Genomic DNA, 288,358 nt, shown 5'->3' with positions numbered 1-288,358 from the left:
CCCTTTTTATATACTATGCAGAGTTATTCCACTTTTTGAAAATAACCTATAGATAAGAACCACAGGACTAGTTTAAGATGGAAATGTATCACGGGCTACATTTTCACAGGGTGACGTTTGCTGCCTAAGGATTTGGAAGGGCACCGGTTAAATAGAAAATGTGGCTTTGATATTAAATGCTGGGTGTACCTGGGTGGGGAGTGGTTTAACAATCAATCCCTCTTCAAAGGGACCTCTGGAACTTGTAGCTATATGTGGGGGAAAGGGCTCTTCCAACACTCCCAGCACTCTTAACGAACTACAGTTCCCAGAATTCTAGGGGGGACGGACCATGACTGTTTAAAGTGGTGTAGAGTCATCTGCGACTGGACTTACCTGTCAGGGGTCCTTTACCTTTGCCTTTTTAAAAATAGTACTTTCAATGTATCATTTACATGTGGGCTTTAGCTCGCCACAGAGGGGTGGGAGGGAAGGATGACCCTTTTCCCCAGCATCTAGTCATGGAGTTCTGTGGAATTTTTTCCAGAGGAATAATAATAATAATAATAATAATAATAATAATAATAATAATAATAATAATATTTATACCCTGCCTATCCGGCTGGGTTTCCCCAGCCACTCTGGGTGGCTCCCAACAGATTAAAAACAGAATAAAACATCAAACATTAAACACCTCCCTAAACAGGACTGCCTTCAGATGTCTTCTGAAAGTCAGATAGTTGTTTATTTCCTTGACATCTGATGGGAGGGCGTTCCACAGGGTGGGCGCCACCACCAAGAAGGCCCTCTGCCTGGGAAGCAAAGTACAACATGGAAAGGAATAGCAAGCGAGTTTCCCACACGAAAAAGAGTGACGAATAGTGCCTGTAGACAGTCAGGCCATGTATCCACAGCAGCGATCCAAGGAAGAATGACTGCTGAGATGAGTGCAGAGAGAAGAAATGCCATGGTGCATTTGCGGCAGCTCACAACCGGACACCTTCATCTGCCGCAGCTGCAACAAAAAATGCCTCTCCCATATCGGTCTCTACAGCAGGTGCTGTAACTTCCCAATGGTTTGACTTGAACCCCAAGGGTGCACTCCTTCATTATCTCCCGAAACAGACAAATGCCAACAACAATAACAACAACAAAACAATGCCTGCTGTTTCAGGTTCCACAAATGCTAGAAACTCAATCTCTTTTTTGACAACAAAAGCTGGGAATTTTGAGATTATGGGTCATTTGGGGTGGGGGAGGCTTCCCCTCTTGCCCTCCCCCTACGGACTCCAATGAGTCCTTCTCAGGTGGGACCAGATCAATGGGTGGAGCCACTGTTGTTGAATGATGCTCAGTTCCGCTTAAGAATAGCTCTTCTCTAAAAGTACTTGCTGATGACAACCTATCCGGTGTTATTTAAATTTAATTTTTAATATTGTTTCGTGTCAGACTGCACAACAGATAAGATGAACAGAAGAAAAGGCCATGATAAAATTCAAATGAATGGATGAACATCAAAAGTGTAAAGGAAAATGTCTCCTATGATACTGATGCATGAATGAACATGGAATGTTTTTGCCTTTGACTCTGCAAATGATGGAGAATATTTGCCTACCGTTGAGGTAGATAAATGAATCTCTTCCTGACATGTGCATCATTTAAACAAACACATTTCCATTCCACGTCTAACTAGTTCCTATGTCTGGCCTGAGGAAAATGGAATCGATTAAGTGTGAATGTTTTTCATTAGGGTGAGTGTACTGGCTCGAACAGAGAATTCAGACGTCAGTGGATGGCTACAGAAAATTGCTATCTGTATGTAAAGCTTTGACACAGAGATAGGGAACCTGTAGCCCTGCAGAAGTTGCTGGACTTCAGCTCCCAGCAGCCCCTGTCAGAATGACCAGAGATGATGCAGGGTTAACTTATCTTCCCCATCTATATTTCCCCAAAATTCCTGATACATTATTATTTAATAGTTCACAATTTAATTCTCTGTGTAGATTGACTACATGCAGGGCCAGCCTGCCCATGAGAGGTGGGGTTAAGTGGTTGCCTCAGGTGACAAAACAGTGAGAGGCCTGGCCCACCACTGCCTACACTGCCAAAACAACCCCTCTCACCAAGGATGTTCCAGAAGACAGCATTGCCACTCGTCTTCCCCATCTCATGGACAGAGAAGAGGAAGATGAACGTCAATTTTGGCGAGAGGGGGAGTTCTGGAAGTGGCATAAGTGGACTGGCTGAGGTAGGGTGGGATGGCAAACGTTGGGGGCAGAAAGTGGAACGTCCCTGTTTTGCCTCAGGTGGCCGGCTGCCCCTGGCTGTACATAACTTTGACAGGAGTTTTTTTTTTTTTTTTTATTCAAACCAAAAGAGTTGAACTTAAGTCCCACTGCAATCAATGGAACAAGCAGTGCTTTTGGGGGGGGTACTCAAGGGGACACAGGTGGCGCTGTGGGTTAAACCACAGAGCCTAGGGCTTGCCGGTCAGAAGGTCGGCGGTTCGAATCCCCGCGACGGGGTGAGCTCCCGTTGCTCGGTCCCAGCTCCTGCCAACCTAGCAGTTCGAAAGCACGTCAAAGTACAAGTAGATAAATAGGGACCGCTCCAAGTGGGAAGGTAAACGGCGTTTCCATGTGCTGCTCTGGTTCGCCAGAAGCGGCTTTGTCATGCTGGCCACATGACCTGGAAGCTGTACGCCGGCTCCCTCCGCCAATAAAGCGAGATGAGCGCCGCAACCCCAGAGTTGTCCGTGACTGGACCTAATGGTCAGGGGTCCCTTTACCTTTACACAAGGGTATGCAGTATTAGCGCCTTTCTCCCCTCAAATGTTAAACGTGTGGCACTTACTGTAACAACTTCATGGTGAGTACCGGCACCTTAAAATAAAATAAAAAAGCACTGGGGACAAGTTAATGATAACTTGATTAAATGGGAACTAAGTGCAACTAAGTGCAACTAAGAATTATGCAGAAATTCTGGTTTAATATGCTGGCTGTTTGCCGTAAATAAACATTGACTTGACTTGATTCAATGTGAACTAAGTGCAACTAACAGTATGGCTTCAGCCCAATAATTATGTTCTAAGCTGGAGCAATATGTATTCCTGTTGAACTGTTTCAAGGCCAATTGTTTACTATTGCCTTTTACAGTGTTGTTGTTTTTTAAATGAAACCCAGCTGTGTTGGAAATATTAAGGGCGGTTGGCAATTAATCACACAATGTCACTCTCCTGCCATTTTCTATGGTGGGATATTTATAGACAGAAGAACCTACCACATGTTACTCAAATGCATCAGCAACTCTAAACTACTGGGGTTATCACATTTTTATTTTTGTAAAAAAGAGTAAAATTGGAAGGGTGGTTTATACCATGCAAATTGGCATCACAACCAAGTTTTATGAACAGTCATGTTGGCTATGGTTTATGGAAGCTGTGGCTCAAAACATCTGGAAGTCCTAGGGTGGGGGGAAGGCCACCTTCAGGAATATCCCCTGGATAAGGCATAGACAAACTCGGCCCTCCAGATGTTTTGGGACTACAATTCCCATCATCCCTGACCACTGGTCCTATTAGCAAGGGATCATGGGAGTTGTAGTCCCAAAAGAGCTGGAGGGCCGAGTTTGCCTGTGCCTGCCCTGGGTAATGTTTTTGAAGGCAATATGTTGCATCACCGACACAGGTTCTGAATCAGCGGCTAGCGGAGCCTGAGCTGTGGCCCCATTGCAGACTTTCCTTCGAAGTTTTCCAGGAGGCATCAGAGGGCTTCTTTAAAGGAAAGAGATAGAAAATCTTTTGTTTCATTATGGATTTGAACTCCTGTCTGACAAGGCAAAGGCAAACAAAGGTTTTGCTTTGAGAAGTCTCTCTCTATTACTCAGCCTTCTATGAGTCACTGCTGTTCTTTCTGCCATGCCTGTTCCTGAGACTCCAAACAGTCCCCATCTCTGATTCCAGCTTCAGAATGTCACTTCCCTCCTTTGACAGAGGTCTGGCATACCTTCATTTTAAAGGAACGCAAAATAAATAGCTCGTTAGGAAGACTGGTGTTTCAGCTCATATATTGACCCAGCCATGTGTGTACACCCACACACCACCACCTCACTACCATTTCATTCCTCCTGAGAGGGGGGGGAACCCCTCATATTTGGCTGTATTTCAAAGCAAGCCATTGGCTTTCAATTCTGTAGGACAAACAGAAGGACAGCGAGAATTGTCAATGAACTCTCTATGAAACAGAGGGAATTTTTTGCTCTGAAATATATTAAAGATGAAGTGATGCAGCAATGAGGCTCCTGAGGCTCATCTCTCACATGTGGAGGGGGAGCCTTAGGCCACATTCATACCATACATTTAAAGCACCATGGTATCATTTTAAACAGTCACTTCCCCCAGAAAATCCTGGGAGCTGTAGTTTGTTAGGGTGCTTAGAGTTGTGAAGAAACCATTGTTCCTCTCAGAGAGCTACAATTCTCAGAGCTTCTTGTGAAGAAGGATTTAGTATTAAACTAGCATGGGAATTGTTGCTCCCACTTACAACCCCCCCCCTACCCCAGATGACAAGGAACCATTAGTGGGCACTTTGGGTTCGGTCAGTCAACCAGCTACAAATCAACCTAACAGTTACCATGTCCAGCTTAAGTAGTTCCTTAAGCTTTTTAAAATCAGATTTCTTGAAGTCCAGAGTAGATGTCCAACTACACTCAGCGTTCCCTTGCCTCTGTAGAATGAAAGCCAAGAGGACATGATTGCTTCCTCCCAAGGTTTCCAGTAAATCAATCAGTTTCTCCCTGTTGGTGTTGACCACTCCAAGATAGATGATCCCCTTGTTGCTTCTTCCACCTTTTGAGAAATGAAATTGTCAGGGAGGCAATTGAGGAATTTGTTGGTGCTTACATTCTTGGCATAGTTTGAGTTCCAGCAGATATCAGGGTAGTTGAAGACTCCCATGCCTACTATATATCTCCTTTTAGAAGGGTTGGCAATCTGCTCTAGGAAGGCTTCATCCAAGTCTTCAGTCTAGCTTGGTGGTCTATAGCAGACACCCACAGTAAGGCTGCTGTTGTTTCCCTCTCCTACAATTTTTACCATATACTCTCAATCTGCCTTCCATACTCCAAGTCATGGATCTCTTCACAAGTGAACACATCCTCTGCATATAATGCTACTCCTCCACCCTTCCTATTTGGTCTATTCCTTTTGAATAGGTTGTACTCCTCAATTTCTACATTCCAGTCATGAGTCTCATCCCACCAGGTTTCAGTAATGCCTATTAGGTCACATTTACCATCCTGTTTTAAGAGCTCCAATTTGTCTAGCTTGTTTCCCATACTCTGTGTGTTAGTATAGAGACTACTCAAACCATGGGCCATTCCCTCCAGCTGCTTCCTTCTTTTCATTTTTTGCCCTTTAGCACCTCAGTTTCCCGTGCAGCAATGAAACTATTATCCCCATTACCAGGTGTTCCCCTGTCATCTGTAATATTTTCCCCATGAAAATATTTTCCGGTGCCTGTGGGCTTTGACAGGCTTATCTAGCCACAATTGCTGTGTACTGAGCAGCATTGGGCAACTGGACCTAGCCACCCTTTAGATTTCCCCATAATGGGCAGACCCACCCACAGAGTTAGTCCACAGAGAGTGCTGGGGGATGTAAGGATACTTAGGACAGAGAACTTGTTGTCAGGAAGCCTCCCCGCAGATTCCTGGCTGTGGCAGCACTACAAAAATGATCAGGTGGGTTGCTGTCAATTGAATTTACAGACATTGCAGATCATTCTTATTTGTTATAGGTAGTGGGGAGAAGTGATTTCACAGCTGCTTGCCTCTGCCAGAGAAACCGGCAAGATCAGAGAGACTCAATTTTTCAGAATTTTCCTGTTTTATTTTGCAGCCCTTCAGAGTATGTCATCAGTCATAACATTCATAAAGGAACCATCCATATGGCATCATTTGAGAAATGGAAGCTAAATGGGTGTCATCAGTATACAAATCTGCTCAGTTCTTCCCTTTATATGTCTGTCTAGTTGCTGTGATGATGGTGATGGTGGTGATGTGTGTGTGTGTTTGTTCCAGAATTGTTGAGAAATGTGTTCTGCACAATACAATCTACATCCAATTCAGGGGTGGTGGGGTGGGGGAGCATGCATGCTAATCTCCTTTTAATAGAGATGTTGTAAAGAGGCCATTTAATCCCGGCTCTGTGGATTTTGCAATTTCAGTACTGGAGAGTATCAGATAATTCCTGCAGAAACAATGGTGCCAAGCAGTATTGCAATCAAACAGCCTCTGCCAGCTGAGGGATTAGGAAGACATTAGAATCCAGTTGCTGCCTGCAGCTTGGCATACAGAGACTCTGCTGATCTCTTGTGGCCAAGGTGTAGCTGGGTGTCAACTGCTTCTAATCTACGTACACACAGTAGACTAAAAACTGGCTTGTGTGTTCGATAGCACTGGCAAATGATACTGCGGGGGAATTAAAAGTCAGCTGGGGTGCATAACCTCATGGAGGACCCATGTAACATGCTTTTGACTGGAAGGGAAGAGATGAAAAGACATAAGAAAAGTGGTTGAGGCCAGAGGCACCAAAGTTGGACAGGTAGGGATGGGCAAGTGTGCCAATGTTGGTTTCTTTAAGGCTCTCATTTTTTAAAAAATCTTAACTTCAATTCTCCAGGTTTCTACATCAGTTTGTGATCACCATCATTATTTATTTAAAAGACAAGGCCCTTATGAAAATTTATCACAATTTTAGCGACAAATTCTCCCAATATACACATTTTTGCATGCAATTGGGCCTAAGACACACTTTTTTTTTGCAAAGCAATTTCCTAAACATAATACATGTTTGTATGCTATTTTCACTAATATATGCATACTTTGCACTAGTGTATGAAGTTTTGTACACAGTATGTGGCTGGAGACCTGCATTGCAAAATTCAGAAAAGTGAGGATTTTGAAGGCTCACATATTGTTCTGGAAAGTGAAAATTGAGTAGGTTGTCCTTTGAGTATGAACTGAATCAAATTTCTTATGCATCCTTGTAGCAGAGAATGAGCTGAATTGCACATATCATTTTGAAGGGCCAGGCCGAACATTTTGCTGCATATTTTATTGCTCCCCAAGCAATTCCGTCTTCTGTTTCAAAGTAAATCTACCTGAAGCCAAAGGTTGTGTGTTATGGTGCAAGTTGACTAGAAGAGGCCCAAATGACCCTGTCACTTTAATAATACCTTTGTAATGCACTCAAATAATTGTGGTGCATTCAACCATCTTTGCGTCGTTTACAAGGAACATGGAGACTCATTTGGGAGGTTGTCTTATTATTTAGTCTGCAGCAGAGGCAGTAGCCAATGGGAAACCTTTCAGATGATGGGGGAACTCCCACCAACCCCAACCAACATGGCCAACCATCAGGAATGAGGGGCATTGTAGTCCTACAAAGATAATCAGGGCATGAAGTTAGCGTCCCTGGTCTATGGGGCTATGCACACAAAGCAGTTGCTTTAAATGTACACCTAAAAATGGAAAGTGTAAATGCAACCAACGTGTGTCACAAGGGCTGCAGCAGCTTCCTATTGTTCTCAGTGCTTTCAGTGACTGTCAGGGCACTGTCAGGCAAGGAATGTCCAGAGTGAGGAATCAACTTTTTATTGTCAAAACTATGCTTATGAGTTAGGAAAAGGCATGTCTATCAGTCCTATGTCTCTTAGCTACTCCTAGATGTTTTTATTCTGTGAACCGCCCTGAGATCTTTTGATGAAGGGCGGTATATAAATGTAATAAATAATAATAATAAATAGATGTGCGCCCAATGAGGCAGTTGCTGCAACAGAGAGGCCCTCACCCACCAACTCGGCGTATGTATAACTCCCCATCCCACCCCCACAGCTTCATGCAAGCAGGTGTAGACTACACCTGCATGTAACCTACTTCTGCTCCTCCCACTTCAGTCCTCTTCTGGTCCTGGGAGACAGTGGAGCAGGAGGAGGAGGAGGCATGGAAGTAGGGTTGCCAGACTCAATAGAGGACAGGACTTCTGTGCCTTTAATTGCCCTGCTCTCTTTTGAGTCTGGAAACCTTAAAGAGAAACCAGCAGACCCTTTGTTTAATTTCCAAGCAAAGGGTCTGCTGGTTTCTCTTTAAGGTTTCCAGACTCAAAAGAGAGCAGGGCAATTAAAGGCACAGAAGTCCTGTCCACTATTGAGTCTGGCAACCCTACATGGAAGCCCTTGACTCCATACCTGCCTGGCCTTTCTCTCTCTTCCTTCACTTGTTCTTCACTCTCCAATCCTGCAGTTTCTCTTGCCTCTCACTCTCATCTCCTGGCTGTTACAGGCTCCCCCAGATCACTGGTTCCTTCTTACAAGGCAGTCTCCAACTCGACTTCTCCCAGTGCCCATTCCTCTGCATCCAGCCACCACTCCTCAGTGTCCACTTCATAAAGCAGAAGTGGGGTACCTTTTCAAATCTGATGGCTGCATTCCCTCCTGGGCAGCCTTCTGGGAGCTGCATTCCGGTGGGGTGGCAGCATAAGGAAAAGTGGGCAGGGCAACAGCTGTGACTCTGAACTTCATACAGAAGGCTACATTACAGTCACATGAAAGTCAGAGGTGTCTACACATATCTATCCACACACAACTTCAGCCTCCATCCAGGCAAGCAAAAGGCATTGTCGAAGTTAGAGGGCATATTCCAGCCAGGCAAAAACAGTCAAGGAAGGCAAAGAGCAGGGCTGGTGAGGGGTGTGGCCTGGGAGAGTCCTGAAGGAGAAAGGCTTGGTAGGCCGCAGTTGGGCCCTGGGCCTCAGATCCCGTTCTCTAAGAGATTGAAAAGTGCATGCCTAAGATTGGATCCTGTTAAATGAACTTTATCTAGGACACCTTTTCTTACCTCCCAAGTCCCGGACTGCAGAATCCGGGACCGGCAGCCGTTTGACACCGGAAGTTGCGTCGACGTAACTTCCGGTGTCGCTTTGCCCTTCTATGGGCACCAAAAATGGCCACCGCCGGCTTCAAAAGTAGCTTCTACGCATGACCGGAAGTGCGTCGATGCAACTTCCTGTGTCGGCGGCGGCCATTATTTGTGCCCATAGATGGGCGGGGAGACACCGGAAGTCGCGTCTACGCACTTCCGGTCATGCGTAGATGCGACTTTTGAAGCCGCCGGCGGCCATTTTTGTGCCCATAGAAGGGCAAATCAGAAAGGGAAAAAAATGGCCGTCAGCAGGAGAAAATAATGGAGAAAAACGGTAGAGGAAGTAATACGGGGGACCACCGGGAAAAGGTAAGTAAAAACGGGGGTTTCCCGGGGAAAACAGCGTACTTGGCAGCTATGCACCTTTTCCATTATGCTCTGCAGGCTGCCTTTTATGGACTTCACAGATGCATTATTATTTTTTTAAAAAAATTAACCGCTTTGGCAATTTCATTTCAAACGATCCTTCCATTACCACCACACAGGAAAGAAAGTGCTTCAAAGTAATCTGAAGGTGCTGCTCGGCTAGAAGCAAATAAACATCATTTGCAGCAATGACTCCCAATAACCAAGCAGCTATGCAAACAGTGAGCCTGCTTTGATGGTGTTTCCTGCTTGGCAGGGGGTTGGACTGGATGGCCATTGTGGTCTCTTCCAACTCTATGATTCTATGATTCTGAGTCTAATTCAGAACCCATTGAAGTTACTGGTAAAACTATCTTTGGCTGCCGTCCAACAAAGCGATAAGAATGTGCAGAGCAAAGGGACACGTGGATGTTTGGAGCTCTATTGGATGTTTCTGCAGCCATTCCCACTGCTGAGGAGAGAAGCTGTATTCAGAGTGGAGGTTGTCTTGCTACTTCTGCGGTAGGCAGTGTTGCCGTAGCAGCAACATCACCTGTGTTCTGGCTGCACACATCTCTCCACCTGCACATATTTCTTCTTCTCGTGGAATTGTCTTCTTTTTGAAAAGAATAGTATGAGGTAATATGTGGAATCTCTGCTTCATTCTGATCCAGTAAAATGTGAAAACCCAGTATAACCCAATAAAACTCTAGGAAAACGCGTGAGAGGGTCTTCACAACTCAAGTGTAGGGATTTTCTTTTGATGGATGAACAGTGTGGTAAAACTGGCTTTGCTGCAGGATGATGGTCCTGCAATTTTGGTCCTGGATCAATCCTAAAGGCCACTTATGAGAGCACATACCTTGCTGAACATAGTGGCATTTGCTTCCTAGGAAACCTGCAAAGCCATGTAGTTTAAGAATTTCAACAGAATAAAGTGAATAACTAGAACAGAGTCAAATCTAGCAGTACCCCTCCTTCAGTTTGCATCCCTGAAGAACATTGGTACAGAAAAGAAACTCTGGGGAAACGCTGAGGCTTTTGTCTTGCCAAAAATGCATATTAATTCACATTGTTTGTTTATTCATGTATTCAGTCTATTTATAGCTCACATTTCTACCAAGAACGCAGTTGAAGCAACTCCCTTTCCCCCTTTCTTTTCCTCAGTTGGATGAAGGATGACTGCTACCCTACCAAAATATAATCAAATATTCTGCCAAGGCACGAACACTTCAGGGTTATTGTAAGAAGAGCTTTTTCTCCCGTAGCTGGACCGAAAAATGGGAAAGCGAGAAAGTGTTACAAAGCTGAGGTGTTAGATCATTCCAGACAGAGCTAAAACAAAATTTAAAACCGAAAGCAATGTTGAAAAAGACTCGGATTCTTGGTATCTGAAATCATTTTCCTGTGTAGATAGCCAGTGTGGTGCAGTGGTTAAAAGGATGGATTAGGACCAGAGAGGCCAGGGTTCAAATCCCACCTGGCAATAAAGCTCACTGGGTGTCCTTGGCCCAGTCATTGTCTCTTATCCTTTCCTACCTCACAAGGTTGTTGTGAGGATAAAACAAGGCCAAGGGGAACCACATACACCACCTTGAGCTCCTTGGAAGAAAGATAGCGTCTGAATATGATAACAAATAACGTCAGCACTCCTGTGGCTTTTTGCAGTGGTGTTGCGTGGGTTGCCAGTGCCCGGGGCTGCACGGAGGGGTGGGTGGAAGGAAAGGAAACAGATGGAGCAAGCATGTTCATTCAACTGCCTAGCAGCAACTGCGATACCCAGGAGATCAAAGGGATAAGAAAAAAAGAGTTGTTCCATTGCCTGGAGAGGTCACTTCCTGGTTCTCATGGAGAAGCTGTTTTCAATGGAGGTCAGGGACAGAAATGCGCAGCTGCATTGAGGCAGCACCGGGTGTTGAATTTTTTGCGCTCCTAACAATTTTGCACCCCCTGGGCTCCCTCCATGCTATGCCACTGGATTTTTGTATGTGGCTAAGAGAGGTAAGGGAGAGAAATGTGCCATTCAGGAATGGGGAACTTATCAGGTTGCTTTTAATGTATGGTACAGATGTAACCTTAAGTCTTGCAACAAAACACCTGTTGGTGCTGGTTTTGTGTTTGTTTGTTTTTAAACAGATCCATTGACAGCAGAAGGAAAACAGGAAGCCAAACAGTGTCCCTGAACCACTAACTTAAATGGTCAAAGGAAGAGGAAAGCTGAATAGACGGCATATACTTTACCATCAACTTCAGATTTCATTTGCGCGAGCGGATTGACAAGCGCCGCAGTTCACCACGGAGGGTTTACAAGGTGTCTTGCAGTGTGTTTACATAGAGATCTGAAAACAAAAAAAAATGTTCCAGCTGCAAGGGCCGTTGCACAAAGGAGTGGAGAGCCTCTTCTGGCTCCACTGAACTGTATAATGAGATGATCGCGACTCTAATCACAAGAGAAGAAAGAATGGAATGTACCTATATATCCTATTATGTAAGACGTTTCATGGCTGATGGGAGCGGAGAGGACAGCAAAAGCATCTTTCATCTGCTAGGCTGGAAGATACAATTCCGTTGTGTTTTGAAGTGTGTTTAGCATACTTTGTAGAGAAGTGCAGTGATTAATTATTAGGCATCTATTTTTGCGTAAAAAAAACAACTGCAGGGGGTCCATAACTAGAGCAAAGTTGCAATACTGGAATGGGGGGATACTTTGTATACAAGGCTTAAAATAATCCTAGGATAGATATTGCATGACAGGGGCGGCACATACCATTTAGATTGCCAGTGTTCTTTTCATTTTCATTTTCTTTCTTTTTTTTCTTTTTTACTAAAATGCTGTTTTCATGGAAACAATCTGGAATTTTGGTCAATAAATCAGATCCTGGTGCTTGTTATCCTCCGGCACAAAGAACCACTTTCTTTGTCTTTGATTTCATTTATTACACTATATCCTGCCTCTCCTCCAAAGAGTTCAACTACCTTATACTCACAACGCCCCTGCAAAGAAGGATTGGCTGAGACAGTGGCTGGGCCGAGTCCACTCACTGAATTTCCTGGCTGACCCGGGACTGGGACCTGGAGTGTTAATTGTTTAATTCGCGCTGAAATGGAGAATGCCTGTGTGTATTGCTGAAAGGGTTTGACTGGAAGATTCCATTGAAGCTAAAGAAGAGCAAGAAGCACTCTCTAAGCCAGACATAGGCAAACTCGGCCCTCCAGATGTTTTGTGATTACAATTCCCCCGCATCCCTGATCACTGGTCCTGTTAGCAGGCATGGTGGGAATAAGGATGTGTAAATGAATCTCCTGAAGGGAGAGAAAACAGTTCCAGGCAACCTGGAGGCTGTAAGCAGGGCCCGCCCTACGGCCAGGCTGGATGGCACAGGGCGCCAGAGCGCATGCCCACCCACCGCGGAGCTGCGCCCGCCCATGCAGCTCCGGCCGCCCGCACAGCTCCGGCCATGCAGCTCCGGTCACCCGCCGAGCTGGGAAAAGGGGCAGGGCAGGGACGCTGGAGGGATCCGTCGCACCAGGGCGCCAGGGCGCCAAATATACTTAAGACGGCCCTGGCTGTAAGGAGAGATACCTTTGCTTCTAGATCTGTTTGAAATTGTATTTTATTTCTTAAAAGGTGCTGAGCCTATGCTGGACATGCACAAGATTTGTTGTTGTTGTTGTTGTTTAGTCATTTAGTCGTGTCCGACTCTTCGTGGCCCCATGGACCAGACTGCACCAGGCACTCCTGTCTTCCACTGCCTCCCGCAGTTTGGTCAAACTCATGTTGGTAGCTTCGAGAACACTGTCCAACCATCTCGTCCTCTGTCATCCCCTTCTCCTAGTGCGCACAAGGTATTGTATGGATTTTTTTGGGTCTTTAAAATTTATCTGTATTGATTGCATTGATAAGTTACCTTTCTCTCCAATCCTTTGAAGTAGGTGAGGCTGAGGGGCAGTAACTGGCCCAAGGTGAGCTTCATGGTTGAGTGGGGCTTGGAAGCTCCCAGGTCTTAGGCTGACACTCCAGCCACTACACCACACTGGCTTTCATTCTAAGATGCAGTAATGCTTCTGAATCCCGGTTGCTGGAACCCACAAGAGAGGAGAGTGCTCTACTGCTCAGGTTCTGCTTATAGGTATGTGGTTGGTGGGTGGCGCTGTGGTCTAAACCACTGAGCCTCTTGGGCTTGCCGATCAGAAGGGTGGCGGTTTGACTCCCCGCAACAGGGTGAGCTCCCGTTGCTCTGTCCTAGCTCCTGCCAACCTAGCAATTCGAAAGCACACCGGTGTTTGTAGATAAATAGGTACCGCTGAGGCAAAAAGCTAAACGGCATTTCCATGTGCTCTGATTTCTGTTCCGTTGCACCAGAGGTGGTTTAGTCATGCCGGCCACATGACCCGGAAAGCTGTCTGTGGACAAACGCCAGCTCCCTCGGCTTGGAAGCGAGATGAGCGCTGCAACCCCATAGTCGCCTTTGACTGGACTTAACCATCCAGGGGTCCTTTACCTTTTTACCTTTTTATGTGGTTGGCCACTGTGACAACAAAATGCTTGATCCAGAAGGCTCTTCTGATGTTCTTAAATTCTTAGATATATGGCCCGCTTAGCATTTTTACCTTGTGGTAAAAATAAGCATCCTGTCAACTACAGTAGCTTTCCATCCTCCTCCTCCTCCTCCTCCTCCCCCTCCTCCTCCTCCTCCTCCAACCCTGTTAAAAACAGAAGAAGAAAAAGACCACTATGGCAAGAACAAAAGCTCACGAATGGATGCTTCACAGATTATGATCTCTTTGGGAGACAGAACAAGTCTTTCAGAGGAGGGGGCACATGCTTTGCCTTTGACTTTCAGTCATCAATCTCTGTATTTAAGTTAGTCAGACAAAGGCTCATTCATCACTGTGATAAATATAATTTCCTTTCCAGTGTCCTCTTTACCTATTCAGTAAGGATTTTAATAACTTCCACTTGAGGACGAAAGCAAATTAATCTCAATTCTGCAGCTAAATAGTGCTGACTCTTATCGGAGTCTCGCTCGTTAGTCCTGTGTTGCCACTTGTCATGATCTCAAAGTGGCCTCCCTTGTGAACTTTTTTTTATATTATTGTTGTTATTATTCTGCTAGTCATTTGACTGCAATTATCGCATCCCTTGTCTACCCTAACCTAATATTATAGCTTCAGCTGCTTTGCTTCCTCTGTTCAGGTCTCTAATGCTTTTACAGAGCCTATTAGCGCTATTCCTTATCGTGAGCTGTAAAAATAGCACTTCGTTAGCCATCAAGACTTGTTAATATTTTCCTTTACTTCATTAAACAACAAGTACTTCAGTCATGAAACATTAGGCAGAAATTGTGTATAACTGCAGAAAGCTAATAACCCTTCCCATCTTTTGAGGCAGAACTGTTTTCTTTCTATAGAAGAATCAATGGTGTTATTTTTTTCTATTAATATTTTCGAAAGCATTTTAAGGTGTAACATCCCTTAGACCAGGCATGTCAAACATGCGGCCCTCCAGATGTTTTGGACTACAATTCCCATCTTCCCCAACCACTGGTCCTGCTAGCTAGGGATCATGGGAGTTGTAGGCCAAAACATCTGGAGGGCCGCAAGTTTGACATGCCTGCCTTAGACCATAAGCATGATCCTGTTTTAGCCTTGCAGCTGATGTTTGAAGGCAATCTCATTCTCCCAATAATCTTTTGAGGGCAATTGTTGCTTTTACAGACTGTCCCCTTCAAATACTAGGCCAGGCATCCCCAAACTGCGGCCCTCCAGATGTTTTGGCCTACAACTCCCATGATCCCTAGCTAAGAGGACCAGTGGTCAGGGATTATGGGAATTGCAGTCCAAAACATCTGGAGGGCCAAAGTTTGGGGATGCCTGTACTAGGCTCTGGGGTTCATCCAGTTACTTGGGTGAATGCCACTGCCCCAGGATGCTTTCCACTACTGCTTATAAATGTATTAAACTTTCCACTTAAAGGCCTGGTAAAATTAAGCCTCTGCACACAGGCAAGGCACACTGAAAACTGTGGGGTTTATTGTCAGGTAAACATGAATAGAGTTGGATTGTATGGCTGCAATTCTAGGCACAGTGAATACTCAATATTATTGATCTCAGTGGGATACACTTCTGAATAGACATGAGGGTTCAGATCATCTTGCACTCTTATTTTCATCAATAAAACCCCAGCCCAAAGCTGCAACCTCAACAAACTATATTATAAGCCCCAATGAACACAGGGCGATTTTCATCTGAGTAAAGATGCATACAATTGTTCTGTACCCTTTCCTTAGCTCCATAATAAGAGCCTCTGAAGTATTATTACACTTTGTAGGATAAGAAAACTCTGATCCTGAACGCCCATTGCCTTGCGGCTATACTCATTCATGAGCAAGACTTCAGGAGCAATCCCAGAGGGGGAAACTTGTACCCACTGCCTCTTCTTTGGGAGAAGAAAAAGCTGAGGAACAAACACTGCACAAATCTGGAGTGAGGTCCCTAAGATGGTTGGATGGCGCCTTGTACAACTTCAGGCAACTCCTGCAACCAAGCTGGTGCCAGATTTATTGCTCAGCTTTCCTTTGGACCACATCAGTGAGGCCAAGAACAGAGTCTTGTTGTCAGGGCAGCCCAGGACCTCCATACACACAGCTCAGGCTTGCGCCCCAGGGAGGTCACTTCAGTGCTGCTAATGCAGCAAGCAAAAAAAATTTTTTATAAAAATACAGGAGGCAAGAGTTATAAGTTGGCAGTCTCTGCAGCCACAGCAGGCACTGTATTTCTCCAGCGGTTCGACTTCACCTCTGGAAGCACACTCCATTGTCTCTTGAGACAACAACAACAACAACAACAACAACAACAACAACAACAACAACAACATAAGAAAAAAGTGCATTTCAGGGGTGGACTAGATGACTCTTGAGATCCCTTCCGACTCTACAATTCTATGATTCCTCACTGATTAACAGAGCATAAATTGCCATGCAGGCTTTTTCATAGCTTTCAATGCTGTTCAGTTTCAGAGCTTCCGAAGCTCAGGTTCAGTTAAAGAGCACTCCCCTGGATGTTCTGAAAAGAAAAAGTGGTTCAGACTGCAAGCAAGATTTAATTTTGGTGTCTGAATTTACGGCTGTTATTAGCACTCTCTGAAAATTGATGGCAGAAGGGTTACTAGAATTTTCACTTTTCTGATTTACTGCTTTCTATTCCCCATCCAGATGGCCAGGCAGGAGGGATGTTCATCTTCACGGTGATAATGCCTGTGATCAACTTTCTTAACGATTTCAAGGAATACTGACACATCCCTCCTCTCTTTGCCCTCCGCCTTCCCGGGTCTCCTACGTGCTAGATTTGACAAAATTAACTCAGTGCCTCAAGTATTGGCGAAGGTCTTTGCTGATTTAAACACCCCTTTGCATCAAGGCGTAGGGGACTCAAGCTGGTGGCCAACATCTATTCCAGTCTGAAGAAGTGTGTTCATCCAAATTGGCTAGACAGCATTGCGGAGTTCAGCCTAATGACTTGGAGACTTGGCACCGATGGAGAAAAGAACGATTCAGCTTGATTGGCGGTCCCTTAGCAACCAAAGCAAGTTGCTCTCTTGCTTTTGTGCTTTGGTATAAACCAGCAATAAGTAGGCATCAAAGCCGCTGAGGAAATATCTGAGGAGGTTTAGTACAGCCAGCAGGCCTGTAGAAGATGTCTGGATGGGGGCTGCCCACAAGGGGCGGGGGAGAAGTTTGGTTCAATTGCCGTTTGAAGGTGAGCCCACCTAATTCTCACTGCTCAAAACAACCAGCAAACAATCTGTGAAAAATCGTGCTTCTCCGAATTGTGCAATGCAGTTCTCCAGAAAAGGATTGTGTACCAAGACAGAATCACCGAATTGTGGAGTTGGAAGGGACCCCAAGGCCCATCTAGTCCAACCCCCTGCAATGCAGGGATCTTTTGCCCAACATGGGGCTCGAACCCATGACCCTGAGATTAAGAGTCTCAAGCTCTACCTGCTGAGCTGTGTATCTACGTAAGAATGCCTGTATTCACGAAGATAACATACAAAATTGCATTGCATTAGGGGAAATTGCTTACACAAAATATCCACATTAGTCAAAATTGCATACAGAAATGTGAACACTGGGGGAAATCCACAATAAATTGCTGATGAGGAGTGCTTGTTTTTTAATTGCAAGCAGATGTGGAAATGTGGAGAACTGAATTTGGGCCTGTAATAATGAGAGAGAAACTGAAATTGGTTGATTTTCCCATTCCCTGCTGCTGTTGCTGCCAACCCTAGAATCTGCCTTCCTCACTCTACCCAATGGTAGGACTGGCCCCGCATAATTGCTTAAAAATGGAATTATATAATCAAGTCCAGATGAAGGGCTGTCTAAAAAATGGGTCATAAATAGCATTTGCTATTTAAATTTTGGCAATATCTAGCCGTTCTTCCAACCTTCTAATGTATAATTTGCAGTCAACAGCAAATAAATGTAAGACATCCAAGGATCCCCTATAGTTACATTTTCTTGTCTTGCTGTTTTGGAGAAGACAAAGAAGAAATTAGTTATTTGAGTTGCTTTTTAATCAAGAATTATTCTCCCAAGGTGCCACACTCCTTGTAGTTAATGGCAATGGTTAATAAGGAATCTTAAAATAAGGTGTAGCTCCAGCACTTTCAACACGTCCCTTGATGTGTCATACTAAATAGTCACTGAATAATAGATTCATCAGTTAGCATCACGACGCACCAACCAACTTGAATATCGAATATGCAAAGACTTTTCTTTTCAACACCTTTTCTTCTCATTATTTTTTAAAAAAACCTCAGAAAAAGCCATAATTTAAGCGTCTAGGCCAAGATGCAGTCTCAAAGACAGAATTTAGGCTAGCTGTTGGGAGCACCTGCACATCTGCCATTCTGGGGCAATTCCCAGGGGCCCCTGTTTATGCCTGTCCTGGATGCCATCTTCTTCCCCACAATGCCCCTGACTTAACATCACCCTGGAGCATTGTGGGAAATGCATTAGGCTGGAGGAGATGCTGAAGCTGCTTGTCTCCCCACCCACACCAGCTGTTTGAAGCCTGGCCCAGGTGCATGGAAGGAGTGTGGCTGTGGAAGAATAAAACAGTCACAGGTTGGGGGGCCGGTCTTGCCAGAGCTGCCCCCTTGCTGCATCCTGGTTCTGGCAAGCGAAAGCACTGCCACGACAGCTCTGGCAGAACACTGGAGGTGCTTGGGGCAGTGAAGATCTGTGCCTACCACTGCCTGCCTGATGTTTCTCTTGACATCACCACTGCCCCACGCCACCCCAGTTGTGGTGAGAAGCAGCACTTCCACAGTTAAGAGGGTGGCACAGCCTCTCGGTGGGGTTATTTCTGTTTTAGATGCACTATAGACCATTGCTTTGTACTAGCCCATTTTATAGATAAGTATGTTAAGAAACCATTGATCAGAAAGCTGCCTTCGATTCAATCTCTCGAGTGAGGCTGTAAGCACCAGCTGACATCCGTTAGTGCCCTGGGCTAGTTGAATATGGGCCCAAGTTTCTAGCATCTGTAGAACTGGAGATAGGAGGCAAAATATACAGGTACGATTCCTCTCACTGTTGGTGATAAAACTAGCCTGCTTCCTCCTTCAGTGTTTTGCTTCTTCCCCCCCAAAAATCCTGTGGATTTCCTTGGTTGGCATGCATTACTTCATCTTTCAGATGAGTAAAACAAATGAGCTATTTTCTCCCCTTCAACCAAGGCCATCAGGACTCACTTAGCCAGGCCAACGCCACAGATTAAGGCATGGGTGTACCCAGCGAGGGGCAGGGGGGCAGCTGCCCCCCCCAAGCAAAAAAAAATTAAATGGTTATAAAGTGATGAAACGAAACGAAATTAGGTAGGGCGATGGCAAATAATCAGTTGTTTACCACACTGAAATGGTGTAAAAACCGAGAAGTATCTAGACCCACCTAGCGACTGGTAGAGGAATCTATGTCAGCCAGCCATTGGGATTCAAGGGAGGGAGAGGTCTCTAGCGGGCTCTAGCAGAGAGAAGAGGGGATCTTCTAGAGGGGTCTAGTGAGTTCCGCGTCACTAAACTGAGCCGCCCGCCGCTAAACTGAGCCACCCGCTATTAGTTTACCTTCTTATTTTCATTTAGAAGACATCGAGGCTGCCTAAATGGATATTAGAAACTTGTTCCAAAAAGGTAAGTTAAGTAATTTCTGTAGAAAATTAAATCTTAAAGGGTAAAGACCTGGCTCAGAAGTACAATGGGAGAGGACAGACTGACTGGGTTGTGTTTGATGAGCGTCCATCAGAAATTATTCAGGGGAAATCAGGACTGGATTGAAACGAAAGTTTTGAACAAGTTTTCTTCAAACCCAAGAAAAATGATATTAGTATAAGACATGTAACTAGAATAAAAATTAAATTTTCTTTCAAGCAAATAATTGTAAAAACTACTGTAATAAAGCACTGCTATAATTATATATAATTGTCTTTAAATTTTGGTTTCATTCGCCTTTTCCATGCTGAAATGTCACAACCTGAATGACCATGGCTTGCCCCCCCCCCAGTTTTGATCCTGGGTACGCCCCTGGATTAAGGGTATAAGAAACTTCCATTACTTTCTGTTAAACCTGTTCTTCATTTCTAGTTTTCAAATGCCATATCTTGTTCCCTTAAATTACTTCTGTTTGAATATCCTAATTCTGTTCTCTGGGCTTCACCTGCACTTCCCCTCCCATATCTGCTTAGTTCCTGTGCTAAGGAAACCTCAGCCTTATAGGGATGGCTTGAGGGCGGGGTCTCTGTGTCTTGGAGCCCTTTGATTGGGCAACTACAGGCATTCTCAGAGGCCCATTCCAGTGACTGAGATGGTGGCACCTCTTTAAAGTAAGTTTTGCAAATAATAATAATAATAATAATAATAATAATAATAATAATAATAATTTATTTATACCCCGCCCATTTGGCCGGGTTCCCCCAGCCACTCTGGGCGGCTTCCAACAAAACAGTAAAATACAGAAATCCATCAAACATTAAAAGCTTCCCTAAACAGGGCTGCCTTGAGATGCCTTCTAAAGGTCTGGTAATTGTTGTTCTCTTTGACCTCTGGTGGGGAGGGCATTCCACAGGGTGGGTGCCACTACCGAGAAGGCCCTCTGCCTGGTCCCCTGTAACTTGGCTTCTCGTAGCGAGGGAACCGCCAGAAGGCCCTCGGCGCTGAACCTCAGTGTCCGGGCAGAACGATGGGGGTGGAGACGCTCCTTCAGGTATACTGGAACGAGGCCATTTAGGGCTTTAAAAGTCAGCACCAACACTTTGAATTGTGCTCGGAAATGTACTGGGAGCCAATGTAGGTCTTTCAGGACCGGTGTTATGTGGTCTCGGCGGCCGCTCCCAGTCACCAGTCTAGCTGCCGCATTCTGGGTTAGTTGTAGTTTCCGGGTCACCTTCAAAGGTAGCCCCACGTAGAGCGCATTGCAGTAGTCCAAGTGAGAAATAACTAGAGCATGCACCACTCTGGAGAGACAGTCAGCAGGCAGGTAGGGGGTCAGCCTGCGTACCAGATGGAGCTGATAAACAGCTGCCTTGGACACAGAATTGACTTATGCCTCCATGGACAGCTGTGAGTCTAAAATGACTCCCAGGCTGCGCACCTGGTCCTTCAGGGGCACAGTTACCCCATTCAGGACCAGGGAGTCCTCCACACCCGCCCGCCTCCTGTCCCCCACAAACAGTACTTCTGTCTTGTCAGGATTCAATCTCAATCTGTTAGCCGCCATCCATCCTCCAACTGCAAAGTTTTTGGTATCTTCATATTTTAGCTTGAACCAGATGCTCCACAAAGCATTGCACAATTGCGGCATTTTATCTCTGCTTACTCTGCCCCATGTTTGCTGGCCTCTGAGAGAGAGAGCAGCATTCTGGGTAACAAGTTCAACACCTGGAAATTGACTCAGTGTAGAGCGTTCCCATCCTTTCCTCTGATCCTAGTTTACAAACCCAGGGTGGCTCTTTGGAGAAGCTCCATCAACATTCCCAAACTCTTCATTCATTATTAACGCAGTACATTCTTCTTTTAAATGTTTGATAAATCCAGATGTCCCAACCATGTGCAGCCAACGTACTGGTACTTCAAATTAGAGTTGCATGGATTCTGGGAGCAGGATGTCAAAACCTATTCAGGGTATGTGGTTTCTCTTATGAAACATAGATACCATATGGTCTTGGGCATTCCTCTCGTTCCAGGCAGCTAAAGAGCTAGCCCTCTGCTATTTCTGCAGCTACATTCATGCACAAAAGATTTTCCACAAAGAACAGACAAGAAGTCCTGGAAAAGTCCTGGAAAAGAACAGACAAGAAGTCCTGGAAAAGATCCTGTGGAAACTCATCCAGATTCAAGAAGTTTGGTACCATCTATGATCTCATCCAGATCTTCATGTGAGTTAATCCTAATCACTGTATTGGGGAAGGCGCCCATTCCCAGGATATTCATTCCTCATACTGGTAATGTAGTTGCCCTTTGAGGAAGTACAAAAAGAAAGAAAGAAAAGAAAGTCAGTTATTTCTTTGGTGCCATCTTAGCGCAATAAGTAAGAGCAGTACAAACAAAACTGAATACACATTTGCTACCCAACTCCACCTTGAAACCACCGCTGGGATAATAGGTTAATATTATTTGGGGGAGATTAAGGTGCTATGGCAATTCATCACTTTGTTTTTTAATTAGTTCTGCAGAACAGCTATGACACAACGTAGAATGTTTATCCGCATCTAATTGGTGGGCAGCAGCTTGCCTAAGTGTGCTTTAATCTTGCTAATAGTGGAAACAAATGATATCAGTTATTAGAACTGAATTTCTGATTTGGAGGAGAAAAGAGGTCAATTTCATGCAAATTGATTTTTCCCCCTCTCTTTCACAGTAAGCGACAAATTCGGTTTTGCACATAACATTCTACACCACTTAGCCACGAACATGGATGGCCACCAGGCCAGAGCGGGTGGCTGAGTCACACAAATATTCTCTGGCATTTGCATTTGCTAATAATCCCTGATGTGAAAGCCCTGAGTAATCCATCTGAAAAGGAGGGAGGGGACCATACTGACACATTATTTATTTATTAACATGTACATTTATGAGTTGCCCTTATACTAAAGGCAACTTTACAATAGAAATGCACTTTGAAAACAGGAAATGAAAGGAAATAGTGCAAGGTAGGTTTCAAGAACAGACAAGTTTCTCAGCAACAAACACAAAATTGGCATGTTGAAGATATGATTCTAAAATGTTGTTGTTGTTGGGTGGCTCCCAACAAAATATTAAAAAACACAGCAAAACATCAACCATTACAAACTTCCCTGAACAGGCTTACCTTCAGATGTCTTCCAAAAGTCAAATACAGTGGTGCCTCGCTTAACGAATGCCCTGCTTAACGAAATTTCTGCTTAACGAAAGGATTTTTCGAGCGGAGGTTGCCTCACTAGACGAATGCGTTTTCGTCTAGCGAATCGCGGTTTCCCATAGGAATGCATTGAAATTCAATTAATGCGTTCCTATGGGCAAAAAACAATTCGAAAAATATTCAATGCATTCCTATGGGACTCACTAGATGAATTTTTTCGTTATAAGAAAAGACCCGTGGAACGAATTAAATTCATCTAGCGAGGCACCACTGTAGTTGTTTATCTTTTTAACACAGAGGCACGGCATGGGGGGCCATGGCCCCAGGTATACATTTTTGAGGGGGCGCAATCAAGCATCCCTACGGCAGGCACAGAGCCCTGAGAGCTGAGGCATGGCAACTCTCTAGTGGGAAGATGGATGGAGACAGTGGGTGAAGAGCCTATTGGAGGCAGACTCTGTTCACTCTCTGCACATGCCCCCTGGGGCACACCCTCACCCCAGCTGCCCAGTCCACCAGGTAGGTGCAACATTGGCCCCACCCTGGGTGCCCGCAACCCACATTACGCCGCTGGTTTGACATCTGCCGTGAGGGCATTCCACAGAGTGGGTGCCACTGCCAAGAAGGCCCTCTGCCTGGTTCCATGTAGCTTCACACCTCGTAGTGAGGGAACCACCAGAAAGCCCTCGGAGCTGGACTTCAGTGTCCAGGCTGAATGATGGAAGCAGAGGTGCTCTTTCAGGTATACAGGGCCGAGGCAAAAAAGCAGAGCAGAAAGCAAGTTATTATACCATGTGTCAGGGCGTCTGGGTGCTTCACACGAGTAAGAGGCTCCAAACTCCGTAGCTGGTTTTTACAGAGTTTTATTATATACATATGTACAACGCAGAGTTAAAAGTCCATGACTGTTCAGTCCGAGTCAGAATCCGGAAGTGCCACTCAGCGGGACTTCCTCCAGCAAAGTATCCTTGGTGCCCTAAATCTCCTCCTCTGCTCCTGGCACTTCCCCCCCCACCTGCATACCTGGGGGGATGGAGGGACAACATTCCCCTCCCCTGCTGAGCTGCTTAGTTGCTTCTCGCCAGAAACCTCCCCTTCTGCGGCGTTGCGCTCTGATTCAGCCACCTCCTATGGTTGCTCTGAGTCGGCAGCATCCCTCCCCTCCTGTATCAACTCGCTGGGGTCTTCCCTGTCTGAGAGCCCTAGCACCTCTCGGCTGGGCTCTCCGCTGACCCCTGGTGGTGGTCCCCTGACAACATGTTAATCATTATGTCAACATTATCATCAGAACATAATAAGTGCTAGGGGCCCATCTAATCTAGCATCCTGTTCTCACAGTGGCCAACAAGATTCCTGTGGGAAACTTGCAAGCAGAACCTGAGTGCAATAGCACTCTCCTCACCCAAAGCTGGTATTCAGTGCAGATAGAACTTAGTCATCATGGATAGCAGCCATTGTTAGTTTTATCCATCAGGGATTTGTGGATCACTACATCTTTCTGGAGCAAATGCCATAGTTTAACTGTGTTGTCAGGGATTGGACTCAAGAGGGTGAGATGGAGGAGGAGTGGTGGAGATCCCGCCTTCTCCTGATGCTGCAGGAGAAGGGGGGGGCAGCATTGATTTACAGCAGGGCTTTGAGGAGTTTGCGGGAAGTCACCGTTCAGAGATAGATGAACAAAGGAGTTGGGCAGTGTTAGAAGAAGGGGGGGAACTGTGGCAGGGCAGCCCGATGACACGCTGTCACTGGAGAGTATTTCTGATCCCCCTTCTCCCAAAACGCAATGTTAGTTAAGAGTGCAGGATCAACGGAATCAGAGACGAGCGGCCACCATAAGGGAAGGTGCTGTTGCTAGGAAAGAGGGAGGAGGAGCCCAGTTTGGAGCAACGCCATGTTTGAGGCTTGTTGCTTTCTTCTGTCTCTCGCTATTAGGATTGAATAAAATTCATTTAAAATAAGGACTCTACCTTGTTTTCTCTGCTCTTGCTTTAACCGGGGGAGGAATAGCCTTCCCAAAGTCTTGACAGAGCCTTGACATCTGTGCTGTGTGAAATAGTACTTCATTTTCTCTTTTCTGGATATTATGATATTGAGCTGTGCTGAATGGCCTTCTAGTGTTATGACAAAGAGAGACACTTCACTGTATCCACTTTCGACACACCATGCTACACACACACACACACACACAGAGAGAGAGAGAGAGAGAGAGAGAGAGACAGTTCCTGACTTACCTTTTTTCTACGCCTAGAACAAAATGTCAGTTTGTTTGACATGCATACTTAGTACATAGGTCTTTTATATATTTATTATGTTTATATTCTGCCTTTCCCCCCAATTATCTCAAGGCGGCATACATTTATTTATTTTATTGAATTTATTGAATTTATAGACCGCCCTATACCTGGAGGTCTCAGGGCAGTTCACAGAACAAAATCGGAATATAAAACCACAATATATATAATCAAAATAAAAACAATAACCCAACCCCCCCCCCCAAAAAGAACCACATTTTAAAAGGCCATACATGGTTCTTTTCATCCTCACCACAACCTAGGGAGGTAGTTTAGGTTGAGATATAGTGACCTGTCCAAGGTCATCTTAATGAGATGCATGGCTATATGGGGATTTGAACCTCATCTAGTCCTGATCTGGTGCTCTAACCACTGCACAACGCTGACTTTTGCGTAATTGTTTCTAGCGCAGTCACTCACTGTGTGGAACCACTGGATTGGCCAGAAATATAGGTGCCTGCCAGGTTTCAGGGAATTTGATCCCCCTCACTCACGGCAGGCTGCCATTAATGGAAAAACAAGAAGCTCTTACCAAGATATTTTACTCAATATTCACAGAGAGGGACCGTAGGATGTTGCCTCTCTATTCAACATCATCCCTGCATTGGCTGATCTGTGCTTTCTGCCTCTGAGCTTTCTGTTCTTCTGCTCTCAGTGCCCACTGGGTCCTGGGGGGCGGGTCTGGAATGATTTCTTTTTTTCTTTTTATTAAAGATTTTCTTGATTTACAGAAATACGTGCAATGTCTCTCGTAACATTTTTGCAAATCAATTTCATTTGTTGAGACTAAAGACACTGTCAGCTGTCTCTCCCCGTGTGCCTCTTCCTCCTCCTCTCCCAATATTTCCTAGCTTCTCCCCTCTGCAGCCTCTGAACTATGACCTTCTGCAAACCACCGTTCTAAATCTATACTGTCCTCCTCTTCTTGGGAAGGTCCAGGAGAAGGGGGAGGCGGTCTCCACCATTCCTCCTCTGATGTCCAGTCCCAGCCCGTGTCCATGGGAAATAATCCTTCTAAGACATGAAACTTGGGGTCATGCCCCTCATTTCCCCTAGATGGCATTTCTACTCATCTTGAATAACTAAGGCTACAATATTAAAACCCTTGCCAGAGGGTAAAACTTCATTAAACACAGCTGGCTTACTTTTAAAAGCATGCATAGTACTGCTCTGTGAACATTTTGTACTTGTGTAGTAGTACACAAATTCTCCCCCCGCCCCCAAAGTACATAATAGTACTTGTGTAATATTTTTCTCTCTCTAAAGACTCTCTGTGGAGGAGGAAAACGTAGTAGAAAATTGTCTTGGTAAGAATAGAGATGTTTTAACAATATCTATAAATACAAATATTCTCACAAATGTCATAAAACACAGCTGATACAAAGGGACGGCGTTCCTTATAGAATAGCATTCAGAAGACAACCAAGTTTGCAGGTTTCTGCTGCATTAACTTTGAATTATAATTGATCTGTGGGAAGCAGGAAGAGAACGTGTGCCTTGGTCACAGGGCTTTGTATATGGCGTGAATAACTACTTCCATCAGGGTATAATAAAATGTTGATTACTCCTAAAATCTAAATAAATCTTGGGGTTTACCACCCAAAAGTGGTACATTCTTCTAATTACACCATTGATGAGATTGACTTCGAATTGGCTGCAGGGCAAATACAATAAACCACTAAGCTCTGTACGCCATGCTGAGCACTCCGATAAAAAAAGGACAAACTAAACAAAACAAGGTAATTGGGAGAGAAGCCCCTGGAGTAAAGAGAAGCACACAAAAATGCACAGATGCACACAACAACTCTCATCTTGGAAACAAATGACATGTAAGGGGCAGGTGGTCCTCACCCTCAACACCCCCAGCTTGGTCAAAGTGGCTTCACACAAGCTAAGCTTTTGTGTTGGATCAGCGCACAGTTTTAAGCTTACACTTGCGGTTCACCAAAAATATAGAGATAAGTGGAATGTGCAAGTTCATGCTTGGATCGGAACACTAACGAGCCAAAATTTGACCTAAATTAAGAAAGACCGGGGAGAATTTGGAAGGAGAAAGGAAAGAGATGCACTGGTCTATGATGGGGGGGAAGGTCAAGAACATGATAGGATGAAATTCAAGCTGGGTGGCTAGCATGTATTGGAAAGTGCAGCAAAGATTATGAGTTGTATCCAAAGCAGCAGTGCTTCCATTACCTCTCCTCTCCCTGTGCATGCACAAACCCAAAATCTTCTCCAGAGGGTCCCCCAGCCCCCTGAAGTTGATCTTGAGAGCACATAGGGAACTTCAGTGGAGAGGAGGGGATGGTTCCGTTCTGTTGGCACATATATCTTGGGATACTGCCCAATGACTTTGTTCCATTTGGGAGGGGAAATTCCGGTTTCACATTTTATGTGGGTATCATGTCAGCTGCTACGCGGGCAGCAGCTAAAGAAATAAAACAAGGGTACCATGAGGTTTTCAGCTAATTTTTGCAAGTACAGAGGATGGAAGAATACCAGGTGGAACAGAAATCCAGACCTCAAAAAGGAAAGATACAACTCCCATAGCCTCCAATATCCCACTGAACCAAATTGTGACACTTGCTTTTTGGTCCCAAGATCTTGCAGAAGCCAACTCACTCACACAAGTGCATGAGAAAAACAACAACAAAAAGTCTTTTGGTCCAGCACTCTGGTGCGAGCCAATTGATTCCTGGCAGAGCATGAGACCCAAAAACCAAGCGTATTTTGGTCTGCTGCAATCCAGCAGACTCGCACCAGAGCATGGGACCAAGAAACAGGATATTCCATCAGAAGACAGGATGGCTTTTGTAATTCCAGGAAGCCCAGCTCAGTTTGGGATGGTTGTGAGGTACGAACGCCATTTTGTTGTGTACGAAGTTTTGCACATGCTCACAAGCTTATCACACAACCATTTTGAAACAAAAAGGTCACCCGGTTTCAACCACACGAGAAGATATCCTAGTGCAGCAGTGGTAATACGCTTCTAGGTGTCCAATCTATGTGATATCATAGTAGTATTTAGGAAGCTTATTATGGACTGGCCTTGAAATATGAATATGTGGGGGTGCACCTGGAAATATCTAGCAAAGCTCTTTCCCCTTATTTATTCAGATTTATATTCCAGTTTATCATGAAACTCTCTAAGCAGGATGCACAATAAAATTATCACGGAAACATAGCTAAAATTCACCCCCCAAAAAACCCCTAACAAGAAAACAAAAGATAGTCATCAATAGAACACAGATCAAGTTTCTTAGACATTTAAAACCTAGATAACTAAATTATATAGCCTAGGTAGGCTAGCTGAAAGAAAAGCTAGAGGAATCATTAGTGATGGGATGATGGATTCGCTAGAAATACTGAATTTTTACCGCAATCTATGGTCAATTCTGAAGGAAATCTGCCCTGAGTACTTTGGCTACCTCATGAGAAGAGAAGACTCCCTGGAAAAGACCATTGATGTTGGGAAAGATTGAGGGCACAAGGAGAAGGGGACGACAGAGGATGAGATGGTTGGACAGTGTTCTTGAAGCCACCAACATGAGTCTGACCAAACTGCGGGAGGCAGTGGAAGACAGGAGTGGCTGGCGTGCTCTGGTCCATGGGGTCACGAAGAGTCGGACAAGACTAAATGACTAAACAACAACAACAATGGTCAATCCTTTCCAGAAATATCTATTTGAACCTTGGAATCTATCCTGCTAGATTCTCATCTGTTTGTCCTGATTTTTTAATTACTTCCACTTTTGGCCAACATCCTTGAATGGAATTTAACATATGAGAGGCGCCACAATTATTTTTATGTATTTTTTAGCTCTGCTGTCACTGCTCTAAATGCAGTTACAGAGAATGTCAGATTTCATCTCTTGGCTTAATGTAACGGCAATATGATGTGTGTCAAAAGACTGATGGAAACAAATGTAACCCACTCTTCCTATAATGGATTTTTAATTGTTAAAAGTGAGTGAGAAATCACCTCCCTTAGCATTGGCAAAACCAAAACAAAACCCCAAAATGAAAAACAGAGCAAATCCTGAGGAAAAACCCTGCACAAATCTATAAACTATGTTGAAACTGAAGATCATTGTGGAAAAGACAAGGCCAAATAATTGAGGACACATTCAGTTATTGTCTATCCTTTTGCCAGATTCCCTTAGGGCTTTTCCACATCATTGGCTTTATGGTCTGTGGCCGTGACCCGCCCTCATGAGTCAAGGTGAGATGTCGGCATGTGGTTCTCTTGAAGTTCCCTGTATCAACTGGAGCAGGGAGAATCTTCTCCCAAATTTGCAGTTATTTTGTGGATGCATCCCTTAAGCAACACATCGGCATCGGTTCTTTTTAAACTAGGGATGTGTGAAATTGACTAAAAGGAATCTGATAATTCAAACGGCTACTTCCATGACAGGCTGTGCAAAACAACAAGAGCCAACAATGCTGTCAGGGTTTTTGCGACTACTCTTGAATAACGACCCTCCACATGCTTGTCTTTCAGGAACTTTTATTGGTGCACATTATTTACAGTGAAGTGAGCTGCTGGTTTCATGTCTCATCAGTCCGAATCAGAATCCGGCACTGCCCCCTTTCGCAACCTTGACCAACATAAGAGTCGCGGGGCAGCGAACCTCCTCCCCTTTCTCCTCCTCCTTAATTCCGGTGTCGGGGTGAAAGGTCTCCGGCCCGTCTGAGTCCCATCCTCTCTTTCCCCCTCCCTCTCTTCCTGTATGAGGAGCAGTGGCTCTTGGATGTTGCCAGAGCTCTGGCACTCCCTCTCCGTCTCCTGACTTTCCCCTTCCGACCCTTCGCTTTCATTACTGCTGGGAGATGGGCTGCTCCTGATGAGGGGGGGGGGGCTGTTCCCTATAAGCCCTCCCCCTTACAAATAATGTTAAGCCCATTGGATTCCAGCGAGTCTCATCAGCACTGGGACAGGCCTGCTTATGCTGGCAAGTGTTCTCTTTGTTGCAACAGACGCTGTACGTCATTTCAGAGGGCCTTCTCGGTGGTGGCACCCGCCCTGTGGAACGCCCTCCCATCAGATGTCAAGGAAATAAACAACTACCTGGCTTTTAGAAGCCATCTAAAGGCAGCCCTGTTTAGGGGAGTTTTTAATATTTGTTTTATGCTGCTTTAATATTCTATTGGGAGCTGTCCAGAGTGGCTGGGGAAACCCAGCCAGATGGGCGGGTTATGAATAACAAATTATTATTATTATTATTATTATTATTATTATTATTATTATTAGTGCGTGCTGCTCAAAGATGCATTGCATCATTGACGTTGTATTCTGTTCTGTACCACAACATGCATTCACAGTTCCTAGTTCTCAAACAGTGAAGCTTGCTGCAGCATTGCAAGCAACGGTTTTGAGAAAACTTTATGAGAATTCAATCTAACAGTTTGTCACTGGATGCATGCCTGCCCTTGCATGATGGAGTGATACTGCAGCAAGAGCACAAGACAAGGCTGGTGGAGGCTGCCCATTTCTGTTCCTGCAATGCAGCTGTGCTGGCTTGGGTCCAAATGACAGCAACAGTCATGATTTGTCAGAGATACTTAACCAGTGCAATGGGCTAAGACAGTGCCAAGATTTTTGCTCACCAGAAACACATGAGTTGTAGAAAGGGTTATGCTCTTCCTTCTTCATTTTTATCCCTCAACTGGCTAACTTTGTGCCTTCTTTCCTTGTTTCATCGCCTTATTGATGTTGCATTCTCTCCTCTCTCTTTTTTGCTATTTAACAAATGCAAGTTAAATATTTATGTGCCTGATGGCTAAAGTGGATGTAGAGCATTTCTGAAAGAGGACCTGTTAATGCCAACTCACGCACATGACGCATTTTATGGGAAAACTGTAATAGTCTGCCACTGAAGCATGAATATTTATTAAGAAATTGTGAGCCAATAGTTTCAGCTCAATTTCATTTTGAGTTTCTAAAAGCCTTCAAGTTTTCTGCTGTACTGCTTACGTTCCAGAATCGCTCTGCTGCTCACATTTTGGATTTGAGATTGAGGGAGAGGGAATACTGCAAGCATCTTCGTCAAAAGCCAATGAGAGCTGTTTAGCGCCGTGTGAATTCTTCGGTATTGGATGCATTGAATACATTTCACCAGCTTCACAATTTGCAGAGTCCTTGTATATGTGCGTGGCGACATACCACTTCTGTTGCAATAGAAGCTTCCCATCCTTCCACTGTGGCACAAAGGTGTGTGGATATTTTCGCCCTTCCTCCTCACCTTGGGATGCTTTTCTTTAAATTGCAATGTAGTCTAAGCAAAATTCCAAGTATGGTTGATACTTGGCCAATAAATTATTCTATTCTATTCTATTCTATTCTATTCTATTCTAGCACTCGGGAAGCCTGAAATGTAGTCATTTCTAATGGGGCTATTGTGGTGAAGGGATTTTTAGGGGGAGGGCTAAGGCCGTAAGGGACCCTAAGTATGTCTCTGAATGAACACCACCCATCATGGCATGAAGCAGAGTGTTGGACAGGATAGCCTATGAAGCCCCACACCAACTTTGTGACTCAACAATTCGGTGTATGAAAATCAAAGCAAATGGAAAGGGAAGCCTGCAACAAAAAACCCAGGGTGAAATAGAGAAAAATTGCAGAAAACCTCACACAGGCACATACACCCACCCACACACCAGTCATCCACTGTTTCTCTACAAAAGCCAAGAGCAGGGGAAAACAAGCATCATTTGCTTTAACACAATATCTGGTGTTTCTTGCTTTTGCCTTGTGGGAGGTGACATGTCTTGCTTTTGCTCCAGGGTTCTGTTTATGTGCATGGCTTTAACACATAGTAATCAGGTGGAATGTTCTCTTCATTGAGCATGCAGTCATCCAGAACTCCATGCAATTTCCCTTCTCCTTTTCTAGACCATATCCTACTGCTTTGAGGCTATATATTACTGCTTATGTCCTTGGAGGTAAGCCTTTGTGTGTGGCCGCTATAGAAATGTGCCATTATTCTTCACCTTCCTAATTGTGCCCAATCTACTCAAAGTTGATGGGTTGTTGTTGTTTTAGAGTCCCTAGCCACACAAAGGGGCTATTTCCATTCTGGTCATGAATGGGGAGGGAATAGGGTGGCTTCCCCCTCACCATGTATGGTAGAAATTGCATACTCATCTGAAATTTAATGAATGGAAAAACAAGGGCATAGTTATAGGCTCATGATCTGATGAGAACTCGAGGGGTCATTCAGACCAACCCCCAAACTTCTAAAAATATTTCGTATGTTAAGCTAAAATGACAGCACAAAACACATCCTTTCCAGCACAAAACACATCCTTTCCAGCCCAAATAAACGACATTCAACAATTTGACATGATGCAAAACAGGCCACAGCGACAATTAAAAACCCAGTCTTTAACTAAAAACAGGTTGAAGTTTTAAAAAGCTATTTGAAACCTGTTTGAAAGCAGTGTATGGATGACCCCTCTGTACATACCTGGTGCCGGGGTAGTTTCATTTTTGTTTAAGAAGGCTTTCCCTGAGTTGTGACCCGATAGGGTGTGTTGAATTTTTCAACTTTCAAATGATTTGGGAATTTGAAAGATATTTTGGTTAATGTAATATAATTTAGTTTTGCTTGATAAGTGAAATATGTGTAAGATTGCATAGAAATCATTAAAAATGATAGCCAAGTACTTGCTGTCATATTATATATGTTATTTATTATTGTTATTATTTAACACTACCTAAAGGTAAAGGTTAAAGGTATCCCTGACCGTTAGGTCCAGTCGCGGACAACTCTGGGATTGCGACGCTCATATTGCTTTACTGGCCAAGGGAGCCGGCGTTTGTCCACAGACAGCTTCCGGGTCATATGACCAGCATGACAAAGCTGCTTCTGGCGAACCAGAGCAGCACACGGAAATGCCGTTTACCTTCCCGCCGGAGCGGTACCTATTTATCTACTTGCACTTTTTGGCATGCTTTTGAACATTATCTAGCAGAAGGTAAAATCAAAATTTGTTGGTTTTCCCATCACAAAAATACTAGCAGATTATTGACACCCAAAAACATATTATTAAGATCCTCCTCATTGAAGAAATTTGCAAAAATTAAGTTTCACCCCCTAAAATGACAGGTAAGTAGCTGTGTTGGTCTGACATAGTCAAAACAAAGTAGCACCTTAGAGACCAACTAAGTTTGTCATTGGTATGTGCTTTCATGTGCATGCACACTTCTTCAGATACATTTAGTGACCCAGCCACTTACAGAGCCACTTAAGCGAATATATTGCTTTTAGGATGTGTAAAGATGCTATTATTGTTTTGAAAGTTTGCTAGACCTTCTTCCACATTCCAACCCATGGAGGACTCTACACCAGCTAAAAATGATGTGTTGGTGGGGCTGGTTACCCACATTACTTCTCCTTGCATGTTTGTTTCCATGTTAGGAGACAGAGCACACAAACAGGGCTATTGATGAATTGCTTTGGGTCACAATTAAATTGTCTTAAAGGCTAAACAGGAATTCACTATGGCCAGTTGCCCCAGATCCAGAGGTTTCATGTGGAGCCTAGCTGCAATGCCCCACCAATGCCCATACACAATTCCTGGAATGAGGCAAGCGTTCCGAAGCATTGCAATGGAAACGTTTTGTCCCTTGGCTGTGTCAAAAAAAGAAATAAAACCAGAAGCAACAAACAGCTCTCAGTGCTGAGAAAATTGAATGATTCAAGAGCTGATGCTGATGGGAACTCTCAATTCCTGAAAAGCTGTGGGGATTATTAGTGTTCAATTAGCACTAGGTGTTCCTTTGGCTCAAGCCGAGCCCACTCAGAAGAACAGTGGAGCCAGATTGCGGCTGCCCAACTGTCTGGAGGTCGATCTTTACATTCGCGGATGAGCTAATGCGTTTGTCGAGAGGCTCGTAAAGGGAGGAGTTCACCTTGCATTCGCCTTGGCTCATAACAATAAATCTCCCCGTGTTTCCAGAAATAGATGGCCTTTTTCTTGTCATTGATCTGCATGCCATAATTTAAGCATTTGCATGCCCTAATGTGGAGCCTTCCCATTGCCTGAAAGATTTCTCTCCAGGGAATGATCACTACAAGGACAACCTTTTGAAATGTAAGAGCACCATCGTTGGGAACGGAGGGCCCTGAAATCTGTGCGGGGTTCGGATACAGCCAAATGCTGAACCGCTATTATGTCCCTTGATAAATGGCTCCTGGAGGCATTGTGGATGCAAGCAGGAGCACTGTAGCAATTAAATTCTAGACAAGACATCTAAAGCGAAACCCCCGCAAGCACGCCATTTGCAAAGGACCTATTAATACACGCTTTATCAAAAGGCTTGTAAATCCACGAAAATGCAAAGGGAAGGCTATCCTGGAGAGACGAGGGAATTTCTAAGAAGGAAGGGGAAAGAAAAGAATTCGGAGAGCTTTGTGTAGTCTAAATGTGGAAGGAAAAACACTTCGAGTTGCTAAGCTCTGTGTAGTGAAAACGAGGGAGAAAAGGGGTCCTTTCTACATGTCGGTAACCTCTAGGACAGTGGCGTTCAAACTTTTTTCAAAGAGGGCCAGATTTGATGAAGTGAAGGGCCATGAGGGTCCACCAAAGTTACTGAGCTTTTTTTATTAGGATTGAAGCTGTTGAGGGTTTTTTTTTTAGGATTTTACCCCAGGAAATAAACTGCCACAGGGGCCAGATTAAACCGGCCAGCCGGCCGGATTAGGCCCCCGAAACGGACTTTGGACATGCCTTGTCAAGGTGGTGCCTGCTCTTCGCAATAATGACCCTCTGCTCACTCAGAGAGATATTTGCAGTTCTTTATTTAGATATGTACAAACAGCACAGTTCCAAATCATGCATCTGAATCCCACGAGTCAGATTCAGGGAGTGGCTTCTTTTGACTCCTTCTCCACCACAGTAGGCGAGGAAATCTCGCGAGAGGCCTCTGATCCCTGCATTTTAACTCTCTCCTCGCCTGTGCTGAAGGCACAGCTTCCCCTTCTGTCCCTGAGCCGACTCTTTGGTGGCAGGGCTATTCTTGAGCATCGCAGACTGCTCTCTGCCCTCTCCCCCCTGCCTCTTCCGTCATTTCCCTGTTTTCCCCTTCTGACTGCTCTGACTCCCCTCCTTCCCCCGACCCAAGGGCGTTCCCTGGCTGTCCTGTGGCATGCCTGCTCTAGGAGCACAGTGCTGGAGAAACTGGAATCAGGAAAAAAAATGAAAAATCATGGAACATCTCTGCTAATTGGTGGGTGCCATGCTCACCTGAACTCCCAACTGTTGAGTCGCTGCTGCTTACCGGGAGAGAGAGAGAGAGACTGGGGGTGTTGAGGTGATGGGGAGGTCGGCAGGAGCACAACATTGGCTCAACTTTGCACACTGTTGACCTCCCTGGCACGTCACCTCCTCCCATTCTCCCTCCTGCAGAGCTGCCAAGTTTCCCACTGAAAAATGCGGGATCAGCAGTGGCGGGGCACCGGAAGATGCTTCTACACATGTCTGGACATGCGTAGAAGCAACATCCGGTGCCGGGGCCACCCTATTTCCGATGCCCAGACATGGGTAGTGCGGCACTGGAAGTCGCTTCTACGCATGTCCGGACATGCGTAGAAGCAACTTCCAGTGCCGCTCTGCCCGATTTTCGGTGCCCAGACATGGGCGGAGTGGGACCGGAAGTCACTTCTACGCATGTCCGGACATGCGTAGAAGCGACTTCGGGTGCTGCGCTACCCATGACTGGGCACTGGAAATCGGGCGGCACCAGCACCCAAAATGGAGCCTCCCTGGCAGGTAGGAAAACCGGGGGGATTTACGGGATTTCTTCCAATCCAGGCTGCCAGCGGGAAATGGTTTAAAATACGGGAGTTTCCCGCAAAAAAACGGGAGACTTGGCAGCTATGCCCTCCTGGTAGGCAGCAGCCCATATCCTCTGGGGTGTGGCCGGTTTCCCACTACCAGGAACCAGAATCCAAACCCTTTCCCTCTGTTCTTTCCCTGGGGGGCTCTTGGTCAGGTGGTTTCCACCGCTCCTCCTCATCCAGCCAGCCAGGACAACATCATACAGACAACAATAAATTAATGGTGATACAGGAAGCTGACTTTCCATGTTAAAGAACTGCATGGATGAGCCCAGAATCTCTTGCTGTACATGTTTTATGTATAATACTCACTTCATCAATAAAGGAAAGCAACTCATAGGTACATTGTCAGCATATGTTTACCGGCAATTCCTCATTTTCGGCGCCTTTGATTAGGACAATTACATGATCAATTAGACAGCATGAAATCCTCCAATTAACCTTTGCCATGCAGTAAACACATTTTTGCTTTAAGTGTTTCCTGTAAAAGGAAAGTTAAGAATGGCCTGCGGTCATAACCAATGAAAAGAAAATATTGCATAAATCTAAACAGAGGCATGATAAAAGCCCCAAAGAAGGCTTTGGGAAGAAAGATTTGGTTTAGCAGATAAAATGAAAAGTTCAGCTGTTACGTCAGACAGCTATTACAGGCTTCTGTGAACTGTGATAATCTCTACTCTCTGGTGGGGTGTAAGCACTACCCATAGCCCACTACAATTAAACCCACGGCTACGTGGGGAGTGCTAAAGGAAACGGAGACAGTCCACTTTCTAATAACATGTCGTACAACTGCTGCAGAAGCAGTCCTGGGATTTCCAAAGGGCTTATTTGCAATTGCACTACCACGAACACCCTCTGGCAATATCATTTCACCTCTTCAGGAAGAAAGTGTGTCCGGAATTCCTTGCCACTTACTATCATCTCCCCCTTTGCCGGAGCAGTCACTGCAAATCCACAGAGGCAGAAAGCCATCAATGCAGTCTGAGGCTGGTCTACTCAGAAGTAGGAGTGGGTGAATCTCATTGATTTGGGTTTCACATTATTCCAGTCTTAGGTTCGATTCGCCACATTTCTGCATCAGTTTTTTTTTATTTAAAAAGCATTGCTGGGAAGTCATTGGTTTAACTGTGTGTATTTTTCCTGTTGATTCGTCATCTCTCACCTTGCTGAAAATTCCCAGAGTGACACTCTTAACATCAGAGTATTCTGAGTGAGGCAGTTCCCATGCGAGCTCATACACCCTATTCAGTGGGTGCCTGCCCTGTGTTTCTCCTTTCTCCTGCTTCCTACCCCTCTTTCCCTTGTGTTCCACAAACTTCCTGTTATGGGCTCACCACTGGGGACTTTCTGGTGGTGGCTGGCTCAGGGCAGACTGAGTGAACATGGTGGAGCAGGTGTCAGGGAACCACCAGGGGTCAGCAAAGAGCTCTTGGACACTGCCAGAGCCCCAGCACCTAGCGCCTTGCAGCTTCCTCCGGGACTGAGGCTCAGGAGGAGTTGCAAACCCTTAGAGATGGGAGCTCCAGAGGAAGAGTTGCAGAGGGCGGACCCAAGCACTCGAGAGGAGGAGGCTCCAAGAGCCACAGTGCCGGCCCCTTAAATGACCAGCTCTAGTGGAGAGGGTGCTCAACCAGCACCCTCACCCCAACAGAGGAGGGGAGACAAAGAGGAGGGAACAACGGAGAAGGTTCCGGGTGCCCCAGGGGTGATGCTGGCGTAAATCACGAAGGGAGGCGTTTCCGGGTTCTGAATCAGATTAGTACAGTCATGCCTTTTGATGTTCTTGTACATATGTATATAATAAAACCCTGTAAAAAACCAAGCACGGGGTTTGGAGCTGCTTACTCGTGAGGAAGCTACACACGCCATTACAAGCAGGGCCACATCTGCCCTAATGGGCCAACTTCCCCTACAAATATCGAGGCTTTTTGCTATTCTTCCATCTGAGGGGTTTCATAGAATCATAGGCTCCATTCTCATACCGCTTAGCTGCCTTGATTTTGCCGGGGCAGTCCCAGAATTGGTAAAGCCATAACAGTTTCTGACTTGAAAGCTGGGTGTCCTGATTTCAAGGTTTCGGCGGCGTCATCCCCGCAGTGCCAGCCCAGCAGTGAGAGAGAGAGAGAGAGAGAGAGAGAGAGAGAGGGAGAGAGAGAGAGAGAGAGAGAGAGAGAGAGAGAGATGATAGTGGCACATAGTGAAAGCCATGCAAAGCCCAAGGCTCACCTCACAGCCACACAGTGGACTGGACACTTCAAGGTAGGAGCTTCAGATCTGATCCACATGGATCCTACCTCTCTGTTCCTCTCAACATGGCAGCCAGCTCAGAGTTCGGTGGCACAGTCTGATGATGTCATTCACCAAGGAACCACTGGAAGGGGAGGCATGAGTTTTAAAGGGCCGTGGTGCAGATTGGAACCAGCAGTGGTAGTGGGTGAGTCTTGACCGGCCAGCAGGATGAGGAAGAGGAAGGGTGTGAAGGGAAGGAGGGCTGGTGCCCAGTGCTAGGGTCCTCCCGGTAATATGTGAGGTAATTAAGAAGTGTCAGTAGTGCCTCTGAACATGTACAAAGTGCCTCCCCCATCCTGGCTCTTCTCCCAGTCAGAAACACCTTATATTCCTCAGATGAAAATGTCCTGATTTTCATCTGAGGAATGTTGGAGGGTAGGCATCCTTTTATACAAGCTTTTATGAAGCAGCATTCACAAAATCTTACGGCTCCCTCCCACTTTCCCACCTTCTCATTATTCCCTTATATCACAAGGTTGCTGTTTCCCTTGCAGCTGACACAGAGGGCAATGAAACATGTCCTTGAGATCCGTTTTGAGTCGTTCTAAACACACACACACACACACACACACACACACACACACACACAGCCCCCAGGGAGGGGTCAGCAGCTTCCTGACATTTGCAATTGTGCTCTGTAATCTAAAATACGTTATGTTCTGGTTGTGAAGTGCTGTTCACATTTTAAAAGAAGAATGCTGGGGATTTTATTTTATTTTTTCCCAATTGATTTTTGCCCTTTTTTTTTTTTTCAAAAGGCAGAAGAATCTCCAAGAAAGTAGGCTGCCTTAGGCACACACTGAGACTGAACACCATATTGGCACTGAATTCTCTCCCCCATCCCCAACTGGCCACATTGCCCAGCTGAGTCTCCTTGAAACCTGAAGCAGGTTTGGCAAGAGCAAGACCCTAGGCCTCATCAGTACCATATGTTCAAAGCAGTAATACAGTCATACCTCGGTTTAAGTACGCTTCGGTTTGAGTACTTTCAGTTTAAGTACTCCGCGGACCTGTCTGGAACGGATTAATCCACTTTCCATTACTTTCAATGGGAAAGTTCGCTTCAGGTTAAGTACGCTTCAGGTTTCCAGGTTAAGTACGGACTTCCAGAACCAATTACACTCATACTTTGGGTTAAGTACGCTTCAGGTTGAGTACTCCGCGGACCCGTCTGGAACAGATTAATCCACTTTCCATTACTTTCAATGGGAAAGTTCGTTTCAGGTTAAGTACAGACTTCCGGAACCAGTTGTGTACTTAAATCGAGGTACAGTACCACTGTATACCAATTAAAGCAGTCATGGCTTCCTCCAAGGAATCCTGGGAACTGTCATTTGTTAATGGAGCTGAGAGTTGTTCTCCTCATGGAGCTACAATTTTCAGAGTGGTTTAACAACTGATACCTCTTCCTAGAAGTGCCGATTCTTCCTATCTTTAACACACACACAAGGGGTGTATGTTACAAACATAAACCTATTAGACTCACCAACAGTTAGAGAAACTGTAATGGCTGCAATTATTTGACTGGCAGCAACCGACTGCAAATGTAGCCTCCTTTCAAATATGTGGGGCTTCCTTCCATGTTGTGGGCTTTCCTATGTGCATAATAAGCCATGGAAGAACAGTTTCAGCTCATCACAGTACGGCCTCCGAGGGAGATATTGAACCTTTGATGGAATTACAGGGCCACCCATCAAGTGTTAAAACTGCATTTGCTGTGCTTTTAAAATCCCGTTCTATGACTGCAAACGATCCATCTCAGAAAGCCGTGGTCCTTGCAGATCACACCCCCTGCACCTTCCGAGAGGTAATTAGGGTGCCTTGTGCTGGCAGGCTTTCTGTATAATCTTGGGAACAATAGCATTAAGACAACTTTCAGCATCATGGAGACTTTACCTAGTGATTGGGGCATTTTAATTGCTATAATTTAAATATGGTACAAGAAGCAGGTCACCAAGCAGCCTTTTGAAATCCCAGAGGTGATTTGGAAACTGAAAAGGAGATGGCTATTAAGCACAGAATGGTATCAGGTATGATATCAACCAAATAAGTATATGGCCAAAATGAGTGGCTCTACCTTTGCCCAAACTAATATGCTGATACTAATATTTTATTGATTTTTTTTATTGATTTTAAATAAAAAATACAGTCTTTCCTTCAAGGAACTCAGGACACCATACATGATTAGTTTTATCCTCAGAGCAACCCTATGAGGTAAGTTTGGCTGAAGAGAGTTACTTACCCTAGACTACTTAGTCAGCTTTATGGCAGAATGGAGATTTGAACCCTGGTCTCCTCAGTCATAATCCATGACTCTAACCACCAGGCCACACTGGCTGTGTCTTCTACACTGTGCATTTGAGGGGATAATGACAAGACACAACTGAAGAATGAGATCAAATGAGGGAAAACGTGAATGAACAAACCAGCGAATCAGCCTTCTATGGCTGTGCTGGTTGAGGCTGATGGGAATGGGAGTCCAAAACACATGGAAGGCCCCAGGTTGGGAAGGTTATAGCGGCCCTTAAGACAATGGCAGAGATATTGCTCCGAGAGCTGGGAGTCTCATTCTATTAGGCATGTACTGCCTCTGCAAAAAGACTGAAGCTTCTGGCCTGTGCATTTGGTTACTCAGATCCACATTCTCAGCATATTATTACAGTATTGTTGGTGTTCAGCTGTTTGCCTTCCCTGCCCCTCTCCCTGGACCTCAAATGCTGCACACCTCCCAAGAATCCCAATTTAACCAAGACAGCCATACTTTCTTTGAAAGCGCTCCAGGCTCTGCCTTCATCCCAGGGCGCCCCGATTTCACCACCTGCGGACGGGGCTTGCAGAAGTAGCTCCTTGCTGCAGCATTGTAAAGGAGCTCTTCTCGGCCTTTGGGGAGAAGCTGTGAGCTTCTGACAGGCTCCTGGAGCTCTCCCGCCGCATTCCCAAAGCCAGCCAGCAGTTACGGGGCTTTGGAAGAAGGCTGGAGGGCTCTTGGACCTCGTCGGAGCAGTGCACCTCCCTCTCTCAGCTGGGCAGACGCTTCTCAGGCTTTGGAAAGGATGCACCAGGGCTCTGGCATGATACCAGAGCCCTCCTGTATCCTTCCCAAAGCCAGCAAGTTCTTCTTGCCCAGCTTTGAGAAGATGGTCAGAGGGTTCTTGCACCCTGTTGGATTGTTGTGCCTCCTTCCCTAAGCCAGGCAGAAGCTCACTGGGCTTTAAGAAATAGCTGTGAGGCCGCTGTCTCAATTTTTATTGGCTAAATGGTGGGGAGTATGGTTCTGCAGTTCCCTAAGATATGGCCATTCTTTGAGTTGGTGTTTTCCTTGAGCCACAAGGCCGCCTTTGGATCTTTGCTTTGCTATTTCCCACAGCATGAAACCACCTTCTTTTACGGCAGCCCCTTGCAGGTGAGCTATGGGTCTGTTCCTATTATTGCATCGGTGTGATCTGCCTAGGATTGTCAACAGGCTGGATGGGATGGGGGAATAAATAGACTGGGATGTTCCTCCTGCCTTTAACTGCAGTTTGGGATGGTCTCCTTGGTGAAGCTTTTTCACAGCATGGAGATGGATAAAATCCTGCAGTAAAATGCTGCTGCCAAAGGTTGTTGGCAATCCCCAATGTGACAAATGCAAGGATGGAGGGCAGCTTTCTTGGTCCTGACCTGGTTCAGATAGGAGATGCAGCTGGATATCAAGCACCAGCATACAATGTTGGATACATCTGGTGAGGAGATTTATGGGGGCCAACTGGTTTCCGCTCCAGTGGTAGCAAACTGCTTCGTAAGTATTTGCACCATCAGCAACAAACAGGAAATGCATTAGTCTCAGGTTTCATGAACCAATGAGTTGGATGCAGTTAGCCTCCTTTCCCAAATGAATCTACTCAGATAATCAATTCAAATTAAGACACAGAGCTACACTGGCAAACTGCTAGGTTATTAACCTTAATGATATTGGTGCTTTCTCTTTGCCACAAGTAGTATCAGAGGTACAAGTTGCGAGCATGCTCCCTGCTGAGAAGATTATTGATGTTTCTAATTAAACATCGTAACCTTCAAATGGGCCAATGAAGAACCTGAGGAAGGGCTAATTTTTATTTGCACTAGAAGAATAAATGGCTTGTATGTGAAATCCCCCTGGAGAATTCGTTGGCATTCTTGCTTACTGTGCACTGAACTGACTTCCGTTATCATATAAATTGTCTTATGGTCTTTCTGGATGGTCGATTTACTTGTGCAAGAAATGCACAGTTGAACTTCTGTTGCACAGGAACCAAAGGTCTTCCATTCAGAAATACTCGCTTCTGATTGATGGCATTTCTGGTAGCTCAAATTACAACATGCGTTTCAAGGCCAGAGGGAATTCCATATCATTCTGCGCAAGATTTGCAGACGGCTGTTGGAGCATCCATAGCTGGACAATACCTTTATTAGGACCAATCACAAAATAGTGTCCAGTTTTTGAGTTCTCCAAAACCCTTCATCAAGCAAGATGATGCACAAAGCAAGAAGGGGCATATGAAGAAGAATGCAAAGCAGAACAGCACACAAAAAAGTAGGATCAATATTGACATAAGCTCAGCTTTTAGACTAAAATCACATCTACACCATACACTTAAAGTACATGACATCCCCAGGAGCAGCCTGGGAACTATAGTTTGCTCAGGGTGTTGGGGCCAGTAGCTCTCATTGGGCTTTCTGGTAAAGGCTAAACTCCAGTAGGAGATGTTTTGAATGGGTGGCCTTGTCAAGCCTTTGGGTGGACTGCATTGCAATAGAATGCCCACTGTTACACATGCATAATAGCGGGATGTGATTATCATTGCTTTCAACATGAAGATACTGTGCAAAATATCAGTTTTCCCTGTTGGAACAGAAGATCTATGGTGAAGGATGCTGCGCATCGCATTACATTCAGATGAATCTACTAAATTTTGCATTAGACAATACCAGCCTAGTTGTTGCAAATGGGTACAACAGAGACAATCAAGGATGATGAAGTCTGACAGATCAGAAGCAAGATGAAGGAAAAATTAGCATATCAAGTCTGACCTCTTACATAATAGACCATAAACTTGTCAGTAGTTCTCATCCTACTCTGTAGTTTGAGGAAGAACGGATTTTACATCTTAACAATTGAGCAGAGTATATTATTATTATTATTATTATTATTATTATTATTAAATAATAATAATAATTTAAGTAATTAAATTTCTGTATCATCCTTCATATGAGGATTCTGTTCCTAGGTGTAGTTGCTTTCCTTAACTGATTGTATATTTGAGTTATATCTGAAAATCCAGATGTTGGAAAACCCAGGTTTTTTACAGAAAAAAGAAAAAGAAAAACATGCATTCTTCCTTATACCTCCCTATACTCCATATTCAAGGCTAAGTGAAGATTTAGTTAGTTAGGGTTGCCATATTTCAAAAAGTGAAAATCCGGACACAGCAGCATCGCAACGGGGGGCGGTGCGCCCCGGGTGCCATGTCTGTGGGGGTGACAAGAAGCCACCTTGCGGGGGCTCGCAACAACATGAGCAGCCATTGGATCCTCCATTTGCAGCTGCAGCCACAAGCAGAGGAGCCTGGCGGCAGCGGCAAACCGCTATGTACAGCGCATGTGCACCATTGCACTCATTCGCTGTACACAACGACGCTGCACATGTGCTGTATAGTGGTTTGCCGGCAGCACCGCTCCAGCACCATACGGACGGTGCCGGGATCCCTCCGTCGCCACAGAGCAGAGGATCCTGGCATTGTCCGTATGGTGCTGGAGCAGCGGTGCTGGCAAACCACTCCTTTAGGTACTGAGCTGTTAAGAAACATGGGGATTTGTCCCTGTAAAGGCGGGCATTTCCAGACATTCTTCAGATAAGTCCTCTTGCCAGCTGATCATGTAGTTGTTGTTTAGTCATTTAGTTGTGTCCGACTCTTCGTGACCCCATGGACCAGAGCACGCCAGGCACTCTTGTCTTCCACTGCTTCCCGCAGTTTGGTCAGACTCATGTTGGTAGCTTCAAGAACACTGTCCAACCATCTCGTCCTCTGTCGTCCCCTTCTCCTTGTGCCCTCAATCTTTCCCAACATCAGGGTCTTTTCCAGGGAGTCTTCTCTTCCCATGAGGTGGCCAAAGTATTGGAGCCTCAGCTTCAGGATCTGTCCTTCCAGTGAGCACTCGGGGCTGATTTCCTTCAGAATGGATAGGTTTGATCTTCTCCTCCAGCACCATAATTCAAAAGCATCAATTCTTCGGCGATCAGCCTTCTTTATGGTCCAGCTCTCATCACTACTGGGAAAACCATGTACAGATCATATCTGTACATAATCAACATAAAAAATGGATTGGACTTTCTATCCTTATAGGCTGCTATTGTCTGCCCTGCTCACTGGCAGCTTTCTGGGGCCTCCGGGTCTTTCACATCAACCGCTACCTGATCTTTTCAACTGAACATGGGGGACCTTCTGCATTCATGTGTTCTCTGCTTGAGCTTATGGTCCTCCACGCCTCCTCCAAATCTGCTCCTCACTCTGCTATTGGAGCTGCCATCCCTCAAGTCTGGGCAGCCATTGTAGGATGCTTCGGACTGCTTTAATTCAGCAAATGTGAGATCACAAACTAAATAATGTACTGGCAGTGGGAGAAGGCAAACTGCCAATGAAGCTGAGCTGGATTAGTGCTAGCCAGAAAGAAAAGCCAGAAAGAAAACAGCAAACTCTGGCTGGCTCCATATTTCTGTCCAGTAAAATTGTTGATTAGAAATTTTGAAATTTGTCCATGATCCTTTTACCTTCCGTGTGTGTGTGTGTGTGTGTGGTTACTGTGACTCTTTGCTTCCATGGGCTGATGCTTTGATTGCTGTGCTCACCTTTAGCTTACAGAGAACAAAAATGAAAACCTCTTGCTTTTGTTCCAAGGCGGCTTGTCAAATGCTAAGAAGACTTGCCTCGGGCGCTCTGCTGAAACCAACTCGCAAAAGGTTTCCTATTATGACAGGCCCAAAGAAAGAATGCGCCTGCCATTAAAGTGATGGCTTACTTATTTCACGGTTCTTCTGGAGACTTTTAAGGCACCGCGGAACTGGATGTGGCTGGTATACCATGCGGATAAGCATGGACTATTTCCTTCCACATATTCAGCAAACAGAAGACGAGAATAGCTATTAATGCATCAAAGGAGCCAGTCTTTCTCTCTTCCCACCTTGGACACCTGCTCCTCTCAGTGTACTCATACTAGCCAACTGAGGCCGAAAGTCACAAATTGCCCTGCTGACACTCTGGGAAATGGAGAATGAACTGTAGCTCAGTGGTACAGCACCTGATTTTGCATGCAGAAGGTCTCATGTTCGATCCACAGCATCTCCAGGCAAAGACTGCCGTCTGAAGCTCTGTAGATATGTATAGTCTCCAATTGCCCTGGCAATGCCCGGACCATCATGAAAACCCTTAAGCCATCACAGCTTCTCACTATGTCACAGAGTACCAAAAAATCCCACAAGCAGGCAGTGGCGGAGCTTCATGCTCCAGGACCGGGGGCGGGGATGGGGCTGGCGCCCATTCTGAGGGCGGTGCATGCCTCCCAGGGGGCGGGGTACACCTCCCGGGGGCACTGCATGCCTCCCTGAGGGGCGTGTCACACATTCCAGGGGCGGGGTGCACGTTTTGGGATGTGATGGGCGCCCACAATGGCGCCCCTTGGAGCCTGCCGCTCGGGGTGGCCCGCCCCTACCACCCCTATCTTCCTACGCCCCTGCAAGCAGGAAAAGGGAGCGGGGAAGCAGGGGGAAGGGAGAGGAGGTGGCGGTGGCCTGGCCCCTCACAGTGGCGCAGCAGGACCCATAGCAAGGGGAGGGGAGTAAGGAGGAAGGGTGCCAGTTGTTGCCACTGCACTCCTCAGCTCTGCCAGCCAGTACCACACAACACATCTGACTACTACAGTGATGGTGGTGGCAAAAGCAGCCAAAGGGGACCGGCTCACACAGGGTCCCTTCGGAGGTCATAGCCACTGACAATAGAGACTACATTGCTGGTGCAGAAGTGCCACCTTGCAAACATCCACCACTCGCTTTGATCTACCTTTCCATGTTATTGGGTTTGTTTCCCCCACCGCCCACCTTCCAGGTGATGATATCTTCAAGCTCTCTTCTAGAATTGAATGGCCATGCAAATCCTTGGCGCATTTATGTTGCAATCCTTTACCCATTTGCCCAGGACAAGTTCCCTTGGACTTATTGGGTCCTTACTTCTGAGTAAGCATGTTTAGGAATCTATTGCACAGTGCTTAGCATTTCCTTATAAAGGGGAACAAAATCCTGAAAGAATGGTCCAGGTTCGCCTCGGTTTGCAACTGAGGAGTCTACCAATTTCAGTCACTCTCAGATTCCTCATTTTTCCAATCTTAAATCCAATTCTCCACATTTCTAGATCAATTTGCATTTTTTATTTTTATTTTTTTTACAAATCCTGGTGAAAATTCATCAGCATTTTAGTGACAATTCCTCCCTATAAACACATTTTTGGCAAATGTGCTCAATTTTTTGCAAGCAATGTCCCCCAATATAATGCTTTCTGTACATTATTTTCACTAAAGCATTTTTATACAGATTTTCCCCTAACATATGCATTTTATTTTATTTTTATGCATTATTTGGTTGGAGAACTGCGCCACAATATTCAGAGAAGCACAGACTTCAAAGGATATATGGGTTCTCAGTCGCATATTGGTTCAAGAAATGCAAATTATGTAGTTTTCTCATTAAAATGCAAGCAAAACTATTTTCTCCCCCAACCTTAACATAAACTGGGTTGCTGGCTGCTACTGGTTTTGTATGGCTTTGGAACAGCATAACACTGAGCCTTCCAGGGGCAGCTCATTAGTTCTTAAGGAGCAGCTCTATGGCATAACAAGTGCCTAGTCTCTATATAGCTTCCCATAAATCTGAAAGAAGACAAAGTCATTCCAGTATTGTACACTATAACAACTGTCTCCTCCAGTTTAAACTTATGAATTACAACTCCTCAGCAAATACGCACATGAAAATATATTTTGTAGTTTGTTTACAAAGTTCTTGTAAATTGGGCCATGCATATTTGAGGAACTTTGCAAAGATGAAAGCAAGTAATATACATCTTTTATATTTCTGGCTGTGTTGCGGCTTGTGTCTACCCATTGTGATAAATGAACTTGTCCTGTGCTCACAACAGAAGGATCTGCCCAAACTCCAGTGCTTAGTATGTGTGCAAGCCAAGGCAATATTTTGCGTTGATCCCTTGATCTACTTCTTCCAGAAGAAAGAAAGAAAGAAAGAAAGAAAGAAAGAAAGAAAGAAAGAAAGAAAGAAAGAAAGAAAGAAAGAAAGAAAGAGTTGGCTCTGTGCTCCATTTGTGTATATATATTCATATACATTTAAAAAAACAAAAACAAAATAAACTACCCATAAGAGCACTGCAGATTTAGAACGAGGAACCATCTTGTGTAGCTATCTTCTAAACTTTTTTCAGAACCAAAAGGCAGACTCATGCTTCTAAGTACCAGTCACAGTGGAATGATAGTGGGAGAGGCCTAGTGAACTTGTGCCCTCTTTGTGGGCTTCCCATAAGCATCCAACAAAATTATGTTGACCTTGGGCCTGATGTTTAATGTGAGGGAAAGATGCAATTGCAAACATAGTCATTGCAGTAAACTTATTTGCATAGGAAATTCCCTTGAGTGAAAATACTTGACGGACTAGTCCCAATTCTTGATTTCCCTGTTCCAAAGGCAGGCCAACACCACCATGAAAACCAAGTCCACCTGAGTGCATGCCTGCCCCTTTAAAAGTATTAAAACTTCCCATAGACTTACCCTCTCTTTTCTCTCAGAACTTGGGTCTGGAATGATGCAGTCAACTGCTCAATGCCCCTATTTTCATCTGAGGAGTATTGGAGGGTGTGGTTTCTGATTGTCTTTATCCAAAAATCATTTCAAAGATGACATGGAATATTTCATCTTGCAAAAGCAAAGTGCTCACAACAAGAGCAAACCTCACCAATGGAACATTTTACATGCAGGGCCGGCTCTAGGGGTAGTCTGAGGGGCGTGGGGGGCGCCAGGGCTGTGCGCTGCGCCTGCCCACCAGCCACGGCAAGAAACAGTGGGGCGAGGTCACCAGAGCGATCTCTGCACCACGGCACCAGGACGCCCGACATGCTTGAGACGGCCCTGTTTACATGTGTATCAAGGAACAACCTCTTCAGCCATTGCTGTTGCTTCCACCGCTGAATATGCAAACTCCTGCTGAAACTTCTTCCCTCATCAGTTGTGGCAGATGTACTGATAGAAAAAGTGGAAAGCAAACTTTGATTGCATGCAGTTTCCTTATGCATCTGTAAAGAGAATCCTTGGGTTGCAGTCAAGATTTTCTGAGACGTAATTCATACAGAACTCACTGGGAGACTCTTCTGAGCACACATGTATTTATTTATGCCTTTCCTTGAATAACCTCAGGAAAATGTATGAAGTTCCTGCTATATAGTTATGATGGAGTACCTGCGAGGCCCTCCAGATGTGGGCAAAAGTCAGGGATGATAACTGCAGAAATAATAATAATAATAATAATAATAATAATAATAATAATAATTTATTGTTTATACCCCCGCCCATCTGGCTGGGTTTCCCCAGCCACTCTGGGCGGCTTCCAACAGAAAAATGAAATAAAATAATCTATTAAACATTAAAAGCCTCCCTAAACAGGGCTGCCTTCAGATGTCTTCTAAAAATCTAGTAGCTGTTTTTCTCTTTGACATCTGATGGGAGGGCGTTCCACAGGGCAGGCGCCACCACCGAGAAGGCCCTCTGCCTGGTTCCCTGCAACTTGGCTTCTCGCAATGAGGGAACCGCCAGAAGGCCCTCGGTACTGGACCTCAGTGTCCGGGCAGAACGATGGGGGTGAAGAAGCTCCTTCAGGTATACTGGACCGAGGCCGTTTAGGGCTTTAAAGGTCAGCACCAACACTTTGAACTGTGCTCAGAAACGTACTGGGAGCCACTGTAGATCTTTCAAGACCGGTGTTATGTGGTCTCGGCGGCCGCTCCCAGTTACCAGTCTAGCTGCCGCATTCTGGATTAGTTGTAGTTTCCGGGTCACCTTCAAAGGTAGCCCCACGTAGAGCCCATTGCAGTAGTCCAAGTGGAAGATAACTAGAGCATGCACCACTCTGGCGAGACAGTCTGCAGGCAGGTAGGGTCTCAGCCTGCGTACCAGATGGAGCTGATAGACAGCTGCCCTGGACACAGAATTAACCTGTGCCTCCATGGACAGCTGTGAGTCCAAAATGACTCCCAGGCTGCACACCTGGTCCTTCAGGGGCACAGTTACCCCATTCAGGACCAGGGAGTCCTCCACACCTGCCCGCCTCCTGTCCCCCACAAACAGTACTTCTGTCTTGTCAGGATTCAACCTCAATCTGTTAGCCACCATCCATCCTCCAACCGCCTCCAGGCACTCACACAGGACCTTCACCACCTTCACTGGTTCTGATTTGAAAGAGAGGTAGAGCTGGGTATCATCCGCATACTGATGAACACCCAGCCCAAACCCCCTGATGATCTCTCCCAGCGGCTGCATGTAGATGTTTAAAAGCATGGGGGAGAGGAGAGAGCCCTGAGGCACCCCACAAGTGAGAGGCCAGGGGTCCGAACACTCATCCCCCACCACCACTTTCTGAACACGGCCCAGGGGGAAGGAGCGGAACCACTGTATGACAGTGCCCCCAGCTCCCAACCCCTCTAGACGGTCTAGAAAGATGTTATGGTTGATGGTGTCAAAAGCCGCTGAGAGATCCAGCAGAACTAGGAAACAACTCTCACCTTTGTCCCTATCCCGCCGGAGATCATCAACCAGTGCGACCAAGGCATCCAAGAACATGTAGCGGGAGACCAGTTCCCCATCCATGCTCTGTATTTTATCTTCACAACAACCCTGTGTAAGGGTTAAGGAATAGGGGAGAGTGATTCAGGATCACACAGTAAGCTTCTTGGTAGAGACCAGATGTGAACCTGGCTCTTCCTGCTCTAAGACCAAATCTCTTCCCATTATACCACAGGACTAAGCTATAAGTAGAACAGGACTGGGGAAACTGCTGCAGTACAATCCCATCATCAATTGCCATTGGCCGTGCAGGTTGGGGCTGATGAAAGCTGGAGGTTCCTCACTCCTGCCGTAGAATTGCAGTCCAGTTTGTACTTTTGCAGTCTGATCCTATACAGAGACAAAAATCAACCAAGTTAAATGGGATTTTCATTCCAAGCAAGTGCGCCTACAGACTGCAGTCTTAATATAAACTGTGACGCTCTTGAGTGCTTTGTAGGACTCAAATGAAAGAGCACTATTCAGTAAATAAAACATCCTAGACCCTCATCTGTTTCCTTAATTGGCTGATGAAATCAGAAAATGAAGTGCTTCTAGCTGTGAGAAATCACATTTATAATTCAATTGTGTCCTTTCTACTAAGTGGAAGCATTTTGGTGCGATGTGCAAAAGCTGATTATCAGGACTTGCAAAGACAGATAAACGGTAGTGATACATACTTCTGAAAAGAGTTGGCACAGGAGAACAGCTTCAGACAATTACTAATGCCCCAAAGCTAAAAAAAAGAAAAGGGGAAGGGGGAAAATACAGCACCTGAAAGCTTTTCCAAGTAATGCATTTGGGACCAGGGAGCCAAAAGGTGTATTACCACTTTTAAAGCACATATAAGAACAACGACAAAAGGTAAGTGCAGCATTTTTGTTGAAGAAAAAGTTGAAATTCTTCAAACTACAGAGTCATAAATGCTGCTTTGCTGGCAAGTGACATTATTGCTATTAGGGACAAACACACACACACCCAAGAGTTGGGTAATACCTTTATTAGGACCAACTCAAAAGACACAAATATGTGACAAGCTTCGGAGTGCTCCAGAATGCTTATTTCAAGAAAGCTATTACAAGGCAGCTGGATGAGGCAAAATAGCAGGTAGGAAAAAATAGGCTGGGTGTTGTGGCCATGAGGTCTCCTGGGTTTAAAACTGGGATTGGAGCATTTTTAGGTCCTCACACAGGACCTAAAAAGAGATGCTGTAAGCTATTGACAGGAAGGAGGCCTGAATTTTACATGCAAGTTTGACACAATGAGCTAAATCTTTGATTGTGAATCCATTGGGTTGACAGGTATTTCTCCAACCATGATTGTTCTTCTGAAAGCTGACTATTAAAGTAGGGTTGCCTTCTCAACTGGCCAAAAACTAAACTAAACCAAACAAGCCTGTTCTTCTGCCTTAACCATCAGTTTGATATGCAGGCATAGGAAGATGAAGTTTTTCATTGCCACCTCCTAATTGCGGCAGATCAAGTGACTGTGAAAGGGTTAACTACGGGAGCCGGCGCAGAAGCTGGTGGAGCCAACTGCCAAAGTCTCTGAGCATCCCTTCTCCATTCTGTCCCATTAATTGCTCTTCCAATTTTACCATCCCTGGTGTTTTGCAGTGTTCTCACTGTGTGTTATGACCAGATGTGATAAATAGTCATTGCTTTATCATTTTATTAAATGATAAACACATTATTCCCGCATCTCCACTTTTAACTAAGTGTAATGGGGGAATTGCATTCCAAGCCCTTCATGAAATAACATTCACCTTTCCCCGGTCTCAGTTTGGGGGAGGGGGCATGTTGAGGCCGCCTAGAAAGGCTAGGTTCTGACCTAACAGCTCTTTCCCCTAAACCAGGGGTGAGGTACCTCAGGATCAAAGAATGAATGCGGCCCTCCAAACCTCTCTCTATACGGCCCCTGGAATTCTCCCCAGGCCACAACAGTTGGTAGTATTCCATCACACCTTGAGCTGTTTTACCTCCCTGGAACGTGTCCTTGGACTCTGATAGCGCCTCTTGTTTTTCTGTACAGAGAATAGAGAGGGGTGTGTGAGGATGTGTGCAGAGACTAACCTACTCTACAAAGGCAATATTTACATTTCTTGCTTTGCTTACTTTTGCTTCTGGGCATGCTCACTGTCAGCACGTGACAGGAGGAAGTTGCCCGGAAGGGAATGGAAAGGGTTTCCAGCATAGGCCTGAATCCTTTTGTGGAGACTTAACACTTAATGGTGAGAGACATGGTGTCAGGGTGCTGTCAGCGGCTCTGGGCTGGTTGCCCAGGAAAGTATAAAGACAAGGAAAAGTTTCTTACAGTCCTTTTTTTATTTCAGACTTTACAGAGAGAAGCTATAGAACCCAGCCTCTTGGATAATGGCGTCGTCCCGAGTGAATCTCCATCCCCTGTCTCTCCCACTTCCTCATTCGTCACCATCATCTCCTCTATGGGTGGTGCCACTAAGTGGCCTCTGTCTTCAAGCTCTTTGCTCTCCTACTTTTAAGGCTCACCAGGATCTGGGAGATGGTGAGGCTGGAATGCTTTCATGTGACAACGCGTCAGCCAGCTGCTGCTCTGTCTCTGCCTGCTCCTCCTCTCCCATTATTTCCCAACTTTCCCTCTCATCTGCCTCTGAGCTGTGACCTCCCACAAACCACTGTTGTAAATCTATGCTGTCCTCGTCTTCCTCCGCCCCCCTGGAAAGGTCAGGATGGGGAAGCGGTCTCCACCACTCCTCCTCCTCTGCCCAGTCCCTGACACATAGGCACCAACTCCATAGGGTTGACATGTCCTGAGCCCCCCCAGTCTCTTGGGATGAGGATGAGCCCTCCCCCTATCATGAGGGGCTGCGCCTTGCAGTGGTGAGCCTCAGCAGAACTGGTGGTGGTGGCAACATGCCTCGCTGGGCCTTGCCTCAATGCCGGAGGGTCTCGCTGGGCCTCATCGTGGTGGCAGGTCTCTCAGGCCCTTGCTGCGGTGGCAGACCTCATTGGGCCTCACAAGGCCTTACCATGGCAGCAGCAGGCCTGACGGGGCTGTGTGTCACTTGTCACACACAAGACGTCACATGCGTGTGATGGGCTCCACCCCAATGTTGGTTGAAACTTGGGGCCTCTGGTGAGAGAATTGCACCCTGTACTGCCTCAAAGTTCATTTCATCTATTCATACTTCATGGTTTACCAGCTTGAGTTCTGGTATTGAAAGCGGACGTTGAAAGTGGCGGACCTACATTTGGGGGGCCCTGAAGTTTGAACTGCTATGGGGGGGGGGGGGCTTTGCAACCAGCAATGAGATCTGGGTAACCACTATTGCGGTTGTCAATGGGGTTGTTTCAAGACTGACCACCAAACCTTTACAACATCTGTACTGCTGACTCTCGAACTTTGGGATTGTTAAAATATATACAATAAAAAAATCAATCAATTTGAGTCCTTCAACTAAAATTGCATCTGCCAGACTTACAAATTTTAAGCATTGTGGACTAAAGTTACTTCTGGGGTCCCTCCAAGATTAGGGACCCTGAAATTTATGCTTCATTGGTTTCCTAGGTGTCGAGACCCAGCCCTCATTTGCCCTGGCACAGGCTAAGCCTTCTATTTGCCCTTCCAGCAAGCCCTTGTTTTCCTCATTTTGCTGTCACATGTGGATGCCACATTACAAAGTCTTGCATACAAGAGTTAGATGTAAGATTAAGATCTTATCTCCGCCTTCCCCAGCTTGCTGTCCTCCAGATATTTTGGACTATAGCTCCCATCGACTGGCAGGGTCCCATGGGCATGACAGTCTAAAACAGGCATAGGCAAACTTGGCCCTCCAGATGTTTGGGAACTACAACTCCCATGATCCCTGGCTAACTGGACCAATGGTCAGGGATGGTGGGAGTTGTAGTCCCAAAACACCTGGAGGGCCAAGTTTGCCTATGGCCTGGTCTAAAACATCTGGTTGGCGAAGGCTGTCTCAGATGGTGAGGGCAAAGAGCAGGAACTAAGTAGCTAACCAAACCCTCTCCATTTATATTTCCCTGTTCCTCCCTGCCTACAGCAGGATACTTACTGGATGCCCAATGCCTGTTCTGCCCAGGTTAGGAAATCAATCATAAGCAAATGACCTATGCAACTTAGTGAGATCGTAGGCCCCCCGGCATTGCAAATGCTTACCAAAGGCCGTTCAGCTTGGGCAGTGGAATGTTTCCATTCCGAAAAAGAAAAAGAATAACACATCCCCTTCCAAATCCCATGTAGCTGCGGAAACTAAAAATAGAATTTTTGAGGTGTCACCGTTGTGGCTTTTGCTTTATGTTGATTAGTTCTGTAGGAACTTGGCAGCAGCTGCTACAGAAACCAATGAGAGCCGGAACAGCGTCTACGTTTGTCACATGACTTCAAGCGATCCACTCTCGTTGCATAAGAGGGGGGCCGTCTCTGTCCTCCCATTTGTTCCCCGGCTATTAGAATGTCACAGCAGCAAAGTAGCTGTGCAGCCAAGTCCTGCTTAATGGCATCAATTGGCTGGGTGAAATTTTCACACAAAACCCATCATCAGTTGAAAAATGGGCCACCGGGAGAGAACTCTTCACCTTTAAAATAATAATAACAATAATAACGTGTCAATTGCAACAGCCTTGCCTTTGCTTTGCATCCTCTCTTTTAAAGCTTTGGTTGCCATAACAACAGGAGGGATGCAGATTTCCTACGCAGGCGGCCCAATTCTGCCCTTGGTAACAGCGACAAAACTCGGAGTAAAAGTGTATATGCCCATACAGTGATAAATACAGACAAGTTGAAGTAGGATCGGCTCCCCCCCCCCAGTTATGCAATCTCTTCACCACTTCCCTCCCTTTCTCTTGTCAAAGGACAATGTGTTTTTCCCTTCTGCCTCTGACTAAGCTAATAATGTAGTGGAATAATCGGGCTTAATGATAGTTTAAACCACAAAGGAATTATGTATTTTACATAGAACATTATTCACTTAAATCTTGAAGACCAGTTAATGTACAAATGCACAATCGGAGTAAAAGCAGAGTAGACAGCGGAATGGCTGCAGCAGCACTCTCGTTAGTCATGGGGAAAGAGTCAGAACGATGTGGGATACAGCTTGAAGACGCCAGATGACTATTTCAGAGCCTGCTCAGTCCTCCAGTGGCGTCTAAGATTCATCATTCATTGCCCATGCACTTGCAAATGTCTGCTATCCTGAATATGGGTGATGATAGGAATGGAAGGGTTGGGGGCATTTATAATTATCTTTCCCTGCTGGAAGGCTTCAGAGCAAATTTTCTACTATCCATTGCTATTGGGAAACAGCATTTTATTCAGGAGCTCTTGCCAACCAAAGTTGTCCTGGGACTTCACATTCCCCCAGGGACCAAAGAAAAGAATGTCATGTGATGCATGTTCTGCAACCCCACATACCGGATGCAAATGGGGCCTCAGTCTGGATGCAGGTATGAAAGCACACCCAGTTCCTACCTTCCTCCGGCTACTACCACCAAATTATGATGGGAAGCTTACAGTAAACAATACTATACTTTCATGTCTGTATACATACACATTTCCAGCTGAAGAGCATGGCCTCTTAAAGTATGGACGGAGGGAGGAATGCACAGGCAAACTCCACCTGCGACATCTTTGCATCCATCGCTCTCCCTCTCGGTCTTTGATCTTTCCTCTCTTGAATGGCAAGGGGGCAAGCTGAACTTAAGGTGGTTTCTTTCTTTTCCCCCAAGAAAAACTGAAAATGACACACTCATCTGTCTCTAGTGACAAATACCACATCAAGTCTACTGATAAGTGTCGCAGCGTACAGAGAATGGGGAATTATCATATTTTGCCTTGGGCACCACATGCTGCAATAAAATGCCAATGAAATCTGCTATCAAAAATATGAGGATCAAGTCATGAGAATGTGAGAAGAGCCTGCTGGATCAGGCCAATGGCCCATCTAATCCAGCATCCTGTTGTCTCAGTGATCAACCAGATTCCCGTGGGAAGCCTGAACACGACAGCACTTTCCTTCCCATGTTTTCCAACAACTGGTATTCAGAAGCACAATTTGGCCCTCAGGGCCAGAATGGCTGTTCCTCCTTTGGGACCTGTGGCAATTCAGAAATCACGGCACAAAGGGCATACAACAGCTTGTCAATTATGTAGGCATGTGCTGAGTGCAAACACACTTGTTTTTTAACCAAAGGGCTCTTATGTAAATTTGTTTCTCACAAGACCTCTTCCCCACCTCAGCAAGCTGCAGATGTTCACAGATAAGCTAAAGATGCACTGAACCCTATTCCAACACCCCATTTGGAATATGTATATATATATATCCTGTGCAAGCAGTGGGGCTGGTGTCCATTAGAACTAGTAGGGCAGAAGGTAGGGAGGCCAACAGGAGATGGAGGCGTAGCCAATGAGAAGCAAATTCTAGCTCTGTGTCAATCCTCTTCCCCACAAGGGCAACACTGAGGAGGAAGCTGATAGTCCCACCCCCTGTGTGGTGGAAGGAAGGAAGGAAGGAAGGAAGGAAGGAAGGAAGGAAGGAAGGAAGGAAGGAAGGAAGGAAGGAAGGAAGGAAGGAAGGAAGGAAGTTGGGGAGTGGCTAAGATCAGGCTGAGATTGGTGAGGCAGAGAACCCATTTGCCCAAATAGACCAGCCCCTGCTGCATGCAAGAGTACCTTGAAATACCAGAAGGAACTTCCTCTACAGCCAAATTCCCTATGGATATTTCTTATCTAGAGAGATTACCCACCCAGGAAAGCTTGACATCAGGTAGGGCTGGGTACCTGCCATAGGCGCCAACTCCCCAGGGCCCTGGGTGCCTGAGCAACCAGAAAATTGCCCAAGAAGGGGCTGGGCACCCACACATTTCAGCTGTCAGGTCGCCAGGCGTCAGATACGCATGCCACTGGGTGTGCTGACGTCGGACACACATGCCCCTGCAGTGTGAGCGGCCCTGCGCACCCACAGTCATGGGGCCAAGCCAGCATGCCAGGTACCTGCCAAGGGCACGGGGGCTCCAAAGGGTCCACATCGCTGTCCCTCCTGCTATTAGGAGCCCATTCTTGGTGCCCTGGTGCTGCCATCAAAGTGGCATCATTGCTTGCCCTCGCCACTCACCCGCTTCCCCACAGATGCATTTGCCCAGAGGCAGCTGTGCTTTGTCACTCCATTAACAGCAGACACAGCATCTTGGGGGAAATCAAATAGTATGGATCCAAGGGGCCAGCTCAGCTCCCCTTGGTAAAGCTGGATGAATGCCTCTCCTTGACCACATTATGAAGGAAACACGAGCAACTGGCAGCATTGCCAAGCAGCTGCACCCCGCCATACAGGGCCTGCCATAGTAATGGGAGAGTAGCAATCGAGGCTGCAGCAGCACCAGGGGGAGCCAGCTGGGTTGGTACCATGCCAAGGGCCAACTCCCGCCTGGCTGGCACCAGCCCTGCTCCTAGAGACGTCTCCTTGCTAGGAAGGATTCATCTGTTCTTTGGCTTCCAAGGGAACTCAGGCCCCGAATGGATGATTTGCACTCCTGGTAACCCTCCTGAAATCAATAAAATCTCTGATGGTATAACTCAACACATGATTAAGCACCTAAGGCCCCCCTCTTAATTTATAAAGGAGGGCATAATTTTCAACCAGCCTGCTCTTCACAGCCATCACTATTGATCTGGGTTACTACCTCTGTCATTTAGCTTTTCCTTAAGCAATGACTGGCTTCTAGGCTGCTCAAATGAAAACCTGAGCCTTCCCTAATTGCCTGTTTCCACAGGCTCCTATTGTGTGATGGCTTTCCATGCAGAATGTGATTCCCTTCCACCCCCCACCCCCCACCCCGCATCGCAGCTGAACATCTTGATTTGGTAACTTGCACGGTGATTGATACTGAAGTCCTGAGTTGCATGGAGCTCCCCACCACACACACACACACACACATTATTTGCAGAGGGAAGCTCTCACTGGAGGAAATGGGTTCATCATTTTTTGAAAAACCCAATGTGATCATTCTGAAAATAATCCAAAACAGGCTCCACTTTTTGACACTTGCAAAACTAAGTTAGTAGGATTATTATTATTATTATTTATTAAATTTATATACCGCCCTATACCTGCAAGTCTCAGGGCAGTTCACAGGATAGATTCAGTTCAGGATTACATTTTTGTAGCACAGTCACCTGCTCTCTGGTTCAGGTCTATGTTCTGGGCCAGTTAGAACTAAGCACCATTTAGTCACAACGATGGTCTGGGTGACCTGTAATGGACCCACATGACAGGGACTGTCTGGGTGAACAAGAGTGGAGGGAGGCAGCAGCCAGTGAATACCCCAGGGGAGGAAGCCTCAGAGTCAGGGGATTGGTGGTGGGACACCGAGGAGAAGTCAGAGGGAGAAGATTTGGGAGGAGGGGCTGGATGCTGAAGGGGCAACAGGGTTTAGTGAGCAGGAGGAGCAGGTGACAGGCAGACTCTGAGGCTGAAGCAGAGCGAGGAGGGTGTTTTTGCTAATGGACTGCTGAAGAATCCAGGGCGTCTCCCTCTCCTGTTGTGACAAGATCCCCTCCCCCTGGTCTCCAAAAACTTGTAGAGTAACGAGAAGAGCAGAACAGAAGTAGAGGTGTGCAGACACAGTTTGAGACTGCTTGGGAAACATCTGGGAGAGAGGTCCTAGGGAAGGTCCGTCCTGGCAATTGCTCCATAGGGGCAAGACCTAGTGGAAAGTGTTGCTGAGACCACTACACCAAGTTGTATGTTCATTTCCTTGTATAAAGAGTTAACTTCACTGAAAACAGAGCTCTGCTTCCTTTATTGTTGACCTGCCTCTGACTCAGGCACTGACACCAGATATCAAGCTCCCACCGAAATGAATCCCCTCCCCCCCCCATGGTGTTGTGATCTGGGTCATGACAGAAGCTGAGTGAAACCAGTAAGCAAACCTATCCTAATGCAGTGAAAATGTCCTGACTCTGTTAGAGAGCTTCCGGCTATTTCTAATTTTCTCAGGACCAGCACCTCTTATCCTGACCTTCCATTGTTTAGTTATTTTTTTATCTTGTCCCACATGTCAACAGAAGTCTCTAGGCGGTTGAAAAAGAAATCAGTAATACAAATTGCACCTTCAGTATCAAAACACTACTACCGCTAATAGTAATAATGCCACATTTTAAGCAACGTGCTTAAACAACAATAAAATGCATCAGGTTCCAACATCAAAATGCAGCGTAATAACAGTACATGTATCATCATGAAAATCTCATAAGTATTTCCTTTAAAAAGTTCACACTTGATTCAATAAACAGATACAATGCAGTAACATTATTACAGTTCTGGGGTTTGTTGACATGGAATTTAGTCAAACTGGATAGTGAAGCATATTCCTAGTTTAATTGCATAGAATGTTTGTTTAGTTCATGCAGTCATAAGTATGCATAAGAGGGACATACTGTATATGGTTGCAATAGCCAGAGAGAGGGAGAGAGGAGACACACACACACACACACACACACACACACACACACTGGGGGAGAGAGAGAGGGAGAGAGAGGGAGAGAGAGAAGAAAAATGGTGGAGAGGAAGGCTTCACGCTGGCTTAAACGGAACAATGCCAGAACCATCCTAATTAGAGATAACAGCGGGCTCTGAGTCCCAATTTGTCTTTGAATTGATATGCCATGTTCCCCCTGTGAGCGGAACTGATTCTTTCCTGGTTTACTGCGAAGAGAGAGGTAAGAGGAATATCAAACCAGAAGGAAACGAGAAATCGGTGTGTTTTACAGACAGACTTTGCGTCCTCCTAGCCTCAACCCCACACACAGTTAAGCTTGCTGGCTTGGCTCCTGTGGCCAGTCGGTTTCAAAATATTGTGCAACATGTTAGCAAAAACTACCAAATGTGACATTCAGTTGGCTCTGCTCATTGGTGATTTGGGTCGGGGCAGGGGACGGGAAGTTGATATAATAGTTGTCCCATAATTTCACATATCGTTACCTTGTTGTGCAAACAGCTTCATAGGATCCTTGCCCTGGGCGTTTGCTGGGCATACATCAGCCATTTAGCTTAACAGCGCTGAACATCCTAATTTATTCAGGCTACGAGCAATGAAAACATTTTACAGCCACAGTGGCTCTGTAATTCTTCAGTCTGTCTTCTCCCCTCTCATCACCCACCCCGCTTCCTTTGTGATTGTTAAATTCCTGTGTTCCCCCCACCCCTGCTTCTGCTTCTGTGCGTACATCGTGCAACATCTGAAACTGGGATTCTACATCCCCCTGCTGGAAGGACTAATCTTAAAATGAATGCAATCTTCAGACCAAGACACAAAGCTACAAGCTCCGTATTGTAAAACAAATAAATGCTTGACAACTGCAACATATTACTATGGGATGCTTCTGTGTTAATTTTTTTTGGGGGGGAGGGAAATGTTTCAAATGCTTCCAGCTTTAACAAGAGAAATATGAATCCGGTAATGCAGAGGGAAGTAACTTTTTATTTTATTTTTTGCCCTGAGGACTGCATTCCTTTCTGAGCATCCATCCTGAGGCCATGTGAAATTGGCAGGCAGGAACAGAGATACAGTAAAAGTGGGCAGAGCAACAAATGGAGACCCTCCATGTGTCCCTATTTTCCAGATACAGTCGTAGATTTACAGAAGCTGCCCCAGTTTCTGATTTGATCCCAGAATGTCCCGCTTTTCCTTAGGACTTCTCTATTTTCATCAGAAAAATGTTGGAGGGCATGCTAGGATGTCCCTATTCAAAGTGCTGGTGATGACCTTTGAAGCCCTAAATGGCCTTGGCCCAGTATACCAGAAGGAGCGTATCCACCCAAATAGTTCTGCCCAGACAGTGAGGTCCAGCTCTGATGGCCTTCTGGCAGTTCCCTCCCTGCAAGAAGTGAGGTTGCAGGGAACCAGGCAAAGGTCCTTCTCGGTAGTGGAGCCCGCCCTGTGGAATGCCCTCCTATCAGATGTCAAGGAAATAAACAACTATCTGACTTTTAGAAAACATCTGAAGGCAGCCCTGTTTAGGGAAGTTTTTAATGTCTGATGTTTTATCACTTTATCACCACCATCATCATCATCATCAATTCTGTTGGGAGCTGCCCAGAGTGGCTGGGGAAACCTTCCAGATGGGTGGAGTATAAATAAATATATTATTATTATTATTATCATCACCATCATCATCATCATTGGAGGGTATGGAGTTATGTGACCTCCGAGCCAAGGAGATAAGTAACTACACAACCTACACAACTACACAACTACACAAGACATCTGAAATCAGCCCTGTATTGAGAAGGTTTTTTAAAAAATATTTAATGTTTTATTTATTATGTCTTTACAGTGGTGCCTCGCTTAACGAATGCCCTGCTTAACGAAATTTCCGCTTAACAAAAGGATTTTTCGAGCGGAGGTTGCCTCGCTAGACGAATTTGTTTTATGAAAAATTCGTCTAGCGAATGGCAGTTTCCCATAGGAATGCATTGAAATTCAATTAATGCGTTCCTATGGGCAAAAGAAAATCCCCCCAAAAATATCAATGCATTCCTATGGGATTCGCTAGACGAATATTTCGTTATAAGAAAAGACCCATGGAACGAATTAAATTCATCTAGCGAGGCACCACTGAATATATGTGGGAAACCACCTAGAGTGTGGGTCAACCCATTCAGATGGATAAAGTATAAATAATAAAGTTGTTGCTGTTGTTGTTATGGAATAGGACATCCTTATTTCCATGTTGTAGGAGATGCAAATGTAAATTGGACCTTGATACGCCAGGTTCATTTCCACGCAGACTCACACACCCTTCTCTGTCATCCGTCCAGGCCATCAAAAGGCATTGTCAGAATTCAAGAACACATTTGCTGACGCAAAAACCTCAAGGAGGGTTCAAGGGGTGTGGCCTGGGAAGTGAGAGGGTGCGGCTGGGGAGGGGCATGGGCTGGGGAGAGTCCCATGGACCAGATTGAGAAGTTGGGTGGGCCACATTGCTCCCCCACTGAGCACCAAAGCGAGAGGTGGGAGCCCTGAATTTTGGCATAGCACAGGGCACCAGTGAAACCCGAAAGCCCAAAGTCCACCACTGGGGGAGGGAGGGAGCTGGTTCAGTTCACACAAATCTGCTTAGCTGCCTCTCCCAAAACAAGATATAACTGAAAAAAGAGGGGGCCCTTCAAAATTCATACTTCTCTGAATTTTGCGACTCAATTCTCCAACCCAAAAAATGTGTACGAAAATGCCTAGATTGAGGGAAAGCATGCATTTAAAATGTCTACATAAGTAAAAAAGACATCCAGACACACATTATATGGGGCGGTTGCTTGCAAAAAAAGAAGAATATATTAGGAGTAGCATGTGTTAAGATGCTGGTGACTTTTCCATATAACCTTTTCGTAATTTACGAAAAGATGCGAAAATGTGCTGAGCTGACCTTAAAGTCTGAGAAAGTGTATGAAACCAAAATGGAGCAAATCCATCCCGCCCCGCCCCGCCCCCCCGCCCCCAGCCATTTGTCATATCTTAACCTTGGGTGGTCTTCATAACTGGTGCTACTCAAAATAGATCCATTGAAGGGCATGGGCATGTCTACCTTAGGTCCCTTATTTTCAATGGGTCTACTCTGAGTAAGACTTAGCTTGCATCCAAGGGATTGTATTCAGCTAACAAGAAATGGGTGTCCATGATCTGTGACATTTACAGTGGTACCTCGACTTACGAACGACTCGACAACCAAATTTTTCAACTTACGAATGGGGCGAATGGCCGCGCGCTTACGTTTCTTTTTGACATCCGAACAGAAACCGCGGCGGTTTTAGATAGGGTTTTTTCGACTTATGAATTTTTAGATGGGGTTGCTTCGACTTACGAATTTTTCCGTTTCCAATGCATTCCTATGGGAAATCACATTTCCAATGACGCTTTTCGACTTACGAATTTTTCAACCTACGAATATTCCTTCGGAACGGATTAAATTCGTACGTCGAGGCACCACTGTATAAGCAAAACTCTCTAGGGCTTGTCATGAGCTCCAAACTCCATACTGACCACTGTCACCCTCATCCAGCAAGGGAGATCTGAATGCTCAGTTGATGTCATGTACCTGCGTTTCAAATACTCATCTTGTTGTCCCCAGCCTGATTCACTCTCTCTCTCTCTCTCTCTCTCTCTCTCTCTCTCTCTCTCTCTCTCTCTCTCTCTCTCTCTCTCTCTCTCTCTCTCTCTCCTGTCTATCTCTATCTATCTCTATCTATCTATCTCGGGCCAGCCATCATGCAAAACAAAGAGCAATGTGGGGAGAAACAGTTTGCAAGTCATCTTTCAAAGCCATGCTGTGTGCCAAGTGGGAGAAACCAGGACAATCTCATGCCAGAATACAAGCACTATGCTGGACTGAGAGCTGGCAAGTGTGTGCAGAGGGGAGATCAGAGAGAATGCCTAAAAAGCTGGTGGGAGGAAGGAAAATTAACTCCTGCTGGTTGTCTGTTGTAATTTATTTCTGAACTACCAAAATAAAAATTTAAAAAATCCTGAGGCTGATAGTCATCATCATACATATGTAAGATGCTGGGTATAAGTGTCCAGACAGGTGGGGCCAATGGCAACGGCAAATTACGACAACGAAAACTAAGCAATAAAGGCTACTTCACTGGCATGTCTCTTCACCATGCTGGGTTTTTCTATGCAGCAAGGTATGTGTGTTAGGTCAGTGTTTCTCAACCAGTGTGCCTCCAGATGTTTTGGGACTACAACTCCCATCATCCCTAGCTAGCAAGACCAGTGGTCAGGAATGATGGGAGTTGTAGTCCCAAAACATCTGGAGGCACACTGGTTGAGAAACACTGTGTTAGGTGAAGCCATGATTCTTTGTGACCCCTTAAATATTCATCTAACCCCCTATTTCTTACCTAAACGTTAATGACTATCTGATTATTATTAAAGTTGATGACAGAAGCACAGTCTGGGATGCTGCTGGTTCTTCCTCCCATAGAAGTGTAGGAGAGAGGCATGTCAAACAGTAGCCTTGCCCTTTAGTTGTTCCCTCCAAAGAGGCTGGTGCTAATCTCGCTTCCTTCTCTCCCCACCATCGCCTAGGGTGTGACTCCTTTTCAGCAGCTGCCTTCTTCAACCAGGATTTTAGAAAGGGCTGCTGGCAGCCTAGGGCCTCTAAATCTAGGGGGCCTCACCAGCCTAGGGCAGGGCAACTCAGGGCAGGCAACTATTAGACTCAGGGCTAGCCAGCGGGGTCCAATTTGAAGCAGTGGGCTGCTACTTGAATTTTTGGGGGTAGGGCCCCAGTTCTCAGCCAAAGTCTGCAAAATCTTATAGATATAAATAAAATCCATCTAGATTGTCCTGGTGCAGGGGTCCCCTTAGGAGCAGCACGCAGGGCCCAAGTTGGCCAAATTGTTCCAATTGCCTTAAGGTCAGCCCTGATGAGATTGTGCAGGGGTTGGAACCATAGCTGCCAAGTTATCCCTTTTTTTAAGGGATTTTCCCTTATGCTGAATAGGCTTCCTCGCGAGAAAAGGGAAAACTTGGCAGCTATGGTTGGAACAAGCCCTGCATCTTCTATGTCCCTGGTGTCACTATTCAGAGTACAGACTCAAGAACTTGTTATGGAAATAAAGGGGGGCACTTATTGGAAATCAGTTTTCTCCCCTCTCCGCCCCCCCACAACCCCTGAGACAATGATCCCAGCCACCTTTTATTCACAGTTGCATAAGCACTACACTACAGCATGGCCATAAACTTGTACGTTCAAGTGCTGAAATATACACCCAATATGTAGCAATGGAGATTTATGTTACTGCTTTATGAATGAACACTGTGTTTTATTAATGGACTCTGTGTTTTGTGAATTACCTAAGAGCCACCAATAGAGAGCTCTAGAATCTGACAGCTAACCAATTGAGTATTACCAAACAGCGACCTCTATTGCTGTAAGCAGGTAACCTGCAGGGAACACTTCAGCTCAGCCTTTGCAGTGTTGACTGAACACCCCCTGCTGTGCAGATAATGGAGAAAGCTCGTAAATTGTATCCCTTCTGGCATCCTAGCCAACTCTATTATGCTGGTGTATACCCTGGTGCACCAGAAGCCCAGAATAACAGCAAATAAAATCCGCTCATACATCAGCGACTGATAAGACTTGTCAACGAGTTCTTCCAAAGTCTTCCTAAATTATAAAGCTCCAAAACACAGGCCAAAAGAGAACAGGCCAGGGAAGAGCGAGGCATACAATGGGTACCACCAGTGAAAAGGCCCTGCTCCACGTAGCTCCTGCCCTGTCATTTGATAGAGTGCCCACTTGCCCTCCTCCTTGACATGGAATGCTCTCTATTGGAGTCCAGATCCAGTACAAAGACCATAAGAAGAGAGAGCAGGGACCTTGAAGTTCCCAACAGCTGTTAATCAAGCAAGCAAGCACACGGGTCACCTCTGTCACAGTCAGGGTGCCTATGTTCTGGCCAGGCCTGGGCCCAATCTTGTTTTTGTACAATCTTGTTTGTTCTCAGTAACCAAAATTACATTATCAACATATACAAGCAGAAAAGTTGTTTTCCTTCATTTGCAAGGAATTGTACAAAACAAAGTGGCACTAATAAATAAAAGTTCCAGGGTGGCAACAGAAAGCAAACTAAAAATGCTTTTGCAGTTCATCAAAAATATCCAGCAATATCAAGTTATAGGAAAACAGGTGCTATTAACAGTAATCCTTCTAGTTGGTTAATTGGTTCAGCAACTTCCATGCACATGACGTGCGATGCTAATTCTTTCCCCCAAGAGTTAAATGATAACTAATCAGAGGCAGCTACAGTTGCAAATGGCAACAAAATATCTGTGAAAGGAAGAGGAGCAGGTTTGCTCAAGTGTGTTGCAGGTAGAAATACTGTTTGTAATGAAGTGAGAGCAGTAGTTTACTTGCTCAAATTAACAAATAAGAAAGTTTTGAGAATTTAAATTCTAGATTAAAATTGATTACTTAATTGAGAAGGGGATTGTACCAAAAACACTGGGGCCTAATTTGAATAGTATAGAGTGCCTGGTATCTGGTGGGCAATCTCATCCTTTATTTCCACACTGTGGCTGCAGACCAAAGCACTCGTCAGGAGTTATGAGATTCAGGTGAGGGTCAGATGCCTTGTCAATCCCAGCAGGTATATCAGAGGCCTTCTCCCTGGCCAGGCCTTCGGCACCACTTCACAATCCCCACCACCCTTCTCCTTCAGAGCCTGTCTAATAAAGAAGTCTGTTGCTAAGGGAACCCTATTGCTAGGGAACACCTGTTGCTGGGAGAAAACTTGTTGCTAGGGGCAAAACCAGGCAAAGATCATTCCAAGTCTATTTTTAGACTTCATTAACAGCCAAGACATCTATTTAGGGTGGCTATTTACACACACACACACACACACACACACACACACACATCTACATCTGCTAGGCATGCAGATGCTCCCAGGTTCAACCCCCAGCATCTCCAGGTTGGGCAGAAACCCCGGAGAGCCTCTTGCCAGTAAGTGTAGACAATATTGAGCTAGCTAGGTCAATGATCTGATTCAGTATAAGGTAGCTTTCTATGTTCCTAAATTTGAATGTGATAATTCATACATACTGATGCAAATTTAGAACCAATTGCTCTAATTTAAGTAGAGATATGTTTCACCATGGTGGGAAGCAAGACTGTGCTCATGCTTGAAGTGGGGGGGGGGCAATTGCACAGCCCTTCCTGCTCCCCTTTCTTATGGTCCTTCATCTTTAAACTGAGCTTGGACCAGGCAGCTCTTCCCATAGAGGACTATCCTCTGCAAAACAGGACACATGGCCTGGCTGCACTTCATTTAATCCCCCAGTTCATTACAATACCTTTTAATGCCTATTCGTGGTGCAAAGGGGTATGAAAAAGCAGTACTTCCATTACAGATTTATTCCCCTTATTTATGCATTGTCTTGGTGCTGTTGAACACATTGCATTTTTGCATTTTTTTTTTTAAAAAAAAGGACAGTAAGCTTGAAAGTAAATAATTAAGCCGGTCTCCCTGGGAAGCAACTAAATCTTTTTTTTATGCCTCATGAAACTTGCATTGCTGTTGTGCTGTCAGAGTTAGCTGTATTTTCCTGACAAAAGAATATCATTTTGGAATATTAACCATCCTCTGCAGAAACAGTGGTGTGGATCTGCTTTGCACAACCACGGTGCACTTGAATGCCTCCCTTGCAAGGGACTCTTCAATAATGCATGAAAAGAAACAATCTCCTAATATTAGAAAGGGAAAGCTCTCCCCGCACCCAATGCATGCCCTGTGTGTCATTCAGTCAGCGCTTCCATTGTGGGTACCACGTGATGGTCTCATAACCCAGGAACCAGGGTTCGTGTTTCCTTTGGAACGAGACACAACAGAGGCAGTGGCAGTTTTAGGGGAGCGGGGCCAGTTCAGTCACACTGGACACAGAGCCTTGGGGGAGCTGCAACTATGATGTGCAATGTAAGGCAAGAGGCAGGGGCTGCTGAATTTTGATGTTGCATTGGGCACCAGTGAAATTTGAGACTCTGACGTCCACCACTGATGGAGACTATGGTGTCTTGATTATATGTTGTTTTATTTACACATATATTCAACCTGAGAGTACTGTGGATGGACGTTCCTCCATTACACCCCAAGAAGGACCTTTGCGACTTCCACGGTCTTAGCAGGCTTAGGTCTAAAGGCAGAGAAATCCACCATCAGTGTTTGGCACAGTTTTAACCAAACCTTGATTAAGACTAACATTTACTGATTCCAGAAACTATGGGTGTCCTTTCACCCACAAACTCTCAGGACATCACTATTTTCATCAGATAATTGTTGGAGGGTATGGGGGAACCCAGGCGGATGGGTGGGGTGTAAATAATGTTGTTCTTGTTGTTGTTGAGTTATGTGACCCCAGAGCCAAGGAAATAAGTAACTATACAACCTTTAGAAAACATCTGAAGGCAGTCCTGTATAGGGAAGTTTTTTTAATGTTTAATGTGCTTTTTTATGTTGGGGTATAACAACAACAACAACAACAACAACAACAACAACAACAACAACTATTATTATTATTATTATTATTATTATTATTATTATTATTGAATAGGATGCCCCTATTGGTGAAATGTTGGATTATAATGCACTAGACCAGGCATCCCCAAACTTCGGCCCTCCAGATGTTTTGGACTACATTTCCCATCATCCCTGACCACTGGTCCTATTAGCTAGGGATCATGGGAGTTGTAGGCCAAAACATCTGGAGGGCCGCAGTTTGGGGATGCCTGCACTAGACCACTTGCTAATTAAGCAGCCAGAGTTTCTTATTTATTTAGCCTCTGCTCTTCCTAATAAGCTATGCTGTTACGTTCACATGCTGTCTTCAGAACAGGAGGTGAATATCTAGTTGCCAGCTTATCTGACAAATAGCCCAGTCTGCTCTTGTGCTTTGACACCAGCCTGATGTGAAGAAATCCACATGCAAAGGCTAGAGATTATCACCTGCTCATCTTAAAAGGTACAGCTACTGTCATCTGTTGAAAAGTTGGCAAACCCTCAAAGCGCATGGGAAATGATGCATTGTTCTTCAAAGCAGGCAGTCTATATTCCCGTTATTTTACTTTAATATTGTTGTGAACATCCTTTATGCTCAAACACTGCTTTCGCCGACCTGGTGCCCTCCAGACATTTTGAACTACAATTCCCATTGATGGGGAGGCGCCAGGGAGTTGAAAGCTGCCTTAACATGTTTACTTATCCCCAGTGTGGAAAACATAGACATCATATCTAATGCTCACTGTTTATTTATGAAATTCTGAGTCAGGCAGCCGCCTTATAAGATTACACAGTGGCATAATTCAAGCTATTTTCGGAAGTCCTTTGTGGCGGGTGTTTGGGATAGCTATATGGTTGCATTTACAACACAACCATTTTTTTCCAATTATGATTTCGGAGAGGCATTTGTAGAATCGTATTTCATTTTTCTAGGCGAGAGAACAGCCTTATATTTCAGAGAAAGCTAATAATGAAAAAGAAAGAGAGAGACCTGAAAGCATTTCTTCTAAATGTATGATTGCTGGAAATTTCAGCCTGACTGTAAACCTGCCTTCTGTCTGCAGCACTTCTTTGGTATTCATTATGCCGCCCTTGAAGAATGCAGACTCAATTCTCAAATGGTCTTTTGTGGCTAATAAACGGGTGCCACGCTCCCCTGTTATTTGCTCCTTTGTTCTATGAGACTGTGGAGCACAGAATTTATGGGATATTTGGAGTTACTCTCCATAGCTGGTGATTCGTGCATATTCAGAAGCACTGGGCACAATCCTGCCAAGTCAAGCATTGAAATGAATGAAGGGCCCCATTCATGTAAATGAAAGAGGCTCGTTTTATTTACCATGCTTATATAATTCTGTCTTTTTGCCCATGGATCTCAAGAGCAGCAGACATGGAGATTCCCAAGCAGCAAGGGGTTGTCCTGGTTTTGCACTCAACTCTGGATCTTTTGCCTTCTCCCACCCAAAGTGGGTGTTGCTAAAAAGTGGGGGGGGGGGCTGGAGCCAAACTTAATTCCTTTTTAAAGCATATGAGGTACTTACATTTTTGTTTGTTTGCTTGTTTTAAAAAAACATGAATAGAAATGATTTCATCCCTCTTGGGATGATTTTCACAAGAACCCAACAATAGCTTCTTGCAATTCTTATCTATAATAATCTGTAACTCTTATTGCTACAGACATTTTAAGAAAATTGTGTGTGTGTGTGTGTGTGTGTGACACATGGATTTGCACCTTTTGAACAGAGAATTTGGATTCTAGCTGATTGGTAAAGAAAAATCATTTCATATGCATTTTTATATATGTGATATAGCACTGTGACACTAGATGGCGATGTGGAGTCCTGTCTTTCCCTACCGGATTTCCCTGTATGAGTTTACAATGGAATGCCCTCCCATCAGATGTCAAGGAAATAAACAACTATCTGATTTTTAGAAGATACCTGAAGAAAGTTCTGTTTAGGGAAGTTTTTAATGTTTGATGTTTTATCGTGTTTTTAATATTCAGTTGCGAACTGCCCAGAGTGGCTGGGGAAACCCAGCCAGATGGGTGGGGTATTATTATTATTATTATTATTATTATTATTATTATTATTATTATTATTATTACTATACAATGCATTTAACTGAATTGGGATATGGGTGGTGCTGTGGGTTAAACCACTGAGCCTAGGGCTTGCTGATCAGAAGGTTGGCGGTTCAAATCGGTCCCAGCTCCTGCCAACCTAGCAGTTCGAAAGCACGTCAAAGTGCAAGTAGATATATAGGTACTGCTACAGTGGGAAGGTAAATGGCATTTCTGTCTGCTGCTTTGGTTTGCCAGAAGCGGCTTTGTCATGCTGGCCACATGACCTGGAAGCTGTATGCTGGCTCCCTTGGCCAATAACGCGAGATGAGCACCGCAACCCCAGAGTCGGTCACGACTGAACCTAATGTTCAGGGGTCCCTTTACCTTTACCTTTTAACTGAATTGCTTCTTTGACATGTATAGATCCAGCTTTTGTCCAGACATGTACACACACACCGTGTGTCTGGCTGGGATGATCTTCACAACAACCTCCCTTAGCCACTTACAATCCTCTCTGAAAACCTTCTTTTCCAGGAACAAAGGAAGCTGCCTTGTTCTGAGTCATAATATTTGTTCATGTAGTTTGGTATTGTCTACACTGACTAGAAGCAGGGATCCAGGGTTTCAGGCAGGAAGTGGGGAGATGGCAGAGATAGAACCCAGTGCCTTCTGCGTGCAAATCAGACGCACTACCGCTGGGCTACAGCTCTTCTCTTCATGCTTCAGCATCCCTTCCACTTCACTCCTAGTTTTTGTACCCTCTCTGTTGGGTGATCATGTCTACCCACACAGCAATATGTATCAGTAGTGCCCTTGCTTCACTTAAGATCCTGATAGCAGCTGTAGAGCAAGGGGCTTGGAGGATGCACTGCTGTTCTGGGGAAACTTTCCTAGCGAATCAAAGAGCTTTTAATGATTTTCTTTGGATTCTTGTTTACCAAATACACCCTGTAAAAAATATCCGCTTGGCATTTCTCTCGTTGCCTACTGGAATCCCCAAAAAAATCCCTAGCTTAAGTCAAGGTGTAACTGGCCTCTTTGATCTGCGATGGCTATTTCACACATGGAAATCACTATTTGATGTCACATTCCTTAAGTGAGAAACAGGCATACGTGAAATCGAATGGAGGTATGCAGAAAATCTTGGCTACCTCCAGGGAGCGTCATTCATGCTACACAAAAGGAAGATCTGGGGTTGCTTTAAGAGGGGTAGGGGAAACTCTGAGCAATTCTGGGGGTTGGGGGTTGGGTTGCTTTAGTTTTAGACTTGGTGAATGAAAGATTCCCCCCCCCCCCGGCACCAGGACTCAGATGCTGCAAAGAACCTTGCAGCAACTTCAAGCATTTAAAATAAAAACCCTCCAGTCAACTTATTTAAAAAGTAAGGTAAACCAAACTCAATTTCACCTCTGAAAATTTCTCCCTCTCCCCACCCCACTGCCCCCCCCCAACCCCATTGGAAGTGTTTCCTTTTCACATAGCCTACAAATCGTTCAAATAAAATTGGGCTGAAAGACTTGGCTCCTGTCTTGAAATTACTGGAGTCCAATACAATACAAGCATCACGCAAGGGCACAAGATTCAATCAAGTTTCAATCAAGTATTATTAGTACAAAAAGAAAACAATAAGAGAACCATATACAAGCGCTGACACAGAAGCCAAAACCAAACGTCAAGCAGATAGCATATACAAATAAATACCAAAAGGCAAACCAGTCTTTATGGTCTTTGAGGCTATGTAGCGGTCAGCAAAGTGGCAGCAGGTCAAACGAAGTGTCAATGATAAATTCGTATGAAACCACTTATCTTGGCTTAGGCCACAATTTCTTTTTTCAAAAGTTCTTTTTTCAAGTTCTTATTTCAAAAGGTTCTCTCATGCAGCTTTGATACATTTACATATTCACTGGTGATATAAATCAAATTCTAATTATTATTTAGACTAATACAGTAGTACAATTTCTAAAATACATGTACATATAAAGAAATACTTACATTTCTTATATTCAGAGTTTTCTTAGTTTGAGCATGTATTGACTAAGCAAAAATCCTGTGTTTGGAGCACACTTATATACAAAAGGTTGGTTGCACCGTATGCAATAAACTACGTTCTTAGAGTTGCATGTGGTCATAGAGTTGATTTTAAAAGTGAACTGCATGTGTTCACTTTTTATTTCTTTTACTTGTAAACTGTAGGGGCACATATTGCATGAGCCGCATCTATAGTGGCCTTTAGTGACAGTGGATGGTGGTTCCAAACAATCAGCCTTGACCAATTGATTACGCAAAGTTCCTTTCTTCCTCAACCGGGGGGGATCTTTACAGCCAGGTATGTCTTCCACAATATGCCAATGTTTGTATATAATGTTTCTAATGTGGCTAGCCAGGTGTGTGAAATCCATCCCCATGACCAGGCGGCTGGGTTTTCTGTTTTTGATACCGTGTTTCAAGTAAATTTTTCGGTTGCTACTGTCTACACGTCTATATGTGTCCTGTATGATACAATTAGGGTAACCCCGGTTAAGGAGGGGCAATTGTCTTAATGGACACAGTCACTTATGAATGGGAAATAATCAGGCAATTGGCCGATAGAAAATATTATTTACCTCTTAGTTATGATCCTACTCAGAAAGTCTCTAACCTTATTCATATACGGTCAATGAGGCTCTAGCGCTAGACTATATTTCTATACAAACCGCCGAGTTTCTACTTTGCAAAAATCCACGGGTCCCAATTTTCTACATTCTCCCCAAGATCCATAAAAATATCACACCACCCCCTGGCCGTCCTATTGTTTCAGCTGTTGGTTCACTCACAGAACCTTTATCCAAGTACCTAGACTCATTCATATTTGAATACTCTACTGCCACCACCACATATATTCGAGACACTAAAGATCTTATTGCTAAACTGGAAGACCTTCCCGTACCTAGAGGAGCGATCCTGGTAACACTCGATGTAGGCTCTCTCTACACTAATATTCCATTAGAGACCATAAGAGGGACCATTGAAAACTTATTACGTTCCAGACAAGAACAAACCCCTCCTTATCATTTTTAATCCAATTATTGGATATTGTTTTTGATAATAATTTCTTCAGGTACAAAAATGACTTCTACATCCAAACCAAGGGGGTTGCCATGGGTGCGGCATTGGCCCCATCGGTAGCAAACATTCACATGATTGACTTTGAAAACAAACATTTTTTTTCTGAATCTAACCCCTTTACAAATGACATCATTCTGATTAAGAGATACATTGATGATTTGCTCATAATTTTTAAATCTGAAGCAACATGTATTGTATTCCAAGAATGGGTGAACACATTGGACCCCTGTTTAAAATTTACTTGCCAGCATCACAAAAAAGAAATTCCATTTTTGGATGTAGTGGTCTACATTTCAAATAGAAACACCTTGGCATTCAAATCATATAAGAAATTAACAGATTGTTACTCCCTACTCCATTATTCTTCAAGTCACCCTTCTTATTTAAAAAGAAATTTACCATACGGACAGTTAATCAGACTGAAAAGGTATGCTACGGACAAGAGAGACTACACAGAGTGTTTGTTGTGGGAGAGGAAGGCAAAGGAGAATGTTAGCCGCTTTGAGACTCCTTCAAGTAGTGATAAAGCGGGATATCAAATCCAAACTACTACTACTACTCCTCTTCTTCTTCTTCTTCTTCTTCTTCTTCTTCTTCTTCTTCTTCTTCTTTTGTTTTATGCTGCTATATCAGGGGGGGGGTTAAAAAGGTAGCCTTTTACCTTTTTTTTCTGAATTCAAACTCCAATCCTCCCTCCGATGGTATTTGAGGGGTGATGTTCCGTTTCAAAAAAGGACACCGAGAGAATTACATGTGACACCGTTGGGGGGGTGGGTGCAGAGCAACCATTGACCAGCATCTTTGGGAAATGGTGTGGCCTGTTATTACTTACATCCGACTAAAAAACCAAGGTAAAAAATATTTTAATTAACAAGTATGCCCTGTGATGTATTAGAACGACATCTCTAATATCGTTCTTATAGGGGCAAATAACGTTAAACAGGTTAATGTAGATCCAGCCTAAGTTAGCCTCGCTGTGGCCAAGACTTACACTGCAGGGAAGGATGCACGCTTGGTTTCTTTTTTTCTGATTTGAAGCTAAATAAATACACTTGTTGCAATTTTTCTTCTGTTTGAGGTAGATCTGGGTATAAAGAGGCTAGCCAGCCACCCAATGGCTTCAGAGTGGCATCTCTTCCTTGCAAGCAGCTGGTGGCAATGTGCTGTTATTAATGTTGTCAATGTACCTAGAAGACACCCAGGAGCGCTGGAGCAGGAGCTGAAAATAACAAGGTGTACAAAGGAGAGCCTTGCTCTCTTTCGCTCTCTCTTTTCTTTCAGGCCACATTATTTAATCAGTCAGGGCTTCCTCTCGCCTCCTCCTTTCCCGCTCCTCTGCGCTCTCTCGCTCTCTCTCTCTCTCTCTCTCTGCCTCTCCGCAGCAATCATGCCTCAGGCAAAGTTCCTACAGAACTTCCAGAATAAGAGAGTGGGCAGCAGTTCAGCACAGGCATAACCCCGGAAAAACCGTTCTGAGATCACTAACAGAGAACGCATATATTAGTTGGCATCGTCCAGTCACACAGACACATAATAAAATAGCAAAAGGAGAACAATAAATGGTTTTGTGTGAGTGTGCATGCATGCCTTTCCAGAGGCCCATTTTATATTTTATGGCATCGGGTAATAAAAGTGCAGCCTTGACTTAGCAGCTGGCAAGTGGGGCGGGGGGTCCACCTGTTCTCTGCCCTGTGCAAAACTAGCATCATAGCATGCCTCTTGTGACGAAATTGCATTTGCCCAGCGACGAGTGTGATTTTGCACACTTGGGGTTGGCACAGAGGAAACGCTCAGCAGGAAACAGAAGACGGGTGCAGTCCCCTGGTGAGGAACCCCCTGTCTGTAAGCACATCTTTGCTGCGCAAGTGAGATTCTTACTGTAGGTCAGGCATCCCCAGACTGCGGCCCTCCAGATGTTTTGGCCTACAACTCCCATGATCCCTAGCTAACAGGATCAGTGGTCAGGGATGATGGGAATTGTAGTCCAAAACATCTGGAGGGCCGAAGTTTGGGGATGCCTGCTGTAGGTGCACCTCAGCCAGATATAATGCGCAGTACAGCCTGCAGACTGCAACGTCTTGTTGCCTGAAAATACAGGGGGATGAGTTCCCATCCCTCCCCCGCCCCCGCCCCCACACAGCATGTGGTTGCAAAGTAGAGCATTCATCAGCTGAATACTTCCCAGGAGATTCGAAAAATGAATGACAAAACTCATTTTCTATTGCCTATTTTATTTTAATCTCTCTTTTTTTATACGTTTGCACAAGCGGGGTGCCTCTAAAGCCCAGGGATGCCACAAATCCCAATAAACACACCCAAAGTGCAAGACTATAGCAGTGTCCCCCCTCCCCCCCACTTCCAATTATTTGTTTGGAGGCTCCTTTTCCTGCCCCAGAATTGCATGGGGTTGGCTTAACATGTCGTCCAAACTGGGACTTTTTTTTGGGGGGGGGTTAGCTCTTGCCTCGCTATCCCTGAGTGGTAGCCAAGAAGAAACCTCAGCTGCAGTTTGTGGGTTGGGAGGAGGAGGGAATGTAACCCTGAGCCCAGATTCAGATGACACACACGAAGCCAAACCTTGGTTTAGTGTGGCCCAGGAGCAAAAAAAGGAGCTGGGAGGAGCAAGTTCCAGTCCAGAAAGCTATATGTTCCTACTGTCCCAGGAAGCCATAGTTTGACTTCTTGTGATGTGTGAACCAGGCCCACTGTCTGCAGTAGCACAATGGAAAGGTGTTTCCTGGTTTCTCACAGGTCAGTTGGGTCTGAAAAACTGATACCTTGGATACACGTTCCCTAGGAGTACACAGCTCTTGGCGTTCCTTGCTGGTCTCATTGGAAGTTGCACGCTTTGCAGCAACCTTGCTCCTTGCTTCTGTTTCTCTGCAATCTGGAGCATATTCTCTTATGGGAGGCAGACTCCTGGTGGGTGGCCTCCCAGTCTTGCCTTTTGGAGTAGATGGCCTTTTACTTCCTTCCTTCCAGCCCTGTAATTCCCCTTCTAATTTCAACTCAAATTAAGACTAATTGTTCACTGACCTACATCCCGCTCCTCATTCTGCCCAACGTGTAGCAGCAATGATGCATCCGTTGTGACAAATCTTGCAATTTGGGTAGCGAGACTCTCGCAAACCATCGCCTCGTGCTCCTCCTAAGCAAATGGGGCAGCTGTTATTAGGACGGTCCCCCCCCCAAAAAAAGGCTTATCAAAGGCTAGGATTATGCTGCTCTCTTCCTAATAAACCTCACTGAGTTCCAGATGTCTTCCTACAAGGTCTGGGCTCATGGCTTAGGGCAAATATATGTGTCCCTATTTTCCAGGGACAGTCCCAGATTTACAGAAGCCATCCTGGTTTCTGATTTGATCCTGGAATGTCCTGGTTTTCCAGGAAAAAAAAAACCAGGACATTCTGGAACCCAAGATTCCCTTGTGGGCGTCACCAATAAATGCTGTCACAGTTAAGAAACTGAATATGGAAGAAAAAGTTACCACCTACCATGAGATATTAGAAAATGTGCAAAATGAATTGAGATTTAAAAACTACGAAGAGATTAAGGAAAAATTTTCGACTTGGCTGCAATACTTTCAGGTGAATCAGAGGTTCTTAGAGGATAAAAAATTGGGAATTGCAAAGGAAAAGTCTAAATTTGAGAAGGAATTAATAGAAAATGACAAAAAGCTCATTGCTCGAATGTACGATCTGTTATTAGAATGGGAGCTCAAGGAGGAGCAAACTAAACCATCTATGATTAAATGGGCCCAGGACTTGGGACACAATGTTTATATGGAACAATGGGAAAGGCTGTGGCAGAAGGATTTGAAATTTACCGCCTGTTACAATCTGCGGGAGAATATTCTCAAAATGATGTACAGGTGGTATCAAACACCAGACAAAATATCAAAGATGTATAAAAATAAATCACCAAAATGTTGGAGGTGCGAGAAGGAGATAGGGACCCAAATGCACATGTGGTGGAAATGCCCAGAAATAAATAAGTTTTGGAATAACATCTATGAAGAGTTAAAGAAAATGTTGAAGTGTAAGATCATAAAGAAACCAGAAATGTTTTTGTTGAATATAATACCAGAGGACATCAAAGATGCAAGTAGAATATTACTCATGTATGGTATTGTAGCTGCGAGGGTCCTTATCGCTAGAAAATGGAAAAATAAAGAGGCACCAAATATAACAGATTGGCAAATCCTAATGAAGGAATATTCACAGCTTGCTAAAACCACTGGGAGAATTAGAGGTCAAACAAAGCAAAAAGTAAAAAAGGAGTGGAGGATCTTTGAAGATTACATAAATTCAACCAAATAGCCAAATCCTGATAGCAGAATAGAATTGAACCATGTTGAAATTTAAAAGGATAAGGAAATGTTGATATGAAACTTAAGTGTGAATTTAAATGGGTGTATATAACTTACACAGGATATGATTGGAAGAACGCTGTTCTTTTTCTTCTTCTTTTTTCTTTTCCTTTTCTTTTTCTTCCTATCTAATCCTTGTTTTTGTTTCAATCTTTTTTTCTTTTTTCTTTCTTTTTTATTTCCTTTATACTTGACATCCCTTTTTTCTTTTTTCTTTTTTTCTTTCTCTCAAATGTGGAATTCTTTATATGTAAAAGGGAGATGTACCAATTTCCTTTGTGTTTCTGTAAATTTGTATGGCTTTTAACAATTGAAATAAATAAAAAGTATTTTTTTAAAAAAAGGAATGTCCTGGTTTTCCTTAGGACGTTCCTATTTTCATTGGAGAAATGTTGGAGGGTATGGAGTTATTCGACCCCACAAGCCAAGGAGATAAGTAACTATGCAACCTTTTGAAGAGATTTTAAACCTTTTGAACCTTTAAAGCCCTAAACGGCCTCGGTCCTGTATACCTGAAGGAGCGTCTCCACCCCCATCATTCAGCCCAGACACTGAGATCCAGCACCGAGGGCCTTCTGGAGGTTCCCTCGTTGCGAGAAGTGAGGTTACAGGGAACCTGACAGAGGGCCTTCTCGGTAGTGGCACCCGCCCTCCCAGGAGATGCCACAGCAATAAGCAACTATTTTACTTTTAGAAGACAACTGAAGGCGGCCATGTTTAGGGAAGTTTTTAATGTTTGATGCTGTACTGTTTTTAATATTCGGTTGGAAGCTGCCCAGAGTGGCTGGGGAAACCCAGCCAGATGGGCGGGGTATAGCAAACAAGATGAATTTTAACAAGGAGAAATGTAAGGTACTACACTTGGGCAGAAAAAATGAAAGGCACAAATACAGGATGGGTGACACCTGGCTTGAGAGCAGTACATGTGAAAAGGATCTAGGAGTCTTGGTAGACCACAAACTTGACATGAGTCAGCAGTGTGATGCAGCAGCTAAAAAAGCCAATGCAATTCTGGGCTGCATCAATAGGAGTATAGCATCTAGATCAAGGGAAGTAATAGTACCACTATATTCTGCTCTGGTCAGACCTCACCTGGAGTACTGTGTCCAGTTTTGGGCACCACAGTTCAAGAAGGATACTGACAAACTGGAACGTGTCCAGAGGAGGGCAACCAAAATGGTCAAAGGCCTGGAAACAATGCCTTATGAGGAACAGCTTAGGGAGCTGGGTATGTTTAGCCTGGAGAAGAGAAGGTTAAGGGGTGATATGATAGCCATGTTCAAATATATAAAAGGATGTCATATAGAGAAGGGAGAAAGGTTGATTTCTGCTGCTCCAGAGAAGCGGACATGGAGCAATGGATTCAAACTACAAGAAAGAAGATTCCACCTTAACATTAGGAAGAACTTCCTGACAGTAAGAGCTGTTCGGCAGTGGAATTTGCTACCAAGGAGTGTGGTGGAGTCTCCTTCTTTGGAGGTCTTTAAGCAGAGGCTTGACAGGCATATGTCAAGAATGCTTTGATGGTGTTTCCTGCTTGGCAGGGGGTTGGACTGGATGACCCTTGTGGTCTCTTCCAACTCTATGATTCTATGATTCTATGTATAAATAATATATTATTATTAGATCTGAAGACAGCCCTGTATAGTTTCATTATGTTTTATATACTGTATTTTTCCATGTACAAGACATTGTTCCCCCCCCACAATTTTTTTGGTCAAAAATGGGGGGTCATCTTATACACCAGGGTCCCCAAACTACGGCCCGCGGGCCAGATGCGGCCCAATCCGGCCCGCGACGACCCCCGCCGCCCGCTCTTACAGCGCGCAGCACGGTGGCGCACTTCCAAATCGGAAAAAAGCACTGAAAATCATTTGTGCGCATGCATATGGGCTTCTCCCGACCCAGAAGAGGTCATTTCTGGTGCACCTCCGGGTCAGGGGGAGGCCCATACGCATGCATACAAACGATTTTTGGCGATTTTTCCGACCTGGAAGCGCGCCACTGCACCAGTAAGTGTGTGTGCACATGCGCACGGGCGCGCACACTCCCCTGCCCTCCGCCCCAAAGCCGGGTAAGTCTGGGGACCCCTGTTATACACAGATTTATACAGTAAGTCTTAGGTGAGCTGGTAGCTTCTGATGGCTCCTGAGTCACCGAGTTCAGGGCACTCAGGGTGCGGAGCTGTCTGGAGAGGTGTGGCGGTGCTGAGGTGAGGAGGGAACTTGGCAGCAGCACACCAGTTAAGGTGAGGTGAAGCCAGGCTGGAGAGGCAAGGCAAGGCAAGGTGGATCGAGCAACTATTTTGGGCAATTTTCCGAGAGAGAGAGAGAGAGAGAGAGAGAGAGAGAGAGAGAGAGAGAGAGAGAGAGAGAAGCTTAACAGCTTTAAAAGAATGGTTTCTAAATTTTGGGTTCCCCAAAGTAGGGGTCGTCTTATACATGGGGTCGTGTTATATACAGGAAAATATGGTATGTTGGAAGCCACCTAGAGTGGCTGGGGCAAGCCAGTCGGATGGGTGGGATATAAATAATAAAGTTGTTGTTGTTGTTGTTGTTGTTGTTGTTGTTGTTTGTTTGTTTAGGACATCCCTATTATCATCAGAGAAATGTTGGAGGGTTTGAAACTGTGAGCAAGAAGGCTGCCCTTCTGCCTTCTTCATGGGAGGAGCCATAGCTCAGTGGCAGAGCAATGTTTTTGCAGGGCTCTGTCCGCAGCATCTCCATGCAGGGCTGTGAGAGAGCCTCGCCTGAAAGGGCCTGAAAGGCTGCTTTGTATGTTCCTGGGATGCTCCTGCGATGCATCCCTTCCACAACCACTTTCCTCCCTGTAGCACAACATCCAAAGCTGCTCTACAGCTTTTTATGCCACCAATGTAGCATCCTTGCCCGAGTTTGCATACCAGCGTGATGTCTCGAGTTTGCTCCGGACGCCAGAGAACAGCTCAAGAGACATTTGCGTTGCAGTGCTTGTTGTGCCTTCTTCTAAAGCCCAGCTTTATGATTATAATATATTATTAATAATTACACAATGTCTGCGCAAGCACAAAAGACTGGCAGTATTTTGACAGTCCCATCATTCATTCAATTGAGCAAAGCCACAGAAATAATAATAATGATGGTGCCCGCGGTATCTAATTTTGAAAACAGCCTATAATCATCCCCCCCCTTTTCCCTCCATAACTGCAGTAAATTCATATAAGACAAACTTCCGAAAATCAGCCACTCAGAGTGCTGTGACTTAGACCTCACCTTGCAGCTTAGGGTATCTTGGACAAAACATCTGCCATTGACACAGACACCCCATTCTATGTGGCTTCTAATGACAGGACCACCCCATGGTATCTTTATAATCTACCCCTTCTAGTTTTTAAACAAGGTGGACTGTAATTCTGAGTGCCCTGTGTCCCTTCTTTCAACATAAGCCTCTGTCAAGCGTCCTCCTTGCCCAACACTGGTTCAGATTCTCTTCTAATTTATGGTCTCCTATTTCAAATAAGCATGGCTTGAAACAAGCCACATTTTGGATATACGACTGAGCGTCCAGATTTATAAGCCACATAACTGCCATCACATTTTGTAAGAACGAGTCCCCTTGTTTCGGAAAAGAATCCTTTCCCTCGTGTGTCTTCTTTGATGAACTTCCCAAAGAGTCATGGCAAATTCTTATTGGGGGTTTCTGCATTCAGTCCATGATGACTTCTAAATTTAGTGAATATTTGTTGATGGCAAAGTTAACAGCAGCGGTAGGAAATCAATCAAAACAAAAATTGAAAAATGAATGGAAATGCTATGAGGATTATATGAAGAAACATTACTCAAAGGATGATATGCTAACATGCTTAGAATAGGAGCTATGAAGGAAAATAATATAGGAACAGAACTAGAAATAAATTGAATATAGAATTGTACAGAATACAGAATGCACAAATGGTAACAAAGATACAACAGAAGTCGGAAATGCGATGGGGGGAAGTTGAGGGGTGGGGAGGGGAGGGGAAGGTTGATGGGAAACTGAGAGGGGGAAAACGATGTACAGTAATGAATTGTAATGTACTTTTCCTTTTCTGTTACCTTCGGGGGGGGGGAATTTTCTTTTTTGATATTGGTGTAATTGTAGAAATGGAACTGTATTGAATGTATTGATGGTATAAATGGCGAAGAAGAAGAAGAAGAAGAAGAAGAAGAAGAAGAAGAAGAAGAAGAAGAAGAAGAAGAAGAAGAAGAAGAAGAAGAAGAAGAAGAGGAGGAGGAGGAAGAGGAAGAAGAAGAAGAAGAAGAAGAAGAAGAAGAAGAAGAAGAAGAAGAAGAAGAAGAAGAAGAAGAAGAAGAAGAAGAAGAAGAAGAAGAAGAAGAAGAAGACTTTTGAGGCATCTGGTACAGTGATCCTGACCATTTCGTGTGCCACCATAGAGCATTATATTGCAGCATTTGCAATGGCGTTAAAAAGGGTCACCAACTCAGCACCCATGGGTGCCATGACTCTCCCAAAGCCTTTCTTGGTGCGTCTGGGATGAACCTGAATCCCCAGCTCCCCATCTTTCATTACGAAAAAAAGGAATCTTCTATAATTTGTAGAACCTAAGATATAAATGTACAGACACCATTCTTCTCATTTTCTCTTAGAAATTAGTGTGCACCACCCTTACAGTGTTTTAATTTGTCCCTCCCCAATAAGTTCCCCAACTGGAGCCGCTGTTAAACAAACACACTGCCCACACCCTGCTGACCAAAATCAGGCTTCTTGTGAGCAGGAAAGTACAGTGGTACCTCGGTTTATGAACACAATTGGTTCCGGAAGTCTGTTCATAAACTGAAGCATTCATAAACTGAAACGAACTTTCCCATTGAAAGTAATGGAAAGTGAATGAATCCGTTCCAGATGGGTCCGCGGCGTTCGTAAACCGAAAATTCGTAAACCGAGGTGTTCACAAACCAATGTTTCACTGTAGTGAAAAATGCACTGGGATGATGTTTGCTTGATGCAATGCCATCTAACCTAGGGTTGCCACTTTTCCAGAAGTAAAATTCAGCACACAAAAGTTGTTGAGGTGTGGGGGGTTTTAAGGAAACTCAAAGTTTTTGACTTTTTTAGGGGGGGAACAGTGTTGCTGAACAAAAATCCCAGACTTAAATAGCCAGTGCCATCTAAACTCCCTGGAAACAAATCAGGATGAATGCTCAATAAATTGGAAGCAACTTAAGAAAATATGTTTTCTCAAGAAAACTTCCCCAAAGAGATTGAAGCCCTGACTCTGCCAGGCTGAAAGAACTGTCCAGGGTTTCTGGCAATTGTCTTCCCGAAATGCCAGGGATTGGGACCTTCCTCATGCAGAATGTGCACTTTACCAATCAGCTGCAGTGCTTCCCTTATTTCTCTGTGGGATCTGAAAGAGAGACCTTCATTTCAATGTGACAGCTACAAACCCGGGGGGGGGGGGGAAGAGAGGAATACTGCGCACCTGTGCCAGAAGTACTTTCTCTGGGGGACTGCTTTCACATCAAAATCCAAAACAGCTTTTGGAACTCAGGAAAGTTTGGTGATGTGACTTCCAAAAAAGGAACCTGCAAAAGTTTAGGGGTGTACATGGGGTGTTTGTGCAGGCCAGCTTTGATCGTGATTTTAAAGCGGGAAGCCAGTACCTGTTGATGTTCCAGTTCAGTATTGTTAAAGCATGGCTTGGAACATGAAGCTCAAACCCTGAAACTAGATGTGTCTGTGGCTGGCACATCTGCTATTTGCACTTTTGGTGTGACATTCAAAGAAGGAAGCTATACATCTGAAATATACTCGGAGTCGAGAGTGAATTTCATGCTCTTTATTTGGCTTGTAGTAGCAACAGAAGAAGAAGAGAAGAATGGCTCTTTCCCCAAAATGTCTGCTTATATACATTTTTTACACAATGGGCCTTGCGTGATTGGCTACTTCAGGGATGCACCTGTAGGCCAATCAGGCTGCGGATTCACTTCTTCCAGCAGCCTTGTTAGCTGCTCCTGCAAGCCAATCAGGTTGTTGACTCGCTTCATCCAGGAGCCTGATTGGCTGCTCCTGCAGGCCAATCAGGTTGCTGATTCACTTCCACCTGGAGCTGGATTGGGTGGCTCCTGCGGACCAATCAGACTGCTGCATTCTGGATCCTATTGATCTAGGATTCAGCTCAGTACATAACAACATCTTTCACAGAAAAGAAACCAGATGCATATTGAGCTCACCCATCTCATGGTGAGGGGTGTTGCAACAGAAAAGCCAAGGTGGATCTGTGAGGCTTAATTCTTCTGAATACCAGTTGCCAGGAAACCTAGGAGGAGAGAGGGATCTTCTGCTGAAATCCAGCATGCAGGTTTCCCACAGGTTGGCCACTGTGAGAACAGGAAGCTGTGCTAGATGTGTCATTTTGCTCAGCTATAATCATGTCAAGTCTCACTTGCCACTAGGTTTCTTTAAACAATTCGCTGACCTGACAATGCTAAAACCCTACTTCCCTGGGAGTAAGCTCCATTGAATTCAGTAGGCCTTACCCCTGGGTAAACACAGTTGGGAGTGCCCTGTAAGTTAGGAGATGAGACAGCTGTTTCCCTTCCCTTTCCCCTACCTGTTGTGGAGAGCAGGACTCGAGCTCAGAGGTGGGGAACCTCTGGCCCTACGGATGTTAATGAACTACAAATCCCATCATCTCTGGTAATTGGCCATGCTTGTGGGGACTGATGGGAGTCATAGTTAATACGGAAGGAGCATCTCCACCCCCATCATTCTGCCCGGACACTGAGGTCCAGTACCGAGGGCCTTCTGGCGGTTCCCTTGTTGCAAGAAGCCAAGTTGCAGGGAACCAGGCAGAGGGCCTTCTCGGTGGTGGCGCCCGCCCTGTGGAACGCCCTCCCATTATTATTATATTATAACAGCCAGAAAGCCAAAGGGCTCCACCTCTGCTCTAGGTATAGAGGAAGTAGCCAGATGCAATTGGGGGGAAGCCAGGTGGAAGATGCTGTACCTCCTCCCTCTTCTATTTAAGCAGAAGGATGCTCTGACTCACAGCCTGGGCACCTTGACTGGCTGTCATGAGTATTTCTAGTCCCACTTGAGAAGGGACTAGCTGCTAAGGTGCAGTTTGAGCCCTGGCCACGTTCCTGACCTCAGCCCTTCAGTGGATTGAAGTGAGCTATGCTTGATATCATTTAGCATACATTTTAGGGGTTTAATTTTGTATAATAGAAAAGCTAGAAGTAAGTTAATTAAAAGAGCTTTAATGCCTGAAAGGAGTCAGCAGGTTTCTATGGTTTGCTGATCAAAGAGAAAATGGTTCTTTTTAATGATGTTTGGGGAATTTAGTTCTCTCCCCCTCTCTAAGTCATAGCAGAGTCAGATAACCACACACTAAGCTGTCCTTGTGATAAAAGGAGATAAACGGATGATTTGAAGGCATTCTAATAAGAAAAGTTGCTCAAAAACACTTCTTGGAACATTCCCTTTACAGAACCTTGCCCTTCCAACCTAGGTCATACCCACACCATATATTTAAAACAGGATTATATCATTTGAAACAGTCATGGTTGTCCCATCCCCACTCCCCCGGCTGCCACAAGAATCCTGGGAAGTGTAGTTTATTTATTTATTTTTGTAATATAATCTTTATTGGTTTTCCAAACTTCATACTTCCCATATATATTACATTACCTTGTACATTTGTAGCTTGCTCATATGAGCTGACTTCCCTTCTTCTTCCTTCTTCTGACTTCCTTATGTCGCTTTTAAATTATGTGCATTGTCTTTGTTCGTTTTGTACACTATTGTTTGTTTACACACTTATCTATAAATTGTTTGAAGGTAGACAAACCCTTTTATATAGAGAGGTCTTGTTGTCTATCTTACTATTTGTAGATACATTTAATTACCAGTATTTTAATTACCTTGTCGTTCATGTTGTCGTCATTACTGTTAATCCAATAAAAATATTTATATGCACATTATGAGGTTTAATTCACTTCTACTGGTTTCTCTATTTCACACAAATCTTGTTATATATATATATATATATATATATATATATATATATATATATATAGTTATATATAGTTATATATATATAACAATTTTCCCCCATTCTTTTTGAAATGTTTCATCGCCCTGTTGTCGAATTTCCCCCGTTAATTTAGCCATTTCTGTGTACTCCAATACCTTCTGTTGCCAATCTTCCACCGTTGGCACTTGTTGTTGTTTCCACATCTGAGCTAGCAATAGTCTCGCCGCAGTTGTAGCATATAGGAACAGTGTGATCAATCTTAACAATATCTTTTCCAGCCATTCCTAACAAGAATGCTTCCGGGTTTTTTCTGGAATGTGTATCTAAGAATCTTCTTTAATTCATTGTATATAATCTCCCAGTCAGTTTTCACCTTGTCGCATAACCACCACATGTGGAAAAAAACTACCTTCTTTCACCCCACATTTCCAACAAGTTTTGTTTCCTGTTTTATGTATTCTTGTTAGTTTGGTTGGAGGGGTAAGTGTAGTTTATTAAGGGTGCTTAAGAGTTGACTGGAGACCCTTTTTCTTATCCCGGAGCTACAATTCCCTGAGTGGTTTAGCAATCAATCCCTCTTCCCAAGGTACTTCAGGAAATGTAGCTCTGTAAGGGAAAAAGGGGGTCTCCCAGCGACTCTCAGCACCGTGAACAAGCTACAGCTATCATTTATTTTATGACAGGTGTGGGGAGCCTCTAGCCTATAGGCCAAATGCAGGCCTCCAGGCCACTCTGTCTGGTTCTTGGGCTGTCCCCCCCCCTTGAATACTTATGCCTGCTTGGAAAGTTTCTTTGAGCTGTGATTACCTGGACTGAGAGATTGTGGGGGGATGTATAGAAACCTCTGGTTTTTGCACAGCTGGAATGGAGTCCATGGTACAACAATAAAAGCCATGATCACTGCTCCACTTCCCTATGCTTCCGACACTGGCAGTTGGCCCCCAGAACATTCCCTACAAGGAAATGTGGCCCTTGCACTAAAAGATGTCCCCTACAGCAGTTTTATGATGTCCCCTGCCTATTATAAATACAGATGCAGAGTGGGATGGATGGAAGGATAGATGATGATAGATAGATAGATAGATAGATAGATAGATAGATAGATAGATAGATAGATAGATTTCATAATAAACAAGCACCCCATTCAATCACTGCTGATTTGCACCCACAATTGTGAGGTCTGAGGAGATGAAGATGATGCCTCCTCAGCTGTTGCCATTGGCTGCAGACAGCTTGTGATGTCACAAAAGCACTTGGCAGCTGAGTGGCTATCAAGGTAGGCCAAGGAGAAAGCCCATTTCTGTTCCCCAGCAGGACACAGCTGGCAATTACTGTGACGTTCAGCAGAGCCTCCACTGGGAGCACCTCTGGATTTAGGGCAGTGTGGGTGGTTCCCCTGCCGAGGGGGTGCAAACTTGAGAACATACATCATTGAGAAGATTAATTTGGGAGCACCGAGTTTGGAGCTTGCTCAGGTCACCATACTACCAAAGATTACCAAAGCCCTCCCCTGCTTGGAGAAAGTGAACTGGTGGATGGAAGGAAATAATTGTTCAGCGCCGGGATGCCATGGAGCAAAAATAAGGCAAGTTTGTTTGCGGAGTGGGATTGTGACTTGAATGCTGCTAATATCCATGGTCAGAAGTTTGGCTGGTGTCTTGTGATGGGGGTAACAGAAGCTGGCAGGTGTTGGTGGGTGGAAGCCAGTGAAGTTCACATTCAGAAGCTCCTAAATGCCGCAAGGCTATAGCAGGCTGATGTTCGTGAATACAGGCTGGTTGAAGTTCAGTTTTCGGAAGTTGGTTGAAGTTCAGTTTTCGGAAGCTGGCTGACTGAAGCTGATGGATTTGTGTGGATTGAAAGCTGAGGCACAAATGTGAATGAACAGAGAATGGGTGTGTCCCCTGTGTTCCTCGTGGATCTCAGCTGGCATATGTTTGGGTAAGCGAGTGGAAGGTTTCAAACGTGGTCAAGGTGAAATGGTGTGTGTATATGCAGGAATGTGATGTATGAAAGATGGATATTCATGAATAGATGAAGCCCATGGAAGTTTGGCAGGATGACTGACGTTAGCAGGTGGAGTCACCAAGTCAGCTTATATTTTTTAACTAGATGTCTTTCTAAATACATCTACATGTAGGGTTTTCTTTAGCCTTTTCTTCAAAACAAATAATGGTGAGTTGGTATCATTGTGCATCCAAGGTGCGCTGCATGAGAAACAAATAAGAAACGAACCAATCACTGCTGAGGTGCCCTCACAAAATTGTCAGGTCTGGGGAGGCTGTGATGATGCTTCCCCAGCTGTTGCCATTGGCCACAGACTGCCTGTGATGTCACAAAAGGACATGGTGTCTGGGTGGGAAAAGGCAGTTATTAGTGGGATGGGATGGGTGGGGCAGAGGGAGAGAAGAAGCCTAGGGAAGGAAGTTCAGGAAAAAGTTGAGGCGGGGACAGTTGGAGACACAGAAAGGAGACCTGCCTGCTTGAGTTACTAACCTTTCCCTTCCTCAAGGCTAGGGTTGCCAGACTCAATAGAGGACAGGACTTCTGTGCCTTTAATTGCCCTGCTCTCTTTTGAGTCTGGAAACCTTAAAGAGAAACCAGCAGACTCTTTGCTTGGAAATTAAACAAAGGGTCTGCTGGTTTCTCTTTAAGGTTTCCAGACTCAAAAGAGAGCAGGGCAATTAAAGGCACAGAAGTCCTGTCCTCTATTGAGTCTGGCAACCCTACACAAGGCTCCTGTGTCTGTCAGTGTCTCACCTACCTAGCAATCAAAACAAAAGTCATGACTGGTTTTTATCACTGAGAATCCAGCTGCCCCCAATAAAAGTCTAAGGATCCTCAGGTTTGGGAAAGCTCTCTTTTAGCTGAAATATCCATGGTAGGTCTAGTAAGGTGCTTTAGGATACATCAATGTGGATTTTTAGAAGAAAGGACCTCCATGAAGTGATGAGCCACAAATACCTGGGTTTCAATCTCACTTCTGCTCCTAAGAAAAGATTAAAAGTGGGGAGATGGTCTTTCTTCAGCTTACCTCTCTCTCTTGCCCCACATATTTACAGTGCGTTCTTCCTTGGCCCTTCTATCGGTCATCCTTTCAACTGGCAATGCTGAGGGATTAATCCTGAAGCCTTGTGCTCGGTATCTAGGACTCTGCCTTATATCCAGTCAGGTCCCTGGTCATCAATGGGTGCCCATGAGTACAATGACACCCACAAAGTCCCATCAAGTTCCCAGCCAGGTTCTCCATCCACACACACACACACACAATGAACAGAATCCAATGTCTAAGACTGAGGAAGCTGTCACAGTCTCTCCTTGCTAGCTGTCCTTGTATTGACCACAGGAGAAAACCCATCTGGTTTTCTGGTATTGGACAACAAGCAGAAGAAGAGTGTAGTTTATTCTGGGTCTGGGAATGGTAGCTTGTTAAGGGTGTTTAGAATGCTGAGTGTTCCTAAGAATCGTGGAATCATAGAGTTGGGTGGGACCTCAAGGGTCATCCAGTCCACCCCCCTTGCAATGCAGGAATCTCAGCTAAAGCATCCATCATGAAAGATAGCCACCCAACTTCTGCTTAAAAACCCGCAACAAAGGAAAGTCCACAATCTCCTGAGGGAGTCTGTTCCACTATCAAACAGCACTTACTGTCAGAAAGTTCTTCCTATTCCCATCACAGCTACAATTCCCAGAGTTCCCTGGAAAGAGGGATTGATTTTTAAACCGTTCTGAGAATCCATTAACTTTCTTTTTTGCTTTGTTTATGGTTTTTAAGTCTAGATTGTTTTCAGTGTTTGCTAAATGGCTGGTTTCGTCCCGTTTTAACGTATACATATGCTTCGGAAGCTGATTTCTCTCTCCCTGCCCTGCAGTTTTATATCTTTATATTTTATATCTTTATATTTTGACTTTGGGCAGCTAGATCACCGCGGAAAGGTGCCATATAAATAAACTCAATCTATCTAGTAGAAATGCTGGGTGAGCATTTTAGATCAGGTAAGCATCAGGGGGAAGGAACCTCAGCTGCAATCAAATTTGGTATGGAGGATAGCTCAGTTGGTAGACCATGAGACTCTTAATCTCAGGGTCATAGGTTCAAGTCCCACATTGGATAAAATATTCCTGCATTGCAGGGGGTTGGACTAGATGACCCTTGTGGTCCCTTGTGGTACAATTCTATGATTCTATGTCCTACCTTTGTTTTAATACACACACACACACACACACACACACACACACTGTGTGGTTTGGGCTTCTGGAGCCTCCAAATGAAGAACTATCTCAGAAAAGTGCTGAGGGCCATTGCTAAGATGTCAGTGAATTCATCATCTCTGGGTCATTGTAACCTGCTTAATGGGACACTTGCCTATTCAAGCATCGGAAATAGTTCTATCAGTTACGTTTCCCTTAAGCGAGGCATAAATAACTTGCCCATAAACTCTATCAATAAGTTCCAGGTATAGTTCCAGACCTTTCGGTTACGTGGTGCACTGCCCACAGCAATTACACAGCAAGTGTCAGTGATAAATTTTGCATGAAAAAAGCAGCTTAGGGCTCTGTTCAAACTGTTCTTTCCCCACTGCATTTACATCACTTTTGCAATTATGAAAGAAAGCAGACATGACCTACAGAATCCTAATGAATAGCCAGCTTTCATTACTGTCATTCAAAGGGATTGCTGGTTTCAGATTGATTTTTTTACCGTAAAAAAAAACACCATAAATCCTGAAAGTAAACCACTCATGTTATAAGATAATTTACTCATACTTATGACCCACTCTATATATACTATGATTAAGGGGTCATTCATGTCGACAACTTCCCCCTCCCTCACAGAAATTGGACTGCAGGCTATTTAGTTCCATGAGCAACTCAATATTCCATGCCATCACAACAGCTCAGCCAATCATAGTCCACTACATCTGCTGTTGCAATATTTGATATACTCAGTTGGGGCATTTGGAAGATGGAGTTTCAGGACCCCAATGGAAGTTGTAAAAAATGCTGTCATAGGGAATGGTCAACCCCAGCGGGATATCCTCAGCCTACAGAAGCATAGCTCAGCCTGAAATGTTCTTTTGAAAGTAGAAGAATATATAATATCAAGCTGCAAATATGGTATGCAGAAAAGCATCTGCAAATGAAGCAGTTGTGCTGGGAAATTGGTTTGGAAAGACATTAGGGAGCTGGTACAGCATAGGGACTAACAATGTGAGCCTAACCATGTATACAGAAATAATTCCTGCTGAATTCAGTGGGGCTTATTTCCAAGTAAGTGGGGTTAGCATTGCAGCCTTGGAGTATGGTGTAGGAAGGCTTCCACGTCAGCCATGAACTCACTAGGTAGAGAAATCATTATCATCATCATCATCTAGCTCCACCCCCAAGTTAACTGTTTTGCAACTGGCTCCTGGCGGTGGACATTGGGGTTTTAGCAAAAGAAGAAGAAGACACAAAGTCCATCTCACAAATCTGCTCACACCAGTTTTTGATGTTTTGTGAACTGAGCTCCCCACCCTGATTCCAGCATATGGAATTCAAAATAGCTGCTGCATGGAACTGCATTGGAAGTTTTTTTTTCCAGATTTTACCAGGTCTCCTAAGAGAAGATCCCAACTGGTTGAAGAGGCAAACGTATTTTCCCTCCCTGTCTTCTTGTTCAGGTCTCTGTGGCCTCTTGCTGCATTGATCATTCGGGCTTTTAATTATTCCACTTTTCCGCGAAGTGAATCATGAAATTTTAATGCCTGACGTTTTTAATTTAGAATGCAAAATCCCTAAATAAAAGAAATAGCAGTGTGAATGAACATGGAGGCCTGCATGTTCCCCTACCCCTTGCGCCACAAAGAGCATAAAGAACTGAACATTTCTTTAAAACAAAAAGCAAAAGCAAAAACAAAAAACCTGGGTTCTTTGAGATGAAACAGAATCTTCAAGACTTTGTTTTCCATAAGTTCTTGTTGGGAGAGATTTCCCCCCCCCCCCGGCCGCCGCCCTCCGTTGTCTTGTGGAGCAGTTACCACGGCAACCTAACATCAAAGGCCTAATTATGGGGAGAAGCCACCCCTCCAAAAAAACAACCAGAGACCTCATGCCTGTAACAGAAGATGCTTACTTGAAACATATGGGTGGGTTGGAATTCGCTGCTGAAATATGCTGAATATATCTCTTCTGAGTGAAAATATATTCTTACCCAGACTTTCAGTTCCCACGTGCCTATTTTTCACCCAGAACATTCAGGAGCTGCAGAGCTATGGCTCATGTGCAGCTTGTGGAAGATTCAGGACCAATAAAAGCACATGGTTAAACAAGATAACTTGCTCCCGCAGGAGGCAGCGATGGTCATCAATTGGCAGTCTGCATGCTGTGCGTGGAGTATACAAAGCTGTGGTTGTAGGGAAACAGCTGAAAAAAAATAAAAGGATTTTCTGCAAAGGGCTTTCCCATCCCTGATCCACTTCATTGCTACTCGAGAACTCATGCTCATACTGTTCCTTTATGGTTTTCATCCATGCCCACCTTCCTCAAATCTCTAGGAGAGTGGAGGGAGGAATTCTCTGCCTTAACCAATCCTTCATTCCTTTCCACAACCTCATTTCTGAGTCCTGATTCCCAATCGTCTTTCTGCATCCTCCCCTCTTGAAAGTTTGTTTACTTGCAGACTGACATCTAAGGAACCCCTGGAGTCGAAGGTGGCTACTCTAATCCGAAATTTCGTTGTCACAGCAGAAGTAAACAGGAGATCAATGCGCAGTTTCCTGAGTGCAAGCTAGTAGGTAAGATAGTAGGAATCATTACTTTATAAAGGACGTGTGGGCGTCACGGTATTGCAATATTGCATCCGCTATTGGACATAATTTACACTTGAGAGATTGGAGGGGGGGGAGCAGTTGCAACGCAAAGGTTAATTCACTAGTGCATAAACACTTGATCTTGCAAAGATCCCATTAACCTTTTCAGACTGTGAAGATCTGGAATTTGGAGACAGCAAAACACAGATCTTTTGAAACTGCAGTGCGCTGCAAAATGCCTAACAATTTTGAGTTCCTTACTGAAGTATAGCTACAACCCAGACACATATTTTCCAGCTTCCACCAGTTTCTGCTATCTCTCTACCAAAGGGAAACAATATAAAGCGGTATTGCAATCAGCTGCTTTGTTGAAGGAAAGGCTATATGGAAGAAGCGTGGGACATGTCTGTCACCTGAAGTAGATGGTGGAAGAAGATGCTGCTCTGGCGACAAAAGACTAGGAGACTTTGTTACTACCTTTCATGCACCTGCAGAGAGTATCTGCTCATATTCTTGCCCTGCAGCTTTTCATTGAATGACATCAGTGTGATTAATTAACAAAAGAGATTAAATTGAGCTGCGTTCCCTTCCTTTTTGCATCAGGGAATTGTTCTCCACCACCCTCCAAGATAATGAATGAGCTATTCAATGTACCTGAAAGATTAAAATCAGAATCAAACAGGACCTGGATGTAGGTCCTGGATGTAATCAAACAGGACCTGGATTAAATTAGGGCTACCATATGTCCGGAATTTCCGGACATAACCAGAATACGGCAGTTGGGAACAGTGTCCGGGTGTAAATTGCTGAAATGTGTCCGGAATTTCAATGTTAGCCTGCCGAATTTTCTCCTGTGAAGGAAGCCATTCACAAACAGAGGCCTCTTAAAATAATTCTGCCCATTGTGCAACCGCAGCTCCAATCCTTTTCCTCTTTATGTCATGTGATTAAAAACTTTGCATGAGATTCCAGATATCAAGCTTCATTGTCACCAATGGCGGATCACAACATTTGAGTTTGATGAATTGCTTTTATCGCTTGTGCTGGTCCCTCTATTCCAGCTGCCCACAAAACATCATTTTTGGGGGGGTAGCGATTGAAATTTTGGGCTGATTGGTTTATGGATATCACTTCCTTGCAGAAAGCCACATGTAGGATGAATGCACTTACATAGCTGACTATTCCGATGGGTATCACATGTCAGGAAGTCATCACTAATTAGGGCATCCTCCTGACACATGCACATGTGGGGAAACAACACTATGCATCTCAAGTAATATCACATACCTAGGATTTACACATTGGTTCTTTGTATACCCTAAATCAGGCATCCCCAAACTGCGGCCCTCCAGATGTTTTGGCCTACAACTCCCATGATCCATAGCTAACAGGACCGGTGGTCGGGGGAAGATAGGAATTGTAGTCCAAAACATCTGGAGGGCTGAAGTTTGGGGATGCCTGCCCTAAATTATGATGCGATTCGGGGAGTTTGGGGGAAGGTTGTTACATTTCCAAGTCAGATTAACAAGGCATCCTGAAGTACATCAGGGGCTTCCCATTTTTCCTGGTGACTTTAGCTCTTCAAAAATCATATTACTGTTCCTCCTTCTCCTCTCCTTCAAACTAAAAGCAAGCTGACTGAGGTAACACCCAATGCTCAAGAGGGCAGGAATGGAGAAGAAATAAGTTCTGCTCTTTTTATGATTTCTCCCTGCACATAGGTTTTTTTTAAATGTGGGGATGTCGTGTTCTGTTCATTTTCTAATGCCATTGTCCAACCCATAGATTCTTGCATGAAACAATAGTCTAAGACAGGCATAGGCAAACTCGCCCCCCCCCAGATGTTTTCGGACTACAACTCCCATCATCCCTGACCACTGGTCCTGTTAGCTAGGGATGATGGGAGTTGTAGTCCCAAAACATCTGGAGGGCCAAGTTTGCCTCTGCCTGGTCTAAGAACAGAAGAAGATCCTTGCTGGATCAGACCAAAGATTCATCTAGCCCAGTATCCTGTTCTCGCAGTGACCTATGGGAAGCCCCCAGGCAGGACCTGAGCAGAACAACACTGTCTCCACTTGTGATTCCCAATAACTGGCATTCAAGTGATATAGCTCATAGTTCAACAATGGAATTCATGCCCAGAGGGTGTAATTATGGGCAACAACCTGGATGGCTTTAACAGAGAATTAGATACCAGTGTGAAATATGAGAGGCTTCGTCTTCTATGAAGGGGTGACAATGCCTGCAAATTGAATCAAATTCCATAAGAAAATCATCTGAAGAAGTATCTGAAGAAGTGTGCATGCACACGAAAGCTCATACCAAAATAAAAACTTAGTTGGTCTTTAAGGTGCTACTGAAGGAATTTTTTTTATTTTACTTCGATCCAGACCAACACGGCTACCTACCTGTAACCAGAACTATGGAAGGCACCACATTGAGCCGCAGGTATCTGAAGAAGTGTGCATGCACACGAAAGCTCATACCAAAATAAAAACTTAGTTGGTCTTTAAGGTGCTACTGAAGGAATTTTTTTTATTTTACTTCGATCCAGACCAACACGGCTACCTACCTGTAAGCATAAGAAAATCAGAAAGTTATAGCCTTTTCCTTTGCTTTTTTTTAAAAAAAGAATCAAGTTTCAAACGTTCTCTGAATGAAAACCCCTGGTTGTATCTGCTTACAGTTTGGCAGGAGGTTTAATCCACTCTGGAGCAGCTGCTTTGCCCATAAATTCCATCCACTTTGTCCAAAAGAGGGGAAAGTTCCAGCCATCTTTAGACCCTTCATTATAGTGATTGGAATTCTTCTCTTAATGTACGGATAATGATACAAGGTGGATTGGGGGGGGCTGTTAACACCCCCTACTATACATACAGTTTTGCACATAGTAAAAATAGGTGCAGACAATTAGCGTGTGTGAAGCAATGCAGAATAGCTTTAATATTTATTTATGCCTACATGACATTCAATACAGCAAGAAGGTTTAGTATGATAGAGGTAAGGGATTGTCTTTTCTGCTTCATGCCATTAGTAATACTGTATTTCATTTCTCAAAAGGGAACCACCATAAAAGGTTTTAAATAGCTTAGGTATAAAGGGATCTCTGTTTCCATCACAAGTTTGAGGGGGGGTATTAATTTGATAGCACTTTGAGGTTTTTATCTCATTCCGGGTGCCACTAATGTTTGAACACTCCAGCTGATTCAATTTTAATATTAAAGAGGCCTTCACTTGTTCCTTTATGAAGTCAAATCCATCATTTCTCAAACACGACAATATTCCAGATTAAAATAAAGTGATGATAAATGTAAGAGGATTTAATTAAAAACAACAAATCATTTGGCTGCTTCTAGTGGGCAACCCTATAATCCAACACTCTTAAGCTATGCAAAATAGTGAAATATGAAACCAATACCATACCGGAAATGAGAGAGGATTGTAAGCCATTAGCCAGTGATGGATTTACATTGCATGGTTGTAACCACTATGGGACTGTAGTCATACATAACATGTTTGCACAGCAACAAACTTATTTCCCTACTGCAGTGGGGAGGGGGGGACAAAGACTGCAAAACACTTTTCAGCTGAAGTTGGGGGAATGCTTTGTCTTGAGGATCCAGTGCTATAGAATATGAAAGTCGTGTCCCTGAACATACCTGTCCGTGCCATAGCTTTGCTATTTGTACCCTAGAAAGGTAGGTAGGTAATCTATTTCGGCCATTGGCCCATATTAGAACAATATCAAACAATTCCATCAACTTGGACCAAAACAATATACATTTTAAACAGGTCACACGATTCAGCAATATTCAATTTAAAACAACAATTTAAACTACTTTCTGATAAAATTTGTCAATATATCGAATAGGACTCTGGATTCCCTCCAATAAAATACAGATGTGAGGGCGATCTGGCTGCGACATCTGTCACCCCATTGATCTCCAGGGTTGATTCGGCTGATCTGGCTGGCTAGGCGGGTGTCCCCTTCCTCCCTCACCGCTCCATGTGCGTCCCTCCCGAAGCTGCGCGCTCGGTGGAAGAGGACGGCCATCCCAAATAGAAGGAGTGTACCGTTCTTCGGTCAAGGGTATACCATAGCTGCGCTCCCCTGCTAGAACCTCCAAACTCTAGAAACAGAAGCACTGGAAGCTCCTAAAGTGAGTCCTTTCACCATTGCCTGTGATTAGCAATAGGAAATGGCTGTATGTGTATTTGCATGTTACTAGATTGTCAAATTGGGTGATGCCAGGAGAAGGCCATGGTACTTCAGGTAGGGTTGCCATATTTCAAAAAGTGCAATCAATTTTTCGATTGACTTGCCTAAGATCCAAGACAAAGCACCCCCTTTCGGAAATTCCCCCCGGACATCAATTCCACCTTTGAAATCCTGGTAATGTCTGGGGCAGCCTTACTTCAGGTAATACTTTGACCACACCCATGCTGCTCTGGAATTCCCATCCTTTGCTCACTTTTATGGGAATCCCACCCAAGGTTATTGACAAACTGTTGCACTGTTAATTTTCCTGTGCTGTCTTCCAATATTATTTTAGATCTCATTTGTGGCAATGACTTTGCCAAAAAATGGAGTTGCAACTCCAGCCTGTTGGGTGTGGATGGGCAAAATGCAGTTGAGGCTATATTCTGAGTAAATGTTCCTTTAAACTGAAAGCTTCCTGTTTGGAAGTTCCGCCCATTTTCCTTATCGACATGGTTTGTTTGATCAGGGCTAAACTGCTGCTTAAAGGTAAAGGGGACCCCTGACCATTAGGTCCAGTCGTGACCGACTCTGGGGCTGCGGCGCTCATCTCGCGTTATTGGCCAAGGGAGCCGGCGTACAGCTTCCAGGTCATGGGGCCAAAATGACTAAGCCGCTTCTGGTGAACCAGAGCAACACACGGAAACGCCGTTTACCTTCCTGCCAGAGTGGTACCTATTTATCTACTTGCACTTTGATGTGCTTTCGAACTGCTAGGTTGGCAGGAGCTGGGTCCAAGCAACGGGAGCTGACCCCGTCACAGGGATTCGAACCGCTGACCTTCGGATTGGCAAGCCCACTGTGGTTTAACCCACAGTGCCACCTGCTGCTTAGGAAGAGTCAAATTCTACTCCCCGGGGGTTGGAGATGTTAAATGCCGGCTTCTTTCCCTGATAACAAAATAGTTGTAATCCATAGTAACAAAAGCTGGCAGGCAACAATTAAGAGACAATTCAGTTAGCGCTAATTGTGCTGAGCAGGAAAGCAATGGCATGGGTTGAGCAGGAAGCTTTCAGTTAACATTAGAGGGGACTTTGCAGAATCGAACTGACTTGTGGGTAGATATTATAGAAACTTCTTTGTCACAAAGAAAGGAGCTGATGGAGAATATTTTGTTTTGTAATGTGCATGTGAGGAACCCACATTTCAATTCCAGCTGCTGGCAGGAAAGCAGTGCCTCGGCAGCACCAAAAGAAACGTCTGTTAAACAGATGAACTCAGAAGTAGGTTTAAAAAATGGTGAGGAAGGCTGTATGTTGTAGTAGAACACAAGTATTTCTATTTAAAGACATTCCAGTCCTCGATGTGCTTCTATAATTCTCATAGACCTATTTGTGGCACTTAAAATAAAGGCGGGGTGGGTGGGTGGAAAGTAAGACCTTAAGAGAGTTTCTCTCTCTCTCTCTCGCTCACTTTTTCCCTTCTACAAATGCCGTGATAAATATTCCCCTTGAAGAAACAACACCAGAACATCATTTCACGTCACTGGTAAACATTTATTTATAGCATGTCAGCTGATTATATCCCAGTAATGGGAGGGGGGGAAGTGTCTCTGTCAACGAGTGATGGACACTGAGCAAATTAAAATAGCACTGGCTCTGGCCCAAACAGTGTCCATTCTTTAAAAAAAAAAAATACAAGCTAAATATAGTTAGCCCGTAAGAATCTCAGAACTATTAACGATTTGGGAACAGAGGATGATTGTAACGTATATAGGATGGGCAAACCACAGCTCAGATATCAGCATGTGTGGCAAAATAGATTTCCACCACTGCACCATTAGCTACAGCATAGAGCAGTCCCCAACAACATGGAAGCTGTTTGTTCCCGATTTATATTTTCATAGCTGTTAATGTTTTGAAGGTCACTTCCCTTTCAGCTACCCTGGAAATTACAGCAGACCAGCTCCTAAGGGAGCAGGCCCTATCATTAGGCAACAGGCTCAGGTGGCAGAAGTTGTGAGGTGCAGCATTTCCCTTCAACTAGCCTGCTCACATCAGGTGCTGTGGAGATACTCTCCTATTGCTAGTGCTGAAGTAACTGTAGCCGCCCTCTGTATGTGGCATTGCCATCTTGCCCTTTGCCTCAGGCAGCAAAGTGTCTTGAGCTAGCCCTAGCCCCTACCACCCACTAACCCTTTCAACACCACATCCCCCAGTCCTTCTTAGGTAGAGCTACCAGCACAGAACCTGTATCTTGTCCCCTGAACCCCCAAGAGATAGAACTGCCACAGGAGTCCTGCCACAGGACCAGAGACTACTCAGAAGACCAAGAAAGCCCTGAAGAGCTTCCCTTAAAACCTGAAACCTCGTGCCTTTAAAAAGTCCCATGGCTTTTTTTAAAAAAGGCACAGGTCCTTTAACTCTCCACATGCAGTCCCCATGGGGTGGGGCTTCCCTCTTGACTACCAAGCCCAAATTATGAAATCCTGCCAGTGGCTGCAAGACACTGCTGAGAAACCATGTATTTCCTGGCTCAGATGAGGGATTGGGGTTCTTCTGAGTCAATGCCTTCTTTCTTGCACACAGCCCTGGCCTCTCCATGGCTTGCCTTCCTATCTGTTTCAGATCCCTGGGAGTACTGATTCTGTCCTGTGTGGACCATCTCATAGGTCATGACTCCCTTACCTGCATCCTCTAAAATGAAAAAGTTGTGATAGTGCTGAAATGTGTGAGACGGGTTCATGGAAATGAGGGCACAATGCACAAATCAGGTGTCTGGAAGCAATAGGTCAATGTGACGTGGCGCACGTTCTGGGGGCGGGGCGGAGCGCACGTTTTGGGGGTGGGGCGCACGTTTTGGGGGCGGAGCGCACCGTGCGCAGTGACAAGGCGCGCCTTTTGGGGGCGGGGTGGGCAACGGCGATGGCGCCCCTGGGATCGCGTCGCTTGGGGCGATCTGCCCCCACCACCCCTATCTTCCCAGGCCCCTGCAACCCTGTATAGGGAATTTTTAATATTTTATTATGTTTTTATGTATGTTGGAAGCTGCTCATCATAGCTGCGGCAACCCAGTCAGATCGGCGGGTTAACAACAACAACAACAACAACAACAACGTGATATTCTATTCCTGAATTGTGGAATTGTATCATGTGGTTGTTTATATTTGTATTTTATGCTTTATGCAAACTGCCCTAAAAGGTGGCCAAAAATAATTAAATTAAACTTTAAAATGTCCACTCTTAATATTCTGTAAGTATATTCCCTTCCATTAAACCATGTGGGGTTTGTGCCAGCTGAGCTCTCCGAGTGATATATTGCCGCGGGAGTAGAATTATTTATTGAAAGAAATTGGGCGGCATTTTACAAAAGCCAAAACAAAAAAAAAGTTGGTGATGACACACATGATTAGTTAGTCTGTTTCCAAAAACAGCAAATTGTGCTCTGTGGGACACATCCTGTCCTCCATATGACGAGCCATTAAATGCAAGTCGCAACAGGAAGATTTATGGGGAGAGGAATTTCAAGACATAAGCAGCCATGAAACTTGCTCTGTGGCATCAGATAGCCACCCGTGGAAACGGGTTGTGTCAGCAAGAATGAACTTGGTTCTAAAGGGTTAGGAAAACAGGAAACTGCCTTCTACTGAGTTAGACCCTTGGTTCATCCAGCTCAGCACTGTCTGCACAGAATGGGAACTGAACTTGCACCTGTGTCATCTCTCTCATCCCTACGGCTTGAATTGTAAGGAAAGTTAATTTAAGGAAATTCATGGAAAGCAAATTTCCCTGCAATGTGGCAGCGTTAGGAATGCATTGCAGAACAATCTGAAGCAGAATATTGTTGGCATCTGTCTTTCTCAAGACACAATGGAGCGTGCCTCTGGGGATGAAGGCAAACATGAAGGCAAAAATGGGCCTTCTCTACGGTGGCTTCCCATCTGTGGAATGCTCTCCCCAGGGAAGTTCGCCTGGCACCTTCATTATACACCTTTAGGCGCCAGGCAAAAACATTTCTTTTTAACCAGGCCTTTGGTTGGCCTGATGGACACCCTATGCCCTTTTAAAATTTGGTGGGTTTTCTGGGGGGGGGGGCTATTGGGTTGTTGTTATTTTGATTATGTATTTTGTGGTTTTATATTTTGATTTTATTCTGTGAACCACCCTGAGAAGGAAAGCAAAGCAGAGCAATGTATTTGGACCCACTATGGGTCTTGTCTGATCAATTAACCAGAACCTATCTTCGCATGAAAGGAAAGTTCCTAACCCACCAGGGGTTTGAGACCCATCGGCTACCCTCACAGGGTATAGTCGAAGCCATTTCCCAGGCTGCAGCCTTTGTGGCATATTGACAGCTTCTAGGAGCCACAGATGAAAGCTGAGTGCAGGGTGGGGACCAAAGGTGGACAAACCACCTCAAAAGGAGTATGATGTGTCCCCCAGCAGAGATACCAGCCTTCCCCTAACATCCTGTGCACCCCTGAAGCAGCACAAATCCACCACTAAAGCATGGTTATTGTGTCAAGAAGTTGTTGCAGATTGCACCCGCATAACACTCACCTTTTCATCCACTTTAATTTTGCAAATCTAAAGTTCTGGTATTTGATTGAATCACTCCCACAAAACCCTGACATTCTATAGGTGCGCTGCATGTTAGCTTTGCTTGAGGCACGGCTGTTTGAATTGGCTTAAGGAGTGCATTCTCCAGAGAAAGTTAGCATACTCTGAAAAGATTTCCACTGAGGTCAGTGGGAACACTCTGAGGTCAGTGATTGGGAGAGTGGCGCGTCAGTGATGTTAGAGGCTTTTCAGACAACGTGACCTTATTTCTCGGTTTGGAGGAGAACGGAAATTACATTGGGGCATTTAGCTGAGGTTGGTTCAAAAACATAAAACACATAACAACAGGATCTGCAAGGAGGGTCCCCCAAGGTGTGTGATTTCACATTGGATAGAGCAACGAGCATTTTTCTGCACTTAAAACAGAAAAAAAATGTTGCAAAATGAAGTCGGGCCATTAATTGGGACAGGTGATCTTTACTTGCAAGGTTATCCCTGCTGTGAGACCCTTTGAAGCCGATTAACTTTTGCATCTGTTTCAGAGAGAGAGAGAGAGAGAGAGAGAGAGAGAGAGAGAGAGAGAGAGAGAGAGAGAGAGAGAGAGAGAGAGAGATGAAGCCTGACAACCTAGTTCTAAACTCTTCCGGAAACTGGATGCTACAATTCGAAACATTTTTCCATATATATTTTTTGCAGGAATTTGGCTTTTGGAAACAGATATAAACAAGTCTTCACAACCTTTTTTGAACTTGGGAGGGTGTGTGTCAAAATTGGCTTTACTTTCTGGGTCGCCCCCCAACCCAGCTTTAATGATCCGTTCTTCAGGAGAACATACTGAGAGACATCACATATAGACAGTTGTGTATGATTAATGCTGGGAAATTCAAGCCAGGCAAAAGAAAGCACTTCTTGAGGCAGCTCATAGTGGAATTCGTTCCCACAAGGTGCGATGGTGGCCAACAACCTTCTCAAGAAGATAAGGCTGTCGGGAACTTCTAGCTCTGTGGCCAGTGTTTTCCCTCCACTTTCAAAGGCCACTTGTATTCCCTGAATACCACTTGTTCAGAATCACAAGTGGAGACAATGCAGTTGTGCTTGGGTCCTGCTTGCAGGCTTCCTATAAGCATCTGGTTGGCCACTATGAGGACAGAAGGCTGGGCTGGATGAATCTTTGGTCTGATCCAGCAGTGTTCTTATTGTGGTTTTAGACTGTGCTTGCATGCAGGAATCTACAGGTTGGGCTACAATCTCCGGATCCTACTCCTTCCTGGAACTGTGTGCCCCTCTCCAAATGTTCTCTCAGTTTGTGGGTTGATGAGATATGGAGGGCTGACTAAATAGCGTAGGGTATGGGTAGGCAAACTAAGGCCCGGGGGCCGGATCCAGCCCAATTGCCTTCTAAATCCAGCCAGCGGACGGTCTGGGAATCAGCGTGTTTTTACATGTGTAGAATGTGTCCTTTTATTTAAAATGCCTCTCTGGGTTATTTGTGGGGCATAGGAATTCATTCATTATTATTATTTTCAAAATATAGTCCGGCCCCCCACAAGGTCTGAGGGACAGTGGACCAGCCCCCTGCTGAAAAAGTTTGCTGATCCCTGGTGTAGGGTGTAGAGAAACATTTCACTCATTGAACTCCTCATTGAACATAGTGCCTTTTAATCCGTGACTTCTTCCACAGGTTTGTGCATTAAAATGAACCTGCTCCTTGCCTTGGTAGTGGTATGGTGTCACGCCCAACTTCATCTCATCCTGCCTAGATGAGAGCATCCTAGTTGTACCTTACATGTACCTTACATGTGGAAGGCCGCAGGCTCAGTAAAAGACATATCCAGCTATATCAGATAACAGCCCTGAGAAAATAAAAGATCAGATAAGGAGAAGTTTTGTTGTTCTGGAATCCATGTCACAAAATGGTTTGCAGGCTGTCCTCATCCTTGAAGTGTGCATGCACACGAAAGCTCATACCTATGACAAACTTAGTTGGTCTCTAAGTTGCTACTGGAAGGATTATTTTATTTTATTTTGTTTTGACTGCGTCAGACCAACACGGCTTCCTACCTGTAACTCATCCTTGAGTAAAGGGAAGACCTGGCAAACAGTCCATTCTAGAGGCAGAGAATCAGCCACATTTATTCTTCTTGTTTCCAGCAGGCCTTGGTACAATTTGATACCTGAAAAGCACCTAAATGGCTTAATTTTAAATTCCGCTGCCTCCTCCCTATTCCATTCTAATATTATTACCAGATGCAGACTCATGGACTTCAACAATAGCCAGATTCTGGGGAGGAGTGGGCTCCATGATTCCTGGCTTTACCATTTAGCCTGATCAAGAGTTCTGGAGAACTGAAAAGCTTGCACACTTATTTTGCGATATATGTATGGCCTAATAAACGAATTGCCCTAATCTGAATTTCCAAATTTTCCTGTGGGCCAAACCAGCTACCGTTACTTTTTTGTGTTTCTCGTTTGAGTCATGCATATGCTGACTGCAGCATGAATTCTGATGCACAGGCATAGAGTCTGCCAACAATCAATCAACGGAGAAGGAAGATCTGGAATATAACGGCCATGAACAGAACCACCAGATAGAATGAGTTAGGGGATGGAAGACTCAGTCAATACAGACCTTTCAACAGAATTGGACACTGTTTATTATGTATTGGAATCAGTAAAAGAGAGATGAAACAGATAACCCATGGATATATTATGTTTGAGGTAGTCAATCACGCATAAACTATTATGGATAAATATAAGATAAAATAACCTTTTTCGCTGAAAATAAACTACTGTCGCCAAAGTGCTGTTTGGATAGAATGCACTGTATGAATCTCAAATCAGAGTCTTACCTTGCAAAGAGGAGCCAAATTACAACCAATTCAAACATTCAGAGCAAGTCTAGGCCCTCCAGATGTTTCCTAACTACAGCTCCCATCATCCCTGACCATTGGCCACGTGTGCTGGGACTGATGGAAGTTGCAGCTCTTCAACACCTGGAAAGCCAAAGGGTCTCCACACCTGATTCATTCAAAAAATGAATGAGATGTGATTCATACGTTGGAAACCTTATCTCGTTGTAGTGTCACATTCATCCACGCAATTGCTGGACCAGATATGAATGCACAGCCAGCTCCCCATGTTCAGCCCAGTGATGTGATGTGATGTATCAGCCTTGCACAGAGACACGTTCCACACTATTGGCTGTGGTACCAGACTGTATGAAACCAGAACCAAGGCAGCTGCCATTCAATAGCACAACATCTAAAACGTCAAACTCATTTGCATCCATTTGCACTTAGTGTCGGTTCCACAGCAGTCGCTAACATATACCGTTTTCCCCCTTAGTGCATATATTTTGTTCCTTTGAAATAATGCTTTTGATAAATGCTCATGGCATAACAATGCTTTAAAACAACAAATGCTTAGAGTGAGTATATCCTTCAAGAAAGGAACTCACTGGCAGTCTCATACTTTCCTTTCCACTTTTCTGAATGATCCACAATGTTGTATAAATATATGTGAATGAGCAACATTCTCCGCTGCCTCTATTTAAGTTGTCCTGGGAGCCTTCCCATTTCCTCTTCTAATGCTATGAAAGAAGTGCCTTGTATTCCGTCAGGTGCTACCAGGAATAAATGCTAATATTGCCAGACATTTTTGCCTTTCAAGTCCTCAAAAGGGAAATCTACAGTCTTATAATAATATAAGGCAGGGGTGTGCACCAGCCACAAGATTTGGAAAGCAGCCTCAGTCAGTTTGAAGTGCTGTGGAGGTTGCCTTGTTTGGTTTGGGTAGGAATCCGAATCTTATTTCAAAGAAATGAAGCTTTGTGTCTCCCCCATTCAATAATATGGAGAGATTTAAAAATACCCCATTGTTTTGAGCCCCAGGGAACCTGAGGATGTTGTGTCCAATAGTTTGGTCACTTCTGAAAAAGCTTTGAATCACACGTTTGCAGCAGCCTCCATTCAGATAGGCGTGCAGACGCCATTGCCTTCTTATTGGACCTGATATGCAGACTCGTTTTCTTTCCCAGCATGTTTCATTAATTACATCTTGATACACTATTAATAGGGACACGGGTGGTGCTGTGGGTTAAACCACTGAGCCTAGGGCTTGCCGATCAGAAGGTCGGCGGTTCGAATCCCTGCGACGGGGTGAGCTCCCGTTGCTTGGTCCCTGCTCCTGCCAACCTAGCAGTTCGAAAGCACGTCAAAATGCAAGTAGATAAATAGGTAGTGCTCCAGCAGGAAGGTAAACGGCATTTCCGTGCGCTGCTCTGGTTCGCCAGAAGCGACTTTGTCATGCTGGCCACATGACTTGGAAGTTGTACGCCGGCTCCCTCGGCCAATAACGCGAGATGAGCAACGCAACCCTAGAATCGGTCACGACTGGACCTAATGGTCAGGGGTCCCTTTACCTTTTTACGCTATTAATAGGATTTGCAACAAAATGTTGCAGTGCAGAGTGTGCTTCTGTTCAGGATTCCAGCCAACCAGTGATGCCCTTTCCAGAGTACTCTAGTCAATTCTTTGCCTTCCCTGTTAATAAACCTCTTTCAACCCCTCCCCACTCTTACATTTCCCCTCCAATATTTGTCAGCATTCCTGGCCACAAAGCCTTGCTCACTCTGTACAACTAGTCCAAAATGCGGCAGCTGGACTGGTGACTGGAAGTGGCCACCAAGACCATATAACATCAGTCCTGAATGACCTACATTGACTCCCAGTACATTTCCAAGCACAATTCTAAGTGTTGGTGCTGACCTTTAAAGCCCTAAATGGCCTCAGCCCAGTATACCTGAAGGAGCGTCTCCACCCCCATTGTCCAGCCCGGACACTGAGGTCCAGCTCCGAGGGGCCTTGTGGTGGTTCCCTCACTGAGAGACGTGAGGTTACAGGGAACCAGGCAGAGGGCCTTCTTGGCAGTGGCACACCACCCTGTGGAACGCCCTCCCATCAGATGTCAAGGAAATAAAAAGCTATCTGACTTTTAGAAGACTTCTGAAGGCAGTCCTGTTTAGGGAAGTTTTTAATGTTTGATGTTTTATTGTGTTTTTAATATTGTTGGGAGCCACCCAGAGTGGCCGGGGAAACTCAGCCAAATGGGCGAGTATAAATAAATTATTATTATTATTATTATTATTATTATTATTATTATTATTATTATGCCATTTTGTGGTTTTACCCATATTCAGTTTTATATGTTGTTGTTGTTGTTGTTGTTGTTGTTCTTTGTTGTTGTTGTAAAAACCCTAACTCCAATTCCCACGATTCTTGGCTAGGGCTGAGTTATGTGCTTTTGATCTGCCTTAAATGTTTGGTGTGTACGGTATGTAGTGAAAATGCTCTCCTCTTCAATAAATACTTCATTGTTGGGCTTTGGGGGGGGGGAGAGGGAGAGGGAGAGGGAGAGGGTGAGCTTCTTTGAGATTCCATGTTATAGAACCTGCACTCGAGCTATTTCTCCTTTCTCTATTTTTGTTTCCGTGCTCCATCACCATGTTTATTTTAGCAGCTACAACTTACTCAGGGCCTGGCCTTGGAACACAATGAAGAAGAATGTGAGGGAGATGTTGTATAACTTGTTTATAATGGAATCTGGCCATTTTTCTTGTTATTGATTGCATTAGACTAAGCCGCAACAAAGAGTTCATTAAAAAGCAGAGGTTGAGCTGGCATCTTTTTTTGTGAGTGGGTTGCATGCAAGCTTTTGAGAAACTCAGCAGAATGGAGTCGCTAAGGCAGGGGCTGGGGGGGACCATGCTACAGATCCTCTTCATGTTCTCGTAGTGGGGTTCGTTCTCCCCCACTTTTGCACTGATCACAATATACCCAAGGGAGAATCTGGCTGGTTTGTCTTTATTACCTGGGAAGATACAATGCCCCGTGTTACTTGATTTCCGGGGGGGGGGGGGGATGGCTTAGAAATAATTCTGAACTTGGCATTAGTCTGGTAAGCCATCATTCTTTCACAACATTTGAAGGACACCAGGTTACCTATCCCTATCCATGTTCAGCTTATCGCGTGTGCACCTACTGATTTAAAAAACCAGTTTGTTTGTTCCTGTTAGGAACGGACCAAAGTTCACATATCACCTTCTATATGTGGATTTAGACTAAATTGTGTTAAGCATGTCATTTAGGAAACTGTCCAGTCCTTTACGCCAGAGGTTTTCAACTTTTTGAGTCCATGGCTCCTTTAGCCAACTACATTCTTTCTACGGCACCCCTATGGGGCTCAGGAGCCAGTGCCAGATTTATGTAGAGGCTAAGAAGGCTGAAGCCTAGGGCCTCTAAATCTAGGGGGCCTCGCCAGCCCTCAGTCTTCCCTCTCCCAAAATTGCAAACCCAAGACTTCATGTGAGGGCAGGGCAACTTGGGCCTCACCAGTCTAGGGGGCCTCACCAGCCTGCCCTCTCCCCAGTGCCCTGACCATCATTCAAGGCACTCTAGGGTGCCAAGGCACACTGGTTGAAAACCACTGGTTTATGCCTTATACTGGTTTCCATAGCTCTCTTATGCCTTCCTCATTTCTATCACTTCACCTTTGTCCAGCGCTGATCAATTCTGAATGAAGCTGCCTCCATTTTCCTTTGACCTCTTCCTGTTAATTGGTCCCTTTTCACACATTTTGGTGACCTGACCCCATGACTTAGGAGAAAATCCAGAGAGCCAAGATTTGGGGGGGCTGTGCCCGACCCCATTAGACATTGGTGGGCTGCAGAGGACTCAGCCCCATAGAATTGGTGCAGCTGCCACTCAGCCATTAAATTCACTGGGTGAATTTGGGCCAATCACTGGCTCTTTCCCTACTCTACTTCACAGGGTAGTTGTAAGGATAAAATAGGGCGGGGGGGGGAACTATGTACACCACCTTGAGCTCCTGAGAAGAAAAGTGGGATATAAATGCAGGGTTGTTGTTTTTCTCCTATGCGTTCATTTCATAATAATATATAATAAATAACCATTAACAAAAACAAATTTGAAAACAAATGAGGGATGTCCAAAATCAGCTTGCTCATTGACACGAAGGAAGAGTTTCTCCAGTCAGAAGCTTTACGAAATCTGCTCCGTTTCAAAGAAGGGAGAAGAAGCAGACCAAAACAGTAAAATACAGCCAGGGCTCTTTTTCAGCTGCATCCCAAGAAGGCAGCAGGGATATTAATAGTAAAGTCTCAGCAGAAAAATGTTCACAGCTCAGTGCTGGTGATTTAGGGTTTGTCAAGGACTTTGGAGACATTTTAATCTAGCAGGAACAGAAGGTTGCAAAATATATATTAAAAAAGTTTATGATTTGGTAGGAAATTCCTCGGCAGCATGTAGACATTAAGCCTGAGCTGAGCTGACTGTTAACGCAGGAGGAGGGAAACGGCCGTTGCAGTCGGCATGCCGAAGGAGGTGCCAAAGGTAGCAGGAGGCACGGAAGGGGGCACCTTCCCCGTGCAACCTCCCACCCACCACCACCACCACAGAAAGCAAACGGACGTGGGCTCCTTTGGGTCCCCCCACCACGCACACCCTTTTGGATCCTTTCCATTAGCACAGATGGTGCGCTTTCCTGGAGCAGGAAGTCAATTGCCAAGAATACTTGCATGCGCCCCTAACAAGTCACGTGCTCGCCCTTCCCTGCTGCAGATGGGCAATCTATATTTAACATTGATCTTAAGGGAGGGAAGTGGCGGGGGGAGTGAAAGACTTACAGCGAACCAGCCAGAATAAAGGCATCATAAACTGCCAAGCAGACTGGCAGAAGTAAGCCAAATTCTTCACCGTGTAGCTTAACCCAGAGCATAGGAGCCAACTCCTAGGGGCTGGGGGGTCTTCAGCCCCCCCCCTAAAATATTTGAGGTGCTGCCCCCTCCAAGTTGATAGGCATTGCCATTCAAATGGTGTGTGTGCATTGCGTCAGGTGATTTGATTATGCAGGGCAGAGCTTACCTGTACCCCCCCCCAAATATTTTATTCAAGTTGGCACCCCTGAGCAGAGCAGACACTTTTGGGGAAGGGCTATGGCTCAGACCTAGAGCGTTGGCTTTGCATGCAGAAGGTCTCAGGCTCAATTCCCAGCATCTCCAGGTTAGCCTGAGAAAGACTCTTGGACTGAAACTCTGGAGATCTACTGCCAGTGTGCACTGCTGAGGTTGATGGAATGAGGATCTTACTCAGTAGCTTCCCATCCTCCATTCAGTCAATAGGCAGACTAGTTGTTAACAGGCCATGCTACTGGTACCATAATCTGATGCTTCTCTGTCAGAAACTCTTCCCAAGTAAAGTGTACTTCCCAAGTAAAGTGCCACACAGGCCCTTACAATGGGCTGTGTTTCTCTGTTCTGCGCTCTCTCTTCTCTCTCTCTCTCTCTCTCTCTCTCTCTCTCTCTCTCTCTCTCTCTCTCTATTGTTAAGGAAGTTAGAAGGGGAAAGGGCATCCCAACTGCATTCATTTCAGTGTGTGATCTTTAAAAGCCACCACATAACTAATACATTCAAACTTTTGTGCTGGTAGAAATTTCATACAAAACGCTAAGTACAAAGCACAAAACGGCAGCCTCTAAAAATGAATTGTATTGTAAAAGACATGCTTAGATTGTCAGGGAAGGAGAAGAAAGAGGCAGGGAGTACCTGTGAGGACCACTACAGATGCCAACAAGATTGTGATGAGCAGGCAGCTTACCTTTGCCTACCTGGCCTATTAGACGTCTCAGCCCATGGGCTCAGCCTTAGATACGACAAGTACCCTAATGATACAATTTTCTCTCTCTTTGTTGGAGATGGAGGCATGCTAGCCTGCTTGGTTTAGAAAGAAGATACTGGCTTTCCTTCCCCTAAGGAAAAACAGAATAAGATGTTGATTCCACTGCCAGAACATCTGTGCTTTGCCTGCAGATTTTCCCAGATTCAATCTGGCATCTTCAGGTAGGGCTGAGAGTGGGGGTGGAAAGATCAGTCAATCTGGTTTCTTTCGGCTTCTCGTTCTTCCAGTCTTTGGTTCTCCATGTTTTGCAGAAATCGGCTATTTAAAAAAATGAAAATCCCTTGAAAATTCATCAGCATTTGAGTGTGCATTTCTCCGAATTCAGAAACGTATGCATTTTTGCCGAATATTACACATTTTGGCAAAGCAGTTTCCCTGGTGCTTTTTGCTCGTCTGCAATTCTCACAAATATGTGTATTTTGATGCACACTTCACCCCAGTACAGGAATTCCTGTACACATTGCTCAGCTGGAGAACTTGCATTGCAAAATGCAGGAAAACTGTTTTTCAAAGCATGATATGTGTATTGTTTCACAAAGTATGACTTAGGTAGATTTGCCTTGAACTGTGAACTTGCTCGATCTCTCCTCCATCCCAATGCAACACCAGTGCTTATCTTGACACACTCTAAAAGGGTGTGCATAGGGTTGGGTGGAAAAAATCATTTTTAATTCAGCAACCAGAAAAAGAAAGTGTGCTGCAGCTATCAGAAGTTGGGGGGAACAGTGGCCTAATTTACATCAGTTTCCTTTATCCATGGTACTCCCTGACAAGCAATTACAAGCTAGGCAAAGGGCCAGCCTCCATAGCCTCTTCAGGAGCGCCACATGGTTTATATCCTGGCAATAAACACTAGGAAATGAGGTTCACTGCAGAATAAAAACTGAATACAGCTTGGAATGAAAAGTATGAGAAATTTACCTGAGCCGTTCCAGAACCTACCTTCCTCCTAGCTACACAATGATAATTAGAAGCACTACACAGCTAAAGAACAGGAGAACAAAGTATCCATTTTCTATAACTGCTTATTAAAAAAAAACACACCAAGAAACCCCACGAGCGAGTTAGCTACCCTGCTGGCTGCTGGAAAGTAAACTCCGAGGTGGAGATTTGAGATCTGAGCTAATTACCTAAAAATACATTTGTGTGTGTGGCTGAACAAGGTATTTCTAATGGGAATCATTCCTTAATTAAGTCTCCAGCGGAAATAGAAGGTTTTAAGAAAAGCGCTAACCGGAGTAGCTCAGGCTGATGGAGAAGGATTTGCACCTGCAAGCTGTATTTTGTCCTAGAAAGCGGGGGGGGGAGGGAATGTCACCTAATTGGTGCCAACTGTTTGCAAGAGAAATATTGAATTTCCTTACCATCGAAAGGGTGTTATAGAAATGTTCCCAAGGCAGTGTAGCTAAGTCCAGATATGAATCACCGCCTCTGTTAGTTAACGGACGTATTTTTCCTCTAAATAGCCAGCACCTACGTTGTCGATTTCCTCCGCTACAGCACTGTACAATATTGCATCTATAAGTGGAAAATATTGGATCTGTTGGCAACAATGTTCTTATTCCCCCAAGTGGAGGCCTAGGTGCTTATAACCATAACAGTAAAGAGAAGTGGTTTAAGGGTAGGGAGAGAGTTTACCAGAAGCTCTCCTTGGCGAAGGGGTGCTTATACAATCAACCAATGTGAGAGGATGTGGGAGGCTGTTGAGAGCCCAGGCAGGCTCATAATATCTTAACAGTGTCTGGCCAGGATGATACAGGTGCCTCCTCAGCACACCTCTTTGGTGAGCAGGTGAGGACAACTTCAACCCTGGTGGTGGGACAGAACCACCGGGGGGGGGCATAGGCTAGCACAGCTATGCAGTACACACAGCTTAGTCCTCCCAACATCTTTCGGACACTCCCCACCTCACTGCATCTGCTAACTAAGATACCCACCTCGCCTCACCCACCCCATCTCTTTGTTTTGACTTCTCCCATCTGCATGCAGTGAACATCTGCAACAACTCTGAATTTTGAAATTCTTGAGCAATTTGTTTCCCATGGGAAGACACACATCTCTGTGTCACTCATACAGTGGTACTTTGGTTTTCGAACATCTCCGTTGATGAACGTTTTGGAACTCAAACGTCGTAAACCCGGAAGTAAATTCTTGTTTTCGAACACGCCTCAGAAGTCAAACAGGAAATGTGGCTTCAACTAAGTGCAAGACCCTGAGGCCTAGCTGCCGGTTTTTGAGTTTTGATTTTGGAACTCAAACAGTCTTCCGGAACGGATTACATTTGAAAACTGAGGTACCACTGTACTAAATAGGGTTGCCATATTTCAAACAGTGAAAATCCGGACAGAAAAGTTGCTGAGCTTTTTTTTAGCAAAATTGCAAAAACAATTGCCATTTTTGAGCTATTTTTCTGGAAAATTGGGCTGCCCTATGTCAGGATTTTGCCTGATTTTGCCGATGTCCACCTGGACACTGCTTCCAACTGCAGTATTCCGGATATCTCTGGGAAATTCTGGATGTATGACAATCCTAGAAGTCATAAGAGTTTCCTGTACAAGGGCTCACTTTCTCTTCCCTACGTATGGCCACAGCACCATTGCCTTGGTAAGAAACATCCATTCACTTCAGTGACCTAGTTGCGCTTTCCTCAGGGATGCCTGGGGTAGATCCTGTCTCCTCTCTCATTGAGGCAGGTGCTTCACTCAGCAGCAGGCAAGTTGATGGAACCACCCCCTAGAATATCAGTGGCAGTACCCAAACACAGAAAGATTGCTATGTTTTTGTAAATAATACTCAGTCATGTTATTTGGCGCTCTTGGCACAGAACTTGCTCAGAATCAGTTCTAAACATTGGAAAGAACAAGGAGTACTAGCCCAGGTGTGGCTAACCTTTTTTTTCACTCTTGGCCAGACCCTTTGGGAGCTGCATGCCTGTGTTGCGGGGTGGGGCGGGGCGGGAGAGAATGATAAAGGGAGAGAGGGAAAGAAGAAAAGAGATTGTTGACTTGTGAGCTACACCAATGGACACTTCCCAAATGAACCTGCAAACTCAAACTGTCGTTCTCGTTTGAAATCTGCAGTTCTGTGAATTTTTGTACAGCTGTGTGCAGTAAAGAAAAGTGTACAGAACTGTGCAAATTAGTGAAAGTAGTGTCCAGAACTACATAAAATTGGGGGGATGCTTGAAAAGATGTGCAAGTTAAGCGAAAATATTCACGAAAATGCATATAAGTTTCCATGCAGAATGTTTTTCAAAAGAAGTTGCAAAAAAACCACTTCCGCATCCCACAGAGGTGGTGTTGTGGGCTTGCCCCGACCGAACTCTCGCGATGGGGGCTGAGAGCTCAGCCCCCTCGCGAGGTGGGAGTTCCCGCCTCTGTCAGACCCGGGTCGACCAATAGGGTCGGCCGGGAGGCGGGGCCTCCCCTCCTTTAAGCAAGCCGGAGGTGGGAACTGAGCCTCTTCTTCCTCGGCTCCCAGCCCGATCGGATCACCCGCCCACCCACCCTTTAGGCTAGGCAGGTTAGGCTGACGCTGCTATGGACTTCGGTTGGTCGCCTTGGTTGGCCGGGGGGGCCTGGTAGGACTTTTTCCACTTGGACTAGCCAAACTGGTTTTTTCGCCTACCTCATAGCAATTCGTCACAACTTGGTTTGGCGGCTAGGCATTGGAAATTTGCATAAAAGAAGAAGGGGGGGCAGATTATGTCATCCTCTGCCCAGAAATTGGAGAATTAATCCCATTAAAGCGGTTCCAGGGGCTGTAGCTTTGTCCTGAGCCTGCGGAGGTCAGGGCCTTATGGCACCCCCCAACGGTGGCCACAGGAGGTGTCCCAATAGATGTATATCACTGGGCTCCTTTCTGGTGGTTAATTTCTCCCAGACTGTAACACACGGGTTACAGTCAGATATAGCCAGTTAGGTTCAAATGCCTAAGCCAATACCGCTCAACATCCGAAACCAATAAAGTTGTGGCCTTTTCACCCACTTAAAATCAATTCATTGTGTCGTGTGTCTTGTGCCTTATTTCACGGGGGGGGGGGGAACCTTGCCACACAACTGATGCAGAGCTAGGATGAAGTGAACCTGAGACTGGAGGTAAGGGGAAACAGAGAAGAAGAAAAAGGCAGATCCTTACCAGTTTGCTAACTTATTTCCTGGTATTTCTTAATTTGTGGTGGCTTCTCAGGTTTTGGAAGGGGTGTTAGGGTTCTGTCTCTGAGCTATGTAGTCTGGGGTGGGGGTGGGGGGTGGGGAAAGCATGTTTCCCTGAGCACTTTGTAATAATGAATATGACCCTGGAGACTCGAAATGGGTTTTGTGCTGTAAATAGCTTTCAAAGATGGGGTTGCACTATACACTTTAATTTTTCATCCGTGCAAGGCTTCAGGTTAATGATTCATATAGAGTGAGAGAACTCCACTGCAGATGTAGAATTTTAGGAGGGCTAATGAGCCTTGGGCTCCTGCATTTATACCCTTGCCCTTCCCCAGACCTAGGCGGGTGCAATTAAGTGTGCTTCCTTTTCTACTGTGAAGGCAGAACTAAACAGTAGTTCATTTTTTAAAAAAAGCACTGGTTTTTAAAAAAAGCACTGGTTTACATATCATCATATCGCAAGACAGAAAGATCCCTAACCCTTTGTATTAACTGCCTAACCAAATCTTACAGTAAAGTGTTTTAAGGCAGTGGGTTTCGGTTTTAAGCAGGCCAGTAGGTATTTCTGATACTGTTGGGGGATTCAGCACAAGACTGTAAAAATGACTGGAATCTGTGCAAGGTTGTGCTTTGGGGAAGCTTTTATCCATTTCAGTTGGAATTTTTCAGGAAACGTTCACAATAGATTGCGCTCTGAACCTCCTAAATTATATTTCCACAGACTGTTCCCCTTTTTTTGCACAAAAAAGGTGGGGAAACTCACCATGAAGTTAGTTAGTTAGTTAGTTAGTTAGTTAGTTAGTTAGTTAGTTTGTTGTGGGCCCAGTCATTATGTCACACACACACCCAATCCCACATGCAGTGGCTAAATGTAAGATGTGATTAATAAACTCAAGCAGACAATGATCTGGATTAGACATGGCCACAATTTGATTAGAGATATACATGATTTTTGGCCCAGGTATTGGGTGTATACCTCTTCCAGCCTCCCGCCAGACAAATTATTATTATTATTATTATTATTATTATTATTATTATTATTATTAATTTTTTAAAAGGTAAGGGAAATTAATTCCTCCGAGTTGAAGCTCCCAAAAAATCAAAACAAAAACAAAAATTTGTCCATAGTTTTCAGAGAGACACTCCCAGGTAAGCATGCTCAGGATTATAACTGGGCAGACTAGTTCTATGCATGTTCACTCAGAAGTAAATAAATGGCTAAACTGTTTATTCCCCCAAAAGAATTGTCTTTGCATGCTTAAACTGCAACTCTAAATGCACTTATCTTCAGGAATTATACAACTCTAGGCGCCAGGCAAAAACATTCATTTTATGTATTTGATGTTTTTATATCTTGCTTTTATTCTGTGAACCGCCCTGAGACCCCAGGGTATAGGGCGGTATATCAATTCAATAAATAATAATCATAATAAGTAATAATTAGTGCCATTGATCTCAACAAGACTTACTCCTAAGTAACAGTGAACAGGCTTTAGCCTAGCTTTCTATCCCTTTCACCCATTTGCTTCTAAAAAGTAATATCAGAAGCCTGTCTTTAATATTAGAAGGGTATTATTTTCCCTTGTTTCAGAATGCAGTCAGCTGCTATGAAAGGGATAATCATGTGTTGATGGAAGCTGTTTTAAGCAACATTCCTTGAGTGAAGCATAATTAACTGTATTCATCCATGAGCCCAAAAGCGCTTCTTTTTCCAAAGTAGGGATGTTAACCCCGCTATCCTGGCCAGCTTCCAGCCCAGACAATTACATTCTTTCTACAGTGGTTAAAAATCCCTAGGTAATGTATTCTTCATCCCTCCATCTCCTAAGCCTGATGAATAGCTCTGCTAGCGCTATTACATGGTTGTCGGATCCCAACCCAGAGGTCCTTGAATTTTCGTTATAAATGAAGTGTATATGGCTTGCAATTTTGTAAAACACTCTGGAGCTTCTGAGTGGCACTTCGTGGACTGATGCATCACCGTGTTTGATGTTATACACTTGACTTAGCAGGAGGATGAGAAAATATCAGGGTAAGGAATAGAATTGCCAAACAGAAGCAGCTATGATGCTTATAGCCTTTCTGGAATAGTTTAGCTGACAGATATTTGCTAGAGCTTTATTTCCATTATGACATGCAGGCCTCCTATATACCCTTTGTGACTGTAATATGTTTTAACTGTTTTTAATGCAAAATTAAACTGGTGCAATCGGCTCTGGGATCTGCTGGTGATGGGCAGGTAATATATTGGGTGCTGGAGGTGGTGGTGGTGGTGGTGATGATGATATAGACCTGGGCAAGAACATATAAAAAGCCTGTAAGAATGCTGTAATGGAGAGGATTTAGAGGAAGAAAGAAGTGAGTCAGTGTTATAACAATTCCTCACAAAAAGAGCATGTTATTTGGTTTTTTATCAGCATCCCCCTGTCCAAACTGTAGCCTCATGCTAGCTAGCCCATGGTTAATCAGATCTGGGACGCAGGTGGTGCTGTGGTCTAAACCACTGAGCCTCTTGGGCTTGCCAATTGGAAGGTCAGTGGTTCAAATCTGTGCAACGGGGTGAGCTCCCGTTGCTCTGTCCCAGCTCCTGCCAACCTAGCAGTTTGAAAGCATGCCAGTGCAAGTAGATAAATAGGTACCACTGCGACGGGAAGGCAAACGGCGTTTCTGTGCACTCTGGTTTCCGTCATGGTGTTCTGTTGTACCAGAAGCAGTTTAGTCATGCTGCAACATGACCCAGAAAGCTATCTGCAGACAACGCTAGCTTCCTCAGCCTGAAAGCAAGATGAGTGCCCACCCCATAGTTGCCTTTGACTGTCCTTTACCTTTACCTTCATCTGAACTGCCATGTGGGCAGAAGTAAGCGTGCAAATGCCTACAATTGCTCTCTCTGTGTGTTTTGACTAGACAAAATGTGTTAGAACTCAGTCCCAGGAGTCAAAAAGCCTATTTGGGCATGACCTGCCCTGTGCAGATGTCAATGTTGATTGGAGTGGTGAAGTGGGAGCTAGGATATGTGGGTTGAAATATCAGCCAATCCATTCCTTGAGCAAATGGGTTATTCTTTTTTATAGTGTTCGTGCCAGACCAGATTTATCAGATTTCAACCAATGATAGGTAAGTGTGGGGATGCACAACCCATAGCATTTCAGATGTTGTTGGACTCCAATACTGAACAATCCCACCCAGCATGGCCAATGGCCAAGAATGGAGTTGGAATTTGTCGATATCTGGATGGCCACAGGTTCTGGTTAAGTGGAGCTTCTATGTAGGAAGCAGTGTGTATAAGAGCCAGTGTGGTGTAGTGGTTAGAGTGTAGAACTAGGGCCTGGGATATCATGGTTCAAATTCCCAGTCAGTCATGCAGCTCACTAGGTGACCTTGGACCAGTCACTGCCTCTCTGCCCAACTTACATCACACGGTTGCTCTGGGTATTAAATGAGGAAGGAGAGAACTATATACACTGCCTTGCCCGCCTTGGAGAAAAAGGTCGGGTATGAATACAACAAATAAATTCAATCAGAAAACCATATGCTAAAGACAAACAAGAGGACCACCAACTTTAAAGAATCACAGAATCGTAGAGTTGGAAGGGACCCTGAGGATAATCTAAGTCCAACCCTCCAGGAATATGTAGCTGACCCATACAGGGATTGACCTGCAACCTTGGAGTTATCAGAACTACGCTCTAAACAACTGAGCTATCCAGGGCCAAGCTTATGCTAAGCTTGTGCATTTCTTAAGACTACTGCTGGAAACAGAATACTGGCCTTGGTGGACTTTTAGGCAGACTTGTTTTCTTAGCAATTTAACTCACCGCAGGTCATTTCAAGAATGAATGGCAAATGAATGGATATCCACGGCTTTGCAAAGCTGCTGCTTTTTTCTGTGTCGGATCTGCAAAAAACTCTACTGGCTTTGGAGTCTTGGCAGTGGGGAAATGTGAGAATTTATAGAACCCCAACCTGAGATTAGAGGTTGTCACAGAATATTAATAAGGGAAGGACACTAAAATGCTGATCTCCTTCTGTGTCCCTTTCTTCATTTGTAATCTTCCTGACTCCGATACATTATACAATGGACCTTTACGAATATGCTGGCCTTGCTCAATGCAACGCTGGCCGAGGTGGAACAAATGATAGATTATGTGTATAACCTCTGAGGCATTCTTTCGAGATGGTGCATAGCCTATTACTGAAAGAGGAGCTGGGTATAAACTTGCAGCAAATGCACCGAACAATTATTATTATTTTTTAAAGTGGAGCAATAAAGGGAACAGAGAACATTGGGAGGGAGCGTGGGGATGAATGATGAGGCAAGTGTTGCCATTTATCAATGGGATTGTCTGTAGGGTTGTAGAACGCAGAGTCCGCATCGGAATTGTGAGCCACTGTGCAATGTATTTTGCAACTGCATGGTGCGAGAGCATCATGGCAGATGATCTGTAGCACGAAATCGTAACTGGGCAGGGCTTTGGACCCGAGCTTCCCCACATTCAAGTCCAACATACTTTCTTGTCCATGTACCATGCTGAGCCAATAGGGTTCCCTACCCCTGGTATACAAGGCATTCTTCAACTCTCTTAAAAACTGTTACCTGTCTCCAGCTCACTACCCAAAATGGCTGCACCATGCAACGTAGTATTTTAGTGCACTAATACAATACCTTCTTGCTGCCACTAGATGGTTCTTGTGATCAATGTATGGCAGAAGGCAGAATGTCTAGTGGGCAGTAGTGGTGCGGTTAAGCACTTTTGCGGAGCTTTCCTAATCCCATAATCCACCATGCTGGAGGGGCTAGGATGTGCCTACCTCTGCTGAGCTCTGCCAGAATTTGCCATTTGGTGGGGGTGGGGGCTCTGCTGCCATAAAGGCCCCCACTACACCTGTGGAAAGCATGTTTGGGAACGACTACTGCTGGTAGTTGATAGTTGACATAACCACCCCTCATGGGATTTTTCAGGGCTGGGGAGGGGCAGAACTGGACTGGGCTGGCCAATGATACACAGTGGATCTTAGGACAGTTCAGACATCCTCAATGGGCCAGCTGAGAATTGGTGAAGTTATCACCTTCTGTCCTGGCCAGGGCAAGCAGCAGGGCTTGAGATGCAGTGATCGCTCTGTCGCTCCATTCGGCCCTGCTGTTTCTGACCAGGAGACAAGATTGCTCCATTTGGGCATCCTGGCAGCCCTCTCATTAGATGACAATGTGCATTGCTTCACTTACTTGAAAGTCAAGGCTAAGGACCCAAACCACACAGGGAGACACTGTAGTTTAGGGGCACATGTGGCTTATGTTCTCAAGGACAGGTATGTTGCCTGCATCGTATAAGAATCACAAGACTCTTTCAAATCAACCCACCCTGTGACAGGGTGGGGAATCTCAGCAACAAGGCTATCCCTCTTCTCCATCATCAGCACAATATGGAAAGAAAGACTCTTCCTTCAGTGGCATTGGATCACAGTTCTCTTAATAACACCCATAGTTCCCTTCTCCCATCTTCAAGATCTGAAAAGGCTCCAAGACACAGCCCAACGACTTTCCCAAAGATTCTCTCATCAATATGATAAGCAGCTCCCATATGTTGTGTTTGGGAGGGTGGGAGAGATGTACATATTTATAGCTAATGAACAAAAACCAAAGGCTGAGATGCAAGAAGGAATCATTTTCCACTTTGCCCTCCATTCATCGCATGTGTTTCTGTTCCACTGCAGTTCATCTCCTGCCAAATACGTCATTCTTCATCTTGCTGTCTGCTGTGGTGAAATTACAAAACTTGCATAATGGACATAATTCATTATGTAAATTATGTTGAAATTACATTATTCCACCCCACTCATTTCAATGCAAAGGAAACACAATGCAAATGAGGGGGGGTATCAATTACAGCTTATTTGCTAAGAGCAACAGCAGCAGCAAATACTGATCGTATTTGCTGGATTCATTTACACTCAGGACATGGGGTGAATAAGCAAGCACCGGCAATTTCCGCTCCCGTTTCTGATTTGGTCAGAATTCTCTGACATCTGTACTGAGGAACTAGCTCACTAATGAAGACCCTTAAAAGGCCTTCCTTAGAGGGAAAAACGTGTGCTGTGAGGCACATGCTAGTTATCTATTGATTTCTACAGTGCCATTTGGAAGTAATGGAACTTCACATGCCTGAGTTAAATGCTAGGAGTTCAGCTCCTGGCTGGACTAAAGATTTTTGACCCTGTGCCGCAGAAATGCCCTAACAGCTGCAATTGAACAAGGTAGCCAAACTCACATCCACTTTTCAATTACTACCTTTCCGACTCAGTCTACTAGAGCACACATTTGATTAACTTCTTCAGTGCTTTATGAAGAAATCTGAGGCCTCCTTTGAGGTTGGGAGAACTGTCTTAGCTGGAAGAGCTGTAAAACATTTCCTGGAACATTTCAAGCTTTGTTTCTCTTTTCCCTAAATATATGCAATGGCCCAGAGCGTAGTTAGTCTGCATAATTATACACATGTGATAAAATGTTTGGATTCAGAAGGTTGGATAATTTTGTAAGGCTCTTGCAACTTGGTGTTTGTTTCAGGGGCGCCAACTATAGGGGGCGGAAGGAGCTTCGTCCCCCTCAGTATTTGTGGGCAGGGGACCGAGCCCCCCAATATTGAGGCCCCCCCCAAACAGATTGGCCTCCCACCTGCAAACACACCCTCTGTGCTCCCCATCTCCCACTGCTGATGAGCAAGCACTCATGTGCCAGGGGGGGGCAGGGGATTGGGGGTGATCTTTACTCTCCGTGCTCTCCAGCCCCTGTCGCTGGCAGGGCGCAATGGGGATCTCTCTGGGGCCATCTGGCTTGTGTACACCCTAGATTGCCTGCCTGGTGCAACAGCCCTTCTGGCACCCCCCACCAAGTGCATGACATCGTGCAAATGACACCACGCGACACCAGGCCCCCTCAATGTGGGGGGCAAGTTGATGCCCCAGTTTTTTTGTTTGTAAGCTCTTATGCATCACCATGCACTTTGATTGGAGTTATTTCCAGAGGGATAGCCATCTTAATCTGTCGCAGCACAAACAACAAAGAGTCTTGTGGCACCTTAAACGAGAACAACTTTATACAGTCATAACCTCGGAAGTCGAACGGAATCCATTCCAGAAGTCCGTTCGACTTCCAAAACGTTCGGAAACCAAAGCGCAGCTTCTGATTGGCTGCAGGAAGCTCCTGTAGTCAATCAGAAGCCACGGAAGCCCTGTCGGATGTTCGGGTTCCAAAGCACGTTCGCAAACCGGAACACTCACTTCTGGGTTTGCGGCGTTTGGGAGTCAAAACGTCTGAGTACCAAGGCATCTGGGATCTAAGGTACAACTGTACTGACGTAAACAGTCCAGAAAATGGACTGTAAGGCCAGAATGCATTTTTTCATCCTTAAAACACCTTAGGGCTTAGGCGAAGGCCCATAAATCAATGGTAGAGCATCTGCCTTGCATACAGAAGATCTTAGGTCCAATCCCTGGCAACTCCCAGTAGAGAGAAGCCTGTCTGAGACCCTGAGAGCTGCTGCCAATCAGTGTAGACAACACTGAGCTAGATGAACCCGTAGCAGCTTCCTATATTCCTGTGCCACAAACTACTCTGCCATTTTTGTATCATCAGTTTCTCTCTCCTGTAACTAAGCATGTTACTTGTGGCCGTAAAATGTATGCATCTATTAAAATAAAATAAAATAAAATAAAATGGACCCCATGTAACTTCAGATTTCATGGGGAGGGAATGTTCTATGCATAGCTGTCAAGTTCTCCCTTTTTTAAGGGAAATTCCCTTATGCTGAATAGGCTTCCTCGCAAGAAAAGGGAAAACCTGACAGCTATGGTTCTATGTGTTCATGTATACTTTTGTGATTACTTTCTACATGCATCAATGTCAGGCGCCAGAGATAGGACTCAGCTACATTAGTCAAAATACAGTGCTTTGAATGCATTATAAACATGCGACACAAGTTGGCGCTGGAGAGTAAAGCAAAATTCTACTGATTTTCCATAAAGGTTTTCTTCTTTTGTTATAACGATTTAATTTCTGGCCTATTTTATAGTGGTCCGTCCGTCCCCCCCGTACCCTGTACCCCCCCCCCCATGTAGATTCACCCTCAGGTGCAGGTCAGCAATAAAAACCCCAGTTTTTCCTTTTTTCAAAGGAACCAAAACAGTGCAAGCCTAGAGATCGCAGAAATTCTTCCCAGTGGGTCTTGCCACAGTGAGGCAGTTGCAAGGCCTAAAAGTCTCTACCTTTCTGCCACTAAGACTCCTCCCCTGGGTCCTTCCCCAGCAACTTGAGGCTCCTTGGTCTTGTCTCTCTTTCCTCCACCCTCTTCATTCCTCTCTATGTTCTGGGAGGCTGTGGGGAGAAAAGCTGGTCATAGCAGGAGGGGGAGACCCCTGGATTCTTCAGAAGCCTGCTCCCACTCCTCTCCAGCCTCTGCTTCTGCCTCTGAGTCTGGACTGCCTTCTGTCACAGCCTCTTCCTGCTCATTAGACCCTATGTCCTTTTCAGCTTCCTCCTCCCAGTCTTCTCCCTCTGACCACTTAGCATCATCCCACCACCAATCCCCTGGCTCTGAGCCTTCTTCCCATGGGGGTTCCCTTGGGGTTTCCCCAGCTGGTGCCTCACGGGTCGCGGGTACCAAGTGTATTGAGCTCCAAACATGGTGAAACCATTCTACTGATGAAATTAGGCAGGTTGATGAGAAGGTTCCCAAGAACTCGTATGTAAGCTTTATGGGTAACTGGCCTGGATGAGATGCTTCATATGTAAGAACTTTTTGAGTTTCTTGGAAGAAGAACAGAGTATCTATAATAAACAAAATGTGGGATAGACTGAGGCTATGCTAATGTCAAAGTCCAAGACAAAATGTTGACAGATGGCGGTGGTTGTCCCACACATCATATTATGCTTTCTTTTATAGGGGAGGTCTTTTGCTGAGCATCCAATTTGGCATTAAAATACTGCATTGGAAGCAAGAAGCGCTGCTGGAAATATAAACCCAAATCTAATTGCGGGGGATGTTAAATAAAGCACCCTGCATTTATAAATGTGTAGGATTGTCTCATGAAAATCAGAGCAAGCGGTCAGGCTAATCAACGATTATAATGAATCGCATGTCTTCCAGAAGCAATTAGGGAAATTAAATTTTAATAAACAAATAAGCGCCAAAGTCCATACTTGCTTATGGTTCCTAATGAATTTTAGATGAACAAGGACTAACTGATGATTAAACTTTGGATGAGCTTGTACTGGATTTAGGCATCTTACACAAAAGTTACATTAAAAAAAAATCAAATCACTGTACTTGCTTTTCTTTCCTAAGTGTCTTTTGTATTCCTGAATTCAGTCAGCCAGCCCAATTTATTTGCATACACACCATACATTTAAAACGCATTATTTTCCACCAAAAGACTTTTCATTTTTAGAAAAGGGATGCTGGACTAGATGGCACCTTTGGTGTGATCCATCAGTACTACTGAATAAATTTGCTGTAATTCAAAGTGGTGTTCAAACCCATAGGAAACAACGAAATATGTATTTCTTTGTCCATTTGTTTATTTTAAATCTTGCTAGCTCATTCCTTTGGGATTGGCAGTTTGGGATGTTTACTTCCACACTTTGTACCCAATCTTCGCCATAGCTTATGTCTAACAAAGAACAGTCTTTCTGGTACCTGGAAGCTTACTGCCTCCAAGCAGTATATAAATTTTTGAAAGAAATAAAACTCCAGTTTTTCTGAATATATACAGTCTGTCTTGGTAAAGGAGAAAACGGAGTTCCCCAAAACTTCCGGTTGCTAGATGTTCCAAATGGCCAGTACCCTGGAGTTATGATTTGTGTTGTTCCGAGCTTTCAAAGCAAGCTGCATTCTAACTGCCTCTGAACTCCAAGGGGCAGTTGTTTGAGTGGCCAGTGCATATAAGTGGCCAGGTCTTCTCTGAGATCAGAAACACAAAGAAAGACCTGGGAAAAGCCCCTGCGTACCAGAGTCTGGTTGAAGAACCAATATCATGTAGGTACATATATTCAGCGCTCCTCAGTTCCCCACCACCATCACAGTGTTCCTGGCACCTGTGATTGCAGATGCAGCAGACTTTCCCATTCCTATGTCTCAAGGTGGGAAATGTAGAATTTGCCCTAGAATAATGGCATTGTTTTGGCTGCGCATCACTATTTGCTCAGACTTTAGGAGATGTCGATATGACATTGTGCCTGAATATCTAACTGTTGTCTTTTGTCTTTGTTTTTCTCCAGCATGCCTTCAGTTGCCCGCCTTGCCAGTATCCAAACGAAAGCACAGCCCCAGGCAGATTATGGCTCCTTTCCTGCACGGTTGCTGTGCAGGGTGTCTTGCCTCCAAGTAGGTGCCTTTGTCTTGGCTCTTATTGGCTGCTTTCTGTGCATCTGCTCCACAGCCGGTGTCCAATGGAGAATGTGGCATGTTGAGAACATCATGGGCGGCAGCAGACCTGGCCTTGCAGAGATTGGGCTCTGGGTTGCCTGTTCTGCTCATAGAATTTCTATTAAGAAGATAAATGTTTTGTGCACAGCATTAGCTGATGATGAGTCCCTTCCCTCTGAAATAGTTATTGCTCAGGTCTTCATGCCATTAGCTTCCATTGTGAACGCGGTGACCGTGTTTTGTATGGCCTTTCCGTTATATAACGTTTTCAAGCCTGGAAAACATGGAGAGTTTATCTTTACCTTTTTTTTCCACAGGAGTCATTCTGGAATTAGCTGCAGGAACATTTGTGCTCATTTCTGTTTCCTGGAATATGTATTCCATCCTAGTGAAGGAAGGAAGGAAGCTCCCTGACGTTTTGGGATTGCCTTTCGTTCCCAAAGAGCAATGTGTTGGAGCTGCTGCCGGGTATTTATGTGGGGTTCATTGCTGCAGGTTCACAGCTCTTAAGCGGAACCTTTGTTCTTGGTGAAAAATATTTCTGGAGATTCAGGGAAAGTGTCACTTCCAAGGAAGAAATTGTTATTGACCCTGAAATTGTGGAAAGTGAGAGCCCAACTCTGAGGCTAAAGTGTAGGGAGGATGCCTCTACTACAGGCATGTCAAACCTGCGGCCCTCCAGATGTTTTGGCCTACAACTCCCATGATCCCTAGCTAGCAGAACCAGTGGTTGGGGAAGATGGGAATTGTAGTCCAAAACATCTGGAGGGCCGCAGGTTTGACATGCCTGCTCTACTATGAAACGGAAGTGTGAAGATCAACCCACTACTTTGGGGAGATATAGAAGGCATATGAAAAGAGAATCTATGCCAAGCTCATCAGGGATGTGGCTAAGGAATGGCTCCAATCCTGGAACTAGCTTTTTTTTTAAAAAAATGTTGGCATGTGGCATTGTATAGATTTATTATCAAATTTGTTGGTTTTATCCATGGGTTGGCAAACTAAGGTCCGTGGGCCAGATCAGGCCCAATTGCCTTCTAAATCCGGCCCGAGACTTTCCCTTTTGTCCACAGTAAAGGGGTTCACTCTCCCCGAACTTCCCCCATTGCAAAAGATTACCTCTCCCCTGAGGCAACACTGTGACACTTTAGGTTTGTGCCCCCTCAGTGAGACTCAAAGACACCAACTAGCCATTCTTCTCTTGTAGGAAGTTTTGTCCTTTGCAGTGTCTCCACCTAAACAAGTGCTGATACTTTGCTGGAAAATAATACAGACAACTCTTTACTTGGCACTCAAACGATGAATATTTATTTGCTTCTAGTCATAACGAATACTTTATGGTTTCATGTGTACAAGCTTGGTTTTTGTCATTTCACCTTTGTCAAACATTCAATGTATATATCTTTTCCAACCTTTACCTAAACCTATCCTAACTATAAGACCTTCTTCTTTTTCTAATAACCACATACGCTCCCGTTCCCCAAACCCCCTACTAACTGACAAACGGCTGCTCCTCCCTTTTAAACACGAGCATTCCTCCCCTAATAGAATGTTCAGTCAGCCAACCTTGAGTGTGGGTTAACCCTTGACAGTTCAGTTAAAACAAAACAAAAAACATCACAAATAGTGTTAACCCGTTACACCTGCACCAGTCTGAATCTGAAAGTTAAGTGGAAGAAAATGCTAACTTAGTGTATGTAGCTGGAATAATGGGATTGCAAATGCAAATTTGGTTCTTTATGTACAATTAAGTACAATTAAGTACAATTAAGCTGAGATTCTTTGCCAACCATCTCTTATGGATGGGTTTTTTGTTTTGTTTTTTTGTAATATTGATTTTTTAAAAATGTGTATACCACCTTGTGATATTTTATATGAAAGTGTGGTTTATCTTAATTGATTGATTTAAAATGTGAAAGATAAATTCTATAAAATGCTCTATTTGGGGAACTTTATGCCTATTTGGCTACAGTGCCTTTATTCAAATAGTTCGGATACATGTTGGAAATGAACTGCTTTGGAGCAGATTTTCAACCATGTTGGTGGGGATGTGTTCAAATGAAACCACATTGGATTCAGATGAATAGCATAATAGAATAGCAAAATCCTGGGCGATGGAATATATCTGTTGTATCATCTGTTTTTCTGCTTCGGTATGTAAAAATACAGCTCCAACTAATGTTTACATTCAGCTAGGAAATGTACTAATTAGTGTCGCTGTCACATTTAGCCTTGCCAAATTGGGAGGAGTATAGCATCACCTTCAGGGGAAACAGAGTGAGTTAAAGCACGTCTGAGCAAAACGTTTCATACAAAGAGAGGAAAGAGGGATTTGTCCCCGCAATCTTTTTTTTCTTGTGAAGTTTCGAGCCATATCTTCCTTGGGGAAAGCAAACAACTTCTCTTCTTGAACGCAGTGGGACATATGAAGCAATATTTTTCGCGAATAGCGCTGTGCCGTGTTAGAAAGCTTCATCCTAAATAAATGCTCCTCTCTCCTTCAGAGGGTTGTTTAGACTGTAAACATCTTCATGCCATTAGTGACAATGATGGAAAATGAAGGTGCCCGTGTCGAAATGTGCTGGGAGATTCAGTGGGAAAATAGTGCATCCACCAACAGAGACAGCTAAAGAAGTTGAAAAAGAGTGCTCCGGGAAACACTGCGCAATCTTTCCCTAGAAGCCTCTTCATGTCCATATGGCCTTCTCTGGAGTCTTCATGTTTGAGGAAAGATTATGGCCAAGGTCTTATAGATAGCCTTGCTTCCACCTTCTACCCCTCACCCCTATTAGTCCCTTGAGCTAATTCTACAGAATTCAACTGATTTTTTTTTTTTTGCAATGCTCTTTATTTTATTTTTTCTCTGGAAATCCTTGTATGGCAGATTTGCTGGTTTTCTGCTTATTGGCCCGCAATTATCCAGTTACCATGCATGCGGCATGGATTAACAAGACATGAGTGAAAATCCAGATACTGAGATGTCTTATCCGACTTTCTAAATAAGAGGAAGGGCTGCAGATGTGGGGAAGATACATAGGCCAGTAGTGTAAAGTGGCTTCACTGACCAGCCTTAGTATGTCAGAAGTACTTTGAACAAGCTTCCTTTTCTGACCCCAGGGAAGCTTGGTTCTCTTCTTAGTCACACAACTGGAGGAACTGACACACTGCTGGAGTCAATTAGCATTTTGGCACATTTTTAACTTTACTTATTAACCTGAGAACATGGATTTCACTAGTAACTTATAGCGCATTCCTCTCATTATAGGACACAGACTTAATATAGCATTTCATCCCTCCAAACCTAACCTCCTCACTCCCCACACTCCATATCCACCTTCCCCAACTGACTCTCCCTAACGGTTATCCCTCTTTTGTTTTTAAACACTGTCTAGTTCCACCTCCTGGAGAACTGCCTATCATTGGAGGGATAGTTTAACCCCCAATGCACCGGAGTCCTCAGCAAGCATTAATCCGCCACAGGCCACACAAACTCTGTTGTAGCAATGGGCATCTTGTGCTGGTCAAATACAGTCAGGGCTTCTTCTTTTCAGCCGGAACTCACCAGAACTCAGTTTCAGCACCTCTCAGGTGGGCGCCATTGCCATTATAAGAGAACAAAGGAGGTGTTCATGGTGAGTTCCGGCACCTCTTTTTCTAGAAAAATAGCACTAAATACAGTAAGTCCACAACTTACGTAGGGGTTACATTCCAGGGATCGTGCCTAAAGCCAACATTGCAGATAGTCAAAGCCCGTTGGGTTCAATGGTGGGTGCAATTGCCAAAGTCATCCCCCCCCCAAAAAAAACCTTTTCGACCCTTTAAAAATGTTATTTTATTTATTTGCCACATCCGTAAAGCTGAATGCACACAACTTAAATTTGCGTAAGTTGCAGGCTTACTGTGTATAAAACTGGCTGGGTATATAATATATTGGGGGAGTGGTGAACGGGGTGTGATAATATTGTTCAAGTATGGTAGCTGCAGCCATATAATGCATTTATCCCTGACCTCAACTTTCAAAACATACAGGGAGTCATGAAAAAGTTTAAGAGATTCTTCTTGTAGCTCATACATCTGCTCCAGAAATCGATAAACAATAGTAATTTAATACAGTACTTCGGAAAGGTGTTAATATGCAGTTAAAATGTTTATTGCATGTTTATTTGGAAATCCCCAGGGTATTCCAGGAAAGTGTAAACTGGATTGCAGCCTTGAATAACTGGCAAATTTAAACTTACAAGGAAATGGAGATGGGTCATTCCTTTGCAATGTCAACTCAACTCCCATGAGCCCACATTTCTGTAGACATGTAAAGACAACAACAACAGGAAGTATAAGTTTTCCACAGTTCCTGTCTATCCCCTCTACACATGTTCAAACACCTAAAGCTTTTCTAAATTGGGTCTTTGTAGAGACTCTGTTATGTGACTTTGCTGTAGAAAATTAAGTGGAATTTCAAATTTGAAACAGTCCCTTAATGTTGTTACTTCCAATGGATTTGAAAAGCTAATTTGCAGTGATAAATTTCTAGCCACTGCCTCGAGTGGCTCCAGGGAGCGTGGCTATAAATTAGCATGGTTAAGTGGGCAGGTCCTTTTGCTCTGAAACAAACAGTGCTGTGGTACATAAAGGATTTGGGGCAGATATGGTAATTGAGCTGTCTGTGTGAGGCCTGCATCTGATAGCCCAAAGGTTTAAAGGAAATTAGATGTATATGAATTTGTTACTGTTTAAAAATCCACAAACCAAAGTTAGATGAATAGTTTGCCTAAGCAGCTTTGTGCTAACTGTGGCAGACCTATGTACATTGATTGCACACTGAACAGAGGGACTTACTTTCGAGTAAGCGTGCTTCACCACAACGTTGCACCCGGTTTAAACATACGCTCAAGGACCTCAGGACAACTCACTTACTGAGCATCCATTCTGATTGGTTTTCAGGGAGGCTAGACAACATCCATTGACTGTTCAACTGAACAGCCATTCTGGCTGGTTGTGGGGAAGTTAGATGACACTGAGTTCCCCGGGCATTTTCCTTGTCACTTTCCTTTTTGCCCCCAAAGTCTGTATTGGGGAAGCGGGTTTATTGCGCCAGACCTCCCAGTTTACTGCCAATTGTGCAACATGCATTTGCTGTAATCTGAATGAATCACATGAGGAAATAGCAGCGATTTAGAACAGTGTCTCTAACATGAAAGAAGCTTGGAAATCCTATTTTCTGTTTCTCCAGAAGGGCTGGAACTGACGTGATGCGGAAGGAAAGATCCCACCGCCCACCCTCTTATCAGGGTTGCTGGTTTTGATTGCAGCAACAGCCATGAGGGAGGTGTGGTGTGGAGGTTCGTTCTTTTCCCCATTGTAAAGTGCTCCCCACCAAACCCTGCTATTAAACCTGCTATGGGGGGAAAGGGTAACTTTATATCCCTCCCCCAAGTTGGTCTAATAGCAATTGGGGGAATTCAGTTCAGGAAAAGGGTTACACATCACCTTCCCTCAGCTCCATGACTCTCGTAAAAATCAAACGCTCCCACATCTCATTTGAAGTACAGAGCGGAAAAACCGGAAGATCTTATCACAGCTCTCTCTCACATCAAAATCTGTTTTGGCTCTGAGTCATATTTTGGAGGGGAAATCCACAGGATTTAAACCGTTACCTTCCCCATTCACTAACTACAGTAACAGCATTAATTGTTTTTCGTTGCAGTAGTTGGTTACACACAGATTTTTGAGGACTGTCAGTAGCAGTTAACCTTATTCCGGGGGAATACTTATATCACCTCATATTGTGCTTTGCTTTTAATTACTGTATTTTCCGGCGTATAAGACGACTGGGCATATAAGACGACCACCAACTTTTCCAGTTAGAGTTTGGGATATACTCGCCATATAAATAAGACAACCCGGTGTATAAGACGACCCCCGACTTTTGAGAAGATTTTCCTGGGTTAAAAAGTAGTTTTATACGCCGGAATATACGGTATTTTGTGTTTGTAGCATCATTGTATTATTTCAAAACCTCCAACATTTATCTGATAAAAATAGGGACATCTTAAATAATAATAATAATAATAATCCCACAGCCATCTGAATGGGTTTGCCCTAGCCACCCTGGGTGGCTTCCAACATATATAAAAATATAATAAAACTTTAAACATTAAGCATTAAGGAAACTTCCCTATACAGGGCTGCCTTCCATTGTCTTCTGAAGGTGGCTTAGTTACTCATCTCCTTGGCTCAGGGGGGCCACATAACTCCATACCCTCCCTCATTTCTCCAATGAAAATAGGGACGTCCTAAGGAAAAGCGAGATATTCTGGGATCAAATCAGAAACAAGGATGGCCTCTGTAAATCCGGGAATGCCCCTGGAAAATAGGGGCACTTGGAGGATCTGTGTTTTACTATTGCTTTGAGTTGCTTGTGTAAAGTGATTATTAAACTTAATAAAGAATAGAAACCCTGCTACTATTACTACTACGTACCACTAATAGTAATCATAATGTGAAAGCATATCTCTGCAAGAGGAGACAAATTCCCCTTTCATATAGCAATAAGAACCCTATAACAGGCAAATATAGCGGATAGTAAGTTTTCACTGTCATAAACTCTGACCTTGCTCATTCCAAGCATGGAGATTCACTGACACTGCAATATATATGCATTTGCTAAGTCTATATATACCCTTCCCTTGTCCTGTATATGCCGTTCTGTAATACTCATTACCCAAGGCAAAACTGAGAGGCTATTAAAAAGTTGCCTTTTGAGAGGCTATCAAATGCCCAGGTTTTGGTATAAACAAGAAAAACTTTGGATTTCATACCATACTCATGCCATGCAATATATCATCATAATCCTCACAGCCACCTTTCAGAAGGGGGTGAAGATTCAGGGAGTGACCTGTGTCCTCTAATGAACTCTGAACAGTCAAGACTTCTCAACAAAGACGGTGATTCGGGCATTTCATGGATGGACTAAAGGTTGCAATTCAGTGCATGCTTCTCTGGGAGTAAGCCCCCAATTGAATGTTTTAGGACTTATTTCTGAGTAAATGTCTCAACCGTGGTGTTAATGTTCTGATTTAATGGGAACCTAGAGTCGGAGAACGGAAACTTGTACAAGCGACACAGTAATCTGAACCCAATGTGTGCTTAAAAAAGCTGCAGTGCAAGTCCCTATGTTTATTACCTGCACTTGTGAGCCTCAGTATGGCCAGTATGGATAATGGGTCCATACCTCAGCTAACAGCTTCCCATCTGTGCAAGGCACAAAAGCTTCTGTGTGTGTGTCTCTGGCTTCAACCAGTGAAGTGGCCTGCATATTAAGGTTGGAGGGGTTTTCAACTGCTCCCCCCATTCCTGAGCTGTGGACGTAGCGCCCCCCGCATTTCCCCTTTCCTGTGTGTGTATATATATAGATCACTGAATAGGTTCCAAACACAACTGCTGACTTTAGGGAGTAGGTAACTTAAATTTAACTGCAGTTGCAAGCCCCCTTTGGAATCTCACTCATGCCCCCTTCCTGGTTATAAGACGTGCTTGGGGTGGTGGTGTTTGTTAATGCCAGCTGAAGGAAAAATTCTGTCCAATGGATGGTTCTTGGGCCCTGGTGCGAATTCTGGCACGCACAAACTCACTCACCCATCATGACTAGTTCCCAACCACCTGAAGGTCTGTTCCTGAAAATTTGTTCATGTGATTATTATGGAAATTATAATATAATATAATACAATATAATATAATATGTGATATATATCAGTGTTCACCCTGGTTTTCTTTCTTTCTGCTTTCCAATTTGTAAATAGGAAATCAATAAAGGCAGGTTGTCCTTTTTTTAAACCAACCAACCAACTTGTACAATTAGGACCTTCTACAAAATGTTGCTGTGTACACCATACTTGTGTAGGATTCTTGCCAGCCAGCCATTCCATTTTTCAGGATACTCCATTCCATTGCCCCTCTTCCTGGTTTTCCATTCCACCGCCCTCAACAACTATCTAGCATTCTGTAGCTGCTGAGCATGCTCTGTGTTCACTGGACTGCATTTCCCCCCTTACGGTGAGGTCTGTACTTCTGCAAAATGTGAAGTTCCCTCAAACCTCCTGATAAGCTTCCTTTTTGTATGTGGGTTGTTCTGTTTGGCTACATAAGGATTTGTAGTCAGAGAACGAGTTTTCTGTTGGATAGTATGATGATACAATTTGCCATGGTTCCTCTTTCCCAACAGTGAGTCTTGGTTAAAATTAACCGAGAGCACAAAAGGGTCATAAATGGAGATCGCATCAAAGTACCAACAACTTTTTACAGCCACTGCATTAATGACTATTTATGCAGAAGCATTGACTGACTTCTCACTGCACTGCGGGATCAGGGTGGGTGAGGAACCCAAGTCTTTGTAGGGTACCAAACATAATGCTGGTTTGGATAGAAAACAGGAAGGGCTGGCTGTAGAAATGTTGAGTGCAAAAATCTTTGTCCTTTGTCCCGGCTTTTGACCAACTGTGGCAAAGATGGATTTTGTTCAAAGGTTGCTAAATTGGATGCAGGTTGTATTTTCATCACTAATTTCAAACCGCTTCGGTGTTTTAAGGTAGAATAATAGAATCGTAGAGTAGGAAGGGACAGAGATTCTGGCCCTGCAATGCTGGAGTATTTTTGCCCAATGTGGGAATAGCTCTAGCAACTGAGCTATCCCAGGGGTAAAGGGTCCACCTTGCTCTGGAACATGAGGAAAGGGTACGATAAAAATCTATACCAAAATCTAATTGCAAAACTGATTAAAATAAATGTTTGGTCCACACTGTAATAATAATATTTTTTTATTTATACCCCGCCCAACTGGCTGTTTCCCCAGCCACTCTGGGTGGCTTCCAACAAAATATTAAAAATACGACAAAACATTAAAAACTTCCCTAAAAAGGGCCGCCATCAGATGTCTTCTAAAAGTCAAATGGTTGTTTATTTCCTTGACATCCGATGGGAGGGCGTTCCACGGGGCGGGTGCCACTACAGAGAAGGCCCTCTGCCTGGTTCCTTGTAACCTCAATTCTCGCAGTGAGGGAACCGCCAGAAGGCCCTCGGAGCTGGACCTCAGTGTCCGGGCAGAACGATGGGGGTGGACACCCTCCTTCAGGTATACTGGGCCAAGGCTGTTTAGGGCTTTAAAGGTCAGCACCATTCATTAACCGTGAAGTCTCCCTGTTGGCAAGTTGAAGAGTGTCATCTTCTCCCAGCTCTGGAAGGTACCGTATTTTAATCCAAAAGTTGAAGAACATTCCCAGCTATCCGGAGTATCTCACCTGCTATTAACTCCCAGCCCCTGTCCATGCTGGACTATTAAGGAACAATAGGCTATACTAGGACTGATGGGCAACCAGCCCACATATCAATCTATGGTGTTTAGTTCAATGACCTGTTTCTCTGTAATCTGTTTTCTGAGGACTTTTGGAATAATAATAAGGAATGCAATTAGACGAGCTCCTTGGTTTTTTTTTTTAAATTGCATGTCATTATTTATCTTCATTTCAGCTTGCAAAAACCTACCCATGCCACCTTAGATTGTTCTCTTCTTAGATTTCTAACAATGAGGTTTTAGATTACCCTTTCCCAATCTTATATGTAAAAACTGCCTGCCCACACTTCCTGCATGTCCTTTGTCCTACGCATAAGATTTATTATTGCCTGTTAACAATGATTATGGAAGCTGTTAAGTGCAGGCTTTAAAACAATCATTTTAAGTTGGGTCAGAATTTACTGTCTTTTGCATAAATGGAACGCCCTCCCATCAGATGCCAAGGAAATAAACAACTAATTGACTTTCAGAAGACACCTGAAGGCAGCCCTGTTTAGGGAACTTTTTAATGTTTGATCTTTTATTGTGGTTTTAGTATTCTGTTGGGAGCCGCCAAGAGGGGCTGGGGAAATGCAGCAAGATGGGTGGGGTATAAATAAATAAATCATCAACCTACAATGCATTTAACTGAATTGCTTCTTTGACATGTCTAGATTAAGGTTACCAGATTTTTTTTCAATGAATCCAGAGATACTTTTCAACTTCAATGGATTTTGTATGTCGACTGATTTGTAAATCCGGGGACTATCCCCAGGAAAAGGGGACGTCTAGTAACCTTAGTCTAAATCCAGCTTTTGTCCGGACATGTACATCATATTATTATTATTATTATTATTATTATTATTATTATTAAGTCAGAGGGAAAGAGCCAAGAGTTTCTAAAAGGAGTTAACAGAAACTGAAGAGAAGCAACTTTGGATAGGAGCTACTGCGATCAGGAGATCTTATACAGTATCATGCATGAATTTAAATACCCGAATAGGGCCTAGAAAGATAAGCACCCTGGGAAGATAGGGTCTTAATGGTGCATTAAATCCTATATTTGAGAAGTCAGCAAGGGAAAGGTATCCCGAGGGAGAAACCCCCCTCACATTTAAGGTAATCTATATGGCCTTTTTTCAGCTGGAACTCACCAATTTCAGTTCTGGCACCTCTCAGGAGGGGGTGGGGCATTGCCACTACAGTTGTACCTCGGATCCCGAATGCCTTGAAAGTCTAACGTTTTGGCTCCCGAATGCCGCAAACCCGGAAGTGAGTGTTCTGGTTTGCAACGTTCTTTGGAACCCGAACATCCAACGCGGGTTCCGCAGCTTCCGATTGGCTGCAGGAGCTTCCTGCAGCCAATCGGAAGCCGCGCCTTGGTTTCCAAACATTTTGGAAGTCAAATGGACTTCCGGAATGGATTCCGTTCAACTTCCGAGGTACGACTGTATAAGAGAACAAGCATTTGTGGTGAGTTCCGGAACCTCTTTTCCCCAGAAAAATAGCACTGTGTGTGCATTTGTGTGTAGGGAGAAAGGGAAGTCATTTTCTTTTTGGCACCACTGCAGAATCAAACCATCAAACAGAGAAACAATACACAAATAAATTCTCATGCATATGGCCGGAGGAAATTAATGGATGTTGCATAAGGACCCAGACACACCTCTTGGGAGCTCCTTTCATTCAGCTGGACCTTGAGAAGGGGCAAAAAAGCACAGCGAGTTAAAGACATATAGATGTTTTCAAGCAGCAAAACAAAGAAATCAATACAAGAGGGTCCTAAGGGCTTTGTTCCAGGTAAATTCTGAACATACTTGGTTTTTGTCAAGCCAGCATGCTAAACCCCTGGTGGCCTCTGGTGTATTTGATGAAATGGTGCTGATTTGTCAGCAGATTGCCCAGTTCTTTTAAATACCCTCTTAGGAGCCTCCGAATGGGATCAGGATTGTAACACTAGGGGAGAGGAAATAAACCTTTTCTTCTGAGCCAAGTTGCCTATTAGCCCCCTCCCACTTACAGTTTGTCCCAGGAGGGAAAAGTGAGTACCCATTTTTTTTCTCCATGGGGCAAACAGCACCTTGGCATTTAGATGGGGATAATTGTACCGGGGTAGGGGGTGCGGAATAGTCAAGCCCACAGCTGTCAAGTTGTTTTTAAAGGGAAACTCCCTTATGCTGAATAGGCTTCCTCGCGGGAAAAGGGAAAACTTGACAGCTATGGTCAAGCCCCAACTCCAATGCTGTGGTTCTGATCCATTTATAAAACACTAGCTATTTTCTTTTTTAAAAAATAACTTTTCAGAAACAAAACAAAACACATAGCTTAACTGGTAGAGCATGAGAGTCTTGTAATCTCAGGTTGTGGGTTCGAGTACCTGTTGGGCAAAAGATTCCTGCATTGCAGGGGTTGGACTAGAGGACCCTCAGGGTCCCTTGCAACTCTACCATTCTCTGATTTTACCTTAAAACACCAAAGAGGCTTGACATAATTCTACAATTCTATATGTATAATAACTAAAAGGAAGATTATACCATTCAATTCCCCGGGGGGGGGGGAGTGGCGAGGAAGCAAAATGAAGCCAGATCATAGGATCTGTCAAAGACGCATCTTTGCATAAAACTCCATGAGTAGCAGGTGGTTTATATCAGTGTTCCTTCACTGCATGGCAAGAAATAAAACTTGACCAAAGGGCGTAAAACTTGTCTAAGTTTACCTTCTCTACATCCTTGTACGTGTTTAGTCATTTTTTTTCCATGAGAGCCAAATTCCAGAGATCCGGAAGCGGTGAGATCTGTATTCAAGAGTCTGGACGTTGTAATCTTAATGGCAGTTGTAAGGTGAATGATAAGTTCTTTGTGTCTAAGGGATTGAGCTTCCAAGTTTAAAATGGAGAGATGTACAATTTTAGGGTCATGCCTGCTTCCTGAAAAACTATGAACACGAATTTATAGATGGGATTAAAAAGCACCACATGTGCATAGAAGAACCACAATTTCCAGAGTTTCTCCAACCATTGGCAAGATTGATCTGAGTAATTTTACTTAGGAAAAGAGGATGCATGTACAAGTGGTGTGAAGAACCTGTATTGAGTTTTTGTGAATTCTTGTAGGTACAGATTTAAAAGGGGCTTTGTCCCAAATTCAGCCCCATTCAACCTCCCTGTTTTGGTGCCCTCATATATATATCTAATTCAAAATATTAACAAATAATAAGCCGTAAAATAAATTTTATTTTTTGAAATGAAACAAAACCTACAGTAAGATGGAAAGTAGTGTTTATTTTTCTTTATTTGTATAAATAATGTTTACTTTTTGTTCAGCTGAACCATATGGGCCATGGTAAATCCAGCAATGGAAAATTTCTGTGGTGAACCCCCCCCCCGCCCCCATTCCCTTGATGCCCTAAGCGTGTGCTTATTTTGCTTAATGGTTAATCAAGCCCTGCAGTGCACAACACTCTGATCATCTCTTCCACCAGCCCATAATACCGACAAAGATGACTTGCTTTGTGAGCAAGGTACCCCAATGGAAAAGTTAAGAAAGATTCTCCCACATTTGTCACTTTTTAAAATTCTTTTAATGATTTAGGGCAATATTTTTGGGCATTGACAGCAGCATGGCAGGCAGAAATTCAGCTGATGAATCTTCCACGCATCACCTGGTGAATTTCAACCTGCTGTGCAGCTACTTCCAGTGTTCTTGCTTCTGGGCCAGAGAATGGAGCCATGGATGCAGGAAGCCGCCAACTCCCTGCACCTTAAAGAATAACGTATTCTATGATCTGCTGACATTTTGCGATTTGGCATAACTGGTCTCCAGGGTATTTTGTTTTGCGCACAATTCCAACCTTGTAGTAGTGGATGAGTGATTTGTCTTTGCAAAGTGTTAGCTAACTAATCGCTTTGGCATCGTGGCTAAACGTCACTTCACAAGTTGCGGCTTAATTTCTGTTGACACGCAAGAGAGTTTTGCCAGATTTTTGTTTTTAAGGAGCAGATCTTTTTGAAAAGCCCGACTTCCCTTTTCCATGGGAATCTCTCTGCTCACAGGAAAACCAGCCCTGCAGATCAGTTTTCAACCATCTTTGTTTTACAGTAAGATGGACTCCCTTGGGAGAAGTGGAGCTGGGAAGTTGTTAAGCAAAGATTGACTGGCTAGATATTAGGGATGAGAATATTTATTTTATTTATTTCCTAAAATTTAGATATTGCATGAATTTTTGATATATATATTTTTAAAAAAGACCCCCAAAGTGGTTTACAAAGTAGTGACTCTCCTTCATCAGCTAGGGGTGGGCTAGGTGACTTTGGCTGTCTCTTCAAACTCTTATCTTTCTCTCATCTTTCAGTACTGTATATATTATTGCCAGCAGGGTAGTTATCAAACCAACACACAATGAACATCACTTGCTGTAGAGAAACTGTGAATTTGCTTGGGGTTGGCAACCCTGCTCTACACGTGTCCCTGAGATTGAAGACTCTACTAAATTCCCTGGGACTCACTAGCAAGGGAGGCATGCGCAGGATTGTGCCAATCTAAAACGAGCCTCACCTCTCCCAAGCAATTGACGTCAGGTTACCGCCTCGCTCCACAGATATATACTGAAAAGCAACAAAGAAAAAGTGTTAAAACAAAACAAACCCCAAAACCAACCACCACCCCATGACTGTAAGTGGAAGAAATGCGACATGGCAAGTTCAAGGGTGGGGAGAGAGAGAGAGGCCGCCAGCCCTGGAAATGCCATTTTAAACAGCTTTTAAATAGGATCCCTTCCCCTCCGTCCCGAGGGATCCTGGGAATAGTCCTGGGGCAACCCCTGCCTGCCGTGCAGTATTGGTGGGAGAAGAAACCTCTTTAACCTATTGAGACACAGATGTAAGAGTTGGAAGGAACCCCCGAGGGTCATCTAGCCCAACCCCCTGGAACGCAGAAATAATATATCTGTACAGATTCCCCAACCGTCTGCGGGCCAGCATCCAACCCCTGGGCCTTAGGTTGCCTACCCCTGCTCTAGACACACCATCTCTCTATACTCTCCCTACCAGGGTCTCCCAAACTTGGGTCTCCGGCTGTTTTTTGGGGACTACAATTCCCACCATCCCTGACCACTGGTTCTTCTAGCAAGGGATGATGACTCCCATCAAAGCTGGAGACCGAAAGTTGGGGGAGCCTGCTCTACACTTTCCGTGTGTGTGTGTGTGTGTGTGAGAGAGAGAGAGAGAGAGAGAGAGAGAGAGAGAGAGAGAGAGAGAGAGAGAGAGAGAGAGGGTAGCCCCATGAAGCAGCCCACGTACAGCAGGACTTATGCGCAAGCCCCATGGGATCGAACCGACGCAGGATCGGATCACACGTGGTGCGCGGAGTCCCCACGTGCACAGCCACGCTGCACCCGCCTCAACTTCATATTCCCCCCCCCGCCTCCGTGGGTTTTTAAATAGTGGGATTATCCCCTCGGCCTTGTCAGCCTCCTCCTCCCGCGTCCCCCCCCCCGACCTCTTTCCAGGGAGTTTCCCGGAGCCTCCCCCGCGCGCCACGCGGTATGAGTGCAACTTTCTCTCCCCACCCTGCACCCCCCCCCCCGCGCGCGCCCCGCCAACCGCTTCCCTCCCGTAAGCAAGAGCCCCTGTTCCTCGCGGTGGAGCGGAAACGAAAGCTAGCCGTGGGGTGGTGAGAAACGACGGGCAAAGTAAGACAAGGACTACTTTGTGCGAGTCCTCCTCCTCTTCCTGCAACTCCTCCTCGCCCGGGAGCGGACTGGCAAGGCAGCAGGGGGAAGTTTGAAGAAGAGGGAAAGTGGAGGAGGAGGAAGAAGAAGAAGAAGAAGAAGAAGAAGAAGAAGAAGAAGAAGAAGAAGAAGAAGAAGAAGAAGAAGAAGAAGAAGAAGAAGAAGAAGAAGAAGAGGAGGAGGAGGAGGAGGAGGAGGAGGAGGAGGAGGAGGAGGAGGAGGAGGAGGAGGAGGAGGAGGAGGAGGAGGAGGAGAGAGCATCTTCCTAAATTCGGAGGGGAGAGACACAAAGAGTGAGATCCCGATTCCAAACAAAACTTTCTAGATGGGAGGGTTCAAGGGAGCTGGAGGGAGAAGGACCCGCACCTCACTCTTAGCTTGGAGGGGAGGGGAGAAAGAAAATAAGGGCATGAGTAAGTTTTCAAGAAAGATGATCACATCTTGCAAAGGAGGGAGAGAGGGCTGGCTGCTTTCTCCATGTGGAAAGTGCGGGAAAAGTTCTAACTTTGAGCTCTCTCTCTCTCTCTCTCTCTGTGTGTGTGTGTGTGTGTGTGTGTGTTGTGGGTTTTTTGGGGGGGTGGATTAGACCATGACACAAGGCGGAGGTGGAAGGGAGTCTTCTCCAGAGCAGGAGGAGGAAAAAGAAAGGAAGAAGAGGAGAAGGAAGAAGAAGAAAGAAGCATGCAAGACGCGGAGGGTATGTTCCAACTTGCTGGCACCTTGGCCCGAAGCGGAGAACCCCCCTCCCCCCACAGCCGACAACAGGCTGCAGACCACCAAATACACGGCTCTGTCCTTCCTGCCCAAAAACCTCTTTGAGCAGTTCCATCGCCTGGCCAACGTTTACTTCGTCTTCATCGCCCTGCTCAACTTTGTGCCGGCTGTCAACGCCTTCCAGCCTGAGCTGGCCTTGGCCCCCGTCCTCTTCATCCTGGCGGTCACAGCGGTCAAGGACTTGTGGGAAGACTACAGCCGGTACCGTTCAGACCAAGAGATCAACCACATGGAGTGCCTGGTCTACTGCAGGTAACTGGAAAGGTGTTTTTTTGGGGGGGGGGGGGAGAGAAAAACTCTGCCCGCTCCTGATGGTGGCAGTAGTGGCATGTAGATGTGGAAAGGGCAGCCCCACATGTGGGGGTTTGTGGCTGTGCTTTGGGCCCGGTGACGGGGAAATTGCACAAAGACACCCCACTGCTATGGGAAATGGAGCTTCAGATATTGTTTTTGATAGTTGAAAACGGTTTCTCCTTCTGAGCATACAGCTTCCCCAACTAACCATTCTCTGCGGCGTGCAGGTGGCCTTAGCCGCTTCTGACTTCCTATTTCCTTTGGCATAATAAAAAAATGTGATTAAAACAAGAGATTTATTGCTATGACAGTGCTTTTCTCGCCTGGGCGTCTGGCCTCTGCTTAGTTTCCTTTTCTTCACTTTATTTTTTTATTCTTGTTTCGTTCCCCTCTCCTGCACACCTGTGTGCCTTGGTCCGCTTCCTATGGAACCGATGTATTATAGGCTTTATTCCATAAACCAGGCATGTCCAACAGGTAGATTACTGGATGTCCGCGATAGATCACTCCCCCCAATTGGCTCCCCCAAAGAAGCTGAACAACTGTAGCTCCCTTTTAAAAAAAAGCTCAACATTTTACATCCTCCCTGAAAAAACTTACTTTGACCCGTACCCCCCAAAATGGGCCTTCCTCCTTCTTAAGAAAAGTTCAACTGCTTTGACCTGAACCCCCCAAAAGGGGGTAGATCACTGCCAGTTTTTAACTCTGTGAGTAGATCGTAGTCTCTTGGGAGTTGGCCACCCCTGCAAGAAACCATCTTACTGCGGAAGAGTGTTCAGCTTGAGAGTTTGGTTGGAGGCTGGAGAAGTTCTGCCTTTTTGTGGTTGTGTAGCATGCATGCAAGCTTTTGGGTGAGTTGGCGGGATTTATCCTAGCCAGCAAGCCCAGCAAGGCTTTCTTCTGAGTGAATGTGCTTTGGATCGCACTGTTTTGACCTGGGTTGAAAAATCCGGTCAAATGTCATGTCTGCACAAACTTGCTATGCAAGCGTCCACCAACCTGGTGGAGAAGGCCTATAGGTCAGTGGCAGGCAGCGTTCGAAATTAGCCAGGTGCCAGGAGCATTTTGCCCCTGACTTTCAGCCACTTGCGACCAAGTGAAGATGCCTGGGTGCCAGGATGGCACCTGACATCTCCACCACCTGGAGGTGCATGCCTGGGGATCATTGGATCTGGACTGTTTTCACGCACTTAATACCCCATCCTGTAGCATTCTATTTGTTATATTTTACCTGCACAATCAGAATGAATTTCAGGAACCAAAATGCTTTTTCTATGCAGCCTCAGCAGGAGCGGTGAACAATGTCATACTTAATTGTTATCACTTGTCTTACCCCACCCACAGTTGGGAAGAATATACTTAATGTTACGAATGGTCCGTGTCACCGTTCAGAAAAAGAGGTAGGAATAGCCCAGTATTTATGTGGACTATCCCTGGATCAAGTGACTTTTCTTCTTCAAGTTCTCAAAAGTTCTTAACCTAGCTCAAGGTTGTCATCTGAACTAGCCAGATGTTTAACTGAGAATCACATCCAGTCCATTGTTTGAAAAATAAGACTTTAGAGCCGTCTTGCCTCCAAATGACAACTAGATATCCCATTTTGGTGACTGTAACCATGGTCTAAGGAGCCGTTTGGCACCTAGCTAATATGTCTGAGTTTCTAAAACTGCTTGCAGGATGCCTGCTTTTCAGTCAAAACGCCCTGGCATTTCCAAGTGACACTGGAAATGTCCCCCATCTGAAACCCTTTATAGCTCCTGTCAGTCAAGAGAGACCATCATGAGCTAGGCAGAGGATCTGACTTGGTTTCAAGCAGTTTCCACTGTTCCTAAGTCTCACCGACTCAATGTGCAAGCAGAAAAGCAGCATTAGATTGCGCATTCCCCCCCCCCCCATGTGTCCTTGGCTGCCCTCCTACGTTCGATACCCTCAGCCAGTGACTTGCTTTTATGTGAAATACCTAATGCTCCTAAAATACTTTCCCTGCTAATTTTAGAAACGGGGGGAAAAAAAATCAATTTTCAATCCATCACGAACTTTTAATGTTATTTATGTACGATTTTCATAGCACTATTTGATTGACTTTAAATTACCTAACCAACTACCATATTATTAAATTGCTGGCGTGCGGGGCGCGGTATAGATCTGTTGTCAGTGCAGTCTCGTGCGAGATGAAATTAACTTTATTCCCGAATACCAAGTGCATTGTTTCGTTCATACATCTTGGAGATTACTTCTTTGTAGAAAATGGTTATATTTATAGCAGTACAGTAATTCTGCCCTAGTAATTTGAAACCTCATTACAGCAATATGCAGTTAAATCTTCGCTGACCAGACAGGAAAGGATAGAGATTCCTATTTTTCAATTATAGGGCGTACGGCTTAGGGAAATGTGAATTAGCAAAGTTTTGCTGCATTTGCCTCTCTCGCTGCCAATTCAGATGTGGGTGTACGTCTCTTGATACTGTTTTGTTTAATGACTTGTAGGCAAACATGTGGACAGAGAAGACTTCTTTGGAAAAAGTTGGCCCTGTGCAGACATCACATTCCTGGGCCTAAGCAACTATGAGTTATTGAGTTATTGATGTGTCTTTGGAGTCCCTTCCCCTCCTTTCTTTTACGTGCTCTGCCAAATATAAGACTTCTGAATTGGTAAAACTGCGGTTTGCTCTGATGTCTGAATTAGGGAAACTGTGGTTTGGGCACTCTGTACTAGGGCTGGGCAATATCTGGTTTTCGACATCACGATATATCACCAGCTAAATATCACGGTATATCGATATATCACAATATATGTCTGCAGTGGTGGAGGCATAGCTGTCAACTTTCGGATTTGAAAATAAGGGATCAGCAGCCTCACCTGTCCCTGGGACAGTCTACGGTATATCTAACAATCCAGGATAGCAGTGGGAAACGGTGTTGGAATAAGGGAATTTCCAGCAAAAAAAGGGAAGGTTGGCAGCTGTGGCTTGGAATAAGGGAGTTTCCTGCAAAAAAGGGAGGGTTGACAGCTATGGGTGGAGGGCCTTAAAATGTAAGGAAGTAGTAGATTTAATAAAAATGTTAAACTTCAATATCATATATTTAATATATTTTCAACTAATTTAAGAGTAGCTTAAGTGATTTACTAGTCAAGTTGCATCTGCTTCCCCACTCAGAAGTCTTAAGTGGAATTTGTCCATGCATTAGCCCCACTGAGTTCAACTACACTTACTTCTACTTTCCTAGGAGTAAGCCTCATTGAATTCAGTAAGGCTTGCTTGTGAGTAGACACGCATTTGCTTGCACTGCTTACCGAAAAACACCCTCCCCATCTTTCTCACATAGTACTCAACCTCCCATTTCAGCATAAGGCAGGCAGCTAAATCTTCTCTCTTCCATCCCCCCCCAACATAGCCCCCCCCCCCAAAGTCCTTATCCCACCAATATCAAAGGGAGGGCAAGCAAGCCTTTAAATAAAAATAAACCCCTTTTTGGTATGGAGGAGGACAGCTATTTATGGTAAGGCTACCAGATGTTTTTCAATGAATCCGGGGACACTTTTCAACTTCAATGGATTGTGTGTGGGGACTGATTTGTAAATCCGGGGACTGTCCCCGGCAAACGGGGACGTTTGGTAACCTTAATTTATGGGGAACCAACAACATAAACACCCCCAGAAAATACAAAATAAAACTCTTCCTCCTCTTTTTTCACCTGTGGGGATGAGTGTGAGGGAAGAAAGAAGTGCTTTCCAGTTCTTTGTTTACATTCTTTGTTTACTTCTGAAGCTGAAAGAGTTTGCTGGTTTGTGTGAGGGCTTAGCATCATTTCTTATCGGTTAGAAGGGTGGAGGGAGAGAGTAAACAAAGCAGGGGTGTCTGCAAATTATCTGTAAAATACTGTATCTCTAAAGTAGTGGTTCAGCTGAGCTATCACCTGGGAAGCTGTTAAGTCTCCACCTTTGGTTGACCAGTACAGTCTTACCTCGGAAGTTGAACAGAATCCGTTCCGGAAGTCTGTTTGACTTCCAAAACGTTCGGAAAGCAAAGCGCGGCTTCTGATTGGCTGTAGGAAGCTCCTGCATGTGGAGGAGCAGGGAAGCGAACCCGGTTCACCAGATTACGAGTCCACCGCTCTTAACCATGACACCATGTTGGCTCTCCCTTTCTGTGGGTCATTGGTAGTCTAAATAGGTTATATATATATATATATATATATATATATATATATATATATATATATATGGTGGAATTTTTTTAAAAGCATAAGCCAAAAAAACAAAAGATGAGTGTTTAAAAGTGATGTGCCAAACTTAATAAAGATGCGCATTCGTCTTTAACTAACTCAGATAAAGAGTCTAAAAGTGTACCAGCGGTTCTGTAGCTTACGGCTGCCTGTCCTTGGGTGTGCCAGCAGATACCGCAGATTGTGTTGAGGTTTTGGCCAGATATAACAGGAGAGAAGGTGGTAACGAGTGGGAGTGAAAGAACTTGGAAGCCAGAAGCATCTTTGATGGGAAGAAACAAGCTCATGCTTTCCTTGAACACTTGCCTCCTCCTTTTGGTCATGCCTGGTTTATAACATGCAGGGAAATAAGGAGGAGGCAGTGGGATATTTTGCATTGCATTGGCCTTTGGACTGGTGATGTTGGTAGTGGTGGCGGCGGCTTAGAAACTGTGGGTCTAAGCGGAGGCTTTGTACACGCCACTGCCTTAAAATATAGCAAGGTCATCCCCCCCGTGATTCAAATCACAGCATATGATTGATTGTATGAGTTCCCAAGTTGCCCGCTTGGCGCTTGTGGGCATAGAGTAGATGCCTTCATATGGCCTACATTTTCAAATGGAACTCAAATGCGGGGGTGGGGGCAGACGCATCAAAACTCAGTACAGTGGTACCTCTGGATGCGAACGGGATCCGTTTCGGAGCCCCATTCGCAACCAGAGCAGTGTGCAACCTGAAGCGCTCAATGTGCGCATGCACGTGACGTCATTCGGCGCTTCTGTGCATGCACGGGATGCAGTGTGCTGTATGGGAGTGTGCACACACAGCCGAACAGTGTTAGAAACTCAGATATATATACAGTATAAGCTACCGTAGGCGCCAAGTGGCTCCTTAAACCAAGGTTACAGTTGCCAAAATGGAATATCTGGGTGCCGTTTGGGGGCAAGACAGCTCTAAAGTCTTGTTTTTTAATTGACGGGCGGACATCCGGCTACTTCAGACAACAACCTTGAGCTAATTTTGAACACTGCAGTCTCTGGACCCTGCCGGCTGCCCTTCCTTTTTGCACAGACCCCAGTTTCTTCCCTCTTTACAACTGCTATTTTCCTCCCTCTCCAGACACCACCTCCTAGACTCTCATAGGAGTGCAAAAATGAGATAATCCGAGTAAGCACTTAACTGCAGAGACTTGTTGCTGTTTTTTTTAGTTCCCAGCAAATCCCATTATTGATTTCACAGTTTCACATGGATGTTTTTCCAGTAGTGTTGGAAGGTCTCAAGAATAAAAATTAAAAAAAACTGGAGGGGAGGGAAGAGCAATGATTTCACATTTCCAGTTGAGGGGATATTCCAAAGTTGTGGCTCTTTGGCTGCCCTCGGGCTCTGGAACTTAAATTGTTTTTGAACATTTGTAATTAGAGAGGCCACGATGCTGAATCTTTCTAGCCAGCCTGTTTACAGAACGGGCGCCGCTTGGAGTCAGTACCAACGTAACAACAGCCGCAACCCTTTTCCTTTTTAAAAGGAAGGGCAATTTGTAGTTAACAACAAATAAACGGAACAAATGATTGTCCTCTTACTTAGCCAAGCAAATTTGTTCCAGGCTTTGGGATAATTGTAAGTTGGATAGGTGTTGTGTGGTTTACATGGCCTACATCCTAATAGCTTGAGTACCGGTAATTGGAGGAACCATTCGATCCTGAGATGCTCCCATTTCCTGACCCACTTTCCAAAGCCTTATAGAATTTTAGAGTTGGAAGGGACATTAAAGGTAAAGGTACCCCTGAACATTAGGTCCAGTCACGGACGACTCTGGTGTTGCGGCACTCATCTCGCTCTACAGGTTGAGGGAGCCGGTGTACAGCTTCCGGGTCATGTGGCCAGCATGACTAAGCCGCTTCTGGCAAACCAGAGCAGTGCATGGAAACGGCGTTTACCTTCCCGCCGGAGCGGTCCCTATTTATCTATTTGCACTTTGATGTGCTTTCGAACTGCTAGGTGGGCAGGAGCTGGGACCGAACAATGGGAGCTCACCCCGTCACGGGGATTCGATCCGCCAACATTCCGATCAGCAAGCCCTAGGCTCTGTGGTTTAGAGCACAGCGCCACCCGCGTCCCCAGAAGGGACCTTAAGGATCATCTAATCCAACCCCCTGCAATGCAGGAATATGCAGCTGTCCTGTATTGGGATTGAACCTGCAACCTTGGCGTTGTTATGCTCTAACCAACAGAGCTATCCACTTGACTTGATTTTGGCCAGTGAAAAGGGAAATTAAATAAATCAAAACCCTCACTCACCAGCTCCAGGTTTGTAGGTGCTCTGCTCTGGTGGGTCTCTCCCCTTTAATATTTGTTTCTTCTTAAATGTGGGGTTATGCTTCCCTCGGAAGGAAAAGGTGGCTGGACAGCAGCAGATGTTGCTGCATGGCGCTGTGGGCAATTCCAGTGGGGGCTTCCTTGTGTGGACTGGGGCACCAGAATTTGGCACAGGGTCTACAGCAGTGATGTTGGACGTGGTGAGCTCTGATACTGGCTAGACAGCAGTCAGATGTGGCTTGATCTACACTCTCGATGCTGCTGTACTAAGAGAAGGACCATTGCTCAGCTGGTAGAAACATGTGCCTTGCATGTGGAAGGTCCCAGACTCAATTCCTGGTATCTCCAGGCCTGCCTGAAACCTTGGAGAGCTGCTTGCAGCCAGTGTATACTGAGCTAGATGGACCAGTGGTCTGACTTGGTTAAAGTCTGATTCCTATGCAGTTTGCTCTTTTCTCTGCACAGTTGCACCAGGAGACAAAGGGATCAGGGTTAGGAAACTCAAATAGATAAGCTAGGCGCCAAACGGCTCCTTAAACCAAGGTTGCAGTCGCCAAAACAGAATGTCTAGTAGCCATTTTTGGGCAGGAGTCTCTTTTTTTTCCAAATGATGGACTGACTGTGACTGATTCTCAGTTCAACATCTGACTAGTTCAGAGGACAACCTTGGGCTGGGCTGAGAACTCTGAGAACTTGAAGAAGAAAGTCACTTGATCCAGGGACAGTCCACGTAAATATTGGGCTATTCCTACAGGGTATGATATTAGTGTGTGTGAACAGTTCAGATCCAATTATCCCCAGGCATGCACCTCCAGATGGTAAGTGATGTCAGGTGTGATACTTGGCGCCCAGGCATCTTCATTTGGTTGCGAGTGGCCAATAGTCAGGTGCAAACTGCACCTGGCGAATTTCGAGTGCTGCTACTGGTCTGGGATGATGGGAGGTGCAGATCAACAACATCTGGAACGAAGCCACAGGTTAAGGCACCCCTTCGTTAGACTGAATTCTGCAGTGTGTTGCTGCTTCTCTTTTCTCCCATTTTTTTATTACCTTTTGTTGTTTAAATTCATATTCAGGCAGCTGGGGTAGGTTAGGCTTTATGTCGAACTACATTAGTATAGTAGTTTTGCTGTAATTAATTCCAGCCCTTTGTGTGTCTTGGTTACTTCTCTTGGGTCTGTACAGCACTCCTGTGCCACAATTTTTGTTTTTGTTTTCCAACGGAAAATTTCGACCCTCCCAGCGAGGAGGAGGAGGAAGAATTTGGGTGGTTAGTCCCTAGAGCCCCAGAAGAAGAACACGGGGGTTTATTTGAAGATACTGGCACAAGGGCCCATTCGCTTAATCTTATCTCTCTGAAACATCTTGTTAACTGAGCACAGTGTGTGACCTCCACCTAACCCGGTGTTTGAACAACGCCTGTGTAAACAGCATCTTGGTTAAAATGAACTTCTGGTATTTCCAAAATGCCTTCGCTGTCCTCCCAGGTTATTTGGACTAGTCATTTGCTACCACATCATTATTTGTCAGTTGGGTTTCATGGCTTTCGGGGTCTGGAAGGCGTGATCTGATGCTGTTGCACCTGGCCTGAGTGTCTCAGATGTGGCCTTGAGCAGAAGTTTCTGAACTATATCAGAAAACAAGATAGGAAACGATCATGCGGGTGCTTTCAAACAGGTGGGGAATACTGTGAAGCTGCCCTGGCTTGCCCAGGCTTTTAGTTGGCAGCTGTGAAAGCAGGGGGGAGTCCGAAGGGGGAAGATGATACTTTCCCTTTCCCATAACACTGCCTGTACTTTCCAGTAAGTGCTACAGGGTGAGGCTGAGCTAGCCTTCCTAGAATCATAGAATTGTAGAGTTGGAAGACATCCTGAGGGTCATGTAGTCCAACCCCCCGCAATGCCGGAATGTCAACTAGATCACCCATGACTGGTGGCCATCCAACCTCTGCTTAAAACCCTCCGTGGAAGGAGAGTCCACCAATTCTCGTGGGAGTCTGTTTCACTGTTGAACAGCTCTTAGCTATCAGAAAGCTCTTCCTGATGTTTTGTTGGAATATCCTTTCCTGTAACTTGAAGCCATTGGTTCGTGTCCTACCCTCCAGAGCAGGAGGAAACAAGCTTGTTCGCTCTTCCACATGAAAGCCCTTGAGATATTTGAAGATGGCTATCCTATCTCCTCTCAGTCTCCTCTTTTCCAGGCTAAACATACCCGACTCCCTCAACTGTTGCTTGGTTTCCAAACCTTTATCATCTTGGTTGCCCTCCTCTGCACACGTTCCAGCTTGTCAACATCCTTCTTAAATTGTAGTGCCCAGTATTGGACACAGTTCTGAAAGCTCTTTCTGATGTTTAGTCGGAATCTCCTTTCCTGTAGCTTGAATCCATTGGTTTGAGTCCTAACCCCCCCCCCCCCGGAGCAGCCCCCAGATGTTTTCTAGAGCTCCCATCAGGCCCAGCTAGCATGGCCAATGCTCAGGGATGGTGGGAATTGCAGTCCTAAATGTCTGGAGGGCACAAAATTGGGGCAAGTGGGGCTTACGCATAATGTGTTATAAGTTCCTGCTGCTGTGCATCTATTGGCTGTCTATGGAGTTCCATGAAGCCCATTGGGCGGCAAAGTGGAATGTTAGGGCACTGCTCATGTCTCCTGTTTAATATCTCTCTGGAGGGGCTGCCTCTCACTTTGAGAGGACTGTAAAACTTTGCATCCACCAAGCTGAACATAATCCACTGCGGGCGGAGGCTCTGCTTCGTAACATTGCTGATGTGCTGCTACTGGCCTGGTGGTTGCAGAAACTGAAATCTTGTTAAACACATGGTGGATCACAAGTTGTGCAGGGCTGAACTACGCAACATTTAACTCCAAAGCGTCAAGCCTTCATAAATCCCCAGTATATACCAAGGGAAGGAACTTGGCGGTTCCAGATGCCTTTCTCAAAAAGTAGCATGCATCGAATTCTACGCTCAATAAATAACGCGGGCATTGTTCTCTGGGCGTTGCAGTTCGATCGCTCAGTTAGGCTAATTTGCCGGTAAGTTGATTGGTTTACTTGCCAGTTTCTTCAAAAGCACAAATCCTCACTCAAAAGTGTAAGCTGGCGAAGGGGGAGAAGATAAATAAGGCTGGCAGCTGCAGTGCCTGCTTGCAGTGGCACTCCATCAGTTCTGTATAGACAGGAAACACGTCTGCAGTAAGGGATGTTTGAGGATAACTAGATAACTCTTGATGATAACTTTTTGGATCATTCAAAATGCATTAATCACGAGCGTAGGAGCTGGAGCAAACCTGCAAACCTTTCCCTCTCCCTTCCCCTCCCTTTTTAAAACAATGCAGGTACCGCTGCAGTGCCGGTCCAGGGATCCTGGACTTGGCAGAAGCATCACAGTGACAGCACTGTGACGGATGATGCAATGCAGCAGCAATAGCCTCTGAAAATCAGGGCAGCAGCTGTTTGTCCCTCACACATTCCTTGCTTTAAGGAAACCACTTTGCTTGAGGTTCCTTACAGCTGGAGAGTTGGGGGACTGTTTCGAAGCTTTTTCCTTGTGGAGCTTGCTAGGTTTCTGGGCTGCAGCTTTCAGAATGCCATTGGTAGAATGCCGTCTGATGCCTCCTGCTTCTGCATCGAGGCACATCCTACATGGTCAGCAGGCTTACCTTGCTGCGGCAGTGGAATCAGGGAAATGCTGTCCAAATTTTCCATTGCTCTGGATTGTGAGAAATAAAAAAAATGTGGTTTAACACTCAGCAGTGGGCTCTCCTGGGCTCCTGGCAGTTGTCCAGTGGTCATGTATTGGTGCCAGGCCTGTTAGGCTTAAATCTTTGTGAGATATGGTGCTGTGTGTGTGTGTGTGTGGATGAATTAGTCTGGCATTCTAAGTATGGTATTCTAATTGTTGCCCTGCTTTCGAGCACCCCAAAAGCATTTCGCTTGGATGCTTTTGGAGATGGAATGCCAAGCCAAACCTTGGTCCGATCTAGCAAAGCCATTCTTACATCTGCTTCCATTCTAAAAAAGTGGCTTGGGTTGCCGAAACACAAACCACTTTGGCACTGTGAGACAAAGCAGGCCTGTTTCAGGCCTGCAAAATCTCGACATCTTTGGGTTCGAGTCCAGCAGTGTTTGCGACGTGGCCTCAGAACAGAGGCTGGGTAGAGGGGGGCGGGGAGTGTGTTTTCCCCTCGAAACAGTCTTTGTATATTTTATTTATTATAAAGGTTTCTACCACCCTTTGTCCAATATGGTTTCAGGACGGTATGCAACATGTGCTAGTTGTAAAACGAGCTCACCTTGCAGGATATGCCTGAGCAGATTTTTTTAAGTGTCTGGGGTTAGGCAGAAAGGTGGAATGGTGCCTGCTTCTAACTGTTTGCATAAGCAACCTCTTTTGCCAAGCTGGTGCCGTCCAAATATTTTGGACTACGGTTCCCATCAGGCCCAGCCAGCGCCGGTTGGCGAAGGCTGACATAGCAGATTCTGCATGCTTAATTGGCTGCAGGGAGAAGAGGCAAGGGAACATTTGGCGAGAGGCACAGAGACTCATGATACATTCCAGTGTAGCATTCCAGCCTTTCTGTTCGCTGAGCTGTACCGGATCTCTAAAGGCTGAGAGGATGGGCAGCTGTCCTAGCTTTTGCTGCCTTTAAAGCAGGGCCTGCTCAACTTGTGGCCCACCACGTTGAAAGCAGCCCACTGTGGGATCTCTAAACCCTCTTTTCTTCCACCTCATCAAGGCTTACAAGGCTCTGAGGGCCTTATGGTGGTTCCCTTACTGCGAGAAGTGAGGTTACAGGGAACCAGGCAGAGGGCCTTCTCGGTGGTGGCACCCACGCTGTGGAACACCCTCCCATAGATGACAAGGAAATAAGCAACTATCTGACTTTTAGAAGACATCTGAAGGCAGCCCTGTTTAGGGAAGTTTTTTAATGTCTGATGTTTTATCGTATTTTTAATATTTTGTTGGAAGCTGCCCAGAGTGGCTGGGAAAACGCAGCCAGATGAGCAGGGTATAAATAATAGATGATGATGATGATGATGATAATGATTGATGATGGCTTGTCAGGTCACCTGACCAGCTCAGAGAAATGACTAGTTGACGTGGTTCAGACGCCAGTGATAAATGCATGGTTTAATGACTTTGGGACATGGTTTCAGTTGTATGACACATTAAAGAAATGGAAGGAGGAAGACCTTGACACAAGATTGCTGGATTGATATTTGGGCTGCAGCTTCGTGTTTCCTGTAACGAGGAAGTTTTCCCCGGAGTCAGCAGTTTGGCATGTTTAACTGAGTTTTGCCTGACTGACTTCTGCAATCCACAACCATTTTTTAATCTGTGCACTTGCCATCTCGCGTCCGCTAAAATGTTTTGGTGCTTAACGTCATGGCAGAAGTGCCATGAAGTTACCTTGTTTATTTTTGTTATTTGCCGGTTGTTGTTTATGCAATCTCGTTATGGTTACAGTTCAGACACATTGCTTTTTTGTATGTTACATTTGCCGCTGTATTGTTTTGCTCTGTTGTTAGGAAATCCTTTTTGCACTGTTTGGTTCTGAAATGTTTTGTTTTCTTTGCCGTAAGCCACTTCGAGCATGATTTTTGCATGTGGAAAAATGGCATACAAATATGAGGAATGAGTGAGTTTTTCTGAAATCAGCAAGTGCAATGAATCTACTGGCTGAGGGTCAAAACAGATGGAACCCAGGAGAAATACTATAGGATCTGATGTGGGGTGGGAAACATCTGATTTTTTTTTTAATTAGAGTTGTGTCGCTAGGGAAAAGGGAGAATTAACCTCTTCCTAAGTAGTTTCCCCAGTCTAAGACACACAGACACACACACTTCCAATAGCCCTTCTTGGAAAACTACTTGGAAAAGCAGTGTTAGAAATTAGCCAGGCACCAGGTGCATTTGGTGACTGGCGCAGATCCAATTGTGACCACATATTAATGAAAACAACAACAACAACAACAATCTCTATTGCAAAAAGCCCCTGGTGCCTAGACATTCTATTGTGGCAACCGTAACCTAGGTATGAGATGCCATTTGACAACTATGTTGTATATCGTAAGTTTCTAGCACTGCATATAATATACCTGTATTCTTTCCTAGTGAGATAGCTTTTTCATGGATTTCACCTGGGGGAGATGGCATGAAAGGAAAGTTTTTGTTTTTTTAAAAAACCTTTCAAATGGCTGCTGCTTAGATAGCATTGGAGCCATCCATTCAGCCGTTCAACGGAATAACAACAATAATTGCATAATGAATAGCAAATAGTTGTTGCATAATATAAATAAAATGTAATTAATCAATTTATAATCATTTTTAATAGTTGGAAGATCTAATCACAGTCTTCTTATCATGCTTGAGCCGTGGTTAAACCAGGATGTATCCAATTTACCATTGTTTCCTGTTTCATCCAAACCAAGAAACTATGGTTAGTTTTGAAATAAACCACGATATTAAGCCAACTAAGCCATATCATTACAGCTTGCACTTTTATAGTCAACATAGAGCCTGTTTCACAATGTGCATAAAGGAGAAAGAATTGGATAGAATAAGTGGACTGACCATGAAACCTCTTGCCTCAGAATTTACCAGCTAGTGTTGAAGCTGCTGTTGCAGGTCTTCTGCACTTTTACGCTTTTCTGGAATTTCTTCAGAATGCATAATATCTGCATGGCTTAGGAGACACAGTGATTGTACCAACAGGCCTTTGGAGCTGTTTAGCTTTGATTACCCTGTCAACTTAGTGATTTTCTGTTTAATGTGTTCCAACTGATGTTTTAGTAACATACTCCACCTTGATATTTTATGGTACGGCAAGATAAAAATACTTCAATAAAAAACTGAGTGACTAAAACCTAGGCTTATTGCATACAGTGGAACCTTGGTTTACGTATGAAATCCGTTCCACGGAGGCGTTCGTAAACGGAGACATTCGCTCCCCGAAGGCACGCTTTTGCGTGTGCGCAAAGCGCCAATAGAGCACTTCTGCACGCGCTGAGCAGATTGCTTCTGTGCTTGCGCGAGCTGCGCAGAAGTGATCTGCGCATCCGACTCTGCGGAACCCGGATGTAAACACTTCGGGGTCTGCGGCGTTCGTAAACGGAGGCATTCATAAACAGAGGTAGTTGTAAACCGAGGTTCCGCTGTATAAGCAAGGGCTAGTTCATGCTGTTCATGCTGCTCAATCATGCCTGTTCTTTTTCTCTCTGTGCTGTGCTGGAATGAAATAAACCAGAGTGCTGGCTTAGCATTCCATGAAAACCAGTACTTGTGGCTTGTTTCCTCCCAAACAAACCACAAGCTGTAAGCCAGGAACAAACTTTGGCTTCCATTCATGGTTTGTTTGGAGCAAAACAAACCATGAACGCTGGTATGTTAATGTAGTGCTTGGGTGTGTTTCCTTCTGCTATGGCATAGGGAAGTGAAGGGTGCAGCTGAGCAGTGATCACCAGCATGCTGGTCGTCCATAGTAAGCTATAGTTTGTGGCCTAACATTACGTGCAAACCAGGCCAGTGTCAAGTTTGGGTCTGGATTGAAGTTCCTGCTCATAGGGTGTCCACAGGCAGATAACAATTCCCCTGTCAGTAACATCAGAATGATGATGATGATGATGATGATGATAATTTATTATTTCTATCCCACCCATCTGGCTGGGTTTCCCCAGCTACTCTGGGCGGCTTCCAACAGAAGGTTAAAAATACAAGAGGCCCAGATCCAAAATGTTGGGAGGATAGGGGACTTTCAAAGAGTCCCTGTACTGCTTACCCACAATGGTTTGTAGACTGTGATAAATCATTTTTTTAAAAAAATAAAAAATCAATTTTATTAGAATACAAAGAAAAATACAGAACATGATCAAATATCGTTTTCCCCAAACTGAAACATGAATCTAAATATTCTACCAAGGAAAAAATAAAAGAAGAAGAAAGAAAGAAGAAGAAAAAAAGCTAGAAAGAAGAGAAGAAAAGAATTATAAGAAAAAGAAAGATACTTCTGCTTCTCTATCTTCCAATTATATATAAAGTAATTATTCAAAATATTTGACATCTGCAGAACATTTCTAATTGTAAATAGCATCCAGCTTTCCCTCCCTCTGTAGGATTATATTTTCCCCAGTCTGCCTCCCAGGCCTTCCACGCCTAGTTTTATCACTCGGGGAGTCCATTATAATTCTTCTTTAATCTATATCTGGATTAGTATTTTTCTGGCTCTTTGTGACGCCTTCCTCTTTAAGGATTGCAACAAATTTCAATTATGTGGTAGTCCAGACCATGATAAATTGTTGATTGGTTGACCTCCTACCCACTGCTGCTGCAGATGGGACTCGGATTTGAGCACAGGGAACATGGCAATGAGGTCTAGTGGTAGCACTTTAGCATAGAAGGGGCTACTTAAAATTGCCTTTGGCTTGGTTCCTGGAAGAGGCAGGGTTTTTTTGGCCTCGGGTGGCTTTTCAGCTTGACCGGATCCTGGCGCCATCCCCGACTTTTATATCATGGGGTTGTGATGAGGTCAAGGCAGAGAAAGATGGTGCAACATTTTGCATGTGAAAAGCGCATCATATAAATAGTCAGCGTAATAACGACTATAGATGGGAAAGAACAGTGTTCCTCTGGGAATCTTTAATAACACCGTTTTACTGCTTGGCCATCTCTCTGTACAGTAATGCTACCCCTGAGCGAGGCCGAGAGGAGCAGCAGCCAGGCCTTGCCTCATGTCAAGTCATTTCATAAATTCTCGCTGGCTTGGAGTGTTGCAGTAATGTTAGATTACGTTTACTTTGATGTGTTTCTGGTGGTGGTTGCCTAGTAGCAGGAATCCTGTTTCAGGAAGTTAACATTGAGAGTTTTATCTGCCGAAAGATCTTCAATGACTTCCCCGGTTTAAGAGGTTCAGGCTTGACGTAAGAGTGCTTTTGCAAAATGCTTGCCATGCTTTCGGGGTATGAATCAAGGTGCTGGCTTTTTAAGAGCTGCCGCACTGCACTATGTTACCATTTTTTATTTTTTTGATCAATAGCATTTTCAGCAGACTTTTGGTTTGTACCTTATTTGTGGCAGCCTAGTGTTGGCTCCTCACTCGCTGGATCATCACCTTGTCATCATGTTCCCATGACCCTTGTGAAAGAAGCCCGTCGGGAATCTCATACTACTCCCAGCAGGGTCACCCAAGGCAGTAAGGTCAAAGGGAAAGAGCTAGACAAAGAATGATCCAAGAAGTCCTCAACGGCAGAACAGGCGGATGATAACAAGCGGTATGTTACAACGGCTGTGAAGGCGGATGAAGGCTTCAGCAGACAGGAATCTACCGGTTTGTCGTGACTACTTCATGCCGTCGAAACAGAGCCCTACTGCGAAGACTGTGCGTTGCTCAGCGTGCACTGATCTACACACATAAAACAAATTCACGCACAGGCATCTTCCAAAAACCCGAACCCCAAAAGTCCCATGGCGATCGGCAAATGGTAACAGGGGCAAGGTCGTATCTGGAAGCCCCTAGTCATGAACCGGCACATGGATACAGTTTCTGACTCAAGGAACGAGGCAGTTGAGCAGCTCGGCAGCTGTATCCATGACTGAGCAGCCCTTTTTAGGATCCGCTCTGCTCACCCTGAAAAGGCGGAGGGGCTAGAAAAGGTGCCCTAAACAACGTGGTCGCAGTTGGACCCACGCCAGTCGCAAAACACGCCTGGTGCCTGGGGAATTTTGAGCGCTGCTTGTGGTTCTTGGGTTCACGAGTCCCCAAAGCCACCTCTTCATGGATCTAGTGCAGCTCTTCCTCATCTGGTGCCCTCCAGGAGTTTGGGTCTACCACTTCCATCACCCCAAAATTTGGGTCGTGCTACCTGCGGCACCTGGAAGAAGACTGGTTTAAGCGCCAAGTCTCACTTCACACACGGCAAGAGGAACTGGGAAAGCAGACGCAATAGTTGCTTCCCTTCTTTTTATTGGAATTAGAAACAGGCCCTAAATCAGGGATGTTTACCTGCATGCTGGCTCCATGGGATTTTCCCCCACCCCCCTTTTCAGAATTTCTCCTCAATACAAAAGCTTTTCTTTAAGCATGTGTAAGCGGCAGGCAATTTACTTTGATGAGCACAAGCAAAGAGTGGCTCCAGGAATGTAGAGGGAGAATAGCAGGTTTACCCAGACGTCTTAGAAAATGTGTTTTGCATAAACACATTCTACAAATGGGATTTATAATCTAGCTCCAGGCGCCCTTGGAGGGTGTAAGAATCCTAACCCAAATGTGTACACCAAAACGATAAATCTTTCGAAACCAAAGCAAATGGTACAAAGGATTCAATCGAGCTAGCTAAGGCATTAATATAATTACAGTGCAGAGATTTCATCAGGTATTCAGCTGGATTTTGTGGTTCATAAGGTTGCCGTGTTTCATAAGGCTCTTTTGCATGCATGGTCTATTTTTCTTTCCCTTCCAGTATTACTTCAGCAGCTTCATTCCTCACCTTGTCATTTTTACAAACTTCTATTCCTCCTGGCTACATCTCTAAAAGGCTGGGGTGAAGGTTGGTTGGGGAAGAACTGACTACTTTAGTACTGGAGGGTGTGGGGGGGACCTGCCTTTTTATTCTTATTTTTAACTCCTTCACAACAGAGCCCTCTGGTTTCCAGCTTACTGATGTGATTCAGGTTTATAAAATGCGGGAATGAATGTTTCTCTACCAACAAACTTGCTTGGGCTTTCTTTTCCTGTGTCTCTGTTTGCCCTCCCCCCCCCCCAAAAAAAAGCTCTTGAATGGAAGAATTTCCTTTTTGTGAGGACATTTTAAGAACAGCTTTGTCCATCCTGGTGCCCACCAGACCTTTTGAACCACAGCTACCATCACGTGGGGCTGGGGCTGATGGGAATTTTAGTCCCCAACTAGATTTGGGAAGCAGTGGCGGTTGGTGGGGCAGAGTAGGGCTACACATAGGAATAGCTCACTTGGTAGAGCATCAGACTCTTAATCGCAGGGTCAGGGGTTCAAGTCCTATGTTGAGTGAAATACTCCTGGATTTAGATGATCCTTGTGGTCTCTTCCAACTATACAATTCTATGATTCTGAGTTTACTTGACTTCCCAGTGCTGGGGTTGATGCTGGTTACTGAGAGAAGGTGGAGTGAGATGTCAGGGTGGTCGTATCCAAGTGGCAGATTGTTTTTGTTGCGGTACCCACGCCACACTGACCTCTTTTCTACGCCTCCCTCTTGGTTATTGTCAGTGACCCCAATGTTGGGAGGTCAGGCAACCAGTGCAGCCCCACAAGGAAGAGGGCATAAGCAAGCAGGCTTCCGATCATGAAGAAATGGCTTCTCCTTAAGAACAGGGAACAAGAGAGGGAACAGTATTAAAAAACAAACAAACAAGAGGTGAAGGAACAGGAAGCTGCCCAACACCAGACTCTTCTGAGGGAGGAAACTGTTATCTGCAGAGAAGATACGAAAGATCTCAGACTCAAATCTCTTGTTAATGGGGCTGTGGGCAGGAAGGGGTCAGATATTCTCAAAGGTTATTTGCCTTAAATCTTTGCGCTTTCGATTGCTGTCTTTCTGAGCTCCTAAATCTTTTTGTACCCTAGTAACCCATTCTGTTAGGGACGCAGGTGGCGCTGTGGGTTAAACCACAGAGCCTAGGGCTTGCTGATCAGAAGGTCGGCGGTTCGAATCCCTGCGACGGGGTGAGCTCCCGTTGCTCGGTCCCAGCTCCTGCCAACCTAGCAGTTCGAAAGCATGTCAAAGTGCAATTAGATAAATAGGTACCGCTACAGCGGGAAGGTAAACGGCGTTTCCGTGCGCTGCTCTGGTTCACCAGTAGCGGCTTTGTCATGCTGGCCACATGACCCGGAAGCTGTATGCCAGCTCCCTCGGCCAATAATGCGAGATGAGCGCGCAACCCCAGAGTCGGTCACGACTGGACCTAATGGCCAGGGGTCCCTTTACCTTTACCTTTATCCCATTCTGTTACTAGCAAGACTATGTCAAGAATCCACCTCATTCTGCTTGATATAAAGGGTTGAGTTTGGTGTAGTGTAGACCATGCAATTGGTGACCCATCAGAATTAATATGCACTGCAGCCTGCTGGATTTTCCTGTTCTTGTAGTCTCCGTTGGACAACAAACACAGGAGGTTAATTGACTCTGCCACCCGTACAGAGGGATGCCACTCGCGGTGGCTGAGGCTCTTTTCAATCTGCTATAGACAATTCTGGTCCCTGAGAAGTAGATGAGCAACACAGATAAGGTTGGGCCACTCCTTTTGCGGGCCTGGGCCTGCAACAGCTTTCTCAGTACTGTATGTTCAGTTTCCTCACACTCTTTTCCAAGGGCTCAAGGTGGGCAGCAATCAGTGTTAGAAACTCAGATATATAAGCTAGGCTCCAAATGGCTCCTTGAACCAGGGTTGCAGTCGCCAAAATGGAATGCCTAGTTGCCATTTGGGGGCCAGACAGCTCGTAAGTTGTATTTTTCAGTGCGACTTTTTGGTTCCTGAAATTCATTCTGATTGTGCAGATAAAATATCGCAGGTAGAATTCTACAGGATGTGTTGCTAGTGTGTGAAAACAGTCAGGATCCAGGGATCCCTAGGCATGCATCTCCAGATGGTGGAGGCGTCCGATGCTATCCCGGCGGCCAGGCACCTTCACTTGGTTGCAGGTGCAAAAGGCGCCTTGTGCCTGGCGAATTTTGAATCCTGGCTGCAATGTAACTCCCCTGACGGCAAACAACCATTTTCAGTCTAACATGGGTGCTGAAAGTGTTCCAGTGCCCATGCTGGAAAGAATGAGATGGAAAGGTTTCACTCCGTGTTTGCATGCATACCCCTTCTAAAACATGGGATTTTGTGGAAGCACCTGGGCGTAAGATTTTGATAGGTCTAGAAAGATTTGTTTGGTTTCGGAGCTTACCATTCTGTTCTTTCTTCATCTGCTCCCCTGGCTTTTGGACTTCTAGGATGTTTATTATCCTTGCTCGCTTCTCAGATAATTCAGTCACATCCCTGTTCTGTTGCTTCTAAGCTGGAAAGATTTTTTTTCCTGCCCTCTCTCCTGAATCTGGAAATTTGATACCTAGTTGTTTAAACTTTGGTGAATGCATCCCTCACTGGCAGTTAGTCTTTTCAAGCAGGGAGACCTTCCTTTTAGTCATAATAAAATTCCTCCTGGCTATGTTGTCTGTTGGCTTGGTATTACCATCCAAATCTTAGTTTTAAGCCTGTAGAAGAGGTTTCCGCAAAAAAAAAAAAAACAAAGAGAAAAGCTCTAAGAAAAGATGGTGAGGGGGTGCGATTTAGTTGAGCACGCAACCCCAGAGTCGTCTGTGACTGGACCTAACGGTCAGGGGTACCTTTACCTTTTTATACCTCACTAAGCACTGCTCTCTGACAGGTCTCTTTTAAATGAAGGTGGACCTGGTTACATACAGCTAAATCTTCCTACACATTTTGTCCTTGAAAGTTAGGAACCATTTGTGTTATTCTTTGCAATTCCTGTCAGATTACTTGATGCTTAAATTAGGCTTGCTACAAGCAATGTTTTTTTCTCCAAAAGAAAGTATAGATATCTTTATTTCAGCTATAAGCCCACAGAAATAAAAATAAATCAAAAACATAAAACGCACATACACATTCCTGATACATAAATAAAATGTAACTATAAAATGATTACACTACCACGTATAGGGGGGCGCAATCTTTAAATATCACATATGATTACTGATAATAAATCAAATAATGTGTTAAAATTCAATAATCGTGGAGCATTCCAGTTCGCCTTTTGTGCGAAAGAACTGAAATCAGAAATCGTGCTACCTGCAATGTTCTGTGCGGGTCATTGTCTTGAAGCATGCATGCTAAATGGGACTCAGATGGTTTATCCGCCATCTCCAAAATTATTGGATTTAGAATGCTGGTCCGAGCAACAGTGTGCAGGGGGCAATTAAACATTATATGGTAAAGGGATCCTATTGATTTATTATCGCAAGCACATAAAACGGAAACTTGGCCTTTGGAGAACCTGTGGCTCAATACATTAGATGGAAACACATTGAACCTCGCTTTGGTGAATGCAAATCTATGTGACACAACGGAAAGGGAGGACAGATATGATGGAATCAAAAGAAAGTTTTATTTTCAGTCATAACGGAATCAGGGTGTTGAGGGTTGTTTTTTTTTTTGTGTGCCTTTCCCAATGCTTGAGGAGAGAATCCCAGTTGTGAGTGTAAACTGCTTGTCCTGTTTTGAAAGGTCCTGTTTTATGTTTGGCCTACATATAGAATGGTGGAATTCTTGGTACCACTGCAGGCCACAGGTGAGATACACCATTTTTGAATGCTTCCCCGTATAAAAGAAAGTCTTTCTGCATTGGGCTAGATCAGGCTGCCCCAAACTTCGTCCCTCCTGATATTTTGGACTACAATTCCCATCTTCCCCAACCACTGGTCCTGTTAGCTAGGGATCATGGGAGTTGTAGGCTAAAACATCTGGAGGGCCGCAGTTTGGGGATGCCTGGGCTAGAACATATTCTCTTTGCTGTACTAATTATCTACTTTCTTGGAGGTTTGTTTGTTTTCATGTGGAAGCATTAAAAAAGCAATATACAGTACCCTCAACCTGTTGTAGCACCTCAGGATTCTGCCATTTCTCTGTGTTGGATGAGACCATTTCATACCTGCCAACATTTCCCAGATGATAATAGGGACATTGTATATAGTTGTTGTTGTTTGTTTAGTTGTTTGTTGTTGTTGTTTTATACCCCGCCCATCTGACTGGGTTGCTCCAACCATTCTGGATGGCTTCCAACATGTATAAAAACATAATAAAACATTTAAAAACTGGAACGTCACTCCAGGATCAAGTCAGAAACCTGAACGGCTCTTGTAAATCGGGAACTGTCCCTGGAAAATAGGGACACTTGGATGGTCTGTTCTTGTGAATCTTTCAAAACCATGTGGTTTTCAACGAAATACTTGCAGGCATGCAAGAATTACTCCTAATGCAATAAGACCTCAGCTCTGTGTCATCGTCAAATGTAGTCTGGAGCATTAAGGAAAATATTTAGGTGGGTTGCAGGGGGAGGGGGAGACCCTTGTGGTAATGGAACCCTAGCCTTAGTGCTACCTTGATTAAAACCTCATCTTTTCATATGCTTTTCAATGGCTTGGGTTGGAATGTATTTTTTTTATTTAAAAAAATTAATGGAGACCTGGGTTCTCTTGAGAGATGAAAAGGATGGGGTTTCAGGTTGTGCTGAAGCTTTCTCTACATTTCCACACCACACTGTTGTGTTGCAGGTGTAGCTTACCTCCTAAAGAAGGGAAAGGCAGCTTAGAAGCATGAAAATCTACTTCCCATAGCCATCTGTGAGCGAAGAGAGCGAAGGACTCCCCCCGTCTGCCCGCTCCCGGCCCTGGCTCCTCCAAGTGTATATTTCATTTTAAGTACATTCCAAGAGCAGGGCTTTTAATTGTGAAGGCCTGCAGAGGGCAAAATATTATGTTTGGAAGATCTGCAAGAAGGATCGCTTTTTTAAAAGTTGCTTTTAATGGCATCTTAAATCCCACTTTCTTAGAAATAAACACTTATGAATTAGATGTTCTCTCCTCTCCCCCCCCCCCCTGTTCCTGATTGCAGCCAGGGTTGTCTGGACCTGAGTTTTCTTAGAAGGTTTTCACGATGGTGTGTGAAAATATCTGTGGCTCAGTCTTCGAAAGAAATCACAGAGGAAGAAAAAACAACATACTGGCTAGTAATTGACTATCCCTTCCATTATGTAGCCCTGGACTGGGTTCTGTTTTAGTGTTGCCACCACACTCTTCACTAACCTGGTGCCCGCCATTTGCAGTTTTAGAAACTCAGATATATAAACTAGGCACCAAATGTCTCCTTAAACCAGGGTTACAGTCGCCAAAACGGAATGTATAGTTGCCATTTGGGGCCCACACGACTCGAAAGTCATATACAGTGTACGGCTTTTTGGTTCCTGAAATTTGTTCTGATCAAATACCATGAATAGAATTCTAAAAGATGTGTTGTTAGTGTGTAAAAAGAGCCAAGATCCAAGGATGGCCAGGCATGCACCTCCAGATGGTGGAGACGTCAGGTGCCATCCTGGCGCCCAGGCATCTTCACTTTGTCACAAGTGGCCAATACCCAGGTGCAAAATGCGCCTGGTAAATTTTGAACACCGTCTAGATTGTGTGGACATCAGCTTCCGTCAGCCCCAGCTAGCAAAGTAAAGACTGCAATGTAAGCGCCTGGCAAAAGATCTTTGGGGAGATTATTTTGCAACTGGGGTGCCACTGCTGAGAAGGCCCTCTCCATTGTAGTTGAATGTTGATCCTCTGCTAAAGGAGACACCTGGGAAAGGGCTTCAGTCGAAGATCTTAATGCACAGAGAGATCAGTTTTGGTAATCACTTCCTCAGGTTATTGCGAATGTCTGAAAACTCTGTGGTGCACATCAATAGGACTATCAGCTCTTACGGAGGTTTATCTGAAAAGTAGAGAGTTGGGTCTATTTTTCAGATATCAACAAAATGATCTGGGATTGTAAGGATTCATCAGATGTTGGACATTCATTATAATGTATATACAGTATGGGTTTTTTTAGTTCTGTATTTGTAGTTCTTCTTTGGTGGTTTACCAAAGAATGAGCATGAAGCTGCATAAGGAGTAATGCTTTTAGCAGACATTTCTTGACTGGGATTAAGCAAATTGGGCTGTTCTTTTGATACGTTTTATTCTGCTTTTAATAACTTCATGAATCCCATTTTCAGCCTCCTGTTCAAATTACAATACTACCTTTTTTTCTTAACTTCCTCTTTTTTTTGGTTAAAGAAGTAAAAGATGTGGGTGTATTACCTATTTTATAGTGGAAATGAACGGAATGATAGCTAGAATGAAAAAGCAGAGCTTATTCTTTATATGTTTGTGTGTATGCTTTTAATGTTTATTACATTTACATATCTGTATACGTCCTCCTTACATACTGTAGATATATGTGGTGCAAACTGTAAGAAGTTTACAAGCAACACACATGGAAGTTTGCATAGCTTTGCAACCCAAGATACCAAACAAGCATTTTGAGTCTTGCCCATTCATGTTTTGCTAGTGTCATTCTATGCAGTCATTCACCCAGTAAATCCTGATGAGCTGGTGTGTTATTTTTCAAAGGCTGGTTGGCATACCATTTTGTATTAATGCCAGGTAACCAGCACCTGAGATCTGAGAGAAAAAAAATAGAACTTGCAAGAAAACAAAGGCATCCCTCTGTGTCACATGGGGGGGAGACACTGGGGTGGGGGGAAGGACTCAAACAATTTTGACCTGGGTCCTCTTCTGGAAAAGGTATCAAAATGAATTAATGGCATGTGCAGTACAACCCACAATTCCCGTGCCCTTGTAGTACCCAGATTAGACTGCTGCAACTGGGGTTGCGTTTGAGGACATTTGTCTGCTGCTGGCTGCATCTTGCCAACTCCAAGACAGCTTTTGTTGTTTTCCTTTTCATTCCCAGGCACCATTCAAAAGGGTGGCCTTAGCCGATTCCCGAGTCATGTAGGTTTGTGAAAGTTATCTTCCATGGCTGCGTACGAAAATCTGCATCAAAGGCTTCTGTGAGCTTCCACACAGGGGGAGGGCACCCTGTTTATGGCATCACTCACAGTCTGTGGTGGGGCCCTGCCACTCTGCCACCTTCCTGGCAGAATCGACACATACACACAGAGACACTCTCTCACACACACTCCTTGTGCCCCCAGCCAGTGCAAGCCAACGGGGCTTTGGATATGGCAGCAGAGCCACCCCAATACTCCCCACCCAGGATTCTTTTACAAGTCCCACTGTGTTCCGTGTTACCCCCTGGGCAAATGTGTTTAGGGCTAGATCTCTCATTATCTGTTGTTCTTTGGCCTGATTATCTACTCCCATGAGAAAAAAGAAGCTTCTAGCCTCTCTCAAAAAGCGGAGTTACAGGTAGGTAGCAGTCAAAACAAAATAAAAAAATCATTCCAGTAGCACCTTAGAGACCAACTAAGTTTGTCATAGGTATGAGCTTTCGTGTGCATGAATTTAAGAAAAACCAGGTTTGTGGGTTCCCCGCTTGATTTTTTTACTTAAAGGAAACTCTGAAAATTGGACTGCTGTGATTTGAACTTTTGCGTTTGTTATTGCATGGCCTAGTCCACTTAAGCTGCTAGTGGTCTTTTGGTCACCTTGCAACACAATCCTGTCTGTGTTTACCTGAGTTTAAACAGGGCTTACTCCCAGGTAATTGCATGGGGTTTCAGCATTGGAGAGCAAAGTTTTCTTAGTGGCCAAAGCACATGGCTGAGTCATAAGGTACTGACCTCAGACTACAAGTATGAGCCAGCTCAGGCAAACCTCAGTGTCATCTTTTGTGAAATGAGAATAATATTTGTCTCTTTGTAGCACAAGGGGGGCAGGGACTGGTAGAAGATTCATGGGGGGGGTAGGCAACTGGCAATTGCTACCCAGCCCTACTTTTCAGCTTCTCTGACACATGAAATTATTGTTTGAGAAGGGCTTAGTCTCACTGAACTGGTAAACCTCGGCTTGGGCTTTACCACTTCAGACCACAGGGGGAAGCCCATGTGATAGAGTGCTCCCCCCCCCATACAAAACATTTCCTTCTCATAGTAAACTGTCAGCCAGCAGGCCGGCCAAGCAGTAGTAATTTCTGTGTAGTAGTCATTTCACATGTGCACAATTCCTATCATAGGAGCCTTGTGGTCTGAAGTGGTAACAGCCCATTCTCAGTTTTCGTGCCTAGTGAGAACAAGGCCACGAAGGGACTGCAATTTAAGGCTCTTTAATGTGACTCAGCTTGCAAGGGTTAAAAGCTTCTTGAATCTGTCTGAAATCATGGGATGTAATGATAAGCAGGTGCCAGGCCTTGGATTCCAGAGCAGGTATTATTAACCCAAAGCAGGCAGGCAGGCAGGCAGCAATCATGCAGTATTCAGACACTGGCCAACCAGCCTGCCAAATAGATTGTCTTGCAACACAGAAAATAGCCTTTTGCTATCTGTTAGTGTCTGAGACTGAGAAATATGGCTGATCGGGGACTTGGGGATTGTCTTGTGGCTTAAGCCCGTCTTTGCACGATCAGACTTTGAGGATCTGGGGAGGCCTCCGCATGCAGAGGTGTAGTTGTTTGAAGGCTTCTCCACTATTATTATAATTATTTATTAAATTTGTACACCACCCTTCATCCGAAGATCGCAAGGTGGTTCACCACAGAAAAATACAAAATGAGAACACAAAATGCATAGTGAAAGAGTAACCAAACCAGTAGCCATCTTCCCACAAGCACATTTAACAGGCCCATAGAATGTTGATCAGCCAAATGCCTGGTTATCGAGAAACATTTTTGCATATGTAATGAAGGTGCCAGGTGGGTCTCCCTGGGGAGAGCATCCCACAAACGGAGCCACCACAGAAAAGGCCTGTTCTCGTGTTGCCACCCTCCGGGCCTCACAGGAAGGAGGTGCATGAAGAGGGCCTCAGATGATGATCTCAGGGCCCAGGTCATGTCTTGCAGGCCCTTCAACACTTGCCCTTTCCAAGAGAAGACCCCCACCCCACCCTATTTTCACAAAGAAGGTTTTCTGTCAAAAAGCACATGCACCCAATCCCATTCTGGTGGCTCAGACCTGATTCAGGTGAAGCATATTTTGCAGAGCTGCCGTTCCTTAAGCCACCTCAGAAAGACGAATGCCGGGGGGGACGGGGTGCTGGTTTTCTCTCCATTCCTCATTCTCTTCCTGAGGTGTTTTCGTTTTGAGTAAAAAAAAACCCCATAAACCTTTAGGCAGCTTGCACAGAACAAACCTATCCCCTGCACCAGAAACAAAGAACGCTGTCAATAATTTCCAGGATGTCCTGAAAGCCTTCGGGTTAAATACACATTGAAGGAGGTGGGGTGGGGTGGGGGGGTTGGGTGGGAAGAGCAGAGTTGGGAACAAAATAAATAAATATATAAAAATCTTTTACCAAGCCCTGCTCTTTCCACCCAATGGAAATACATACTGTCTCTCATATACGGTATATATAGTAGCTTACCCTAGCCTCGAGGCATGGCACAGCAGTGTGTTTCACATAGCACAATGAGGTTCTCTTCCTGTTCTTGACAACAAATACTCTCCATATTGATTTTAATAGGGTACCTTCAAACTTTCTCTAGGCCATAAATCTGTCATTGATGTGCAAAGCCTGTTTTCCAGGCCGACTGGCATCATCTGTAGGCAGAGAAAGGGAACATTCCAAGGCAGAAAGGAAAAACCAGAGCATTTATCAAGCTCCTGGAAGGCTGCCCTTCGTGGCTGGTGGCCTCTTTTGGCCTTGATGGATCACAAGTTGTGCAGCCCAGCCTCGAATCGTTCAAGGAGGAGGAATTTGTTCCTAATTGTGAAGGGCTTTGGAGCCAGTGTGTGGGCGTACGCATTTTTGTTTAAACAGGTAAAGAGCAACTCACAAGTGTACACAAAGCATTATGGTATCGAGCTTTGGAGTTAATCACGTTAACAGCGGGAGAAATGTTATTTTGGTTTGTGCGACTGGCCAGGCTGGTTAGGGACGGGCCGAGTGGCTTTGATGCTGTTGGCAAAGAGTATTTACTAATCTAACAACAATTCCGAATGTACTTGGAAGGCAGCTCTTTGGGTGGGAACGAAGCAAAAGATTGCCTTTGTTGTGCCAAAGTTATTCCTTTTTAACAGTGTTTCCTCCAGACGAGTTTACAAAACTGCACACTGAAGTACATAAATAAATATAGCTTTGTTTGGAAACCTATTAGTTACAAAACACTGATATTGAGATGCTGACCTGATTTGTATCTGTTTCCTGGTTTTGTATGAGGCTGGCTGGACAATACGAGCTTTGATAATATTATTGGGCACAATCTAGCAAAAATCCAACTCTTTTGCTTCTGTTAAGTTTGGCGGAAGTGTTAGGGCCACACTAGTTGTGACGTTAATTTGCATGGTTGGTGTTTTCTGCAAAGGGGCTGGATTGGGTCCATGGATGCGGAAGGGAGCTTCATTGAATAGAATTATACCCCTTCCCCCTGCTTGCTATTTGCAATGGGAGGAAAGCTCCCATTCACACCAATGAGGGCTTCCCTCCTGTTGCAAATAGCAGGCATAGGTGAGGTGTTTCTTACCAGACATCAAGACAAGGGGTTAATGTTCTCCTCCATCTTGGGCTACGGCACTATCTTAACTTTTTGTCATTGAAACCAGCACAGTTTTTATTGCGGCTAGCTTATGCTCACAATAAGCTTCAGTGGAAGAAACGACAACAAAGCCACAGGTTCCCCCCCCCACACACACACACCTCAGAGTCCTTGCCCAGGTAGTTGAGATCGTTGACCTAAGAATGGAACCTGGAGCTGCAGAAGCTCACTTAAGCAGAGACTGCATTTGACAGTGCACCCTCCAAGCCTAGTTCTTGGCAGAAATCTCTTGGCCGCCCTGGGATAAACACAGGTTCTTTACCTCCTTTGTCAGGCTGGAGCATGGCCTTCAAGGAGCGAGCAAGAAATCCTGCCTTTTACCTGTGAGGTTGTTCTCCTCAGAGATAATAGTTCAGTGCGCCCCTTCATCAGTTGGAGAGGAAGGTTGTCCTCTGTCTGCCGCTGTCCTGCTAGAGTGAGAAGGTGCTTGGTTTCCATTTAGACAAGCGTTGCTAGACTCCAGCTCCCCTCAGCCTCAGCCAAAAACGTTCATTGGCCAGGGTTGGGGGGAGCTGTGCCCCAACAACATCTGGCTGGGGGCTCACAGGCTCATCACCCAAAACCTATCCCTTCTCCTTACTGTTCATCCTGCGATCCAGTTCTTTAAAATGAATGGTTCCTCACTTTCCTGATGGTTCCGGGGTGTTGTCAGCATAATTTTCCAAACTGCAGCCAAACGCATTGGTAACTTGGAGGTCTTGGGGAAGTCCTGTGGGAATTTGCTTTAAGGTTGCATCAAGGGAAAGGATTGCCCCTCTCAATCTGAACCCGCTACCTCCAAGGTTAGAAATTTCATAGGGAAGGACGGCACTCCCTGTTTCCAGAAGAGCGAAGTTGATGTTGTTTTCGTTAATTTCAACCCAAAGGTCTCCAAAAAATGTCTGTCATACAAATTGCGGCCTTTGGGTTGGCCTAAATGAAAACGAGGCCTTGGGTGTACAGTGGTACCTCAGTTTAAGTACACAATTGGTTCCAGATGTCTGTACTTAACCTGAAGCGTATTTAACCTGAAGCGAACTTTCCCATTGAAAGTAATGGAAAGTGGATTAATCCATTCCAGACGATCCGTGGAGTACTTAAACTGAAGCGTACTCATAGCTGCCAAGTTCCGGCCTGAGAAATAAGGGACTGGACCGGAAGTAGCAGACCGGAAGTAGCGCTGCCGCCATTTTGGAACTGGGCGGAGCATGCTCAGAAGCTACTTTTGATGCTGCTCTGCCCTGTTCCAAAATGGCTGCCGCACCAGAAGTCGCGCTGCAGCCATTTTGGAACTGGGCAAAGCAGCATCAAAAGTCGCTTCTGAGCATGCTCCGCCCAGTTCCAAAATGGCCACTGCGCCAGAATAAACCGGGGGAAAACAAAAAAATCCGTTTTTTCGGCTGGGAACAGCTGAAAAAACGGGGGTTTCCCGGGGAATACGGGAGACTTGGCAGCTATGAGCGTACTTAACCTGAAGCGAACTTTCCCATTGAAAGTAATGGAAAGTGGATTAATCCGTTCCAGACAGGTCCGCGGAGTACTCAACCTGAAGCGTACTTAACCCGAAGTATGAGTGTAATTGGTTCTGGAAGTTCGTACTTAACCTGAAGCGTACTTAACCTGAAGCGAACTTTCCTATTGAAAGTAATGGAAAGTGGATTAATCCATTCCAGAAGGGTCCGCGGAGTACTTAAACTGAAAGTACTCAAACCAAAGTGTACTTAAACCGAGGTATGACTGTACTTGTCCACTGTCCACTGGGCTTGAATTTCAGCTATTCCATTAAAAAGTGGGAAAACATCCTGTTTCCGCCCAACAGCATTCACTAGTTGCCTGGCCTTTCACATTTATGGGAGATAAACTGGCAGGTGAGGCCCTTCAAAACATATTATCTTCCTTCCCTTCCTGAGGTTTATTCTGTACATAATTTCAAAACAAGATTATTAAAAAGTAGAGCTGCTGACTGAAGACCTCGGTTGCAGAAAACTGCCTGAGGGAATTGCTCCGGTAGGGCTGAGCTCAACAGGAGTGTGGACTGCTTACGGCTATTATCGCTGAGAACTGTGACCTTTTGGCAATCAAGCGCCATCCCAAATGCCTCACGGTGCCTTTGGAATGAGCTGCTAGGAGGATAAATGAGTTTAATGAGTGCTTTTACTTCACAGAAGTCACCATGGCTAGTGGCCTGTAGAATGTATAACTTTTTAGGCTTCCTCCCCTCAGTTTCTTTTCGTAAATAAAAAGGGAGAAAATGTTTCGATCTCAGGCGCAGAGCAAGAATGGGGATTGAGGCCTCTTTGCATCCCAGTGGTGTCCCTTTTACAAGTTAGGCAGCAATATCACATGGTGAACTTCTGTGCCAACGCCATGCCACTGCCGTGTTCGTGCAACACATGTGCGTAGTACTAATGCTGTGGTAATGCGTGCATTGTGTGTTCCTCTTGGATGCATCGGTGCTGTGATGTTTATGCCTTGCCACACACAGGCTTTTTTTTTTCTCAAGGGATGCTGTAATGTTTGGGCGCATCCTGAGGTGTGCTGTGCCATGCCAGAAGTGAAACCTCGGGAAGACGGCTCAGAAAGACATCAAACAGTTTTTGCTTACCTTTACAGGACTGCCTTCACGTGTCTTCTAAAAATTGTATGGTTATTTATCACCTTGACATCCAATGGGAGGGTGTTCCACAGGGAGGGCGTCACTGCCAAGAAGTCCCTCCTCTACCTGGTGGCCCAAAACTTTACTTCTCGCAGTGAGGGAACTGCCAGAAGACCCTCAGAGCTGGGCCTCAGTGACCGATGGGAAGACCGATGGTTCCTTCAGGTACCAAGGCAGTTTAGGGTTTTAAAGGTCAGCACCAACACTTTGAATTGTGCTCAGAAACGTACCAAGAGCCAGTGTAGATCCTTTAGGACCAGCGTTATATGGTCCTGGCAGCCACTCCCACTTACCAGTCTAGCTGCCGCATTCTGGATTAGTTGTAGTTTCCGAGTCACCTTCAAAGGTGAGCTTACCAGGGCATGCACCACTCTGGTGAGACAGTCTGCGGGCAGGTAGGGTCGCAGCTGGCGTACCAGATGGAGCTGGTAGACAGCCGCTCTGGACACAGAATGTACTCTGCTGTGCAAATTGAAGCGTCCTATTGGTTCCTTAACCCACTTTTGCCTCTGGCCCCGCCCACCACTGGTCCAGGAGGCAATGTAGAAAAGGCACCTCTGTGTCTTTTCCAGAGAAGGGAAGCAAGGGTTCCTAAACATCTTGGGATTAGTTCAGTTGCTACAATGGCCTTGGCAAGCATTCAGAATGCTTCCCATGGGCATGTGAAGAAGGGGGCGTCGTGGCATTGCAGTGGCAGGCTCTGCCTTCCTTCCTGCCCATCATAGCTGCCAAGTCTCCCGTTTTTCACGGGAAACCCCTGGATTTTAATCCGTTTCCTGCTTTTCTCCCGAATGGAGAAGGATCCCGGAAATCCCCCGGATTTCCTACCTGCCAGACGCTCCATTTTGGGTGCTGGTGCCGCCCGATTTCCGGTGCCCAGACATGGGTAGCACGGCACCGGAAGTCGCTTCTACGCATGTCCGGACATGCGTAGAAGCGACTTCCGGTGCTGCGCCGCTGCTGATCCCGCAATTTTCAGCGGGAGACTTGGCAGCTATGCTGCCCGTGTTTATTCTAATATCGGTCAGGATCCCCACATGTGCAATTCTCTCTGTAATGCCTGGCCCTCTGCATTCTCACCCTGGGACTCTCTATAAATGCCATCGTTTATGTGCATAGGTCAGGTGCACAGCCTGCCACCACAGTGCCACTGCCTCCCCTCCCCCCCCAGCATTTACCCATTTAGAAGCCTGCAAGGACCTTTTATCTGCATGACACAGATTTTGGTGAGAGGTGTGTTGGATTCACGGTCTGTAATGTATTCAAACAGTTACCTTTGCCTGCTTTCAACTTTGCCACACCTATCGCCCCTATGTACATTAGCAATGCAGATGAGATGGATTGCAACCATTGGAAAGAGGCCACAAATCATGCCTGATTTCTGGGAATCAGCTAGCTGTGATGTGCAGCATTTGTTATATACTTCCAATTGATTTCCAAAATAATTCCAGACTAGTCTGCTTAGAACTTGGAGGCTTACCCAAAACTTGTGCGTGCCAGATGGAGCTTTTTCATTTTTTGGGCCTTTGCCCTGTCTCTGTATCATCTGGGACTGTTCTCCCTTTTTTTCTCTCCGACACTCTTGCTCAAGGAGGCCTAGCTCCCCGAGCACGTTGGCTTAAAGCAGCAGCTATCCTCTGCAGCGGGGAAGGTGTAATAAAATACATGCATCAGGAGAACCGAGGAGATTTATGGTTGTTTTGCTTAATTTCCGTGCGCCAGACTGCAGTTAAAAGCCAGCAGAGCAGGACCAGAATGCCGGCGTTCAAGGTTGTCACTTTGGCACATGAAAGCGTATCTTTCGGGAATCATCCTGCAGTTCGTGCACTTCAGTGGAAGCAGGATAATCTTCTGTACAGATTTACTTTAGAAGGAGTGAGTGAGAGGGAAACCGCCTAGCAGCTTCTGCCCTTGTCAGTGGCCTAGTTCTCAGTGAGACAAAAAATAAAGGGGAGGAAAGCAACACAATGCTATCAGTTTTTTTCCCACCTCTCAGGTACTTCCCAGCCATGATCAATGTGTGACTGTGGAAGCTCAGTCCCTGTTATTGCCTGGCAATCCCCAGGGTTGCCGCAAGAGCTGTTTTGAGTGTGTTCTGCTAATAATAACTGAGTTATAACCTCACAGTACTATAGAACCACAGAGATGCTGTTCTATCAACTGTCAAAGGAAGTGGTCTAAGTAGTCATGAAGGGTGAAGGCTGCTGAGCAGCTCACCGGACTGTCTATTAAAATGCAAACTGGCCTGTAAATACCTAAAATGTTTTGAGAATCTTTGGGCTAGTGTGCTAATCCAGCTGTCGCACTGGACCACCGGCCTGGTACGTTAAGAACGCGCACAGCTTCTCCGTGTATAAGTTTCCTAAACTCTAAATGCATGACTTTCATGAGCACATGGGCTAACCTCACATTTTAAAATTAGGACTGCAAATCTTTAGCACTAACATACACAAGTCCTTCTTTAAGCTGTTCCTGTACTGGAAGTGTCTTGAAGTTGCTGTGTGCTTTTCTTTCTTTCTTTCTTTCTTTCTTTCTTTCTTTCTTTCTTTCTTTCTTTCTTTCTTTCTTTCTTTCTTTTGTAAAACAGAGCCAAGGTTTTCTGTCCAGAGCAATTTTTTCCTCTTTAACACACAAGTTGGAATAAAGCGAACAGTGGAAAAACTGATACCAAAGGCAAATGCTGCTGTCATTAACATCCCAAAATGTGTTGCCTGACCACAAGGCGCAACGTTTTTATTTTTATGGATAATGGCAAAAAAGGAATGGCCAGCCCTTTTCTGTCCTCCTTTCTTTCCCTTCACATGTGCGCTTCGTTGATCTACATGCATTCCTAATTATAATGCCATTATCCAAAACACTGGACTCAATTCTTTCTGGCTTTGCCACAGAATTTCGAGGAGATGCCAAGGAGTCAGCAGATATTGCTGCCTTGAATCAACAGTTGCAGAAACATTGCTACTCTCTCCTTTCCCCAAGTAATGGAAAGTTCACAGCAGCATTTGCTGGGCGGGTAGCTTGTGTCAAGCCATGGCACAGAACTTCATGGTATGCCATTCATAATCCTGATTTAAAATCTGGGGTCTCAAACTTTTGGGGGCCCACATTTGGGATTTTGAGAGAGTGCCATGGGCACCAGCACCCTGGTTGCTCCCCATGCCACCCTCGTACCTACGGGACCGCCTCTCCTGGTATGCCCTGCGGAGGACCTTAAGGTCCACAAATAACAATATTTTGGAGACCCTGAGCCATATGGTGGCTCGATTGGCCTCAACTTGGGCCAGGGCCTTTTCAGTATTGGCCCCAACTTGGTGGAACGCTCTCTCACAGGAGACCAGGGCCCTGCAGGATTTGACATCTTCCCGCAGGGCCTGCAAGACAGAGCTGTTCCACCTGGCCTTTGGGCTTGACTCAGTCTGACCCCTATGTTTTTCCTCCCTTATGGTTTTGATTTGGGCCATTTGAAAATGAGGCTGCATTTTTTTTAAAAAAAATTAAATCTGGATTGTATTTTAATCCTCATTTTAATTGATTGTTTTTCTTTCTTTTACGTTTTGTTGTGATCTTGTTGATGTCAGCCGCCCTGAGCCCGGCTCTCACTGGGGAGGGCGGGCTATAAATAAATTATTATTATTATTATTATAGCACATTTTCCCAGGGTTGAATCCAGTGGAATTAAAACAGATACTTTTGATTTTGTATGGTTTTACACAGGGTTCCCTAAAAGAAACTGCCGTCACGTTAAAGCTTCCAGGGTTAGGCTTCATAGTAAGTGTCCCAGATCTGGTGCAATGTCATGGATCGTCATGAGTTTTACACAGGGCGACCACCAAACCCACCAGCAGAGGACACAGGTGTCATCTTTGGTTTGATGGCTGTTTTGAGGGGATCCCTTGTAAACGAGACACACACACACCCCGTGCAGATAAGCCAAGGCTTGACCTTCGGGGCGCGAGGCAAACCACTGCCCACAGGCAAGCTGCAGCTGTCTGAATGTCATGCCCTCGGTCTCACCTTTGGCTTTTTCAGTAGTCTACCGCCGTCCTGTCTGTGACCTTTGCCTCCCTTTGGAAAAAGGCATGGCTCGCTTCCCACTTGGTAGGAACATGACGTGGTGGAGCAAGTCCCGCAAATACCAGAGGGAACATATGTGTCAGCTCACGATGTAAAAGCACTAAAGGTCAGACTGTTCCTACACGTGTGCATATTGTGCTAATAAAAAAGGGCTCTGCCGAGCTTGCCAATCAGCTTGCTTTCGCACAGCTCACCTGCAACAACTCCCTGACTGTGTGTCCATCACTACAAAGCCCTATGGTTTTGCAGCATGTTATCAGAGCCATTTAGTGTATATGGTCCAGTCATTGGTTATTTGATGGTGGTTTGGGAGGAAGTTGTGCAAATGCAAGAGGAGTCATTTCACTGGATCAAATGTGGGTGGGTGGGTGGATCTCTTCCCCCTCTCTCCTTTGTCTCTCTTGTGACACTCTACTCCCCACCCCCAGCTACTCTGTTCTCATCCCCCCAACCTTCCAGATAATTCCCTTTTCTTTCCTACTCTCTCTGTGGACCTTGAAAAAGCTCATAAAGTTAAAAAGAAGAAGTGGGAAAGAAAGATTCACTCTTCCCACTTCCTCTTTCACCTTTTGGTGCTTATCAAGGCTGATGTTTTCAGCTCAGATATAATTCAGGTGCTGATGTAAGCCAGTGAATTATGATCACAGATGAATGATACTGTATAATAGAAAGAAAAGCACATAAACCTGGAAGTTCTTGGGACATACAGCTTCACAAGCATTCTTGATTCTCCTCCTTCCCTTTTGCTCTCTGCATCTTAAAGGATGGTTTTCTGCAACGGGGAAGCTGCCTGTACTAGTGGAGGCTCCCATGCATTCGGTCGATAATAATTTTTATTAGTTTTCAATTACAATAATCCAATAATAGCCTCATTGTAACAATGCCAAATTATAATACAATTACTAATACCAATCATTCAGATGCCAAATTATACAATTTAGGTGGCCCCCTGCGTGCTAGAATTTATGGTTTGATTATTTACTTCATTTCTGCATTCCAAAATCTTATTAATTTCAATTACACGCCAGTCAAAATAACAATCCCTTATAGAACAACTGCAATTTTAACGACCTCCATTTGTATTGACACATAAAATGATTTATAAAGCTACAGGTGAAGGATTCAAACTATATCCTTGTTCTTCCTGTGGGTAGCAATTATTCTGTCCGTGATGTTTCTTCCTATCCTTGTCAAATATTATGTCTGATTTTCCCCAGTTGTTGCTGTTCTCGATCATCGCTTGGGCAGAGCTAATATCCCATTGTTGTTTCAGAGGTTCTCCATTGCTCCATCACATGCTTCATTGTTTTGCAACTTTAGCTTGCTGCTGCTGCTGCTGCTGCAGGCTCCCATGTGTTCTGGAACCCTGATTATCCAGGGCCCTAAAACATATGCGAACCTCCATTGAGTACAGAAGGCTTCTCTGTGGCAGACAAGTACCTTGAACACGTGGTGAAGCCACTGCACTTGGGCACACACTGTCCCTCCTTACACAATTATCCCAGGGTTGTGGTTTAGCTCTTCAAGACTAAGCCTGCTTGCTCAGGTGTCTGTGCTACTGTGGTTTAGCTTACTGTCATGGACTGGTTGGATGTGGAGGAACAATGAGAGGAACCAGCTGGGGGAACCCCCAGGGGAAGAAGGCTCAGAGCTCGGGGAGTGGTGGTGGGATGACAATGAATGGTCAGAGAGAAGGGAGAAGACTGGGAGTAAGAGGTGTTGGAAGCTGGGGAAGTGACAGGGTTTAGTGAGCAGGGGGAGTCTGTGGCAGACAGATGTCCAGAATCAGAGACAGAAGCTGAAGCAGGAGAGTGGGAGGCGGGAGGCCAAGAGGCAGAGATGAGTCAGGCTGGTAAAGAATTACACATGTCTCTCACTCCTGCTGTGATAAGATCCTCTCCCCTTTTGTCTCTCGAAATTAAATGAGGCATGAAAAGGGGGTAAGAGAGGTTGGCTTTAGTCAGGCAGTCTCTAACTGCTTGGGGAAAGTCATGGAGATGAGGGAAGTGTTCTTGTTAACAGAGAGTTGACTCCCAACTTGAACGGTGTGATTTACTGCCCTGACACTTAGCTTGATGAGCAAAATAGGCCAGTGTAGACAATACGTACTGACCAAGATGGGCACAGTTTCCTATGTTCCTAGTGAATGATTTCCATCCATTGTGTAGGCATGAAGTTTGAAAGCACAACATAGAAAGTAAAGAGCTTTTGGAGTGCTGTTGCAATGCATGTTAATGTACAGCGTGTGATCATTATCTAGCTGAGCAAGATAAGCACTCTGTGAATGTTTATCTGACCACCGAGGAAGAGATGCCACATTGATAGTACTTTCTTGCCTTTGTGGTTTGTGGTGGTTGGGTTAATGAGTTTTTAAAATGCTGGCCCTGTTGCTATTGCCTCCGCTAATAGTTGCCTTGCCTTGCTACCGGCAGACGAAGTGTTTAGACCTGTAGTCAAACTCTTCCATGTATATACTTGTGCAACCAGTCTCTCCTCAGTCAGGCTACTAACAAGGACTTAACTACGGCCAGACTAAGGTGGTTAACATAATGTGTTTATCGGTCTTTATATGGATCTGGGTTGGAGATTCCAACGAAACATTAGGAATAGCTTTCTGATGGTAAGAGTTGTTCAGCAGTGGAAAGGACTCCCTCGGAAGGTGATGAATTCTCCATCATTGGAGGTTTGTAAACAGAGTTTGGATGGCCGTCTGTCAGGGTTTCTTTAGCTGTGAGTCCTGTATTGCAGGGAGTTGGACTAGATGCCCCTTGGGGGTCCCTTCCAACTCTACAGCTCTATGATTTTGTGCACTGGTGTTGTTATATAAATAAACATTGATAATAACGATAATATACCAAATTCATATCATAGCCTGCAAAGCATTTCCTTAAGGCAGATAATTGCCTTTGATAATGCAACACGTCTGATAGATGATAATTACAAACCTTAATAAAAAGTCATGGGCATAGTATTACATATTTAGTGACCAGGCACTTGGCTTTTAAAGCATGGTTTTTTAAAAATGGGTTTTGAAAGACACAACCCTCTTTTTGTGCATCTGACCAATAGTGGTTCGCTTTGTTGTTTTAAAAACTTGCTTCAATTGACCTGTGTATGAAGTGTCCCTGATGAGAACCAACACAGTAACTGCTCAACTATTTGGGGTCAGGGTTGTGGGGTTTGTTTGTTTGTTGGGGGAAGAATCGGTGCCTGAGAGCAAAATTAGTGCTCACATAGCCAACCTGACATTGCAAAATCCGTTTTCACCTACAAGTATGGACTGTCGTGTGTGAGATAAGTTTCAAAGTTTCTGTCTGAAAGCCCCACCCCTCGCCCAACTCCCCTACTTTGAAGAATATCAGATTTTAAAACAGGCTAGAACTGTGTAAGAGAAACAGAGTTAAGCAATGACCCAGGGATTATAGGATTTATAATCCAGCTATATCTGAAGGATGCTGCAGTGGCCAACCTTTATTTCCATACTTGTCAGAGTCTTGTTGTTGTTGTTTAGTCGTGTCCGACTCTTCGTGACCCCATGGACCAGACCACACCAGGCACCCCTGTCTTGCACTGCCTCCCGCACCTTGGTCAAACTCATGTTCGTAGCTTTGAGAACATTGTCCAACCATCTCGTCCTCTGTTGTCCCCTTCTCCTTGTGCCCTCAATCTTTCCCAACATCAGGGTCTTCTCTTCTCATGAGTACCAAAGTATTGGAGCCTCAGCTTCACGATCTGTCCTTCCAGTGAGCACTCAGGGCTGATTTCCTTCAGAATGGATAGGTTTGATTTTTATTTACGAACTTGGTGTTTTATGGGTAAACAAAGGAGGTGCCAGTTCTCGTACATTGATAAAAGGGCCGTGGGTGCCAGAACAAAATGGCTTCTGTGACTAGTTCTTGTTGTTTGTCTCCCAGTGCCCCCTGATTGGGGAGGACTGAAGGGTATGAAAAATAACAACTAAATAAATATTAATATTGCATCACCCATTGTGCATCTGGGAGTGCATAGTTGCTGAAGTAATGTGTAGTTCTACCTTATAACAAGTCTTTGTCTTCTCCTTCCACTCCACTCCCACCCACCCACCCCAAAAAACAGTGTGAAAAAACAACTTTAGACTTTCAGCTGCTCTTGATAGCAGTGTGTAGCTTTAGGCTATTTATGTTGCCTTCACATTAGTATTCTTGTGGTATTGGGACAAGCAGTGATCTATAAAGTTAAGGACAGGCACCATAACCCTCTGACAGCAGTTAAATCTGGAAGAGAGAAATTACAACACACTTTTATATGTCACGGTTACTGTATATTTAAAGCTTGGAACAAAACATTGCAGATTCACCAGTCTGGAATAAAGTTTTCGGCCCCTTCTTTCTTTCTTTCTTTCTTTCTTTCTTTCTTTCTTTCTTTCTTTCTTTCTTTCTTTCTTTCTTAGCATTTTTGGGTGGATGGAAAAGCACTTTTAAAAAGTATTTCTTCTCTTGGTTTATGTAATCCTAGATCACAGCTTCTGGAAATAGCAGTGAGTGACTTAAATGCATTTAAATACTCACAGCCCATAGTAGGGCTGGGCGACATCTGGTTTTCAACGTTGTGATATATCCTTACCTTCCAAGTCCCGGACTGCAGAATCCGGGACTGGCAGCCGTGTGACACCGGAAGTTGCCGCCGCCGGCTTCAAAAGTCGCATCTACGCATGTCCGGAAGTGCATCGACGCAACTTCCGGTGTCGCTCTGCCCATCTATGGGCACCAAAATGGCCACTGTCGACACAGGAAGTAGCGTCAATGCACTTCTGGACATGCGTAGATGCGACTTTTGAAGCCGGCGGTGGCCATTTTTGGTGCCCATAGAAGGGCAAATCAGAAAAATGGCCGCCGGCAGGAGAAAATAACGGAGAAAAACGGGAGACAAAGTGATACGGAGGACCACCAGGAAAAGGTAAGTAAAAATGGGGGGTTTCCCGGGGAAAACGGGGTACTTGGCAGCTATGGATATATCACCAGCTAAACATCACAATACAGTCATAGCTTAGTTCTCAAACGTTTTGGCTTCCAAACGCCGCAAACCCAGAAGTGACTGTTTCGGTTTGGGAACTATTTTTGGAAGTCAAACGTTCGACGGGGCTGTTTTTTTCTTTGACATCTGATGGGAGGGCGTCCCACAGGGCGGGCGCCACCACCGAGAAGGCCCTCTGCCTGGTTCCCTGCAACTTGGCTTCTCACAACGAGGGAACTGCCAGAAGGCCCTCGGTACTGGACCTCAGTGTCCGGGCAGAACGATGGAGGTGGAGACGCTCCTTCAGGCATTGGCTGACTTCATGGTTTTTCCACATGGTGATTTTTGCTGGCGCATGCTCTTGTAATATGCTGCCCAGGAAGACTCAATAAAGCTTGAGGATGCCTCAGATTATCTGAATTTCCCAAAGGTTATTCTTTTGCTAGAGAGCATCTACAACAGCTAATACCTGTAACTGACTAGGTGACATTTCCCAAAACTCCAAAAGCAGTTGTTTACTGTCTGGCACTGAGCCTGGAAGCAGGGAGAAAATCAGTAGTTGTGTTTCAGTAAAAGCCTCTATTACTTTTTGATTTTTTTCATGTTCAAGGATAACGCCCAGATGATCTTCATATGTTAAGCAATATTAAATGTTGAAAGTTGCTCTGGGTGAAAAGTGTTTTCTTTTCAGATAACATGCTTTATCCCCTTCCGATTCTCTTTCCACCGTTCAGGAGTTTTATTTTTCAAGGGCTGTACAATGAGTCCCGTAGCTGACAAAAGAAAAAAAAAGTGTTAAGAAAATAATTCCAGGCATCTAGCATTTTGTAAAAGCAAACAATTGTGTTATTTCATCCAAGACAAGGTAGTTTTGTGAATTGTACCTCCCGCCCCCCACACTCCAAGCAAAAAGACAGCAAATTCTTTTCTTTATAATTCTAAAAAAAAAACCACAACTGAGTCACTCAGGTTTCTTGGTGTGAATTCTCAGATCAAATTGAAGTCAGCTGGCTTTACAAAAGGGAAATTAGCACTTTCAGAGACTCAGAAAGCCATTTAATAGCGCGTTTAAGCCTTATTATTCCTACACACACCTTGTTCGCTTGATAGGTTAAATTGTAAATTAACACCAAATTGCTTATCTTCTTTCCCTGTGGTTAGTACCCAGGTATTTCTGAACAATGAAAAAAGGATTTCTTTAAAAACACTCTCATTTTAATATTGATACAAGAAATGGATGCAGTAACTTTAGTCTTATATAGTCATCCTGCTTTTTAATAAACTTTTTTTCCCCTGGCAAGTCTTTTATCTGATTAGAAAACCGATCCAGCCTTCTCCGATGAATCATGCATTCAGAGCACGTTGCAGTTTGTGTTGGAATAGAGAAATACACTTGACATGATGTAAATTTCTGAAACTATAACTTCCTCTACACATTCCTCCTGAAATGCCACAGCCCTGTTTTTTCCCCCAGCTCTTCCCACAGGCCTGGAGTCGAGAACTATTTTAGTATATGGCAGCCAGGAAATGTAATGAGCATGTCACGGCCACTTCTAAGAGCCCTATCAGGCATTATTTGGGATGAATTTGTTGGTTTACAGGAGTCCACTGGGGGAAGCACTGTAAGAGTTCGGGAATATCGGCTACACCGACCTTTGCTATTTAAAGATGTGTTTCAGAGCACTGGAGATCAAAGAGAAGTCCCATGGACGGTTTTCACAATGAGGGGAAGTCAACATTGGGGCACCCATAGAACTCTATTGGGACTAGTGTTTATTTTATTTATTAATAGCTGGTCTCGAGTTAGAAGGCGACAATGGGGAATGATCTTTGTTTTGTTCTTTAAAGGTAATGAAGCACCTGAAAGTCTTTGTATTGGCGCAAGTTTGGATAGATTGGATAGTGGCCCCTGTGTGCCACATTGGTTTTTTTTTTTAAAAAATGGATTTTCTGGTTGTGGACATGGTTAGAAATCTGAGGTGAGGTAGCCATGCAGCGGAAGTTGTCCCCAGTTCTAGTCACCACACACAGAGTCTACTGTTGAAGAGGATAAGGCTTCAGTAATACAGTTCCAGATATTGACATATACAGTACAGCTAGCTTGTAGGCTTTGCAGTTATAGATACAGACAAGTAGAAAGTGTTTTTGTTGCTCCAGCAATTTAAGATGTAGCAGAGTCTGATTCACTTCTCAAGACTGACACGGCACAAGAGCTTGAACCTATTGAGCTGATATCCCTTAATCATATACAGTGGTACCTCTACTTACGAATAACTCTACTTACGAATGTTTCTACTTACGAATGGAGCTCCGTCCGCCATCTTGGATGTGGTTAAGATAGAATTTATTCTACTTACGAATTTTTAGATAGGGTTGCTTCGACTTACGAATTTTTTCTCCCAATGCATTCCTATGGGATTCAAATTTTTTCGACTTACAAATGTGCGTTCGGAACACATTAAATTCATAAGTAGAGGTACCACTGTATACAGTATAGTCAACAGTGGGCCATTACCATAGCAACTGGCTTAGCTTGCCTAGCACCCATTGTCTTATTTCATCCATGGGGTGATTTTAAGCTCATGAAGGAACTTTCTCCATGACCAGTTCCTCCATCACTCATGACCCTCAGATTTTAATCCAGGTTGGTAAAGAATGGACAGGTCCTGTTGTGGAGTTGTTAAGAGTATGGACCTTGGAGGCCAGGGAGGGTTCAAACCCCCCACTCAGCCGTGAAGGTCACTGTGTGATTTTGGGCCACTCACTTCCTCTCAGCCTGACCTACCTCGCATGGCTGTTATGAGGGTGAAGGGAGGGAGAACCATGTGTGCTGCCTTGAGCTCCTCTGAAGAAAGGTGGGGTATGTATTTGTTATGTACTGAGCTGAATCCTAGAACAATAGGATTCAGAATCAGCAGTCTGATTGGTCCGCAGGAGCTACCCAATCCAACTCCAGGTGGAAGCGAATCCGCAACCTGATTGGCCTGCAGGAGCAGCCAATCAGGCGGCTGGCAGAAGTGAATCTGCAACCTGATTGGCCTGTAGGAGCAGCCAATCAGGCTGCAGGCAGAAGTCAATCCACAACCTGATTGGCCCACAGGTGTAGCCCTGAAGTAGCCAATCACGCAAGGCCCATTGTGTAAATAATGTATATAAGCAGATGGTTTTGGGAAAAGAGCCATTCTTCTCCTCTTCTCCTTGATGACCATGAGCTGAATAAAGAGCATGAAATTCACTCTCGACACCGAGTATATTTCAGTATTAAATACTCTTCCCTCCCTGTCCCTAACCAGATCCCAAACTCTCTCAAACTCAGTGCTGTGCCCACTCCCAATCACCCCATTTATCTTGTTGCTGCTCTTGCTTTGATGGCAGAGGCAAGGGGAGAGGAAGCAACAGAAGGAAGTCTCACATCTAATTTGTGCCTAGTGAAATGAAGTTTTCCAAAGGGCTTTGCAAACACTGCAGTAGCTCGTGGAGAAATTGCATTTCCTGGCACCAGCAGGGAAAGAGAGCTCTCTCCCTCTCTCCCGCTAGCCGCCATTTGCCATCAAGGTGAGAGGGGTTTGGGGGACTGCTGAGTTTGCGGGAAGGAAGGAGTTTAATGGGCTCAGTCTAAATTCATTTTGGCTTGGAAATAAGCCAATCCGTTTCCTGGTTTGGGTGGAGAAATAGCTTGGCTTATTTCTGAGCTAACCGGATTAAAGCAAGGGGGAGATTTCTCATAGCCAGCATCAAACAGGATAAAGGAATAACATTAATAGAGGGAGATACCCCCTCCACAATGGGACCCAGGTGGCGCTGTGGTTAAACCACTGAGCCTAGGGCTTGCTGATCAGAAGGTCGTTGGTTCAAATCCCTGTGACGGGGTGAGCTCCCGTTGCTTGGTCCCAGCTCCTGCCAACCTAGCAGTTCGAAAGCACATCAAAATGCAAGTAGATAAATAGGAACCGCTACAGCGGGAAGGTAAGCGGCGTTTCCATGTGCTGCTCTGGTTTGCCAGAAGCGGCTTTGTCATGCTTGCCACGTGACCTGGAAGCTATACGCCGGCTCCCTCGGCCAATAATGCGAGATGAGCGCGCAACCCCAGAGTCGGTCACGACTGGACCTAATGGTCAGGGGTCCCTTTACCTTTTTACCTTTACCCCCTCCACACACCTTTACCAGTGTAAATAATTACCTTTACTTTAAGTAGTCCCATCTCATGAAATAATAGAGTGAACGTTTTATTCTGGAATAGCGATGGGGTTACAGTATCGTGTCTGTGTGTCCGTTTGAAATTTTTGGATTTTTTTTAAAAAAGTATAATCCTGGAAGTGTGGCTTAATGTGCAAGTGAAAATATAAATTGTGTTCTTTTTCTTTGAATTATCATCATCATCATTACTATTTGCTCCCAAGCTAATTTCAACTTAATTGTGGGGAATTGTAGGATACAGTTCATCTAACGCCCCAGTGCTGATTTTTTAATAAGAGTAAGCCACATTTATTTGCGTGGAACTTACTTCCTAATAAATGTGCCTAGGATTTCAGTCTTAACTATTTTCTCTTACGCCTTTCTTGTGAGCTGCCCTGAGACCTCTGGGTATAGGATGGTATATAAATTCAATAAGTAACAACATTTATTTGAGTTGAGTTTAAGATATGGACTGTTTCAAGCAAAGCTTTTGTTGATTTTTATTTATTGCACTGTTACATTCTTCAGAGGTTGTTTTTCTGGCTGCAGTTTTAATTTCTGAAGGCCACCAGTGCTGGTATTTACCTCCTTTGGGTGAAAGAACAAAGCATTTTGCCTCTTTTGAAAGGAAGGCCAGTGTTGCTTCAAAAGATATCAAACAGGCAGTGGTTGGGTGGAGTTCAGGAACCTACTTGCACTTTGATTTTGAAGGTTGTCAGAGTCTTCTACGTGTCACTGAGGACCTGCTGAATAATGTGCAGGCATAATTTGCAGACCGTTTCATCCTTGGCCAAAAAAATGCCCTCCCGTTCAGTGTTTTTAGTGTAGGGCAGGGGTGTCAAACTCAAATTCATCGGGGGCCGCATCAGCAGTTTGGTCACCCTCAAAGGGCCGGTTGTATCTGTAGGACTATGTGTCCACTCTTTATTATCATAAATTATTGTCACTGCATTCAATTATTACTGTTTTTGTAATAATGTAAGTAATAACTAGCTCTGAAAGCAGAAACATAGTCAGAATAATGGCAAGTAGATATTCAAATGTACAATTATTGTACAATTTATTGAAAAATGATTTTTGGTAACTGCACTGGGTGGTGGAGGCTCGCTAGGGTTACATGCAGGACCTTTGCAGAGCTACTAGTACCTGGAGATGCTGGGGTCCTTCTGCATGCAGGACAGATGTTCTGCCAGTGAGCCACCACCCTTCACCAAAGGGACTGGCTGAGGTTGACTCACTGGAGCTGCTCTCCTGGTTCCAGGATTTAAGGGCCCGAAGTATAAAGCAGCATCCTATGTTTCTGAGGAGAGGGAGAGGGAGGGGAGGGGAGGGAGGGAGGAAGAAAAGAGGGAGTGGGAGGGAGAGAGGAAGGAAGGAAAGAGGGGAGAGAAAGAAGAGTAGGAAATAAGGAAGGGAATAAAGAAGGAAAGAAAAAGAAAGAGGGAGAGAAGACGGAAAGGGAGAAAGAAGGAAGGAAGTAGAGGGAAAGAAAGAATAAGAATGAGGGAGAGGAAGAAAGATGGGAAGGACGGAAGGAAGAAAGGAAGGAAGGAAGGAAGAAAAAGAAAAGAGGGAGCAGGAGGGAGAGAGGAAGGAAAGAGGTGAGAGAAAGAAGAGTAGGAAAGAAGGAATAAAGAAGGAAAGAAAAAGAAAGAGGGAGAGAAGACAGAGATAAGGAAGGAAGGAGAGGGAAAGAAAGAAAGGGAAGGGGGGGTCGCCGCCTTGATTCAGCGCCAGAAAAGAGTGCGAAGGGACCCAGAGTTGCACGTCCGTGAGGCTGAGCCGCTGCTGAGCTCACGTTCATGAGGCTGAGCCGCGGCAGGAGGAGGAGGAGGTGAGGCAAGAGGAGGCGGAGGTGGCGGCTTGCCGGGTCGGTGCCCGGCAGCGCCGTGCGGAGAGTCCCGAGCCTCTGGGACGCAGCAGTGCTCTGTAGCACTTTGAATCCTCCTCCTCCTCCACACGGCGCTGCTGGGTGCTTTGTCTGTGCTGCAGCAGCAGCAGCAGCCGCCGTTTCCAGGCGCCGAGCCGTGGCAGGAGGAGGAGGATTCAAAGTGCTACAGAGCACTGCTGCGTCCCAGAGGCTCGGGACTCTCCGTGCGGCGCTGCCAGGCACTGACCCGGCAAGCTGTCTCCTCCTCCTCCTGCTGTGGTTCGGGGCGCTCCACGCAGCGCTGCTCCGGCTGCCTTTCTACCCCCTCCGGCCCCAGCTGTTTGTCGGCACTTTGTCGGCACGGTGCTTCAGCAGCAAGGTCCCGCTGCTGGGTCCCGCTGGCTGGGGCGCTCGGCGGGCCACATGATGAGGTCTGGCGGGCCGGATTTGGCCCCCGGGCCTTGTGTTTGACACCCGTGGTGTAGGGTGTTGTGAAAAGGGTATTAAAATGTGCTAATTGTGCTTTTTTTAAAAAAAAGAAATGGCACCCAAATAGCAGATTGGACAAGTTCTTCTTTCTTGCCCTTAAAATGTGATGTCTCACTCTTCTTATTTAAAAATAAAATAAAAATCTTTAAACGCCTGGCACACTCGTTGCTTCTGAATTGCCTCCTTTTCTTTGCTCTCTGAATTTTATTTATTTTAGAGAGTTACACTCTGCAGTTCAAGAACTTCTTAGGGTGAAATGACTTTGAGGAAGCCCAACCATATATTTATGCAGTAGAGGCCACAGCTCTAGCAACGAACATGAACCAATGCACAATATATGGACCTTTGTGCCACATCCTTGGAGTTCCTGTCTATCTACTGATTTGCAGAGACAGAGTTGATGTAAACTGGGCCTCCACACGATCCGTGTATGTCCAGGTTGTACCTGCCTCTTGAGCCACATTGGTTCTCAGTGGTGTTACAATTGTATTACAATTAAAGTCCCCCCCCCATGCAGAATTGATTGTGTGGCGGTCTGTTTCACAACGACTTCCCTTCACACAAATTACCCAGTGTGCAAGGGATGTGCGCATGCGCCCATGCGCTCTACATGTGATTACCATCAGGTGTGGGATAGTATATCTTCACAAGCCACTTACTTCAAAAGCTGCAGATACCATGTTTCATTCATACAAAACATGAAACGAGCCCTGCTGGGCCAGTTTATCTAGCCCAGTGTTTTGCTTGCTACAGTGCCCAGCCAGATGTCTCTGGGAAGCTCCAAAAGAGAGATGATCAGGTTTACGATCAAAGCCCAAGGAGCACTTTTGCTGGTTATCTTCAGCCCTGCTCTGGATCCGGTTGCGCAGTCTTCTTCTCTCCTTATTTGGCAAAGTGTGCTCCACATTTCCTCTTACGGCTGTCCTTTTAATGCCACTGCTACTGTAATATTTTTTTTAATGGCCCATGACTTGCAAACATACTAATTTAACCTGAGAATAGTGGAAAATATTATTGTTTTGCTGTTTTGTTTTACTTATTTGCTTGTTTTTATCCTGTATTATATTCTGTGAAGGGACCCAGGTGGCTCTGTGGGTTAAACCACTGAGCCTAGGGCTTGCTGATCAGAAGGTCAGCGGTTCGAATCCCTGTGGCGGGGTGAGCTCCCGTTGCTCGGTCCCAGCTCCTGCCAGCCTAGCAGTTCGAAAGCACGTCAAAAATGCAAGTAGATAAATAGGAACCGCTACAGTGGAAAGGTAAGCGGCGTTTCCGTGTGCTGCTCTGGTTCGCCAGAAGCGGCTTTGTCATGCTGGCCACATGACCTGGAAGCTATACGCCGGCTCCCTCTGCCAATAATGCGAGATGAGCGCGCAACCCCAGAGTCGGTCACGACTGGACCTAATGGTCAGGGGTCCCTTTACTTTTACCTATATTCGATGAACCACCCTGAAATCCTATGATGAAGGGCAGTATATAAATCTAATGAATAAAATATTTTATATGGTGCACACAGCTCTTTGCTAAGTGGTGATGTCAGCCTCTGTTTCTGAAATCCCCCAAGTACGCTGTGCCTCTCTCCTCCCATTGGCTGTTGCATCCAATAATGAGAACCAATAGCTGGGATGCAAGGCCAGGTGTGTCCTGAATCTGGGAGGAAACAGAGAGCTACAGTATAAGACCGTAAGAGGAACCCTGCTGCATCCTACCAAAGGCCCAGCTAGCTCAGCAGCCTGCTTCCCACAGTGGTCAACAAGATGCCAAAGGGAACTTTGCACACAGCATGAGCACACCAGCCCTCTCCCACTCCTGTTCCCCAGCAGCTGAAGTTCAGAGCACTGTTCAAAAGTAGCCAGGTGCCAGACGCATTTAGCACGTAGCTGTCAATCACTTGCGACCAAGTAAAGATGCTTGGGTGCCAAGATGGCGCCTGACATCTCCACCATCTGGAGGTGCATGTCTGGGGATCCTCGGGCCTTGGCTGTTTTCACGCCCTAATACCCCACCCTGCAGTATTCTATATTTTATCTGCGCTATCAGAATGATTTTCGGCAACCAAAATGCTTTTTCTGTGCAGCCTAAGCCAGGAGCAGGAGCAATCGCCATTAAGGAAAAGAAGTAGGCGTAGCCCAATATTTATGTGGACTGTCCCTGGATCAAGTGACTTTTTTTCTTTAAGTTGTCAGAGTTCTTAACCCAGCTCAAGGCTAGCCAGATGTTTAACTGAGAATCAATCACAGCCAGTCCATCAGTTTGAAAAATAAGACTTTAGAGCCGTCTTGCCCCCAAAGGGCAACTTTGGTAACTGTAACCTTGGTTTAAGGAACCATTTGGTGCCTCGCTCATATATCCGAGTTTCTAACACTGGTTCAGAGGCGTACCGGCACTGATCCTGGAGGTAGGATGCAGCCATCATGACGTGTAGCTGTTGGCAGGCTTCTTCTCCTCCATAAATGTCTCTAACCTGCTTTCAGAGCTGCCGTGAGTTGTTGGACATCGCCAAGGTTTATCTGTGTGCCGTGTCAGCGATGGAGAACCAGGAGACAACCAGAAGTTGCCGGACTCCAACTCCCATCATCTCTGATGGTTGGACATCTCAGGTGGGCTGATGGGAATCGTGGTCTGACAGCCCCTGGAGGGCCCAGAGGTTCCCTACCCCAGCACCATTATGTGAAGAAGCACTTCCTGTTGTCCTGTCTGCCTATTCTGCTCTTCAGCTTTGTTGGGTGACCCTCAGTTCTAGTATCAGAAGAAGAAAAGGAGAAAAACTTCTCTACCCACTTCCTCCAAACCATGCATACTTGTATCCCTCTATCATGTTTCTAGCTAAACTTGAAAAGCCCCATTCCTTATATGGGGGGAAAGCTCCTTTCCTCTTCCCCATATTGCCTTGTAGTCAGCCTGGCTAAGCTATGCCAGATCAACATTTTACTTAAATACCCCTGCTTTCTCTTTGTTTCTGATGCCCCCTTCCACTTTTATAGCTCTCCTTTCAGTTTCTACCAATGGGCATTCAAGGCTGCACTTTCCTGCACATCCTCTTCTTCAGTGAAGGATGCCACAGGGCCGTAACTCCCAAAGTTAAAGGTATAGTCAGCGAATTCCTATGGTAAGCGCAATGCTGGTGGTCAACAAAAGAGGTTCAAAGACTCTCTCTCAAGGCAAATCTTAAAAAAATGATGTATAAACACTGACAACTGGGAAACACCGGCCTGCAAGCGCTCCAGTTGGAGAATAGCTTTTACCAAAGGTGTCATGGGCTTTGAAGACACTCAAACTCAGGATGAAAGGGAGAAACGCGCTAAGAGGAAGGCACGCTTGGCAAACCCTCACCATGATCAACTCCCACCCGGAAATTTATGGAAGTGGAAGGACATGTAGATCCAGAATTGGCCTCCACAATCACTTACGGACTCAATTTTAAAACAGTGCTTATGGAAGCTCTTACTCAGCTACGAGTGATCGCCAATGAAGAAGAAGAAGGTGCAGCAAAGTTGCCAGGTTGGCCAATAAGTGGAGCTCTCAAACTCCTATACAGGCAAATGTAGTCTTAGTTCCCAAGGGTAAATTGTGCTCCTTGTTTTAACCCAGGTGTGACCTGGGTAGACAAAGTTGGGAGGAAGGAAGTGGCATATGGTGGTGCTTTTTATTTTTTTAAAAAAAGCACAGAATGTGCAAAAGCCGCACGGAGGCAGTGAATGGATTGCAGAGCAGATGTGGCGAGATCATAAAAGACCTAAGAATATCATTTTCCCATACTAGATCTGTGTCTGCATTTTTAGCAGAATGCCCACAGTGACTCTGGCTTTGTGATTTATGCTGCAGCACATTTTAACGGTATATTTTTGGCTACCTCGACTACATTTCACGTCCACAGAGTTATTCACATTTTGTCCTTATAAGGAATAATGATTCATAACCAGAGGAATTGGGAGCTGTTTTGTACTGGAACTTTTTAATATCTTCTTAGGAAAATCCTACTCTAAGGTATTTCCTACGGATGTTACCACATCACTTTGCACTTTGCTTGTTATTTGGTTGGAAATGCATGTTGTTGTTTTTATTGCCATATCACTCTGAATTTCCCTGATCCTTATCTGTCCTGGACCATGCCGCAGGGCAGGAGTTGTGCCTCCACAACAGGACTCTATCATAACTCAGATGGGGAACAGTAATTTGATACTAGGGAGATTCACCTCTGTTGACTGAGTGGTGGCTGTTCTCAACAATGGTGGAGAGATTTCGGGGGGGGGGGACCTGGGACTCACTGTGGTGAGCTAGTGTAGTGTAGTGGTTAAGAGCGGTAGACTCATAATCTGGGGAACCGGGTTCGCATCTCCGCTCCTCCACATGCAGCTGCTGGGTGACCTCGGGCTAGTCACAGTTCTTTGAAGTCTCTCAGCCCCACTCACCTCACAGAGTGTTTGTTGTGGGGGAGGAAGGGAAAGGAGAATGTTAGCCGCTTTGAGACTCCTTCGGGTAGTGATAAAGCGGGATATCAAATCCAAACTATTCTTCCTCTTCCTCTGCTATTGTTTGCTTTGGGCTGCTCTCTCTCTCTCTCTCTCTCTTAGGTCTTGGAGGAGCAAAAGTTAAGTGAGGTCTTTCAGCCTTTCTTAGCTTCTTTTGTTCAATATTTGAAGCTACAATAGGGCTAGCTTCTACAACAGGGCTAGAAAATTGTGACTCCCATCATCCCTGACCAGGGCTGATGGGAACTGGAAGCCAACAACCTCTGGTACTAGGGCTGGGCCATGTATTGTCCGAAACCAGTTTGAAGTCCCTATTGTGATGTCGGTTTCATAATTTTTGACCTGGCAATATAGCACAAATCATGGTGTGTGGGTGTGCTAGGCAGAAATCACAATGTGGGAAAAGCCATGAAGCCAACCAATGCTTTTATTGATTTCTACAGTCCCTGTTAACTCTGCCAATTCCTCATGCAGGGGGCAATGAATCAAAAGAGTAGGCACTGGCAAAAATTGCAATGCAGCGAAAACCGCGAAACCAATCAATGCCTCAACGTAGCTCCATCTAGACATTGTGATATATTGGTATATCGCAATGTTTAGCTGATAGTATATCACAGTGTTGAAAACCGGAAGGTTCACAGGTTCCCCATGTGTCTTGCATCAATGCCTTCCTTTCTATATGTGTGTTTTTTGGGCTTAAAAGAAAACAATTCAAAATTCTGCTTCCACGTAAATCAGTTCTGTGCCAGCAAATGCTCAGTTATGTTACTTGTAGAAGTTATTATGCAAATAGTGTTGGAGCAGGGACTTTTGCTAAGTATCTCTGTGGAGCACTGAAACCCCTCCCCGCGACCATCTGGAATCCTCCGGTTGCTGGAATTAGCTCGGCATTGTTTAGATTCTTTCAAGTCTGTCTCTGCAGCCATACGGGCTAGAATCGTGCTATTTGAAAATGAATGCTGAGCTTCTCGGGAACCTGAATGCTGTGCCTAGTACTTACATTCCATGCCTTTTCTACACCTCTACAGAACCACAGGATATGCTCAGAACTGGAATGTGTGTTTGGCAGCTGCTTCCTATTTAGAAACATGCCAAAGCGCTAGGCTGAAATACGTTCCTTGGTCCCTCGCATCTCCTCCATTAATCTTTCTCTCCTGTGTGCTTTCGCTGAAATATATGCATATAAATCAGTTCAGGAAACATGCCTCTTCCTCTTCATGCTGTGCCTGTCATGGTGCTTTGCCTTAGAATTTTTTTGTACTGGGACATAAAGTCTCAACTCCACACCTCAACTTAACTGCGTACTTTATCAGTGGGCTTCCAAGACTCTTGTGTCAGCTGTGTTGTAATGCTGTATATTTCTTGGGAAATTTGCTTTTCTGAGCTCTCTGTAGTTGAATTGTCCCAGTACAAATGAGCTTGCAGATGTTTCAGAAGCGAGAGCTGGTACAAACCTACTGGCATGTGCTTCCTGCCAACGCTTCCTCCTTTGCCTTCAGCCCATGTTTGGTACACCTGTCTCAGAGTCTGCAGAAGGAGTTGGATTTTAGTTCTGGAGCTTTTGGGGTGAATGCATTCGAAACATAGTATAGCACACCCTCAAGGGGCATGGGGTGTGTGCGACTGGCTAATGGGTGGACATGGACTTGCCCAAGTGACAGGCTGGACCAACACCAGGGCGTTTGTGTTGTTATTTGTTAATGTTGAAAGAGAGGTTAAAGCCTTAAAATTTATTACGTGGCGATACCCAGATCCCTCCAGGAGTAAAAAAAAGACACAGGACACGTTGAATAAGGTTAATGGGCATTAAAAGGCCACAACTTTATTGACTACATGTGTAGAGAGGTATTGGCTTAGGCATTGGATCTAGCCAACTATATCCGACTCCAGCCCGTTGTGCTGGCAGTCTGTGAAGGGTTAACCACCGTTGGGTGAGAGCTGCGATGCAGATCAGCTGGGAACTCACCCTGGGGCCACCGATAGGGGGCGTGCCTTAGGCCCTCACCTTCCACGGCTTCGGACATGGCCATGCCCCCGGACTCCTTAAGGGGGTACCCTTCAGCATTTTGGGGGAGGTGATGGCAGTAACCTCCCCCCCCCGTAACCTTTCTGAGATAATCCAATGCCTAACCACCGGAACCAAAGTTGTGATGAGTTGCTACGAGGTAGGCGAAAACCACCTGGCCAGAGCCAATTTGCCAAGTGGGAAAATTCCTACCAGGCCCCTCAACGGTGACCAACCGAGGTCCGCAGCAATGTCAGAAGGAAAGCCCTGCCTAAAGGGAGGGTGGGCGGGAAAACCGAAGCGGCTGGGGGCAGGAACCAAGGGACTCAGCCCCGGCCGCACGCTCACTTAAGTCAGTGAGCCCCGCACAGCCAATGGCGGGGGGGGGGGTTGACAGCCATCCCCCCCAGCGCGTGAAGGGCTCGTGGGTGCCCGCAACCTCCCCTCCTGCTATGCCGGAAGGGACTTTATCCAAGTTGCTTCCTGAGCGGCAGCCATAAAGTAAGAAAATGTGGTGGTCAGGTAGAATTAGTAACCTGAAGCCAAAGAACGGCTAGGTTAGTTCGGAACAGGGTGTGTGCGCTTCAGTTTCCAATCCTTTCCTCTGCCTTTTGTCCCTCCTTGCCCTTTAGGATTCCGTGTCGCAAAGCTGAAGTATCAATGTCGGATGCCTCAGCTGGCAGAGTTCTTGCTTCTGTGCAACTCTCCCGAGGTCTAGATCTGGTGTCTGTATGCCTCTTGGCTTCCCATGTCTACATTTTTCAAATGTGTTCCTTACATAGTCTCTTTTCCCCCCACCTTTCATGCAGCTACCCTGCCTGGGAGCATTCTGTGCTTTAGGTTCTTTCTCTCTGGGATCTGTCCCATCATTCTAGCTCTTTAGCTACCTTTCCCCCATTTCTTACTTCCATAGTGCCTGTGTGATTATTATCTTTTTAAAAATAAATAAATTATTAATATAAATTCTCATTAAAAAAACACAAATAACAAAAGTTTTCAATACGTATCACTTGTTCCGTTACCTTCTGTAGCAGGCATAAGAGTTTTAACCCCAAACTGACAAGCGACCCTCCTCGCAGAAGTTGGACTTCGAACGTTTCCAGTGTGCTTCGTTCCTTGGGTATTGGCATGTCTGTGAACCAGTTGGTGTTAGAGGTTTCACTGCCACAAGCACAACGCAACACATATGGAAGTCTGCCCATGTAACAAGTTGTACTCTCTCAGGAGCTTTTGCCAGCTAGGCTATACTTGGGAAACGTTTCAATGCATTTCTCGTAAACATTTCTTTGCCAGGATTGAAAGGAAATACACCACCAGATACTGGAAAGAAGTGAAGGTCGGAGATTTCATCCAGCTGCGTTGTAATGAAATCATCCCTGCTGATATCTTGCTGCTTTCTTCGAGTGACCCCGACGGTCTGTGCCACATTGAAACCGCTAATCTGGATGGGGAGACCAACTTGAAGCAGAGACAAGTTGTAAGAGGATTTTTGGAACTCGTAAGTTTACATATATTTCATATTGCTCTTTAACTGGTTTTTGGTTGTGTGTTTTTAAAAACGTTATATTGCTGTTCTTTTTAAACTGTGCGCCGCTTGGAGATTTTTGACTTATTAAGTGGTGTAGAAACACTTTTTAATGAAAAGAATGTTTAATTTCATTCAGTGCCTTAAAATAAACGCTGCTTGCCGGTTGCTGGAAACCACAGGAGGGGAAAGTGTGTTCCTGTGCTTGAATCCTGCCTTCCTGTGAGAACAGGAAGTTGGAGTGGATAGGCCATTGGTCCCATCCAGCAGGCTATTCTTTCGTTCTTGCCTTCTCTGGGTCCAGTGTTACAGAGCAAGAACTACTTGTTCCAGCAAGGGTGATGCTCCAACTCCCACCAGCCCCAAACATAAGAGCTTTCTGGATCATGCTAATGACCCACCTGGTCCAGCCCCCTGTTCCCATAGTACAGGCATAGGCAAACTCCAGCCCTCCAGCTGTTTTTTGACTACAACTCCCATTATCCCCAGCTAACAGGACCAGTGGTCAGGGATGATGGGAATTGTAGTCCCAAACATCCGGAGGGCCAGAGTTTGCCTATGCCTGCCATAGTAGCTAGCCAGATGCCCGCCAGAAGCCGGAAAGCAAGACCTAAGTGCAACAGCACTCAGCCCACTAAAGAGCCACAGATTCCCCATCCTGGATTTAGACCATCCTGATATGCAGGGCGATACTATGCATGTCTGTTCAGAAGTAAGTCTCATTGAGTGGCATGGGGCTTCTAGCGTGCATAGGTTGTCTTCATGTGCTGCCAAGGCAGCATGCACAAAACACACACACCCATGGCATTAACATGGGCTTAAGGCATTGAGAAATCTCGACAGTCCCCATAAATAGAGAGAGTCTCATCCAAGCATTAAAAACGACCCACCTTGCTTTCATGGATTTATGCCCATTTCTTGTGACAAACCCTCCAGGGTTCCTGTTTGTTTTGGTTGGTACAATATTCACTTTGTATGGATTGTGGGGCGCTGAGGTCTCCTGGAAGCTGGATTATGAAATCCCACCATCGAGCTACGTGGAGGCATGCAGACCTTGCATATCTGTGACTGTGTCCAGCTCTCTTTTTTGCGGATCAGGACCACAGCTCAGAATTGCAGAAGCAAAGAATTGTAGAGATGGGCTTCCGGTTGACCACGCCATCTTGCTCAGACGGGGGTCCGCACAGCGGAGCGGACCTCGGCGCTTCAGAGGTGGAGGGAATCGTTCCAGCGAAACGAAACCTCCTTAAAAGCCCCAAATCGTGCTTTTTGGGGACAGATTTTGCCTGGCGGCGCCAAAAGCGGGCTCTCTCCTCCCCGGATCGGCTTTGTTTAAGCCCCCGAGAGCGAGGAGGTGAACCGCGGCGGACAGGCTGACATTGCTGCTCTGAGAGTGCGAAGCTGCGAGTCTGGGAAGTGGAGGTGGCCAATTCTTCAAAGAACATTCAGCAAATGAATAGACTGTGAGTAATTTGGATTCTTTGGAATGTAAATTAAGGCAACAATTTGGACCTGGGAGAGAGGGGAAAAGAGGAAGCCACCCCCCCCCCACGGTAACATAAGAGACAGTAAACAGAAACCCGAAGCCGTAAACAGAAGATTTTAACTTAAAAGGATTCCTCAAAGGCATCAAAGAGAATCTCCCCTAAATGCAGGGTAAAAGGGGAGAGAGACTGTTGTGATTGCCCTGCAGAATGAAGTTAAGACTAAGAAAGACCTTTCTTTTTCTCGGGAGCCGGCAGCCCAGAAAACCCAGTGAGCTGACCAGGATTTATAGTTAAATTTTATTTCTATCTTTATCTCTGGACTTTTTGGGAATTTTTTTTTGGTTTATATGCTTTTGAAATGTGAGTTCGAACTTTATTTTTAAGAATGCAGCCAGCTTGTTAAAATGGAGTCGAGAAAATAGACTGCGATCATATTCCACCCCATGTGACAAGTTTTGACCTTGACAGGACTGAACTATGTCAACAAAAAGGTACCCGCCTGAGTTTCAGCGGACTGTTTTGACCTTAATGTGGGAAACAAGAATAGAACTATGTCAAGAGGAGACACAACGGCTAGTGTTACAGCAACAATTCCAGATTGTGATGACAGAATATGATTTCCTAGAAGATGAAGCTTTTGAAACTAAAGAAGATGAATGTGAGAATGACAATGATGACGACTGTGATGATTTAACACAAAATGAAGCCCATCACGAAAAAAATGATGATTTTACTCTACAAAAAGTTGGATGGAGTGCCTCCCCTTCGAGGGGGGCACGACTGGATTTACTGGAACTCCAGAATGACCACAGGGAAGAAGGAAAAATTAAGCAGAGAAGAGAAGAAGCTCAGGGGTCTGATATGGAGGCCTGGATGGCAAAAGACTGCAAACAGGGGGTGGGGTGAAGGGAAAGTGAAGTGGTGATTGTAAGGATGGGTTAATAGGACTATAACTGGACTGCTGACTATGGAACTTGCTGGATTGGAGGGGTGGAGCAGGTACTCGGGGGGAGTAAGGTTAGTTTGGGAATAGTTATAGGTTTAAAAAGTGAATTGATTCTGGAAAAAGGTGAAAATATGGAGGCCTATAGAGGGGTAAAAATTAGGCACGGGAAGAAAAAATGGGAGTTTGATTTCTCAGTGATTGGACAATAGGCGAAAATGATAATAGTTTAAAAGTGGTATAAGATATAAAGGTGTATGTTATAAAATATGAACTATGAAACTGTTGAAGATGATAAATAAGGGAGGAAAACCGGGGAAGGGTGGGAGGGTGGGGAAGCCCACAAAATATGGTTTAACAATTATGAATTTAACAATTATGATGAATTTTTTTTTTGTCTTTTTTCCTTTTTGTCTTTTTTTTTCCTCTTCTCTTTTTTCTCTTTTTCTCTTTTTGTATTTTCTTTTTTTTTTTTTGGTATGACAATAGATGGTTGGATGGATGAACTCCTGCGTACTGCCCTGGTTCACTGGAGCTCCCTGGTGGCAGGGGGGGGCTTGGGGGGCAGGGGAGGGGGAGGAGGACAGAAACCCAATCATAAAATGGACCACTTCTGACTGATCACCTGCGTGGGATACTTCTGTGGCAGGGGAGGACCCATGGAGGGGGGTGGGAAGAAGGTGGAAAAGGTGTTTATGTATGTACCATCTTTTGTAATTTGTAAAAACCAATAAAAATTATGTTAAAAAAAAAAAAAAGAATTGTAGAGATGAAAGGGAGACCAAGGGTCATCTAGTCCAACCCCCTGCAATGCAGGAATCTCAGCTAAACCATCCATGACAGATGGCCACCCAACCTCTGCTTAAAAACCTCCAAGTAAGGAGATACCACAACCTCCCAAAGGAGTCCATTCCACTGTCAAATAGCTCTTACTGTCAGAAAGTTCTTCTTGATGTTTAGCTGGAATCTCCTTTCTTGTAACTTGAAGCCGTAAGTCCGAATCCTACCCTCCAGAGCAGCATTCGAAACTCCCATTGTTCTAGGCACATTTCAACAGCACAAGCAGTCTCTGAGCTCTGGGCTCAGTACAGTGCCTAAGATTTCAGATTGAAACTGCAGAGTGGAAGGAAAGGAGGACGTTTTTCTGCCTCCCCACTTCCAGCTACTCTCTGAAGACTGGAGAAGAGACCTTAAGAGACTATTAGGAGGGCGGGCAGGAGAAGGACTAGACCATGTGAAAAAATGAACATAATGTTTTAGCTGCAGTTCGTTCATTTTCAGCTTTGAATTCTTGTTATTAAGAAAATTCTGTTGTTGCGCCCATAACCCAGGATAAAGGTGTCATTTAGCTCCTAGCTTCCGCATCTCAGTTTCCAACAGTGCTCCACAGCAGGAGAAAACAAGCTTGTTCCCTCTTCCACGTGACAGCCCGTTGAAGATGGCAGTCATATATCCTCTCAGTCTCCTCTTTTCCAGGCTGAACATACCCAGCTCCTTCAACATGGGGAGCCATTAACTTCCTCTTCCCTCAGACCCCCAGCCACCTACCTCTCCCTTCCGGTGTGCTTCCTGCACCACAAACATATGCATACAACAAATGTTCCTGATATCAGTGTCTCTTGCTGTCACCTGATCAGGGGCCTTGTGAGAATGCCCCTTCCATCAAATGTGAGTGATTTTTACTTTGTTTTAACAAGAGGTCAGAAGGCTTCCACGGGAGCACATTAGATCAGCAGCTGAATATCAGGAAAAGGCCATTACGTGGCCACAACTTGCTTTGGCGAAGATCACAGACCCAGGAATGGTGTTTCACGAGGCAACAAAAGAATCTATTATGCTGCGTCCTATAGCAGTCATGTTTGGTCACATGGCCTATCACAAGTCAAGGAGAAGCGTAGTTTTTAGAAGAAACCCCCCATTTAAGATATCAAGAGTTTGTCACAGGGCTGCTGCATTAATTACACTCGAAGGGCAACAGCTCAACTATTAAACTGTTAGCCCTTGTCTCTAATGTTTTCAAGAGAGGGAACATGACCCTTCAGTCAGGTTAATACGCACTTCTGAGAGTCACTGGAGCTTACAGGTCTGAGTAGGGAATGCAATATATACTTACGTATTTGGCCAAGCAGTTATAAATATTAAACTTTCAGTTGCATCCGGAATTGCATAGATGCAACCGGATTGATTCGTAAGAACACAGCCAGCTAGAGGGAGCATTTCACTGCCCTCACCTTCCAGCCGCTTGCAAGGCAGCAGACAGCGATCTCACTGACCCCTGGAGTTTTGAACACTGTTCATGATATATTTCTGAAACTGTTATTGCAATGTGGACTTTAAACCGGTTTTGGACAAGGCATCGATACATTGCTCAACTCTCTTTCATATAATACGCTCCTGGGGTCCATACTGGCAGTAAGTAGTTGGGCTGCCTCAACCCTGTCGTTCTACTAAGTGCCAACGTCAACCTCATTGCTAGTTTTGTCTTTTTTCAGAATTGGCCTCCCTCTGGCTGAGGATTTTTCATACACCAAACCAATTTCACACATGCGCATACACACACAAGGATTTACTAAACCTGAAATCTGAGGAAGTATATTACTAATCAGCAGTGCCATTACTGGCAGCCTGAGATTATGGTCTATCTTCTAAATAGATATTTATTGTTCCGCAAGCTTACATAGTCAAAACGCAATGAATAAATGCATTTTTTAAGAGAGAGAGAGAGAGAGACCCAGCAGAGAGTGTGAAGCCTTCCTGCAAATTGCCAGTGTCATAACATGTATAGAAAAGCTGAGTGTTGGGTAGAATGAGCGGTATTCAACGAAGTTTTACTCAAAAGACACACTGACATTAATGAACATGTCTAGGTTAGGCATTTGGCTGATTAATATTCTGCAACCTTTTAAATGTGTCTGTGGGAGGCGGGTGTGTGTCATTGTTTTGCTGTTTGGTTTTAATTATTTACTTGTTTCTATACTGTGTTTTAAGGGACCCAGGTGGCGCTGTGGGTTAAGCCACAGAGTCTAGGGCTTGCTGATCAGAAGGTCGGCGGTTCGAATCCCTGCAACGGGGTGAGCTCCCGTTGCTCGGTCCCAGCTCCTGCCCACCTAGCAGTTCGAAAGCACATCAAAGTTGAAGTAGATAAATAGGGACCGCTCCGGCGGGAAGGTAAACGGCGTTTCCGTGTGCTGCTCTGGTTCGCCAGAAACAGCCTAGTCATGCTGGCCACATGACCCGGAAGCTGTCTGCGGACAAACGCCGGCTCCCTCGGCCTTTAGAGCGAAATGAGCGCCGCAATCCCAGAGTCGGACACGACTGGACCTGATGGTCAGGGGCCCCTTTACCTTTATACTGTGTTTTATTCTGTGAACCACCTTGAGATCTTATAATGAAGGGTGTTATCTAGTAAACACATAATAAAAATATTAATAGGCCTTCTTTGAGTAAAACATAGCTGAACACCATGTGGTGCCTGTTATTTATTACAGAAGGAAAGGGTGCAGTTGTAAACACATGCAAAGTACAATAAAAGTAATAAGTGTGACCAATGCAAATGCATGCAGAAATAGAAAAATTGAAATGGGGAGAGAAACCTAAAAGCAAAGTCCTTGGTTCGAATCTCTTTGGAGGCACGAACTTAGGCAAACAGCCCTTTCTAAGCCTTGTGTCTCCTATTTGTAATATAAAAAAATTGTAATGCCGACTTGAGTTAAAGTGCTGTTGTAAAGATTACTGAGATTATTCAAGTTCAGGGCTTTGAACAATCAAAATGTGCTTTATGGGTTGGATCCAGACTTCAGTCCTGCCAGTAGGAGCATCTCCCCACACTGTTGAGTATTATGAGGTGCTGTAGGCAGAACTGTGGGTGGCGCTGTGGTCTAAACCACCGAGGACTTGCTGATCAGAAGGTTGGTGGTTCGAATCCCCTCAATGGGTTGAGCTCCCGTTGCTCTGTCCCAGCTCCTGCCAACCTAGCAGTTTGAAAGCACGCCAGTGCAAGTAGATAAATAGGTACCACTGCGGCGGGAAGATAAACAGTGTTTCTGTACGCTCTGGTTTCCGTCGCGGTGTCCCGTTGCCCCAGAAGCGCTTTAGTCATGACCCGAAAAGCTGTCTGTGGACAAACGCCAGCTCCCTTGGCCTGAAGCAAGATGAGCGCCACACCCCATAGTCAAGTTTGACTGGACTTAACCGTCCAGGTGTCCTTTACCTTTACCTTTTAGAATTGTGGTCTGCAGGAGGAGGGAGAGACTGGAAAAAGTCACATCCCCACTTCCACAGTGGGATCCCTCTCCTGGATCCTAAGCCTTCTGTGAATGGAAGGGGCCTGTCAACAGAAGATGATGTCTGGATCCGACCCATCAAATTTAAAACATCATAACCAGTGCTTTATTCAGGGGGTAATCAAGGGTACACAGTATACCAGCAACTCTTTCTGTTGTTGTTAAAATATGTGGCACTGACTGTAACAACTTCATGGTGAGTACCGGCACCTATTTTTCTAGGGGAAAAGCACTGATCAAACAGTTTTCCTTCAGTAATGCGAATCCATGCTTGTTTCTGGCCTGCCTTGATTTTATCGATTCATTTGTGGAATCCTGCGGATGCGATTGTTACAGTGCGCTGCTGGGATGCTAATAAATATAGCTTCTCCGTCAGAAACAGATCTAATCTTTTTTTCTAGCGAAGTTTGCTGCCTGTAATTACATGTCCCTTGTTGATACTCAACCAACGAAAGTAGTCACTGATGCCAGGCACAGTTTTAATTTCATAAACTGTACTGCCAGTTCTCCAGCCTCTCAGAAAATTCCATTTGAATATATAAATATTGTGTACAACTTCGCCTGCCTGGTAGGTTTGCAAATAAGAGACCACTCAAGCAAAATTGGGGGGGGGGGTGTAGATATTATGTGCATAATTGCAGTTTAAAGATCTGATGTTCTGGAGTCCAGTCAATTTTTGAAGTGCTGTTGCTGGGGAGCTGAGTTTACAGCTCTCTTTCCTTACCCTGCCAATATTTTTGGTGGAGGGGGAGAAAAGAAGCCAAAGTTCCAACAAAACAAAACAAAAAAGAACCATAGTTAGCAAGTAGCCTTTTCAAAATGGTTTAATTTAGCATGAACAAAATCAGCTCTGTTTTAGAATGTATATATATATTTAAAAGATTAAGAATAAGACGAGACACCCACAATTAAAAATATCCCCTAATAAAATAGCCCCAGGATTTAGGACTGCCCGTTTGCCCATACAATTGGCATATTCTGAACCTACATCACCTACCATAGCTGCCAAGTTTCCCCTTTTCTCGCGAGGAAGCCTATTCAGCATGAGGGAATTTCCCTTAAAAAAAGGGAGAACTTGGCAGCTATGTCACCTACACCCAACTTTAGGCTTCGCATATGGAGGGGAGGGGAGAGCATTTGTTTGAAAGCACCCTTGCGGGGAAAATCAACTTTCCTAGCAATGTAACGTGTGGGGGGGGGGGGGGGGACGACGGACGGACCTCAAACTGCAAAGTAGCCTGCAAGTATAACTGTTTGCAGACTATTACTAGAGGGTTCCAAAGCTGAGAGAGAAAGCATTGGGAATTCTTGTGCTTGGACCCGAAAGGGTTCCCTGAAGAGACACGGGCAAGAGAGATGCTCTTTAAGAATCGTGTTCTGTGGAAGCACTGAACTGCACCATTGCACCTGCAGCCAGTTTTCATTCAAATAAACACAGACATATATGAGAAAAATGAGGGAGCTAAAGAGGACAGAGGTGAATAACTAAAGCCTGTTTCTGTATTTTACTTATTTAATTACCCCATTCGTGCTCCACTTTTCCTTCAAGAAGCTTGAGATAATGTAGGTGTTTCTCTCCGTCCTCATTTTAATCTCACAACAACCCTGTAAGGTAGGTAGGTTAGGTTAAGAGATAGTGACTGCTAAGTGCAGTACAGGGGTGCCAACTTGAATGAAATAATAGGGGGAGGTAAGCCTCGCCTTGCATAATTGATCACATGACGCAATGCATGCACACCATTTGAATGGCAATGCCCATCAACTTGGTGGGGGAAATCCCCTCAAATATTTTATTGGGGGGCCCCGAAGACCCCTCGGCCCCTAAGAGTTGGCGCCTATGGTGCAGTCTTTCCTAAGCTTAGGTCTCCAGCTGTTTTTGGACTACAACTCCCATTGTACCTAGCTAGCAGGTCAGGAATGATGGAAATTGTAGTCTCAAAACAGCTGGAGGCCCCTGTTTGGGAAACACTGGCCTAGTGGGTGGCGATCTCTCTAAGCCAGGTGGGAAAGACTTCAAATCAAATCAAATACCTTTATTGGCATCACAGTATAAAACATTTCAGGTCCCTGGGATAATTAAAAGGACAAGGATGAAGCTGCCGAGGGTCATAAGGTCACACTGTGACCGTGTGCACTTAGGTATTCTGCTTCGCCCTGTCTGTTCCCCAAAAAGATGGTTCGTTGGGAACCCTTTGTCCCGGTCTACCAGGAGAAACCTCATTTGACTTCTTCTTGGAGTTATAGGCCAGAGGTCCAACATTTTGCTCAGCATCAGTTGGTGAGGTCTACTGTGTAGAGAGCAATCTAAGAGAATGTGGTCCATTGAATCGGGTACTCCTTGGTTGCAGGCACACAGACGGGCTTGATATGGATTATGTGAGAATCTACCTTTGGTCACTGCAGTGTGAAAGACTTGTTGCCCTCCAGGTGTATTAAGAGTCCAACAACATCTGGAAGACCACAGGTTTCCTGTGCCTGCCCTAGCCATTTCACCAAACCGCTTTAAATTTAGAAATTTATTAACAGGAGTATGCTGTTAGAAGAAGTTCATTACTGGGCTGCTAGAGCCATGATCTTCAAGAGATGAGCGTTCCTTAATTAAACAATTGGTTTTATTATAATCTCCTCAATATTATATGTGTGGAAATTATTCCTTTTCAGGAACTGCACTGTCTAGTTCATCTTCAGAGACCGACTCAGGTCTGACTCAGACAGTTACAGCCCACGGGGGTGTTCTCCCTGCGAAGGGAAAGTCTTAAGCACTGACGTTAGGCTGTGGAAAAAAAGCGAAATGAACAGTTGAATGTTCAGGGAACATGAGAAGGAATTCTAATGAATAGCAGAAATTTGAAGAATGCAGACGGAGATATTTATAGAGTAGAACAAGTTCAAAGACACTAATTTGGACAAGGTAGACTGTGAAGCAGTTATATGAGCGGAACCAAAGTACAATAGTGTTCAGTGTGACTTTTGCCTGAGTGGAGGGGCTTCAGTGAGATCAGAATGTTGCTTTGTTCGAGATCCTTCACATATTACTCACAGTGAAGGGGATATACTAGGGAGCAGGGCTGTGTACCCATTTTCAAGTGCCTGTCATGGTGGTTGTCTGCAAGGAAGACCCCAAGCACAAGCAACTGCCTAGGCCTAGGCTTCTATGCAGCCTTATTCTGAAGCTAGTGCTGTTAGACGGCTATGTGTCCCCAATTTCAATGTCTGTGTGGAAGCGAAGGTGATGCGGCTTTTGTGGGGCCCAAACATGAGCATGATTGCGCACCTGCCGGTAGCGGGTGGCACCTAGGGACTCTGCAGGCAGAGGGGTCTGGTGGCATGTAACACCCCACCCCACCCCATTTTTGTATCACTGGATCAAGTTGAATGAATGAACTTAAACCGTTTTAGTTTAAGTAAATAAGCACGTAATTGCTACTGTTCTGAATTCTGTTCTGCTGTTACCTTCCATTGCGGGTCATGCAAACTGCTGTTCCAAATAATGCTTTTTGTAGGGTAGGGGGCTCTGGGGATGAGTTTATAGAACCAAGGGAGCCGTGGTCTGAAGAAGTTAGAGCAATGTACACATTTTGCTCCCATTGGCCGGCTGTGGAGAGACAGAACTGGCACAAATTCAAACATATTTTCCCTGCAGAAGCCTCTCCTGAATCAAATTTGTCCAAATTTACACTTCGAGCTTGCCACTAGCTTGAAAAACGGCTGTGGGTCATCGTCAGGCTCCCCAACAGCCTTCAGAGAGAGGCCACACATTCTTGAACACTGTCACCTCTTTAAATCCCAGTGAAGTCGGGGGGGGGGGGGGTTCAGCTGCACAGCATTGCCACAATAAGCTGTGTGTGTATTTAAAAAAATACTGTGATATCTTTATTTTTATATACTGCAGAGAACTAGGGATGTAAATATTTTCCACTGGTATAGGTTAAAGTTTTCAAAACACTATAAATCATTCTTATGAAACCTGACTGGAGCAAGCAGGGAATAGATCGTCCCTGCCGCTCTTCCTGGCGTGCCTGACAAAATATTTCCAGCTCGCATAAAACATTCCATCAGCAATTACTGAGGGTGTGGCGGCCAGGGCAGCTGCCCTGGAACACTGAAAACACATGGGTCCATCTTTCGCGGGCTTAGGCAGACAGAGAGAGACAGAGAGAGATGGAAACCTTTGCTGCGACTTGAATGCAAGAGGAGCTGGGGTGGCCAACAGGGCGCCCTCCCCTCCAGCTTGCATGGCCAAGAGCAGAGGGCAAATGGGAGTTGCAATCCAACATCTATAGGGCACTTGCTGCAGAAGGAAGGACACAGGAATTATGCACAACTTTCTGTGTGACTTGCTGACCTAAGGATTTGGCAGCCTGCTGTAAATACAGTTGTACCTCGGGAGTCGAACGGAATCCGTTCCGGAAGTCGGTTCGACTTCCAAAACGTTCGGAAACCAAAGCGCAGCGGCTTCGGATTGACTGCAGGAAGCTCCTGGAATGGAATGTGTGCAACATGGGAGGGGGTTTTCTAGGAAAAGTTTCCTTGTTACTTTGTTGGATGTTGTTTACACAAATCTTGTTATATTTATAGATCTGAAATGTTGCTTTTTTGTATGTTATTATATTTGCTGTTTTGTTTTGCTGTGTTATTAGGAAATTATTTTCGCACTGTTTGGTTTTAAAATGCCTTGTTTCTTTGTTGTAAGATGCTTTGAGCATTTGTCTGTGTGTGGAAAAGCGGCATACACATAAAATGAATGAATGTACAACTTTTACAAGCAGTTTCCCGTAATATAATGCATGTCTGTAGATTATTTTCACTGGCATCTTCATTTTTATGTGTTTTTATTGCATCTAATATAAGCATTTTTGTAAACGTTAATTGGAGAATTGCAACATTTGGATATGTGTGAATTTTGAAGGATAACTGTGTTTCGGTTTTCATGTTTTGGAATGTGCACATTTGATAGATTCAAATACGTACTGAGTCAAATTTATGCTCCATCCCTTGTTATGACTGTATGAAAACTAATGAGCTAGTGTATTCAAGAACATCATTTCATGGTTACACAGAGAGGCCAAAAGCTCAAAAGCAAATTAGCAAAGAATGTGAAATGTTCTTTTCACTCAAGATATTTCATTCATTTTGTGCCAAGGCAGATAGATGAAACAGGGTAGGTAAATATGTGAAAACCCACAACAAATCTGTTCTAGGGCCAGCTTAAATTTTTGTCAGAAACATCTGAACCTCCCTCCTTCTCCCCAGACTAGCTGTGTTTGCTATAGCAATTTGGAATGTGTCTGACACTTTACAGCAGCTCTCACTCATCCCTGGAATAAACATGTGAAGTAATTTGTTAAATAGTCCCATTTTCTAGATGGCAAATGGGTGTGACTTGCCCAAACCAAAGAAAGAAAGAAAATGTGGCTTGGAGGAATCCGAACTCGGTTCCCCATCATAGTTCAAGTCTGACATTCTTCCTACTAAACCCACATTGCCGCCTAGATCAGGCATCCCCAAACTCAGCCCTCCAGCTGTTTTTGGACTACAACTCCCATCATCCCTAGCTGACAGGACCGGTGGTCAGGGATGATGGGAATTGTAGTCCCAAAACATCTGTAGGGCCGAGTTTGGGGATGCCTGACCTAGATCATAGCAGCTCTCACACAGCATAACTATCACCATAGGAAACTTTCCATTGATATTCCAAAGTATCTCCAGGAAATCTAGATTCAATGCATTGTTACTTGGAGAGAGAAAAAAATGTCTGTTTTGCTGGTTGGCAGCACAGCTCTGCAAACTGTTGTGGGCACTTCTAGAGCGTCCCCATTTTGGGGTGGCAAACGGGCTGGGTTCCACCCAACTTTAGGGAGGCCCTGTGTGTGTGTGTGTGTGTGTGATGTCATGCATGCGACACATGTGTGATGTCATGTGATGGGAGGCGTCCCGACAGGGCCCACTATGGTCACAGGTAGGCCAGCCAGGGCCATGTCGCAGCCTTAGGAAAGCCTGGTGGGGTCTCTCGTAGCTACAGGTAGGCCCAGTGGAGCCCACCACAGGCTGCACAATATTGAGGGGGGACGACCTCCTCCTTATAAAATTGGGGGGGTGCCCCCCTCCACCTGTAAGGTGGGATTCAATCCACACCACCAAATTAAGGTTTCACATTCAGACTTGACTTGAAGGTCTTGCGCACCAAAACCACTCCCTCTTAAGATCAGAATTTTTTTTTTTTTTGCAATAAAGAAAATGTTGGGGGAAATGTATTGGGAAGATGATCGGAATGAATGCTGAATGCACAGAGGACATCTGGAACGGAGCATTTGAGAATTTATTTTCACAGGTGGATTATTCTCTCTCTCTCTCTCTCTCTCTCTCTCTCTCTCTCTCTCTCTCTCTCTCTCTCTCCCTCTCTCTCTCCCTCTCTCTTAAAGGAATTCCCAGTCCCACTGAGTTAACATTTATACATAATCCTATCTGCTTAGTGATAAGAGAAAAAGTTAGCTTTGTGCCTGTTTCATCTTAGTTGTAGGGGAGGGCGAAGGTTTTTAAAATCTCTATTACCGCGGAGGGCGAGGAAGTGCTTGAGTTAGCAGTAACTGCTTTATCTCATCTCAGCTTTTCGTTCAGCACTTTTTGTAAAGGGGGGGGAGGGCAAATAATGTCTTAATACTTTTGACAAATGTTTAAGAGGAAACCCCTGAGAGAGCAGAGAGTCCTCCTCCTGAAGGCCAGTCTAATCAAACAGAAGGCTCATTGCGGTTGCTGAACTCAGCAAACAAGAGAGTGATCCCGGCGCTGGATAGATATATTATGTTTGATGCCAATTGTGAGCTTTAGAGGTGCTAGCCATCCTTTCTCCCAGGAACACATGCCAACAAAAGGCAACTCTCTTATATATATACATATATATTTATATCAGTGTGATATCTAGAGACGAAGTCTTCCTTGCAAAAGAAAACTGTCAAGGCCCAAGGAAAGCAATTACGTGGGGCTCACTTATCGGCATTGTAAAATGTTCTCTCTCTCTCTTTGCCATGTAATTGTCATACATCAGCTCATCTGGGAACGAAAGGCCTTCACTTCTGTTGATTATGTGGTTGCGATCTGTTATAAAATACGTTAAAATGCATCCACGAGGCCGTCTGAGGGTGAGAGAATCCAATTACAGGGGGAGTCCAGGAAAGGGGAAGGAAGCTCCCTCCCTCCCAAACGACTGAAATTGGATTTCCACCTTTCTTTGAGAAATGAAAGCTCTCTTTGCCTACCATTCGGATACAGAATGCTGACACTTGTTTTGACCGGGGTTGGGGGGGGCGGCGGTTCTTATTCATCAATGAGTGAACAAGTACATTAGCCAGTGTTTGCTGCTTTGCAAGCACAAATGCAAGTTCACACTGATCAAAGTGATGCTCTGCTTTGTTTGTCATCATCCTTCAGCAAGCAGGAGACTTCTTGTGTCAATGTTCTCGCATTAACTGCATGCAAAAAAAGAGGGGGTGTTGCTAATTGGAATGTTTCCAAATCATTTGGGGGAGAATTAGAAGCACCTAATTATACATCTATGGGGACCCGGGTGGCGCTGACCCGGGTGGCAAGCCTAGGGCCGATCAGAAGGTCGGCGGTTCAAATCCCCGCGATGGGGTGAGCTCCCGTTGCTCGGTCCCAGCTCCTGCCAACCCAGCAGTTCGAAAGCATGTCAAAGTGCAAGTAGATAAATAGGTACCGCTCTGGCTGGAAGGTAAACGGCGTTTCCGTGCGCTGCTCTGGTTCGCCAGAAGAGGCTTTGTTATGCTGGCCACATGACCTGGAAGCTGTACGCCAGCTCCCTTGGCCAATAACGCAAGATGAGCGCTGCAACCCTAGAGTCGGTCACGACTGGACCTAATGATCAGGAGTCCCTTAATTATACATCTATACAGTCATGCACGCACACATACAGATACATATCTATACACATACCTATCACTTTTATTTCCATCCTTCCTCCAAGTAAGCTTGTTTCCAGCTTCTCCAAAGGGTAGGACACAAACCAGTTGATTCAAGTTACAAGAAAGGAGATTCCAACTTGACGCCAGGAACAACTTTATGGCCAAGGGAACAGATTCCCTTGGGATGTGGTGGACTCTCCTTCGTAGGAGGTACTTAAGCAGAAACTGGATGACCATCTGTCATGGATACTTTAGTTAGGATTCCGGTGGGGTTTGGACTAGATGACCCTTGGAGTCCCTTCCAACTCTACAATTCTGTGATTCTGAGGAGCTCAGGCTGTTAGCCAAAAAGTGCAAAGACATCGTGCAAATTATACTGAGGCACAGTTCAAAAGACAACAGCTTGCTCTTCTTCAAGTCGTTCAGAATACTTTGGACTCAAACAGGCACATGAACCAACTGTAACTTGTAAGATGCAGAAAATCATGCAGGAATTCAGGAAGAAACTGTATCCCTCCTATCGGTATTGATGAGAGAAATACTATCAAATAGACATCCATGGTACTTGCGTAACTGCACCCACACAGCAATTACAAGGGATACCAAATGGACCAGATTTGCACTTTAAGTTTGCAAACTTGATTTTTGTGGTTCAGTGGCCTTCACAGTTCTCCTAGTGTAGCGGTACAGTTCTTGGCTGTTTGTGCATGTAAAAACACATGCAGAATTAAAAAATTATAGGCTATTTCAGTCTTGGAAATGCATAAAACTGTGTAAATCACATTGGGATGGTTGCATAGAAAGTGATTAATAAATTGATAAAGTAATATAACCATAATAATAAATGTTTTGTACTGTGTACAACCCCAGTGTTATTATTTATACATAGAATTATGCAGACAAAACGTGATATTCATCGTGCATCATCATATGTAAAACTATCAGAAACTTGCAAAAAAAATGTACAATTAATACCAGAAGACAACATAATTGAACCATGAGTGAACAAATATACAAAGGAATCTGAATCAGAAGATGGCTGTTTTGCAAGACCATCATTTGCAAGACCAAATAATGCCTTATCTATGGGAAATAGCACATTTCCCCACATACCAAATGTTATGCTTCAGCCTTCTTGGCATTTTCTCTCAGTAGAAGTGCAACCTTCAGAGTAACCACCAGAACTGGGTGGAACAAAATTGAAAACAACTGAACATTTTCTGTGGGCAAGCCCCCCCCCCCAGCACGCAGGAAAAAAACTGATTGTGCAGAAAGGCTCTTAATTAGCATGATTGCTGCCGAAAGAATGGAGTATTTAAATCTCCATGTTTAAACAAAAGAGGTATTTGCTCTGTCGTGAAAGTCCAATGATAAAACCTTACAATAACGGGTAAGTGTTGGGGATATGCAGACGCTGCCAATGCCAGCTTGAGCCTAATTAGTTAGGGAATCCAGGAGAATTTCAAATGTTAATTAGGTAAGAAGCATCCTACTGTATGTGCCTAATTTACTGTACAGGATTAATTTATCTGAGCTAGCATGAAGCAATTAAGAAGCCCTGATTATATTTTCAGAAAGCTTGTATTAACATTCCCATAATTGACAACGTATTGATTTATATTCTCCCAGATTGCAGTTCGTCTTTTTGCTCGAACTTGAAACCTGCCGGCGATCAAATTAAACGCTTTCAGCCGGCCTGGACATTTTTCAGAAACCAGAAATAATGGCGGCTGTTTTTATTTTGAATGTGGCTTTGCGGCAGGGAGCAAACTGGATTGGGTACTTGTGGGTACGCATTAATGCTTCTGCTTTATAATGTGCAAAGTAGCCACACAGGTTTTACTTCCTTGCTCGCTCAGTCGAAGCTCCGCCCCTGCCCGGATGTTGCTGGACTTCAGCTCCCATCATCCTTGACCATTGGCCATGATGGCGGGGGGTTGATGGGAGTTGGAGTCCCAACAACATCAAAAAGAGCCAAAGGTCCCCCCATCCATCTTTACTGGTTAATCCCAAACAGGTTCTTTATAGAATCAGTATGATATTTTATTGATAAGTCGCTTGCCTTTATTGTGATGGGTAATATGGGAAAGCGGTATGAATATCAGAGGATCATAATGAAGAGCAGTTATGCTGGAACAAACCAAAAGTTTGTCTGGTCCAAAAGTTTGTCTGGTCCAAAAAGCTGGTCCAAAGGGCAGGCAGATGGCACTGCCCCTCAAACAAATTGTGCATGTTAAGCTTTTTGCTAACGGCTTGCTTCTGTTATTTCCTTTGCTCCAGGACTCTGAATTTGACCCATTGAAGTTTACTAGCCTAATTGAATGCGAGGAGCCGAATAACGACTTAAGTAGGTTTCGAGGCTTCATGTGAGTATATCTTGCAATTTCATCTACGGTTAAGAATTGCCCTGCAGGTTTAGACTGCACGCTTACCTGGGAGTAAGGCCCGTCAAACTTAATAGGACTTAACTTCTGAGTAGACATGTATGGGCTTGCGCTGCCAAACCTTTGCACAGTGAAGTTCGCAAGTCTTATGAATCGTTTATGGGAGGAGAGGGTTGTGATGGAAATGAACTTGACAGGGGTAGTGAACATGTGACTGATGGCGTGACTTTGGTTTTTCGCTACATCTTCGTACCCATCAGCGGCTCAGGAAAAAGCACAAAAGGATACGAGTCGCATCTGGGGAAGGCTTAAAACTTGAAAGTGTTTCAGCAGTTGGTGGAAACGGAACCTGAGGCCACTGGATGAATTAAACAAGAGCTGCAGTGAGGGTGCTAAATTATGAAGCAAAGCCAAAACCATTTTGGGAAGATTTTTTTTTTAAATACAAATGTACATGGAAAACCTGTTAAGAGGGGATTGCAACTCCTGTTCATCTGATTATCTGACATCAGCAGAGAGAATGGAGAAAAGCTGTTTAAATTGTTGGGCGCGGCTTAGCATCCATCTTTCCATAGACTATCTCAACCCTGTGTCAAAAATCAGTCCTCTGTGATATTCTTAACATAAGAGCAGCCATGCTGGATAAAATCAAGGGTCCCTCATATCTAGCACCCTCTCTTCTCCCATAGTTGCCACAGGAGACAGCTTCTTGCTTGGTTTTGAGCTATGGAGTGGATAGCGGAGTTTATTTGTATTTATTTAAATGGATTGGCTTATCATTCCCAGGAGTTACTGAGGATTGAACCTGTGACTTTCTGTGAGGGAAGCAGTTGCTCTACCACTAAGTGATGGTCATTCTTTCCATATATGTTGGATATGTTGTGAGTCTGTTCAGGCATAATCTTGTGGGGAGCAATTTTTGATAAAAAGTTTCCTTTCTTGGAATTTATTCTCCTAGACCAGGGGTCAGCAAACTTTTTCAGCCGTGGGCTGGTCCACTGTCCCTCAGACCTTGTGGGGGGCCGGACTATATTTTGAAAAAATATATGAACGAATTCCTATGCCCCACAAATAACCCAGAGATGCTTTTTAAATAAAAGGACACATTCTACTCATGCAAAAACACCAGGCAGAACCCACAACTAACCCAGAGATGCATTTTAAATAAAAGGACACATTCTACTCATGTAAAAACACGCTGATTCCCGAACCATCCACGGTCCGGATTTAGATGGTGATTGGGCCGCATCCGGCCCCCGAGCCTTAGTTTGGGGACTCCTGTTCTAGACTCTGTGGGCAGCTTTCTGCTTGCAAGACATATTGAATTCAGTGGCATTTGGTCACTTTCCCATCGGTACTTAACGTTTTATTTACTAATTTACGGCGTTGTAAAATTCTCTGGGCAGCTTACAATAAATAAGTAAAAGAAAATTTGAAATACGGAGTAAGACAGGAAACCTATATCCCATGCACATAGACTGTCCTGCACAAAGTCTTACCGTAGTCTCCATTCAGGATTAAATCAAGGGTTGTCTTCTCTTTGTTCAGTTCCATTAATATTTCCAAGAGGTAGCCATTTATCGTATTTAGAAATTTTGTCTCTTTGTCATTGCCTAAACATAACTTTACCCACACAATGCGAGAGAAACAGAAGTTACCCGTTATTATAACACTTTCTGCTTCGCCTGCCTCTCCCGATTCCTTTTTCCCATCTCAAGGCCATCGTCAGTTTTTGTCAGGGAAGATAGTATGACCCCACTACTAAACTACATTTTGGCTCAGTATTTCCACCCACAGTGACTCTTAGAATACATTAGCTTTCTTAATTTATTGAACTCTCTCTTCTTCGGCAGATAATAGCAAATCTTCCCCAATCGGCCCTATAGAATCTATATTCCAAAATTAAGTGTATCCCACAGATTTCTGCTTTCCCTCTATCTTTCTGATAACGTCCACGGTATGTCTCTTTTGTCTCCACATTTTCTGTTTGTGTGCATTTTCTTCCCTGTGACTTAGTGTTTTTTAAGCTGCTGTCATTTGTTTCTGGCCTTTTTCATATGTCACGGTGAACAACAGTTTACCAATAGAATACAAACTGCATTATATGGTCACAGAAGTTTATCACGGCCACTTTGCTTCTCTCTAGTCATCCCGGGAAGGAAAAAAAAACATGATTCCTGGCTTAACAGCCTATATGAACCAGGGATCCTGATTGGTTTCCCTGAAACCACAGTCTGAAGCCAAGGTTTGTGCTTTGCATACCAGGCCATGGTTTCTTCCCTCCATAGACTAGTGGGGAAGGGGACAACAGCCCAGGAAGATGTATTCATGGGAGACCATTTGCTACAGTTTACTGTGATGTGTGAACTGTGCCATGTTTACTTTGTAGACCTGAAACACTGGCACCCTCACCCTGAGTCATATTGAGCAGGATGTTCCTGTTTGCAGCATTTGTGATATTAAACACTAGCAATCTGGTTCCACTGCATTCAAGTGGCATTATCTGTCTACTGCAGGTTCGTCTTGTCCCAAAATATTTCCATTGCCCAGCAAATACTTCTTCCTAGAAACTCCATTGTCTCATGCATGCGGATGGCTTTAAGAGCTTGGATTTTAATAGCACACCTAACAACCTAGAATTTTTTTTACCAGTGTGTCCCAACTTCATTTCCCATTGTCGTCAAATTCTGGCCTGTGTCATAACCACTCACTCCTCCATCACGACTTGCTATTTAACAACCCGCCTGCGTTTCTTTTGAACCTGGTAGGCCTGTCGCCATGTGATCAGGGCACACATCACAAACTCACCTGCCATATCTTTTTCATGATTAAATCACTCGTTTCCAGAGCCCAAGCCCAGAATTGTATCCTCCTTGAAAGAGGGTATCAATGGGAGAAATGTTTCCTTTCTTAGGGATCATTTCTCTACTGCTCAGTAAGGTTTCCTTCCATTTAAATTATTATTATTGTTGTTGTTGAAAATAAATAAATGCAACTGGCAATTGCAAAGTCAAATGAATGGTTTGAAAGTGATTGTGACCAGTTCCCCCATTTTAATGCTTTTTTTCCCTTTTCGCTTGTGTAACTTACCTGGCAAATAGCCGGTGTCATCAGTGTTGTGCTGTGATATCTGCCATCTCCGCGCTCAGAAGCAGAGGCATAGGGGCAAACTGCAAATGGTGTCAGTCAAGCGTTCGGGACAAAGGGGTCACAACCAGCAGCCTATCTCTTCTGTTCCGTTAGCCATGGTGAGATTTTAGGAAATGATATCTTTAGACTTCCATAAACATCATTTTGGGTCATAGGCGGTTCCTATGCCTGCCATGATCTCAAGGCTTTTCTTGTGCCCTGTAATCAAAATGTCATATCAAATACCCATAGCAGGCTATTAGGAACCATAGCTGCCAAGTCTCCCGTTTCCCCCGGGAAACCCCCCGTTTTTCCAGCTGTCCCCAGCCGAAAAAATGGATTGTTTGTTTTGTTCCCGGTTTATTCTGGTGCGACGGCCATTTTGGAACTGGGCACAGCAGCATCAAAAGTCACTTCTGAGCATGCTCTGCCCAGTTCCAAAATGGCCACCGCGCTACTTCTGGTATGCTAATTTTGGTCCGGTCCCTTATTTTTCAGAGAGGAACTTGGCAGGTATGTTAGGAACATAGGAAGCTGCTTTATACTGAGTCAGACAGTGGGGTCTTTCATAGATTGGCTGCTTGCAGTGGAATGGTGGGAGGCAGCAGCTGAGGAACCCCCCCCCCCCCCAGGGGAACCCGGCTCAGTAAGATATCAAACATTAAAAACTTCCCTCAACAGGGCTGCCTTCAGATGTCTTCTAAAAGTCAGATAGTTGTTTATTTCCTTGACATCTGATGGGAGGGCGTTCCAGAGAGTGGGTGCCACTGTCACACCTCACTTCTCACAATGAGGGAACCACCAGAAGGCCCTCGGAGCTGGACCTCAGTGTCTGGGCTGAACGATGGGAGTGGAGACACTCCTTCAGGTATACAGGGCCAAAGCCATTTAAGGCTTTAAAGATCAGCCCCAACACTGATCTGAATTGTGCTCAGAAGTGTACTGGGAGTCAAAGTAGATCCTTTCAGAATGGCGTTATGGCAGCCGCTCCCACTCACCGGTCTAGCAGCTGTTATTCTGGATTAGTTGTAGTTTCCTGGTCACCTTCAAAGGCAGTAGCCCCACGTAGAGCATGGCAGATGCTGTGATGCGGAGCTAGGAAAGGTAAGTCTGTGTCGGTCCACACGAGTGTCTCCTCCCACTCTGTTTTCTGTTTCACTCTTGACAGTTTCCGTTGCGAACTACTTGGAGACAGGAGCCTATCCTTTTAGCAGTTGTTATTTCTGTAAAGCTCCACAGACACTTAGAATGTTACATAAATAAAGAAAACCCATAAATACAACCACGGGGCTTTGGGTTCTTTGCAACCGGCAGGTTTATGAACTGCTACATTCAGCACGAGTCAACTCATGAAACCCCATTCTGTGATGTATTGAGTTAGTCTCCCTAGTGTCAGGGTGCCTTTTATCATTTTGCCTAGTAGAGATGGTGATCGGGAAGGTATTGCCAGGCAGAAAGCATAAAAGTACACGATAGTTGACTTACCCTATATGTCTAAAGAAAGGATTACAACGAGATTGCACAGCCTAGGACTTTGAGCACCCTGAAGGGCTATACATATAAATGCTTCATGATCTAGACAATGATTAATAAGAATAAGGTGCACTGCAGTCCATTTCTGTATTATTTCACGTCCCAACTCCTTGTGATTCAGTGGGAAGAGTGCTGCACTGGGGTCTATGTCAGCCTCTCAGCCACACACTCAAATCACTTGCTGCAATCCAGTAAGAGTCACCAATGTGCCTTTTAGTCCTAGGCATGGCCCTCATACAGTACTAGTTGTTGAAATTGCTGCACACTAAGTGCTTAATGAGGGTGAAAGAGGAGAGTGCAAAATATGGTCTGAAGCTCAACATCAAAAAAACTAAGATCATGGCCACTGGTCTCATCACCTCCTGTCAAATAGAAGGGGAAGAAATGGGGGGAGTGAGAGATTTTACTTTCTTGGGCTCCATGATGACTGCAGATGGTGACAGCAGTCACGAAATTAAAAGATGCCTGGTCCTTGGGAGAAAAGTGATGGCAAACCTAGACAGCATCTTAAAAAGCAGAGACATCAACTTGCCGACAAAGGTCCGTATAGTTAAAGCTATGGTTTTCCCAGTAGTGATGTATGGAAGTGAGAGCTGGACCATCAAGAAGGCTGATTGCTGAAGAATTGATGCTTTTGAATTATGGTGCTGAAGGAGACTCTTGAGAGTCCCATGGACTGCAAGAAGATGAAACCTATCCATTCTGAAGGAAATCAGCCCTGAGTGCTCACTGGGAGGACAAATCCTGAAGCTGAGGCTCCAATACTTTGGCCACCTCATGAGAAGAGAAGACTCCCTGGAAAAGACCCTGATGTTGGGAAAGATGGAGGGCACAAGAAGAAGGAGACGACAGAGGACAAGATGGTTGGAAGCTACCAGCATGAGTTTGACCAAACTGCGGGAGGCAGTGGAAGACAGGAGTGCCTGGTGTGCTATGGTCCATGGGGTCATGAAGAGTCGGACACGACTAAAAGACTAAACAACAACAACAACAACAACAACAACAAAAGTGCATTCAACTGATCATCACCTTTTTGGAGAAAGGTATAGGAAGTCCTGATTCCAAATGTCTTCTTTACCCACCCCCAATGGACAATTAACTTTGTCATATCCACAAAGCAGAATCTAATGGGGGGGGATTTGTTTCTAAGCTCCGTGCATTTAATGCTCCTTCCATTATTATCTCTGGATCAGGATAATTGTTCCTTTGCCTCACTCCCCCTGTCTGTAAAATGGGAATACTTGATTGAGTTGGAGGTCGTCGTTAAGGGGTTGTTGATTTTTGTGAAGGAAAATCACATTTTCTTTTCTTTTTCATGCAGGGCCTTCTCAGTTGAGGCACCTGACCATGGGACTGCCTCTCAAATATCTGAGAGATCGTTTCTTTCCCTGTGGACTGTCTTGGGTGTTAAAATTGGCTCCCTCTGGGAGCTCTGCTACCCTCAGAAATTTGAGAGGTGGTGGCCCAAGTCAGGGCATTCTCTGCAGTGGCCTCTAAGCTATGGAATTTCCGCACCACTGAGATGCGTTTGGCACCTTCGTTGTATAGCTTTGGTCATTTGCTGGCCCCACTCTGTTCTTCTTATTGTAAATTGTTTTAACTGATCTTAATTTTGTATTTTGGCATTGCTGCAACCTGCTGCAAGGACTTTATGGTGAAGGGCTGGTAATAAATAATAACAATAACAATTAATAATAACAATAATTAATAATAATAATAGGCTCTTCGTTAATGCTTTTGAAGTAGATGGTTAAGGTGCATCTCTTCCACATTTGATTTACTTTAATTTCCACCTGCTTGTGGGCTGGTTTTTTGGGTTTGTTTTAATTGCTCTTTTTTATAGTTCATTTTACTTATTTGGATTGCCTGTTTTAATGTTGTAAACATTGGGAGCTTTCACAAGGGCCAAAAGGCAATATATAAATGACTTCCTAAATGAATCCAGTTGTATTGCAAACTCTTCCATAGGAATTATGGTGAAAGTTGTTAAAAAGCAGTAAGTTCTCTTTGTTTTCAAACTTTAAATTTCACTGAAGGAAAACAAAACAACTTCCATGTGAAAGCTTTGTGAAATTCCATTGAAGGATAACAGTATCCTGAGGCAGATGGAATGAGAAATCCCCAATTATTGTTTGTAAATCGATTAAAAAGATGCTAAGGTTGATTTTCCTGCCTTATATCGGTTGGTAAGGAACGAAACAAGTCCTCCTCTGCCACAGTTATGAAACTTATGCATAAGTTGATATTTCTTGTACTTTTGCAGTGTGCATGGAAGTGGAAAAAAGGTTGCGCTGAGTAAAGAAAACCTTTTGTTGCGGGGATGTACGATTAGAAATACAGAAGAAGTCTCAGGAATAGTCATCTATGCCGGTAAGAGGCGGCTGCTCCCCTTTACCTTGTGCTTTTACACTTTGTTCCTTTTGATCACCCCCGAAATGATTGTGTATACACCATCATGTCATGCACCTTCCTTTTGGCAGGACACGAGACAAAAGCCTTTCTCAATAACAGCGGGCCGCGTTACAAGCGAAGCAAGCTCGAAAGACAAATGAATGTCGATGTCCTTTGGTGTGTCCTCATTCTTATTGTGATGTGCTTGTTTTCAGCCGTTGGTAAGTCCCCCACCATTTTTAGCTATAAGGTGTATAAAAAGAAAGGCAGGGAATGAATAACAATGAAAATAAATACAGATAAATAATTCCGTTTATTCATGTATTGGAACCAACACAGCCGGCATAACTAACTTCGTGTTTGAGACGCAGCTCTGCTCAACTAAAATTAGATGCTTTGGGAGCAGAGATTTCTTTATTGTAAAATATACCTTATAATTTTACAAATAAATAAAGAATACAGTCGTACCTTGGAAGTCGAACGCCTTGCCAGTCGGACGTTTTGGCTCCTGAACGTCACAAATCTGGAAGTGAGTGTTCCAGTTTGTGAACGTTCTTTGGAACCCGAACGTCCGACGTGGCTTCTGTGGCTTCTGATTGGCTGCAGGAGCTTCCTGTAGCCAATCGTAAGCTGCACCTTGGTTTCCCAACGTTTTGGAAGTCGAACAGACTTTCGGAATGGATTCCGTTTGATTTCCGAGGTACCACTGTATACCACATTAGATAGATAGATAGATAGATAGATAGATAGATAGATAGATAGATAGATAGATAGATACCTGAATACCTTGAGATCCTTGGGATTGAACCCGAGATCTTCTGCATACAAAGCAAATTCTCTGCCACTGAACATACACATTACATACATACACATACCCCAATTGTATGGGGCAGCAACTTCTATGCTGACTGATGTGTGTTTTTGTGTGTGGTAAGACAATTTCTTGTAAGCAATGTCCTCAGTTCTGAGAACCTCAAAAATCAGAGGGTTTCATTTCTTTAACAGCCACGTGGTCAGAGTTTCTGAGAGAGAAATGTTCTGCACCGAGGGATCGAGGCGAGAAGGGGCACAATGCTATTATCTCTCAGTGGGGGTAGCAGTATGTTAAATATTGTGACAGGCCACCCCGATCCCTGCCAAGCTGTGCACAGGATTCCAGGGGTCTTGGCCCTCAACCAGGCTCTGTGCTCCTGTGGAGAATCGAAGGTGGGGTGGAGGCTGTCGCAGCTTCAAGAAATGTGATTTATCCACATATTTACACCTGAGTTTAGATGGAGGGAGTCCAGATCTTACAGAATGGTCATCTCAAGAGAGTCTTGTTCCCCACAGCAATGCAGGGCTGGAGTCCAAGGCATCTCCTCTCCCAGCCTGCCTTCAGCCAGCCTGCTCCAAGATGGATATCTGACTTGGGTCTCCTTTCTTGTTTCCAGTGCTCCTTGCTCAATGCCCCAAACACTTCCTGTGGCATCACGCCCAGTTACCCTGGCAACCTTCCAAACCCCTAGTCTCTGTTCTTCACACCTCAGGGCAGGGGAGAAGGACAGTTCTCTTGCCTTGCCAATGGTCCTCAAGGGCCCTGAGTTGTTTCTTAATGGCCCTAGCTTAGCCAGGTGGCTTTGGTTAGGCTAGCCCAGGAATTCCTCTGCAGCTTGTACCTTATTTCTCCCTTCACATCCCAGATCTTAGGTTTAGCATGCCGGGGGGGGGGGGGGGTGTCCTCCGCAACCCATCAACTTTGCCGCTCTATGTTTAATTTCCTATTTCTTTCTCTCCCACCTGTCCCACAGGTCATGGAATCTGGGTCTGGCAATACGGTGACAAAAAGAAGCCTGTCTTTGTTGTCCCGGAGCCCAGAGGAAACTATTTGCCTCCAATTAAAGCTGCAGTTTATTCGTTTTTAACCATGATTATAGTATTTCAGGTAACTATACACATATTGCTTGAGGCACCTTTTGTTGTTGTTGTTGTTTCGGCCAAGTCACATTGGGCCAAAAGATTACTAAATTGCAAGGGGTTGGACTTGGTGACCCTCGCGGTCCCTTTCCAACTCTGCAACGCTGTGATTCTGTGTGGGTTTTCTGTGGAATGTCAATTGCTTTGATTAAGGGGTGAGGAGAGAGATTTCCCAGGGAAAGTAGTGGGAGTCCCATGCCTAGAAAGCACGAGAGAAGCAGAAAAGGGCTTGGACCTGCGCTTTCTAAGCATGGAACAAGCAGAGTATGAACGAACCATCAGAAAATTGATACCCCATAATACGGCAGCTGGACTGGTGACTGGAAGTGGCCGCCGAGACCATATAACACCGGTACTGAAAGACCTACATTGGCTCCCAGTACATTTCTGAGCACAATTCAAAGTGTTGGTCCTGACCTTTAAAGCCCTAAACAGCCTCATCCCTGTATACCTGAAGGAGCGTCTCCACCCCCTCGTTCTGCCCAGACACTGATTTCCAGCGCTGAGGGCCTTCTGGCGGTTCCCTCAAAGCAAGAAGTAAGGTTACAGGGAACCAGGCAGAGGGCCTTCTCGGTAGTGGCGCCCGCCTTGCGGAATGCCCTTCCATCAGATGTCAAGGAAATAAACAACTATCTGACTTTTAGAAAACATCTGAAGGTAGTCCTGTTTTTAATGTTTGATGTTTTATTGCTTTTGGGAGCCACCCAGAGTGGCTGGGGAAACCCAGCTAGATGGGTGGGGTATTATTATTATGACTATTATTATTAGGCCTCTCCAATGGGTTTCCCTTTATGCCTCGGGAGGCAGGAGGCTAGAAAGCTGCTCCCTTTGGGCTCATTGTTGTCTACACTGACTGGCAGCACCTTTCCAAAATTTTGGGCAGGGGACCAAAATCCCTGCCTTACCTGGAGCTTCCAGGGATTGAACCAAGGAAATTCTGCACAAAAAGCAGCTCCCCTTCTGTGTCGGTGAATACAGACCACGTTCTGACTTGAGGGAAGCCTTCCTGCTTTTTGAAGTCCGCCCCCAAGCGCAGCCCAGCGTCCAAGCCTGCCCCTCCCACCATTGGCCCTGGGAGGCAGGCTTAGATTGGTCTTCTGATAGATGGCACGGTGGCATTATGCCCCCCCCACCTACCCAGGTCAGATACTGACCCTGGATCTCCCCAGCAGGTCTGCCATGCTGCAGTGCTGCCGCACCAGGAGGGGGAGCGGAGTTTCTTGGATAAAGATTTCAGGTTTCCTAGAGTGGAGAGCCCCGGGTACTGTGTCCGAGAATGGGAGCCAAGGCACTCTCGAGATGTTCTTATACAGATTCCCCATCTAAGCTGAATGTACCTTCCTCACAGGACTGGGGGCCCCCTGCACAGGAAGCATGTTGTGGTACCAAGAGTTCTCTACACTGAAATATATACTCTGCTATGAATAGAGTCTTTTGTGCGGCTAAAGGAAATCCTTGGAAAACTTACTTAACAAAAATCTCCGGGGGTGGGGTGGGGGAACCCTCTTCCCGTAACACTTTGCCTAGCACTTTCAAAACACGAGGTACATTTGCACAAGCTTGCTTTTTGCACAGACCCTGTTTCCTTGCTTCAACTTTTGTCGGAGAGCTGGCTTAGAAGCCTGTTTGGGGTGTGTGTGTGTGTGTGTGTGTGTGTGTGTGTGTGTGAAAAATGGAGGTGCCTTTTACTTAATTCATCTTTTTCTTTTGCAAAATCTTTTATGCTGCCACAATTCTGACTTCGCTCTCTCTTTTCCTCCACCCTTTCCCCCTTCCTTTCCTAGCTTCTTTCAAGCTCGTCTTGTTATCCTGAAAACATTTGCTTTCCTCCAACCTTTTGGTAGTAATGCCACCAACCCTAATTGTGGATGTCAAGTCTACAACGGCTCCATACGCTTTCCTAATCTGTCACAGTAAACCTTTGCAGGTGCTCTAATAATTTTACGGTGTTGGCTTTAAGTCAGACAATATAAATGCTTTTTTAGAAACGAAAGAAAAAGGTACAGTACAAGATGGCAATTTTCATCACAAGTTGATTCAATTACACATCTTTTCACCCAGCTTTGATTTTTTTTAATATAAAAAACCCCTCTCTATTTTTATGCATTCCAGGTTCTTATTCCCATTTCTTTGTACGTCTCCATTGAAATCGTTAAAATATGTCAGGTGTTTTTCATTCATCAAGACAAGGATTTATTTGATGAAGAGACAGATCTTCAGCTACAGTGTCGTGCTCTGAATATCACTGAAGATTTAGGTCAGATTCAGTATATATTTTCAGACAAGACTGGAACTCTTACCGAGAATAAAATGGTTTTCCGAAGGTGCACTGTTTCTGGTATAGAGTACTCCCATGATGCCAATGGCAAGTATGATATATTTTCTTTTCATTTAATGTACATAAAATTGGCTCTCGTCAATGGGGTGGGGTGGGAGAAAGGTTCAGTGCAGTTTGCCTTTAACATTTAAGGGTGAACACACCTAATTTGCCCTTTCCTAAACAATAACAACTGCATTTCAGTTGTGAAATTCACACTCATTTGAATTTTACAGTGCAGAGTTATGCAGCCAAGTAATGCGTAGAGAAATACATATGCTGAACTAAAGGCGTGCACACATTATTATTATTATTATTATTCATCTGTAGATCTCAGGGCAGTTCAATACAAGAAAAAGCTTAAAATACATGATAAAAACAACAAACACAAACCAATAACCCTCTCTTCCCCCCATCCCCTCCCACAAACACATTAAAAAGGGATATAAGATGTTAAAGAAGAACATTTTTGCCTGGGGCCTAAAGGTATATAATGAAATCACCAGCCAAACATAACTGGTGGGGAGCCACTGCAGAAAAGGCCCGTTCTCATGTTGCCACCCTCCAGAACTCTTATGAAGAAGGGCCTCAGATGATGATCTCAGGGTCCAGGTAGGTTCATATTGAGAGAGGCACATATTGGTGGCAATAACATACACAAATTCATTGCTTTGGGGAAATGTGCATATTAGGCAAAACTGCATTTAAAAATGGGCATATTAAAGGGAACTTTCTGCTGAAATGCTGATGAATTGCCATGAGAAATGTAAAAATAATTTAGAAGAACCTATGATTGGGGGGGGGGGGTTTGAACCCAACAGATTTACCCATCCCTTCTTAAAAGCCAAGGGACGCGGGTGGCGCCTAGGGCTTGCTGATCAGAAGGTCGGCAGTTTGAATCCCTGCGACGGGGTGAGATCCCGTTGCTCGGTCCCTGCTCCTGCCAACCTAGCAGTTCGAAAGCACGTCAAAGTGCAAGTAGATAAATAGGGAAGGTAAACGGTGTTTCCGTGCGCTGCTCTGGTTTGCCAGAAGCTGCTTAGTCATGCTGGCCACATGACCTGGAAGCTGTACGCCAGCTCCCTCGGCCAATAAAACGAGATGAGCACCTCAACCCCAGAGTCGGTCACGACTGGACCTAATGATCTGGGGTCCTTTTACCTTTACCTTTTTACTTAAAAGCCAGATTCTTGATTTGAGGTGTGTAAGACAGAGCTGAACCAATAGTTCTTAAATAATGTATTTTTCTGAGAAAGTTTCTGAGATTCTTCTTTACACACACACACACACACACACACACAAAGACATAACTTTCTTTGTAGCAGTAGGCCTCAGCATCTGCTTTGCATGGCCCTTGTGCTTCTGCCAGGTCAGGTTGCAGTAAAGCCCTAATTCACTGAAGGGAGTTTGTGGAAGGAAAGTTTCTGGTTGGAGGTCCGCCCAAACAATGTATGATAGAGCATAGAGAACTGCAGGAGGGGAGAGAGAAAGGGGAACTTTTCCCTCCCATGATCATCCTTAAGTTATCTTAAGATCCTCATCTGATTTGCGGCAGTTCTTTCAGCAGCCCCTCACATCATGGCCATTCAGAGGCTTTTGGCATGTGCAGGTGGCTGGGGGTTTGGGAGAGACAGGCAACTTCCTTAGGAACATAGCAAGCTGTCTTAAAGCGAGTCAGGCAGGCCATTGGTGCATCTCCTTCAGTGTGGTCTACACTGACTAGCAACAGCTTCTCCGGTGTTTCAGGCAGAGATGCTGCATGTGAAACAGATGTCGTCTCACTGAGCTGGTTAACCTATCTTAGGGTCCAAGCTGCTGAGCTCACCCATCCTGCCCCACCTCGAAACATCCACGAACACATACAAACAAACGTTGAATGATTGAAACGAGCTTTATTCAAGAGTTGCTGTGTGTGTGTGTGTGATTCTGAACGGTGCATACCTCTTTGCTCTTAATAAAGTGCCTTCTGTTTGGGGCTAATCCAAGAACAGCAGAAGTCAAGGAATAGAAATATTGACACTGGCAGTTGTCCCACCATAGCATCTTATGGACTGTAAGGTTCATAGAAATTGCTTCTTTTGAGTTGGGCGGGGTGGGGTACAGAGAGAGAATTTAATGTTCTGAGTAGCGTTGGTTATAGTGCAGATCGAATGGCCTTTCATCGTGTCAGAAGCTTAGTAATACATCTAAGGAGCATTTCCATCTTAAAAACACACCCTTTGCATCTTAAACATCAGAAAAAAGTTGTCATACCAAATGACCTAGCTTTCTTTGGTCTTCTTGTGGAAACTCAGCATCTAATCATATCAGTGACCAGACACAAAGTGTTGCTTGTACAACAGGTCACAGTCTTTTTGTGGCATGTCTAAACTGAACAGGGTCTGGCTGTGGCACAGTTGGACCCTACATTCCTGCTTGACTCCACAGTGATCACCAGCTCAGTACTTAAGAGGCAAAACTACACTAAAGGGTTTGTGTGATGGCTTCAGATTAGATAGATAGATAGATCTATCTGGTGTCTCATCCTTTAGACTTGCAGCACCATTGCAAGAAAAGAAAAGAAAAGAAGGGAGGGCCAGTCATTATCTTAGGGCCAAGCTGTATGTGATGTTGTGCCCGGGGCGGGAGTAATCCTGTGTAACATGTTTCCTTATATTTTGTAAACAAAGCGGTGAACTTTGAACTGGCCGAGCTTGCCTAAGACTTGTTTGCAATTGGCATCCATTCATTCCTACTGATGAAATGAAGAAATTGGGGGGGGGGGGAATCCTGAACACATTTTGTGGTGTCACTATTTATTCTCCAATGGCATGGAATGAGGGCATTTTACACAATTAGTACCCCTTTTCCTTCTTAGGCAGTGCCCCATCTATCCTTCCTTTTTAATTATGAGTGCCTTTTCTCCCCACAGTTATTCTTTATAAATATGCACCTGTGCATTTTAAAGTTTGCACATTGCTTATTTTGGCCGCAATAAAAACCCAGGGGGACTTGGTAACTGCTATCCTGGAAGTCAATTAAATCGCAGTCCCTTTGAATCGCCTGGCCTCTTCTTCTCTTTCCTTATTTTCTTTCTTACTTTCAGCACTATGCATAAAATCTATGGCATGATATATAGGTGTGTAGGTAAGGTTGTGCAAATTCAGCATTTATTAGTTCACGGCAAGCAGGCGCATTCCAGGAGGGGAAAACAGGAAAGCAAAATTATACTTGGATGCGGATTCAGTTTTAGGAACCAGAAGGCAGCCAAGCCATTCATAGTACAGGACCAGATGTGGGCAGGATAAACAGTGGGCATTCTTCAATCCAGAATGCCTAGAGTGGCATGGTTGTAGTTGTTCCCATCCTGTTGTGGATAGCACCTACACCTTTCTGGGCTGATGAAGACACACTTCATGATGGAATATATGTCATCAGGATTACAGTACAATCCACACAGTTGTGGATAGAAGATGTAGACATGAATCAGGAGTGAGGAGCGGCAACCTGGTTAGCATCCATCTACCATCTTCAGAGACAATGGAGTGTGCAGCTGGGGATGAGTAAGAATAATAATAATTTTATTATTTGTATGCCGCCCATCTGACTGGGTTGCCCTAGCCATTCTGGGCGGCTCCCAACAGAATATTAAAACACAATCAAACATTATAAACTTCCCTAAACAGGGCTGCCTTCAGATATCTTCCAAAAGTCAGATTGTTTATTTCCTTGACATTTAATGGAAGAACATTCCCCAGGGCGGGTGCCACTACCAAGAAGGCCCTCTGCCTGGTTCCCTCACTTCTCACAATGAGGGAACCACCAGAAGGCCCTCAGAGCTGGACCTCAGTGTCTGGACTGAATGATGTGGGTGGAGATGTTCATTCAGGTATACCAGGCTAAGGCCGATTAGGGCTTTAAAGGTCAGCATCAACACTTTGGATTGTGCTCGGAAATGTATTGGGAGCCAAGGTAGGTCTTTCAGGACTGGTGTTATATGGTCTCGGCAGCCACTCCCAATCACCAGTCCAGCTGCCGCATTCTGGATTAGTTGTAGTTTCCGGGTCACCTTCAAAGGTAGCCCCAGGTAGAGCTCTTTGCAGTAGTCCAAGCGGGAGATAACCAGAGTATGTACCACTCTGGCAAGACAGTCTGTGGGCAGGTTGGGTCTCAGCCTGCATACGAGGTGGAGCTGGTAGACAGCTGCCCAGGACACAGAATTGACTGCGCCTCCATGGACAGCTGTGAGTCCAAAATGACTCCCAGGCTGCACACCTGGTCCTTCAGGGGCACAGTTACCGCATTCAGGACCAGCGAGTCCCCGCACTGAATTCAAACCACTGCATTAGCAGCAGCAAAGTGACCTCCCCTGAGCTCAAGCCTGGGCAGGGTGTATTAACTTCCTGGGCTGCCCCTCTCGGCCTTGCTGATGTCATCCAAAGGAAAGCAGAGCAATACGTTCAGCACCAGCTTGGCTGCAGGTGTTTCCAAAAGGAGGTGTCCAAGGTGGCATGCAACCACCTTAGGGACTCCACTTGAGATTTGTGTAGGGTGTACTCTCTAGGTTTTTCTTCTCCCAAAGATATCCCAGAAGGCAGCAGAGGTTTAGGACCAGAGTTTTCTGTCTCCTAGGCTACCTTCCCAGGTTGACGAGCCCCATCTGCTCCTCACTTCCTTCTACAGCACATGCAGAAACCTCCTCCTTGACTGTTGGGCGCACTTTTGGTTTCATCCACTCAATCCTCTGGAGACCCATCAGCAACCATACTTCACTAAACATAGAAATAGAGTCTTGTTCAGGTAAAAAGATAACTTGGCAAGGGCAGAACGGAACTCAAAAGGCCAGTAACAAGAACAGAGCACCTGTTACAATTGCACACCTTCCAGTTCATAGAATAGAATCATAGAGTTGGAAGAGACCGCGGGGGCCATCCAGTCCAACCCCCTGCCAAGCAGGAAAAACCATCAAAGCATTCCTGACAGATGGCTGTCAAGCCTCTGCTTAAAGACCTCCAAAGATAGAGACTCCACCACACTCCTTGGCAGCAAATTCCACTGTCAAACAGCTCTTACTTTCAGTAAGTTCTTCCTAATGTTTAGGTGGAATCTTCTTTCTTGTAGCTTGAATCCATTGCTCCGTGTCTGCTTCTCTGGAGCAGCAGAAAACAACCTTTCTCCCTGCTCTATATGGCATCATTTAATATATTTGAACATGGCTATCATATCACCCCTTAACCTTCTCTTCTCCAGGCTAAACATGCCCAGCTCCCTAAGCCGTTCCTCATAAGGCATCGTTTCCAGGCCTTTGACCATTTTGGTTGCCTCTGATGCTTCTGCAATGAATTTGGGGAAATTGAGATTCTCTGAGAAGGGCTTGAGGAAAGGTTGTCTTGGCTTACAAGTGCACCACAGCTGCAAAGAAATGAGCCAGGATCAGCACTTGATTCATCCCTATGGCATATTCTCTGGCAACTCCATTAATGTCCTTAATGATGGTAGCTGTGCTGTTGAGGATTCATTTGCCGGCAGCACAGCTAGTCTGCCAGTTGAGGCTTAGCATCTATCTTGTTCCTAGAAGTACCGGTACTATGCCATTGTTGTTCCATTTAATACAAACAATGCGAATTCGCTGCCATCGCCTCCCTAATATAAAGCCTTTGCTGCAGATCCAGATTAATGCAGATCCATAAATGTTATCTGGAATGCATTGCAGTTATGCCATCGCCTATAAAGAAATGACATTTCAAATGTATCGCTAAGGAAGTTCTTTTAATCCTCTTGACCACTTGGCATTGTAGTCCGCAAATAGATAACTGCCAGACTAAAAGCTATTTTAGTCCTTAACGAGTTTTTTTGAAGAGCCTTTGTGGAGTGAGGTTTTTGAAAATCGTTATTCACAGCTATTTGCAGTTTTGCATTTATTGCACTCTGACCTCCCATTTCCTCTTTCACCACGGATTTTACATTAATATCCTGTGAACAAAATTCTCGGCAAAGTTCCCAATCTCCCCTGATGAGTTGTCTTTGTTTGTTTGCTTTTAATCATCTTGGTGGCCTCTTTCTGGTTTATTTCATTTTATTTTATTATTTTTGGTCTTTTGCCGGCAGAGCTGCAGATAATGTAGGTGGCTTTAGGGAAAGCTGTACTGCAAAGGGAGTTTTCTAATGGGCTCCGGTGGATTTTATGAGCTATTTCAGAATGTAATAGCCTTGTCACATTGAGCCAGAAAATGAGGGAAGCCATGTACTGCATTAAATAACTAATTATTTTGTCTCTATCAGTCATTAAAAGTTGATGTTCAATTAAGACTCATCTGTGTTGCGTTGTAATACCCAAATGGTTCGTTCTCCAGCAAGTGCCATATAATAGGAAACATGGGTGTCAAGAGTGCATAGTAGGGTGTGTTTGCATGGGACTTTTGAGGGAAGCTTGTCAGAGAGACCTGGTTCCTTCCTGCGCCGTTGAGGATGGAATGAAGGCCAAAATGAGCAGCCTCTTTGTTCCTCAGACAGACAAGAAATCTTTTGAGGAAGCAGGGATGATAATCTAAACTGGTACAGAAGGGATGGAGAGCCTGTGGCCCTCCAGATGTTTCTCACTAGCCCTGACGATTGGCCATGTTGGCTGTGGCTGATGGGAGTTGGAATCCGGCAACATCTGGAGGACCACATCGTGTATTACAGCTATTGGTGCAAGCAGACTTCCTTAGCTGGTGGAGGTAGCCTCCCCTCCACTTCCCTCCTTTGGTCAGAGGTGGTGGTACATAAGCTGAAGCCTGATCTCCTCCTGGTCATGTGTCATCAGCTGTGAGGTTAGGTACTAGTGGGCTCATTTTTCCACAAGCCAGTTATATCCTGAACTGAAGCTATCATAGTCAGTCTCTCTCTCTCGTAATATTTTATTCTTTTCCCCATATGGAATGTTACATTCATTACTCAACAACTATATTCCAATTAAAAACAACAACGAATGACTTCCCACTCGCCCAACACCAATGTTTATAACCCAGATTACATACAATTGCGCCTTTAAGGTCCCATCTCATCGACAACATGTTTCTTAATGTATTCTGCTGTTTTCTTGCACTTGAAGCCCCGCTGTGGTCTTCGCATGCAGGAAGTGACTTTTTATATAGACTAGATAGGGTTTCCATTTTTCTTTAAGAGAGGCTAAATTTGTATCTTTCATCAGTGCCGTCCGTTTTGCCATCTCTGCATATTTCCAAGATTTTCATCAGTCATTCTTCCTTTGAAGGTGTTCTTCTTCCCTCCTTCCATTTCTGAGCTTAGAGAATCCTTGCCGCTCTAGTCGCATACATAAATCCCGTTGAGGCTTCCTTTGGGATTTTGCTGTATAGTATCCCCAGCAGGAAGGATTCTGGCCTCTTGGGGAAAGCCTTCATTGTCTTGTAAGTGTTTTCATGGCAGCTTAGTGGCAACATCTAGATCAGCATGGGCCGGGCTGTCTAGAAGTACATGAATGTAGAATGCTTCTGCACCATATACAAGAAACTGCTTTCACTTAAGTGTGCATGCACACGAAAGCTCATACCTATGACAAACTTAATTGGTGTCATGGTCCGGTCGGCGGGCGAGTGAAGCCCTGACTGAGGACGTCAGGACCAGAGGCAAGATGGTGATGTAGAAGCAGGAACAGGTGCAGGGCTGAGGGTCCAGCAGCTGGCAGTCGCAGGGTCAAGGAGCAAGGCAGAGGCAAAGGTCTGGGAGTCAAGGAGCAAGGCAAAGGTCCAAGGGTCGAGGATCAAGGCGTTGGCAAGGCGAGGGTCCAAGGAGCAAGGTGTCGGTGAGGCAAGGGTCGAGGATCAAGGCGTTGGCAAGGCGAGGGTCCAAGGAGCAAGGTGTCGGCGAGGCAAGGGTCGAGGATCAAGGCGTTGGCAAGGCAAGGGTCCAAGGAGCAAGGTGTCGGCGAGGCAAGGGTCGAGGATCAAGGCGTTGGCAAGGCGAGGGTCCAAGGAGCAAGCGGCCAGATGCAACCAGACAGGGATAGCATTGCTGTGGCAAAGAGCTGAAGGGAAATGCTGAGCTTTTATCCCTCCCAGCTCCTGCCACCAGGTGCAGTGAGGTATCAGTGGCCTCACCTGAGTGACCACTCCTTGCCTCTCCAGCACAAGCTGAGGTCTTCACCTGTGTGGCCACTCCTTGCTTCCCCAGCACAAGCTGAGGCAGGCCCCAGTCCTGCAAAGCACTACAGGCCCCAGAGCCTGACTCCTGCCCATACTCCTGACAGTTGGTCTCTAAGGTGCTACTGGAAGGATTTTTATTCTATTTTTTGCTTTCACTGAGTATTTTTATTATCTCAGTGCCAGGCCATTGGTCCCTGTTGCCCAAGATGCTGACTGACAGCTGTTTTCCGTATGTTTTCAGCTGGAACATAAGAAGTTGCCTTATGCCACTTCATACCATTGGTCCCTCTAGCGTCATATTGTCTACACACCAACTGGCAGCCTATCTCCAGGGTGCTAGGATAGAGTCTCTGTCCCTGGCCTGCCTGGAATTGAACTAGGGACCTTCTGCTTCCAGTGCAAATGTTCTAACGAGCTGCAGCCATTCTCAGGAGAAGCTAGCGATTAAATCAAGGACCTTAAACATGTAAGACGTACTCTCTGCAGCCGAGCTATACGCTTATCCGCTTGGTGTGTTTCTTTTGGGGATGTCTTCTTCCGTTTCAGTTTGGTTCTAGAGACCCAAATCCGGAGCAGAAGTAGGACTTCTATATAGTCTTGTCATATAGTGGCATCCTTGCAATTGTGACATTAAGCTACTGAAAGGCATTAAAATGCCATTATCAAATAATTTGACCTGCATGCTTTGCAGCCAGTACTTGCGGAGTAAGAAATCTACAGCCACGGCCAGGCATCCCAATCCGAACAATTTCCAGGCATGTCTAATCCATTGCCTGTTCTGCTGCCCATACCTGCAAATGAGAGGGGATTGTGCCCAACTCCCTAATTCCCAAAAGAGTTAAACCACTGAATGCAACATACTGCGGGACTTAACATCCTCAGGACAGAAGACATTTCAATAGTAGGGCTTCCAGGCTTCTAAGTCGACCTGTAGTCTCCAAATCACATCCTCTGAGAAACCAGGCTGTGTGTTACTTTTCCTTTGGAGTTAGCCGCTGGTTGCGTTGGCAGTGTTTTTTATCTGTTCTATACTCCTATTTCATTTTTGCATTTCTTCCACAAGCCAATTTTGTTGCTGTTATTTCTTGCCAATAGCAAAACGTATTGCCATGTACCAGGAAGCTGATTCCGAGGATGAAGAAACTGCCCCTAAACTGGCGCCGTTGTCCCAGCGGGACAGCATTAGCAGTCACCAGAGCATTAAGGTTGTCCACAGGAACCAGAGTACGAAATCTCATAGGCGCACGGGGAGCAGAGTGGAAGCCAAAAGGGCAAGCATCCTCTCAAAGCACACGGCTTTCAGTAGCCCCATGGTAAGTATTCCTTTTACGCTGGGGGTCTTCCCCCTGGACCATTGTTTCAATCTTCCCGTATCTAGGCCCCATCTGCACTATACATTTAAAGCAGGATCATAGCACTTTAGACAGCCATGGCTTACCCCAAAGAATCCTGGGAAGTCTAAAGGTTGCCGAGAGGCCCCTATTCCCCTCCCTGAGCTGCAGTTCCCAGAGTTCCTGTTAAACTACTCTGGGAATCGTAGCTCTGTGAGAGGAATAGGGGTCTCCTAACAACACTCAGGACCCTAAGCCACTGGTTTTCAACCGGTGTGCCGTGGCACCCTGGGGTGCCTCGAATGATGGTCAGGGGTGCCACAGGCAACACTGGCCTCTGTCCCTCTTTCTTTCCTTCCCTCCCTCCTCTAATGCCCTCTTGCGTCTCTGCCTCCCAAAGGCTTGCACAGCTGTTTGTAGCGGCAGCCCTGGCTACAAGCTCCCCAGGTGAATGGTGCCTCTGGGGCTGGCCAATGGGTGCTTCCCAGGCCTCCGTGAAGCAGTGTGAGGAGGCACCTCTCCTTGGGGTAGGGGGTGGCAGCTCAGAGACCAGGGGTGGCAGCTGTGGCTGCCCAGAGGACTCCCAAGGAGAGAGGAGAGGAGGCTAAGGGAACGCTCCACGAGGGAGGCTGTTGGAAAAGGGCTGAGAGGCTGCCAGCTCTGCAGGAAAGGGGTGACGTAACTGGGCTCCTGAGCCCCACAGGGGTGCTGCAGAAGGGAGCCGTGGTCTCAAAAAGGTTGAAAGCCTCTGCCCTAAACAGACTACATTTCCCAGGATTCTTTGGGAGAATACATGACCAATCTAAAGTACTGCGATACTGCTTTAAATGTATAGGATTGATGGAACCTTGGTTGTACTTGGAAGAGGGTCGTACAACTTGTGGTTTACCAGTTCAAATGCAGGCCATGAGTCATCTACACTGCATCCCACCGCAGGCTCAATACATTTCTGGGTTTTGTTCCCTTTGGGGAACCGCAAAAGCAAAGTGACACCTGACACCTGTGTTCAGCTTTGTGAGTAACAAGCTGCCTCTGTTGGAATCTTTCGTGTTTCGGTTTTCTAACGCATTGTTTCCTGCTATGCTCTCTGCAGGTTTTATGCACGTTAACCCCCACCCCACCCCCAACAATTTTGAGGCCAGTCATTTTTATAATCAAAGAACATTGTGGCTCCTTAGAGACTCTTTATTACAGCACGAGCTCTCGTGGATTCGAAAACCCGCCTTGCCAGATGCCCGAGTCCACGAAAGCTTATGCCGCAACCCAGTCTTTTAAAGGGCCACCAGACTCTACAGCTGTTTTTGCTGCAAGAGGCACCACGCAGCTATCCCTCACTTTTGCAAGGAAATCACATGCAGTTTGTGCCCAGCGGCTGATGTATCCTCCTTCGAGGTTTGGTTTTTGCTGAGGGGGCAGAATTAAAATGCCTCGAATTCCTCAGGAGAGTCCAGATAGACATGGGGAGGAGGGAGAAAAGTTGGAACAGATGCATCAGTTGGTGCAGACTGACGCTTAGGTAGGCACACGCAGAGTAATTTTCGGATTGTACTTTGCAAAAGCATGCACAAAGTGTATTCCTTTCAAAAGGTAGACGAGTCTGAAAGAGGAGGGCCAGGTTAGAGCATCTGATAAAAGAGAAAATTCTAGCAACAGTGGTGTTTGGCATGGAGAGTGATTCCTGTCAGGGTCATAAGACACTAATTTGACAAAGGAGCAGGCCTCTCCTGATTTTTATGATGGTTACTGACTGCATACACACCAAACCTATAAGGCACACGCCGCCGCCCCACTCCCAAGGATCCCGAGAACTGTAGTTTGCTCCTCACTAGGGCCATTGCTATTGTTACATTACTGGGCGTTGGTAGCCCTTGCTGATCTACTGCAGCTCACCCACCAATCTACCAGTAGATCCCAGCTGTCAGGGATCGTGCTGAGGAGGTCTGCACTGAGGAGGAATGGTGGGAGTCTCTCCCTGCTCCGGATCCAGATCCTATATCTTCCCAGGAGCAGTGGGACAGTATAGATTTGGAACAGTGGTTTGCAGAGGGACATAGTTCAGAAGACAGAAGTTGGGAAGAACTGGGTGGTGAACAGCTAGAAGAAGAACTGGGAGAGAGAGGGAGAGGGAGAGAGAGAGAGAGAGAGAGAGAGAGAGAGAGAGAGAGAGTTAACAGACTCAATTTATCTGGAAAGCATTCATCTGCTCAGCCCAAGGTGGAGGAGAGCAGATAAGGTGGCAGCACAGTGGTTGTGAGATCAGGTTGCAAGATGCAGGAATGATGTGGATGACAAGGGGGGAAGTGGGTGGAACCCTTAATTGGGAGCACCTTCATTCCTAGGAATAGATTTTTTTTGTTCTCTTGCTGTGTCCATTAAAATCTCTAACTGGTAAGAGACTCCTTTTGCTTTGTTCTGTTTATCTCCTGCCAAAGTGGGGGAGGAAGCCGAGTCCCTGAAGCCTGACCCCCGCCTACCTTCTGCTCACCCTTTCTGCAATACAACTGCACTAACACAAGCTTCGGAATTACTGGGTATTACAGTTTGTTTTGGAGAAGCGAAAACATATTGGCGTTTGAATCAATACACATACCACCCATGGTCTTAGCTGAAAACTTCTCTAAAGATGATTGGCAGGTGCATGGTCAAACATTGTTGCTTTCAGGTTACTCTTAGAGTTATCTACCCCAATGTAAACAAGGAATGGTCATTACTTTGCTTCAGAGTGTTTGCAAGCCGGGGGGGGGGAGGAATTATCCCACCCACCCCCTTGCCTACTGGAAAACGATATTTGTAAAGCACAGGGCTTGGATTGCGATATTCCGTGGGGCAAGTGAAAGTGGGTTGTCTCCAGAGACACGGATGGGATTCTCAGAGATATGCTTGAAAGAGCACATCTGCAGAACAAGCTCAGCCTTGGAAAAGGGAACCCTCGAAATGCGCCGACCTGCAAGGGATTCACTTTGCCTGCCTTTCGATTCCAGGAAAAAGATATCACGCCAGATCCTCATTTGCTGCAGAAGGTCGACGAATGTGCGAGTTACCTGGAGATCACAAGGGGCCACGACCGACCGTTATCGCAGCTGTCCCCCGAACTCTCTGACATCTTTGACTTTTTCATAGCGCTGACCATTTGCAATACGGTGGTTGTCACGTCTCCGAACCAGCCGCGGCAGAAGGTAGGTTAGGGGAGAAACAGTGCAAAGAAACTCAAGCCTGCTTTAGGGTAGATTTTGTGAAAGCCGTGACGTGAAAACCTAAAAAGAGCCTGCTGGAAGAGGCAGCGTTGATCTCATTAAATTTAATTGCAAAGAACCCTATACTGGAGCTGTACTTTTTTGGGGGGGGGGACGGGGGACACACACACCAGTGTTTGATTATTCGTCTTTCAGGCAATACAAGGATGATTTTAAACCACTTAGAGGTTTTGTTTTTTAACAATTTAGCAGCATATAAATTTTGTTAAATAAACAAATTATACTACATTGGGAGAAAGGCGATATATTTGTGTACATCTCATTTAAGGATTTGCGTGGCTGACAACAGTTATTCGTGCCTAGGGCTTATGCCTGCTCCTGGTGGCTTCACAGTCAAAGTCAGAGAGGGCAAGAAAAGATGAAAAGGGGCAGATGAGGGGTTTTTTAATATAATCACAGTAGTAGTGTTGTTGGGCTCCAACTCCCATCAGCCCCAGCCATCATGGCCAATGGTGACGGTTTATGCCGTTGGTTACAGCATGGTGCTGATAATGCCAAGGTTGCAGGTTCGATCCCCATATGAGACAGCTGCATATTCCTGGGTTGGACTAGATGATCCTCAGGTTCCCTTCCAACTCTACAATTCTAACATCTGGAGGGCCACAAGTTCCTGCGCCTGCTGTAGAATAACCTTGTGCACTGCGCTCTCTCTCTCTCTCTCTCTCTCTCTCTCTCTCTCTCTCTCTCTCTCTCTCTCTCTTTGTTTTTGGAAGCCTTTTATTGGCTCCAGAAATGTGTTTCAAAACATCCAATTTGCTATGCTTCTATTAATTTCCGCTGTCAGAATTACATAGGCCCAATTTCTCACCCGAGTCTCCCTTCTTGGTGGTTGGTCCTCGTTTCTCAAGGTTCGAATCAGATTTGAGCTGAAGTCTCCCGTCAAGACCATCGAGGACTTCATTCGGAGACTCACGCCCAGCCGACTGGCGTCCGGCTCCAACAACAGCAGCTCGTCCAGCCTGGCCACCAGCAAATCGACACAGCGAGCTGGTTCCAGCATGATTTCGTCCGCATCCACGGAAAGCACTTTACTCAACGAAGAAGAAAAGCTAGCTAACTCTCCCCAGGTGAATAACAATAGCTACGGTTCCCAGCAGCCCAAATGGACCCTGGGGAATGGGCTGAGAGAGGGTGAACTACGCTATGAGGCGGAGAGCCCAGACGAAGCCGCCCTTGTCTATGCGGCAAGAGCCTACGACTGCGCTTTGGTTGGCAGGCTTCCCGACCAGGTCTCTGTAGAGCTGCCTCACCTGGGGAGACTGACCTTTGAACTCTTGCACATTCTGGGCTTCGACTCCATCCGGAAACGGATGTCTGTGGTGGTCAGGCATCCTCTCACCGATGAGATCAATGTTTACACTAAAGGAGCGGATTCGGCTATCATGGATCTCCTTCTGCCCTGCTCTTCAGGTACAAACTTCCCCTCTCAAGTTACGGGAAAAAAGCATAACAGCTTAGGGCTGACTTTCTCTGCCACAACACAGATAGATTTGTGTGTTGCTGTAAAATTTTTGAGGAACTGTGTTTGTAGCATCTTCTGTCTTTATGATCTCTTTAGAAGCAGCAACCTGACAGTGAGGCTGAACAAATCTAAAAATGGATGAGCTTTCACTCGCCCTAGTATTCAATGTATTGTGCTGGGTTATTTTTTTCCAGAATTATGTGCTAATCGACATTTCTTCTCATACTGGGAATTCTGTAACTCACCCTTGCTAGCCTCATTCCCACGGCCATTTGCTTGATCTTAAATTCAGACGACCACATATTCCTTCTTAATTGTGACTACCCCTTTGAAGCCAATGGGACAAATTCATTACAACTAGCTTGTCCCATTGCTTTTGGGCTGTTCTCTCCTTAGAACTAGGTTGGAAAGAATTTAGAGGGGATATTCCAGCCAGGCAAAAAATGCAGCGTGGTTATTTATGTTTGCCACCACTATGGCCCGTGTTTTGTTAGCTCAAAAATGGAAAACGAGTGAGGCCCCAACTAAAGAAGAATGGCAACTTAAGCTGATTGAATATATAGAATAAGAGAACAAGAAGAACATACATTTAGAGAAGATTGGAAAAAGTTTATTGAATATATTGGGGGGATTGTGTACACTTGAAAACGGCAGCATTAAGATAAATTCAACAGTGTAAATGAGCTTTGATGGATATAATAATGGAATACTGAATAGTTTATGTAAAATGTGCAGGGAAACATGAAACATGGAAAGAGAAGAAGGGAAGACATTGATACTTTAAGGATGTTTAAATGAATATTCTAAATTGTGAAACAGAAAATTTAATAAAAATCACACACACACACACACACACACACACACAGGGTGCAAAGCCTAGGGTGAGGGCCAGATAGAGACACTTGGAAGGCCGCATTTGGCCCTTGGGTCAGAAGTTGAGAGTGTAGAGCAGGCATCCCCAAACTGCGGCCCTCCAGATGTTTTGGCCTACAGCTCTCATGATCCCAAGCTAACAGGACCAGTGGTCGGGGAAGATGGGAATTGTAGTCCAAAACATCTGGAGGGCCGAAGTTCAAGAGCATTGGCCCCCACCTTCGCAAGAGTGGACCTGGCGTTCTGACGGAGGGGTGCAGTTGTCACCCATTGGCCTGAACATGCTTACAAGCCTCCTCACAATCAGGAATCCTGACAAAGCAGTGGAGTGGAGGTGCCATTTCTGGTGGCCTCTATACTTTTTTTTTTTTTGCCCCTCACATGTCCAGACAAGCGGCTGAAGAGATGTGACATTGGAGCTGGGTCAGGGAGCTGAGGAGATTCCTCAGACAAGTCCAGGAGTGGGTGATCCTGACCTCTACACTCTCTTTTCAAGTTGTAGGTCTGAAGCTGGCTAATGTTTGAAAAGGCGCATTTGAATTTATTCAGTACGTAAGAGATGAGGGGGACGTGGGTTTTGTCAGATGAGGGAGATTACAAGCCACGCAATTAAAGTGAGCGGAGGTTTTAAAGGAAGAGGTTGTTAATGGAGCGTAGATTTCTGACGGTGAAGCAAAAGTTTGGGTTTTTAATTGAAGAGCACCTCAAGAGATACGTGAACATGCTGTGAGCCATATGTTTCTGCTTATTTTAATCAGATGCATTTAATAACCACAGGTTTTTTGGGGGGGGGTTGATATTTGGAGCAGTTTTTCCTGTCCATTTGCAGAGATTTGTGTTCTGCACTTAAGCAGGGTGGATCTGAAATCAATAAAAAGTGGTGATGTTCTGTAGTCGATGCTTTGATGTCGCCAATAAAATATGAGGCTGAAATGAACTCTGTACTTTGGATTTGCTAGTCAAATTGGATTTTTTTCTTTGAAACATTTGCAACTTGTGGATCCGTGAACTTCGATCCTTTAGTCTGACAGCAAATGTTGGTTTCAGCACAAATTTCTTACCATAATTAACTTAATATTACTGGAAAACACTAGAGCAAATTGCCGTGAAATCGTTTTCGTTCTGCATTATTTGTTTAATAAAATAAACAAACATGCAAGCTTGGACTTTTTGTCCTTCACATACGTAAGTTAGTCTAGGACCACAGAATTAAGAACTATTTGTCATTCCAGCACTGAAAGTAAGCTTCCCTATTCTGATATGCTACTTAGATCTTGCAACTTTAAAAAACTTGCTTCGGAATGTCTGTTTCTTGCTAGCTGAAAGAGAGCTCTAGTTAGAGAAATGGGTGGCAACAAATGCAATCAAGTCTTATTATTACGATTTAAAATATGAACAATTTATAATGCTCATTTATGAAGTAACAACACCGGAACTGAATATTGTAACTGGCTTAGGTTAGAGAATCCTGGGAAATGGAGGATTGTTTGTCACAGAAACAAGTTTTTACCCCATATATATATATATGTATAGGAGATGGTTTCTACTCAATTTTGCAAAGACCTCTGATGGCTCACCAAAGATAATTTAAGTAATACATCTAAAAATAACAAAATGCCACCCAGCATAAGTATTAACAAATTCAGCAAAGCAACCAGGCTAACTTGGCAGGGGGTTGGACTGGATGGCCCTTGTGGTCTCTTCCAACTCTATGATTCTAGCGTTGATGCTATGCAATGAAGGCTCAAAACTCCAAATCCATATCAATGCATTTCTTTCTGTCCTTTCACTTGTTCTCTTCTCTTCCACCTGCTTTTCCTCAACAAAAAAACAAACCAAACTCAAAGCTTAGAAGCAAAGTTCATAAAACTCCAGTATTGCCCAGAAAATCAAAACATGCCGGAGGTACATTGTCTTGCTGGCATCTGAGGCCCATTGTCTATGTATCACCCTAGTTCCATCTCTTTGATTCCCCACCCCACCCCCATAGTGAGCTACATTAGTGCAACCCAGCACAACTCATTTTGTAGAAATAGGACTGCAGCCAATAAAGTAGGACAGACATGTCCTTCTCATTGAATAAATGGTACAGTGGTACCTCTGGTTAAGAACTTAATTTGTTCCGGAGGTCCGTTCTTAGCCTGAAACTGTTCTTAACCTGAGATACCACTTTAGCTAATGGGGCCTCCCACTGCCACCACGCCACCGCTGCACGATTCCTGTTCTCATCCTGAAGCAGAGTTCTTAACCCAAGGTACTATTTCTGGGTTAGCGGAGTCTGTAACCTGAAGCGTTTGTAACCTGAAGTGTTTGTAACCCAAGGTACCACTGTACACCTGTACCTATATCAATGCAAGCAACTGAACAGAAAGTAAACATTAAAAAATAATAATACAAGACTCTTTGGCACATTATGAAATGAGAGAAAAACTATGTGGCATATACAAAATAATCTTCTTTGAGCAGGAAGATTTGGGGTTTCCTGGGGGATCCTACTGTTGCTGTTATATATATATGGCTTTTATTTCCAGCCATGAGGAAGAGAAAAGGATTGTTCATTTTTAGACTACAAAATTACTGGTATTTTAAAAAATTTAAGTGTTTTGCTTTAAAAAAAACATTTCCAGATGACCCTAGAGACAGACATCAAAAGAAAATCCGAAGCAAAACTCAGGATTTCCTTAATCTTTATGCTGCTGATGGGCTGAGAACTTTGTGCATTGCAAAGAAAGTAAGTGCCTGAAACGTCGTAAATTCATTTGGGGGGTGTATCTCACATATATGGGGAGGGGGTTGTTAATTTTTATTTTTTGTTTTGTATAACACAGCATAAGGTATTTTCAACCCTACTGAAACCATGGGCTTTTTCATTCAGTGACTCTGCTAGCCTGTGGCCTTTTATGTTCTTTTGATGTTAATGTTCCTCCTCCTTGCCTCCCTCCCTCCCTCTTCCCTTTCTCAACAGGTCCTGAGCAAGGAAGAGTATTCCTGCTGGTTGAAAAGTCACATTGAAGCAGAATCTTCCATCGACAACCGGGAAGAGCTGCTGTTCCAGTCGGCCGTTCGGATAGAGACTGATTTGCATCTTCTAGGTAACAGCAAGCAGGAAGGAAAGGCATGTGCCGGGCAATTGAGAGGGTGAACTTGAGGAGCAATCTCTCAGTGGTTGCCATTAATCTCTGGAATTACTTGCAGTCAGGTGGTATATCAGCTGACATGGATGCAGCAAATTCTGGAACACCTGGTTGTGCTTTCGATTTTCCTAGTCCACCTTGTCCCACATAATAAAGGGGGAATGCAAGTGGAGCCCTCACAGTCACGGAACAGCTTTTGAGCCAATCAGTGCCTCTGTTAACTGGGTTGACAACCACCTTTCACCTTGTTCCGTAGGACCCATCAACATGCTTTTTTGGGGGGTCAATGAGAGCTTCAGGGGGAGAGAGGAACTGCAAAAATCCCCTCCTCTTTCTTTTTATTTTAATTATATTTTGTTAAGTTTCAACATTTTTAACATATACAGTGGTACCTCGGTTTACGAACACCTCGGTTTACGAACTTTCGGTTTACGAACTATCCTAACCCGGAAGTTAGTAAACCGAGGTGCCGGAGGTCTACTGAGCGTCCGATGCCTTCAGGGAGGCCGGGCCTTCGCTCCGATGCCTCCTGGAGGCCCGCAGCGAAGGCCCGGCCTCCCCGAAGGCATCGGAGCGAAGGCCAAACCTCCCCAAAGGCATCGGAGCGTCGGATACCTTCGGGGAGGCTGGGCTTCGCTCCGATGCCTTTGCGGAGGCCGGGGAGCGTTTCCGCGACTGGGCTGCAGCCGCGAAAGCGGTCCCCGGCCTCCGCAAAGGCATCAGAGCAAAGCCACAGCCTCCGGAAGGCATCGGAGCCGGGACTTCGCTCCGATGCCTTTGCGGAGGCCGGGGACCCCGGCGTCCGCAAAGGCATCAGAGCGAAGTCCCGGCTCCGATAACTTCCGGAGGCTGGGGCTTTGCTCTGATGCCTTTGCGGAGGCCGGGGACCGCTTTCGCGGCTGCAGCCCAGTCGCGGAAACGCTCCCCGGCCTCTGGAAGGCATCGGAGCGGCTTCGCTCCGATGCCTTTGCGGAGGCCGGGGAGCACTTTCGCGACGCTCCCCAGCCTCCGCAAAGGCATCGGAGCGAAGTCCCGGCTCCGATGCCTTCCGGAGGCCGGGGAGCGTTTCCGTGACTGGGCTGTGCAGCCGCGAAAGCAGTCCCCGGCAACCGGAAGCCAGGGACCGCTTTCGCAGCTGCACAGCCCAGTCGCGAAAGTGCTCCCCGGCCTCCGCAAAGGCATCGGAGCGGCTTCGCTCCGATGTCTTTGCGGAGGCCGGGGAGCACTTTCGCGACGCTCCCCAGCCTCCGGAAGGCATCGGAGCCGGGACTTCGCTCCGATGCCTTCCAGAGGCCGGGGAGCGTTTCCGCGACTGGGCTGTGCAGCCGCGAAAGCAGTCCCCGGCTTCAGGTAGCCGGGGACTGCTTTCGCGGCTGCACAGCCCAGTCGCGGAAACGCTCCCCGGCCTCCGCGAAGGCATCGGAGCCGGGACTTCGCTCCGATGCCTTCCGGAGGCTGGGGCTTTGCTCCGATATCTTTGCGGAGGCCGGGGACCGCTTTCGCGGCTGCAGCCCAGTCGCGGAAACGCTCCCCGGCCTCCGCAAAGGCATCGGAGCAAAGCGGTTAATCCGTTCTAGGGGGTGTTTTTCCTCATCTAGAACGGATTAATCAACTTCCCATTACTTTCAATGGGAAAGTTCACCTCGGTTTACGAACACTTCGGTTTATGAACAGACTTCTGGAACCAATTGTGTTCGTAAACCGAGGTTCCACTGTACAATCAAAACACAATTTTTGTCTTTTATTTTTGTCGACTTCCCGCCCCCATTTTCCATGGAGTAGTCGTTTCTCCCCTTCTTCCCTGTCTTCTATTAAATCATAACCATAATATTATAGAATTACTTCTGTTGATCATAGCTGAAATCCTGCTCGCGAGTTCATCATACTATAATATTTCTTCACGTGGTCCGAAAAAGGCATCCATTCTTCCATAAAACACTCATCATTAGATTCTCTTAATTTTTCCAGTTCTGCATAGTCCATTATCTTACTTATCCATTCTTCTTTGGTGAGAACTCATCCCTTCCTCTTTCCTTACCGGAAGAATCCACTGCAGCGCCAGTCCCTACGGTCGTGTAGGGGTGGCACCGCCGCTCCTCCAGCTTCCAAACGCACAAAGTTAAGTGTGTGTGGTTATCTATTTGAAGTCCTGGTTTTATTTTTGCTTCCGTTTGCTTTGTGTCGTAGGTGCGACTGGCATTGAGGACCGTTTACAGGACGGAGTCCCAGAAACCATTGCAAACCTGCGTAAGGCCGGGCTGCAGATCTGGGTTCTAACTGGAGACAAACAGGAAACAGCCGTTAATATTGCTTATGCTTGCAAGCTGTTGGACCACGACGAAGAAATCATCACCTTGAATGCCGATTCGCCGGTATGGTGACACTGCCGTGCAGTACCGGGCCTTGTCAATCTAGCAGGCTCTCAGCCTTTCATAGCATGTCTGCCCTTGCTGGAGGCTTACTAAACATGTATAACCTAGACATTCCTGCATAATATGTGAGCTACCAAGCCAAGCATAGCCTTCCAGCCATGCATGGATGCCACCCCACCCTGGGAAAGGTTGATAAACCTCATTTTTTGCTGCAGTGGTTGTCCTCCATCTGTTAGGCCACATTAAATGTGTGATCGGCTGTGTTCAGCTTACAATTTGTGCAAGCCTGGCCTGGAGGTAAAATGTCCAAAAATTATGAATCATAGATTATAGAGTTGAAAGGGACCCCGACGGTCATCTAGTGTAACCCCCCCCACACACACACACCACATTGCAAGAATCTCAGCTAAAGCATCCAGGACAGATGGCCATTCAACCTCTGCTTAAAAACCTCCCAGCGAAGATGACTGTCAGAGGTTCTTGTGACTACTCTAGAGTAAAGACACTCTGCATGCTTGTCTTTCAGCAGTTTTTATTTAGTGCAGGCTATTTACAGTAAGCTGGGTATGTACAACATGTCTGCTCAGTCCGATGCAGAATCCGGCACTGAACCGCCCCTTGACTTCCTCCAACATAAGAGTCTTGGGACAGCAAACCTCCTTCCCCTCCTTCTCCTGCGTAATTCCGGAACCGGAGGAAAGGGTCTACTCTCCATGTTTTCCTTCTCCCCCCTTTCCCCCTCTCTCTCTTCCTCCCTCCTGTGTAGCAGGGGCTCTCCCGTGCTGCCAGAGCCCTGGCCCTCTCTCCCCACTTCCTGACTGCTTTCCTCAGCGTCCTCACTGCCATTGCTGCTTGGGGAGGAACTGCTTCTGATGAGGAGAGGAGGGTCTCTATACTCTCTTCCCCTTACAATGACCATTGCATATGGAAGCTCTTCTGCAAAGTTCTAATGCTGTTTTCTTTTTTAATCTTCCATTCTCTTCCCCCCTCCTCCCCTCCTTCTGAGTGGCTATCCTTATTCTGGTGGTTTTCATTCATAAGCTGCTTTGGATAACACTGATTTTAAAGCAGTTAGGAATTTCTCAAGTAAAGCAAATCGAGATCATGGACCGAAACCCAGAGCTTGCCTCTTTTTCTTCTCGCTGTAACTCCACACACTCAATTTATTGTTGTCTTTTATTCTAGGAAATGTGTGCCACATTGCTGGAGCAACACTTGAAGCGCATCGAGCCTAAATGTTCAAACGAAGCGGCTGAGAAACCTACCGGGAACTCGCAAGTGAAGTTCACCCCTCTCTTTGTGCCGCCTTCACCGTTGGCGCGTCCCAACTTGGGCTTGGTGGTTGACGGAAGGACTTTGGCTTATGCCCTCGACAAAGGCCTGCAGGACAAATTCCTTTCGCTAGCCAGGAGGTGCCGCTCTGTGCTGTGCTGCCGCTCGACCCCAATTCAGAAGGGGATGGTTGTGAAACTGGTCAGAGACAAACTTAAAACAATGACTTTGGCAATAGGCAAGTACCTTGGCTTTCAGTCTGATTAGCAGACAAGCGCGAAGGCGGCACATTTTCTTTCTTTCAGCCAGAGCTATCGCTCTTTCATTTAAGGTGGAGGTGGGGGGACATTTTCTTGCGCGAAAAGTTCCTTCCCTTCCTTGCATTTCCCCTCTTATGGGCAAACCTCCAGGTGCCACATGGCATTGGCGGAGCCAGAAGCAAAAGCCAGTGGAGAAATGAATGTAATTGTTTACAGTAGAAATCACTTCTTTGTTCAGAGCAATGCATATGCTGCCGCAAGCTTTTAGGACACTTGCAAAGGACAAGAAGATATGAAGGAGATGGCAGACAGATTAAAACAGAGAAGACAGCTTTTGTGGGGGAATGATATTTGCCGATTTGGGGGTTGGCGGGGGGGGTCATACAAAATTGAAATCGATTGCATGAATTTTAGACCTTCCTGAGCCATTTTGGACTTGCTGGTCTCAGGCACCCTCCCCACTTGAGGTAGTAGTGCATTTTCCTTTGCTAAGTTCAGAACATGGCAAGAAGCTGGCCCTGTTGTCTTGGGGAATCCTGCTGCCCACACTGCTTGGCAGGACCCTGGGCGCCTGACCCAAAGTGCTGCCCTTACCATCTCACTGCTTCCTGTGCAGGGAAGGATGAAGGAGGAGGGTGGGTGCTTAGCTCCTATCTTGCAGAAGGCAGAGCAGGATGGGGGCCACGCGGGTCTAACAACCCTTCCCCTCCCTTAACTCCCACCCCAAACTGTGTTCCATTAGACATTTTTGAAAGTGCTTATTCAAGACACTCTCTCCCTCTCCCAATCCTCATTTCACACCAGGGTGCTGTTGGCATGTCTCTGTAATTAATCAGTGAGAAACCACAAAAAAGTATGATTTCCTTGGGAACATTTGGTGCTCTCTCATCAAGCTCAGCCTGCCTTTCAGCCTCTGGAACTAAGGAAAACGCTTTTGTTTTTCCACTACTTCACCATCATGTATTACCAGTACTCGCCGAGTGCATTATATCGCTATTCTTGGCGAGATCCTGCAGGTTCTGGAAGAAGGCATTTCCTCTCCAGTTTTGTGGGAACGGTAATTCCTTTCCAAGGGTGAAAACTGCAAGGTACTTCTTGTGCATAGATGAGGTGTCCCGAGAGCGTTTTCTGCCTAAGGCAAAGGACAAGATGGCACTCTCCTTCCCATTCCACATAATAATAATTATCATTATAATTTATTATTTATACCCCGCCCATCTGGCTGAGTTTCCCCAGCCATTCTGGGCGGCTTCCAACAGAACAGAGCATTAAAATGCAATAATCTATTAAACATTAAAAGCTTCCCTAAACAGGGCTGCCTTCAGATGTCTTCTAAAAGTCTGGTAGTTGTTTTTCTCTTTGACATCTGGTGGGAGGGCGTTCCACAGGGCGGGTGCCACTACCGAGAAGGCCCTCTGCCTGGTTCCCTGTAACCTCACATCTCGCAGTGAGGGAACCACCAGAAGGCCCTTGGTGCTGGACCTCAGTGTCCGGGCAGAATGGACAGAACGATGGGGGTAGAAATACAGGGCAACAATTCAAGTGTTATAGAGCAGGAGCTGGGGGGCCTGTGGCCCTCTGGGTGTCATTGGACTCCATCTCTCATCAGCCCCAGGGCTGCCTTTAGATGTCTTCTAAAGTTGGTGGGAGGGCGTTCCACAGGGTGGGTGCCACTACCGAGAAGGCCCTCTGCCTGGTTCCCTGTAACTTGGCTTCTCGCAGTGAGGGAACCGCCAGAAGGCCCTCAGCACTGGACCTCAGTGTCCGGGCAGAATGATGGGGGTAGAGAGGCTCCTTCAGGTATACTGGACCGAGGCCGTTTAGGGCTTTAAATGTCAGCACTAACCCTTTGAATTGTGCTCGGAAACGTCCTGGGAGCCAATGTAGGTCTTTCAAGACCGGTGTTATGTGGTCTCGGCGGCTGCTCCCAGTCACCAGCCTAGCTGCCGCATTCTGGATTAGTTGTAGTTCCCAGGTCAGCTTCAAAGGTAGCCCCACATAGAGCGCATTGCAGTAGTCCAAGCAAGAGATAACTAGAGCATGCACCACTCTGAAGAGACAATCCGCGGGCAGACTGGCAGATAAACCTTACTTCGAAGCTGGCAACCGGGCAGTGCTGACCACCACACTTCAGAACAGCGGCCTAGCTTGGGGGAGAGGCGGCTCAGGATACAGGGCACTCCTCCATCTTCCCAACACCTAGAATCCGTCCCTCCAGTGTCTGTTGCCTGAGGCTCACTCTGCCTAATGGCCTGAGTGGGTTTGTGTTACAGAACATGGCGGTGTTTTCCAGCTTCGTATATCCTACTGGCATCTGTTTGCGACACTGTGACTGAAGCGGGGAGGGCGCCAAGGCTTTCTTTCCGACCAGCCATCCTTCCGATCCCCATAGCATATGTTCAAGGGCCAGCGTTCTCTGGCAACACCCACTAGCATAAATTGCACTTTGGCTTCATGAGCAGAGACCTGAAAATTACGCAGACTAATGCAGTGAGAAACCTGGGTTGTGAGAGAAGGAGCACTATCCTCGTAAATCTAATTGCTTTAGCTTTAAGAGAAGAAACAGACAATGGAGATTGTTCTTTGCATGCATTTCCCTTCAGCGCTTCTGCCCCCGAAAAAGTACCCTTTTAGGTATATGATTATTGCGGGCAGATAGAGGAGCAAAGGTCTGAAGCATGTTTTGCATTGTTTTTGAGAAAGATAATGCTATAAGGTCAGTAGCAGTGCTTCAGAACAATGAGACAAAGGACAAGTCCATCTGCTTTGACAGTCTTATTAAAAGATAAAGCTCAATAGAGCCTGCGGTTGCCTATTATTTCTGGCATTCCTCTGTCTCCACAATTAGAATCGTCTTTGCTGACCTGCGATTAATTAACGTATGTATTTATTGCTAGCATTCCCCCCCACACACACACACACTCTCTCTCTCTCCCCACCTAAAAGGCTCTCACAGCTGTTTGGGAATAAAAGCATGTAGCCTGGGAGCAACAACAGGCAGTAAAAGAAGGCAGCCCCTTTTTTTGGCTTACAATCTAAAAGACATGACACTAAAGGAAAAGGGAATCCGTAAGGAAGAGGAAAACAAGAAAACCCAATTGGAGGGGAAACAGTTCAAGGAGAAGAGAAGCCAAAGGAATCAGTTTCTCAGCAGGGCCAGTGGAGTGATCCTGCTTTCCATCTCTCCCTTTACACCAAAGATTTGAATAAACTCACCAATAACTGAGAGATGGCGCATTTTGGGTGACACCAATTTTCCCCCATTTAACCACAGGGTGGAACTGAATATATGATTCTAGCTATAATAATAAACTATACCCCACCCACCCCCAAAAAGCCACTGCTCTTCAGCAGCTTGATCCTATTCGTTTCTATGAAGATGCACCAGATTATAAGAGCCAAACATTGTGCTCTCACAGAACTAACTCAAGGGGACTAGAAACCTGTTCTATCTCTAAAATAAAATATCAGCATTCTAGGTGCAGTTCTGCGTCCGTTACTGCATGGTGCAGATCAGTTTGCAGAACACACACCTTCCTGATACTGCTTCCCATGTGTACTTCCAACTAGACAGGTACTTTGCAGGTACGGGCGGCCAAGTGAAAAAAGGACAAGGTTCCTACACATTTTAAGAGGGGTGTAAAAGAGGGGATTTCACCATGTGCAGTTTTTCATGCACCGCTATTAAAACGTAGGACTTCAGTCTTCTTTTACCCTCCAGCCCAGCAGAAAGCCGTACTGTTATTTCCAAGAACTGGGCTCCCTTTCTCATTTGTCCGGCATATTTGCTAAGGAGAACAAGGGTGCTGCTCTGCTTTATACTACTTCATTTGATGGTTATGCATGTAGTTAGTGAAGTCCAGTCTGCACAAGCAATTTAGATTGGGCTTTGGAATTAATTCCACAGCAACGTAGCCATTTCACTGCTAAATATGGCCCTGTTCCTTTTTTTTCCTTTTCCCTTGATTTTCCATTGCTTCTTTTGCCACTAGTCATGTCTGCTTCAATTAAAAACAAAACGATATCTCTTTCTCCCTCCCTCCCTTCCGCCCCCAACCCCAATTGTTACCAGGTGACGGAGCAAACGACGTCAGTATGATCCAAGTAGCTGATGTTGGTGTGGGGATCTCAGGGCCAGAAGGCATGCAGGTACCGTATGCGGACCAAGAAGCCACCCCGGGAAAGAGTCGGGTCCATATGTTTTCCATATGTCCACTTGCATCTAGTTCCCCCGTTGTGCTGCAGCAAGATGCCGTGTGACAGCCGCTGCAGATTTCCGAGGTCTCGTGAGCTGCCTGCCCCAAGGTGGGCCAGCTGGGCTTTGCAAAAGTTACTTTAGCAGAGCTTACATTTGCGCAGCTTCACCTTTCGGCTAAGTTTCCTCTATAAAACTGTAAAACATCTAAAATACTTCTTAAATCGTTCTCTTAATTTTTTCCCCCCTCAATTGCCATGTACCTTGAATGTTCTGTTTTTCCTTGATTACTGCCTTTTGCTCTTGACGTCTGTTCCTGTCTCCTAGAGTCATCATTCAGTACAGTTGTCTAATTTTGTACAACTAAGAGCACAACGGTACTTTTGGGGATTGGTAGCACTGCTTTATCACGCCTGAGCTCTTAAGTAGAGAGGCGCTTCAGACTCTTGCAGGTGCGCACACACACACACGCACCCGCAAAAGCAAACAGGGGCCACACAATGTAAGAAGATGTCTGGCAGACAGAATGTGAAGCTTTTCCCCACGGTTTTATTTCTACCATGGAAAGGGCTTGCCCTGTTTCATTTCTGCCTGCCGCAGCAACTGTTAAAGGCAGAAGAGACCCGCTCTCCTCCATTCCTAACCCTGAGCCATGCAAAGAATTCAGTGAGTAAATAGCAGCAGCAAAATTTAGGAAACGATGTGTTAATATATTCTGAAATGAGAAATATTGAAAATGGTCATCTGTGACCATATAAGGTATAACAAAATGAAGTGAGGAGACGCTGGAAATAAACACACACCCCAAGCCTTCATAAGTAACAACAAAAATTCTCTGAGCATGTGCAGTTTTCTGCCTTAAAAACATACTTTATCCACCATGAGGGTTTTTTTTGCTCATTATCTGCTCTGCCTTGGCCCAGCCAGTGACTCCCACCCTAATCTAACTCAGTTAGCTGTTGTGAAGTTCTAAAAGGAATATTAAAATGGCTGCCAAAAAAAAGAACTTAGTCTTTATATATCGTAGGCATCAGGTTTCATTTCCTTTAACCACTGAGATGCAATTTTGTTCTGTAAAGGGCCATGTTTTCTCATCCATGAACCTAAAACTAAGAGCTTGTTTATACCTTTTCTTGGAGGCTTTACCTCACAGGAGAGGCCTCGGATGCCATAAATGCAGAGAAATCTTGAGAAAAGAGCAGCTAAATATTTATTTTATCACCAAGTATCGTCTTGGCTTCCATAAGTGTTGGTTTTATGAATGGGAATTATTAAATAGTGGTTTGTGCCACATGCCGTTGTTCCTATGAAATGTGGAAGGAAATTGAGTCTGTCAGTGCGCTCAAATAGCTTTCTCCTCTCCTCTCTCTCCCTGATCAGAAATAGACCTTAAAAGGGGGAGGGGGAGGGAAATGCAGCCGGGCAATTTTGTGGAAATACTAAAGTAAACACGTTTGCATTTTCATTCCATTTTGTAGAAGGATTGAAGAACAGAGAAATGGGAATACTAAAGGACAGTCTTCTAATATTTATAAACAGCAAGCTAAATGCATTGTTCATGGCCAGCCATTCTTGGCCACCTCTTCAATTTGTCAGGCAGATTCCTGGTGCGTTGCTTGGGGTGGGCTGGCTGGTGCCAATAGGTGCCGAGGGTCAGAGAAGGACCATTGCTCCAATGTGAACGCCAGCCTTGGGAAACTGATCAGTCATCTTCCTCATCTCCCCCTCCAGTAGGGGTGGGAGATGATCAGAGTCTGTGAGTGGAATCTGGAAGCATCTTGGAGTGCAGTTAACTCCCCCTGGGGATCTGGTGTGGGGCAGTGAACATAAGAACTGAGCAGCTGTCTGCTGAGTCTGGCCAATGGCCCCTCTAGTCCAACACCTGTTCTCCCACTAGCAAGCCAGATGCCTATGGTTAGCCCAAAAGCCGGAGCTGAGCAGAACAGTGCCCTCTGAAGCACGCTGTCCTGACAGTGGAGGCGGAACATGGACATTGTGCCTAGTATTCATTGGTAGCCTTGTCCTCATGAATTTAACGAAACCTCTTATTGGTGGACACCACTGCCACTCGTGAGGGGTGGATTCCATAGTATAACTATGTGCACTGGGGTCCAACTCCACTTACGTTTACATAAACACATGTATCCTTACTTCCTGTGAGCCCAGAAATCCCAATGAAAGAGGAAGCGCTGCAGAATATATCAAAGCAATGAATGTTCCAGCGACATCCACTGTAGCAGTTCTCGGTGGAGTCAGTTGCATAAGAACAAGTCTTTGAGTGATAAGATATTGAAAGATTGACAAATCAGCCTTGGAGCACTTTAGTAAGCTGATCAGAGGGCATTTCCTCCCTTTTGTGAATATCTGTGTTCCCAGCATTATTTCAGGGACATCTGTGGATTTCTGCTTGTTTCCACCTAAAATTGTTTTTTTTATATAAAAATAATAATTGTTCAAGTAACATCTGCAGAAGGATAATGTCCACTCTTCTTGCCTTGAAGGCTGTGATGGCAAGTGACTTCGCAATCCCAAAATTCCGGCACTTGGAAAAACTCTTGCTTGTCCATGGCCACTGGTGTTACTCACGGCTCGCCAACATGGTGCTGTATTTCTTCTACAAAAATGCAGTAAGTGTGTGTTAGCTTTGTAGCCAGAACATGTTTCCGGATTGTACTTAGGAGTGCCTTTTCACCTACGCCATCTGCTGAGAAGATGGTGACGCTTTTGATTTTTGCTTCGACCTGTTAATCGTGACTCGTGCTTGCAGAACCTTGCATGCACAACATACAGAAACATGTTTTGGAGGCAGAATATGGAGCAGAACACAGAATGGGGAGGGTGCAAAGCACAACATCCTGCCAAAATAGGGGAGGACAGGAGGATGTTACTCTGGTGCTCCAGAATCTATGTTGACTTCACATAGCGGAGATGGGGAACCTTTGGCCCTCCAGATATTGTTGCACTCCAAGTCCCACCAGCCACAGCCAGAATGGATGATGGTCAGGAATGATGGGGATTGTAGTCCAGCTAATCTTGGAGGACCACAGGTTCCTCCATTCTATCCTAGAGCTTTCTAGGAGCAATTCACTTTACTGGTTCTGAACTACAGTCGCCGAAATGGCTTGGACCCAGGTATATGAGAGATGTGTTCAGTCGCACTCCATATAAGCAGCCCAAATGCTTGTGTTAAGCCAAACCATGGCTTAGCACAAATGAGCAAACATGCAGGCTCCCAGAAAGGAGATTTTGTCCTATGGTTTGCAGCTTGCGGTATGCATCGAGGGAGGTGAAACATGAGCCAAGATTTGGACTAGATCCAGACCATGGTTTAGCAAAGCAGCCAGAGTATCCTCTATAGGAGCCTGCACATTTCCTTGTTTTGTACTAAGCCATGGTTTGCCGTATTGTTAACACGAGAAGGAGGTGCCGCGTTGCTTGTGATGGTGAAGCCTTGAGAAGAACAATCTCTGCATCAGGCAGGGGAGGCAGTCAGACAGAGGAACTGTGACGCAGCATGTCTATCAAAAAAGAGGAAGGAGAAGGACAGATGGAGGAGGAAAGAGAGCTCAGGGTTTGGGGATTAGGATCTTGTAATGGGAAATGGGAAGGAGTTGGATTTCGAATTAGTCATGTGGCAGGTGGAGAGAGAAAGTGACAGACAGCATAGGAGCCAACGAATTCTCCCGACGCATCTCGGTGGGCAAGGGGATGTTGTGTACATACTGCAGGTATTTATCATCTGCAGGCCTTTCGGGGTAGTAAGTGTGCTCCCTTTCAGAAGCCCAGCTCCGTAGCATTCTGTGGAGCAGATGCCGTAGTTCCACATTCTCCCTTTATTTTAGGAGTTTTCATCTGGCAGCACTTGTTAAAATGCAGATGGCTGGCATTTACAGGAATAGCAGACCCTGCTGTGTGACAGGAATCACGTGCCGAAGAATCAAGTCTGTGTAAATTTGATAACAAGAATAAGACTTGCTACTTAGGGATAAGTTACGGAGCAGGGTTGGCAGGCTTGAGGCTTGCATAGATCTCCTCCTCAAGGTCCACCAGCCAGAATCATTCACAGTGTTGCAAGTTAGGGCAATATCCAATAACCCATCAGAATATAATAGTAAACAGTAAAATTAAATATTAGCAAATAATAATTAATAAAAAAAATTAAAAATTCCTTCCAGTAGCACCTTAGAGACCAACTACGTTTGTCATTGGTATGAGGTTTTGTGTGCATGCGCACTTCTTCAGAAAGCTCACACCAATGACAAACTTAGTTGGTCTCTAAGGTGCTACTGGAAGGAATTTTTTTTTTATTTTTTTTTTCAACTACTTCAGACCAACATGGCTACCTACCTGTAACTAATAATTAATCAGTTTACACTTGTCAGTTACAATAAAGAACTACAATATGATGAAATTCCTGGCCTCTGAGGTTGACCTTTAAAAGAACTGCTCTTAACATAATTCCTGGAATACTGGGGTCACCAAAAGCACTGAGCCTCCAGCAGATTGGGCTGACAAAATGATTTTGCAGGCTCTGTCTCAGGCTGTTTATCACCTGTATGAAGTCCTACAGCCCAGAGAGCAGGTACCTCCAAAATTTGCACACATTTGGATTTGAGGAAGAGAGGGGGGGAAACAATCATGCAGTTCAGTTTTGCATTTATTGTATGAGTTCCTGATACGGTTTGCTCAGAGGCTGCCTATAAATTAAACATAAAGCTTTCAGAATCGTCTTGTCCTGAAGATCCCTCAGAGAGCAATTCAAGTTTCAATAGTTCTTCTTCTTGTTGTTTTTAATGAGAATTCCTAAGGCAGAAAGGCTGAAACAAGTTTGTGTTGGAGTAGCATCTCTGAAGCCAACAGAACTACTCCAGAGAAAATTGTTAAGACGACTACACTAGTGGTATCTGACCAGGGCAGCCTTTATATTTCTTGCTTGTATGGCCCGCATTGTAAAAAATGGAAAGACGGCAGATGCACTCACAGAAATGCACATTCGAAATTATTTGTAATAAGCATCTCAGAATAATACAAGAGAAGAAGCATTTGTAGCAGCAGCAATCCCCCCCCCTTAGTGTGCCAAGCATCCAAACATTGGGCATCCAGGCTCCATCTAATCAATACCTCCGGGTATAGATCGGTATATAAATTCAGTAAATAAAACAACACTAAATAAATAATCCATAGAATTTCACCCTCAGCATGTTGGCGTTTAGGCATGTGATAAGCCATACAATATTCAGTACATTGATCCCAAGCTTGCTAAAGGGGCAGGGATGGCTGGCGTGGTCCTGATCCCCCTTTAAATGTGTGCAACAGAATGGGGGCTTGGGTTCTGAGTTTGCAACCGTTAGGAGTAGTTGTGTTTAGCTGCTCACTCTGAAATCACAAGCCGCCAGCCTCGTGAAAGATCAAAAGCCTGTTGCAGGGACCCGGAGAATAATAATAATAATAATAATAATAATAATAATAATAATAATAATAATAATTTATTATACCCCACCCATCTGGCTGGGCTTCCCAAGCCACTCTGGATGGCTTCCAACAGAATTATTAAAATACAATAATCTATTAAACATTAAAAGCTTCCCTAAACAGGGCTGCCTTCAGATGTCTTCTAAAAGTCTGGTAGTTGCTTTTCTCTTTGACATCTGATGGGAGGGCGTTCCACAGGGCGGGTGCCACCACCGAGAAGGCCCTCTGCCTGGTTCCCTGTAACCTCACATCTCGCAGTGAGGGAACCACCAGAAGGCCCTTGGTGCTGGACCTCAGTGTCCGGGCAGAATGGACAGAACGATGGGGGTAGAAATACAGGGCAACAATTCAAGTGTTATAGAGCAGGAGTTGGGGGGGGGGCTGTGGCCCTCTGGGTGTCATTGGATTCCATCTCTCATCAGCCCCAGCTAATATGGCCAATGGGCAGGGACAACTGGAGTTTTAGTCCTGCAATATCTGGAGGGCACCAGGTTTCAGACCCCTGACGTAGAAGGATTTGGGTTCAGATAAGACTTTATCTGCTTCCCAGTTTTCCTGCCCAGTTGATTCGGTGGGGTGAAGTGGAGAGTAGACACGAGTCTCAGAGGAAGCTTCCCACATGACCATTGCTGGAGGGAGAACAGATTCTAATAACTTTTGTGTCGTCTTTGAACTCAATTACCCAAAGCAACCACAAGGATATCTGAAACCAGGTCACAGTTGGCAGAGAACTGGACAGCCTTTGTGAGATTTGCATGGGACGTGAGCTTTGCACAACCCCATTGTCGGTCTCTGAACTTCTACACAACCCACGCATAGGCTGGTTTGGAGAAGCTGGGATGGAAGGAGGCGGGGTGGTTTTAAAGTGCCACTGTTTATTTTTATTTTATTTTATTGCAAATGTAGCAGAACTCTGTGTACTCTTTCCTAATCTAAATCCTTTTTCCATTTAGTTTCCTGAGACATCTGCATGCAGAGTTTCCACTTCACGGAGGGGGGGGGGGATGAGAAATATTTTTTTCTACCTATATGCATACAGTTTCTCTCCCTCCCTGAGTACAGGTTAAACCATTGTTAAGTTGGCTCTCTTCCTTTTGTTCAAAGAAAGTCCAGGCACAGGGATAGGGCCTCTTTTCTGGCAGCCCAAAAAAGAGAGTAACATATCCAAAAAGTTATAGAGTGATGTTATGCTTGCAAGTCCTGAAGGTTTCATATGGTTAATGTGTGTGTTTCCCCCCCCCTGTTTCTTTTCCTGCCAAAGATGTTTGTAGCTCTTCTCTTCTGGTTCCAGTTCTACTGCGGGTTTTCCGGGTCTTCGATGATAGATCAGTGGTACCTGATCTTCTTCAACTTGTTATTCTCATCCCTTCCCCAACTGATAGTTGGAGTGCTTGATAAAGACGTACCAGCAGATATCTTAATTGCTGTGCCTCAGCTCTACAAAAGTGGTCAGAACATGGAGGTAAGGGGTGGACTGGGGGACCCTTGCCTTTCCTCTGTGTCCCTAAGAAATCGCAGTGGGAGATTGAAACTGGCCGGTCGACATTCACTAAACCTTTAAGTCATAATAAGCATTGCTAAGGCAGTTTGAAAAATGGCTTGAGCTGTGTAAAGAGCACAAGCCTGTCAGAGTGTTCCTCTCTGTATAAAACACCGTGTGACATTTTCCCAAGAAAAGCTGTTCGGAGAATACAGGCAAGAGTGAAAGATCTCGTGGGTTCCTCTGAAGAGGAATCCTAAGGAGCCAGCCAGATTAGGTTGGGATCAGGATATTGTTTGTAGATTTCAAGAGCAGGAAAGCACAACCTAAAGGCAGGTGAAGAGTCATGAACGCCCCATTCCCCAGCCCCAATAACTATGAAACTTAATCTTTAAAGATAATGAGCTGAATCCCCTGAAATCTGGTTCCCATTGAAATCCATGGGGCTCATGGCTTGTCTTCTGGTTCACTTAGTCTGGATCTGGATCTGACACTTCCTTTGGCGAGTTGATATTGTTGTCAGTAACTGCAGTCTTGAACAAAAGTAGAGTCCTGTTCAGAAACCTGATGGTCAGGCGAGATCAGGAGGCAAGAGGTAAAAAATATAGCTTCAAAGGTTGTGCATTGTGGGAATATCTGGAGGGCTATGGATGGAAGTGAATATGTTCGAGCTCATCCCATGACAGGTTGGCTTGGAAAATAAGGTGAATCACTTCCAATAAGATTGGTAGGAGGAATTACGTCTGAGCCAATCAGACTTTCATCAGTCACCCAGCCTCCCCTAATCCCTCCTCCCACTTCCCTTTCAACCCTAGCCAGGGGGCAGAAAAGGCACAGCATGGCTCCATGTGTGGTGCAGCCACATGATTATCATGAAGACTCAATGCCTTTTCCTTCCCAAGGAGTACAGTAGCTCTTTGAGGGGAATGTTGGGCAGGTTGGAGGCTTGGTGTGGATAAGTTGTAGGAAGGAAAAGAGGCTTTTGGAGGTGGGGGCTGGTGAGCTAGGTAAGAGGGAAGGTGGATTTAAGGCTAGGTTGGGGGATAAACTCAGAATTTAATCTGAGGCAGAGAAGAATTGGAGATCTTGTAATGATCACTTTTTAACTGAAGCCCTCAGAGCTTGTTTGTGGACATGATCTCAGAGACTTTCACGGGCATCTCTAGATGGACTTGACTGGGACAGAAATCCACAACTTGAGCTGCTCTGTGCCTTTTTGCAGTTGATTTTTTAAAATAGAAAAATAATAGTACAAATTGTGTCTTATCAGATTCAAAGCTTTCGCTTTCCCCTTTTCCCCCATTGCAGGAGTACCAACCTCATATGTTTTGGATGAATATGATCGATGCTCTCTACCAAAGCCTGGTTTGCTTTTTCATCCCATACTTCGTAAGTTGCCAGTTGTAGACATGCTGAAGCTCTCTGTGTGTATTTGCTTGCCCCCTTCCTACCAGGTGCATTCACCATCACGTGCTGGGAGAGCACATTCTGCCTACATCCCTGGCTTCATTGCCTTCCCATGTGCTCAGAAGATGAACTTCTGCAGCAGGAAGTCTGCTCGACTTGTGGAGTTTAAAACTCTTGTTGCCAGCAAGAATACCCACTGAAAAGGGGTTCAGCAAGAGGGTTCTTTAAGTGTATGCCCAGAGACAGAATGTATGTGTGAATGTGGCAAATAACATGTTGTGAGTCATGACTTCGGTCGGGATTCTTATCAAGCACACCCTGGGTGGCAATCTCAGGCTCGCCTCTGTGTAGCATGTGAAATTGCCTTAAGCTTTTCTAATGTGCTGTCCTCTTAGTTTGCCGAATTAAGCAGACATAATAACAAAAGTGTTCACGGAAGAATGGAGACCATGGATGGACTGCCTATCAAAGTATCACCCATACATGAAGTCTCAGGAAGGATTTGAAATTTAAGCAGTGGGTTACTGAAAGAACTAACGATAGTGTCAGGGACTGGGCAGAGGAGGAGGAGGAGTGGTGGAGATTGTCTCCCCATCCTGACCCTTCGAGGGAGGAGGAAGAGGAAGACAGAGATTTACAACAGGGGTCTGAGGAAGGTCACAGCTGAGAGGCAGATGAGGGGAGAAGTTGGGAAATCATGGGAGAGCCAGAACAACACCTGGCTGACACATTGTCATTAGAAAGCATTCCAGACCCTCCATTTCCAAGAACCTGGCAAGCCTTAAAAGTAGGAGAGCAAAGAGCTCGAAGACAGAGGGCACTTAGTGGCACCCTTAGAGGAGATGAGGAAGATGACAAATGAGGAAGTGGGAGAGCGTCCTGACAGATAGTGAAGTTTAAATAATAAAAGCATAAGTGTGGTAAAACAGTTAATAATTTTTATTTTTAAAAATCAGGAAAGGGGGGGAGAAGAAACTTTGTTTTTTTTTAAAAAAATGGTATATGACGATAAACATTTGGGAATATTTTTGGAGATTTAATAAAATTAACATAGAATGAGCTTTTCAAATACACAGAGCATGTGTATTTGCTGGATGTTTTTTAAACAAGCAAATTTGTCTAATCCCCATTTTATGTTTTCAGACGTATTATGATTCAGATGTGGACATATTCTTCTGGGGAACTCCAATCACCACCATTGCTCTCTTCACCATAATATTGCATTTGGCTATTGAAACCAGAACCTGGGTAAGTTGCCTACCCAAGCACAGCATAGCAGTCTGCTCTCTTTGCCTTACCTGTCGCTCTTGCTGTGCATCTTAATAAAATAATGATAATAATGATAATAAACCTTTATTGTCACTACACCACCTGTATGCAGTGAAATTAAACGAGCCCCCCCCCCACACACACACACATACACTCAGTCTTGTTCGCACTCTTCCAGCATCTCTCTATTTAGCTGGTTTTCGTAGCAGTTCCAACAGAGAGCGGCTTGAGACTGCAGTGTGGCAGTTTTATATGTTCCATTTAAATAACACTGCATTGAATTTCCCCCTGACTAGAATGCTTTCTGTGCATTCACAAGAGGAGAGCAGGTCAGCTGCCAGGTTCATTCTTGGGGACTTTCTCCCTGACCTTGAACAAATATTTCTGCATCTCACACAGAACAGGCCCAGTTCAAACAGCTGGCTTATCCAACAGCCATCCTTTTGAGGCATTCAGTTTTGCAGACAAAAAGCATCTTCAGGTAGGGCCAGGAATGGCTTCTGCCAGAAACCCTGGAAAAAACCACTATCCAACAGGGGGAGGGGGTCTGAGTCAATGTAAGGTTGGTTGGTTGGTTTTTGTAAGATTTATACACCGCTTGTTTGTAAGGAAACCTCAAAGCGGTTTAAGAAAAGGATAAAACAACTAGCTAGCCCAGCCACGTGTTGCTGTGGCTCATCCCTGTGTTCCCCCCCCCTGTCCCGATCCATGACGTATCCAGCCCCCCCCCCCCGGCTCATCCCTGTGATTTCCCCCACAGAGCAATGGGAGCTCACTCCGTCACGGGGAATCAAACCGCCGACCTTCCGATCTGCAAGCCCAAGAGGCTCAGCACCTTCCTGATCAGAGAATCATAGAATTGGAAGGGAACTCAAGGGCCATCTAATCTGACCCCTTGCAATGATATCAGCAGGCAGGAAGTTCCAGAGTATGGGAGCCGCCATACTAAAGGATCCATTTCTTACAAATGCAGAAGAAGTATTAAGTGGTGCCTGTTAAAGGCATTCAAAGCAAACACAGGGTATGAACCGGTCCTAACTGAACTGGCTTTACGTATATACTAATAGTAACACCTTGAATTTGGCCTGGTAGCAAATCAGCAGCAAATCAGTCTGGGTCGTTGAGAAGAGGTGTTATATCCCGACCTGGTCCTGCCAGCTATTTTGCCGCAGCATTCTGCACTCGCTGCAGCTTCCAGGTCAAGGGAAGTAATTTAATCTTCTAGTAACCAATACTTCCTAATGACCACTGTCACCACTTCTTCATTTGCATTACACAGGCCAAATTGGTGGTTATAGCTCTCCTTTTACCCTTTTAAGGGCCGATCTCAAACATTTGAGTTTATTGAGCAACATCCAATCTGCTCCGGTTGTGCATATTTATGTTTGTATAAATGAAACAGAATTGTCCCAAACTTGGGAAGGAATGTTCTATTTATTATCATCAGATTGTGGTGGGGAATGGGGGAATAGACAGACAGGGAACCTCTGCTGTTCAGTGAGGAAAAATCTTTGTTGCTTGCTAGTATTTGCCTGGGCAAGCCTGAAGCAGCTGTCTAGGTTGTAGTATAAACTTGTCACCAGTATTCCTCCCCTCACACAAACACACCCTCTTGGGTCTTCTTTTACAGTTCGTTCCAATCTTATCTGTTCCTTCCTTCAGTTATTATTTTCCCTCTTCTGGGTCTAACTGCCTGTTCATTTTTGAGAGATAAGAACCTTCCAAATGGAGCAGTCATGAAACCCTCTTGCTGCGAGCCATTGGTTTCTAGGAACAAGTTTTGTGTGTTGGTGCTATTTATTCCATTTATGAATCGCTTCCCGTTAAAACATCCTGAAGCTATTTCAGTGCTACTGCAGCAGCTAAATTGCCAGGTAACATATTGCTGGCCATTGTACAGTGGCTTAACAAATGCCCTGCTTAACAAAATTTCCGCTTAACGAAAGGATTTTTCGAGCGGAGGTTGCCTCGCTAGACGAATTCGTTTTATGAAAAATTCGTCTAGCGAATTGCGGTTTCCCATAGGAATGCATTGAAATTCAATTAATGCGTTCCTATGGGCAAAAAAAAATTCGGAACAAATTCAATGCATTCCTATGGGATTCGCTAGACGAATTTTTCGTTATAAGAAAAGACCTGTGGAACGAATTAAATTCGTCTAGTGAGGCACCACTGTATATCGTTTACAATCTGCAGTGATACACATTACAGTCAAACCTCGGTTCCCCAAGGCCTCCATTGTCATACGTTTTGGCTCCCGAACGTCAAAAAAACCGGACGTAAATGCTTCCATTTTCGAACGTTTTTTGGAACCTGAACGTGTGACGCGGCTTCCACTAAGTGCAAGAAGCTCTTGCAACCAATGGGAAGCCGTGCCTTGGTTTTCAAACATTTCGGAAGCCATGAAGGAAACGAATCACAATCCATGGCTTAGTGTTGCATTCAGAGCAGGAATTCTGGTTTGTTTGTTTCATTCCAGCAAACCATGATCAGATATAATGCTAAGCCAGGGTGTGTTCCCTCTAAGTCAGGCATAGGCAAACTCGGCCCTCCAGATGTTTTGGGACTGCAACTCCCATCATCTCTGACCACTGGTCCTGTTAGCTAGGGATGATGGAAGTTGCAGTCCCAAAACATCTGGAGGGCCGAGTTTGCCTATGCCTGCTTAAGTGCAAGCCAGGAGGAGAGGAGCAGACACAATTTCTCTGTGTACAGCAAACCATGGTTTATCATGACATGTGAGCGCAGCCATTGTGAAAATCCTTTGCCATGTTGTTCGGCGTTCCGGAATTGCACATTAATTTTGAGGATGTTTTTCTTTTTAGACTTGGCTGCATTTGTCGTCTTGTGTCTTCAGCGTTGTTTTGTTCTTCATTGTTGCTCTCCTTTACAACGCGTCTTGCCCAATATGTTACCCTCCATCCAATCCCTACTGGACCATGGAAAAGCTGATGGGAGATCCTATGTTTTATCTGACTTGCCTCATAACACCTACTGTTGCTTTGCTTCCGAGGTAAAGTATTTTTTCCCTTCTTCTTCTCCTTCTTCTGTATATTTGTTAGTGGACAGACCTCGTTTTCATTCTTTTGTGAAGATATTGCTAAGCTGCAGGCATGTGCATATGCAGAAATAATCAAAATGTGTCCTAGAGCTGTCAAACCCAAACGAATCAATGGTTTTGTTTTGCTTTTAGCCGTTGGCCATAACAAATATATGAAATGAATATCAAATAGATCACAGCAAAGCAGAGTTGTGAACAGATAAATTAAAACCCTACCTAAATTCACATAACAAAAGACACTATGCGTAAATATGTTTTAAAGAGATGTGTGCAGATTCTTATGTACAGTGGTACCTTGGTTCTCGAACTTAATCCGTTCCAGGAGTCCATTTGACTCCCAAAACGGTTCGAAAACCAAGTTGTGACTTCCGATTGGCTGCAGGAGCTTCATGCACTCAAGCGGAAGCTGCTTCGGATATTCGGCTTCCAAAAAAATTCGCAAACCGGAACACTTACTTTTTGCAGTGTTTGGGAGCCGATTTGTTCGACAACTAAGCCATTCGAGAACCAAGGCACCACTGTATAATAGAAATGAACTCTGGGGAGAGATTGGGTCATGCCCACTGACTCCACCCTTATCCTCCACACAGGAACCTATGCTCCCTTAATATGACATGTTTGCACAATAAAATATCAACCTTAGGCCCTGTCCATTTTGTATCCTCCATTTTTGCAGGATACAGATTTCATACGGGGAGCCTACACACTTTAAGATTCCTGTGCAAATAGGACCTTTTAACACCTGGAGGTCCAGTGGCTGTGATCCTGATGTTCCATGCATACATAGTCATCTGTGCAGGACCACAGTCAAATAGTAACCCCCTCCAAAACGAACCATATTGATGCCCTTATTGAAAGGAATGCAAACAGCATCTGAGACCAAATTGCAGAACCCTTTCTTCTTCTTTTTAAAAAGCCTGCTCTCTTGCCAGTCAGCTGTTTGACTGAGAAGGGGAGCAGATGAGGGTCACAGCACTTAGTAGTGAACACGGTCTACCAAGCTGGACAAATGCACACCAGAACCTGCTTCTCTGCATGTGATTGGGGCATATTTGTTTAAAAGTCTGACAGATTTGCATTGCACAAACGATGAAGCGATCAACAATGAATTGAAAGTGGAGACAATAGATGTACCTCTTTATCTGTTTGCTTTGTAACACAAAAAAACCTTAATAAAACTAATTTTTAAAATAAATAAAAAAACCACCCTCAGTGGCCAATTTAATGTCTCCACTGTTTTTTCTCAAGATAATAATAATAATAATAATAATAATAATAATAATAATAATAATAATAATAATATAAAACTTCAAACATTAAAAACTTCCCTATACAGGGCTGCCTTCAGATGTCTTCTAAAAGTCAGATAGTTGTTTTTTTCCTTGACATGTAGAATCATAGAATCATAGAGTTGGAAGAGACCACAAGGGCCATCCAGTCCAACCCCCTGCCAAGCAGGAAGCACCATCAAAGCATTCTTGACATATGCCTGTCAAGCCTCTGCTTAAAGACCTCCAAAGAAGGAGACTCCACCACACTCCTTGGTAGCAAATTCCACTGCCGAACAGCTCTTACTGTCAGGAAGTTCTTCCTAATGTTTAGGTGGAATCTTCTTTCTTGTAGTTTGAATCCATTGCTCCATGTCCGCTTCTCTGGAGCAGCAGAAAACAATCTTTCTCCCTCCTCTATATGACATCCTTTTATATATTTGAACATGGCTATCATATCACCCCTTAACCTTATCTTCTCCAGGCTAAACATACCCAGTTCCCTAAGCCGTTCCTCATAAGGCATCGTTTCCAGGGGAGGGCATTCCATAGGGCAGGCACCACTACCGAGAAGGCCCTCTGCCTGGTTCTCTGTAACCTCACTTCTCACAGTGAGGGAACTGCCAGAAGGCCCTCGGAGCTGGTCCTCATTGTCCGGGCTGAACGATGGGGGTGGACACGCTCCTTCAGGAATACTGGACTGAGGCCATTTAGGGCTTTAAAGGTCAGCACCAACACTTTGAATTGTGCTCGGAAACGTACTGGGAGCCAAGGTAGGTCTTTCAGGACTGGTGTAATATGGTCTTGGCGGCCACTCCCAGTCACCAGTCTGGCTGCCGCATTCTGGATTAACTGCAGTTTGCGGGTCACCTTCAAAGGTAGCCCCACGTAGAGCGCATTGCAGTAGTCCAAGCGGGAGATAACTAGAGCATGCACCACTCTGGCGAGACAGCCTGCAGGCAGGTAGGGTATCAGCCTGCGTACCAGGTGGAGCTGATAGACACCTGCCCTGAACACAGAATTAACCTACACCTCCATGGACAGCTGTGAGTCCAAAATGACTCCCAGGCTGCACACCTGGTCTTTCAGGGGCACAGTTACCCCATTCAGGACCAGGGAGTGCATTGAAAAGTGCCCAGCCATCTCTCCCTAGTATTATGATGACTGAGGGTGGGAACACCGGAAGGGAGGAAGGGTCTCGACTTCTCCATTCTCTCAAAGGGAAAACCTTTCCTCAAATGGCATTCTAGCCGATCATCCCACCAGCACTGTTCAGACAAAGTATACTTGGGACAGTGTTCTTTTGGTACATTTTCTTTTCTCGGTTCTTTGATTTATTTTTTCATGTGTGGCCCTTTTCGTCTCCCTGGCAGGTTCCTGTACAGGACGCTTCAAGGGACGGTGTTCCCCACCCAGCTTCAGCTTGGCCGCCAGTTGTCCAAGATGCCCCCAGATGCTCGCAACCAGTTTTTAAGCAGATGGCACACCAAGAAGGAGGCTGGTCCCCACAAATACACCTGCGCTCCTTACTCTCCTGAAACCCCGCATTTCCTCGTCGGCGACTCTTTAAAAGCCTGTAGCCAAAACAGTCCCTCCAGGTTATCTCAGCAAGGGAAAGAACAGGCTAAACAACCAAAGACCATGCCCACCACAGGGTTAAACCCTCCTGCTCCCCCTCTTGGTGCTCAGCTATATGAAGGGGACGGGTGTTTTCTGTCGGCTCGCGGTCGAGAGGAAGCACCTTTGGGTTTTCACAAAGGCACTTCAGAGCTGGAGCCGAACTTAGTAGATGAGACGTTCCAATGGAACTCAACAGCAGACCAGGCAGACTTCGGCTTGTTGAACTGGATCACATCAACTTCATTGTTCAATGGCATTGAAAGAGAACTGCCCTGGTTATCCAGCAGTTTACAAAATGGAAGGTGGGACAATGCAGCTCCTGGTGGCTGCGGTTCTCAGGACCTCAAAGGCTCGGCGGAGCAGGCCTCATCCTGTTTCCAGGAAGAAGGGGGGAAAGCTTCCAGTGGCTGCTTCCATACAGAACCTCTTGAGTCCACTTGTTTATGACATAGGCATTTTAGCGCATACGGTCGTACCTTGGAAGTCGAACGGAATCCATTCCAGAAGTCTGTTCAACTCCCAAAATGTTCAGAAACCAAAACACGGCCTCTGATTGGCTGCAAGAAGCTCCTGCAGCCAATCAGAAGCCGCAAAAGCAGTGTTGGACATTCAGGTTCCAACAAGTGTTCACAAACCGGAACACTCACTTCCGGGTTTGCGGCGTTCAGGAGCCAAAACGTCTGAGTACCAAGGCGTTCAGGATCCAAGGTACGACTGTGTTTTCTATTTGCACAAGAGTATAGTATTGCTCTGTTTCCAATGCTGGAACAGAAAGTCAAGGTACATAGTTTTATTTTGAAAGGATGTTTAAGCACAACATGTTGAAAAGAAGAGCTTTATATACAAAGGAAAAAAATCCATATATGTATTTATTTTTCATCTCATTTTATACAAATGCAATATGTTTTTTAGTTTTTATTTGCTTCTCTTCTGTTACGGGCTCCTGTTATGTACGAGGTGGCAGCTGTTGGATTTCTAGTGGCCACCATTGGTTCAGCCATCCGGGGCAGGGGAAATCCTACACAATTAAGCATCCCCCATCAGGTTTCTTTGGAGAAGGGAGGTCTGCATGGAACCAAAGAGCTAGGAAATCCATCAGAAACAAAGCCCCCGTATGTACGATGCTACACTGCCAAGGACATAGCAATATTGAAAATTTACAGGTGTGGCCCTCCTTCCTCAATTTTTTAAATATTTCAACCATAACAGTTTGTGTATTGCGAGAAAATAAGAAATAAATGAAGATCTATATGGCAAAGATGTTATCCTCTCTTCCGTCGGCGAAGGTACAGTTCTTCGTTTAAAGTCTGGGCCATTTGCAATGAATCCTAGAATCATGGAACCGTAGAGTTGGAAGGGACCACAAGGGTCATCTATTCCAACCCTCTGAAATGCAAGAATCTTTTGCTGAACGTGGGGCTCGAACCCACAATCCTGAGTTCAGAGTCTCATGCTCTACCAACTATGACCCTTGAAAGAAGATATAATATGCTAGGGAAATTGTGAGGCATGTGCTAGAGGTACATAAATACATACATTTCATAGTTAAATACCAGCTCAAGACTGCTTACAACATGAAAAAAAATTACATAATATAACAAAAATAGTAATAAACAATAAGAAGTACACAACCAAATTGAACTATTTCTGCATTAAATTTAAAATAAAGATACCAATAAAGTTGTAAAATATACAAAAAATGATAGCAGCAGCATCCACACCCAACTGTGGTGATGTCAGCTGAAGGGTGGAGGTTCAGGGTTTAATCCTGCACGGAGTGTGTCAAAGTTGGCCCACAGGTGGGGGGGAGATAAATATCTGCCCTCCCCCAAAACTAAAAGGTCCCCCAGCCCTGACTAAGGTAAAAAGGTAAAGGATTCCTAGACTGTTATGTCCAGTCAAGGGCAACTATGGGGTTGTGGCGCTCTTCTCGCTTTCAGGCTGAGGGAGCCGGCGTTTGTCCATAGACAGCTTTCTGGGTCATGTGGCCAGCATGACTAAACCATTTCTATCACAACTAAACACCATGAGAGAAACCAGAGCACATGGAAGCACCATTTATCTTCCCGCCTCAGTGGTACCTATTTATCTACTAGCACTGGCGTGCTTTTGAACTTCTAGGTTGGCAGAAGGTGGGACAAAGCAATGGGAGCTCACCCCGTCACAGGGATTCGAACCACTGACCTTCTGATCAACATGCCCAAGAGGCTCAGTGGTTTAGACCACAGCACCACCTGACTTAACAGGGAGTGGAACCCCATACTGAGCAGCCTAAACATCTATCTGGGTGGATTTCCCACCCACCAACAGCCCCTCCATCTTGCTAGGACTGAGCTTTCAGTTATTGGCACTTATCCAGTCAATTACTGCTCCCTGACACCAGTTCAGCACTTCCAGTGTCTCACCTAATAGAGATGTAAATGAGAAGCAGATTTGGATGTCATTGGCATACTGATGGCACCTCCTCGCTCCAGCTCCCGAGATGACCTCACTCAGCAGCTTCAGATCAAGTTTCAGTGATGAAAATGAATTCAGGTCCTGTCTTATCTTGGGTGCATGGTTATTATTTTGTTTTTATCCTATCATGTTTGAGGGCTGAGAGTGAGTAAAGGTATTTTAAGGAGGGAAACACAGTAAAACAGACCACTGAATGAAAATAAATAAGTGATATAGCATAAAAGACTGGCATACAATATTATTTGTCTGATTTGGCAGAGAGACCTTAACAGTCTGATCCTATGTGTGCTTACTCATAAGTGAGGTAAAGGGTAAAGGGACCCCTGACCATGGACTGGTCGTGACCGACTCGGGTTGCGGCGCTCATCTCACTCTATTGGCCGAGGGAGCTGGCGTACAGCTTCCAGGTCATGTGGCCAGCATGACAAAGCCGCTTCTGGCGAACCAGAGCAGCGCACGGAAACGCCGTTTACCTTCCCGCCGGAGCGGTACCTGTTTATCTACTTGCACTTTGAGGTGCTTTTGAACTGCTAGGTTGGCAGGAGCTGGGACCGAGCAATGGGAGCTCACCCCATCGCGGGGATTCGAACCGCCGACCTTCTGATCAGCAAGCCCTAGGCCCTGTGGTTTAACCCACAGCGCCACCCGCGTCCCATTTATAAGTAAGTGCCACTATATCCAGTGGGGCTTACTCCTAAGTATGCACGCATAGGACTACATCCTTGGTGATTCAGAAGTGCTATGGTGTAGATTCTCCATAGTATCAGTGAGGAACTGGAGACAGTTCAGAATTTTTCCAGAATTGAAAGAGGTCATGTTGCAGCTTTAGAAGAACTCGGTGATTTGGAAATAAACACTTCAAAGGAGATCTCAAGCCTGTTGAGGACATTTGTTGTCAGGTTTTGGTTTCATCCGGAACATTTCTTGTTGTTGGGCTGTAACTTCTACCAGCTCCCACTGGGTCAGATCTTAGCGCCATGAAAAGTCGTGGCAAAATTCCCACAGATGTCTTTAAGGATTGCTCATGTCGTTTAGGATTGCACATTCGACATGAGGTGGCAGGATGTGCTCTGACAAGCCATGTGGGCTCTGCAGCCTCAAGGGCTTGGTTCAGTGCCAGAGTATTCTGCAACTCTTCCACTCAAGTTAGCTATCAAGCTGGGCTCTAGAATTAATATTGTTCCTGGGTTGAACAACATGCAGCCATGGAGATAAACTGCCAGAATCATTAAAAAAAGAGAGCCCATTTTCTTCTTCAAATCATAGAATTGTAGCGTTGGAAGGGACCTCAAAGGGCTGGGACAACCCAGTCAGATGTGTGGGGTACAAATAATAAAATCATGATTGTCTAGTCCAAACCCTGTCATGCAGGAATCAAAACCCCTTTTTGGCCCTTGTCATCTTGCAACATATTCATTGGAATAATGCAACCTCTTCCATCCATTTCCAGTATAGGTTAACTGATGCCTAAGGTAGGACTGGTGGTAGCTGCAATGCAGCAACATATGACAAGCCACAGGTTCCCCATCCCTGCTCTCCCTAATAGGCTTTATACAGATATTCGTAGCCTGGGGACTGGGCTTCCTATGGAACTGCGCTTTCTCTCTTTTTTGACATATGTAAACTCTTCTTAAAAGAACTGAGCTCAGGTCCAGGAAGTGCTTCCTATTTCCAGCAGAAACTGACTGTGCAAGGGTGCTGATTGGCTAGCCCCCCATGGCAATAATAAAGCTATTCCCTCTCCCTAGCCTACCCTCAGGTTTTTCAAATTAACATAATTGATTGATTATTATTTTTATAAAAGTATCTGGTGACAATTTGATAAACAAGCTAGGTGCCTGAATATATATAATACCCAAAGCCAGCCTGAATAGAGGCATAATTCCATGCTGGATCTGAATTTCAATCTGAGGAAATGTGTCAATACAGAAGAAAAAGTTGCCAGAAAGCTGAGCTTGGAGACCCTCCAAGTGTCCCTATTTTCCAGGGGCAGTCCCAGATTTACAGAAGCCATCCCGGTTTCTGATTTGATCCCAGAATGTCCCGCTTTTCCTTAGGACGTTCCTATTTTCATCAGAGAAATGTTGGAGGGTATGGAGTTATGCGACCCATGAGCCAAGGATATAAGTAACTATACAACCTTTAGAAGACATCTGAAGGCAGCCCTGTAAAAGGAAGGTTGTTTAATGTTTAATGTTGTATTATGTCTTCATACATGTTGGAAGCTGCCCAAATTATTATTATTATTATTAGTATTAGTATTATTATTATTGAATAGGATGTCCCGATTTTCATCGGAGAGATGTTGGAGGGAATGAGTTTGTCCCCACAAACACAGCACAAACACACCAATTCATATGTCCATAGTTTCTATCATGATCTTTATCATGAGATTTACAAGTTAATTCCCAGCAGTGAAATCCTGCCTTACTGTTTGAGTATGAACGGATGAAACGGGTAAAGTCAGCAAAAGCTGCTTCCCTCCCTCCCTCCCTCCCATCCACCCACCCACCTTGCTCATATTCTTGCCTGTTTCTAGGCTTTTAAATCCTCTGGCTTAATCATGGTTTATCGCTCTAATTTTCCTCCCACACGTCCCCAACCGCAGTCCCACTGGTTGAAAATCTATTAGGTAACTGAATTGTCTGCTCTTCAAGTCACTATTGGAAATGTAGCGCTGATGTGCAATAGGCAGTGGGGATTTTAGCTTAATTAAAAATGATTCCAACAGTCACCAGCACTTTTACACGAGACTGATTAAGGTTTTGGTGGTCATCAATATGAGTCCTATTCTTAGCGCATGGCAGATTTTTTTAAAGTCTCACAGTATTTGCTGGGGGGGGGGGGGCTTGGCCGAGTATTTCTTAACCATTTGCCCAGCAGTCCTATCCATTACCCAAAATGAGATGTTCCAAAATACCACCTCCATCGTTCTGCCTGGACACTGAGGTCCAGCACCGAGGGCCTTCTGGCGGTTCCCTCATTGCGAGAAGCTAAGTTGCAGGGAACCAGGCAGAGGGCCTTCTCGGTAGTGGTGCCCGCCCTGTGGAACGCCCTCCCAGCAGATGTCAAGGCAATAAGTAACTACTGTATTTTACTTTTAGAAGACATCTGAAGGCAGCCCTGTTTAGGGAGGCTTTTAATGTTTAATAGATCACTATGTTTTATTTTTCTGTTGGAAGCCGCACAGAGTGGCTGGGGAAACCCAGCCAGATGGGCGGGGTATAAATAATAAATTAAAAATAATAATAGGTAAAGGTAAAGGGCCCCTGGCCATCAGGTCTAGTCGTGTCCGACTCTGGGGTTGCGGCGCTCATGTCGCTCTATAGGCCGAGGGAGCCAGCGTCTGTCCGCAGACAGCTTCCGGGTCATGTGGCCAGCATGACAAAGCTGCTTCTGGCGAACCAGAGCAGCGCACGGAAACACTGTTTACCTTCCCGCCGGAGCGGTCCCTATTTATCTACTTGCACTTTGATGTGCTTTCGAACTGCTAGGTGGGCAGGAGCTGGGACCGAGCAACAGGAGCTCACCCCATTGCAGGGATTTGAACCGCCAACCTTCTGATCAGCAATCCCTAGACTCTGTGGTTTAACCCACAGCGCCACCTGGGCATAATAATACCCTACAAAACCTCAGGAAACTATCATCGTCTGCCTGCTACAGCCTCCAGAGCTGCAAGTAGGGAGTGGACTGTTGCCTCACAGGCCTAATGGATAACTTTTCCTGCTAAGCCTGAGGTGCAAGGAGCATTTATGGCTTGAACTATTTTTTTTCAGAACCCCAATATCATCTGGGTATCACATTCTTCAGCTACACACCTGCCATAGTAACGACACAGAGTAGGCATCGATTGAAAACTCCAAGCTACAGTGCAATTTGATGCCATGGCAGCAAATAAAATATTATCCTTCCTTCCCTCCCTCCCTTTCCCCCTGCGGACCCCAACACCCCTAAATCCATTCCAGATTATTTTCCCCAAGCCTGTGTAGTGGATTTGCTAGGAGACCCCTATTTCCCTCAGCTCCCAGAGTCTCCTGGGAAGAGAAGCTGATTGTTAAACCAGTCTGGGAAACTTAGTTCTGTGAGGGGAATGGGATCTCTCAGCACCCTTAACAAACAGTTGCCAGGGTTCTTTGGAGGAAGACGGGACTGTTTAAAGGAGTGAGGTGCTGCTTTAAATGTCTAATGCTATTCGGGCCTGAGTCTGTATGAACTAGTATAGCTTCACATCCTGTATTCAAGTAATATGGGACCGCCTCTCCTGGTATGCCCCGCGGAAGACCTTAAAGTCCACAAACAACAATATTCTGGAGAATATTCTGGAGAATATTCTCGAGCCATAAGGTGGCTAGATTGGCCTCAACTAGGGCCAGGGCCTTTTCAGTATTGGCCCCAACTTGGTGGAACGCTCTTTCACAGGAGACCAGGGCCCTGCGGGATTTGTCATCTTTCCGCAGGGCCTGCAAGACAGAGCTGTTCCGCCTGGCCTTTGGGTTGGATTCAGTCTGACCCCTGTGTTTTCCTCCCTCACGGTTTGGATTTATGGACTACTTAAAATGAGGCTGCATTTTAAATTTTAATATTGTATTTTAATCTGTATTTTAATTAATTGTTTTCTTTTCTTTTATGTCTTATTGTAATTTTATTGGTGTTAGCCGCCCTGAGCCCGGTTTTGACTGGGGAGGGTGGGGGTATAAATAAAAAATTATTATTATTATTATTATTATTATTATTATTATTATTATTATTAGCACCCCAGCACTATTGATAGCACCCAAGATTGATGTGCACATGCGTATAGACCCAAAAACAGGGGTTTTCAGTCCCTTTCACATTGCTGGTTCTGAAATACCAAAACAGGGACATATACTGCCAAACCCCAATGAACTACTAGAACGACATTGCACAAATTGGGACTCTCCCCTCTTGCTCCAGGAAGGAGTCTGTGTTGCTTATCTCCAATCTTCTACTTTGGCAATCACTCGTAGCCGATTAAGATTGTCTTCTATAAACACGGTTTTAACAGTGAGTCCGTAAGTGACTGTGGAGGCCAATTCTGGATCCACACATCCTTCCACAGTGCGGACATGGGTTTCCAGGCAGGAGTTGATCATGGTGAGGGTTTGCCAAGCGTGCCTTCTGTTATGTATTGGAATTCTCACCCTGGCCACCAGGGGTATTACGTATATAGTTTTCACTCAGGTCCATGTCAGTTACTTTAGGCGGGAAACCCTGGGCTGTTGTTGTTACAATGTTGACAGCCGGCTGCCTATAAAAACAGGCCAGCTGACCTGTTCAGTTCCAGCTTACAGTGGTGCCTCGACTTACGAATTTAATCCGTTCCGAAGGTACCTTCATAGGTCGAAAAATTCGTAAGTAAAAAGTGCCATTGGAAACGCGATTTCCCATAGGAATGCATTGGGAACGAAAAAATTCTAAGTCAAAGCAACCCCATCTAAAAATTCGTAAGTCGAAAAAACCCTATCTAAACTGCCGTGGTTTCCGTTCGGATGTCGAGAAATTCGTAAGCGTGCAGCAATTTGCCACATTTGTAAGTCGAAAAATTTGGTTATCGAGTCGTTCATAAGTCGAGGTACCACTGTACTTATAAAGAACTACTTGGAGACTTCTGGTCTGCCGCGCCGGCAAAGAAGACGCAGGGACCGCGAGCTCCGCGGTCCCTGGCATCGCGGAGGGGGGAATTCCGCGGGGCGCGCGGATTCCCCGTAAGAACCTCGGGAAGGGCGTCCCGAGGGCTTAGGGTCCGGCAGGCTCCGTTTGGCGATTCCTCTGCTGCCCGGAGACCCAGTAGAGTCTCCGAGAGCCAGCGGAGTGGAGTCGCGGGAGCCATTTTGGACGACATCGTCACCTCCGACATAGCGAAGCTCCGAGTCTTCTACTGGGCAGCGGCAGATTCTTTCAAGAAAAATTAAGATTGGAAAAAAGTAAGTCAATTCTTAATTGGGACCTTAAAAGACCGATTCGAAAAAATAGGAAGAGACTTTAAAAAAACGGAAGCCGATCTCTTCCTAATGGCTAATTGGGAGGCGCTTTAAATATTCTCAAGCCGAAACTTTTTGGATTGTGGACCCGACAGAAAGAAAGACTTTTCCAACCCTTTTCAGCTCCCGAGGCCGGCACCCCTTGAGGTACAGCATTAACAAGGGGGGAAGTGCTTTGACAGCTGGCAAAAGCTGTCAAGCTGTTAAAAGACTAAGAAAATCTATTATATTGTTGTGGATGGCAAAATTCGCTTGAAGATGAGGCAAAAGTAATTTAATTGGAATTATGATTGGATTCATGATGGAGTTAAAGACAAAGGAAAAGACCAGCCAAGATGGAGCCGACCGTGTAGCAGGAAGGAATTTTCCAGCACCCTTTGTCCTCTATCTCCTGTTCGCTTGTGGTTAAGAGAAGTATGAAAACAATGTATTCTCTAGCCTTCCAGGAGGCTGTATTGAACTATCTGCAAATTCTGAAAGATATGCACAAGGAACTGCAACATTCTAACTCATCATCCATGGAGATTGAGGTTCAAGATCAGGATTTAAAAGACAATTTTGATTCTGAGATTGTGTGTGAGGAGCAACAATTTGAGGACAATGTTGAAAGTGATTTGGACTACAAAAAACATGTTTTGGATGATGCAAAACAAGGATTTGAAAGGAAAGAAGATGAGGACAATGAGAAACAAAGCGAAATGAAGATCAATGGAAATGAGGAGCCTGGAGGGACTGAAATGTGGAGTGGTGTTATTGAGGGTTGGGAAAGGCAGAGGGGGGGGGGACAAAGGCCTGGATTTGGAAGTGGGAAAGAACTGATGTGGGGTGAGAATTTTAGTTAAAAGGTATTTTGGCTGCTGAACAACGGTTTCTGAAATCTTGGCTTTTTAAAGGAAATGCTGATCCAAGTGGGGGGAAAGGCATCGGGAGAGGGGAAGGAGAGTGCTTAATAGATATAAAAATTGAGTTTTCTGGAGGGAGGTAGAATAATGGTTTGGGAAACAAATTTTAGATTTGTATTAACATTTTTGTGTTTAGATGGGTGTCTGGGTAGAGAGCCGCCTTTCTTCCTCTCTTTGCTCAGAAGCACCTGGTGGCAGAGGGTGCTCTGAGGGGGGAGGAAGGGGGGGAGGGAAACCCAGACACAAAAATGGAACCTTTGAAGTGCTGCGCCTCGCAAGTTCCTCTTGTGGCAGGAGGGGACTCGTGGGGGGGGGGCAGCACAAAGAAGGAGGAGGATTAAGTGAATATTATAAGGATAAGATTTTGAATTAGAATAGAAAATCCGCCATAATCAATTAGAGAAGTTAGGAAAACCAGGAAGAAGAGAATTGAGGAAGTCACAATTACAATGTTAAGAAAATAAGAATTGGGAACCTTTATTTTTATCTTTTATTTGTTTTGTCTTATTGTTTGTTTAATGGTTGTGTTGAAGGAGCAGCTGGGGGAAAACCAATCCTCGGAGCTCCTCCATCCCTGCCCTTTCAGTGGCAGGGAGGGGATGAGGGGGGAGGAGGGAGGGGGAGGCCAAACCCAGCCTTATAATGGACCCCTTTGATTCTCAACACCCACGGGTACTACTGGTGGCAGAAGTGGACTGGTGGATGGAGGGAAAATGGAGGGACAGACTCTACATTGTATGTTTTGTTTGTTTCGTTTCTATAAAAACCAATAAAAATTATTTTTTTAAAAAAAGAGAAATCTCTGTGTCGTCTGATATGTCCACCCACTACTTAATACCTTCCTCTTAGCACATTTCTCCCTTTCATCCTGAGTTTGAGCATCTTCAAAGCCCATGACACCTTAGCGCTCGCAGGCCGCTGTTTCCCAGTTGTTCGTGTTTATACTACATTTTTAAAGATTTGCCTTAAGAGTCTTTAAACCTCTTTTGTTGACCACTTGCCTTACGCTTTCCATTTTTAAGTTCGGAATAGAGTGGTTGCTTTGGAAGACGATCATCAGGCATCCAAAAACGTGACCAACCCAACAAAGTTGACTTCGAAGAATCATTGCTTCGACATTGGTGATCTTTGCTTCTTCCAATACACTGGCATTAGTTCGCCTGCCTTCCCAAGAGATGTGCAAAATATAGTATATTATCTTCAGTATAACAATGCCGGAGTAGGATGACCCATTAAACAGCTTTCACTAGATTAAAACTACTGAGGCAAATGCAATTTCCGGTCAAAATAAAAATGAGGAAACAGAATAAATTTTCCAGAGCGAAAATGGAAGAATCGAATCTTTGCCAAATAATTGTTTTCTTCTTTGAGGCCTGTACTCCTGAGCTCAGAGGTCAGCAGGATATATACATTGCCGCAAAGGAAGACTTGATCAAATAGTAGCCCAGGCAGTACCTTCCAGAGCTTGAGTACTACAACTCCCATCAAGCCCAGCCAACACAACCAATAATCAGGGATGATAGTATTTGTAGTCTACAAGGTCTAGAGGGCACCAGGTTGGCTACTAAGGGTCTTTTAATTTGTGCTGATGGATGAACTTCACATGTGTCGTTTAGGTTATGTAGACCAGACAGACATTAATAGCAAGTGAAACACTTAGGATTGGATTACTATTGGCTCTTTTATGACTGCGACGAGATTTTTTTTTCCTCCCCCCGTCTCTGGAACGGCTTGAGAATTCACGAGTTATGCTCTTCCTTGGGATATGCATCCCGTAGACAGTGTGATTAACTACTTACATGCGAAATCCTGGCTTAGTAGAAATCAGTGGCAAACCCCCCCACTGACTTCAGCCCAATGCTGAGTTTTCATTTCGTTAAGTTTATGGCTATGCCATTAGCAAGAAAATCTACACAGCAATTACAAAAGCTGGCAGGTAATTAATCTTAAAAAAAAAAAATCCATGTGTTGACAATGGGTGGGAGGTAGTAGATGGCACACTATGGAGACAAAGAGATCGCCATGTGGGTTAGTGCCATGTGAACACCACAGTGTGAGATTCTGAATGCAGAAGAAAGCTTTCTGAGAGTCTCAGCTTCATGGAATCATAGAATTGCAGAGTTGGAAGGGACCATGAGGTTCATCTAGTCCAACCCCCTGCAATGCAGGGATATGCAGTTGTCCCATATGGGGATCGAACCTGCAACCTTGGTGTTATCAGCACCATGCCCTAACTGAGTCTCAGGCCTAGTGAGCTTCCATTTGTAAAAAGACAGCAAGCTTCTAGCTGTTATTATTAGGGAGAAATGTCTACTGAAACAGGATTTCCACTGGTCAGGGGCAGCATTTCAACGCCCTACATATCTGCTTGTCCTTACTTTGGTTCAAAAACATACCACGAAAAACGGGGTATTTTAAAGGCTGAGGTGGGGGGGGGGCATACAAATGTTACTTCTCGGTGTATATGCACATAAATATTTGGTGCATTTATTCCCACAATGAAAGCTCTTACGGTAAGCGTTTAAAATGTTGACATAAACTTGGGAATGTGGATGTTTGTTGTAGATGTTTTCACTCCCCTCCATGGGTATCGGAGAGATTTCCCTCCCGGCCTCCATCGGATACACTTGTTTACACCTCTGCAAAATGGTTGACAAATTGCATTATTCTCACTTGGCAAGACTTGAGGCCTACATTACATTGGTGTACACCAGGAACAAGGCTGTGGAGACTGAAGCTCATTACTAATTTAGCACGTAAATGAAAAATTGCCAGCTCTTGAGGTAGAAGAGAGAGGAGCGCCGCACTGCCTTTGGTGCAGGCCCTTGTTGGTTTGGGTTTTTTTGCTGGTTTGTGTTGCATGGTTGATTCCCATGCACATGGACCTCCGTATCACTATAATGCGACAGAATGTGTTGAATTGACCATTGCGTACCCGCCAACATTTCTCTGATGAAAATAGGGATGTCCCAACATGTCTCTGAAGAAAATAGGGACACCCTAAGGGAAAGCGGGACATTTCAGAGGGAAAGGCCTAAGTCTGAAGTCCCCTGCAAAGTCAAGTGCAAAATAATAAAGAACTGGAGAATGAAGTTATTGTGTCTGCATATACTGGCTGCTATTATTATTATTATTATTATTATTATTATTATTATTATTATTATTATTGCTGCTGCTATGAATGTTTTGGACCACAATGTCTTAATTTCCAACTTGCAGATCATGTACTCCAGCCGCCATGATAGCCTCGTGAACATAGCTGTCAACCTTCCCTTTTTTTGCTGGAAATTCCCTTATTCCAGCGCTGTTTCCCGCTGCTATCCTGGATTGTTAGATATACCATAGACCAGCATTTCTCAAGACGCTGGCTGGTGTGCCGCGACGTGCGGCGACGAGAAGGGCGATTTGCATTGTCACGTGCCTGGCGGCCACCAATAGACGGCACTGACCCGCCGGAAAGCAATATTTCTCCTCCTCTTTCCCAAAGCTCAGTGCAAACGAGCCTGGCGGCCGCCAATAATCAACACTAACCCGCCGGAAAGCAATATTTCTCCTCCTCTTTCCCAAAGCTCGGTGCAAACGAGCCTGGCGGCCGCCAATATCCAGCTCTGACCCACCGGAAAGCAATATTTGGCAAGTGTTTCTTACAGTGATAATTATAATATAGGGCAGCACAGAGTTAATTTTTTTAACTTTTTTAATGGTGGTGTGCCTCGTGATTTTTTTCACGGAACAAGTGTGCCGTGGCCCAAAAAAGGTTGAGAAACACTGCCATAGACCGTCCCCAGGACAGGTGAGGCTGCTGATCCCTTCTTTTCAAATCTGAAAGTTGACAGCTATGCTCAGTGAGTCATTTAGAATCATACAATTGTAGTGTTGGAAGGGACCCAAGAGCCATCTAGTCCAGCCCCCTGCAATGCAGGAATCTCAACGAAAGCATCCATGATTTGGGCACAAGCTTTGGTTTCCAAAGAGATGGTCTGGGGAAAGTTTGCTCTGAACTGGTTAAATGTTAGATTATGCAAACAAACAAACAAAAAAAAGTCAGACTAGAAGCTAACTAATACACTGCTACCCTAAGACGAATGGTCCTTTCCCACCTGAGGGCCATGTGCCAACCTTCTGGAGGCCACATGCCAGCGGTGAGTGGGACCAGGGCCAGAAAAGCAAATGGAGCAATGAATAGAAATGTGGCCTTTATATTGCAAGCTAGTTTCTTCTCTCACTGACACCCTTTTCTGCCCTCTATCCAGGCAACCTCAGCTGAGTTCCAGGACACATTTCAGCCAGGCAAAAACCCTCAAGGAAGGCAGGAAGGGAGCCCAGAGAGGGGTTGTGAATTGTGAAGAGGGGTTATGCCATGGGGAGAAATCCCAATAAAAAGGCTGGGAGAGATGAACTTGCCTCCTGGCCCTGCAGCTGCCTGCCCCCAGGGCAAAACTAGTCTCTGTGAACTCTCAGCACATGGGCGTAAATGGCATGTTTCGGTCTGAGTGACAAATCCCCAAGGCAGTCCGCCCCAAAGTGGAAAAGGGGCAAGGTGTTCATGTTGCGCTTGCACCGAAAAGTGTGACTCACAAGCAGCAAAAGAAGTAAGACACAGTCCCTGCGCTCTTCACTTACGGAAACAGTCATTCAGAGCAGTCTGCAGGCTCCCTCTGCTGCGTGTTTAAGAGATGTTCCCAAATCTCCAGGCGGGGAATTTCATGTGCTGTAATTCTTTTCCCGTAACTGACCAGCAAAGCCTGTGCTAGTCAGCAAGAAAACACGGGAGCTGTTTGATCAAACCTTGGCGAAATGTTTTGTTTAGGGATGTGCAGCACTTTTGAGAAGTGCTCAAAGACTATGGCTAGCATTTGGAAGCAGGAGGAGAGCAGAGGCTGTTGCTAACCATGGCTTCTTTCATTTTCATTTCACTTTTAATTTGCGTGTTTAGACCTTTAAAGCTCCCCCTATAAATAAATTCAGACAAGACTCAAATTTTGGTTTGGTTTTTGGCAGAATTTAGGCCACAACTTTATTGATTACAGAAAGTGAGTGGTTGCATAGTCTCTGGTTCGACTAGCTCCCTTCACCGTTGCAGGTAGCGCTGACCCAGGGCATCAGCATAGGTCAGCCTGGGGTGAACACCTGGAATGGCAGCCCTAACTAACTGCACACAGTCCACAGCCTCGTTTTTAAAGTTCTCTTTTTATGTATTTTGTTTGTTTAATATTAAAGAAATATACATATATATATAGGATGTCCTTTGGTGACAGAATTAATCTTGCTGGCTGCCTTCAGCCCCTTTTGGTGGAAAGAGAGGGAATAAGCATTTAAAATCAATCAGTTTCACTCATTTGTTGTTATTTCTCCATTCGCTTGAGATGCTACATTAATTAAGCGAATGCAGTTGTGGATCTTCTTCATTATTTGCTCTTTTGACATCTCCGAGATTCCCCAGAAAGGAGCAACTCATGCAGATATTAAACAAGGCTTTGAACTGGCCTATCCAGCATCAAGTTAACTTCTTGCTCGGGGGCATGGATGACCATCAAGTTCGCTGTGCTTGCAATAGCAGCAGCAACCCCGGACTTCATTGGCACGAGCCAGCAAAACTTGGCAGCAATGAAGAGCTAGGTAGCTATTGCTTCTTCCTGAGAAACAATATGCAGTTGCAACCCTACACAAACTTGCTGGGTGGGAGGAAGTCCTACTGGAATCAATGGGACTCATGGCACAGAAACATTTCTGAGCTCACCCCAGTGCAAAAAATAAGCCGCTGAGCTATTTAAAAACCATCACAGTCAGTACAACAACCCTTTGCTCCCAGATATGGAATGAAGCTCTTTTAGCAAAACGTGCTTGTTCTTCTTTCATCACATATTGGGGATGCAGATGGCTCATCTGCCGCACAAACTGCCTTCGCTCGTGTTCCTGCAAGCTTAAAAAAGTGTCCATTTTAATCATACCCATTTTGGGAGAGAATTTATGGTGCAGTTCGTATAATGCGTCTCCTGGGCGGTTGTGTTGCCGCGGTAGCAGCAGCCGTCGGTGGAGGTGGCAAGGGGGCACTGTGCTGCCCCCCACAGAGTGGAGCCCGGGGCGCCCCGCCCCCATCGCCCCCTATTGCGATGCCCCTGGCAGGGTCCATAGGAGAGGCAATGAGACTCTGAACGGCAATATCCTAACTGAGTGAGGCCAGAGGCCAAGAAGGAAGAGGGTAGAGAAAGAAGCAATGGGCAAGGCTGCCGGGGACCTCGCACCCCAGCTAATAGGGGGTGGGAACAGAAGGCTGAAGCTCTTAGAGAAAGTGGGGTGGTGCTTCCAGAATACAGCCATCATCAGGTTCAGGGTAACCCCTCCAACATAATAGCGATGTTCTCTTCTCTTCCATACCCTCCAACATTTCTCTGATGAAATAGGGACATTCTAAAGAAAAGCGGGACGTTCCAGGATCAAATCAGAAACCGGAATGGCTATTGTAAATCTGGGTCTGTCCCTGGAAAATAGGGACACTTGGAGGGTCTGTGGGTGGTCATGCACAGACTGCCACCACCTAGAACTATGTCATAGTGGTTTTGACTTGTAAGGACCTACCATGGAAACCCTGCAGCTCCCAAGCCCACCCAAGACAGACTCTGAGCAAGAACTTCATGAGCATTTCCTGACAAGGACATATCCAACGGGATGTGGAACAGTGTGTGACTTCAAGTCAGAATGCCTTCCCTACATATACCTGGCTTCTCCTGCAAAGGTGGCTCGTTATTACTACTTGGGGTATATAAATGCAATGCATTTACCAGAGTTAAATCCAGGTGTATCTTGTTAGAGGATCCGCACTTTTGTTAGCTTTTGTAGGAAGCCGGATCCAAGCGGATATGTGAAGGGCTCCCTTTTTGTTTTACTTTCTGGAATCCATCTAGTTGTGATTCTTGGTTTTTCTACTCAGTATTGCTTGTTCAATTGCCTGAAAAACCTCAAAACCGTGTTTGAGTTGAGACCACAGTGGGGCCAAGAAATCTGCTTGTATTCCATGCTTACCTTCTAAGTCCCGGACTGCAGAATCCGGGACCGGCAGCCGTGTGACACTGGAAGTTGTGTCGACGTAACTTCCGGTGTCGCTTTGCCCATCTATGGGCACCAAAAATGGCCGCCGCCAGCTTCGAAAGTCGCGTCTATGCACTTCCAGACATGCGTAGATGCAATTTTTGAAGCCGGGGGCGGCCATTTTTGGTGCCCATAGAAGGGCAAATCGGAAAGAAAAAAATGGCCGTGGGAGGAGAAAATAACGGAGGAAAACGGGAGATGAAGTGATATGGGGGACCACTGGGAAAAGGTAAGTAAAAACGGGGGTTTCCCGGGGAAAACGGGGTACTTGTCAGCTATAATTCCATGTAGGGGATAAAGCCTCTGTCTCCAGCTACTTCAGTTCTCTGCCTGCCTCCGCCAGCTACAGAGCATGCTGCTGCAGCTCCCTGCCTGTGGTCCAGACCAATTAGCACTTTATTTCAGAAACGGCCAGCGCTTTGAATAGTGGGGACCAGATATTGCAGATTAGGATAGCAATTAATTGATAGCGCTTAGAAAGGGCAGGCTGCCTAACACATACTAATGATACTCCTCACAGAGGCTCGCACAATCCCCTATACTTTTCAGTCTTTTTTTCTCTCTCTTTTTAATCAGTACGGCAAGAAGAAAATAAGGAGGGGAGGGCAATCATATCACTTTCTAGCTCCATTCACTTCAAGAAATATTTCAGCCAGGATGTCTCAGGGTCATTGTCAGCATCCCAAAACGAGCACAGCAAGAGATGTCAGATCGGATAGATTTTTTCCCCATCTGCCACTTATTCATGCTGAGTTATACAAGAATTTCCCCATGCTTGGCTTTTTTTTTAAAGGATTTTCCAAAGTGGCAATCTAGGGGAATGTCTCTGGGATGATGGGAAAGCAGAGAATACCACCTGTTCTTTACATGCGGATGTGTGTGGATGTCCCATCTGCAAATGTGAACTTCAGGTCCGACTGCTGCAGAAGAAGCTATGCTCAGACAAATGTCCCGCTCAGTGACCTGGTTCTGCCAGGCTCCTGCTGAACTGTTGGTTTGCCAAACAATTGCCGCATGCTCGGCTGCCTTTCTTACTGCCTTCGCTTTTCCTCTTGACACCGGTCCTACGAAATTGCTGCCCACCTGCACAAAGGGCGGAAGCAGCAGAGGCAGCAAAATTGTGCGACTTCACTCTTCCGATTCACTTCAGGCTCCAGCTCATTGCTCTCTGCATTAAATCTTTTTGGGTTAGAGCCACCCAAAAGTCAGGAATAAGCAGAATCCCATTTCTTTCAATGGAACAGATCTTAAGTCTGTGCTTATGCCCACTGAAATCAGTATAGTCCTTGAAGCTAGCTGGACCCTTTATCTGGAGAAGAAGCAAAGGGGGGGCATGCCTCTCACAGGACATATTATTTTCACTAATACTTTCATTTTCATGCACACTTTCCCCTGATAGATTCATATTTGTAAACACTGGTAGGTTGGAGAATTACATTGCAAAATTCAGAGAAATGCAAAAAGTATGAATTTAATAGATTCATATTTAAATGCATGGTGAATCAAATTTCTCCTCCATCCCTAATGGTAAATGGTTGCCTGCATTTTTCTAATAATTTCTCTGAAAGGAACTTTGTGTCACAACCTAAGTTTTATTATCAGTGACCTCACAAAATTACAGTTCCTATAGAGTTGTTCCTGATGTTTACTTTGAACTCTCCTTCCTTCATAAAGGTAAAGGGACCCCTGACCATTAGGTCCAGTCGTGACCGACTCTGGGGTTGCGCGCTCATCCCGCATTATTGGCCGAGGGAGCCGGCGTACAGCTTCCAGGTCATGTGGTCAGCATGACAAAGCCGCTTCTGGCAAACCAGAGCAGCACATGGAAACGCCGTTTACCTTCCTGCTGTAGCGGTTCCTATTTATCTACTTGCATTTTTGACGTGCTTTTGAACTGCTAGGTTCATAACCACAACTAAAAAACAGTGCATAGAAAATGTTCTTAGTTTGATTTCTTTGGCATACAATACTGCGGAAATGTCATTATTTTCATTTTCATGCTACATACAAAGGAAAAGGGAAATCAATATAACTTCCCATCTCAGTCTCTCCATGAAAGTCCTTGTGAAGCCACTGCTTCATTAGTTGTGAACCATAGGGTGTTTCCTTACAACTGCCCTACGAAATTATCTGCCATGTTCATTTGTCACATTGCTTATACTTTCTTTGTCAATTTTTCCATTAAAGCATATTGCCAGATTACATTTTTCCATTCTTGAAATGTTTCTCCAGCTTCAGTTTTCCCATTTATTGCTGTAACCTGTCTAGCTGCAGCTATGATAGCAACTTTTTAGCAACATCAAAAGCAGTTAACAATGAGGGTGTCAGGGAAGGTTGGCTTATGATTTTAGGATGGCTTATGATTTTACTGCATTCCAGCAAGATCCCTCCGCTCTGAAAAGCCTTGTACTATTTTACATCCCCACCACATATGGAGATATGTGCCCAGTTCCAAGTACCCATGTCACCAACAAATTGGACTCTGTTTGCATTGTAGATGTAACCTTTTGTATCCATTATATAAAATCCTGAAGAACAATAGCGAGGCAAATGGGAATTTTATCTCTGATCCTTAGCTGTGCTTCTTGAATATAAACATTTACCAGTTGTCACTGTAATGAAGGATTCTCTCCTTTATATTTTGCACCATTACAGGTTGTTATTTCTGTTGTGGAGGTGGGGGGATGATTAACAAAATCAGCCCTCCTGGCAAACTGCAAATATCCCCACACAGGCACAGTTTAGGACAGGGGTCCCCAAACTTACCCGGCTTTGGGCCGGACGCCCGCCGCGCCAATCGTGGAGCGGGCCGGAGGGCGGGGGAGCGTGCGAGCGGGTGTGCACATGCACAAAGCGGTCGGTGGCGGTCACCGGGGGCCGCATAAAAGAGCCTCGCAGGCCGTATGTGGCCCCCCGGGCCATAGTCTGGGGACCCCTGGTTTAGGATATTCCACACCTTTCCTCAGCAGTTTCTTCTTTGAGAAAAATAAGTGGCTCAGGTAAATGTAAACTAAGCTTTAATAATAAAGAAAACTGTGACAAAATAACATAATGAGAGAAACTAAATATAGCAACATGAGTCAAGTCTGAAGCAAGAAACAAGAAAAGGCAGTTGGTCCCTCTTAACTGAAACTTACCAGAAAACCCAGAAGAGAGGGGCTGATTCTGGAGAATAAGACACAAGCCCTGCGCACCAGATACCAAACATTCTACAGATCAAATTAGACCCCAATATTTTTCTTACAATTTCTCCATTGTGTTAATGGAATTAGCCTCATTCTAAGGGAAAGGGCTGGCCAGAAACTTGGTAGCTAAAGGATAAAATTTAAAGCAAGAAATGTTCCGAGAAAATAACGAAGGCTGCAATTCTATAACCATTTCCTGTACATGAGACTAAGCCCCATTTAACGGGACTTACTTCTAAGTAGAACTGTGTAGGATTACGGTGTAATTCTTCCCGGAAAGTACAAAACCTATTTTTATTTTTACTATAGGAAGTTTACTTCAAACAATTTATTTCTTCCCAGAACACTGTGCTTTGAAACAGGAGCAGAAATAGGAGCCTGTCAGAATTCTATATGGCCTCATTCCCTGAAATGAAAGCCACCCTTTTAAAAAAAGCAGCCTTATATGTCCCAGCCGCCAAATGCATTTAAAGACATCTGGTGTAAAAGGCAACAAAATTACTAGCCAGTTTCATGAGTGCTTCTTCTTCCTTCTTCCACCCCCCCTCCCCACCCCCACATAAACAGTGACCTTATAATAAACATTTTAATGCTATCCCTCCTATTTCTAATTGTGGTTCCTCAATGTGACAAGCCAAGAAGCCCATCCTACGATGTGCTGTGCCGAAGCAGTGGCTCACATCAGATCGGGAGTAAAGTTAGCAGCGGCTGCGGTACTAGAGGGAAATCACATCCCTTTTTTGCTGCCACATGGATGCAACCTCCACATTCCTCTCCTCGCCCCCACCACCCCTCACAATTTCAGGGCAGGAAAGGGCTACGGTAGCAGTACTAAAACCCAAGGGTTGCTCATTCTGTTTCAGCTTTGTCTCCCATGAAGAGAGCAAGACATCAGCTTCGTTGCTACTAATCCTTTCCTCCCCCCACCCTCCCCAGAAAACAGTTAATTAGACGGGACAAGCATCTGAAATTGCCGGTAACGAGAAAGAGAAAGCGGCAGATTCTGGGTAAGGAAACTTGCTAAGGATTGATAGTCCAGCACTACCAACCTGTTTGGCCTGTCTGACTATGACTAATAGCCCTGCAGCTCCATGTTTGGCTGATGGTTTCAAACCAATAGGTGAGATTTTATTTATTAGTTAAATTTATATCTCAGGGTGGTTCACAGAGACTGAGCCCACTCACATGCCCATCTCATCCACTCCCAGACTCTTCTCCTGACTTGCTACTTACGGTATTTCCTTGGCACGATGGGCAGGACATACCACATACCCTGCTTTGCTCATGTTCACTGGATGGATGTACCATAAGTTCATCTGAACCAAATGGGGCGGGGAGAGAAGACAGCGTTTCTTTCTGGAGCTAACTGAAGCCAGGAATGTGGCTCCGGACAGACAGCACAAATGGGCCCTCTGCAACTCGGCTGCGTATTTTTAGAGGTCTTCCAGAGGCGCTGTTTTGCTTATATAATTGTCAACAAAACTGAATGCCAGAAAGCGATTGCGGTCGTCACTCATTCCAAGGGACCTGAAGCTGGTAGGATTGCCACTCTCGCATCTCACTAGCCAGGGAAGTGGGAAAGAAATAAGACACTACAATTTGAAGGGCGAAACCTCCCTTTTCTGCTCCCTGATAGAAGGGGCATTGGTGTCATGCCTACCTTTTAACATTGCTGGGAAGACACTTGATTTGACATGCGGCGCAATGAACATGTGCTCATTTAGTGGCATGAGTACAAGGCATACATATGTCAGCAAAGAGACGGGAGGAGGAGGAATGCAAATAGAAAAGGCATCAGGCCCACCAGCTGTGGCCTGAACTTTCTTCAGGAGATTGAGACTTCTTCCTTGGCGAGCTGTAACAAGCGGCGCTTGGTAATCAACTCCTTTGAGGACAAGCGACGAATGAGTCAGAGCTCTGAGGTTACACAAGCCTTGCAAAGTTGGGGGGGGGGGGGAGAGAGATGGCTGCCTCCAGCAACGAGAAGAAAGCTTTCATTTAAAACCCCAGCAGGAGTGTCTTTTGTGACTTGCTCGGTTCGTAAGAATAATTCGGGAGCTTTTATCAAAATAAAAAGAAACCGCCACACAGTTAAACATGTTCTCTTGCTGAGTGAAAATAATTAAAGCTGGACCCAAAAATAGAGCAGGAAGGCAGGGTTTGGGCCAAGCAGAGGACGCCCTCACAATGTCTCTTCAGTTTTAGCATTAGACTCGTAAAAGAAAGGGCGGGGGTGAAAATAGCCCTGGAAATGTTTTTTACTTGGCCTCCTTCAATCCTAGCGAGTGGATTTTGTTGCTGGTTGTGCTGCACACCAGTATCTCAAGCACAAACCCTGTTGCATTGTTTCCCACATGAATGGAGCATAGTTTTAACCACCTAGGACCCCACTGTGATGCCTGAACCAAAGAACAAGATGGCGTCCCCGTTCCACATTCGGAAGCAATGGCACTGACAGCTAAATCTTGCTTTGATCTTGGAAATGGTGTTGTGTTCCACCATACCTGAGGGCAAGACTAGCTTAGGGGACACAGCTCTGTCTTCCAACACCCTGTGGCACCTCCTCAGTGCCCATCATCTGATGCCTGAGGCAGCTGCCTGACTTTGCCTCATGGTAGGACCGGCCCTGACCATAAGAGCCGTGGCGCCTCTGCTGAACCCGGAGTGTGTTGCCCCAATACACACCAAAGAAAAGAACTCTCCCATTTGTTGGAACTGTCCTTGACACTCTATTTGTCTCCCTTATTATACAGTTCGGCACAGGATGAGGAAGCAGTTCGTTTTGCTTGCTTTGGTGTTCACATCTCTGCAGCAAAACACAGAGGGTTTCCTATTTAGGGCTGCCATATCAAAATCTCTCCAAAGGAGGAAAGGAGGAGGAATGGTGGGCTTTGCAAAAACATAGCCACTGGAGTTTTGCAAATACAAGATGATCCTTTAAAGCCAGGAACAATATTTTTACAATGCGAACATCTGGCATCTTTAGCCTCAGGAGTCTATTTTCAAGCACAGGATTCTTATCATCATTCATCTTTGTAAACTTTTTGGAATCACTTCTTTTGGATCATGAAGGCGAATGCTCAGCTGTGGCCAAGAATATTCCTATGCAAGTAAGCAGGAGAGTTTCAGAGATGACTCTGAAAATACTTTCAGTTGCCCCAGTAGTTGGAATCACTCCAGTTTCTTCAGGGCACCTGAACAATGGATCTGACTATAAGGAATGTGCATATTCCAATACCTCTGGGATCGGGGCATAGCTGTCAAGTTATCCCTTTTTTAAAGGGATTTTCCCTTATGCTGAATAGGCTTCCTCGCGAGAAAAGGGAAAACTTGGCAGCTATGGATCGGGGCACCCTGGTTTTTTAAAAGGAGGAAATAGCAAGGACCATTAGGTAATCATTTTGACTCAGTAATAATACTCATAATAATTATGCGCTAAATTATGGCATTAAATATTTTAAAACCAAATATGAAAAAACAGGGTATGTGTTTTCGTACTGAAAACACAAGGAAATCTGTCTCTTAAAGGTGCTATACAAGCAAATTACTTGCTAGTGACCTGAGGAGTTATGACATAAAAGGAACCCAATTTTCTGTGAGTCCCAGTTTTCTATCTGTAAAATGGGTGAGCTGTTTTCCCAGGGTTAGGCTCCTGCTGACTGACTTTCCAAATCAGAGGTTGGAATTCACCATAAGTTCCAAAGAACAATTTCTGGTACTCGATACCATAGTAAAAAACAAACAAACCACCTATTGGCTCAGTTGACTTGAGTCTATTTCCCCCCTCAAACTTCCTGTAGATTCTGTGGTACATTGGCGGTCACATGTCCCTCCCGTGACACCACGGCAATGTCTGTGGAGGACTGGTGTCACATGATAACATCCTTGGACACTGCCACACCAAG

General features: G+C 45.0%; 1 protein-coding gene and 1 pseudogene across 3 annotated transcripts; both read left to right on the top strand.

The window, feature by feature from the left end:
* The first annotated feature begins 124,339 nt into the window (after positions 1 to 124,339).
* Positions 124,340 to 125,193, top strand: LOC148685890 (claudin-34-like; annotated as a pseudogene).
* Positions 125,194 to 139,470: 14,277 nt separating this feature from the next.
* Positions 139,471 to 266,076, top strand: ATP10A (ATPase phospholipid transporting 10A (putative)). 3 transcript variants are annotated; one of them, XM_088667679.1, is made up of 22 exons: positions 139,471 to 139,831; positions 140,125 to 140,564; positions 194,395 to 194,599; positions 211,539 to 211,624; positions 218,568 to 218,674; positions 218,785 to 218,916; positions 220,483 to 220,616; positions 222,761 to 223,013; positions 232,184 to 232,401; positions 235,401 to 235,595; positions 236,522 to 237,083; positions 240,636 to 240,739; positions 240,974 to 241,100; positions 243,330 to 243,514; positions 244,700 to 245,024; positions 249,119 to 249,195; positions 251,743 to 251,868; positions 255,975 to 256,175; positions 257,502 to 257,582; positions 258,744 to 258,848; positions 261,695 to 261,882; positions 264,572 to 266,076. In XM_088667679.1, exons 2-22 carry the CDS (start codon positions 140,128 to 140,130, stop codon positions 265,263 to 265,265), a joined length of 4,542 nt encoding a protein of 1,513 aa, XP_088523805.1. In that variant the 5' UTR covers positions 139,471 to 139,831; positions 140,125 to 140,127; the 3' UTR covers positions 265,266 to 266,076. The 3 variants fall into 3 exon arrangements, with proteins under 3 accessions (XP_088523805.1, XP_088523807.1, XP_088523806.1); XM_088667680.1 differs by having other exon boundaries at positions 139,798 to 139,951; XM_088667681.1 differs by lacking the exon at positions 251,743 to 251,868.
* The last annotated feature ends 22,282 nt before the right edge of the window (positions 266,077 to 288,358 follow it).

This window comes from Zootoca vivipara, chromosome 4, assembly GCF_965207765.1.
Source record: "Zootoca vivipara chromosome 4, rZooViv2.hap1.1, whole genome shotgun sequence".
Taxonomy (NCBI): domain Eukaryota; kingdom Metazoa; phylum Chordata; class Lepidosauria; order Squamata; family Lacertidae; genus Zootoca; species Zootoca vivipara.
This window is presented reverse-complemented; position numbering and strand designations above follow the sequence as displayed.

What these genes read in the sequence shown, in the direction of transcription:
- ATP10A (XM_088667679.1), top strand. Translation starts at nt 140,128, where the DNA reads ATGACACAAGGCGGAGGTGGAAGGGAGTCTTCTCCAGAGCAGGAGGAG. An exon ending in AGGAATAGTCATCTATGCCG is followed by an intron (nt 218,675 to 218,784) that starts GTAAGAGGCGGC and finishes TCCTTTTGGCAG; the next exon opens with GACACGAGACAAAAGCCTTT. An exon ending in CCTTCTGCCCTGCTCTTCAG is followed by an intron (nt 237,084 to 240,635) that starts GTACAAACTTCC and finishes AAACATTTCCAG; the next exon opens with ATGACCCTAGAGACAGACAT.